Source organism: Lagenorhynchus albirostris, chromosome 11, assembly GCF_949774975.1.
Source record: "Lagenorhynchus albirostris chromosome 11, mLagAlb1.1, whole genome shotgun sequence".
Taxonomy (NCBI): domain Eukaryota; kingdom Metazoa; phylum Chordata; class Mammalia; order Artiodactyla; family Delphinidae; genus Lagenorhynchus; species Lagenorhynchus albirostris.
Window position 1 is genome coordinate 8,422,067 of NC_083105.1, and position 288,358 is coordinate 8,710,424.

Here is a 288,358-nt window from a genome sequence, read left to right on the forward strand (position 1 = left end):
TCAATTGGTTTTTTAGCAAAGGCTAAAACATAATTCAGGAGGGGAAAGGATAGTCTTTTCAAGAAATGTTGCTGGAACAGTTGATGGATGTTTGCGTGTAAAGTAATGAGTCTTAATCCCTGTCTCACACTATACAGAAAAATTAATTTGAAGTGGCTCGTAGACCTAAACATACAAACTAAAGCCCTAAAATTTATAGACAAAATTATAAGAGAAGATCTTTGTGGCCTTGAGGTAGACAGAGGTTTTTTTAGGAACCAGAAAGCCTGAACCAACCATAGAAGAAAAAATTGATAAATCAGACCATATCAAAAGTAAAACTTTCTTTTCTACAAAATATACTGTAAGAAATGAAAAGGTAAGCCACAGGCTAGGAGGAAACATTTATAAACACACATACTATCTATATATCTATGTATAGATATATATATACACACACACACACATACACACACACATATATGACTTAAATCCAGAATATGTGAAACACTTTAAAATTCAGTAATATGACAAATGGCCCAGTTAAAAATGAGCAGAAGTTTATGTAGACCCTTCACAGAAGAAAATATATTTGAATGCCTAAAAGCATATGAAAAGGTGCTCCACATCATTAGTTACCAGGGAAGTACAAATTAAAACCACAATGAGATACTACTTCATACCCACAAGAATAGCTAAAAATTAAAAAAAAAAAGACAATTCCAACTATCGGTGAGGATTTGAAACAACTAGAATTAATGTATGTTACTGGTAGCAGTGTGAAATGGTATAGCCACTTTGGAAAACAATTGGTCAGTCTCTCCTAAAGTCTCTCCATCCTCCTCTTTGGTGTTTATTGTCTAAGAGAAATGAAAACATATGCACAAAAAAACCACATCAGTGTTCATGGTAGCTTTATTCATAATAGCCAAAAAACTGGAAACAGCCCAGATGCCATCATCAACAGGTGAATAGATAAACAGTGAATTATCGATACATGCAGCAATGTGAATGAATCTCAGAAACATGTTGAGTGAAAGTAAGACACAGAAGAGAACTTACTGTATGGTTTCATTTATACTGAAGTTTTAGAATAGGCAAAACTAATTTATAGTAATAGAAATTAGGTCCGTGGTTGGCTGGGGTGTGTGTGTGTGGAGATTGACTGAAAAAGGACATGAGGGATGATGGGCATGTTTTTTTCTTGATTTGGCGTGGTGACTACACAATAGTGTACATTTGTCAGAACTCATTGAACTCCTTGAAAATGTACACTTCAAATGTGTGCATTTTATTGTGAGTAAATTATACCTCAGAGTTGATTTTAAAAAATACTGTACGGTCAGCACTGTGGATTAGACAAAAGATGTGTGCATGCCAAATTTGGTTGAGGTCAGCCAGTTTCTAACAGCCGATCTATACCCCCACTCGTGCATACACTGCAAGAGGGCCTGGCCTGTAATAGGTCTTCAGTTTCTGTTCAATGAATGTTGCAGCTCCCTTGCAAGAAAATATCCCATCCTTTATCCTGCAGTTTTCTGACTCCAGTCATTTTTATGGAGTTAATTATTTGGTTTCTTCTGGCCCTAGTACCTTGAGTACAAATCAGTCCATTCATTCTTTCAAATAATTACTGAGCATCTACCACATGTAAAACCCTGACCAAATAAAGTACTTGCTAACTGTCAGTTGATTTTATATATATATATATATATATATATATATATGAAAATTACATTTGACTTATAAAAGCAGAGGCTTGGTAAGCTCTTCTTGCTTAGAATGTTTCAGCTACTATTTCTTTGTCTTGAGCATTTACAGTCTGCTATCTGTGGAAAAATAGCATAGGCTTAATAACAGACTCTTTACATAGTAACTTCTCAGATGAGAGGAAGCAAAACATTTCAGAATGTCATTCAGTTTTAGCTGTAAAAATGGCAGATTTCTTTTCTAGTCAGAGTCTATGAGGGAGGAGGGGACTGACTTAATTGTGTTGCTAGGACCAAACTGCTTCTTGGTCTTATAGTGAGTCTGCATCTGTATGTTGTCTTCATCAAATTTGGTTATGGCTGTGTACTTTTATAGGTCACCAAGCAGAGTTATTATGTGGTTTTTCAACCAGAACTTTAAAAAGCACTGGTTATCATTCTCTACTGATAATTGTTCCTTTCCTGACTTTGATAGAGCTGCTCTGAATTCTCCAAATAGCCTTCCTCCTCCCCTTCCCTAAACTATGTCCTTGCCAATTTTAAAAGTTAGCCTAAGGCTTAACTCCTTTACAAAACAACTTTCCTTGATTAATACAATCTCAAACTTGTTTTCAGACTCTCCTCTCCCCATGGTACCCTCTTATTATTTCTGTCTCTCTTTTTTCTTGGGGGGGGGGGCTCACCATGTGGCATGCAGGATCTTAGTTCCCCTACCAGGGATCGAACCCTTTCCCCCTGCAGTGGAAGCGCCGAGTCCTAACCACTGGACTGTCAGGGAATTCCCTCATTTCTCTTTTTTTACTTAGCATTTCTTTTTTTCACCAAGATCTTTTCTTCCTATTAACGTTATAGTTCATTGCGGGTGGGGGGTGACAGCTGTACCATTTTCTCTCTGTGTATCTAATATAAGATCTGTACCAAGTGGGTTTAATAAATAAAACAAAGATTGATGGTACATTCTACTGTGAAGGTAAGTAACATGTAACTCAGATTCCATAATGGTGAAAAGCACAGTACTTTAGATAACTGTGGACCTAGGTCTTTTCTCCACCTTTTGTTGGCACAGTTCCCTAGGAAGGAAGCCAGGGAGATTAAGAGTTGCCTGTATCTGATAATAGCCCAGAAACTTAAGAGCAGGCAGTTCCCACAGCAGCAATCTGAGTCCAGTAAGAGAGCTTAATGAACTGCCTGTACCTGTACAGTCATCAGAGTTTGTCTCTGTGCTGAGATATCAGAGGCACTGAATGAAAGAAAGTTAACAGGAGTATGAGAATGAGGAAAAAAGAAGTGGGCGTTGGAATTGGATACATGTGTAATCTTGATAGTTTATTTTAATTTGGAAAGATCTGTTATGCTCATTGACACATTTTTCTGATTAAAATTGTTTCTACTTATGCCTGTGCTAAAATTAGTATCATACTAAAGAGAGGACTGTGGTTTGTCTGCCTTTCAGAATATATTATTTCAAATACCTTTTATCTTTGAAGGATTCAGAATCTTCAGTCATTTCACTATCTAAGATTAAATTTACTTTCATTTTACATTCTCACCAACAGTGCACAAGCGTTCCAGTTTCTCCACATCCTTACCAGTGCTTGTTATTTTTTTTCCGTAGTAGACATGCTAATGGACATGAGGTGGTGGTCTTTTACATATTCAGTGTTTTCATCTGTGACTGGTAGGTAGCATGATGTCGCCTCTATAGTTCTTATCACAGTACTGTTTTCCTCCCCAACACTTATCAGTCATATCTGAAGTGCTTAATTTTTTACTTGTTACCATAAGAGCCATAAGGGTAGGGACCTTGTCTGCCTTCATCACTAGTATCTCTAGGGCTGAGACAGTACCTGACACATTATCCTTGCTTAGCGAGTATTTGATGAATGAATGAATGAATGAATGGAAAGGAGAGAGGCTTAGTGTAGTGGTTGAAACAAAAGACTTCCTTCGGCATCAGACCGACTTGGGTTTGAATCCTGGTTTCCTTATTTACAAAATGCTTTCCTCATAGGATTGTGGTGAGATTAAGTGAGATCACATATGTAAAACCCTCAGTACAGCACCTGGCACATTGTAATTATCTGGTAAGTGGCAGCTATTATTATTAGGGAGAGGTCAGCTGGCCAATGGGGCATCAGTAGGCGTGGGGCTTAAAAAAACCCTCATTTTGTCACTAATAAGATGTGGCATTTTAAAAAGAATTTTAGTTATTTATTTGGCTGTGTCAGGTCTTAATTGCAGTGCACAGGCTCTTCTCTGCGGCATGCGGGCTTCCCTCTAGTTGTGGCACATGGGCTCTAGAGCGCTTGTGCTCAGTATTTGCATCGCATGTTGGATCTTAGTTCCCTGACCAGGGATCAAACCTGCGTCCCCTGCATTGGAACGCGGATTCTTAACCACCGGACCACCAGGGAAGTCCCATAAGCGGTGCAATATTGATCAAGTTGTCTAACCTCTTTAGTCTGAGTTCTTTTCCCCTGTAAGAGCATTAATCCCAAAAGGCCCTTCTGTGATTTTCATTTGATCCTTCCATTGGTCACTGTGTTCACTCCAGCAGTCAGTCATCACCATTTCACACTATCTCAACTTTAATTACAGTAGGAGATTGTTCACCTCAGAGTCTGAATCTCAGAGCATCTAAATGATAGAATTAATTTTTTAAATTTATTTATTTTTATTTATTTTATTTTTGGCTGCATTGGGTCTTCGTTGCTGCACACGGGCTTTCTCTAGTTGCAGCGAGTGGTGGCTACCCGTCGTTGAGGTGTGTGGACTTCTCATTGCGGTGGCTTCTCTTGTTGTGAAGCATGGGCTCTAGACCTGCGGGCTTCAGTAGTTGTGGCACGTGGGGTTCAGTAGTTGTGGCTCGCAGGCTCTAGAGTGCAGGCTCCGTAGTTGTGGCGCACGGGCTTAGTTGCTCCGCGGCATGTGGGATCTTCCCGGACCAGGGCTCGAACCCGTGTTCCCTGCATTGGCAGGCGGATTCTTAACCACTGTGCCACCAGGGAAGCCGTAGAATTAATTTAAAAGAATACTTTATAGAAAAGATCATTCCATTTCAAAAGTTAAACCATTAAAATAGTTGAAAAATAATTTGCCCTAATATGAAGTCTTTAGTAATGATTTAATATGCCAGGTTGTGTACGACCACTTAGTGATGATAGAAGTGGAGGAGTGCAGATTGTAACGTAGACTGCAGTGATAGTTTGGTGGTTTTGCTGAGTTGTGTTGCACTCAGCTCTTGGGGAGACTTGCTTTAAAGATACCTTTTTGTCCATTTGCTATGCTGTTGTATGATGGAGGAAATAAAATAACCCTTAAGAGAAGACTTCTGACTTCTAAAATGTTGGTGGTTGTGTCCCTGATGTTCTTAGCAAATATAGGCCCAGATATTTAAACTCAATCTGGCTGGGTTTGACAGAAAGAGAATTTCATCAATTTTCCCAACTAAGTAAGATGTTGTGGCTCCGTCCAGCAGTTATTTGTTTTTTTTGTACAAATAACTCAGAGCAGAGAATGGAAGAAACTTGCTTTTATTACCTGTTTTATGCTAGCCACTGTTAGGGGCTTTCATGTACACTGTCGTTTGTTTATTTATTGTTGGCTGCATTGGGTCTTCATTGCTGCACGCAGGCTTTCTCTAGTTGCGGCGAGCGGGGGCTACTCTTCGTCGCGGAGCTCAGGCTTCTCATTGCAGTGGCTTTTCTTGCTGCAGAGCATGGGCTCTGGGCGCGCGGGCTTCAGTAGTTGTGGCTTGCAGGCTCAGTAGTTGTGGCACGTGGGCTTAGTTGCTCCGCAGCATGTGGGATCTTCCCAGACCAGTGATCAAACCCGTGTCCCCTGCATTGGCAGGCGGATTCTTAACCACTGTGCCACCAGGGGAGTCTGTCTTATTTGGTTTTATTTGTTGATGGAATAGTTGTTTTTGCACGTACATGTTGCTCAGTGTCACCACCCTAAATCACTTACAGACAGTCCTGGAATGGTCCTTGTACATGAATCCCTATAAGCTTTTCTTAGGGAGTCACTGCTGCTAGCCCCAAGAAAGTATAGGCTGCCTTCAAGGAGAAGCTCCTTTGGCTTCATTAAGGGCAAATAACTTGGATAGCTTTTGCCACCAAACTCCCTTGTCTCTTCAGAGGTGCTTTCTGGTGGTCTGTCTCCAAGTAGGAATCCTAAACACTTTCCCCACTGAAGAAGTATTACAATTGGTGGTTAGACTCCCAGATGAACACACACACACACACACACACACACACACACACACACACATACACACATATGTGTAAACTTATTTATCTATTAGTACATTAGTCATGTGGAAGACTTTCTGTAATTTAGATCTCTATTTAAACGTTTATTTAGTGGAAAGAGTATGGGCCATGGAAGCCACTTAATGGTTGTGTGACCCTGAGCTAGTATCAACTTCTCTGGGCCTGTGCCCTCATCAGTAAAAGGGGGGGATATATTTCTCTTGTAGGAATAATATCAAGATTAAGTGATGCAATGTAGGTGTAGCCCCACAGATGTTGGTACTGTCTATTGCTCCTCTTTCCATTCTGTTTTTCAAATAACTGAGTAAAATCTCTTTGAGCGTAACATGGTTTGTTAGTGCCTTTATCAAGATTGCTTAGTCACGTGCCCCAGGGCTTGACAATGGAATTTGTTTTTCTTTCTTTCTTAACTACAAATGCTATTAGAAATTTATTCTTGGGACTTTCCTGGTGGTCCAGCGGTTAAGACTCCATGCTCCCAGTGCAGGGGGCCCGGGTTCCATCCCTGGTCAGGGAACTAGATCCCGCATGATGCAACTAAGAGCCTGCATGCTGCAACTGAAGATCCCGCGTGCCGCAACTAAGACCCAGCGCAGCCAAATAAATAGATAATTTTTTTTTTAAGAAAGGAAATTTATTCTTGTTTAGACTTTGGAATGAGAAAGCTTTTTTAAAAACAGAATTAAATGGGTTTGCTTTAGGCATCTTGCTGAGATCTAGCCAATTTGGACAGGAAAATTAGAATTGCTTTCATAGTAGAGTTCCCACCTGGGGCATAGTTGGCAATAAGAAAGGTTGTGCGATCACATTCCTTATCAGATGTTCAGTAAAGTTTATTGTTACCTGAAAAACTTGAGGAAGGTCCCTACTCCTTGCCTTTCAGTCAAGAAGCTGATTGTGGATTAGGAGATGAGTAAATGAAAATTAATCTGACTTTGGCAATTGGAGAATGAGAAAAATGCTTACCCCCAGGCATCTAGGCTTGTTTCCACTTCCCAGAGAGCTCCTCAGAGGTCATCACCCATTGGTAGTAAGCATTAAAAACAAAACAAAACAAAAAAAACTGTAGGTGAAGCCTGGACTAAGTAGGGTAATTTAAAAGATTTTAGATTGGTAATGGAATGCAGACATGATTTTTTTTTTTTGCGGTACGCGGGCCTCTCACTGTTGTGGCCTCTCCCATTGCGGAGCGCTCCGGACACGCAGGCCCAGCAGACATGGCCCACGGGCCCAGCCGCTCCGCGGCATGTGGGTTCCTCCCGGACCGGGGCACGAACCCGCGTCCGCTGCATCGGCAGGCGGACTCTCAGCCACTGCGCCACCAGGGAAGCCCCGCAGACATGATTTTTACTGGCCAAAATCAATTTTGGTTTTACTCATCTAAAATTCCTCTTGGTAAAAATTATTATTCTCTTTCAATCCATTCTCTCCAGAGTAGCAGGCATGATCTTAAAAACATAAACTGAATCATGTCACTTCTCTGCTTAAAACCCTCACCTCCAACCATTTCCCATGACACTTAGAATAAAATCCAGATTTCTTCCCATGACCTACATTGCACACATGCTTTGTCTATGCTGACCTCACCACCTAGTCCGTCCCGCCTTCAGTCAGTTACATTATCATCCCTTGGTATGATAATAGTTGTTCAGCTTTCCTTATCACCATGTTTACAAAGTAGATTCTTTCTGCTCATAAAGTTCCTTCTTTGATTTCTTTGTAACTTGGAGAAGTTTGTAATTAGTTTTCTGCTTGATGGCTTGATTACTTACTTGTTTTTGTCTTTCTGTGCTCTGAGATTATAAACCACATGAGGGCAGGGACCATGTTTTATCTTTTTTTGTCTGGTACATGCTGGCACGTGGTAGGTTTTTAATATATATTTGTTGAATGAATGACAGTTTGATAATTTCTGCTATATAGGGAAATGGATACTTTAGTTCATAAAGGAACAGGCATTTTCCTTTTGATCTGACAGTCTCTAAGATGATAAAGGTCAGCATGGGAAAAAAGAAATGATTTGTTTCTCTGGGTTGAATCTTTCAGAATTAATTTAGATGGTGCCTGGGAACCTTTTCCCGATTGGCTAGAGTTCGATTAGATCTCCCTCTTGTTTGGTCTGTGACACTGTGTGCTTGCCTCTTTCATAAAACAGATTACTACTGGATTCTTTGAGGGAGAGAGAATTTAGTTTATCGTTGTATCCTCAGAACTCAGGTTGGTGCCTGGAACCTGCTAGATGTGCTTGATAAGTATTTGTTCAGTGAGAAATAAGTGTTAAATTTGAGATACATATTAAGAAACGAACAGTTTTTATTCTGGTAGATTATGGAGCTCATTGGTTCCAAGAACCACTTTGTTCTTTGTTTTTCAGGTTCACCAGATCATGACATAAGTTAAAAAAAAATTAAATCTTTATAATGGACTATTTCAAACACATGTAAAAGTAAAGAGACTAATAAAGTCAACCACCACCATGGACCTGTCACCAGTTTCAACAATTATCAACACATGACCAATCTTGTTTAATCTTGCTCCCCTCTTCCGCCTCAGTATTTTTTTTTTTTTTTTTGTGGTACGCGGGCCTCTCACTGTTGTGGCCTCTCCCGTTGCGGAGCACAGGCTCCGGATGCGCAGGCTCAGCAGCCATGGCTCACGGGCCTAGCCGCTCCGCGGCATGTGGGATCTTCCCGGACCGGGGCACGAACCCGTGTCCCCTGCATCGGCAGGCGGACTCTCAACCACTGCGCCACCAAGGAAGCCCCCGCCTCAGTATTTAAAAACAAATCCCAGACATTATATCATTTCATCTGTAAATACTTCAGAAGGGTATAATCAGTTTAAGAACTAGTTAACTTTTGGAAAAACCTGATAGAAAAATTCCATTTGCCTCCTTGAATCTAATTGTAGATGCCAGCTGGTGAAATTCCATGTGCTAAACCACTCCCAAGGCCTGACTCACTATTGACAGCATATACTCACTTGTAATTGCTGAGATAGCAGTAGTTTGCTGGAATATGTTATCGTGGTAAAGTATGTTTCTATTGGATATAGAGAGATTACCAATAAGTGAAAACTCGTAAGTCAGAGAGAAGTTTTTTCCTTTAGACATGTGTAAAGACAGATGATACTTCTGACACTGTGCATTACAAGCCTTTGAGATTTCGTCTGGAAAATGAAGATGAAACATGGTTTGTGGATTAATAGAGTAATTTCCCATAGTACTTTGTGGCTGGATTCTTGAGAGTCACAATTGGTGGTACAATGAAAAGTAAGAGTGCTGGAAGACTCAGAACTAGAAAGACTCCTAAGCCTTGGGACGTGGAGGGGTTAGAACTTGGGCCAGCAGAAAAGACACGTGGCTTGGAAGTGGTTATGGTTAGATTTATTCTAGAAGTTAAAGTTGTAACTTAGATCTCTGTAAGTAGCCTAGGTGAAATAAAATTTCCTTTAGGACAGGAAGAGAAGGCACTGTTTTCTTTCAGCAAATATTTTAAAGGATTAAGTACTACCTTTTAAAAATTTGGAGGTTGGCACTGAGTGAATGGTTGGACTAGAACAGTGTTTTCCTGTCATTCCAAGTTTTTTTGGTGGAAAAGAGATGAAGGGGGGATGTAAATGATCATAACTGCGTTTAACTACTTTTCTTTAACCAACCATGTAAGAGAACAGGACTGATTCTAAGAGGCTACAAGTCCCAGCCCTGCAAGGACCACAACCTTGCTTTCTTCTTAGCCTGAAGCACTATATGAGTCTTCTGTATGTTAGATTGGTAGGAGGTGATCGTAAGTTAATTCTTGGCAATTTATTTTGAAAAGCTGCTCTTTTATTCTTGCCTTTGTTCTCCCATAACCCTTAGTTAATTCCTCTAGTAAAGTACTTAGCATACAATGCCTTGAATAGGGATTTTGTCATAGTCATCTGTGTATCCTTAGCATCTAGCACATGGTCACTTGGAAAATATTTGTTGACACATGATGATCCCTTTCCAGCCCTGAGATGATGTGATTTTGCGACTTCTCCCATGGCCTTGACTCAGAATGTGAGTGTGGTACTAGTTCTATGTAGGCTCCTCTCTTTATTGTTCTCTATAGATGCATTTGTTCTCAGGCTCTGGACCGTTCTCTTCTTTTGGGACCTTCCAGGGAACAGAAGGAGAGAAAAATTTGTGTTTAGAGCAAGAGGAGTATGTGAGACTGAAGATGATCATGTTAGGATCACTGGAATCCTCCAGCTGCCATCAGGATGAAGAACTCAGTGTTGGCTGAAGAATTCAGATGCCAAGAGCTCATTGTATTTTATTATTATTATTTTCTTATTCCTCCTCACTTACTGTGATTTGACCCCCTACCTATAACTGTAGGGTGGAATGAATTTTAGTCCTGATTTTCAAGCTTTAAAGGATACAGTCAGTCATTGGGAATTAAACAGCATCAAACTATGAGTATTTTTTTTCGGGTATATTGTAACTGCTAAAATTAATTTGTTATAAAATGGTAGCATCTAGGCCAAACTAACCTATAGTTTATCTTCTATTACAAGATAGTGAAATGGAAATGCTTTTAAAAACCATTATTTCATCAATCTGACCCAGTTTACCTGTTGGAAATGTTGGAAGGCCAACTATCTCAAACAACATACACAAAACTAATAGTGAACTATTCATTTTCTTCTCTAAACTTAATTTTTTCCACCCTCAGCTTTCCCTGTTTTATTTGACGACAGTCCTACTCTTTTAGTTGCTCTGATCAAAACTTTGGACTCTCATTTTTCTCTCATACCCCACATCCAGTCTGCCATGAAAACTTACTGGGCCCACCCTCAAAATATATCCAAAATCAGCCACCTCTCACCTTCTCTGCTGCTACCGCTGTGGTCCAAGCCACTGTCCTCTCTTGCCCGGATTATTGTAGTGCCTCCTAACTGACCTCCCAGCTTCTACCCTTTCCTTTGTTTTCAACACAGCAGCCTGAACCATTCATTTTATACCTAAGTCAGATCATGTCACTTCTCTGTTCAAAAGTAGTGGCTCCAAGCCAAGGAATGTAGGCAGCCTCTAGAAACTGGAAAAGGCAAGGAAACATTCTCCCCAAGAGTTCCAGAAAACAATTCATCCCTACCAACACTTTGATTTTAGCCCATTGAGACCTGTGCCAGACTTCTGCCCTTCAGAACTGTAAGATAACAAATTTTTGTTTCTTTTAAGCCACTAAAAAAAAAAAAAAAAAGCAGTGGCTCCCCTGCATTGGCCCCCCCGTTCCACTCGGAGTAGAGAATGCTGTGAGGCCTTACATTATCTGGTCTTCTAGTAACCTCTCTGACCTTACTTAACTATATCCCCCTTGCTCCCTCTGCTGCAGCCACACTATCTTTCTTGCCGTTCCTTGAACACGACAGTCCTGCTTCTGTCTTAGGGCCTTTGCATTGGCTGTTACCTCTTTCTGGAATGCTCTTCCTCTAGATATCTGCATGGCTGAATCTCTCAAGACTGTCGAATCTTTGCTTGTGTCGCTTTCTCAATGAGGCCTACTCTGATCATCTTATTTAAAGATTGCAAGTCCTCTTCCCCCAACACTTCTTATTCCCTTTTTTCTGATCTGCTTTTTCTTTTTCTTCCCTAAAGCATTCATTACATTTTAAGATCTTTGTAGTTTACTTTTTATATTTATTATTTTATTATCTGTCTCTCCCTATTAGAATATAAGCTCCACGAGAGCAAGGATCTATGCCTTTCTAAATCACTGATGTGTCTTTTGCAACTACAGTGCCTGGCACATAGTAGGCCATCACTAAATAAACGAATAATCACTAATAAATAAACGAATTGTGAGCTACCGAACTGTTTCTTTTACTCAGATCCATGATTTTGCAGTACCTAGAGCCGATACCAACAAAGCAGTTTATATGTTTGAATACACCACCAATAACAACTCTTCATGGTCATTCTGAAAGATAGGTGGTATTATCCATCTATTATTTTTTAGCGTCTCTGAGCCTCAGAGAAGCTAAGCAACTTATCCCTAGATCATATGGCTCATAAAGGTAGGAGCTGACATGCAAATCCAGATTTGACTCCAAAGCCTACATTCTCTGCTGCCATATTATATCTCCTTAAACCATTCATTCAACAAATATTTATCAAGTGCCTACCATGTTGTAGGCACTGCTGACAAAGCAATTTATTGCAGGATACTAACAAAAGTATTTTAAATTTTGTCATTTTTGTTCTTCTTGAGCACTGAGAAGTTTAATGTATTTATTTTATTTATCTGCAAGCTCTGCTTAAATGCAGGTAGAAATAAGCATGAAAATGCCTATGGTAAAACTTTGGTTATCCAGAGATCAACTTTGTGTCATTTTCAAGCATCCAAAAGAGTTCTGAACGCAAAACCAAGAAAAGGAAAAGCAAGTGCCTTAGATAGTCAAGAAAGAACTTTTGAGCATTGTTGACAATTCCTGAGAAGACTTGAAGTGCCAAAAGTGCTGTGAGTAGTCAGTTCTTCCAGAAATTGAAGGAGTGTGTTGCTTAAACTGGCAGTGTCTGGTTATAAATAGATCAACATTTTTTGAGAAGAAAGCCAAAAAGCATAGGTGAAAGGATATTAAGATGTGCAGAGAAGGCAGAATGGAGTATGGTGGTAGTCATAGTGTGCAAGATTTGAAGTGACTAGTGCACTGAATGAGGGGTAGACTCTTGAGAACCATGATGAAGAGCCAGATGATAAGACACTTGTGGGGTGGAGATGGACCAGTGCCATAGGAACACCTTCGAATGCAAAATGTTTTGAAGCCGTAGACATAAGAATCCTCTCCTTTGAATGCAAATGAAAACCACAATGAGATACCACCACTTCACATCCATTAGGATGGCTATTACCAAAAAACTGCAAGGAGGAGAAACTGGAACCCTGTGTATCACTGGTGTAAAATGGTGCAGCCACTGTGGAAAACAGTTTTGTGGTTCCTCAAAAAGTTAAACACAGGGGGCCCTCCTTCGTGGCGCAGTGGTTAGGAATCCGCCTGCCAGTGCAGGGGACATGGGTTCGGTCCCTGGTCCGGGAATATCCCACATGCCACACAGCAACTAAGCCTGTACGCCACAGCGACTGAGCTCGCACTCCAGAGCCTGCATGCGACAACTACTGAAGCCCGTGTGCCTAGAGCCCATGCTCCGCAACAAGAGAAGCCATCGCAGTGAGAAACCTGCGCACCGCAAAGAAGAGTAGCCCCCGCTCGCCGCAACTAGAGAAAGCCCGCGTGCAGCAACGAAGACCCAGTGCAGCCAAAAACAAATAAATAAATTTATTATTTTTTTTAAAGTTAAGCACAGAACTGCCATAGGTACAGCAGTTCTACTTCTAAGCAAATATCCAAAATAATTGAAAGAAGGGACCTAAACAGATACTTGTATACCAGCATTCATGGCAACATTGTTCATAATAGTTAAAAGATGGAAACAACCTAAATGTCCCTCCACTGATGAATGGATAAACAAAATGTGTTATGTATGTACGATAGGATATTAATCTGCCTTAAAAAAGAAGGAAATTCTGAAACAATCTACAACATGGGAACCTTGAAGACATTATGCTAAGTGAAAGAAGCCAGGCACAAAAGGACAAAAATTGTATGATTCCACTCATATGAAGTACCTTGAATAGGTAAATTCATAAAGACAGAAAGTAGAATAGTGTTACTGGGGGCTAGAGGGAGGGGAAATGGGGAGTTACTGTCTAATGAGTACAGAGTTCCTGTTTGGGATGATGAAAAAGTTTTGGAGGTGGATAGTTGTGATGGTTCCACAACATTGTGAATATATTTAATGCCACTGAATTTTACAGTTAAAAATGGTTAGAATGGTAAATCTTATGTCATGTATATTTTACCACACCTATACACAAAAGAACCCTCTCCTCATGTGCATGCATGTGAGTGGGAGTGTGTACGGGGAGGGCACAAATGTGCCATGCCACACTGAAGGCTGGTCCCTCCCGCTCAGACGCTCCATTTCAGTGATGGTGGAGATGTGCTCTCTCCGGTAGTGTGATAACCAGCCAAGTCATTCAGCTGCAGCCACATTTGTAAGCACAGGAGAGCAATTCAGTCATTAAGAAAATGTTAACTTACAAGAAACTTGAAATCCTTTCTGGAAAGAAGTACTAGGGGACTGGGTGGGAAAGAGACCTACTTTTCACTATATGCTCATTGTACTGTTAGGTTTTTTTAAACCATAGTTACGTACGTATTACCTATTTTGAAAAATTAAAATAATTTATTATGGGAAAAAAGCAAGGAATAATAAAAGAATTATTGATTTTATTCTGTTTAAGAAAATAGGAATGTACGTGTTTAAGACTTGCTGCGGAGGTGTCTGAGTCAGCTTTGAGGTCTAAACATGATTAGAACACTGATAGACGGACTCCTTTGTGAATCCACTCATAATAGGGGCTTTGCTGCGGTTTACTCTCCACCAATACCACCTTACAGTATTAGGAGAGTCACATAAGAGGACAGATGTTCAAACACCTGGATTTTGCTTTGCAGTTTCGAAACGTGATAGCTATATGTGCCCATCCAGAGCTACATCTGAGTCTTAATACACAGTGAAATAGGAGATGCTTCCATTGCTTGTTATGGGGTGACGGCAGGGGAAGGTGAAACTGGGAGCTTTGATAGACTTGGAAACTCTTCTTATGAGTGGAGGGTTTGAGATTTTAGTTTTTTATTTGTAAAGTATTGTCTGTGTTCTAGTGCCTTACCAAGCATATGTTAGGTTGAATGCTGAATGCTGCAGCTGGGTTGACCGGCCGGGTCTTACTTATTCCCTCCCTCCCTCCCTCCCTCTATAATATATATGTATATATAGTACCTGTGGTATTGCTTCCTTTTTCCACTTGTCACCTTAATTAATTGTTATATTAACTGTAATTTTTATATCCAAGTTAAATTGATAGTAGGAAAGGAAGGGCTTTTGGTGCATGTGAAAGGCAGCAGGTTTCTAGTCTCTTCTAGAGGAGGTTATAGACACACTCTGGGAATGCAGCGGTCTTTCTCGACTCCCCTTTTGAGACTCTAGTAACTCCAGCCAGTACCGGCACTTCGAGGGGGCTGCATGGACCGACATTTCTGACTCCCTTACTTATTCCGGGAGGCCCACTCCACTTAATACTTATCTTTGGAAGTGGAAGAAAGAGCAAATAGAGGAATCAGGCAAAATGAGGTTAAGATATTTTTTTTAGGTGTTCAGTTTGAGGAGATATGTAACCATACCTTTTAGAGGCTGATTGCTTAAAAACCAAGCATGGTTAAATGAACCAAGTTCATTTATTTAATTGGGAATTGTTTTTCTCCTCCTTTTTTGATATCACAGTCAAACCTTTATATTGATTTTTCTTTCCTCTTTCCTCCTTTTCCTTTTTTTCCCTTCCATTTTATTTTTTTGTTACTTTCCTTTTATTTTTTGCATCTCTTCCCTGCAAATTAAAATGAGACAGTAGAATTCGTTTAGAAGAAATATTTGTTTGAAGGAAGACCCTGAATTCTATGAAATTACTTTTTTAATATTTTCTAATTTCTCTTTTGATTTTTATCATTTATTTATTTATTTTTAAAATAAATTTATTTTTGGCTGCGTTGCGTCTTTGTTGCTGTGCACGGACTTTCTCTAGTTGTGGTGAGCGGGGGCTACTCTTCGTTGTGGTGTGCAGACTTCTCATTGTGGTGGCTTCTCTTGTTGCAGAGCACAGGCTCTTAAGCGTGCACACTTCAGTAGTTGTGGTTCACGGGCTCTAGAGTGCAGGCTCAGTAGTTGTGACGCATGGGCTTTGTTGCTCCACGGCATGTGGGATCTTCCCGGACCAGGGCTCGAACCGGTGTCCCCTGCATTGGCAGGCGGATTCCTATCCACTGTGCCACCAGGGAAGCCCTATCATTTATTTATTTATTTATTTGCATCGGGTCTTAGTTGTGGCAGGTGGGCTCCTTAGTTGCAGCAGGCGGGCTCCTTAGTTGTGGCACATGGGCCCCTTAGTTGCAGCAGGTGGGCTCCTTAGTTGCGGCAGGCGGGCTCCTTAGTTGTGGCATGCAAACTCTTAGTTGCAGCATACACGTGGGATTTAGTTCCCTGATCAGGGATTGGACCCGGGCCCCCTGCATTGGGAGCTCTGAGTCTTAACCACTGTGCCTCCAGGGAAGTCCTGAAATTGCTTTTTTGTGTGAGTGTGTGGGAAGTTTATATTTCAGAAGGTAAGGATAATGTCATCTTAGACTGTAAAAATTATTCCCATACCCTTAGGGATGTAAGAAAAACCTTTTAAAGCTAAACTTCTAGCAAAGATTCTACAGGTTATTGAGCCAAAAGCATTGAAAATAACTGCTATAGTCTTCTACTGCCTAAGTTTTTTGTTTTTCCCTCTGTACGCGGGCCTCTCACTGTTGTGGCCTCTCGCATCGCGGAGCATAGGCTCCGGACGCGCAGGCTCAGCGGCCATGGCTCACGGGCCCAGCCGCTCCGCGGCATGTGGGATCTTCCCGGACCGGGGCACGAACCCGCGTCCCCTGCATCGGCAGGCGGACTCTCAACCACTGCGCCACCAGGGAAGCCCAACTGCCTAAGTTTTTAAGGGTCAGCATTTCCAAATCTTCGGGGCACACATCTAATTATTAAATTCTTCTCAGGGAATGAATGCAGGTATTTAAACTTTTCTTCTGTTGTAATTTCCAAAACATTTTCTGTCTTAATAAAACAGTGTGTTTAGTAATATGTAGTAGAATAAATAAATTGGACTGGTAATCAGATTCTGCTCCCAGTCTTCCTGTTAGCAAGTCATTGAACCCCTTCTGCTCTGGTTCCGTAACTGAAATCGAAGGGACTGGATGTGTGAGCTTCTGAGGTTTATTTATAAAAATTTAGTCATTCCAGGTTTTATTAGCATTTTTCTAAAGCTGATAAAGTAAAAGATTAAAAAAACTTTGCTAATAATACTGTTCATATGAAAAATATAATTTATTTCAATATAAAGTAAGTTAGACTTTGATTCTGAAGGGGCTTAGTCAGTGGATGACTAAAACAACCTTTTTATGAGATGATCTCATGTAGAAATCAGTTTCAAAATACATTCTCTGACACCTTGGAACTAAAACTCCAGGATCTCATTTTAGGTGAGATTAATAATTGTAAGAAATCTGTCATTAGCTTATATCTTATTTCTATTTAGATATTTAAAAATAGTAACTCATCACTATTTAGTTGACTTTTTCTGTTATGGCTTTCATTGAAATACTGTTGCTTTAGTCATTCTCCCTACGTTCCTTTTCCTGAGAATAAAGGATTGAGCTCATACCTTTGCATAACAATCTAGAGAGTATTTTAAGCTTGGCATGTTCAAACCTGGCAGACTCGATTAATATTGGACAGACTAGCGCATTAGAACACTTTTTTTAAGTTCCAAGCCACAAATTGTGCTTTCAGTGAACACGGACATGTATAAAATTAATACTTAAGCCTTGAATAGCATAGACATTCAAAAGGCCGGTTGCTGTGGGTGACTGATTTTCAGCGAGGCTCCTGCTTGCCCTGCATATTTCTTCCTCTGCTTTAAGCAGTGACGAGAGCAGAGTTAAGAGAAGGTCTGGGGCTTCCCTGGTGGCGCAGTGGTTGAGAGTCCGCCTGCCGATGCAGGGGACACGGGTTCGTGCCCCGGTCCGGGAAGATCCCACATGCCGCGGAGCGGCTGGGCCCGTGAGCCATGGCCGCTGAGCCTGCGCGTCCGGAGCCTGTGCTCCGCAACGGGAGAAGCCACAACAGTGAGCGGCCCACGTACCGCCAAAAAAAAAAAAAAAAAAAAGAGGAGGTCTGGTCCTTCGGTGCTCTGCTACCTTTTGTTTTCGGCAAAGAAAATGGCTGCTGTTTTCCTTTTTAAACTCTTACCATATGGAATGTTTCTGTAAATAAACCTTGGATTTATGATTGGACTTCTAAATTGTAACCTCTACCGCCCGTTACTAAAGCCAGTATAAATACCTATTTAAACATACATACTGCCTACAAAGTTGTGGCATCCGTTCACTGAGAAAGGTCACCAGCCATAATATCTAAATAGTCAATTCAGTTAATTTCTCCTGTGTCTATTGACATGGATGAGGACCTCATTTTGTCATCAAGCAAAAACTAGTCAGCTGGTAGTGTTTGGTGAATCCACTTTGACTTTTTTGTGCATGAATTGTTGGTGTAATTATGTAGCAGACATATTCATGAAGATGTAAAAGTGCATTAGATTTTTGACAAACTGAATTGTTTAAGTGTACTAAATGGGCTCACTTTTTAGAAGAATCCTATCGTTATTTATTTTGTAAATTTGAGTCAGTCGGGCCTTCAGTCAACAAGTGCATATAATGGGCACCTATTACATGCCAGACACTGTGCTAGGTCTTGGAGTATATAGAGTTGTAGAAAAGATGTTACCTGTTCAGACAAGTAAGAGAAAAAAAAAAAAGGAAACCTGGGGACAGTAGAATGTTTTATCATTGTAATGGAAAAATGGACAAATGCCATGTAGGTGTGACAGAGAGGCCAGTAGATTAACTCTGGAGAATTGGAAGAGGTTATAGAAAAATGTTTCATTTGCATCTTAAACAATATTATTTACAATAATGGCTATATCTTATTGAGTGCCTACTGTATACTAGGACTAGTTAATGTTACCCACCAGGGAAAAGGTGGGGAAAACATTCAAGGCAGTAGGAGAAACAAAGGAGCTATCAAAGATTGTGTATCCTAGAATGAAGAAGTCTGGTGTGGCTAGCGGGGATGGGGAGGGAGGTCAGCGGCCAAGGCAAAGGGTAGTCAGACTGGATGGGATCAGATTATGAAGGACCTCAGATAGAGTCTGTCTGTCCCCGCCACCATGTTTTTGTTCTCGTTTCCTTTCCTGAAGAACCTTTCTCCTCTCTTTGCCAATTTTATTATTTTTTTTTAAAGGTGCAGCTTTAAGGCAGCTCTTCTGTAAAGCTTTCCTTTCCTTTTCCCAAAGGTTATTCATTTTTTTTACTGAATGATTGCACAAAGAGAGTGTACCTCATAATAGGGCATTCCATTTCTTGAACCATTTCTTGGATTTAGTCTGATCTCCCCAACTAGTTTCTCAACTCCTAAAGGGCAGAGAATAAATCATGATTAGCATCTACTATAGTGCTTAGCCCACCATGGGGACTTAAGAAATGTATAATGAGTGGATGAATATGGAACATATATAGATATCAACCATTGAGACAGCCCAGCCACCGTGGTTGAGATTGCCTACATTTATTTAAGAGGCATTTCTTAACACAAGTAAGAGCAATTTTCAGAGGTATAGGCCAGTTGTCATTTGGATGTAAAATGAATTAGTAAGAGTATCTCATAGGGTTGTTGTGAGGATTAAATTAGTTAGTACATTTAAGCACTTAGAACAGTGCCTAGCATATAGTAAGTATTCAATCAGTGTTACCTGTTATTTAACTCCACATATCTGGGCCTTTTTGCCAGTGACACTCAGCTACTGTTGTGGTCGTGGAGAGGATAGAAAGCAGATAAGAAACAGCTTCTTACCATTGAAACCAAATATGCTGTAGGAACTGGAAGAACTGCTTATATTGCATGAACTTTTATTTTTCTGTTTGTGTTTTAGTGATCGAAGGGTATGGTTGGCATGGAATTGAATTTCATCTGTCTGTGGGAATTGTAAACAAGGTAGGTCCCAGGTTTATTTATTCTTTCCTGCCTCCTTTCTAAGGTGTTTGTTAGTATTTTCAGTTCTACTGAAATAGAATTGATCAGATTTGATTATTGTTTAGGGAAACACTCAGCATGGCCCTATGATGGTCTGTCACCATGGTTTATCTAGTGTTGTGGACTACATCTAGTGTCTTGTCTGAGGGTATTGAATGCCAAGAAACAGCACAACCGATATAAAATTTTGGTGGTCATAGAACAGAACCATGAATTCACACACATGCACACACACACCATGACCCACTCCTTAGAGGGCAGAAGTTCTTGTATTGGAGCCATTATGTAAACCAGCTTGGGGTAGTGGGAGGTGACAGGCTAGCTGATTCTTCTGGTCACTAAAATTCAGTAGCTTATGTGAATGGTAGACTAGATGCAATCAAAGGGCTTATCTTGACAGTAACCAGACCATCACTGACAACTATAAATTTTGTTACTGATGACAGAATCTGTCCATCTGTAACCACTAGAGTTTGTTTTGACACAGCATGCTTGTGTTCCTATCTTAAGCTCCAGAGTCTGAACAAAAGTACACCAGATATGACTTTGGCTCATGTATCTCTCTTGTATCAGATGCCCACAGAAAAGAGCTATAGACGGCAGCCTCACACAGCTCTGCAAACCTATTTTTGGCAGAACATTTCCTGTCAAAGTAGGGACTAGTGCTGTTTCATGTAGTTTTAGTTTCCCATAATCTTAGGTATGTGGAGACCCCATTGCTCCTTGGTGCAGGAAACTTGGATCATTTGGAGAGTGAAATTGGTAGCGAAAAAAACCAATGGCAGTACTCCCCAAAATCCTCCAACTAAGAATCCTGTGAACTTGAGCATGGGGTTCTCTGGGTTGATGACAATCTTTGGACTCTTGCTGCACCTGCACTTAGAATAGAATAGCTTCTTGAGACTGGCTTCCAGTCACAAAGAACAGGAACTGCTAATATATTGCTATGGGGAAAAACAGTTGAGCCACTTCCTATAGCAGAAGGAACATGGTCCTTGGAACTGACACTGTTACCTAGGAAGGGAGGTAGAGAGAGTAAAGTTTAACTTTTGCAAATCAGTGCCTTCATCATCATCTGGTGGCCTGAATTTTCAGAGTCTGATCTAGGTGTTCAGTGAGGAAATTATCTTTTTTCTATTTTCCTGCTATATATTGGGGTATAATGAGCAGGAACTGTTTTATGGAAATACTCTTAAGAATTAATGGAAAGGAAAGAAAGGAACTAACATTTATTGAATGCCTAGTAAAGGTTTGGCATGGTACCATAAACTTTAAAGTTCATTGATATTACAATTTTTCAAGTCTAGATGGATAATATCGTGAATATCACTATCTTGAACTATTTTGACTTTTATTATAGCCACTTAGAGGAGATAGAATTATATATTAATACATGCTATTTCATTTGTATCTGCTAGAGCATTCTTTTATGGAGGAAGAAAGAAAATACCTACATGACTTTTGAGTTTTTTTGTTTTTATTTTCTGGGCTTGCTACTGATTTAGCCAAAGTCAGAGAGGAGACTAGCAGGTCTGAAATTAGAGACACCTGTGCTGTTTTGGAAGCTGAGACTCTTGATCCAGGGTTCGCTGAAGTTGGTGCAGGGGAGGTCAGAGTAGGTTAATATTTTCATAGCTCAAAGCAAATGTGAATTGTGGTTGTTTATAGGTGCATTTTTGCTTGATCTTTGTTTGTAGTTACAAATGGGGTAAACAAAATACAGTACTGCTGTTTTGGGAAACTTCTGCAAAAGTCCCTGAACCAATGCAAATTAAACTTCTTCAAAAATAACAAAAAATTCCCCATGTGGATATTTTGACTGAGGGAATTGACTGTTGCCATCAGGCTTGTAAAGAAATTAACATACATTTTAAAAAACAATTATATATTTGATTTTCTGCTTTTAAATTTCTTTAAATTCTTCTCATAGGAGGTACCATCTCTGTATCTCAGGCACATGCAATAATGTGAGATCAGAATAAATTGTTACTCTCTTCTAGGGGATAGGAAATTAAGTCAAAGTGTTCCTTCTCCTTATTCCCCATTTAAGGGTTCCAAATCCATTGTCTTTCTACTCTTAAGATAGTAAGATTTTGTGGTCCTAGCCAGGTTTGTAGAGAGTTACCCAGAGACACAATACTGTCCTTTATTTGGCTGAAATGAAAACATTAATATTTCTTAATCTATGAAAAATTTCCTTTTTATTTTCTTGTCTGTCGAATGAATTACTGTACTTTTCCTCTTGGCTACTTCCTTTCTTTAGTCAGAAAAACTCTTAATAATATAATTTTCCCTCCTTGCTTTAGCGAACAAATACCACTTAAAAAAAGAAAACAACTTTATTGAGGCATAATTCATATACTGCAAAATTTGCCTTTTTGAGGTGTATGACTCAGTGATTTTTATCAGATCTGTAGAGTTGTGTAATCATTATCACATGGCAGTGTTACTTTTCCAGCATCCCCAAAAGATCTCTTGTAAACACCGTTTTTTAACTTCCTCTAAAGTCATCCACAGATTTTGTTGTTGTGCGTCAGATTTAATCTCCTTTCTATAAAGTTTCCTAGCATTCTATCGCATGTCTTCTTCCCCCTTTATTATTTTTTATTAGAAAAAATTTTTTTAGCGTCTTTATTGGAGTATAATTGCTTTACAATGGTGAGTTAGTCCCCCTTTTATTTTTATATTAGTTTCTTATTGCACATCAAGCATATCATCCTTTTGTCATTTTAAGTCCATTCTCTCACCTCTTTTAAAACAGTGTAATCTTATTTAAAAAGAAGGGCTTTAATTTTTATTCAGAGTTATTCCCCCCACCCCCCGCACAAAAACCTTAGGTCTCTCAGTAAAAGCTCTTGCATTATTCTTGGTTTCCTGTTCACCTCACTTGTTATTTATTTATTTTTAAAAGAAATCATGTATCTGGTTATTTCTCTTTGTATATATAGATTAGATATTTGCCAGTTTGGAGAATTCTGCTTGGTACAGGAGTGTTCAGATGCTTAGTAGATAAAATAAGGTAAATGAATATTCTGGTACTCCTGAGCTTTTAAAAAGTTTATCAGTGTATTGGTTATCTGCAGTTGACCCTTGAACAACATGGGTTTGAACTGCTTCACTTATACGCAGATTTTTTTCAATAAATACGTATACTGGGACTTCCCTGGTGGCACAATGGTTAAGAATCTGCCTGCCAATGCAGGGGACACAGGTTCGATCCCTGGTCCGGGAAGACACCACATGCCACGGAGCAGCTAAGCCCGTGCGCCACAACTGCTGAGCCTGTGTGCCACAACTACTGAAGCCCGCGCACCTAGAGCCCATGCTCCGCAACAAGAGAAGCCACTGCAATGAGAAGCCCGCACACCACAACGAAGAGTAACCCCCTCTCTGCAACTAGAGAAAGCCTGCGTGCAGCAATGAAGACCCAACGCAGCCAAAAATAAATTAAGTAAATAAATAAATAAATAAATAAATAAAATACGTATACTACTGCACCATCTGTGGTTGGTTGAATCCTCGGATGTGGGACCACAGGTAAAGAGGGCTGACTATGGGACTTGAACATCCGCAGATTTTGGTATTTGTGGCAGGTTCTGGAACCAATTCCTTGTGAATACTGAGGGATGACTGTATTTCAACATAATAAATTATCCTAAAACTCAGTTTCAACAGCTTGAAACAACAATAAATGTTATTGTACACAGTTTCTGTGGCTCAAGAATCTGGGAGCATTTTAAGTGAGTGATTCTGGCTCATGAGGTTGCACTCATAATGTCTGCTGGGGCTGTGGTCATCTGAAGGCTTGACTGGGGCCAGTGGATCCACTTCCAAGGTGGCTCACTCACATGGCTGTTGGCAGGAGGCCTCAGTTCCTTAACAGATGGACTTCTCCAGAGGACTGCTTGAGTTTTGTCACAGCATGGCAGCTGGCTTCCCTCTAGAGCGACTAAGCTGAGAGAGTAAGGAGGAAGCCACAGTACCTTTTATGATTTCATGTCAGAAGTCACGTATTGTCACTTCTGTTACATTCTGTTCATTAGAAGAGAGTCACCAAGTACAGCCCACACTCAAGGGAGGGGGGTAGTAGTTTCCACCTTTTGCACGGAGGAGTATTAAAGAATTTGTGGGTATATTTTAAAGCTACCACACTTGGTATTTTAATGACTTTATTTTTTCCTATGGGAGTTCTGTAGCTGCTGCCTTTGTCCTTTGTTTTCAGTAGAATTTAGTTTTTGTTTTATTGTTCATGTGTATATCTAGGTTATGTTTTAATTTCTTTTTGGTAATGGAAGCTTTAACATTTTAGTTAAAATGACTAAATAGGTTATAAATAAAACATAAATTTAGGGGTTGAGAGTATATGGTGTAGTTTACTGGTAGGTTTTAAAATTGGGCAAATTTTCTGGTAACAGAGGCTTCTGTATTTCCCTTCTCAGACAGGTTGTGAAGGAGTAGGATGTATACTTGCTGTTGTCACTTCCACATCTCTTTCTACTTCTTAATCCACTGAGTTGTTCACTGCACATGGGTGCCAGCCTGAGGGTGTGTGTATGTGTGTGGGGGGGCTGAAGTCCACCCTGAGCCCTGCTTGTCAATCTGTGTGCCCACCCGAAGAAGGCACCCTTTATGAATTTGCATTTAGGTACCCTGTGGTCTCACTGAAGTCACCAGTCACTATTTTGTCCATATGCCAAATCAGTGAATACTTCTTTCTCTACATTAATTGGTTCATCAGGTATTTATTGAGCACCTTCGGTGTGCCAGGCATTGCTAGGGGCAGGACTCCTCTGAGGCATTTGGCACTGTTTAGGATTTTATTTTCTCAAGGCTGTCTGTCCGCAGAAGATCGTATTCTTCCCTCCTTCCTCTTTGGCTGCTGCTTCTCAGCATCTTTGGTAAGCTTCTTGTTCCCTGCTTAGCTCTCCGTTGTTGATACCCCCTAGGTCTCTCTAGTCTTGGTTGTAGACTTTAGCTCTCATCACTGTCTACGTTCTTTGAGGATCTCTGCATCAAAACCTCTGGTTTCAGTCACTGCTTATTTGCTGTTGATTTCTAAGTAATTCCTTCACCCCAGACCTCTAACAAGTGCTAGACCTATTGATCCAGCTGCCTCCTGGGCATCTCCATATGGGGGTTCGTTCCATAGGTGCCTTAAACTTAACATGTCCAAACTTATCTACCTTTCCCCACCTCCACCACCTCCTGCACCTGTTTATCTCCTGTATCTGTGAGTGCAACATAAATCATTTCTTCATTCATATTACTTGTGTTAGAGACCTGGGAAATAACTTAGACCCCTCCTGTTACCACCTCACTTTAGGCCTATTTTGTTTTTAAAAAAACAGCTTTACTGGGATATAATTCAGATACCATACAAGTCGCCCAAATAAAATATACAATTTTGTAGTTTTAGTATATTCATAGAGTTGTACAACCATCACCACAGTTTTAGAACATTTTCATCATCCCTCGAAGAAACCCCATAGATATTAGCAGTCATTCCCTATTCCCTCCCTCCTCTCAGCCTCTCCCTTCTCCCCCAGCTGTAATATAAGCCCTAACCTACTCTGTAATTCGATAGATTGCCCATTCTGGACAGTTCATATAAATGCAGTCATAAAATGTGTGCTATTTTGTTATTGGCTTCTTTCACTTAGCATAATGTTTTCAGGGGTCATCTGTATTGTAGCATATATCAGTACTTCATTCCTTTTTATGAATGAATAATATTCCATTGTATGGATATACTACGTTTTAAAAATAAGTGTATTAGTTGATGGACATTTGGGTGGTTTGTACTCGTCGGCTATTATGACTAATGCTGCTATGGCCATTTGTGCCCAAGTTTTTGTGTGAATGCATGTTTTCATATTTCTTGGCTGTATACTTACAGGTTGAAGCCTATATTTTTTTATCCCTCTGTATTATTGCAGTAGAATTCTAACCAGTCTCCCTGCCTCTTGACTTGCCACCTCTTTAATTTGCCCTCCACTTTACTATCCAAGTGATCTTTCTGACATGGAGATTTAAGCACATCACTTCTCTACGTCTGTGTCTTGTGTGGCTGTGCGTTGCTTTCAGGATAAAGTTCAAACTCAGCCTAACACACAGGCCATTTTATGATCTGGCTCCTGCCTTCCTTTTTTTTCTTGCCATACTTTTCATTCTTGTTAGCCTAACCTCAACTGATGTCAGGCTTTTTCCCATTAAGATTTTAAAGCTTCTAGAATGGTTAATCACTCTCTTTCCATGGGAAATGACTACTTATTCTTCAGAAATCAGCTCTGGTCCCATTTGTGGTAAACTTTTTATTATCTTTTATTTTATTAAACACCCTTTCTCTCTGCTCTTATAGTACCTTTACTGTAAGTGCATACTTTTACATAATGCTTATCACACTGTTCTCTGGACATTGACTCTTTTATTTAAATTATGCAAATATAGCATTGGATTTATGCTTTTTAAAAATATTTTACTTTTTAAAATTAATTAATTTTATTTATTTATTTTTGGCTGTGTTGGGTCTTTGTTGCTGCACGCGCCCTTTCTCTAGTTGCGGCGAGTGGGGGCTACTCTTCGTTGCAGTGCACGGGCTTCTCATTGCGGTGGTTTCTCTTGTTGCGGAGCGCGTGCTGTAGGCGCGCGGGCTTCAGTAGTTGTGGCACGAGGGCACAGTAGTTGTGGCTCGCAGGCTTAGTTGCTCTGCAGTATGTGGGATCTTCCCGGACCAGGGCTTGAACCCATGTCGCCTGCATTGGCAAGCGGAATCTTAACCACTGCACCGCCAGCGAAGTCCTGTGGATTTATTCTTTACAGAAATTTTTTTTTCTTTTCCATTACGGTTTATTACAGGATATTGAATATAGTTCATTGTGCTATATAGTAGGACCTTGTTTATTTTATGTATAATAGTTTGTATCTGCTAATCCTAAACTCTTTAATTTATCCCTCCCCCACCTCCTTTCCCCTTTGGTAGCCACAAGTGTGTTTTCTGTGTCTGTGAGTCTGTTTCTGTTTCGTAAATAAGTTCATTCGTGTCATATTTTATTTTTTTAATTTTTGTGGTACACGGGCCTCTCACCGCTGTGGCCTCTCCCGTTGCGGAGCACAGGCTCCTGACGCACAGGCTCAGCGGCCATGGCTCACAGGCCCAGCCGCTCCGCGGCATGTGGGATCCTCCCAGAATGGGGCACGAACCCGCGTCCCCTGCATCGGCAGGCGGACTCTCAACCACTGCGCCACCAGGGAAGCCCCGTGTCATATTTTAGATTCCACATATAAGTGAATACCACGTTTGGTATTTGTCTTTCTCTTTCTGACTTACTTCGGTTAGTATGATAATCTCTAGGTTCACTTCAGTTAGTATGATAATCTCTAGGTTCATCCATGTTGCTGCGAATGGCATTATTTCATTATTTTTTATGGACGAGTTGAATTCCATTGTGTATATATACCACATCTTATTTATCCATTCATCTTTCGATGGACATTTAGGTTGCTTCCATGTCTTGGCTGTTGTAAATAGTGCTGCTGTGAATGTTGAGGTGCATGTATCTTTTCTAATTAGAGTTTTCTCTGGATATATGCCCAGGAGTGGGATTGCTGGATCAATGGGTAACTCTATTTTTAGTTTTTTAAGGAATCTTCATACTGTTTTCCATAGTGGCTGCACCAGTTTACATTCCCACCAAGAGTGTAGGAGGGTTCCCTTTTCTCTGCACCCTCTCCACCATTTGTCATTTGTAGACTTTTTAATGATGGTCATTTTGGCCGGTGTGAGGTGGTACCTCATTGTAGTTTTGATTTGCACTTCTCTAGTAATTAGCGATGTTGAGCATCTTTTCATATGCCTGTTTGCCATCTGTATGTCTTCTTTGGAGAAATGTCTTTTTAGATCTTCTGCCCTTTTTTTGATTGGGTTGTTTGTTTTTTTGTTATTGAGTTGTATGAGCTGTTTGTATATTTTGGAAATTAAGCCCTGGTTGGTAGCATCATTTGCGAATATTTGCTCCCAGTCTGTAGGTCGTCTTTTCACTTTATTTATGGTTTACTTTTCTGTGCAAAAGCTTATAAGTTTGATTAGGTCCCATTTGTTTATTTCTGCTTTTATTTCCTTTTTTTTGTGTGTGGTACGCGGGCCTCTCACTGTTGTGGCCTCTCCCGTTGCGGAGCACAGGCTCCGGACGCGCAGGCTCAGCGGCCATGGCTCATGGGCCTAGCCACTCCGCGGCATGTGGGATCTTCCCGGACCAGGGTACGAACCTGTGTCCCCGGCATCGCAAGCGGACTCTCAACCACTGCGCCACCAGGGAAGCCCTCTGCTTTTATTTCTGTTACCTTAGGAGACTCACCTAAGAAAATATTAGTAAGGTTTATATCAGAGAATGTTTTGCCTCTGTTCTCTTCTAGGGGTTTTATGATGTCATGTCTTATATTTAAGTTTTTAAGCTATTTTGAGTTTATTTTTGTGTATGATGTGAGGGTGTGTTCCAACTTCAGTGATTTACATGCCCTTGGACATTGATTCTTCTGTTTGTTTCCCCAGGTAGACCACAAATCTCTGAGGGAAGGAACCATATCTTCTTTGACTTGGTGTCTCCAGTGCCTAATAAAAACAAAAAAAAAGTAGCTAGTATCTACTGGTTGTTTAATATATGACAGGCAGTACTCTAGCATTTTACATATATTTTGTCATTTATTCTTCAAAACAGCCTTGGGCTTCCCTGGTAGCGCAGTGGTTGAGAGTCCGGCTGCTGATGCAGGGGCCATGGGTTCGTGCCCCGGTCTGGGAAGATCCCACATGCCGTGGAGCGGCGAGCCTGTGCTCCGCAGTGGGAGAGGCCACAACAGTGAGAGGCCCGCGTACCGCAAAAAAAAAACACAACATAAAACAGCCCTTTGAAGTAAGTACTGTTATTATCTTCCCTTTAAAAATGAGGATATCAAAGCACTAAGAGATTGAGTAATTTGCTAAAAGTTACACAAATAGCAGATAGTGGAGCTGGGATTTGGTAGAGCTGGGATTCAAACCTGCACACTCTGATTCCAGAATCTGTGCTCTTATTTTTATTGTGTAGCTGCCATGGAGTCTGACACACACATATATATAATAAATATTGGTGGGTGAGTGAACACTCACTGTTTCTGCATGCTGGGCCTTTACTTTAGAAATGGTTGTGTTGAGGTTCCTGCCAATACTATGTTTATGCTTGGGGTTATAAAGAAAGGAAGATGGGGTTTGAGTTGCAGTGGCCTGAATTCCTATCTTACTCCCTGACTTCTGCTTCTTGATTCGTTTCTCTTTCCTTTCTTCTTCCATAGAGAATGGTTCTGTTATTCTGTCTTAATTCTTTAGGTAATGTTTACATTAAGGTTCCTGAGCTTTGTGTCTTGAATTATTTTCCACCTCAACCTTTTATTTTGGTAAGAATAATACAGTGATCGTCAAGAATAGTACATATTCACCAATTGTGAATGTTTTGCCACAGTTTTGTGTTCTCTCTCTTTCTCTTTACACACATGCACACATTTATATATTGTTGAAGCATTTAAGGATTACTTTACTCCTAAATATTTCAGCATTCATTTCTAAAGAATAAGGACATTTCTCTCATATAACCACGGTACAGTTGTCACACTCAGGAATGACAGTATTGATGTATTATCATTATCTAACATGTAGTCCACATTGTACATATTTCCTTAGTTGTTCTAATAATGTCCTTTATAGCTTACTTTAAAAACTTTGAGATCCAGAATTCAGTCAGGAAATACATTGCATTTCGGTATCATGTCTTTTACCCTGAAATAGTTCCTTAGCCCTCTTTTAGGAAGGGAGAGGTGTCTTTCATGACATTGACATTTTGGGAAACCGGTTATTTTGCAGAGTATCCCTCAGTTTGAATTTATCTGCTTCCTCTTGAATAACTTCAGGGTAAATATTGTGCGCAGGATGTTTTGTCTTTCTTAGTGCTTCACATCAGGAGGCTCATGATGTTAGTTTCATTTTCAGTGATGTTAAATCTCACTTTTGGTTAAGTTTCTATGTGCCAGATTTATCCATTGTAAAGTTGCCTTTTCCCCTTTGTAAAATATAATCAGTTAGGGTAATAACAGTTATTTCCTTTTGATATCTTTTTATTAAATGTATTTTATTTATTTATTTTTGGCTGCGTTGGGTCTTCGTTGCTGCACGCGGGCTTTCTGTAGTTGCGGTGAGCAGGGACTACTCTTCGTTGCGGTGCGTGGTATTCTCATTGCGGTGGCTTCTCTTGTTGCGTAGCACGGGCTCTAGGTGCACGGGCTTCAGTAGCTGTGGCTCGTGGGCTCTAGAGCGCAGGCTCAGTAGTTGTGGCTCACGGGCTTAGTTGCTCCGCAGCATGTGGGATCTTCCCGGACCAGGGCTCAAACCTGTGTCCTCTGCATTGGCAGGCCGATTCTTAACCGCTGCGCCTCCAGAGAAGCCCCTTTTGATATCTCTTGAAGTAATGAAGTACCATGTGGTTGTCAAAATAGAAATGCCTCTTAAGGAACAATTAAGCAGGCTAACAGTTTAAAAATTGAGTATTATGTGCAAGGCAGCACGTACAAAATGGAGTTCAGAGTTCATTTAATTTGAGCTTCTTTGTAATGTGAACTTTTAAGTGCAGAGTTTAAATATGATTGCTTAAGAGCCTTGGGATGAAAATTGAATTTTTCTTGGGTCACAGGAATTTTTGCTGATAACCTTTTCATAGTTAACTTCAGTGTATTAACATTTTTCATAGTTTTCAGATAAGTTCTTTCCTGCTCTTAAAGTCCCCTCCTCCTGTGTTCTTATTTGTGCCTTGAAACAATATAACTCTTGGTGCGGGCTCTGGAGTTGATCTGGGTGTGACTCCTGGCTTAGCCACTTAGTCACTAGATGATCTCTTTTTTTTTTACAAACTTATTTATTTTATGTTATTTTATTTTTGGCTGCATTGGGTCTTCGTTGCTGCATGCAGGCTTTCTCTAGTTGTAGTGAGCGAGGGCTACTCTTCGTTGCGGTGCATGGGCTTCTCATTGCAGTGGCTTCTCTTGTCGTGGAGCATGGACTTTAGGCACGTGGGCTTCAGTAGTGTGGCACGTGGGCTCAGCAGTTGTGGCACGCGGGTTCTAGAGCTCAGGCTCAGTAGTTGTGGCGCACGGGCTTAGTTGCTCCACGGCATGTGGGATCTTCCCAGACCAGGGCTCTGACCTGTGTCCCCTGCATTGGCAGGTGGGTTCTTAACCACTGCGCCACCAGGGAAGTCCCTCAGTTTCTCCTCTTATAAGCTTGCTGCAGGTGTTAAATAAGCATTTGGCACTGTTTCTGGTCACATGTGTTTAGTAAGTGTTATATATTCTTCTCAGTCTGATGAGACTTGTTACATATTATTCATTGACTTTTCCCTTAAGTCTGTGCACTGCACATATATATATAAACATGTAAATGTACCTGGAGACTTTGTTCAAGGAAATAATCTTAGACATTTTTTCTGTAATTCTCTCTGTCCCATCCTTTCTTCATGAAACTTAGGGGAAATGTAGATTCACTTTTAACGTAGAATCCATATGTTAACCTTTTTTTTCCCCCCTTAAATGTCTACATTTGCTGTATCCTGCTTGGAAAATAGCAGCCAGGGACTGCCTAGTGCTAGGAAAAAGGTGGTAAATATTCTTTCTACTTCAGACTGCTTGATCTTAATGCTTCCTTGGAAATGGGTAAATTCCAGGAACTGATAGCTGCCTGACCTTTCTGCCCTGAGTTGGAGGCCATAATTTATTATGTGGCAATCAGTTGAACTAAGGAGAATCATCTACATTTTTCAGTGGTTCTCAATTGGAGAGGTACCATATCTCCAGAGGGTATTTGGAAAAGTATGGAGGCGTTTTTGGTTGTTACAGTGACTGTTAGGGGAGGGAGGAGATATGCCACTCGCATTTGGTGGGCAGGGATCAAGATAACAGTCCAAAACAAAGAATTGCCCACCCAAAATGGCAATATTGTTGCTGTTGAGAGACTCAGCTAATTGAACCTAAAGACTTGACGAATTGGTAGATAATGTTTTATTTTATCTCAGTTATTTAATAAAAGGTTATTGCTTAAGGCAGGAAATTTTATGAAAGAATCTTTCAGAGCTGTAGTATATAACCTCTGAATCCTTCAAGGAGAAGTAGGCGTATTTTCTTATTTGGGAGAGTAAGATTTTTTCCTGAAAATTCTGAAAGCAGTGCCATTATGAATGTGCATTGGTGGTGTCTCATCCCTAAAATTAGGAGTACTTGAATGGTTAGAATGGTTTAGTGGTTAAAGAAAATTGGCATTATATTCCTTTAGTAATCTGTATATCTCCATGGTTAGTAGAAATAACATAATTTGTGCTTGGCATTCCAGTGATGCTTGAATATTGCCTGTGCTGTTTTTTCTTTCTTTCTTTTTAAAAAGACCAAATGATGTATTTTTTTGGCAGATCAATGAGATTATATTAGGTATGTATTTGAACTTGTTGTAGCTTGTTTCATTTGAACCTAATGTAGAACTTTGACAAAAATTTTAGGGAAGGTAAGTGCTCTCAACTTCCTACGGAAAATTTCACAAATTTTTTTGGACTGTGACTCATAATTGGAGACATATTTTATATTAGAATCCAGTTATACAATAAGTACATAGATATCTGAAACAAAAGTTTCATGAAATAATACCCTTACTACATTCTGATAGTTTCTATTTTATTTAGTTCAAAATGCTGACCTTGGTCTATTAAATTGATTTCATGACCAGTGTATTACAAATTGCAACATGAAAAATACTGCTTTAGGGTATACATTCATGCGATTCTAACCCAAGTTTTAAAATATATCCCAATTATGACTATATCTTTTCTTTAAAAAAACTTTTTAAAAATCATAATGGTAAGAACACTTAAAATGAGATGTACCCTCTTAACAGATTTTTTAAGTGTACAATACAATAATAATATCTATGTGCACAATGTTGTACAGCATATCTTTAGAACTTATTCATCTTGCACACAAAACTGAAATTTTATACCCGTTGATTAGCCTAGTCCTCTTTAACCTTCCCCCCTAGTCCCTGGTAACCACCATTCTATTCTATGAGTTTGACGATCTTGATACCTCATATGAGTGGAATCATGTGCTATTTGTGCTTCTGTGACTGGCTTATTTCACCTCGCATAATGTCTTCAAGGTTCATCTGTATTGTTGCATATTATAGGGTTTCCTTCTTTTTTAAGGTTGAATAATATCCCATTGTGTGTGTGTGTGTGTGTGTGTGTGTGTGTGTGTATATATATATATATATCACCTTTTAATTTATTTAAATTAATTAATTATTTTGGCCATGCTGTGCAGCACGTGGGATCCTAGTTTCCCGACCAGCCCTGCGCTGGAATCGCAGAGTCTTAACCACTGGACCACCGGGAAAGTCCCTGTATCACCTTTTTAAAGTTCATTAATCCATTAGGTTGTTTCCACATCTTGGCTGTTGTGAATAGTGGTGCATTGAACATGTCTAATATCTCTTTGAAATCCCAACTTCAGTTATTTTGGAAAAATATCCAGAAGTGGGATTGCTGTATCATATGGTAGTTCTATTTTTAATTTTTTCCGAGGAACCTACATGCCGTTTTCCATAATGGCTGTACCGTTGCATTCCCACCAACAGTGTATGAGGGTTCCAGTTTCTCCACATCCTCTCCAACACTTGTCTTTTTTTTTTTTTTTTAAATAATAGCCATCCTGACAGTATGTGGTGATAGCTTATTGTGGTTTTAGTTTGCGTTTTCCTGATGATTGGTTGATATTGAGCATTTTTTCATATACTGTTGACCATTTGTATGTCTTCTTTAGAGAAATGTCTATTCAAGTCCTTTGCCCATGTTAAGTTGGGTTATTGGTTTTTTTGCTATTGAATTGTAAGAATTCCTTATGTATTTAGGAAATTAACCCCCTATCAGATATTTGCAACCCCCTATGCAAATATTTTTCTCTCATTCTGTAGGTTTCCTTTTTCCCCTGTTGATTGTTTGCTGTGCAGAAGTTTTTTAGTCTAGTATACAGTCATCCCTCAGTATCTGTGGGGAATTTGTTCCAGGTGCCCAACAGATACCAAAATCCGCAGTGTTCAAGTCTCTTATATAAAATGGTATAACATTTGCATATAACCTACACACATTCTCCCGTATACTTTAAATCATCTCTAGATTACTTATATTACCTAATGCAATATAAATGCTATCTAAATAGTTGCTTGCATGGCAAATTCAAGTTTTGCTTTTGGGAACTTTCTGGGATTTTTTTTCCTGAATTTTTTCCATCAACAGTTGGTTGAATCTGAGGATGCAGAGCCCACAGATACAAAGGGCTGAATGTAGTCCCATTTGTCTATTTTTGCTTTTGTTGCCTGTGCTTTTTTTTTAAAATAAATTTATTTATTTTTATTTTTGGCTGTGTTTGGTCTTCGTTGCTGCGTGCGGGCTTTCTCTAGTTGCAGTGAGGGGGGCTATTCTTCGTTGCAGTGTGCAGTCATGTTATTGTGGTGGCTTCTCTTGTTGTGGAGCACAGGCTCTACGTGCGCGGGCTTCCGAAGTTGTGGCACACGGGCTCAGTAGTTGTGGCTCTCAGGCTCTAGAGCGCAGGCTCAGTAGTTGTGGTGCACGGGCTTAGTTGCTCCGCGACATGTGGGATCTTCCTGGATCAGGGCTCGAACCTATGTCCCCTGCATTGGCAGGCAGATTCTTAACCACTGCGCCACCAGGGAAGTCCCCAGTGGATTTATTTTTCAGCTCTCTATTCTATTCCACTAATCTGTTTGCCTGCCTTTATGCCACTACCATATACTGTTTTAATCACTGTAGCTTTATATTTTGAAATCAGGAAGTGTGATACCTCCAGCTTTATTCTTTTTCAAGATTGTTTTGGCTGTTTGGTGTCTTTTGTGGTTCAGTATGAAGTTTAGAATTGTTTTTTCTCTTTCTATAAAAAATACCATTGGGATTTAGATAGGGATTGCATTGAATCTGTTATCTCTTTGGGTAGTGTGGACATTTAAACAGTATTAAGTCTTCCAGTCCATGAACATGAGACATCTTTCCATTTGTTTGTATCTTTAATTTCTTTTGTCAGTGTTTTATTGTTTTCAGTGTACAAGTCTTTCACTTCCTTAGTTAAATGTTTCTTATTGTTTTATTCTTTCTGATGCTATATCGTAAATGGGATTCTTTCCTTAACTTCCTTTTTAGATAGTTTATTAGTGTATGTTGATTTTTGTATCCTGCAACTTTACTGAATTTGTTAGTTCTAATAGTTTGGGGTTTTTTTGTGGAGTCTTCAGGGTTTTCTATATATAAAAACATGTCTGTAAACAGGAACAGTTTTACTTCTTCCTTTCTGATTTGGATGCCTTTTATTTATTTATTTTTCCTTGCCTAATTGCTTTGGCTGAGTACTCTTTTAATTAGAAATGGTGAGAGTGGGCATCCTTGCCTTGTTCCTGATCTTAATGTCCAGTTTCAGTGTTTCACTGTTGAGTATGATGTTAGCTGTGGGGTTTTTCTATATGGCTTTTGTTATGTTGAGGTAATTTCCATTTATTCCTAGTTTGTTGAGCTTTTTTTTTTTTTGCGGTATGCGGGCCTCTCACTGCTGTGGCCTCTCCCGTTGCGGAGCACAGGCTCTGGATGCGCAGGCTCAGTGGCCATGGCTCACGGGCCCAGCTGCTCCGCAGCATGTGGGATCTTCCCGGACCGGGGCACGAACCCGGGTCCCCTGCATCGGCAGGCGGACCCTCAACCACTGCGCCACTGGGGAAGCCCTGTTGAGCTTTTAATTTAATCATGAAAGAGTGTTGGATTTTATCAAATGCTTTTTCTTCATCTATTGAGATGATCATGTGATTTTTATTCTTCATTATGTTAACACAGTGTATCATATTAATTGATTTGTGTATGTTGAACCATCCTTGCATCCCAGAAATAACCAAATCTGACTATTTGACTATCTGCTCCACTACTGCTCTTGTCTAAGCCACCTTCATTTCTCTCTTAGACTTCTCCAGTAGTCTCCTAATTGCAATCCCTGTTTCCTCTCATGTTCTACCCCCATCCAGCTCTGTTCTCCTTTCCACTGTCTGAATGATGATTTTATTTTTTTTAATTTTTTTTTTTTTGCGGGGGTGATCTTAGTTCCCCAGTCAGGGCTTGAACCCAGTCCCTCGGCAGTGAAAGTGCGGAGTCCTAATAACCACTGGACTGCCAGGGAATTCCCTGAATGATGATTTTAAAATGTTATTCCGGTCACAGTATCCCACTGACTATTGCTTTTTGTTATAAATCTAGCCTATATGTTTTTTTAAAGGCTTATATAGTTTAATAAAAATTTAAAAATTAAAAGTTAAGGTAATCACCGATTTCATACATCTAGAACAAGTTATATCATGGAGCCCTCTTGCTCAGTAGCGTTGAGGCTTAAACAGAATCTTCTCATCCCTCTTTGCTCATTTGCTGTTCTCACAGTCCTGCTGTATTCAGTTTAATTCCAGTGTATCACTTGGCCCCTTTTTGTATCTACTCTTCCTTTCAGATTGGCAGAGATGGTAGCTGCTCTTCATTTTGTTGTAACTTCTTTTGGAGAGGGAGTGGTAAGCCAATATGAGAGCAGATTTTGCATTTTATTTTATTTTATTTTATTTATTTATTTTTTTTGCGGTACGCCGGCCTCTCACTGTTGTGGCCTCTCCCGTTGGCGGAGCACAGGCTCTGGACGCACAGGCTCAGCGGCCATGGCTCACGGGCCCAGCCGCTCCGCGGCATGTGGGATCTTCCTGGACTGGGGCATGAACCCTTGTTCCCTACATCAGCAGGCGGACTCCCAAACACTGCGCCACCAGGGAAGCCCGAGATTTCGCATTTTAAAGGACAGGATAACGTGCTGAATCAAATATCCCAGAATCCTCCATACCTGTTTCATCATTTGTTTACAGAAAATGAATATGGTAGTGTGGAAATGCTGAGTTGGGAGTCAGCAGGTTGGGGTTCTCCTCCTGGCTTTGCCACTAATTCATTTGGTAACATTGAGCAGATTGCTTATAACTCTTCTGAGCTTTAGTTTCTTCATCATCTGAAATCATTGAATACTGTAGATTTCTTCAAACCCTAAAATTCACCAATTCTACCACCGTTTGACAAGGTTTTGAGACAAAGAGTCTCTTTCTCTACTCAGCCATCCTGAATCTGAATGCCTAGAAGGAGGAAAATAAGTTTTAATTTATCACACTTGATGGGACTATTTCCAGAATTGTGGTTATAAAATAGTGTAAACATATAAAATACAGCAGATAACAAATAATTATATATACTCCTGGGGGGTGAAAAATGTAGATAAGCAGTTCCTTCCTGTGCACTTTCTGTGAATTGCTCTGTAGTCACGATTGTATGATCTGCTTTAAAGAGTCTTTTGGGCTCTGCTTTACTATGTTTTCCTTGAGTCACAAGGCTCATTTCTTGCGCCATTCTCTTTGTATTATGTTTTGTGCCTGGAGTGTACGTAATTCAGCCAGAGGTACGTAATTCAGCCAGAGGTAAAGCTGGAGAATTCATTGCTTTGAGAGTGGGAAACCCTCCACTTACATCCTGAGGCAGTTTTGCAGGAGAATTCAGCACCAGAAAAGATAAGGATACCAAAGTTATGACCGCCCTGTTTGCCACTGCTGTTACATAGGGAGCTAAGGTTTCCTTATTACACGTTTTGTTTTTCATCAAACATTGTAGCTTTCTCTGAGATGCTAGTGAGCTGTCCTGTGACTATATTTGCTTTCAAGTTATCAGGAAGATTGGTGGACATCCATTAACGTCCTAGGAAAATAGGTAAAACAAGATTCTGGTGTTTTAATGAGTAGAATTGTTTGGTGGCACTCAGAGTCTTCAGGCTCTTGCACAGCCCTATTTGTTAAAGGCTTTTTACCTCATTTGGTAAAAGAGATAGAACATGTGCCCTAAAATCTATTAGCTGCTTTAGTCCAGTGAGGCACTTACCATTGCAGTGCCTAATGAAGGGCACTGTACTGTGTTCAGCTCACCCCCATGTACTCATAGCCAGATTACCGTCAGCCTTTTTTCAAACAGAAAGAACAGTGATGTGCATGCTGTGTGTCTCTATAACACAATGAACTGAGTTTTGGGCAAATAAAGTCTAAAAGGAACTTACGGTATTCCTATGTTGTTAGGTAGGTTTACCCTGATCTGTGAACAAATCGTGACTTTTTCTAAGGAAGTCAATGTTAGATTAGACTGCCTTGCATCACAGAGGGTGTGTGTGTGTGTGTGTGTGTGTGTGTGTGTGTGTGTGTGTGTGTGTGTGTGTGTGTGTGTGTGTGTGTGTGTGTGTGTGTGTGTGTGTGTAAGAGTTAAAAGCTTTATTCTGTGGCTAAATTAAAGGAAGTGACCTAGGGACATTTTTTAGGCTATGAATAAGAGTAAATTGATGAATTTCTCTATAGAAAGTAGATTAGTGGTTGCTGGGTACGGGAGGAGGGGGAAATAGAGTGACTACTAACAGGTGTGAAGTTTCTTTTTAGGGTGATGAAAATGTTCTGGAATTAGATAGTGGGGATGGATGCACAGCTTTGTGAATATACCAAAGACCACTGATTGTCCACTTTAAAAGGGTGAATTTTATGGTATGTGAATTATATCCCAGTAATGCTGTTCTATTATTATTTTTTTTAAAGGACTAAATTATCTGTTTATGGGTAAGATATCTCTCTTTTTTTGCTGGATAGAGCTGTGTGAAATTCTAACACATGGGATGCTTTTATTAAAGATAGCATATATCATCCTTTTTCTAAAGGCCAACTTGAAAATCCTAATTATAACGAAAAATTCTGTTTTATTGAAAGATTGAATGTGAAATTTAAAATTCTGTAGTATATGACTCTATGGGTGAACATGGGAAAGGAGTAAGTTGTGTATTTCATATATGTAATGATCTAGAAATAGAAACATTACAAAAGAGAAAGCACATTTGTCTAATAAAGCTATAAAAATTGGCTCATTCTCAAATAATGAGATACTATTTCACACACTTCGATTGTGCAGATGTATCTAAAGTTTAATACTACCAGTTGTTAACAAGGCTGTGGGGAAGAGAAACCCTAATACACTGTAGAAGGATGTGTAATTTTTGGCAAGATTTTGTGAAGTTGAAAATAAATATATCCTATGAACCAGCAGTTAAAGGGATATATAACTCTACAGAGTTACATATGCAAAAGGAAACATGTACAAGCATTTTTATTTCAGTCAAATTTGTAATAGGAAAAATTTAGAAACAAATTATCCAACTACAGAGGAATGGATAATAAAGCAGTAGTATTTTAATGCAATTTATTATTGTTATACAGTCAGAACGACAAACCAGGTTCACCTGTGTCTACATATATAAATCCTGGAAACATTTTGTTGAGAAAAAAAGAAAGCAAGTTATAAAAAGTTAAATGTGATACCACTTGATTGTTAAAAACAAAATAAAATAATCTGTGTTGTCTGTGGATCCATACATATGCTGCAAATTTATTTTTAAAAAAGATGGATTAGGGGCTTCCCTGGTGGCACAGTGGTTAAGAATCCGCCTGCCAGTGCAGGGGACACGGGTTCGAGCCCTGGTCCTGGAGGATCCCACATGCTGCGGAGCAACTAAGCCCATGTGCCACAACTACTGAGGCTGTGCTCTAGAGCCCGCGTGCCACAACTACTGAAGCCTGCATGCCTAGAGCCTGTGCTCCGCAACAAGAGAAGCCACTGCAATGAGAAGCCCGTGCACCGCAACGAAGAGTAGCCCCCGCTCACCGCAACTAGAGAAAGCCTGCGTGCAGCAACAAAGACCCAAGGCAGCCAAAATAAATAAATTAATTAATTAAAAAAATATGGATTAGAAGAAGATGTATTAATTTCAGCAGGATTGTTACTTTTGACGGGGCAGAGCACACAGTGGAATGAGCAGGGAAACCAAGTTACCTCCAGTTTTCTATTTCATAAAAAATTCTGGGGCTTCCCTGGTGGCACAGTGGTTAAGAGTCCGCGTGCCGATGCAGGGGACACGGGTTCGTGTCCCGGTCTGGGAAGATCCCACATGCCGCGGAGCGGCTGTGCCTGTGAGCCATGGCCGCTGAGCCTGCACCTCCGGAGCCTGTACTCCTCAGTGGGAGAGGCCACAACAGTGAGAGGCCCGCGTACAGCAAAAAAAAATTCTGAAGCCAATACAGCAGTATGTTATAATTGTTATATTTGAGTTTGTTATATTACACTTTTCTGTATTTTAAATTCTTTCACAACTAAAAATAAAAAATAAAAGTGAAAAAAATCATACAGCATTGGTTTAAAAAAAAAATCTGTCAGCCTACACATTTTTCCTCAAATGTTTTCTTATTTATATTCATAGAAATGATTCATCCTAATGGTCATGAACATTAGTTTTTGAAGAAGTGCAGAAATTGTAAGTGCTATGGGTTATTTCATATTTTTATTTTAAAATCCTCATATCCATATTTTGATATTTTTTTCCTTGATTGAAATATGCTTGATCAACACTGTAGCATTATACAGTAGCACATTAGTTATTGGCATGGTTGAGTTCTTATAAAATGTGCACGGGTTTTTATGTTTTATAGTTAGGACTTAGCTTTTCATCTATGACAGCACCTGTGTGTTTTAGTAGTGGTGTGAGAATGCTGCTTAGGAAGGGTCACAGGGCTCCCTTCAGATGTTCTTTCACACACTTTGAGTCTAAGGAAGGCTGTCAACTAGTATGATATTGGCAGGCACTAATGACATTAATGACTTCAAAGTTTATTTGTTATTAATATTATTTTTTATAAACATTTACTGTATATAATAAGAAAGTGTAAATCACCAGATGGAAGTGTACTTCTGAACTCTTTAGAGTAGAACTTTTTGCAACTGAACAATGGAGTGGGGGGATAGATGATGATAATTATTTTAGCTGCTCATCTTAAACAAACCTTAGAGAAATAGCACAAGATATGCATGCCTTTATGAGACTCGAGAATTCCTCAGTTTTTATCTTTTAAGTAGCAGACTTGGCTCTGGATAGTCTCCCTAACAATAACAGTTTCCTTCCTGTCATTCTTAGAGGTAAGGATGTGACTAGGATCTCTTCTGTTTAGTATAGAAAATGTTCCCTTCCTAGTTTCACTTTTTTCCAAGAAATGATTGAGTTTTTATATTTTAGAATGAGTTTTCAAGTTAGACTTTCCCCTGCAGCAGTTTTGTGTTTTTTAAAATTGAGGTGTAATTGACATATAACATTACATTAGTTTCAGGTGCACAACATAATGATTCGATATCTGTATATATTGTGAAATGAACACCTCAGTAAGTCTAGTTAACATCTGTCACCACACATAGTTACAGATTTTTTTTCTTGTGATGAGAACTTTTAAGATTTACTCTCTTAGTGACTTTCAAATATGCAGCACAGTATTAACTACAGTCACCATTGCTGTACATTACATCCCTTGACTTATTTCTTTTATAACTGGAAGTTTGTACTTTTTGACTCCCTTTACCCATTTCGCTCACCCTTTCATCCCACTTCTGACACTTGCCAACCTGTTCTTTGTATCTGTAAGCTCGCTTTTTTGTTTTGTTCTGTTTTTTAAATATTCCACATGTAAGTGAGATCATATGGTATTTCTCTTTCTCTCTCTGACTTATTTCACTTAGCATAATGCCCTCAGGGTCCATCCACGTTGTCACAAATGGCAAGATTTCATTCTTTTTTATGGATGAGTAATATTCCATTGTATATTTTTACCACATTTTCTTTATCCACTCATCCATTGATGGACACTTAGGTGTTTCCATGTCTTGGCTATTGCAAAAATTGCTGCAGTGAACATGAGGGTGTATGTATCTTTTCAAGTTAGTGTTTTTGTTTTCTTTGGATAAATACCCAGAAATGGAATTGCTGGATCATATGTTCTGCTTTTAATTTTTAGGGGAACCTCCATACTGTTTTCCACAGTGGCTGCACCAATTTACATTCCCACCAGCAGAGCACTAGGGTTCTCTTTTCTCCACATCTTCACCAGTACCTGTTATTTCTTAATTTTTTGATGATGGGCATTCTGACAGGTGTGAGGTGATGTCTCATTGTGGATTTGATTTGCATTTCCCTGATAATTAGTGATGTTGAGCATCTTTTCATGTACTTGTTGGCCATCTATATGTCTTCTTTGGAATAATGTCTATTCCAATAACGCCCTTTTTTTTTTTTTTTGCGGTACGCGGGCCTCTCACCGTGTGGCCTCTCCCGTTGCGGAGCACAGGCTCCGGACGCGCAGGCTCAGCGGCCATGGCTCACGGGCCCAGCCGCTCCGCGGCATGTGGGATCTTCCCGGACCAGGGCGCGAACCCATGTCCCCTGCATCGGCAGGCGGACTCCCAACCACTGCGCCACCGGGGAAGCCCGCCCTTTTTTTAATCAGTTTTTTTTTTTGCCCTTTTTTTTTTTTTTACTATTGAGTTGAATGAGTTCTTTATATATTTTGAATATTAACTCCTTATCAGAGATGTGATTTGCAGTCATTTTCTCCCATTCAGTAGGTTGCCTTTTCAATTTGTTGGTAGTCTCCTTTGCTTTGCAGAAAGAAGCTTTTTATTGATAGTTTTGGTGTAGTTCCACTTACTTATTTTTGCTTTTGTTGTCTTTGCTTTTGGTGTCAAATCCAAAAATGTAATTGCCAAAGCCAGTGTCACGGAGCTTACCGCCTGTGTTTTCTTCTCGGAGTTTTATGGTTTCAGGTCTTACATTCAAGTCTTTAATCCATTTTGAGTTGATTTTTGTGTTTGGTGTAAGGTGGTGGCCCAGTTTAATTCTTTTGCATGTGGCTGTCCAGTTTTCACAGCAGCATTTATTCCAGAGACTGTCCTTTCCCCATTGTACATTCTTGGCTCCTTTAGGGCAGCGTTTTTTTGAGCTGGGGTATGTGGGTGGGGGAGAGTAGTGCTATTGAAAAGATCATGAACTCTGAGGAATTTTTCAGGACAGTAATTTAAAGAGATCAGATTTAGATTCAGCAGGAATGGTTTTCTCTGTCTCTGCTCTTTCCTTTTCTGCATAGCTTTTGAAGGCATTTCAGTACTCTAGAGATACTTAGAAGTGTTTACATAAATATGCCATGTTTGGGGCCAAGGTGGTGTTTTATTTATTTTGCTGCATTTGGTCATTATCAACTAAAATGGTTAATGTCTACTGTATACACAACATTGTTTAAAGATGTCCTCTCCCCCACTCCAAAATGAGGTCCTTCAAGTTAGAAACACACTCATGTCAGGAATGTTTGGGCTTCTCATCTGTAGTCTTCTGTTTCATTAATTATCTTAATGGTGACAGAAAACAAACTACTTTAGTTAAATGTTATATTGGAGTTTTTTCCCAGTAGACATTTTTGTATTTTTAAAGATACACTTAACACATTGAAAGTAGGGATCTCGTCGTGTGCAAAGAAAATTTGTGTAATCTCCCCAAACTCCATTTTTGGAATTATTTGACATTTAAGCCAAAACCTGACTTGGAAACATAGTTTTTCTAGGGCATTACAGATTTCTACCATCATTTAGAATCTCTTGGATTGTCCCATTGAAAGGTGGGAAAAGTAAGTTTATGGTATAAGTGGAAAACTTCTATGCCATAAAAGGTGTATCAGGGGCTTCCCTGGTGGCGCAGTGGTTGAGAGTCCGCCTGCTGATGCAGGGGACATGGGTTCGTGCCCCGGTCCGGGAAGATCCCACATGTTGCGGAGTGGCTGGGCCCGTGAGCCATGGCCGCTGAGGCTGCGCGTCCGGAGCCTGTGCTCCGCAACGGGAGAGGCCACAACAGTGAGAGGCCGGCGTACCGCAAAAACAAAACAAAACACACAAACAAAAAAAAAACAAAAGGTCTATCAGCATTCACCCAAAAGTTACTGAGATCAGTAACTTATCGAAGAGCACCTTGTTCTTTTTTTTTTTAAATTTACTTCTATTACTTGTTGCCAGAATGCTATTTAAGAATGCTACCAAAGAATATCACTGGAGTATATTTAAATGAGAGAAATTGCTTAAAAATAGTATTTGTTGAGTTCTTACTCTGTGTCAGCATTGTTATAAGTGTTTCTCATGTATTATCTCATTTATCTTTGGGGTAACTCTGTGAGCATCATTATTATCTCCATAAGCATTACTAGCCTAAGGTCACACAGCCTAGTAAATGGTAGTGTAGACATGTAAAATCAGGCCCTTTGACTAAAATACTCATGTTCTTTATCACCATATTGGTTTAATAAAGTCACCATAGATTGTTTATATCAACCGAATTTCAAGTAGTTGAGCTATAGAGATGCCTGCAAAGCAAATACTTTAAAAGATTGGACTATTTTTAAATAATACTTTTTCAGTTCAGAATTTACCCTAAAGTGAATATATTTTTTTGTGAAAAATATTTGAACACGTCTCAATATTTTGTATCTAAATCTAGAACTTTGACTTATATAGGTCTATATTAGGTAGCTAATTAAACTATTCCACCTATTTATTGAGCAGTTGAACGTCTTCTATACAAGGCCCTGTACTAGCTGTTGGGAACAAAATGGAGAAGGGAGTTAACATTTATTGTACACTTGTTATATTTCGGTTGGTCTTTAGGTCTTCATCTCATTAATCCATACAGTAACCCTGTTAGGTAGGTGTTATCCTCATTTTATAGCACAGAAGACTGAGGCATAGAGAATTGAAGCTCTTGTAACCTAAATGGCAGCTCTAGAATTGGAACCTAAGTCTACCTGACAAAAAAAATCCATGCTCCTTTTCTGACTCACTGTGCTGCCTTGTGTGTGAATATGTGTTCCCTGTTTCTAAGAGATTATAGTCTAGTCCAAGGGTTCGCAAGATGGACTGCTGGGGGTCCCTGATTCACTTTCAAAACTGTCTTTGTAATAATACTAAGATATTATTTCTCATTTCACTGTGTTGATATTTGCATTGACGTTGTAAAAGCAATGGTGGGTAAGACTGCTGGCATCTTAGCATGAATTGAGGGAGTGGCACCAACTGTACTCAGAGTTGTTGTATTTTTTTTTTTTAACCACTGTGCACTTACAGGGAAAGAAAAAAGTAGTTTCACTTTACAAATGTCCTTGATGAAGCCGTATGACTTTTTATTTTATTAATTTTGGACCCTCTAGTGTATATACCTTTTTTAAAAAATTGAGATATAAATCACACATAAAATTCACCTTTTAAAAGTGCACAATTCCTTGGTTTTTAGTATATTTACAAGGTTGTACAACTATTGCCACTATCCAATTCTAGAACATCTTTATCACCCCCAAAAGAAACCCTTTTTTTTTTTTCGGTACGCGGGCCTCTCACTGTTGTGGCCTCTCCCGTTGCGGAGCACAGGCTCCGGATGCGCAGGCTCAGCGGCCATGGCTCACGGGCCCAGCCGCTTCGCGGCATGTGGGATCTTCCCAGACCGGGGCACGAACCTGTGTCCCCTGCATTGGCAGGCAGACTCTCAACCACTGTGCCACCAGGGAAGCCCAGAAACCCAATATTTATTGGCAGTTACTCCTCATTCTCCTCTGACCAGGCAAATACTAATCTACTTTCTGTCTCTATGGATTTTCCTATTCTGTATTATTCCATTTATATGGAATGTATGTGCTCTTCTGTGTCTAGCTTCTTTCACTTAATATACTGTTTTCAAGGTTCATCCGCGTAGTAGCCGTTGCTTCATTCTTTTTTTCTAAACAGCTTTAATGAGATATAATTCAAATACTGCACAATTCACCCATTTAAAGTGTACAATTCAGTGTTTTTAGTATATTCACAGGTATGTGCAACCATTACTGCAGTTGATGTTAGAACTGTTTTATCACCTAAAAGCAACCTGTACCATTTGGTTATCACTATCTTCCAGTCTCCCTCCCCCTCTTTCCAAATAAAGAACCACTAATTTACTTTCTACCTATAGATTTCCCTATTCTGGACTTTCATATGAAGGGACTCGTATAATATGGTTTCCAGTTTCTCCACATCCTCACCAATACTTGTTATAATATGACTTTCTGGTTCTGGCTGTCCTAATAGGTGTGAAGTGGTGTCTCATATTCCCTAATGACTAATGACGTTGGGCATCATTTCATGTGCTTATTGGCTATTTATACACCTTCTTTGGAGGAGTGTATATTCAAAACGTTTGCCCATTTTAAAATCAGGTTATTTGCCCTTTTATTGTTGAATTATAAGAGTTCTTTGTATATTCTGGATATTAACACCTTATCATAGCAGTCCCCAACCTTTTTGGCACCAGGGACCAGTTTCGTGGAAGACAGTTTTTCTGTGGACGGTGCTGGGGAGGAGGGATGGTTCAGGCAGTAATGCGAGAGATGGGGAGCAGCAGATGAAGCTTTGCTCGCTTGTCCACTGCTCACCTCCTGCTGTGCGGCCCAGTTCCTAACAGGCTGCGGACCCATTCTTGTGGGAGAAATCACTTCTTGATAGTATCACTTGATGCACAGAATTTAAACATTTTGATGGTCCACTTTATTTATTTTATTCTTTGGTTGTGCTTTAGGTATCATACCTAAGAAATTGTTGTTTAATTGAAGGTATGAAGATTTATACCTATGTTTTCTTGTAAAAAGTTTATTTTTTATTTTTTTGCTGTACGCGGGCCTCTCACTGTTGTGGCCTCTCCCGTTGCGGAGCACAGACTCCGGACGCGCAGGCTCAGCGGCCATGGCTCATGGGCCCAGCCGCTCCGCGACATGTGGGATCTTCCTGGACCCGGGCACGAACCCATGTACCCTGCATCGGCAGGTGGCCTCTCAACCACTGCGCCACCAGGGAAGCCCAAAAGTTTATATTTTTAACTCTTACACTTAGGTCTTTGATCCACTTTGAGTTAATGTTTATAAATGGTGTTGAAGTAGGGGTCCATCTTCATTCTTTTTATGTGGATATCCAGTTGTCCCAGCACCATTTGTTGAAAAGATTATTCTTTCCCTCCTTGAACTGTCTTGGCATTAATTGTTCATCAGTTTGATCCAGTTAAATTTGGACTGGGGTAATTTTTTAGGCCCAGTCTTTGTGGTTTGTTCTGACCCCAGAAGAGGCTCTTCTTTGCTGTCTCTTGCCCTGGTTCTTACTAGTGAGTTACCTGGCCTGTGGTTTAGTTTGTTGCTCCTGATTAAGAGGAGCTACTTTTCAAGAACCTCCTTAGGCCTGAATTTCTCTACAGTCTGTCTCAAATAAAGCCAGTTTCTTTGGGGAGAGCTTTGGAGCTTTCTTTTCTTATGGACTACTTCACCCTCTGGACAGAATCTCTGAGTCATTACTCTGGATGTTGACCAGGGTGGTTTGTCTAATTGTCTTGTCTGTCCTGGCATGGAACCTTTGCCCTGTGAATTGGGGAGAATACCGTCTGGACCCCAGGATTCTTGGATGGCTGCATCTTGGATACAGCCTCTGTCCTATGGATGGGGGCTGGGTGGAGGAAGAGGCCCATTATCTCCTGGTCCCACTCACCAGGAATTTAGCCTTTTCAGTGGAGTTGTAGAAGATGAGAAATCGTGGTGACCTGCTCCTTCTGGTGATTGGTTGGGAGCTGAGGAGAGAAGGAGTGCCTTCTTAGTCACACCCACCTGGAGCGAAGCTCCAATCAAGCTAACTGCGGAGTAGTGGATTGTGGCTCAGATGCCACAGACGTTCACTGTTAGCACGTTTTAGTAGATTCTCTTGAATAAATACTTCTTTATTTGCTGTATGGCTCTAGGACCATTTCCAGAGAATTAATTTTTCTTTTTAGTAGTTTTCACCAGCTTTGCTTATTTTCCAGGGAAGTTTGTCCTTGGAGCCTCTCATGCTAAGATCCCAGAAGTGGAAATCCTTAATTTACACTCTGGTTGGGATTAATATCAACTTAATTTCAATAGTATACAACAATTTTGCTCCTATATAGTTCTGTTCCCCCCTCCCTTTTGCTGTTAATGTCGCAAATAACAACCCAGATTTATAATTCTTACTTTATGCATTTGTCTTCACAGACAGGAGAAAAAAGAGAAACAAAAATGCATTTATATTGTCTTTTTTGTTTACCTATATAGTTGTCTTTATCTGTGCTCTTTATTTCTTCATGTGGATTTGAGTTACTCTCTAGTGTTCTCTCATTTCAAACTGGAGGACTCCTTTTAGCATTTATTGTAAAGGCAGGTCTACTAGCAACAAATTCTCTCAATTTTGTTTTTCTCAGAATGTCTTAATTTTTCCTTCATTTTTGAAGGATAGTTTTGCTTGATATAGAATCCTTGGTTATTTGAATTGAATATCTCTTGTACATGATGAGTCACTTTTTCTTTCTGCTTTCAGGATTTTCTTTTCTTCTTTCTGTATTTTGAATATGATGTGTCTAGATGTGAATCTCTTTTAGCTTACCCTCCGTGGAGTTCATTGACCTTGTTGAATGTGTAGATTAATGATTTTCATCATATTTAAGAAATTTTCAGCCATTATTTCTTCAAATATTCTTTCTGCCCTTTTTCCCCTCTTCTGGGCCTCCCGTTATGCATATGTTGGTAAACTTGATGGTGTTTCATAGGTCTCAAGGGACATTATCATTTTTCTTTATTGTTTTTTTCTTTCATTTCCTCAGATTGGATAACTTCAAGTTCACTGATTTTTTTTTTCTTCTGCCTGGTCAAATCTGCTTGAAACCCTCTGGTGAATATTTCATTTCAGTTATTCTGCTTTTTCAGAATTTCTGTTTGGTTCTTTTTTATAATTTCTAGCTTTTTACTGATATTTTCGATTTGGTGAGACATTATTCTCACACTTTCCTTTAGTTTGTAGGTATGGTTTCCTTTAGCTCTTTGAACATATCTGAAACAGCTGATTTAAGATCTTTGTAATAGGTATAACTCTGGGCTTCCTCAGGGATAGTTTCTTTTGCTACCCTCAGCATGTATTTTCTACTTTATAATTTGAAATGACTGTTCAAGCTCCAGCCATACAATCTGTATTCCAGCCATCAGGAAGGAGGAGGAGCTGAAGACATGCTTATTCCCTTTGTACTTCCTAGAAGTTCTATATGACACTTTTGCTTATAGCCCATTGGCCAGAATGTTATCCTATCATTACACCTAGTTTCAAGGGAGGCTGGGAATTGTAGTCATTAATCTGGGTTGCCATTTGCCTGAGTCTTTTATTACTGAGAAAGAAGAGAAGAATGGATTGGGGGTTATAATTAGGATTTTGGTTTTTTAACTGTAGTCTGCTCCTTTGGTTATTCTAATATATATGCCTACCCTTCTTTTCACATATACAACACATTCACCTCATCCCTAGAGAGACTACCCCAATGTTTCATTACTGCATTCAACACAAAGCCCAGGATGTCTGAGTAATGTGCAGTCTTCTCTGGTAGGAATGGTTCAGGGCTTATAAACTAAAAGACAAGGTAACTGCCCCCGAGACAATTAGTATACAATAGGTGTAATAGAAATAGGATGATAGCAATAAAAAATTACTGCCTGGAAAATTTCTGTCTTTTTATTGATATTCTTTATTTGGTGAGACATGATTCTCATGCTCCCTCTAGTTTTTTAGATGTGGTTTCCTTAGACATGGTTTCCGAAAAGGGGAGACTTGGTAAACATATAAAAGTCTCTGGCCCATAGCAATTATTAAATGCTACTGTGTAGGAAATTTGAAGACTTTCTGTCCTGACAGAGGAATACATTTCTGGATTAAGCATTATTTTTAAGCCTGATGACTCTGGTCTTTTCTTACTTGGATCTGTGCCTTGCCTATCTCCACCCCATCTTAATTTAATGGCAGTCACAGTGAGGCTATCTGAAACAGTTGGCTTGTGTGAGAAGGCAACCCTAAGCACCCCTCCCCACTGCTCCCCCCAACCCCTGTCCACTTTGTTTTGGCAATTGGGTTCATAGCCTTTATATGGGCAGAGCTCCAGTCCTATCTCTGTTTGGCAGCCACTACTTTAAATATTTATTTATTTATTTATTTAGCTAGCTAGCTGCACTGGGTCTTAGTTGCGGCGTGCGGGATCTTCGCTGCGGTGTGTGGGATCTTTAGTTGTGGCATGTGGGATCTAGCTCCCCGACCAGGGATAGAACCTGGGGCCCCCTGCATTGGGAGCACGGAGTCTTAACTGCTGGACCACCAGGGAAGTCCCTGGCAGCCACTACCTTTAACTGCACCATTTTGGAATACAGAGTGGTTCGCTCTTTCTACCCTATAAGGCTCCAAAGTAAGAGGCTTCTAGTGAACTTAGATTGCAGGCCATAGGAAAGAGTACACCTTCCTTAGCAAGGATATGTTCCTTTTTATCTTTTCTTATTGACTGACTAGCTCTAGTCTGAGTTTTACCTCTCTGATATAATTTTGTCGAAAGTTGCAAGAAGCAGCCAACACATACAACATTCTGAATCTTTCCCACTATTTCCCTTAAAGCTATAGCATTCCAATATAATCAGGCAGTGCTTTTTAAAAAAAATAGTTATTTATTTGGTTGTACTGGGTCTTAGTTGTAGCAGGCGGGCTCCTTAGTTGTGGCTCATGGGCTCCTTAGTTGCAGCTCGCTAGCTCCTTAGTTGCAGCACATGGGCTCCTCAGTTGCGGCATGTGATCTCTTAGTTTTGGCATGCATGTGGGATCTAGTCCCCTGACCAGGGATTGAACCCAGGCCCCCTGCATTGGGAGTGTGGAGTCTTATCCACTGTGCCACCAGGGAAGTCCCCAGGCAGTGCTTTAATGAGATGTTTTGCCGTCTTCAGTATCTGAAGGCTCACCAGAAATGTTATAATCTTTCTCATGAAACATTCTGTTCCTGGCACCAAATTCTGTATTAGGATTATGTTCAGCCATTTGTGATTCCAAAAAAGTAAAATAATAGTGGTTTTAAACATGATATAAGTTTACTTTCTTCTTACGTAAAAGAAGTCCAGAGATAGGTAACCCAGGGCTAGTGTGGTGCTCCACAGTGTCAAGGAACCAGCTTCTATTTTTGTTGCCTTGCCATTCTCAGCATGTGGCTTCTTCCTCATAGTCTGAGATGGCTACTTGCATTCCAGCACCTCATCCATATTCCAGGCAGCAGGAAGGAGGAGGGTCCAAAGAATAGTGTACTCAGTTCCTTTAAGGACATTTCCTGGAAATCACACTTAATACTTTTACAGGCATACCTCGTTTTATTACGCTTTGCTTTATGGTGCTTCACAGATGTTGCATTTCTCAGAAATTGAAGGTTTGTGGCAACCCTGCATTGAGCAAGTCTATTGGTGCCATTTTTCCAACGTGTCTCTGTATCACGTTTTGGTAATTATCGCAGTATTTCAAACTTTTCATTATTATATTTATTATGATGATTTGTGATTGATGATCCTCGATGTTACCACTATGACTCGCTGAAGACTCAGATGATGGTAAGCATTTTTTAGCAATAAACTAATTTAAATTAAGGCATATGTATTGTTTCTTTAAGATGTAATACTATTGCACGCTTAATAGATTATAGTATAGTGGAGACGTCACTTGTATCCACTGGGAAACCAAAAAATTTGTGTGACTCGCTTTATTGTGATATTCGCTTTATTGCAGTGGTCTGGAACCCAACCTGCAATAGCTTCGAGGTATGGTTGTATTCATGTCCCATTGGCTCGAACTCATGGCCACATCTGGCTACAGGAGAGGCTGGGAAATGCAATCCGCATTCTGGCAAGCACTTAGCTAAAGTTCAGGTGTTCTGTTAGTTTCGACATGCATGTGGGATCTAGTCCCCTGAAGAGGAGAAAGTGGATATTGGGCAAAACCTCCAGTGCTTCCCATAGTGATCCAGGTGAGGTTCTTTTGCTTTCTGCTTATTGGTCGTCTCTGGTATTTAAAAACACTCCTAATTCTCTTTCTGTTGTATTCTCTCTTTCATATCATCTAAAACTTCCCAGTTACTACATTCGGATGCTTTCATTTCTTTTAGATATAGATCACGAGTGTGCTTCCTTTCTGCTTCATTGATTTAGAACCTTTCCATTTTAAGATATGCCACCAAGACATTAGAATATTTCCATGCTGGTGTGCACTTACCTTTTTCTTTCTTTCTTTCTTTTTTTTTTTGCTATACACATCATGCTTATTGCCTGCACAGATGCCTACAAAATGCGCTGCGCTAACTGCTGACTGCTACTGTGTGTCTTAGCATTTTATAAATTCTACAGTCACTGCTCTTAGATGTAGCTGTAAAGTGGAGATTCCTGCAGTGCTTTGGAGAACACTTTTGCTGTATTTTATATTTGTTTGGGAAGTGGATTTCTTTGTCTGTACTCTCTCTTCCCTCTTTATTTCAAAGCTTTAAATATAATTGTACTGAAGTTAAAATCATATTTACTGATGTCTGTTATATTTTATTCCATCAGAACTTCTCAGCATCTCTTTTTAGAAATATTACTTGGCTAAGAGTAATACTATTTGAAACAAGAGGCTGTCAGAAGGGAAGAATAATGGAACATGACTTAGGAGCTGTTTTTATTTATTATTATTATTATTTTTTTTGCGGTACGTGGTCCTCTCACTGCTGTGGCCTCTCCTGTTGTGGAGCACAGGCTCCGGACCCACAGGCCCAGCGGCCACGGCTCACGGGCCCAGCTGCTCCGTGGCATGTGGGATCTTCCCAGACCGGGGCACGAGCCCGTGTCCCCTGCATCGGCAGGCGGACTCTCAACCACTGCGCCACCAGGGAAGCCCCCAGAGGTTCTGCCTTGATTGAAGCCTTTAATGACCATGAGCAACTGAAAATGCATTTTTAAACACGAACTCTGCACTGTTTACTGTGAAGGTAATGTGAAGAGAAAGTGCTTTTGTATGGTAACTAATCTTGTCAGAATAGATTCATTTAATCAATAAGTTAGCTTTTATAGTTAAAGTGTAATCAGAAGGATAATTGATGAGAATGCTGGTGGTGTTTCATCTCAAATGCTGCAGTGCTGTCATAGATTGTACATTGTCCTGAGGGTTCCTCACTGTAGCACCAGTAGGTGACAAGGAGCCATAGCCTAGCCTCTTCTCCTTGACCCATATTGAAGATTCTAGTCTTCAATATACTTTTTCTGTAGCAGAAAAACCCAAATGAACTTTTGGGCCAACCCAATATTTGTGTTTGCTGTATTCCTACAAAATTGTGACAGTTTCTGGATTTTTTTCCTTCTTTTTATGGCAAAATATTTCATTCTCAGTGTTTTGAAATATTTGATCAAGAATTTAGGAAAATATTCATGACTCCTTTTATAAAGAGGGAACATATTCTTAAGATGTGGGGAGAGAGCTCATTGGGAAACCTAAGGATGTGAGGCTCTGGCACTGGAAAATAGTGCTTCTCTTCAAACACTCCATTGTAGTGTGGAAACAAAGCACAATACTGTAAACGTCTTCCGTTTCCCCCAACTGCTGCCTGTCTTCATCATAGGTGAGTTTTGTCTCAACAAGTTTTTCATTCCAAAGGTAGTATGTTCAAAAATAACTAGTCTTTTTCATATTATTCATACCTGAACAGCATCACTAGGGCACATTTTCTATACTGTGGCCTGGCAACATTTCAGGTTGTCCTGGCTTATTAATGGAGTGTAAGGTTTTAGTGTCAGAGTGGAAACGACAGAAAAATTCCTAACTTGAAAATTGTCTTATGATGGATTATGTAATTTTGTAGGTGAATACACAAATATGTTCAGATCATATTTAAATTTATTCAGGTCTTTTATACATAGCATGTGGACTGCTGAACATCCGTCATTCTTTCTCTTAGAGAAGAAATTTCTTTCTTTTTTTAAAATTAATTTATTTATTGGCTGCGTTGGGTCTTCGTTGCTACGCGGGCTTTCTCTAGTTGCGGCAGGCGGGGGCTACTCTTCATTGCAGTGTGCAGTCTTATTGCGGTGGCTTCTCTTGTGGAGCAAGGGTTCTAGGGCACACAGGCTTCAGTAGTTGTGATGTGGGTGCTCAGTAGTTGTGGCTCACGGGCTTAGTTGCTCCATGGCATGTGGGATCTTCCCGGGTCAGGGATTGAACCCATGTCCCCTGCATTGACAGGCGGATTCTTAACCACTGCGTCACCAGGGAAGTCCCGAGAGAAGAATTTCTAGAAGGCAGATAGAATTCCACAGTTAAAAATTGGAACATATTTGAACACCACAGAAAAGGGATCAGGAATCATAAGGAAAGCATATCTGTAGTGTTTGTGGGCATGAATATAGTTTAAGGAATGTAATGAAGTCATGTTGCCAAAATAGTGCTTTAAATCTTAAGCAGCCTTTTCTTGAGGAGCAGGGAATTGGAGATAGGGATTTAGGCAAATTGTCAAATTTCTCTTAAATGTTTGCAACAAAATGCCACCTTGTAGTTAAACTCTCTATACTTTTCAGGATACCTTCTCATAAAACCCTTTAAGATAACATGACAGAGAGTAACAATTTTTATTCAGAGTGACTTGCCCAGGGTCATATCACCAAACTCAGTGATTTAAGATACTGATATAGGTCACATAACTTTTCCCCAAAGCAACATTATTGTAATTGTTACTGGGGGCCAGGCAGAATGGTAAATTATACCAAACTCAAAAGTCAGGCAGCAGGCTAAGGTGAACAATTTCCCCTACAGTCTATTCTCTACACAGCTGCCAAAGTGATCTTTAACAACATGTGTCAGATCATATCACTCCATTGCTTAAAACCTCCCAGGGGCATCTAGTTTTTCCTAAAATGTATTTCTCCCCTCCTGTTCTGCTCTCTGCCCAGGCTGGTCTTTCAGTTCCTTGAAGATGTCAAGCTCATTCCCACCTCATGGTCTTTGAACTTGTACATGCTGTTTCCTCTGCATGGCTGGCTGCTGCTTGTCAAATTCTGGTAACATCAGATTGTGTAGTGGTTAGAGACATGGGCTCTGAAAGCTGATTCTCTGCGTTCCAGTTATTTAACCTCTCAGTGCCTTCGTTTCCTCACCTGTAAAAAATTGGATAAGTAAATGCCTGTTAGTGTTGTGAAGGTTGAATACACACACATACAGTGCCTCACACAGAGTAAGTGCTCATTAAGTGTTGGCTGTTATAAAAGTCTCAGCTCAGAAATCACCTCCTCAATGAGACCTTTTTTTTTTTTTTTTTTTTTTGCGGTACGCGAGCCTCTCACTGTTGTGGCCTTTCTCGTTGCGGAGCACAGGCTCTGGACGTGCAGGCTCAGCGGCCATGGCTCACGGGCCCAGCCGCTGCGCGGCATGCGGGATCCTCCCGGACTGGGGCAAGAACCCGTGTCCCCTGCATTGGCAGGCGGACTCTCAACCACTGCGCCACCAGGGAAGCCCAATGAGACCTTTTTTGAACATTTAAATTAACCTTCCTCCACCCCCCCCATAATACTTAACAGTTACCTGAAATTATTTTATTGTGTATTTATTTACTTTTATTTTTGTGTCTCTCTCACTATAACGTAAGCTCCATGAAAGCAGGAATATTTTCTGTGTCTTGCATTTCCAGTTCCTAGAACAGTGCCTGCTCAATATATATTTGTTGAGTGAATTAATGGAAGCCAGATCCACCCCAGAAGGTCTTCTTAGGTGACATTAAGACTGAAAAGCAGTTTGTGTCACTCAGTTAAAGGTGTTCCCATGTGTACCCAACACCATTAAGTTATGTTCTAAGCTATGGGTATCTGGCAGGGGCTTGTAGAGAGTGGTGTGGAGAGGTAATACAAAGAAAAGGAGTTGAGCCTGCAGATAAAATACATATCTTACTTTTCTTTATTTTAAATGTTTTTATTTATTTCTCCTGCTTCCAGCTGGTAAGTTCATGTCCTTTTATATAAGCCCTTAAGCTTACTTGTGTCTTTAAGTTTAGGGACAGCTGGTTGCCCCTCAGCATTATAAAGTTACAGCTTTATTGAGCTTCTTCTAAAATAGTGTGAGTAGAAAGTACCGATATGTAATTAGATACTCAGCTGTATATGATAATTTTAGGAGTCAGAGGGATGCTCTAAAACCAAAGTAGGCTATCTGAGACTAGGAATTCCTGAGTTATCAACAGAGTCAGGTATGATAGCAATTTCTCATTCCCTTATATCTATACCTCTGCCTTTTCCTCTTACTAATACTATCACTACGCTTTTTGTTTTGTTTTCTTCCTATTCTTGTATTCCTTTTTGTTTCTATCCTTCTACTTTCATGTCCATATTTTCCTTCTTATGTATATGATGGAAACTCAAATGATGTTTCTATTATTTGGCTTTGGCTCCTGCACCCAGTACCCAGAATCAGATTGGTCATCCTCTCAGATAAATGTCCTCCTCCTTTCTTGCCTGCTTCTTTTAGTAGAATCACCGTTCTATCGGTCACTCTGGCTTAAAACCATGGAGTCATCTTGACACCTCCCTTTCCTCAGCCCCACAACCAAATACAAACATGTCCTATCACTTATAAATTCTGTCTCATTCATTCAGCATGAACTCAGCAAAGAGTAGAGTTTCTGCTCTGTGTCAGGTATGACTCCATGTTGTGTGTGACAGTTCCCATCTTTCTACATTTGCTACCCAAATTCAGGATCTCAGTAAATTATACTTTGCCTAGTGAAAGTAGCTTCGTAACTTTTTTCCCAACCTCATATTCCTTTTTTCCAATCCCGTATTTATTGTACTGCCTGATTAATTCTCTAAAACATGGTTTGACCATGTTATTCCCTACTTCTTTTTTTTAAAAAATTTTTATTTTATGTTGGACTATAGTTGATTTACAATGTTGTGTTATGTTCCCTACTTCTTAGAGTGAAACTCAGCTTGCTGTTCCAGTCATATCTCGTATATTGTACAAGTACAGTCTTGTACTTGATTGCCCTTTTAGAACATACTCCACACTTTCTCACATCCATGTTTTTGTTCGTGCTGTTCTGTCTCCTGGAAGAATATAAGCTCCCTGAGGGCAGGAACTTTGTTTTATTCAATGTAGTATCCTGTAGCACCCAGAACAGTACCTGGCATGTAGTAGTTACTCAGTAGATATTTATCGAAAGAATGAATGAGAAGTAAGTGAATCTTGACAATACTACCTATTTAAAAAAATTTTATTGACATATATAGTTGATTTACAATGTTGTGTTAATTTCTGCTGTACAGCAGAGTGACTCAGTTATGTATATCCTTTTTCGTATTCTTTTCCATTATGGTTATCACAGGTTATCGACTATAGTTCCCTGTGCTCTATAGTAGGACCTTGTTTATCCATCCTGTATCTAATAGTTTGCATCTGCTAATCGCAAGCTCCCCACCCTTCCCTCCCCCACACCCCCTTCCCCTTGGCAACCACAAGTCTGTTCTCTGTGTCTGTGAGCCTGTTTCTGTTTTGTAATACTATCTATTTTTTATGACTCTTCCCAAACATTAATATTACCTCTCTTAGGAAGCCTTTTCTGATCTTCTGTGTATTTCTATTTAAACATAAATACCTACCTGTGACAGAACCATTTTCCCTCTTTTTTTTTCTGTATCAGTGCTGGCTTTGATTGTGTATGTCATGTGGTTGCCATGAGATTAATATAGTCAGTAAATGAACAAATGTTTGTTCTTGTTCTGCGTCAAGTATGATATCTAGGTACTTGAGTCAAAAGGACAGTAGAATGGAATTCCTTTCCTCAGTGAACTTAACTGCCTAGTGGAGGATCAATCCATTTTAATAGTAGTAAAAGTAAGCAGTGAGAAGCAAGCCTGGGATCTTATGGAAGCATAGCCTTTTGGAAGGGGTTGGGTAATAGGGAGAAGGGGGTAGGTTGGGGAAGAAGAGGCAGTTCTAGACTGTCACAAGTAGAAAGCAACATATGGTGGGAGCAGTGGGTGCTTAAAGGGGAGTGTGAGAAATGAAGCAGGTACTCTGAAGGGCCTTGTACTGTTGGTATTGAAGAGGCAGTACTATATTGTTACCTTTTGTCTGTTTTGTTGGGATAAGAGGAAAAACTTGGATGACTGATTCCCTGTAGAATGATCAGGAGGCGCTGAAACCCTGAAGTGAGCAAAAGCTGTAGCTCCATGGAACTTTCTGAAAAAAATTACTTGGGAGGTAAGATTTTTGTTACGTGGAATGCCTTCCTACTTGATTGATAGTCTATATAAGCAATTCCAATTTGAAAATAAGTTTTTTCCTGAGAATTTGAAAGCATACTCTACTGTGTCAGTTTCTAATGTTGATGTTAGGAAATCTGATGTCATTCATTGTATCTCACAGTGTTGTGGGCCAGGGATTTGGGTGGGGCTTAGCTTGGGGGTTCTTCTGCTCCACATGGTGTTTATTAACTTGGGTCCACATGGTGGCATTCAGCAAGTGACTGGGCGTGCCTGAGGGGTGTCCAGGAGTATACAGGCCTGACACCTTGGTGGGGATGTCTGGAAGGCTAGTCTTAGCTAGATCCCTTTTCTTTTCAGTGTAGTCTTGAGACCTCTTCTTATGGTCTCTCCGTCAGAGCAGTTGGACTTCGGGGAGTACAGCGCTCCCAAAGATCAAGGTAAAAGCTGCCAGTCTCCTTAAATTCTAGACCTGGAACTGGCATAGCATCATTTTCACTGTACTGCATTGTTAAGGGAGTCACAGCCCAGCTCAGATTCAAGAGGAGGGGAAATAGACCTCACCTGCCAATGGGAGAAGTGTCAGGGAATTTGCAGTCATCTTTAATCTGCCATACCACTCTTCATGTGCTTTCTGTTGCTTTGAGTTAGATTATATTTTCCTGTTTCTTGTACTCCTTGGTTTTGGATGACTTCTAAGATGAAGAGGGAGCAGAAAGGCCTTTTCTTTGCCATCTGTAGTAGCCTGAGTAGTTTTTAAGACATCTGAAGATAATGGGGATGGTGGTAACAGAGATAAGGGCAGCTAGCTAGCCAAGGCTAGGTGTTTTCCTCACCTTTCACTGTAGGATCTAGGGCAGTACCTAGTACATAGTTAGCTCTCAGAAAATACTTGTTCTCAAATTCCTTTGTGTCAAATTATATATATATATATATATATATATATATATATATCTGCTTAGACAGTAAGAGTTTTAAAGATTTTGGTTTATCTGTTGAAGATAAATCAAGGAAAATAAGAGTAAAAATCTGTACAGTTAAAAAAAGATTCATTAATTGATTAAAAAACACTTTTTATACAGAGAAATTTTTTTCAGAAGAGTAATATCATTTGGTTGTATGAAACTCTTTGTCATGGGTCATAATAAAAAATCATGTTAGTATATACTTTTTTAGAGTTATCAGCTGTCTGCCTGAGCTCTTCCATTTCTCTAACACATTTTGTGCTATTGCGTCTAGTTAATGTGCTGCTCGGCACCAGCAGAAGGCATGCAGCCCAAAAAGGGGGTGAGGTGGAGAAAAGATGAGGGGGAATCAAGCCAGCAAGAGAGGGAAACAGATGGGTTGTGGGAGATGACCCTGCCCCCATGTTGTTTTTGTTCTGGCTGCTACAGATCGTATGTGAATCAGCAGCCAAAAGATTGGAGTTGGTGATCCTATGATGAAAAAGAAAGTTTGATTTTGGACTCAGTAGAATTATAAATTTACAACACTAAAACATGATGCAGATTTTTTCTTTTGGTTATTTTAATTATCTTTCCTTTGAGACGTGTCAGAAAGTATTTTGAGATATAACTCTTTAATTTTTCTAAATAATATATGTATAATCTGAGATGACTGTTACTCTTTTAGCTTTTCTTTTTCATGCAAGTTTTACAGTAAATAAAACTTTAGGCATATTTAGGAACTGGTAGAGGAGACTTAATCCATGATGGCGATTCCTCAACATTTTTGGATCTTGTCTCTAGATGGTCAGAGTTTACTAGGACTTTCTCCTGTGAGCTATTTAAAAATGAGTAGAAAGTCGTATGTTTGCTAGAGAAATAAATCTTCCCAATGTATATATTTCATGCTAAATATTCTCTCTTTTCTTTTGTTAGTGCTTGTGCTTGACTTTTGTTTGGCTTATTTTCTAAGGTCAAGATTAAGGAAACCTTGCTTTATGTCTCACCAAGTCTTCACTTTGTCCTATGGAAGAATCTTATTTAAAAAAAAATTTTTTTTAAACATTATAAGAAAAAAAACATTATAAGAATGTTAGCAAACGTACACCAATATAGAGAGAATAATAGTATAATGAATCTCCATATACCCAGTATTCAGCTTCAACAGTTACCAGTGTTCTGTCTCTCTTGTTTCATCTGTTCCTCCTGCCCCTTACAATTTTTTATGGAAGAATTTTATTGTAATACCATTTAATGTTAGCATTTTGAAAGGCTATATCCTGAAACTTTTGAAATCTTTAAATTAAATACTACTGTAGCATATAATTTGCCCAGTAAAAATGTTTGGTAAACTTTATAGGTATGTAAAATTTTAAAATGACCTCTTCAAGCCCTTAATGATCCTATAAATATGGAACTTAATCAGTTACTAAGCCATTAAAATAAGTTCTGAATGGAACACTCAGTAAAACAGTTTTTCAAATTGCTTTTTCTTTCATTCCAGGCAGTGGCAGGCACAGTCATGGTCCAGGTCACTACGGAATTTAATATTCCTTTCTTTAATCTATTAAAAATGTATGAGTTCTGAAAAAGATCACTTTTTAAACGTCTTCATTTTTTCTTTATGCCTAGCACTTGGGTTGACTTGGGTTGACTTTCTTTTAGGGCTCATAGTGCACATTTTCTTTTAAAAAAATCATTTTTTTTAGAGGTACTGGTTATGTGCATTAAGTACATACCAGAATTACAGACGCATGCAGTTTAACTTCAGACTTCATTAGAGAAATCATGACATCATGTGATGGATGGATCTTTATTGTCTTTTAGGAGCAGTAACACATGTGAATGTCAGATCTCCAAATCTCAGCAATAATAATAATTTTCTAATTCAAAGTAATAGGAGGAAGGTTGTTCTGAATTACTGAAAAGTAAATTAAGGGACACTTTAAAGAATAGACAGTTTATTCTTTCAATTGAGCTCAATGAATGAGTTAGTTTAGTAAATTATTTCTTAAGCAGAGATCTTGCCAAGCCATTAAAAAATTATTGTGGTAAAAAACATATACTAAAGTTACCATCTTAATCATTTTTAAGTGTATAGCTCACTAGTGTTAAGTATATTCACATTGTTGTACAACAGATCTCTAGAACTTTTTCATCTTGCAAAGCTAAAACTCTATGTCCAGTAAACACTACTGCCAGGCCATTTTTTAAAAAATTTTATTTATTTATTTATTTTTGGCTGTGTTGGGTCTTCGTTTCTGTGCGTGGGCTTTCTCTAGTTGTGGCGAGCGGGGGCCACTCTTCATCGCGGTACGCGGGCCTCTCACCGTCGCGGCCTCTCTTGTTGCGGAGCACAAGCTCCAGATGCGCAGGCTCAGTAGTTGTGGCTCACGGGCCTAGTTGCTCCACGGCATGTAGGATCTTCCCAGACCAGGGCTCGAACCCGTGTCCCCTGCATTGGCAGGCAGATTCTGAACCACTGCACCACCAGGGAAGCCCTGCCAGGCCATTTTTAATGGAAATGCGAAATATACATTTACATATTAACGTTGACTGTGTTATGTGCTAGTCTCTTTTGTAATCGTGTAAAGAATTATGCATTATGAGGCAGTATTTTAGTTTTTCTCTTAATCTGGTAAACACTATAAAATTGGTGGCACTCTTTTATCCTACCCCTCCCTCAAGTAGCATAAAATATTTCTTAATCTCATACTTCATTATGGTATCACAGGTATCAGTGAAGTCTGAAATAATGGGATTTTGCTGTTTGGTTAAGGATTTTTTACGTGAAACTATGATTCTACCCGAGCAAATTGGAGTACTTAAGTGGAATGATGTTTGCTGGTTCCTATACTGACTTCCAAACGTTATATTTAATTTTTCTGTATTTTTTCATACAGTCTTCTTGTATTGTTCAGATTTTCCTCAAGACTTGCCTGTCTTGGTCCCCAGACAGTCTTTAAATATCTTTCATTTGCTTCTGTCTTTTTCAGACAGGCATTTACCAAGTGGCTGTTAATATGCAAATACTATTTGCAGGGTCTGTCTACTGTATACACACACAGTTGCTACCATCTCAGTTAAATTTCTCCATTTTCTAATGAGAGATATGAACTCATATAATCTATAATGATTTAACAACTTTTTTTCCAGTTTTATTGAGATGTAATTGATATATAGTACTGTATAAGTTTAAGGTGTAAGTAGTGACTTGACTTAACCTATATTGTGAAATGTTTACCACAATAAGTTTTGTTAAGTCATCATCTCATATAAATACAAAAACATTTTTTTTTCCTTGTGATGAGAACTCTTAGGATTTACTCTCTTAACAGCTTTCAGATATACCAGGTAGCAGTGTTTACTTATCTTATAATTGGAAGTTTGTATCTTTTGGCAACCATCATCCAATTCCTCCACCTCTCACCCCAACGACTGGTAACTACAAGTCTGATCTCTTTTTTTTATGAGGTTTTTAAAATTTATTTATTTATTATTTTTGGCTGTGTTGGGTCTTTGTTGCTGTGCCCGGGTTTCTCCCTAGTTGTGGCGAGCGGGGGCTCGCTACTCCTCATTGCGGTGGCTTCTCTTGTTGTGGAGCACGGGCTCTAGGCACGCGAGCTCAGTGGTTTTGGCTTGTGGGCTCTAGAGCGCAGGCTCAGTAGTTACGGCGCATGGGCTTAGTTGCTCCACGGCATGTGGGATTTTCCCGGACCAGGGCTCGAACCCGTGTCCCCTGCATTGGCAGGCGGATTCTTAACCACTGCACTACCAGGGAAGCCCCCATGAGTTTGTTTTTATTTTTCTGTTTGTTTTTTAGATTCCACATAAGTGAGATCATACAGTATTTGTCTTTTTCTGTCTTATTTATTTCACGTAGCATAATGCCCTCAAGGTCTGTCCATGTTTTTGCAAATGACAGTATTTCCTTCCGTTTTGTAGCTGAATAATATTCCATTGTATATTAACAGCTGTTTATTGAAAACCTGTAACTGTATGTGAAGCTACTTTTCCTAGGTCTTAAGACGGAAGTTTTTGGTTTTTTTTAATGAATTTATTTATTTTTATTTTACTTATTTTTGGCTGCATTGGGTCTTCATTGCCGTGCATGGGATTTCTCTAGTTGCGGTGAGCGGGGGCTACTCTTTGTTGCAGTGCGTGGGCTTCTCAATGCGGTGGCTTCTCTTGTTGCGGAGCACGGGCTTTAGGCGTGTGGGCTCCGTAGTTGTGGCTCGCAGGCCCTATAGAGCGCAGGCTCGGTAGTCGTGGTGCACGGGCTTCGTTGCTCCGTGGCATGTGGGATCTTCCGGGATCAGGGCTCGAACCCGTGTCCCCTGCATTGGCAGGCAGAGTCTTAACCAAGGCGCCACCAGGGAAGCCCAAGGTGGAAGTTTTGATACTGTCCTCCTCCTGCTTTCCTTTAGGACTCAATTAAGAGTGGTTTTTTTTTTTTTTTAACTCACACCTCAGTGCCATCATCCATGTGCGCATGTATGTGTGAGCACACTCATATGTTTCAGGGTGGGGAGGGTATTGAGGACTCTTTCCTAAGGAGTTTGGGTCTCAAAGGATTGTTAAATATCCTAAAATTGAATTTTTTAGCCTGAAAAGGCTGCTGTTAAGGAAAGCAAATACTCCCTTTCAGGGTCAGTGGCAAAGAAAAAGCCAGATGGATTAATCATGTATAACAGTTGTTTTTTCCCAGTACACATAGAGACATGGCTTAAATGATGGTAAGTCATAGGCAAGATGGGAAAAAATTTTTTGAAGTTCAGATTCTGGATTTTCTTGGTAAACATTTGTTATTTTTTAATTCCTAAAATTGTTCAAACCCTCAAAAAATTCTTTTCCCAATGTTTGCCCATACTACCTCTTAGATTATTGAGTTCCTAATATATATATATATATTTTTTTTGAACTTGCCTCTCTTTCAGCATTTTTGGAGTAGAGAATCCTTCTTAATGTCTTTATTCTTCCTAATGTCACCCCCCTTCTTAATTGGTCTTATCTGATCTTTTCCATTCCATTTTACATTTTATGAAGAGCAACCAGAACTACAGTCAGGTTTGGGCACATTATAGCCTTACGTGAAGGTAGAATGTGATGGTCCTTTTAGTTTTCAGTGCCTTTCTTCATTTCATGGCTTTCCAATATTTTGTTGGTTTCTTAATCTGAAGCAGATTAAAGTCCTCACTAAAGTCTGCAGGGAACTCCTAGGTCCCCTTTTTAGATTAAGAATTATAGCCTTTTCATTATAAAAGCAATATGTGTGTTTTAGAGAAAATTTGGAAACTAAAGAAAGTAAAACTTTTCATAGTCCAAACAAACAAAACCCATTTTGTGTTTTGGTAAATTCCCTTATGGTCTTTTTTTCTGTGTATAATATTTTTATATGAATATGTGTTTTTATCTTTTTGTAAACTTAATTTTAGATAAACAGTTTCCACATTTTAATTTGTAAAAATTATTCTTAATAATTCCACAGCATTTGGTGGATGAATATAGTCTTAATTCCCTTAACCATTAATTCCCTTGTTGTTAAAAAGACTTTCAAATTATTTGTATTCTTTTTCTTTTTTTTTTTTTTTTTTTTTTGCGGTACGCGGGCCTCTCATTGTTGTGGCCTCTCCCGTTGCGGAGCACAGACTCCGGACGCACAGGCTCAGCGGCCATGGCTCACGGGCCCAGCCGCTCTGCGGCATGTGGGATCTTCCTGGACCGAGGCATGAACCTGTGTTCCGTGCATCGGCAGGCAGACTCTCAACCACTGCGCCACCAGGGAAGCCCTGGGGATTGTTTTCTTAAAGAAATTTTCTCCCCTGGATTATGTTGGTACAATATGATACTTTAATACCTTGTACTCATTAAGTATTATTTCACAAGATATTTTTCCTTAGTAGTTGGAAGGTAACATTTATCTCATAGCTATTTCTCCTTGACCACTATTTCCTTTTATCCCACTAGACACGTGTGTGTGTGTGTGTGTGTGTGTGTGTGTGTGTGTTGGTTTTATTTCAGTCGTACATTATCCTCCTGAGTGATATAGTTGAGGACACTTACCGGACTTGAAATCTCATGCACTCTGTGAGCATAGTAAAAATTTAATAATGATGCTAGTTTACTTTACAAAAAGCTTTTAAGAATAGTGGTAGCTCACCAGTACTATAATTTATAATAATTAGTATTCAGCATGTATTCAGTGGAATAGTCTTTTTTCCATAACTAAACTTTTAATTTCTCCTTCCATTTCCAGGTTGCTATCACGAAAGCCAAGGTGGATTTCTCCAGTGTAGTGTGCCTGCCCCCTTCCGTCATTGCTGTGAATGGGCTGGACGGAGGAGGGGCTGGCGAAAATGATGATGAACCAGTGCTGGTGTCCCTGTCCGCGGCACCCAGCCCCCAAAGCGAAGCTGTTGCCAATGAACTGCAGGAGCTCTCCTTGCAGCCCGAGCTGACCCTAGGCCTCCATCCTGGCAGGAATCCCAATTTGCCTCCACTTAGTGAGCGGAAGAATGGTGAGTAGATATGGAATTATTGAATTGCCTGATTTGAACCAAGGTCTTCATGTTTCTAATGTCATAGATCCTTACTTTATTTTATGTCTCTTGAAAGTTTCTTATAATCTTAATATTTCTTATAAAATAGAGAAATGATAAGTTTAGGTGGTCATTGTAAGCCCAACATTTCTTGCCTGGGTTATCATAATTGGTTTCTGGGTTTTTTTCCTACTTCTTTGCTTCTCCCCATGTAATATTTCTCATTTTGTAAACCCATATACACATTTATGTAATACATATATTAATTGGAGAGGGAGAACTATATTGTATGTGTTCTTCAGAAACTTGTGTTTATTGTTCAATATTTATTTTCCCTGTGAGTTATTAAAGGTATTCTGTATTTTCTTATAATCTAATCTGTGAATCACCATTTATTGAATAGTTCTTCTTTACCCTAGTGATATTTTTTTTTGGCTGTGCCACGTGGCATGTAGGGTCTTAGTTTCCTGACCAGGAATCAAACCCATGCCGCCTCAGTGGAAGTCTGGAGTCCTAACTGCTGGACCACCATAGAATTCCCTTCCCTAGTGATCTCTAATGCCAGCTTTATTCTGTTTCTCTGTGTACAGGAGTTAGTTTTTGGGCTCTCTGTTGTTTCACTGATCTCTCTATCTCCGTGTCTTTACATCATTTTAGTTACTGTTGCCATCTGTTAGGACAGGTCTCTCCTTGCCTTTTTCTTCTTCAAAGTTGTTTTGGCTAATCTTGGCCTTTTATTTTTCCATAATTTTAGAATCAGCTTGTGAAGTTCTACAAGAAAACCCATTGGGGTTTTCTCATCCAACATTTTATTATGAAAAAATTCCAACATATGATGAAATAGAGAGTTTTACACTGCTCACCTTTATATCCACCACTCAGATTCTACCATTAACATAATATTTTCTTTATAGTAGATCTATCCATCCCACTGTCCATCAATCCACCTTATTTTTTGGATACATTTCAAAGTAAATTGCAGATATCAGTATATTTCCGTTTTATTGAAGTATAACGTTGATACAGAGTAACACAAATTGTAATCATCCTGGTTGTTATTACAAACAAAGTGAGTACACCTGTGCGTAATTACTATTTAATAAAGAAGTAAAATATTTCCAGCACCCCAGAACCACCCCTTGTGCCTCTTTCCAATCAGTACTCCCTCTTCCTGATCAGATGAAACTACCATCCTGACTTTTAACACAGTAGTTTAGTTTTGCTTGTTTCTAAACTTGATATAAATGGAATCATGCTGTATGGTGTTCTGTTGGTGGCTTCTTTTATGTTTTTGAAATTCATTTGGGTTGAATTGTGTGTGGCAATAGTTCATTTTCATTGCTATATAACCAATCCATTTTATGAATGTAATTTGTCCATTTTTACTTTTGATGGATATTTGGTTTATTTTAGTTTGAGGCTCTTATGAATCATGCTGCTGTGAAGTTCTTGCTGGGATTTTGATTTGAAATATATCATTTATAGGTTAAGGGGGAGAATATACATTTTAAATATTGGGTCTTCCTGTCCATTAGTTAGTTTTATCTCTCCAATTAAATAGGCTATCTTTAATATCTACCCACAGATTTTATAATTTTTTCCATAAAGGTTATGCAAATATTTTATTAGGTATATTCCCTGGTATCTTTTTTGGGGGTAGACATTATAAGTGGTATATTTTTATAAAATTTTTTTGTCTCTTTGATACTGGGGTTTAGAAATACCAAACCTTTTCAAAACTCCTCTGGCTTTTCTACATCTCTACCCTCCATTTGGGAACCCCCCTCCCCAAACGCCACCGTGCCACCTTCTTGCTAACTCTTACTTGTCCTTCAGTATTCTGTTCAGACATCACTCCCTTTGAGGAGCCTGTCCTCACTCATATTCAGTGTTACGTGCCCCTCTTTGTGTTTGCCCAGTTGCCCTTTGTCTTCGTACTTCATCACCCTGTGTTGTAATTGGAATTCTCCACCCAGTGGGCCTTTGAAAACTGAAATCAGACATTGTCACACTCCTCTCTCAGAACTCTTCAATATCTTCTCATGAGGCTTATGATGAAATCATAGTTTTTACGACGTGGTCTTGGTATCACCTCTCACCTGATTTCTTTTTTTTTTTTTTTTTTGTAGCTTAAATCTATTACCTCACAGCTAACCCATGAACAACATCACCTGATTTCTTACCTCTGTTCCCCAGCTCACTCTGTTCCAGCCACACTTACTTTCTTGTTATTTCTTGAATATATCAAGTATGCTACTGCCCCAGGGCCTTGATACTTGTGCTGTTACTGAAGTTCCTGCACAAATGTTATTTTCTCTGGGAGGCCTTTCCTGCCTATCTTATTAAGATAGCACCTCCCATTACTCTCTATCCTGCTTTGTTTTTCTTCTAAGCCCTTATTATGACCTATGTGTGTGTGTGTGTTTATGTGTTTGTACATGTGTGTATATATGTTTGTTGTCTGTATTTCCCCTCTCTGATAGTACATTTCATGAGTCCAGAAACTTTATTTTATTCACAGTATATATTTAACTCCTGGCTCATAGTGGGCACCCAATAAATATTTGTTGAATAAATAGATGAATGGTTTACTTGTTTGTGGCAAGAACTCTGTTTTACATGCGTAGTGGGAAATGTAATGGAAACTCAGGCATTTTTTATTTTGGGAAATAGTGGACACTCAAGCAGTTTTCTTGTGTTCTTTTCCCATTTATAATTTCTACTTGTTCACCCAAGATGGCAGAAAGTTCAGCTTATTTATACGTTAAGGGGAAAGAGTCCAGAGGGACAAGCTGGAGACAGAAAAGGGGAAAGGCTAACTGATGGAGCATTGTTCCTGGGAGATGCGAGAGGATGGGATCCAAAGGCATTGGCTCTGCCTTGAGTGTGAGTGGGGACCAGCATTCCTCTGGGATGGGAGGAATGGCAGTGAAGGTGATGACAGACAGCAAACAGCAAAACTGTCATATCTTGGGCAGGAAGTAGAGAAAATTGGTGCTGACAGCTGTGATGGTCTCAGTGGAGTAGAAGGCAGCTGTTACTGTTGAGGCAGAGGTGTTGGTGTATCTTCAGCCTTTTTTGTCTCAGCTCTTTGCCATATAAATCAGCTGATTTTCCCCCCCATTTTGAACAACAACAATTCTCTAACCCTCCCTTTAAAGTCAAGCTCCTGAAAGAGTAGTTTACAGTTACTGTCTCTCTACTTTCCCACATTCCAGAGACTTCACTGCATTCTGGCCTCTGTCCCTACCTCTCTTCAGAAACTGCCATTGCCAAAGTCATTAGTGCTCTTTTTGTTGTAGACCAAATAGGTACTCTGTGTTCTATTTGACCTCTTTGTAGCATTTGACATGGTTGGCTATGCCCTCTGACTGAAACTTTTCCTCCACTGACATCTGTGACACTACTCTTTACTGGCTTTTAAAACTCAGTCTTTCTAGCCACTCCCTTCTCTGCTCAGATCTTTTACTATCTTTCTCTACTCACCTCTTAAATTTTATTACTCTCCAGTGTTCAGCTCTAGAGCTTCCTTAACTTCTTACTCTATATCTTTACCTTGAATGGTTTCCCCCAGAACTCTGGCTTTAACCTCCATTATATGCTATTGATTCCATGTTATCTTTCCAGGCCAAGTCTCTGCCCTGAGCTCCAGACTCATATGCTTGGCTGTCTGTTGAACACCTTCACTGGATGTGCCACAGACTTAGTACGCTCAGAGCTAAACTCATCATCTTACCGCTGTTCCTACTGAATTCGTCATTGTAGAAATTGGCACCACCTTCTACCCAGATGTTCAGACCAAGGGGTTGCTTTGTTTTGTTTTCTTTCTGAATGAAATCTTTAAGGGTTTTATTTGTTTTATTATCAGATAAAGTATAGGAAAAAAGAAAATGAAAATTCCCTCATGATTATACAGTTCAGTGATAGCTAATGGCAGCAGTTAATATATTTTCTATCAGTTTTTATTTGTTCATTCGTTTACTTTTACACATATATACTCTGTATAAATGGTTTTCATGTAATATTATTTTATGAGATTTTACTATATCATTCAGCTATATTAGAAAACATTTTTTTCTCTGCTTGATATTTGTATTGTGTGTATACAACATTTAGCCAGTCTCCTGTGAGACCTTTACCTTGTTTTTATTTTTTTATGTTATAAATAATACTGTAGTAAGCATCTTGGTATATAAATCTTGCAAGTAACTGTAGGACAAACTCGCAGAAGTGGATAAAAAGATAAGGACATAAAGAACATTGTGTCCTTCTGGTCACAGAAGTAACGTGTTTGGGTATGAAGTTTTTAATTTTTTGAAGTCATTATTTCCAAATTGTCCTCCAGAAAGATTATAACATGCTAATTTTAGAAGTAATTTTTTACTCCATTTCCTTTCTATCTCCTTTATCTTTCCTCCCAGCCACCAGTCACCAATTTTTGTAAATTCCACAATGGTCATATCTACTGAATTCATTCTTTTCTTGCCATCTTTACAGCTGCCACTTAGTTCAGACTCTTTTTTTTTTTTGCGTTACGCGGGCCTCTCACTGTTGTGGCCTCTCCCGTTGCGGAGCACAGGCTCCAGACGCGCAGGTTCAGCAGCCATGGCTCACGGGCCCAGCCGCTCCGTGGCATGTGGGATCTTCCCGGACCGGGGCACGAACCCATGTCCCCTGCATCAGCAGGCGGACTCTCAACCACTGCGCCACCAGGGAAGCCTGGATCAGACTCTTAATAATGTCATACTTGGATTACTGCAAGAATGGCCTTCTAACTGCTCTCTCCTTGTTTCTCATCTTGTCCCTATTGCCAATGGGATGATCTTTCTAAACCATAAATGAGGCTACTGCTCTCCTGCCTAAAATCAGTTAGCAGTTCCCCATTTCCTCCCTTTATGCTCCTCATCTTGGCAAACCTTCATAGCCAGTTTCTGCCCTGCCTCTCATCTCTTCCCGCTCACAATAAAATATTTGGGATTTCCCACAAGAGACATTTCCACATCTCAGTTCCACTTCATGTCCTGTTTTTTCTTCCTGGAATGGCCTTCATCCTCTTCTTCTGGCTAATGTTTCTTTCTAGTCAAGAACCAGGGTAAGGGCTTCCCTGCTGGTCCAGTGGCTAAGGCTCCACACTCCCAGTGCATGCTGCCTGGGTTTGATCCCTGGTGAGGGAACCAGATCCCACATGCCTCAACTAAGAGTTTGCATGCCACAACTAAGAGTTCTCATGCTGCAACTAAAGATCCTGCGTGCCGCAACTAAATATCCCGTGTGCTGCAGTGAAGATCCCATGTGCCTCAGCTAAGACCCCAGCACAGCCAAAAACGTAAATAAATATTTAAAAAAAAAAAAAAAAAAAGAACCAGGATAAGGTGCTGCTTCCTTCAGGACTTCTTCTGTAGACTCCCAACTTAGGTTAGGGGTTTGCCCTTTGTGTTCTTCCTAAGTACCCTGTGCATAATTATCTACTTATTTGTTATCATATTTGACTAGATGAGAAGCTTTGTGAAAGCAGGAATTATGTCTGTCTTATTTATTGTGGTATCCTTAGTGCCTAGCCAGAAACTAACGTGCTAATCAATCAGCAAGGGTGCTTGTTAAACGCAGATTCTGATTCTCTAGATCTGGATGAGGCCTGAGAGTCTGTATTTTAAAAAATTTTTTAATTTTTATTCATTTATTTTTAAAATAAATTTATTTATTTATGGCTGCGTTGGGTCTTCGTTGCTGCATGCGGGCTTTCTCTAGTTGCAGTGAGTGGGGGCTACTCTTCATTGTGGTGCACAGGCTTCTCACGGAGGTGGCTTCTCTTGCTGCAGAGCACGGGCTCTAGGCGCACGGGCTTCAGCAGTTGTGGCTCGTGGGCTCTAGGGCGTGTGGGCTTCAGTAGTTGTAGGGCACAGGCTCAGTAGTTGTGGCACACGGGCTTAGTTGCTCCGCGGCATGTGGGATCTTCCCGGACCAGGGCTCGAACCCGTGTCCCCTGCATTGGCAGGTGGATTCTTAACCACTGTGCCTCCAGGGAAGTCCTAGACCAGAAGTTTTAACTACTTTTTTAAAGTTGAAGATCTCTATAAATTTGAAATTTTATGTATAAGTCCAGTGTGTAAAACGGCTGCTCCAGTTGACTGGAATCTGTATGGAGGAGGCAGAACCCCACTTACTTGGCATCCTGCCCCTCAGGCAGCTCTTGAAAGAGCACAAGTTGAAAACTTCTGATCTAGATCATCTATCTCTGTTAGTTTAAGCTATGTCAGAGCCAACCTCTTCAGTTGCTAGAATGGTTTCCTAACTGCCAGGAGCCCTAAATTGATTAATAGTGACCTTGCTTATAAGAGAATGTGGATACTTGAAACTGACAGACAAACATAACAGTCTGTACAGCATAATTACAATTTTGGCAGGCAAAAATAACCCCCCCGAATTGAAATTTTATTCAACATTAGAAAGGAAACAGTGGTGAAATACTGGTATTAGAATAATGCTGAAGGGGAGGGGAGGGGCTTAATAAAGAAATAATCTATAAGAAGTTTGATGACTACAGAAAAATACCTTATATGGTAGAATGTATGTCAATGGCCAAAAATACTAATTGCTTAGCAGAAATCATTAAAATAACTGTCAAAATCAGATTCTGTTGTTTTAGGGAGAAAATAGGAATTATTGATCAAGTTAAGAAAACTAGGAAGTTGCAGAGTAGCTGTTTCCCTGGTGAAACATCTTACTGTTTTCTTTTTTGTTCCATCCAGCAGCCAGCAGGTGAATGTCTGGACAGGGGCATGTTGTTAGTATCTAGTTGCATTGCTTTCCTGGCCATAACTGGGTCTTCTGTTTGTGCACCTTAATGGTGCTTCTTCCTATGAAAAGGAGAAAAAGGCTGGATGTACTGGTAAGAAAATCATTGTTATATTTTACACTGAGTCTGCTTTGCATGGTTATTAGTAGGGAGGTAAAGGTAAGAGCAGAAATGGAAAATCCTCAAGAGGATTATGGAATTGGAAAGTGTGGTGTTCTAGAGCAAAATAAATCCTGGGGTTCGAGGTGCTTTTTCATGGATGGTGTACTGTGTGTTGAAAAGGTGGAGTGAAGTTTTACTTTTTCTCAAATCTCTTTCATTTAGAGGCATATCTTATATGGAAATTCATTGATTGAGCAAGGGTCCTTACGGAGCAATAGGCAGTCACGGTCCTGATACCTCTATTTCCTAAACAGAGCAAGTTGGAACCCTACTGAGAGGAGGTACCTTAACCCAACCTTTATTGGCCTAATTGGAAAAAGTTGGCAGAGACGTTTCAAGGTGTATTTTTAAATATTACTTGTCTGTCTTCTTCTAGGCTGAGCTCTTAGGTCTAAAAGATAAAATTGATGTACCTTTGGATCCTCTCCAGGCTGGGCTTGGAGAAGTCCAGAAAAATCTCTCTGATGATCTAACCCCATCCCCTCTGGCCAGCTGGCACACATTGAATGAATGTGTCATAATGGAGAATTCAAGTTTTACTTTGCTTCTTCCTTTAATGGCGCAGTGCTCTTTGGCTGTCTTTTCCTTACATATCCACCCCTTCTCTATACTAACTGATAAGTCTTTCAAGTATGAATGAGTTTCAGAACTGGCTGAGACTGCATAAGGTGTATTTTCAGGAGCCTCTAGGATGGGAGCTGAAATACCATTTACTCCTTTTTCTCATTGCAAATATATTGCATTTCAGTTACCTTACAGGCTTTTGTGGGCAAGCCTGAGAATTTTGCCATAATTCATATTTCATGTGGGAAGGTACATTCCATATTCCAAATGATCAAATTACAAATGAACTTTTGGAATATAATCCATTTATAAGTTGAGGACTTGGTTATATCCTAAGAGGTGTGCCTCTTGACGTTTGAGAATTATGGATTTAAGACACAGTGTATAGTAATTACATGGAATGCATTACTCAGAAGGCATTATAGACAAAAGTTAGATAATTTAATGGATGACAAGTTCATAAATGTTTCTAAGAGAAAGCTGGCATTTTGGGCATTGTATTCTTGGCCTTTTATTTTATCCTTGACTTTTAAACGTTTATTTCGGGTCAGTCATTTGTACCTTCCTACAGTTCTGCTACTGTTCATTGCTGTGACCAGTATGGAAATTATTATTCAGCAGATATTTATAAAGTGCCTACAGTAAATGAGGCACTGAGGAAGATGTTGAAAGGTATACAGAAGAATAAGTTGGACCATAGCTAGTAGTTTTTGCCTTCTCTCCTGTTCCTTTGATGAACAAACCATTAATTAGCCCTTTTATAAGAGCTAATCAATACCAAATTTCTTTGTTTTTCTTTCCCACTTTAGGTACTACAGACTAAATTTGGGGCTAGTCATCTGTTTATGGGGGATAATTTTGGGGGTCATAGATAGAGGTTGATAGGAGGCAAAATTTTTAAAAATGGTGAGATTTACCTTTCCTTTTTCCTGCTTGGTCCCCCTAGCACCCCCTAGATAGCTCTCCTGCACTTCTTGTGTTCTAGTTAACAAATCCATGTTTGTTTCTTAAAGCCAATGAGAACTTTGTAGGACTTGAATTTTTGTATTTTGCATTCTCATTATTGAGAAAGTACTTTTCTCCAACCCACCAAGGATTGAGTAAATAAAAACTTGAAATATCACCCACAAGAAATTACTTTTATCTACACCTGTAGGAACCTTTACTTCTGAATCACAGATTGTTGGTGATCCAACAGATATGAATATACTTAGAGAAGAATGGGACAGAACATTTGAAATTAGATCTGCATAGCTGAAAAAGCTTCTTACACTAATTGCCCCCCCCCCTCAGTATTAGATTGGTGATACATATTTTACCATTCATGTCTTTTTTTCTTTTTTGGGGGGTGGTGGGGGAGGATAATAACATACATACAGAAAAGTGCATAAATCATGATAGTTTACAGAATAATCATAAAGCAAAGAGCTGTGTAACCACTACTCAGCTCAACAGTAGCTCATTGTAAACCCCAAGGAAGCCTCCCACATTCTCTTTGATTACAGCACTGTCTCTTCTTCATAGGAGTAACCACTATTCTGACTTCTTGAAAATCATTTGTTTTACTTACTACAAATATATTCCTAAACAATGTAGTTTAGTTGAAGTTTATATGAACGGAATGATTCTGTATTCTTCTTTTGTTCAGTACATGTGCTATTCATTTATGCATACGGCTTTAGTTTATTCATTTTCATTACTGTATAGTGAATGCTCCCATGGAAAATTATTCCATAATTTTAAAAAATCCATTCTTCTGGTGAACATTTGGGTAGTTTCCAGGGTTAGGCTATTACGATGTTGCTGTGAATGTTCTTTATGTATCCTGGCGCATGGGTACATGCATGTATACATAGGAATGGAAATTCCTATACATATATATAGTAACACAAAATTACTAGGTAAGATTAAATTCTTTTCCAAAGTGGTTGTACCAGTTTATATACCCTCCAGCAGTTTATGGAAGTTCCCACTGCTCCATATCCTTACCAACACTTGGAATTGTTGCATTTTTAATATTTACTACTCTGTTGGTTATGTGAAGGTATCTTACGATGTTCTTGATTTTCATTTTACTGTTTTCTAATGAGGTTAAACATCTCTTCTTATACGTACTAGCCATTTGGATTTCTTTTGTGAAATGCCTAGTGACATTTTTTGCCTATTTTTTCTACTAAAGAGCTAATAGGAGTTCTTTGATATATTCTGAATACTAGTTTGTTGTTGCTTAAATGTGTTACAGATACCTTCTCACACTCTGTGATTTATCTTTCTCATTCTCTTTATGGTATCTTTTAATTAAGGATTTCTAATTAGTTTTGTATCTTAATTTTTTGTATGGGGGTAAGGTAAGGCCCAACCGGAGTTTTTTTCCAAATGGATTCTTATTTACTTATTTTTAAAAATTTATTTATTTATTTATTTATGTCTGTGTGGGGTCTTCATTGCTTCATGTGGGCTTTCTCCAGTTGCTGCGAGCCGGAGCTACTCTTTGTGGTGGTGTGCGGGCTTCTCACTGCGGTGGCTTCTCGTTGTGGAGCACAGGCTCTAGGCACGCGGGCTTCAGTAGTTGTGGCACGCGGGCTCAGTAGTTGTGGCTCGTGGGCTCTAGAGCACAGGCTCAGTCGTGGCGCACGGGCTTAGTTGCTCCGTGGCATGTGGGATCTTCCCGGACCAGGGCTCAAACCCGTGTCCCCTGCATTGGCAGGGAGATTCTTAACCACTGCGCCACCAGGTAAGTCCCGGATTCTTATTTATTGAAAATAATCTTCTTCCCCACTGATCAGCAGAGCTCCTTTCATGTATCAGGGACTTGCCTATGTGTGAGTGTGTTCCTGAGCTCCTGTTTGTTTCCACTGGTCTGTGTGTCTGTGCTTGTACCAATACCTCAGTCTTGATTCTGTTAACAGTAGTTAGTCCTGTTCTATGGGAGAAGTCAGTCTTCCCATCTTTCTCCTTTTCCAAGAGTCTTTTTCTTGGCCCTTTGCATTTCCATATTAATTTTAAAATCACTGTGGGATTTTGATTGGAATAAATCTATAAACCAATTTGGAGAGAATGAGCATCTTTAGAATATTGTGCTACAAATGTGGTATTTTTCTCCATTTATTTAAGAACTTATTATTATTTGGCCATACCCCACAGCTTGTGGGATCTTAGTTCTCTGACCAGGGGTTGAACCCCTGCCCCCTGTGCTGGAAACACAGAGTCTTAACCACTGGACCACCAGGGAATTTCCTCTCCATTTTTTTAGATTTTCTGAATCTCCCAGTGAGGTTTTATAATTGTCTATGTGGTGGTTTTACATAGCTTTTGTTAGATTCATTTTCAGAGGTTTCATAAGTTTTAATGCTGTTATGGTATCTTTTAAATTTTTTTCGCTTTCTAACTGTTGTTGCTGATCCCAAATATTTTTCTGGAAGAAATAACAGATGCAATTTGTATGTGTCTGTTATCTGCTTTGCTGGGTGGGATGGGAAGAATTATGTAAAGAGAAATGAACAGGACAGAATGTTCACTTCGACATAACTCATTCCCCTTTCATAGGTTTTTCTCCTTTGTGTAAAATTTGGGAAGTACTCATTTGTTTTCCATATGTGTAGCCTGTGGAAGAAAGGGCAGATAATGTATTTTTTTTCCTGTAAGAGTACACTGTATCCTTTCATGCTTTAGTGTTGCACAGGAGGTACTAATTAACTGCTGGGAGAAGTAAAAATTTTGAGTGGGCAGTTTCTGATCCAAATTACATTATTTTCTTGGGGAAAGGAAAGATTTGTTACTTACGTTCCTCAGGAAGCCTGGTTGTCAAGGGTTTTTTAGATTAGCCAATGTGAAAATGCCCAAATCTTAAGCATGCTAGTTCATTGAGCAATTCTGGTTAAAATGTGATGTAGAGAATTTCATAACCTATTTCATCTCAGTACTGAGAGAGAATCAATTTCCCATTCTTGAGTATTCATCAAATGTTGTGCTAGGCTCCTGGAGAACAGATACCAGATAGAATCTCCCTCTTAAACAAACAAACAAACAAAAAACAAACAACATACACACAAATAACTTCCCTCTCCCAGAGAAAATTCTTATTAGCACATGGTTTATTTCCCGCTAGTTTTCTTCCAAGTGTATGTTTTAAAAATAACTGAGCTAATACAATAGACTCAATTATGTGTCCTGCTTTTTTTCACTTAGCACTGGAGCTTAAGATTTTTTAGTCGTTGAAATACTTCTTATAAGTAGCCTTTCAATATGTGTAGAACTTCCATTCTGTGCCATCATTTATTTCATTTCCCCACTGATTGGACATTTGAATCATTTTCTGTTTTTCACACTTACACTAATATTTGGATGAACATTTTAAAAGCCTTTTCTGCATTTTAGGTTATTGAGGTCCTCAGAAGTGAAAATATTGGCTTAAAGAATTTGACTGTTTTAGCATTGAAAACATTTATTCAGTGACTGTTGAGCACCATCTGTATGCCAAGTATTGGAGAGACAGTAAGGAACAAGACAGATAAGGTTCTCATTGTCATAGAGTTTACAGTTAGAGAAAGACAGAAAGATTAAACGAAGAGTTACACAAGCCAATTCATAGTTACAAATTTTGGTAAGTGCTTAGGGGGAAAAAAAAGCACAAGATGTTAAACAGATTAGCAAATCTCACTGTGATGGTTCTAATTTAGGTGTGTGGGGAGGTGGGGAGGTTGGTCAGGGAGGGAGAGATGTTTAGGCTGATAGCCAAAGCACAAGTAGTGAGCGCTTGGCTCAACAAAGCAAAGAGGGCATAGCCTGTGTTCAGACTGGGAAGAGGAGGAGGTGGGGAAAGGGGTCTGGGACAGGCAAGGGTTCACTGGGGAAAACTTGGCACAGAAGAGCTAAAAGAATATCATTCTGTCAGTGGAGAGAGAGAGAGAAAGTGATGTGAAATAAGTAGATAGTTAGGGGCCAGATCACACAAGCCTTTGTAGGCCTTGTTAACAATTGAGGTTCTTGAGAAATACATTGTCCCATTCCATTCCAGAGTGGCCCACCAATTTACAATTATGTCAACCCTGGTGGAGTGCCAGTTTCACTTACTAACGTTGATAGTCTTATTTGTAAAGGACTTTGATGATGTGATCGTTGAAATGTTTTCATTTCAGTTCGTATTTCTTTGATGATTAGTGAGGAATAATCTTTCCCCAAATGTGTGTAGTTGTTTCTTCATTTTTGACCATTCAGTTCATTTCCTTTCTCACTAAAAGATCATTTTTAAGGTTCTTCCACAAGTACTCAAGTAACAGACTGGGAACCACTTGTCAGGAATTTAAAGAAGAGTTTCTTACATGTCTCTCATCTTAGTTCTCTGGATAAGGGGCTGGATTAGGTCAAGACTGGGTTTCTTTTGGCTGTGTTATTTTATGATTCATGGGTATACAAGTGTGTGGAGTTGGGAATTGGAAAAGAAACTGATAAACTCTGGTGACTGTTTTTCTTAAAAGCCAGCTCACATCATCCTTCCCCTAAGAAACAATCCAGGTCTCTGGTAACCAGAACCAATTGCTGCTGCTTTTACGTTTGTGTAGCTCATTGTTTGTACTCTTACTTATCACTTCATTTCTTCTGTTTTAAATTGTTGGTTAGAGATTTTCTACCTTACTTCATTATGAGGCCCTTGAGGACAGAGGCAGTGGCAGTCTGTTTCATCGTTGTCTTTGTGCCCCCACTGGCATTGATACCGTGCATAATGACGGTATTTCAGACATGCCGAATGAATCAGCTGGCTGTTTGTGGCTATCATAGCCCTTAACATTGACCGTCCTTTGGAAAGTTAGCTGGAGGTATAGCCCTCGTCTGTCCTGAGGCTGAGGAATAGCATACCTATGGTAATGTGTGAGCCTCCCAGGTTTGCAGGTCTTGACTGGGTTTCTCATCAATAGTAGGTTGTGTTCACAGGAAATGAAAACTGCCCAGGACCTGTAACAACTTGTCTGGGTGTTGGGTTTTGTTATCTTTTGGGTATTTTCACTTTGGCCAATACCAGTTGTCTGGGGGGGAGACTTAATTGGTTGGAGCCTGTGAAATTTCCATATGATGATTAGATCTTTGTAGAGCTGAACGTCAGTAAACTCCTGCATGTACTGTGAGAACCCAAATCAGAAGTGGACATAGGAACAAGATTACATTTCTGTGTTCTGAAATCCCACAGAGATCACAAAAAGGCATTCTTAATTTTGTATACCTGTGTATACTACATTCCATCCTAGGAATTGATATCAGTTGTTAGTGAAGCTGACAACTTTCAGTGCTTAAAGGATTGCTTGGTTTGTTAGGTGAGCCAGGTGCTCTGGTTCTCTGGTTTCTCCTACTCATCCCCTACAATTTGGGCATTTTCATTGTCATTAGCACTTAATATTCCTGAGGTTATTATTGTGGATGTCCTTTTTTATGTTAACCCTGTACCTCAGTACTGTGGATAATTTCAGTCTTCCTCATGTAGTTTTCTAAGTAATAACATGGCATGTGTTCTAATGAAAATTGTAGCAGACTACCTGCCTTTTCTGGGTAGGTAAGGATTCTTTTGTGGTTATGAACGTTTCCCATGCTGTTAGAATTTTCTGAGATAAATAGGGCTTTTCATTCCATTTGGCATACATTTATGAATGCTGTCACATGTTAGACACTGTGTGAGCTCTGTTAATACAGAGGCATTAAACCATGTGGTAAAGAGCAGTAATAGAGTTGGGAACAGGTTCTGAGGGATCATAAATGAGGGTTATTTAGCATATCCATGGAGGGTGTAATCAGGGAGGCTTTCTGGAGAAGGCAGCACTTAAACTGAGTTTTGAAGGAGGAACAAGAGTCAGTTGGTAACAAGGATGATTTTTAATCGAGGCAAAGGCTGGAGAGAAGGAGCACAGTTAAGAAGCTACTGCTGAAGTACACACTACCACCTACAAAATATTCTGGTGAAAAACTTGAACCTGAATTGGGTCATGACTCTGTATGAGTCTAACTCCTAACTTACTGTAAATAAAGGGGATGGAGCAGTATGTTAAATGGCACCTTTGGGATACAGTTAGCAAAATCCAAAATGTGGGAAAACAGTCTGGTTATTTTCAACAAATAAACTACAAGAAAAGAAAAGAGGAAGTAGAAATCTATAGATTAAAAGAGCTTCAAGAGGGAATTCCCTGACAGTCCAGTGGTTAGGGCACCATGCTTCCAATGCCCGGGGCCCGAGGTCGATCCCTCGTTGGGGAGCTAAGATCCTGCAAGCTGCCTGGCGTGGCCAAAAAAAAAAAAAGAGAGAGAGAGATACATTAATGAAATGCAATGTGTTGTCCCTGTTGGACTCTGATTCGAATAAATCATCTATACAAAATTTATGAGACAGGAGGGAACATTTGAACATCTACTGGATAGTTGATGATACTGAGGAATTATAAAAAGATTTAGGTGTGGTAGTGGTATTGTAGTTATGTTAAGAAAATAGTTCTTATCTTCTGGGTTTACAGAATAAAGGGGAAATTAGGTGATGCCTAGAATTTGCTCCAGAGTGATCCGGTATTGGCTGGGTGCTGGGGGAAGCAGGCATGTATTGATAAATTTTGAAGCTAAGTGATGGGGTACATAAGCTGCTTATTATGCCATTCTTTCTACCTTTGTGTATGTTTGAACTTTTCTATAATGTTTTTATCGATAAAAAGCTGTTACTGTACTCCAGACAAGAAATATTAGGGACCTAAAATAAAGCACTGGTTGTAGGGATGGAACAAAAAGGATGGATTTGAGAAATAAGTTATAAGCTAATTAAACTTAGATATTTGGGGCTGAAGGGAGGGGAGTCTTAAGTTTATGGTTTAGGACCTGAGTACTGTTACCTAAGTTAGGGCAAATAGAAGCAAAGTATCTTGAGGGGTTGGTGCAAAACAATGATATTGGAAGTTAGCTTTTGTACGTACTGAGTTTAGGATAGCCAAGCCACGTAGAGATGCATAGTTGGTAGAGTACAAGTAAAGGTAGGGCTTGATATGGACCAGTAGGTAGGTGGTGGTTAACCTTAAGAAAGGCTGAGGTTGCCCAGGGAGAATATGTACAAGAGGAAAGGAAAGGGGTGCTCCTGAGAGGGGCAGAGAAAGAGGAGCGATTTAGAATTCTGAGAGGAAAGGTCAGAGAAGTAGGAAAGTAGTATTTTTAAAGGAAGTCAGGGAAATGGGAAATTTTAAGAAGAGTATGGAAACCATGACAAATCCAGTAGGAAGATCAAGCAGGATAAGAACTTGTCTAGTTCCTCTTGATTATGAACATTAAAGGCCTTTGGGGAGCCAGTGGTGGGTGGGAAAGCTTTATATGAATAAACTATATTGCTATACTGCAGTGATTAAGTCCCTTTAGAGTCGATTAATAGACTGTAGATCATATTAAATTTTTGTTAATTAGCTAGAGAGTTATGATTAAAAGCAAAAGAGCTTTTATTTTATTGGGAATTAAGATCATTACCCTTCATTTCCCTGGTTCCATCAACTTGAAAATCATGTTAACGTGTGCAGAGACCTTTTCAAAGTTTAGTTCTCTTTCTATGAAATTTTGCTAATTTGCACAAAAATTAGTGGATTTGAAGCTGCCATAGGAGTTCAGACTTTTAGAATTGTGAAACCTGTTTTAAAACCAGTTTTCACATTGAGTCTGATGCTGTACTGATACTCTTCAGGGTGAATGCAAAATCCTAGCAGTAGGCAGATTATGTTGCTTATTGTTTTTTTTTTTTAAGATTAATTTTTTGGATTTCTGTTTTAAAAATTGTTTTCTTTTTGTTTAGCTCCTTTTATCCCAAAGTGCAGATGAAATAATGGGTGTGGAGTTGCTGTGAAAAAGTAAACAAATCAGTTGAAATGTGATGTGTTAATGTTACTACCACCACGTGACGTGACTGTCAGCACTGTATCTCTGTCGGGCTGGAATATTGACAGTTGACATTCCGAGCACTCTTCTACAGCAAACAGAAAAGTTTTGGCAGAAGGGGAACAGCCCTCTGCCCTTCCTACCATCTTCTTTGCAGGAATCTTATAATTTGTATTTATTTTCCTCTAAGTACAGAACTGTGAGAACTTGTTTCACTTGAAAAACCCTCACACAGCAAATTGTCCAGCCCACATATGGACAAAGGAATGACTCAAGCTTTTAGGGATTCTTTTCCTTTAGTTGGTAACCTCTGACCAGACTATCATGTAGTCTGAGAGTTGGAATTGACCCATTTTTCATAAGATGGTTTGAGAGCTTGGTTGTGAGAAGGGGCCAGTGAGAATGCTTCTCTCTTCTCAGAGCAGCATTTAGCCCACACCGGCTGCCACTCCGTTGCCTGTTGAGTCATTCCCACAGTTCTATATAGAGCTTTTCTGGCTTTTCTTTTAAACATGATGTTCTTGGAGTGAGAAAGAAAGGAAGTTTTTTCTCCTCCACAGAATCTCCCCCACCGCAAATCTGAATTGCTTTCTCTTTTCTAATAACAGAATATTGCCGTCAATCATTCTGAGACTACTTTCTCTTTTAAGACCTCTAAGCACTTTCATTTATCATTTGTGTGACTACGTGAGCATTAAGGCATTTGCTGGGCTGAGTTTGCCCAGTAGGCTTTCAAGATACAGGCTGTCACCCAGAACAAACCGAGGCATTCTAGCTAAACATACCAAAAATGGATTTCTAGTTTTCAGCTATTTAAAAGTCAATCAGGGACTTCCCTGTTGGCGCAGTGGTTAAGAATCCGCCTGCCAATGCAGGGGACATGGGTTCAAGCCCTGGTCCGGGAAGATCCCACATGCCACGGAGCAGCTGAGCCCGTGTGCCACAACTACTGAGCCGGCACGCCTAGAGCCCGTGCTCCACAACAAGAGAAGCCACTGCAATGAGAAACCCGCGTACTGCAACGAAGAGTAACCCCCACTCACTACAACTAGAGAAAGCCCGCGCACAGCAACGAAGACCCAATGTAGCCCCCCCCAAAAAAAGGAAAGTCAATCAGATATGCTGAAAGGCATCTTAATATCCTTATTATGAATATCAGTAAAAAGTACTGTGAAGGGAAGAAATGAGTTTTTAATTTTGGATAAATGGAAATTGCTGTAATTTGAAAAGATTTTAGTTTCTTTTTGTTTTTGTGATGAAAGATTAAAATGCCTCTTGTTCGTTTTTATTCAGAAGATCCTGCTCTGTGCTAGTAGAAAAAGGATTGAAGTTTCTTTATGAGGAAAGGGAAATTCTTATTTCTGTAACTGTCTTCTTATGTGTTCCAAACGTCCAGCAAGATCATAAAGCATTTTAGAAAAGTCAATAACATCAGTAAGCTGTGTATTCACAGATCCCGTGTCTTACACAGGCACAAGTAAGGAGCTCTTTTAGGAGTTTGGCAGATCTGAAAGACAGATTATAGCTCCGGAATGTATTCAGATGACTTTTTAAAACAGATATTTTAATTGGAGAGGGAGTGGAGAAAATATCTTTGCTTCTGTACTTAAACATTCAACTTCCTTAGCCTGTTATCTATAAGTACCACAGATGAAAAAGCCGTTAGAACGCTTTTTCAGAAAACTAACTCACCGTACATATTTATTTGTGTGTATGTGTTTATATATGCTTGATCCCATCCCACCTCCCATTAATGGGTCAGTAATTGGGCTGTGTCTTTCACAAGATTGAGCTGTTTGGATTATGTTTAATCTGTTGCTCTGAACTGCATTAGCAGCAGAGTCCCTCATACTAAGGTTTTGAACAAAACACTCGTCTTCTCTTCTTGAAAAGAGAGGGGGAAAAAAGCAGTTGATCTCTTTTCTGAAGGTCTTTCTGTCCGTCTCTCCCCTCCCCCCAGAGACGAATAGCAAGGGGAGGAGCTCACTCACTGTTCTAACCACACTTCATATGTCTTAACTTGAGTGCTTTTTGGTTTCCTGTCGGCAGTAAATCAACTCTGTGCCATCTTGACTTGTGTGAAGGGTGGATAAATTGGTAACTGCACTCAGAAGGGGAGTGAGTTCTCACAGTCTGATCTGAGCATAAGGCATGAGACTGAATTTATGAAAGCTTCAGTAGCCTCCGAAGACAACATCTTTCTTCTGCGACTTTGAGGTTTTTTCATTATATTTGTGGGCTCTTGTTTCTGAGAAGAACCTGTCATGACGCTACTGGAACCTGAGATGTTAATGATGGCTGTACAGTCCGGTAATTCCCGTATTGCCTGCAAATCCTATTTGCTATAGCTTTCTTAAAAAACATTGGGCATATTTGTACTAGGGTTGGATGGAGATGGGGAGGAAGATAGAGGGAGGGTAAATATAAATTGTCCAGTAAATGTACTGCATTTTCAGGATTTTATTGTAAAAAATAATAATTTTTTCCTGATTGCAAATTCTAGATCTTCAGACATAGCTTTGAATTAGATGCTTACCGATCTTAAGATTGTTCAGTGAGGAGACATGTGAGAAAAAACGACTTGTCTTCTTCAATCAAGTATTTTGTTATTGTCTGTGGTGCTGCTTTTAATGAGGGATAATTAAATTGCTTTTGCTGTTTTATACAGTACTGTCTTTATCACTAATCTACACTCTTCTTTAAATGGCTCTTTGTGAAAGCGTGTCTTAAAATTTTTCCTTAGCTGTTTTTCTCTTTTGTGGTATATCTTTTATTTGTATCATCTTCTGGTTCTTTGGAAATCCTCTTGATAACATGTAGGATTGGGACTCTAAGTTTTGGAGATGAGGAAGTTTGAGCAAGGAGGCAGCCAGTCAACAGAAGGAATGCAGGATTTTTGAAATTCTATCTCTTAACAGTTTTCCCAATTTAAAAGTATCTTTTAAAGCATTTTAAAAATCCCAGTTTGTTTTTAATGATTTCTTCTAGTGTTCTTAAACTTGTAAGTTAGATATCTAAAAATAGGGTATGTTCTTTTGTTATTTTTAGACTTCTACTAAAATGTAGTCTGTAGTGTTTTCCTGTTTCAGAGAATATTTTGAAAGATTCATACAAGTGGCATTTGGGGACCTCTTCCTATCCACTGGCCTTCGCTCAAAGGAAAATTAGACTCCTTGGTGCTGGCAGATACTGTCTCAGGCAGAACTGGTCTCACTGTTCTCCTCGGGGAGCACTTAGATAGTATGTTGAAAGACACAGATATCCATCTGAAGACACAATCAGATGCTATCACATTACACTTTATGGACAGGGTATGGACAAAAAGGAAAGATATTGCTACTGTTCTGTTTTTTCTGGTTTTACAAATAAGATCATGATGAGTCGTTTATTAGTTGAGTCTTTCTGTTCATGTATGCTCTGCATTCCAGGTTCCTTTCCTTTTCCTCCCACAGATCTTTTGAGCTTTGTGTTCTAAACAAGATAGTATGCTTATCTGAATGTTTCCCATCTGTCTTTGATGAAATAGTTCCCAGTTAAAATGACTCAGATTTTTTTTTTTTCCCCTGTTCTGTATCCTGGTTCTCTGCTGTATGTGGGCAAGTACATATTTTATTTTAGGAAGTAGAAGTTAGCATTTGGACTCTCTCTCCCTTCTTTGATCATCTTGTTACTTACAGATAATCTCAGTCCAGTAACTTTTCTTAATAAAGGTTAAAAGATTGCTTTTTTCTGAGCTGGGATCTCACTGTTCCTAGCTGGATAAGGGAAAGGGACTTACTTAATATTTTCTTGTCTTGCCTAAGAGCTGTTTTTCCTGTGACATATGTTGGGTAGGGCTAGCCACCCATCTGTTGGACCAGCTACTTCATAAAACTTTTAAAGGACAATAGTATGTAAGACAAGTATGGATGAAATTGACAGGGGTATTGGATACAGGTAGAATGAAAGGTCTGCAGAGAATAGCATGTATGTGGACCTTTTTCTTTTGCATATGTTCATAAAAGGGAAACTGGGTATATAAAGGAGTAATAGCAAACTGATGGCTCTAGTACTTGTGGTTCCTAAATGTTCAAAAACCTTAGTACTGTGTTGCTTTGTAAAATTGTTACTGTTTTCTTCTGAAGCTGTAACCATTATACTGGATTGTAATAGTAAATAATAGATGTATCTATGATAGGAAATGAAAAAGCATCTCTTATGAAGCTTTAATTAAAAAAAAGAAGCCTATCATTCTTTCTATAAAGTCAAGACATTTAGACTATGTGAGCTGTAGGTTTTCCAGCAATAAGGTATTTGGATTTCCATGAATATGTGCTTTATAGGTGAAACTACTATTTAATGAAATGTTTAAAGTAATGAAACTCCTTTGACAAGATTCAAGATATAAGGTTTTCACCCTAAATTAAACTTTAATATACTGAATGTTACGGCAAAGTTCCAGGATACATTGTGTTTTCATTTAGTATTTGAAGCTTGGAGATTTTTGGTGAGGCATACTTGCATGAGGAGACTTTCATCCTCCTCACTGCTCATGGTCTCTTTCTGACCCTTTGAGATCCAGTACAGATGGTGCCTTTCTGTGAAACCTCTCTCAACAGAGTCAGCCCTTCCTTCTCTCTGTTCCTGCAGCACCACCTTTACAATGTAGACTAATTATCATTTTTCATGTCTTCCTAATTAGATTATTAGCTTCTCAAAGGCTATATATTCATCCATATATTGGCTCCTGACATTGGCACGTGGTAGACACTCAGTATGTATTTTCTTTTTATGTGTGTATATATGTATGTATGTCTGCGTTGGGTTTTCGTTGCTGTACGCGGGCTTCCTTTAGTTGCAGCGAGTGGGGGCTACTCTTCGTTGCGGTGCACGGGCTTCTCATTGCGGTGGCTTCTCTTGTTGCAGAGCACGGGCTCTAGGCGCGCGGGCTTCAGTAGTTGTGGCATGCAGGCTCAGTAGTTGTGGCATGTGGGCTCAGTAGTTGTGGCTCGCGGGCTATAGAGCGCAGGCTCAGTAGTTGTGACGCACGGGCTTAGTTGCTCTGTGGCATGTGGGATCTTCCCGGACCAGGGCTCGAACCCGTGTCCCTGCATTGGCAGGCAGATTCTTAACCACTGCACCACCAGGGAAGCCCCATGTATTTTATTTTTTTAGTGAATGAAGAAATCTGGTTTGGCATACTTACCCTAATAAATTGGCATAAGCGTCCTAAATCAAGATTTTATGAAAGTATTTTAAGATCTGTTGTTGTATTAAGACATGAATCCTCTAACTATCATCCTGTATCTTAGCCAGGCCTTGCCCTAAGCGTGTGCTGTTGAATGCACAGCTTTCAAAACTGAAGTTCTTTCGCATCTCAGGATGTGCAGTGTGCACTCTCTTCCTGCGATGTGTACTGCTAAATCCAAGTGTTCTGATCAAGTCACAGAGGATTAAAGCACCTATCACCCCTATGGAAACCTATCTAGATCATTGTGATTAGAAAACTAATTATCTGAGATGGACATTTGGGATTTCTGAAGCTAAGACCAAGGGAATATTGGGGCACAGCGCTGACTCTGGTATGTTTTAGAACCAAGGAATGCCAGGGCTCAGCCCTTGACAGCTAATATGTAAGGCTTTGACCAGGCAGGCCCTGTCCCTGCATCCAGCCAGTGCAGTCTTCTTACTAGTTTATAACTGTACAACAGTGGATCATAGTTACTTTGTAGAGAAAGGGATTGAAGCAGTTTCCTAGGTATGTTTGGTCACAGGATACACACCTGATCTGGATGAGGCACGGTTAGGGAGTCGGTTTGTTTTTTCCGTCTCTCTTGTGCGCATATCTCTGCACACCCACCCACCCATGCACACACACAGACTCCATCTGCACCCTACATTCCCCCTCCCCACTCTTGTCTTGTGTAGGATATCTTTGGAAGGACTGTAAGAAACTGGCAACAGTGACTGCCTTAGGGAGAAGGGTTGGAGAGCTGGGGGATTGGGACAGAAGAGACTTTTTGTTCCACAAAAGAATGGAGTTCTCTTTTAAATTTATTATGATTATGGGATACCCCATAATTGTGAAAGAACATGTAGAGTACATATTACAACAGTATATAGAACACACAAGCCCATGGACACATTATCCAACCTGAGAAATGCAGCACAGTGTACACTAAAGTCCTCTAATTACCCTCTTCGATTTGTCCCTTAGAAAACTGCTTTGTTAGTTTGCTTTTAACTGTATATACCTTTAAAATTTTTTATGTGTGTACCCATACATGCTACCATATAAAAGTGTTTCCTCGGTCCATTTACTCTCTCATTCCTTGATGTCTGTATGCTTAATTCTTGCATATTTATTTAACTTCTGGTTCCCTAATCATTACAGTTTGCCTCTGACCTGTATATTTTATAGTAGTATGGGTTAGAGAGAGGGGAGGAGTAATTCATAAAAATGAAGTTAAAGGAAGATGGTGGGCAGACAACTTTTGCCCTTTTAGGTGATACATTAATTCTTTAAGGAAGGGCCCCTTGTTTGGGTTCACATCACTCAGGGGTCTATAGCGCTAGTGAAAAACTCCAGAACCTTCAGCAATAACTACCTTTTGGATCTACTAATACTCTAAATATTAATATGGGCTTTTAAAAATATGTTCTTGTTTATGTTCAAGAAATTTTAGAGCTTGAAGGAAACCTTAGGTATTTTCTTGTCCTCTCCTTTATTTAAGATGAGGAATTTGGCTCTTTGAGGTTAGTTAATTTCCTGAAGTCACATGATTAATTGGTGGAAGAGATGGAAGGAGAATTCATTTCCTTACTCCCATGACAGTGCTCTTTCTGCTATAACATACTTACAAGGAAACCATCAGAGACCTTTGACGTATGAGATTGTTTATAATTTCCCCCAGAGATCTTGGTTTCTTTGGGTTTTCCCTTGCAGGTTTCTCTCACTACCCAGAGTGACTCACATCTTAAGAGGTAGAGATAAAAACCAGTGCCTGGGTGTCTACCTCCTGCCCCTGGGAAGTGGAGTCAGATGCTGCAGGCCCTGTGGTTCCCTGGTTCACCTCCATCTTGTCCTGCTGTCTCTGGCCTGAGTGCTGATCTCATACCTTGATGATGATCTCAGAAGACAGGTAGGCAGACAAACAGATGTTGTCATCAGTATTCTGGATTGCGTCTTACTGCCCTTTCTCTGACTTATTAATTTGTCTGGGGTCCCCTTAGAGTTAGGACCTAGATCAAAGGAATTTGAATTCGTCTGTCTGTCTCTATCTTTTTTTCTTCCCTTTTGTTTCCTTTTGGATGAGGCAAGCTGTCAAGACCATGAACCACAGTTTTAGCTTTATTAAAACAGTGCCAAATTAAATAAAGATGAGTCTCATACAGTCTTGTTTTTTTTGGAACTTCACTTTTATGATTACCACATGCATTATTTTTGAAAGGATTTTCTTTATAATAACAAGGGGGAAAAAAATTAAAAACCTCCCGCTCTGCCATCAACAACAAAAAACAACGTTCTCTGCCTTGCTCTCAACAAGCTAAAGGGCAGTATCAGGCTGAGCTCATGTTGTTAGGGGTCTAGGGCATCCTTAATCTCACGGCAGCCACATAAATGGGGTGGTGGCAGCAGTCTAGTGAGAGTACAGAGGGCTCTGTAAAGAGGAAAAAAAAGGAAAAGAGGAATCTGTGGCAATTACATAGTGAAAATAAACTCAGTAGTGAAATTTTTATAGTGTATCATACTTCTAAAGTGTTTTTATGTATATTATCTTATTTGATCTTCCCAACAATTTTAAGGTATCTGTACCTTCACATTTTGTAGGGTAGGAGACTGAGGCTTAGAGAGGCTTCAAGACACACAGTAAGAGGTGGAATATATGTTTAAATTTAGGTTTTTTACTTGAAACACTACTTACTTATATGTTCCATTTAGAATGAAAAGTCGGATCGTATCCCTCGTCACTGAGAACCTGCCACTGGTTCTTATTCACAGAAAAAGCCCAAGTCCTTACAAGGCCCCAGCCCTGTAACTCTCAGACTACACTCCCCGTCTTCCCTTGCTCATTCTGCCCCAGCCGTGCTGGCCTCTCAGCTGACCCTGCACACCTTAGGCTGTGCTCCTGTTTCAGGGCTTTCCTACTTGGTATTCTTTCTGCTTGAGCACTCCTTGCTGGGTAGCCTCATGGCCTGCTCCCTCACCTCCTTCAGATCTTTGTTCCAATTTCACTTTCTCAGTTAGGCCTTCTCTGACCATCCTGTTTTTTAAAATTCTGCTTTTATTTTTCTTCATACCACTTACCATCTGACAGAATACAGTCGTCCCTTGGTTTCTGTGGGGAAACCAAGGGACAACTTGGTTCCAGCCCACTCCCCACCCCCAATACCACAATTCATGGACGCTCAAGTCCCTTTTATAAAATGGTGTAGTATTTGCATATAACCTATGCGCATCCTCCCGTATATTTTGAATCATCTCTAGATTACTTATAATACCTAATACAATGTAAATGTTGTGTAAATAGTTGCCTGCGCAGCAAATTAAAGTTTTGCTTTTTGGAACTTTCTGGAATTTTTTTTTTCCCCAAATATTTTCAATCTGTATTTGGTTGAATCCGTGGATGCAGAGCCTGTGGATATGCAGGACTGACTATATGTGATTTATTTGTTTATTGGTTACTGCTGTCTTTCCCTATAAGAAAATAAATACCCCAAAGTAGGGGATTTTTCTCTTTTGTTTTTCTGCTGTGTTTCCAGTGCCTGTAAGGGTACCCGATGCATAGTATGCACTTAATAATAATTGTTGAGTAAATGATTTACAAAAAAATTTGGGGTATGTTTTTGGAATATGTTTTAGGCAGGTATGTTCCTGAGGACATGCCTTTCAACTATTCTGTGTAGCATGCACTGCAGTAACTAGTGCAGTGGTTTTCAAGGTGTGGTCTGGGGACCTCTGGGCATCCCTGAGACCTTTCCAGTGGATGTGAGATGGAAGCTCTTTATATATTTATACTGAGGTGTTATTTGCCTTTTTTACTATTGTCCACTCATGGGTGTACTGTGTAGTTTTCCAGAGGTACATGCTGGTATGATATCTCAACAGATTGAATGCAGTATCATGTATGAAAATTCAGCTGTCTTAGTAAGTTGTATGTTACAGAGATTTGCAAAAATGGTAAAATGGCACTCTTTTTGCTTTTTTTTGTTGTTTTGGAAAATAATTATATTTTTTCATAAAAAGATGTATGTTAACATATAGTGGGTTTATTGCTGTTTTTTAAAGAAATAATAAATATTTTAAATGCTTTCAGTTTTAACTTCTTATATGATAAGTAGTAATAGATATAACTTATATAAACAAAAGCTCTTTGAAATTATCAGTAACTATAAGAGGGCAAAGGAGTCCTGATGTCAAAAAGGTTGAGAAGAATAGGGGTATAGTGTTCAAGAGCATAGACTTTGGAACCCAGGTTTCTTAGCTCTGCCACTACTACCAGCTCTGTGACCTTAGGCAAATTACTTAACCTCTCTGTGCCTGTTGGTGCGTCTGTTTAAAAAAAAAAGGTAATAATATCAATACCAACCCCAAGAAGTTGTAAGTATTAAATAACTTAATGTATGTAAAATGCTTATAACAGTTCCTGGTACATAATAAATGCTGTATGGTTTTTGATGATCTTGTGGTTGTTTTTGGTTTTTGTTGTTGGGCTTTGAATACTATTAGGTGCAGATAGTTTTTATTTCTTCCTGGATATTCTGACAACTTGCCACAACTCTCTTGATATTTGGCAACTCATACATTTTTAAAAAATATCTTTCTTCTTTAATCTTTTTTTTTCTTTTTTTTTTCTTCTTTAATCTTGAAGTACTTCTGGAAATTTGTTCTAAAGATATTTAAAAAGGTATATGTGTGTGTGTGTGTGTGTGTATGTATATATATAAGGATGCTCATAGCAGTATTTTTTTTAACATCTTTATTGGAGTATAATTGCTTTTCAATTTTGTGTTAGTTTCTGCTGTATAACAAAGTGAATCAGCTCTATGTATACATATGCATATACATCCCCAGCAGTTTTCTTTATGATAGAAAAAACAGAAACAAACAGAAACAACCAATATTTTTAGCAATAGAGTATTGGTTAAATAACTTATGATATATTCATATAATTGGTACTAATGTAGTCATAAGGTTATTTAAAGATGTGGGAAAATGTTTACCATTTATCCATATAATCCTAAAAAATGGCTATAAGGATATACATCAGAATATTAATAGCTGTCTCTGAGTAGTGGGATTTCACAGTGGATTTTTTTTTCTTCCTTTGAGTTTTCCTGTATGTTTCTAATTTTCCATCTTAAGCATATATTTCTGTTGTATTGATATAAAGCTCATATTAAATAGGTGTGTGTATGCGTGTGTGTGTACATGTAGGTAGTTGAAAGAGGCAGAAAATGGCTGGAAGTGTAGTGTCTTGGATCAGGAGCTAGAGCTGTTGATTTTGGGACCTCTGCCGTCAAAGCACTCCATTGACCAAACAGTGAATGATAAGGAGGCACTCCATCCCATTAGGCTGTTCCATCTGACCAGTCTAGTTTGTCTAAACGTCTTTTATATTTTTTGCCTTTGTTTCTATTTTGTAAGATTTATTGAAATTTATCTTCGCAGTGTTTGTATTAGGTCATGTTCTTGGCAGAGCTGCAGATCCTTCCCGTGCACGGTAACTTACTCTCAATTTGCTGAACCTTTCAGCAAAGTTTTTATGAACTAAAAACACACTAAGTTTTTTTGTTTGTTTTTGATGGGTATGAAAAATCTGAGTTCTCTTAGGCATAAAATAGTGGTGTTAGTATAAAATGTTTCAGTTGTTTAAAAGTACCTTTCTGTAGTATATTTTGTTCTTTGTAGGGTAGGTGTGAAAATCCTCTTAACAGTCCATCTACTCTTTATCAGAAAGCCAAAATTCATATTCCCTCATCTTTGCCTTGTAGATAGGAACTGAAGCACTTATACTGAAGAATTATATTCCTCAAATCAGTGCCATAAGACTAATTTATAAAATATTTGGCTGTGTAGAGTATTGAAAATTTATGGTGTTAACATTAAGTAGGCTATCCAAACAGATGCTATAACCTTGCTAACCCTTCTAACACCTTGCTACTCAAAGTGTATTCCAAGGACCAGCATCATCTGTATCACCTGGGAGCCTGTTAGGAATGCACAATCTCAGGCTCCACTTCAGACATGCAATCAGAATCTTTATTTTAACAAGGTCCTCGGGTGCGTATTAAAGTTGAAGCGTGTTGTTCCAACAGATATTTTTATTGACTTTGTTTTGGAGGTGAACAGGTGAAAGAAGTAAAGACGATCTGTTGGTGTAGTTTTTTTTTTTAAAAAAGGAGCAAACTGTTGATACATAAAACACACCTGGGACAGCTCTCCAAAGAATCATGCCGAGTGAAAAAGCTAATCTGAAAAGGTTACATATATGATTCCATTTGTATAACATTCTTTTTTTTTATGTTTCAAACTATTTTTTGTTAAGAAGTATGACTAGGAATATAATTACACACACACACACACACACACACAGTGTTTCTAAAAGAGTATTACCAAATTACAAATATTAAAAAGTCCTAAATCTGGGAAAAATAGCAAGCATTTATAGCTATTTCACACACATCATTCCAACAAAAATTATTTGTGAAATTCACGTTTTTAAGGCACAAAGTAATTTAACTTTCAAAGATATGGGTTTTCCCAACTAGCATTCGAAGATGTTTAAAGCTGTACTCCAAATCCCTTAAAAACGTATTGAAGAGACATATAAAATCAAGTCATGACATTAGAACTATTGAACAGTGGGCTGCCCAAGCATTTTCCCTTAGGGAAAATAGGTAGAGTACTTAAAATGATTTTTTCCATTAGGTATAGCAAATGAATCAATTTGAAATTACTGAGTACCCAGCATTGTAGCACGGAGGAATAATGTGTATAACATTCTTGAAATGACAAAATGATAGTTATTGAGAACAGATTGATGCCTCTTGGGGGCTGAGATGGGGTGATGCTGGGAGGAAAGTAATTGTGGCTATCAAAGGTCAACATGAGGGATCCTTGTAGTGATGGAATATTCTGTATCTTGACTGTATCAGTGTCAGTATCATGGTTGTAATGTTGCACTATAGTTTTGCAAGCTGTTATCATTGAGGGGGGAACTGGGTGAAGGGTAAACCAGATCTCTGAATTATTTCTTAAAACTGGGTGGGAATCTATAATCATCTCAAAATAAAAAGTTTAAGAAAACACAGACAGTTTGACATCTTTTCAAAAAGTTAAACAGATTTACCATATGACCCAGAAATTCTACTCCTAGGTGTATACGCAAGAAAACTGAAAACATTGCTCCACACAAAAACTTGTACACAAATGTTCATAGCAGCATTAGCCAAAAGTGGAAACACCCCAAATGCCCATCACTTAATGAATGGATAAACAAAATGTAGTATATCCTTATAATGGAATATTATTCACCAATAAAAAGGAATGAAGTACTAAACTATTCTAAAAAATGGATGAACCTTGAAAACATGCCAAGTGACAAAAGATAGACACAAAAGGCCACATATTGTATAATTCCATTTATATGAAATGTCCAGAATAGGCAAATCCATAGAGACAGAAAGATTAGTGGCTGCCAGGGCTTGGTGGTGGGTAGGACAGTGATGGGGAATGACTGTTAATAGATGCGGATTTCTTGGGGGTAATGAAAATATTCTGGAACTAGATAGTGGTGATGGTTGTACAACTTTGGGAATATTCTAAAAACTACTGAATTATAGACTTTGAATGGGTGAATTGAATAGAATGTGAATGATACCTCAATTTAAAAGTCTGAGGAAAACAATGCAGCTTTCTCTAAGAGTGACAGGTAGCCTATCAGTTGTTGCTTGGGGCCAGAAGCGGAAAGAGAAGTTAACTACAAAGGGGCATAAGAGCACTTGAGGGGTTGAAAATGTCATGTATCTTGAGTGTCATATTGGTTACGCAGGTGTATACATTTGTCGAAAGGCATTGAACTTGTATGCTTAAAATGGGTAAATCTGTCATATCTAGATTAAACTTCAATAAAATTGATTTCAAAAACTTGTAAAATTATCTCTGATTGTTTTAAGCTTAAAGTCGCCTTTACATTAAAACTCTCTCATCTTTATAAATACAAGGCTAACAACTGTTTAAAAAATTAACTTCGTGGACTCTGACTTCTATTGCTAATTTCTATCTCCCTTTTCCATTTAGTCAGTTTACAAAGTGAAATTAGATTGATCATTTTCAGTCAGACTGTGCTCTTACGCTTTTGAACTATTGTGATTCTGTTGCTGTGCTTTTCAAAACCTATGAGTGGGTGTGATTATTCTAAAAAATTTTTTAAAGTTTAAAGTTCGTGGAACATTTTATGGGCTTTTGTTGCTTTTTTCCTTTTATGAACAACAGAAAAATGTTCCGTTGGGTATAACAACTCAGGTTGATTGCCTTTCACCTTCATATACTCTGGAGTACCCTGAGCTAATTTGGGCACCAGGAGATTGGAGTTAAAATTACTCTCGAAGGAAGTAAGCCAAAAGGAGAAAAGGAGGTAGCACTTGCTAGGTAATGCTTAAAAAAACAAAACACAACAAAACCCCAAGTGGGAGAACTTCTTTCCCACCCACATCACCTCTGTCTCCCTGATCTCTTGTCAGGAAGTGTGCCATATTACACAAAAACCTCCAAGGTTTGAGAACAGTTGTGGAAGATAATCTCTAAGTTAGCAAAACCAGCTCTGTAGGTGGTTCCTGAGCTTTCTCCCTGAGGTTTCCTTACCTTGCCCTCACTCATTTCTTGGGCCTAACCATGCCTAAACCCAGGGGTAGAGTACTTCCCATTTAAAATTCTCCACGGGTGAAGAAAGTTTTTATTATTTCCCTTAAGCATAGGCAAGACAGCCTTATATTTGAAAAAAAAAATCATTAAAATTTAGTAGAGATAGGAAACTATATTCAATATCTTGTAAGAGCTATAATGGAAAATAATCTGAAACTATATATATGTATGTATATAACTGAATTACTTTGCTGCAGATCTGGAACTAACACAATATTGTAAATCAACTATACTTAAATAAAAATCCCTTTAATATGTTAACATAGATAACATGTTTTAAGAAAAATAGCTATATTTTCTAAAATAAAAAATTAGTAAGAGAATGGCATTGTTTTACATTTTTGCATCTCTCTTTAATATGTGGCTTAATAGAAGAAAGAAAAAAAAAAAAACTAGTAGAGACCAAACAGGACAATGCAACAAACCACAAAACATAAGAGACACATTTATAAAGTATGGAATTCTAAGTAGATTTTATAAGAATTCCAGGAAAAATATAGAAATATATTTAAAATAAAATAATAGTAGCTAACACATTTTAAATGGGATTTACCATGTGCCAGTGTTCCAAGCTCCTTACATATATTAGCTCTTTTAATCTTTGCCATAACTATGTGAAATGGATGCTCTCATTATCCCATTTTACAGATGGTGAAATTGAGGGGCAAAGTAGTTAAAGGAACGTGTCCGCACACCTGGTAAGTGGTAGAACTAAGATTGCACCCAGATGGTCTGGCTTCAGAATCCATGCTCTTTACCACTACATTATATGCTTTCCACGTGAACTTTTATCCCCCAATAAATATATAGTAGCTCTTGTCAGGTACCCAGCTTGTCTAGGTTCCTTGTCCTGTTCTTTCATTACATAGCCTACCTTCTTTTTTACCCTCTTCCCTCCCTGCCTTATCCCCCGCACCCCCAGAACACTATGACATAATTGTTAAACACAGTTCTAACTTTTTTCTTTTTGAATATCTGTATTAAATTTTCTTGTCCTAGATCTCCTCTCTACATAGGGATGACCTTTTCCCCTACATTTAACCCTACTTAGAAAGCCTTCATACAAGCCCTAACCTTTGCCTAGAAGCTTCCCTCTTTTTAACAGTGATTCTTGTACCTGTTCACGAGGATTAGAAAGGACGCTATTTTGAATTGCAATGTAGCAAGATTTCTGACTCAACACCCATGGCCCAAACCAGCTTCATATGTTTGAAACTAAGCAAAACCTCCTGAGTGTGTTGCCATAAACGTGCATTAGAAATTTTTTCCGATGTTGCAAATAGTTTCTGTGGGTAGGAAGTAAATTTAAATCTGTATATCTTTAGAGTAGGAACATTTTCTGTGTGAAGGTCCTTGCTGACTCTGGTAAGAAAAAAAGGTCCCCTTGCCTCCTTCCCCCTTTTCTTCTGAGCTCTGTAGTATAGAGCTTTCAGAACATCCTAACAGCTGAGTTTTATATCTGCTAAGTCAGTCCAGATGTTTGCAAATAATCTCCCATTAGTTTTATGCTAAAGATCCCCTTGCAGCTTGGCTTTTGGTCAACTGACTCAGTGTTACTAAATTTATATTTAATCCCAACTAAGGTGGTTAGTATGAATGTTTTTAGAAAAGTCTTGATAAATTTGAAGGAAAACTATTTTTTTGATGTACTCTTAGAATTTCGTAGGTGTTACATGAAAAGTGTTTTGAGAATCTAGAAAAACGTGGTCCCCTGCATAGGGATCATATGCTAGTTTAGATAGTTTAGGATAAGAGCTTAGATATCTAGTTCTGAAGTCAGTATTTGTACTCATGAAATAGTAGGTGAGTTTCTCAGCGTTCATGGTTCATTTTCTCCATTCCTGCCTCCTCCTCCAGCTGCACCTCCTGATCGTCTTCCTTTTGCTTTCTAGGTTCTATCCTTCCTTAGGGTCTCAGAGAATGCCCCCCTAGCGTGTCCCTCCCCTCTGGTTATTTTCATTCTTTCTCATTCTCTCTTTCTTCATGCATTTATACTTAGAGATTATATGTTTATTTGTGGGACTTCTTGATTGTTTAATGTGTGTTTCCCTCGCTAGTTTATAAACTCTATGAAGGCCTTACCTATTATTGTCCATTTTAATTTTATCTTACCTATTAATTTTGTTTTGCCACTTTATATCTAGCATCTCTAGCTTGATACCTAGTTGGTGCTGAATAAATGTTAAATGAGTGAATGAAGTGAACGTGAAATATTGGAGAGATTGGGAAGAAAGCCACTCTTGGAACATTTGGTATTAGGTTCCCCAACCCAACTATTTCTTGAAGAGCAAGTACAGAGTATCCTGCTAAGGATGAGTCTCTAGTTCCTTTATAAGATGTAGAGGGTCATGGTTTTTTGTACCGCCTTTCCCTCTCCATCATTCATTTTGAGAAAAGTCATTCTCAATTTTTGTGAAATTGTCAAGATATATAAACTACAGAGTATTTGTATCTCTGTCACTAGATACACTTCTGCCCCAGGTTGAACCAAAAGTTATCTCTTGCTTCAAGTAAGGAGCTAGTACATATTTGGGAGCATTATGTATTGGCCAGTTGATTAGAGAATTTAAATTTTTTCCTTTTTAATATACTTAATTTTGTCTGAGGCTTTGGGAGATCATCATGGCATATTTAAGTCAAAGGACTTAATTTTTATTAAAGAGGCAAGCATTCATTTTGCAATTTAAAAGCTCAAGCTCAAACCAAGAGTTTAATGTCTGAATACTTCTGCTTCTTGCCCATTGATTTCTTACCTCCTGCATTTCAGAGTACTCTTGTGAGATATGTGGCGCTCCTGAAAGCGCTTGTCTCAGTCTACTCAGTTTCAAAAATTGTTTTCATAAGAACATTAGACAGCCTTAAACTTGGCGTGCTGGTAGTGGGACTAAAGTACCACAAACAGACTTTATTCCTAGGAAAACTTTCCTTCCTTCTAATTTCTTTCTTTTGTTACTTTAGGCTTTCTAAATTATCTTTGTTCTTTGGAGGTGTTTGGAAATTTCTTTTCCTAGTAAAAGAGTTACATAAAATAAGATTTAGAAAATGTATAGTTTAACAAATGCTCTTGTACACTCTTCATAATAAAGACGGATCAGTTAGTTTACAAATTACTTTAAAGATGCAAATTGCTAAGTGGTGGTGTTGTGGGTTCTTGGCTTTGCAGGATGTCATCCCTTTTAGCCCTGTAGCTAAATATCAAGAGGCTACATGTTCAAACATAAAGCATTAGCCTCTGCCAACATTACATCAGCTCTGCAGAACCTCATTGGCTAATTATCCCCTGGGACTAGGACATGGATTTGGCAGCTTGTGAAGGCTGCTATTTCCAATTTCTCCCTTCCTGGCTGTGACATATCCCAAAGGAATGAAGTTGAGAAATAACCATCTTCTTCTGAAAACTCTCAACCTCTCATTCCCACAGTGGTTCTCATGGTTAGGGATAGAAGATCCCTTCCACTTGAGGAGTCCTTGTAGCTGATGATATATTCTTTAAGTAGTGGCCAAGGTACCCTGAATGAGCCATGGAAGGGTGATGGCAAGGAGCCTCATGTTCCTTGAGGTATGTTTCTGGGTGGTTGTCTATGAGAATCCTAGTGCTTTTGTTGGGATCCTCTTTATTGCCAGAATTGAAGAAGCTGGAAGTCCAGGATTGGGGACCATATGTGATCATCATCTGTGTTAGTTGACATTCAGTGTAAGAATTAGTGTAGACATTTAACATCTCCTTTAATGAGCATCTGTCAAGTAACTTTCTTGAGAGCAACTGTGGATAGTCAAAAGAACTGTACGATCTTAATCTTTTTTAGTCTCAATTTCTTCACCATAAAATAAAGATGTAGTACCTGCTTTATTTTCCTCAGAAGGTGTTGTGAGGGTGGAATGAGGTAATGTGAACAGTGTCACCAAGAACACTGCTGACTACTAGTCACCCTATGCAGTGGGCCCATTTTAGGCCTCCTCTTACTTGACTTTTCTTTACCATTTGACCCTATTCAGTGCTCTCTCCTTATTCTATACTACTCAGGGTTCTTTGTGTAATCTTGGTTAATCTAAGCATAAAATCAATTTTTTGGAAGAGCATTGGATAGTGCACAGCCTTAATAAGAAGGCTGTCTAACAAAGGTTGGAAAGTGAGCAGAAACTGAGCGAGGCAAGACATAGCGAAGACCATGCCACAGGACTAGTCTGCTGAGGACTCTGTCACTGGCACTGCTTACTGGACTTTCTCTGCCACTGCTGCTGGCCTGGTCTCCAGTGAATGCCTGCAGCTATTGGCAGTGCCACCGGTAGATACTTGCCATAGTGCCAGGGATAATTTCTGATTATATTTTCCACATTTGTGTCATTCCCCAATTTTCAAAGTTCTGGATGAGAGGATCTGATTGGCTGGACTTGGGTTGTATTTGTGAGCTGGATGCCAGGATGCAGAGAGAGGGACTCTGTAGTAGGAAGAGAGGCCTGCCTTCCCCCTATCTTGGAATTTCCCCCAAATAGGAAAGGTATTCAGATCTGGGCAGCTAAACTATAGACAGCATTCTCCCTTCAACTTGCCTTCTACCTCTCTGTCCACTGTTGAATCTCTTTTGCAGTCTTCTCTTCTTCTTCCTGTCCCTTAAATGTCAGTTTCTCCCAGGGTTAGTCCGTGACCCATTTTTCTTCTCAGTCTGCACATTCTCCCTAGCAATCTCATCCCAACTCGTGGCTTCAGCTACCACTTATTCAGGATGTCTGCATCTATATCTCTAGCCCCACCATATTTCCTGAGCTCTAGTAGCTTCATTTAATCTACTGCTTCTTTCCACCTGGACATCTAGACGACTACGTACACTTCAGGCTTTTACAGATTTAAAGTTGCTGTTACCAGTCCCCACGACTACCCCTGCGTTCCCTAACTCGAGACCAGTTTCCTACCCAGAAAATTAGGAGTCATTCTCAATTCCTCTTTGCCTATATTCCTCACATCTGTTTGGTCTCTGAGTTCTGTAGATTCTACCTTTACTTTGACTTCTCGTATTTTGTCTCACTGCCCTAGATCAGACTGTCATCGTTTCTCACTGTGGTTTCAGTAGCCTTCTTACTAGTCTCTCTGCCTATAACCTGGTTCTTCTGTAGTCTGCCCTTCCTACAGCTACCAAGATACTTTTTCTTACAATCAATTCTAATCATTTTATTCTTCTCAGAATGCTTCGATTTCTTATGGGGTAAAATTTAAACTATTATACTTTATTATATTGTCTATTTGGCCTCTGACTAATTATCCTCCTATCACTTCTAACTTCACAGTCTCCAGCAGTGCTAAACTGCTTTTAGTTTCCAGAACATTCTGTGCTCTTTTAACTTTCTATTCCTTTGCATATAATCTTCCCTCTGCCTTGACCGTTCCTCTCTCTGTTTGCCAGCCGACTAACTTCTGCTCAAGTCCCAGCTCCAGGGCTCCCTCTTCCAAGTTGCATGCTGTCTTTGATTCCAGATGGGCTTAGGTGCTCCTTCTCCTGTGCTCTTCCTGTACTTGGGACAGACCTCCAGAGGGTTAGTTTTATTGCATTATTGTTTCTAGCAGAGCTCAGCAGTAAGCTCCTTGAATGCAGGGATGGTGTCTCATTTCTATATCCACAGTTCCTGTCACACAGCAGGTACATAATAATTTAATTTATTTAAGGACTAAATGAATGAAAGTACTTTGAAAGGGGAAGTGCTGTACAGATGTAACAATATTTTCATTATTAGCATTTTCTTGTAAGCATTAGGCCCTTTCTAACTCTAAAGTTCTGTGATCTATAAATGAGTTCTGAGGGGACAATTCTGATTTTTAAAATTAATTAATTGATTAATTTGGCTGTGCCGAGTCTTAGTTGCGGCATGCAGGATCTAGTTCCCTGACCAGGGGTCAAACCCGGGCCCCCTGCATTGGGAGCTCGGAGTCCCAGCCACTGGACCACCAGGGAAGTCCCAACAATTCTGATTTTATTTCATTCTTTTATCTATCTGCAGGCGGTCAGAGGTCCAAGAGCCCTCCCAGCCCCTCAGATGAGTTTGCTTTCTCTATGATCAGCCTTATACTCTTTCCCCAAGAAGTTGATTAAACATACTTTCCTATGGTTTTTTCAGCCTTCCACCTAATACACATTTTAATCCTAAATAATGATTTGCTTCATATGTGATTCCATTTCCTTACCCCACAACCACCAATTCAATCATTTTGCTTTAGTTGCTCTAGTTATCATAAAGTATACAGTGGCTGGAAATGTACACATTATCAGTATTCTAGAGATTCTCTAAAGAACCTAGAGAATTATCTGTCTATTTGGCTGGACTGCTGGTTCTGCAGTTGCCTTTTCTCCTATCCCACAGCTCTCATCCTGGTTCTGTGCTTCTACCAGGGGCCTTGGCAAAACAAGCAGTGTATAGTTTAACTTCACTCATACTTTATTTTTTAGGACTTGGCGGTTGTCTCTTGATTTATTGCACTGGGAAGAATAAGTTTTGATTTTTCTTTTCTTTTTTTTTTTTTCTTTCTTGTTCCTCCCTCTGAGGGAGCCTGCGTCATTGAGAAATGTTTAACCTCATGGCCTTGCACTGGGGCTGGAAATTTGCCTAAGGGAACTTGAAGCTGGTAGTGTTTTTACTCAGATTCCCCCTTATGGGGAGGGGGATTTCAGCAGGGCCTGCCAAAACAGAAAGATGTTGGGAAATTTTTTAGTAGCAAAGCTATTGCCGTTAGGTTACTGAAAGTATTTGGAGAGTTTTCTGGAGAGAAGCTTAGGCATTTTGAAATCCCTCTGGGAGAAAGCTGTAGCTTTACCAGGTACAAACAAAAATTCAGGCTGAGAAACTTAGCTTCTCAGATGTGTGGTATGTTGTTATAAGAAAACTTTGACCAGTTGGATGAGAAAGAGAAGCTAACAATAGTTTGAGGAGTTTACAAACTCTCACTTAGGGAAAATAGCCATAGGCTGGGGCAAATCTCTATGGACTGTGGGAAGAATTTGGCTTTTTATCAATTCTGGATTATCCTAAGAGTAGATCATCACAGGGATTTTCTTTGGCAAGCCTCTTGTTCAGATTCTTATTGATATTGTCACTCTATCTATTTACAAAAGCACTTTGTTGATACAAACAAGATATTTGCCCAGTGAGAGTTAGAATAGATGATCTTTTGTGCCCAAACAATGATCTCCCTATTAGGAGAAGGTGAGATCCAGTGAATGTTTAGAATATGACTACCTCTGCTTATTTTTATCTTTGTGTCACCGACGAAAAGTTATACAGTTGTTTGCCAGTATGGAATGATAAGCTGTGCAGGCTCTGGACCTTGACAAGGGAAGAATTGTGCAGTTAGACCATTTGTGGCAGCTTTGTGACTTCCTGGAAAATTGGAAACAACTGCACAGTACTTAATAGAAATATAGGCATTCCTGCCCACTCTAAAAGATAGTTGGACTCATCCGGCAGGTTGTCTTTCTATACACTGGCTCTTCTGTTAGCCTGGATGATTGAGGGTTGATAATATGCATGGCTAACGAGACTTCTCTTTTAATCAGCAAGTATTTATTTATTACTGATTATATATATACTTAGCACTCTGGTAGGTACTGTGGGGGATTCCTGAGAAGTAGAAGGAATGATTCTGAGACTCAAGAAATTTGCATTCTTGTTGGAGATAACAGTAGTAAGTGAGGATTATAAAATCCTAAGAAAAAAGAAAGAAATGAGGTCAGGAAAACTTCACAATGGAGGTAAGATTAGAGCCGGACCTAAGAGGAAAAGTGCTGTTAGCAAAGGTAACAGGAGTCGGAGGAGGGAAGGGTTGAATCAGATGGCGTTCAGGTAGGAGGAGTATCCTAAGGCAAGGTCTGGAAACTAGACTAGGCTGGTGTGTCAGAAGAATAAGGTTTCACCTTGATTGGAATAGGAGGTATGGTATAGTTGGAAGAGAACATTGGGTTGAATAGATAATAAGGAGCTGGATAATCGAAGACCTTGAATGTTAAATTGGAGAGTTTGGCCTTAATCGGATAGTGGGGAGTCATTTTTAAGCTCTTGAGTAATTATTTATCCATTTCTTTCAGTAATTACTATTATTATTTTTTGGAGTATAATTGCTCCACAATGGTGTGTTGGTTTCTGCTATACAATGAAGTAAATCAGCTGTATGCATACACATATCCCCTCCCTCTTGGACCGCCCTCCCACCCTCAATAATTATTTTTTAAATTGAAATTTTGGTTGAGATAACTGTAGATTTACAGGCAGTTGTAAGAAATAATACAGAGAGATCCTTTGTACACAATAATTACTTTTTAAGTGCTAAGTTTGTGAGAGTCGCTTCAAAGCTCACATAAATGTATAAGATGTTATACCTGGCTTTTCACAAGCATACAGGGAAAGGATATGTGTACACATCCTTTTTTTAGAAAAGATTTATTTATTATTATTTATTTTTGGCTGTGTTGGGTCTTCGTTGCGGCGCGTAGGCTCTTCGTTGTGGCACATGGGCTTCTCTCTAGTTGTGACATGTGGGTTTTCTCTTCTCTAGTTGTGGCGCGCAGGCTCCAGGGCAAGTGGGCTCTGTAGTTGTGGTGCACGGGTTCCAGGGCATGTGGGCTCTGTAGTTGTGACGCTCAGGTTCCAGAGCACGTGGGCTCTCTAGTTTGTGGCACACGGGCTCTAGTGAGGCGCACGAGCTCAGTAGTTATGCCACGCAGGCTTAGTTGCTCTGCGGCACGTGGGATTTTAGTTCAAACCCACGTCGCCTGTGTTGGAAGGCGGATTCTTTACCACTGGACCACCAGGGAAGTCCCTACATCCTTTTTAGTAGATACTATTTAACAAAATATGAAGCATAAAATGTGTGCCCTATGAGCAGGGCTCTTAGAGAAACAGTGAATCACTTTTGGGAGGGGTTTAGGAAAGGCTTGTAGTGCTGGTGCCATGTGAAATTATTCACTCAGCTCCTCATACATCCCAGGGCCTGTGCCAGGTGCTAGGGGTGCAGAGGTGAGCAAGATAGACATGGCTCTTATCCTCGTGCAGCCTGAAATTTATTGGTGAAGGCAGACAAGTAATTACAATAAAATAGAATGGGAGTTATAATGGGAAATTCAGAATGCCATGGGAGAGCAGAGCAGGGGGATCCAAACAATTCTAGGGTACATCGTAGGAAGGTCTCACAGAGGGAGGGATATTTAAGCTATGATCTGAGGGGTGTTCCAGCAGAGAGGACAATGTGAACATCTGAAGGTGAGAAGTAAAACAGCACCTTCAAGGAACTAATGGACTTCTCTTACAGCTGGTATATAGAGACAGTGTAGTATAATGGATTTGAGAGCGGGCTCTGGAACCTGACTGCCCGGGTTTACATCCTGGCCCTACCACTTACTAGTTGCCCTTGGACAGTTATTTAGCTGTGTCTCAGTTTCCCCATCTGAAAATCGACATAGCAGTAATTTCTACCCCATAGATAGGACCAAGTGATTTCTGATATATAATGCCCTTAGATTAGTGCCTGGCACACAGCATGTGCTCAGTACATGTTAGCTATTACTGCTGTTGCTGTGACTTCAGCTATAAAATGTGAAATGATGAATGGTAAGAATAACTCAGAAATTCAAGGGGGCCTTAAAAGACATGTTAGGAGTTTGGGCTTTATCCTCAGCACAATGGGAAGTCATTGAAGGGCTTTGAGTAGAGGCATGACATTAGATTTGCATTTTAGAAAGATTATTCTGGTTTCATGTAGAAGATGAATTGAAGGGGCTTAAGAAAGATGGCAGGGAGACCAAATAAGAAGCAGTTGCAGAAGTCCAGGTGAGGGATGGTAGTCATGAGGAAGTGGTTCAATTGAAAAGGCATTTGCTAATCCAGCCATTCAACAAATACTTATTGAATGCTTTCTGTGTGCCAGGTAGACTTCTCAATTCTGGAGATAGATGTCTCATGGAGTTTACGTTCTGTTGGTGAGAGGGAGGTAGTGACAATGAGCAAATATTAACATAATATTAGGAATGATAAGTGCTGTTTAGAAAAAGAAAGCAGAGAAAGGGGATGGATGGTAAGAGTCTGTAGCTAATTTAGAAATGGTGATCATGGGAATTCCTTAGCGGTCCAGTGGTTAGGACTCTGCGCTTTCACTGCTGAGGGCACAGGTTTGATCCCTGATCAATGAACTAAGATCCCACAAGCCGTGGGGCACGGCCAAAAAAAAAAAGAAAAAGAAAAGAAAAGAAATGGTGGTCAGGGAAGGCCTTTTTGAGGAAGTGACACTTAAGTAGAGACCTGAATGAAGCGAGGGTTTTTCTGGGGAAAAACTTTCCAGGCACAAGTATGATCATGCTTAGCATGTTCAAGGACTAGTAAGGACAGGGAGGAAATATGAGTGAGGAACGCATGTGCCACAAGGACAGAGATCTTGTTCACCTAGAATTGCCTTGAGCAGCACCTGGCACATACACTCAATACTTGTTGATTGGATAGATGCGCAGGTGGATAGATGGAATTTCAAGTGAATGAACAAATAAATGATACATTCTCCCAAATAAGCCTGGAATCTAGGAAGATGGGGAGAAAGTTGTAGGTAAGCTTCCCAACTAGCATCTTTCTTTCTTATGAAAGGTTAAGAGAAAGGACTCTGTAGCTAGACTGTTAGGTTCAGATCCTGACTTTACCATCTGCTAGATGTGTGACCTTAGGCAAGTTACTTATCTTTTTGGTGCCTCAGTTTCTTCATCTGAAAAATGGGAACAACAGTAGTACCTACCTCATGGGGTCATTGCAGGGTTTCTCATCCTCCGCACTATTGACATTTGGGGCTGGATAATTCTGTGTTATGCGGGCTGTCCTGTGCATTGTAGGGTGTTTAGCAGCGTCCCTGGCTGCTGCCTACTAGATGCCAGTAGCTCCCTCCAGTTGTAACAAGCAAAAATGTTTTCAGACATTGCCATATGTCTCCTTCTGGGCAAAATCACCCCGAGTTGAGAACCCTGGGTTTTTGTGAAGATTAAAGGAGCTGGTATGTGTAAAGCACCAAGAACAGTACCTGACATATGTGCTGTCATTAAGATTAGCATAATGACTTCTAGGGAAAAATAAGTGTTTCTCCTTGACAGCTTAGTCTCCCATTTGATTAAGTAAATAACAAAAACTTTAAAGCACAGTTGCTGATGGAGTGTAAAAAAATGGGTTTGTCTATCTCCAATAAAATTTATTTATGCACGCTACCACTTTCTGTGGATGGAATTCCTTCTGTTCATTCAGGAAACTCTGGCCCTACCTTTAGATACAAAAATGTATCTCAACTGGAAGTTTCTTCAAGGTGGAGGAATGTTAGTAATAGGCTCTTTCCACAGGAACTGGGATTTGGGGCCACTTTTTTGTAAGGTAAGAATTTGGTTTCTAAGATTAGAGTATGCTTCTCTTTGGGTGCACAGTGGCTTTCAACAGCTGCTAATGGAAACCATCATCTATCCTAGTCAGAACTCACCATCCATAATAAGCATGATCAGTATTTATTGTATTTGGCCATTGAAGAATTAAAATAATAGTGTGTTCAAGAACATTTTGTGGTTATAAATTTTTTTCCAGTTTCATTGAGAAACAGTTGACATACATCACTGTGTAAGTTTAAGGCAAACAGCATGGTGGTTTGGTTTACATATATTCTGAAATGATTACCAAAAATAGGTTCAGCAAACATCCATCTTATATAGACACAATAAAAAGAAAAGTAAGATGAAAAGAAAAAAGAAAACAAAATTTCCCCTTGTGATGAGAACTCTGAGGATTTACTCTCTTAACATTTCTCCTGTATGTCATACAGCAGTGTCAGCTATAGTCATCCCATTGTGATCATGGTTACATTTTATAGAGTCCATTTTCATTCCATATCATATGTGCTTGCTGCTAGCTAATGCATTGGGTTAGCTGTTTGCAAATAGTGTTTACCTTCGGTGTATCTTAACTTTGCTTAAGCTGTGAAGTGGTGATAAATGGGGAGCGTCATTAGTTTTAGAAATGTGGTATAGAAAAACATCAACTGACAAATGCAGCAATCAGAATGAGATAACTGAAGAAATCTTTTAAAGTCATAAGATCAGGAATAAGACAAGGATGCCCATTCTTGGCACTTTTATTCAACACAGTATTGGCAGTCTCAGCCACAGTAATCAGACAAGAAAAAGAAATAAAAAGAATCCAAACTGGAAAGGAAGAAGTAAAACTGTCACTGTTTGCAGATGACATGATGCTATATATAGAAAATCCTAAAGATGCCACCAGAGAATTACTGGAGCCCATCAATGAGTTTGGTAAAGTTGCAGCATACAAAATTAATATACAGAAATCTTGTATTTCTATACACTAACAACAAACTGTCAGAAAGAGAAAGTAAGGAAACAATCCTTTTTACCATCACATCATAAAGAATGAAATACCTAGGAATAAACCTACCTAAGGAGGTAAAAGACCTCAGAAAACTGTAAGACACTGATGAAAGAAATTGAAGACAAACAAGCAGATAGAAAGATATACTGTGTTCTTGGATTGGAAGAATTAATAGTGTTAAAATGACCATACTACCCAAGGCAGTCTACAGATTCAGTGCAATCCCTATCAAAATGCCAATGGCATTTTTCACTGAACTAGAACAAATAATTTTAAAATTTGTATGGAAACACAAAAGACCCCGAATAGCCAAAACAATCTTGAGAAAGAACAGAGCTGGAGGAATCACAGTCATATTCCCTGACTTCAAAAGTCATATTCCCTAAGTACAAAGCTGCAGTGCACAGAAACAAACACATAGGTCAATGGAACAGAATAGAAAGCCCAGAAATAAACCCATGCACTTCTGGTCAATTAATCTATGGCAAAGGAGAAAAGAATATACAATGGAGAAAAGACAGTCTGTTCAATAAGTGGTGCTGGGAAAACTGCACAGCTACATGTAAAAGAATGAAATTAGAACGTTCTTTAACACCATATACAAAAATAAACTCAGATTAAAGACATAAATGTAAGACTGGAAACCATAAAACTCCTGGAAGAAAACATAGATAGACCACTCTGACATAAATCATAGCAGTATTTTTTTTGATCTGTCTCCTAAAACAAAGAAAATAAAAGCAAAAATAAAGATAGGACTTAATTAAATTTAAAAGCTTTTGCACAACAAAGGAAACCATCAACAAAATGAAAAGACAGCCTACTGAATGGGAGAAAATATTTGCAAATTATATGACCGATAAGAGGTTAATATTCCAAAATATATAAACAGCTCATACAACTCAATATCAAAAAAAATCACCCCCCCCCAAAAAAAACAATTTAAAAGTGGGCAGAAGACCTGAATAGACATTTTTCCAAAGAGGACATGCAGATGGCCAACAAGCACGTGAAAAGATGCTCAACATCACTAATCATCAGGGAATGCAAATCAAAACCACGAGATATCACCTCACATCTGGCAGAATGGCTGTCACCAAAAAGAACACAAATAACACGTTGGCGAGCAGAAGCAAGAAGAACAACAACCCTGCAGCCTGTGGAACAAAAACCACATTCACAGAAAGATAAACAAGATGAAAAGGCAGAGAGCTATGTACCAGATGAAGGAACAAGATGAAACCCCAGAAAAACAATTAAATGAAGTGGAGATAGGAAACCTTCCAGAAAAAGAATTCAGAATAATGATAGTGAAGATGATCCAGGACCTCAGAAAAAGGATGGAGGCAAAGATCGAGAAGATGCAAGAGATGCTTATTAACAAAGACCTAGAAGAATTGAAGAACAAACAAACAGAAGTGAACAATACAATAACTGAAATGAAAAATACACTAGAAGGAATCAGTAGGAGAATAACTGAGGCAGAAGAACAGATAAGTGACCTGAAAGACAGAATGATGGAATTCACTGCTGTGGAACAGAATAAAGAAAAAAGAATGAAAAGAAATGAAGACAGCCTAAGAGACCTCTGGGACAACATTAAACACGACAACATTCGCATTATAGGGGCCCCAGAAGGAGAAGAGAGAGAGAAAGGAGCCGAGAAAATATTTGAAGAGATTATAGTAGAAAACTTCCTAACATAGGAAAGGAAATAGCCACCCAAGTCCAGGAAGCACAGAGAGTCCCAGGCAGAAAACACCAAGACACATAGTAATCAAATTGACAAAAATTAAAGACAAAGAAAAATTATTGAAAGCAACAAGGGAAAAACGACAAATAACATACAAGGGAACTCCCATAAGGTTAACAGCTGATTTCTCAGCAGAAACTCTACAAGCCAGAAGGGAGTGGCATGATACATTTAAAGTGATGAAAGGGAAGAACCTACAACCAAGATTACTCTACCCAGCAAGGATCTCATTCAGATTCGATGGAGAAATCATAAGCTTTACAGACAGGCAAAAGCTAAGAGAATTCAGCACCACCAAACCAGCTCTACAACAAATGCTAAAGCAGTTTCTCTAAGTGGGAAACACAAGAGAAGAAAAGGACCTAGAAAAACACACCCATTAAGAAAATGGTCATAGGAACATACACATCGATAATTACCTTAAATGTGAATGGATTAAATGCTCCAACCAAAAGACACAGGCTCACTGAATGGATACAAAAACAAGACCCATATATATGCTGCCTACAAGAGACCCACTTCAGACCTAGGGACACATACAGACTGAAAGTGAGGGGATGGAAAAAGATATTCCATGTAAATGCAAATCAAAAGAAAGCTGGAGTAGCAATACTCATATCAGATAAAATAGACTTTAAAATAAAGAATGTTGCAAGGGAAAAGGAAGGACACTACATAATGATCAAGGGATCAATCCAAGAAGAAGATATAATAATTATAAATGTTTATGCACCAACATAGGAGCACCTCAATACATAAGGCAACTGCTCAGAGCTATAAAAGAGGAAATCAACAGTAACACAATAATAGTGGGGGACTTTAACACCTCACTTACACCAATGGACAGATCATCCAAACAGAAAATTAATAAGGAAACAGAAGCTTTAAATGACACAATAGACCAGATAGATTTAATTGATATTCATAGGACATTCCATGCAAAAACAGCAGATCACACTTTCTTCTCAAGTGCACACAGAACATTCTCCAGGATAGATCACATCTTGGGTCACAAATCAAGCCTCAGTAAATTTAAGAAAATTGAAATCATATCAAGCATCTTTTCTGACCACAACGCTATGAGATTAGAAATCAGTTACAGGGGAAAAAACATAAAAAACACAAACACATGGAGGCTAAACAATATGTTACTAAATAACCAAGAGATCACTTTAGAAATCAAAAAATACCTAGAGACAAATAACAATGAAAACACGACTATCCAAAACCTGTGGGATGCAGCAAAAGCAGTTCTAAGAGGGAAGTTTATAGCACTACAAGCCTACCTCAAGAAACAAGAAAAATCTCAAATAAACAATCTAACCTTACACCTAAAGGAACTAGAGAAAGAAGAACAAACAAAACCCAAAGTTAGCAGAAGGAAAGAAATCATAAAGATCAGAGCAGAAATAAATGAAATAGAAACAAAACAATAGCAAAGATCAATAAAACTAAGAGCTGGTTCTTTGAGAAGATAAACAAAATTTATAAACCATTAGCCAGACTCGTCAAGAAAAAGAGGGAGAGGACTCAAATCAACAAATTAGAAATGAAAAAGGAGAAGTTACAACAGACACCACAGAAATACAAAGCATCCTAAGAGACTACCACAAGCACCACTATGCCAATAATATGGACAACTGGAAGAAGAAGAAGAAGTGGAAGAAGTGGATAAATTCTTAGAAAGGTATAACCTTCCAAGACTGAACCAGGAAGAAACAGAAAATATGAACAGACCAATCACAAGTAATGAATTGAAACTGTGATTAAAAATCTTCCAACAAACAAAAGTCCAGGACCAGATAGCTTCACAGGTGAATTCTATCAACCATTTAGAGAAGAGCTAACACCCATCCTTCTCAAACTCTTCCAAAAAATTACAGAGGAAGGAACACTCTCAAACTCATTCTATGAGGCCACCATCACCTTGATATCAAAACCAGACAAAGATACTACAAAAAAAGAAAATTACAGACCAGTATCACTGATGAATATAGATGCAGAAATCCTCAACAAAATACTAGCACACAGAATCCAACAACACATTAAAAGGATCATGCACCATGATCAAGTGGGATTTATCCCAGGGATGCAAGGATTCTTCAATACACGCAAATCAATCAATGTGATACATCGTGTTAACAAATTGAATAATAACCATATGATCATCTCAGTAGATGGAGAAAAAGCTTTTGACAAAATTCACCTATCTGTGATAAAAACGCTCCAGAAAGTGGGCATAGAGGGAACCTACCTCAACATAATAGAGGCCATATACAACAAACCCACAGGAAACATCATTCTCAATGGTGAAAAACTGACAGCATTTCCTCTAAGATCAGGAACAAGACAAGGATGTCCACTCTCGCCACTGTTATTCAGCATAGTTTTGGAAGTCCTAGCTACAGCAATCAGAGAAGAAAAAGAAATAAAAGGAATACAAATTGGAAAAGAAGTAAAACCGTCACTTTTTGCAGATGACATGATACTATACGTAGAGAATCCTAAAGATGCCACCAGAAAACTACTAGAGCTAATCAATGAATTTGGTAAAGTTGCAGGATACAAAATTAATGCACAGAAATCTCTTGCATTCCTATACACTAATGATGAAAAATCTGAAAGAGAAATTAAGGAAACACTCCTATTTACCATTGCAGCAAAAAGAATAAAATACCTAGGAATAAACCTACTTAGGGAGACAAAAGACCTGTATGCAGAAAACTATAAGACACTGATGGAAGAAATTAAAGATGATACCAACAGATGGAGAGATATACCATGTTCTTGGATTGGAAGAATCAATATTGTGAAAATGACTATACTACCCAAAGCAATCTACAGATTCAGTGCAATCCTTATCAAATTACCAATGGCATTATTTACAGAAGTAGAACAAAAAAAATCTTAAAATTTGTATGGAGACACAAAAGACCCCGAATAGCCAAAGCAATCTTGAGGGAACAAAGTGGAGCTAGAAGACTCAGGCTCCCTGACTTCAGACTATACTACAAAGCTACAGTAATCAAGACAGTATGGTACTGCACAAAAACAGAAATATAGATCAGTGGAACAGGATAGAAAGCCCACGCACCTGTGGTCACCTTATCTTTGACAAAGGAGAGAAGAATATACAATGGAGAAAAGACACCCTCTTCAATAAGTGGTGCTGAGAAAACTGGACAGCTACATGTAAAAGAATGAAATTAGAACACTCCCTAACACCATACACAAAAATAAAGTTAAAATGGATTAAAGACCTAAATGTAAGGCCAGACACTATAAAACTCTTAGAGGAAGACATAGGTAGAACACTCTATGACATAATTCACAGCAAGATCCTTTTTGACCCACCTCCTAGAGTACTGGAAATAAAAACAAAAATAAACAAATGGGACCTAATGAAAAGCTTTTGCAAAGCAAAGGAAACTACAAACAAGACGAAAAGACAACCCTCAGAATGGGAGAAAATATTTGCAAACGAGTCAGTGGACAAAGGATTAATCTCTAAAATATATAAACAGCTCATGCAGCTCAATATTTAAAAAAACAAACAACCCAATCCAAAAATGGGCAGAAGACCTAAATAGACATTTCTCCAAAGAAGACATACAGATGGCCCAGAAGCAAATGAAAAGCTGCTCAACATCACTAATTATTAGAGAAATGCAAATCAAAACTACAATGAGGTATCACCTCACATCAGTTAGAATGGGCCATCAGAAAATCTACAACAACAAATGCTGGAGAGGGTGTGGAGAAAAGGGAACCCTCTTGCACTTTTGGTGGGAATGTAAATTGATAAAGCCACTGTGGAGAACAGTATGTATGGTTGCTTAAAAAACTAAAAATGGAATTACCATATGATCCAGCAATCCCACTACTGGGCGTATACCCAGAGAAAACCATAATTCAAAAAGACACATGCACCCCAGTGTTCATTGCAGCACTATTTACAATAGCCAGGTCATGGAAGCAACCTAAATGCCCATCGACAGATGAATGGATATGTGGTACATGGGCTTCTGTGGTGGCGCAGTGGTTAAGAACCTGCCTGCCAATGCATGGGACATGGGTTCAACCCCTGGTCTGGGAAGATCCCACATGCCGCGGAGCATCTATTCCCGTGTGCCACAACTACTGAGCCTGCGCTCTAGAGCCCGCGTGCCACAACTACTGAAGACGTGCACTTAGAGCCCATGCTCAACAAGAGAAGCCACTGTAGTGAGAAGCCCTCACGCTGCAACTAGAGAAAGCCTGCGCCCAGCAACGAAGACCCAATGCAGCCAAAAATAAAAATAAATAAATTTATAAAAAGATGTGGTACATATTATTACTCAGCTATAAAAAGGAACAAAATTGGGTCATTTGTAGAGATGTGGATGGACCTAGAGACTGTCATACAGAGGGAAGTAAGTCAGAAAGAGAAAAACAAATATCGTATATAACACATATATGTGGAACTAGAAAAATGGTACAGATGAACTGGTTTGCAGGGCAGAAATAGAGACACAGATGTAGAGAACAAACGTATGGACACCACGGGGGTGGGTAAGTGGATGGGGTGGTGGTGGTGGTGGGATGAACTGGGAGATTGGGGTTGACATATATACACTAATATGTACAAACTTGATGACTAATAAGAACCTGCTGTATAAAAAATAAAATAAAATTCAAAAAAAAAAGAACCAAAAAAAAAAATTGGTAAGACCAGTGTCGAGGAGTGTGTTGCCTATGTTGTCTTCTATGAGTTTTGTGGTTTCAGGTCTTATATTTGGGTCTTTGATACATTTTGAGTTTAATTTTGTATGTGGTGTGAGAAAATGTTCTTGTTTCATTATTTTGTAAGTGGCTGTCCAGTTTTCCCAACACTACTTATTGACTTAGAAGCTTTAGCACAGGGAAAGAAATCATCAACAAAACAAAAAAGCAATCTACTGAATGGGAGAAGATATTTGCAAATGACATGTCTGATAAGCTGTTAGTATCCAAAATATATAAAGAACTCAGTGAATGGAACCTAAAGAGAACTGTATTTTGGCTCAACAGAGAAAAAATACCAGATGGTTACAGATGAGAATAATGGAATGGGAATACTTCTTGAAGTGGCAGGCTTTCTGCCACTGGAGGTGTTGAAGAGTCTGGAGACTTTGTCGGTCCCATTTAGGTATGCTATAGAGGACAAAATACCTACATTTGGAAAGAAGCTGGACTAGATGACTTTCATGGTTTTTCTTAATTGTAGGATTCTAGATTTAAAATCTAATTTTTTGGCTCTGCCCAAATTCACATCAAAAATTACTATCCAACAGGTTCCAGGTCATACTGGTTTAGGAGGTATGATTCTGAAAGGGTGCCCATCGATTCCTAACCTTATTAGGTTTACACTTTGTAGGTAATTTCTATGTTTTAACCTAAAAGCAAGACTGAGATGCAGAATTCCATCCATCATAGCAGGCTGTTGGAAGTCATATTTTGGACAGGTCTTGCCCTGGGGCTTCCCTGCAACACCTGGAAAATGTATATCCCCTGCACCAGAAATCCAAGAATCTTAAATTCTGTTTTTTATATGAAACTTCCTTCAGTCCAAAATTTGATACAAAATGGATCAGTGAAGTATAATGAATATGTGTTTGGGTGTTGAGCAATGGATTAAGTAAAATTAAATCATAAATCAGGAACAATGAACAGTAAAAAGAATTTACCTTAAAAAAAAAAACACGTTGGCGAGGATGTGGAGAAAAGGGAATCCTCGCACACTGGTGGTGGGAATGCAACTTGGTAAAGCCACTGTGGAAAACAGTATGGAGGTGTCTCAAAAAACTAAAAACAGAACTACCATCTGACCCAGAAATTCCACTCCTTGGTATATATCTGAAGAAGAAAGAAAAAAACCCACAAGTGGAAAAGATACACGCACCCCAGCGTTCATAGCAGCATTATTTTCAATAGCCAAGATATGGAAGCAACCTAAATAGCAGCAGAAGAATGGATAAAGAAGGTGTGTGTGTGTGTGTGTGTGTGTGTGTGTGTGTGTGTGTGTGTGTGTGTGTGTGTGTGTGTGTGTGTGTGTGTGTGTGTGTGTGTGTGTGTGTGTAGTGGAATACTACCCAGCCATAAAAAAGAATGAAATTTTGCCATTTGCAACGACATGGATGGGCTTGGAGGGTATTATGCTTAGTGAAATAAGTCAGAGACAGGTAAATACTGTATGATATTACTTATATGTGGAATCTAAAAAATATAACAAACTAGTGAATATAACAAAAAAGAAGCAGACTCAGTTATAGAAACAAACTAGTGGTTACAGTGGGGAGAGGGAGGTGGGGAGGGGCAGTATAGGGGTGAGAGAGTGGGAAGTGTAAGATAGACGCAAGGATGTATTGATTTGTAGTGAGGTGGATGGACCTAGAGTCTGTCATACAGAGTGAGGTAAGTCAGAAAGAGAAGAACAAATACCGTATGCTAACACATATTATATGGAATCTAAAAAAAAAAAAAAAGTGGTTCTGAAGAACCTAGGGACAGGACAGGATTAAAGACACAGACGTAGAGAATGGACTTGAGGACACGGGGAGGGGGAAGGGTAAGGTGGGACAAAGTGAGAGGGTGGCATGGACTTATATATACTACCAAATGTGAAATAGCTAGCTAGTGGGAAGCAGCCGCATAGCACAGGGAGATCGGCTCGGTGTTTTGTGACCACCTAGAGGGGTGGGATAGGGAGGGTGGGAGGGAGACGCAAGAGGGAGGAGATATGGGGATATATGTATATGTATAGCTGATTACCTTGTTATAAAGCAGAAACTAACACAGTGTTGTAAAGCAATCATACTCCAATAAAGATATTTTTTTAAAAAAGTATGTATTGTATGACACAGGAAATATTTTTTAATATTTAGTATTTTATAATAACTATAAATGGAGTATAACCCTTAAAAATTGTGAATCACTGTATTATATACTGGTAACATATAATATTGTATATCAGCTATAACTCAATTTAAAATACTGTAACAGTATAAATTTTTTTTTTTTTTTTGCGGTACGCGGACCTCTCACTGTTGTGGCCTCTCCCGTTGCAGAGCACAGGCTCCGGACGCGCAGGCTCAGCGGCCATGGCTCACGGGCCCAGCCGCTCCGCAGCATGTGGGATATTCCCAGACTGGGGCATGAACCCGTGTCCCCTGCATCGGCAGGCGGACTCTCAACCACCGTGCCACCAGGGAAGCCCAACAATATAAATTTTTAAAAATAAAGTTGTGACTCATCAATCCCCATTTGGGAGATTATTATTATTTTAAAAATTTACTTAAGTCTTCATACATAAATCTACATATGTACATAATTTTACATAGATAACATAAATCTGAAATTTTACATCCTTTTTTTTTTTTTTTTTTTTTGGCGGTATGCGGGCCTCTCACTGTTGTGGCCTCTCCCGTTGCGGAGCACAGGCTCTGGACGCGCAGGCTCAGCGGCCATGGCTCACAGGCCCAGCCGCTCCACGGCATGTGAGATCCTCCCGGACCGGGGCACGAACCCGTGTCCCCTGCATCGGCAGGCGGACTCTCAACCACTGCGCCACCAGGGAAGCCCTACATCCTTATTTTTTTAAGTGCAGGCTTTTTTGCTAAGCTTTCTCTCTTCTTTTTCCTCATTCCTCCCACATTGGTGTGTCTTTACCCCCAAACCATGTAAACAGCCTGATGTATATCCTTCTGTATTTTTCTCTGCACTCACACAATCCTATACAGATCCATATGCACACAAACACACACAGTTTTTTTTTCTTTTTTTCTATTGACTTATTTTTAAGTGGGATTGTGTCATATGCATTTTTTTTTACCTTTTGCTTTTCTCACTCAACGATACTTAATGGAATCCTAGCACATCATCTGACATAGATCAGATTAATTCTTTTCAATGGCTACATACTGTTTCATGGCCTGTATGTGCTATAATGTATTCAGACATTTCCTGTATCGGAAGATATTATATTCATTTTGCTTCTTTCTCTTTTTGCCATTATGAAACATGCTGCAATAAACATCCTTTTTATGTATGTTTTATGTTTGTATTTCTGTGGTGTCTATTCTTAGGAGTGCGACTGATGAGTTAAGGAGATATGTATTTTTAAGTTCCATAAATGCAGTAGCCAAATTGCTTTTTAACAGACTGTAATGCTTCACATTCCACTAGCCATGTATGAATGTACCATTTTCCCCACCTCTCTGCTAGATATAGGTGTTATAAACTCTTAAAAATTTTGACTCGTCTAATGGCTATGACATGATAGTTTGTTGTTACTTTAATCTCTCTCCAATCAGGACTTTAATTAGGATTCTTAACAGGTTTGCTGAATAAGCCATATGAAAGCCCAGCCTGTTTGGACACTGCAGCCACATTTTGAAATGCCAGTGAGACATGGATTGTAAGGGATCAGGGGATGACGACGATAGTTCGGTAACAGTAAAAGGTTGGGCGTTTGAATTCTAAGATCTGTTAATGTGAAAATGTTGCATAACACTGACTTTTTCTAGGAAATATGTCTTTGCATGTATGCAAAACCTTCTTCCCCAGATCCCTGGCAAATTACCTTGCAACAGAGATCATTTTTCTAGGGAAGTTTAGTACAGTGGTAAACAGATCACATTCAAGAAGGCATTATATTTTATATACCATATTTTATCAGGAAATTGATACCATAATATAATATAGTAAAATTTATATCATGAATAGTTTTTCTTAGCTTATAATTAATCACTTTGACAGTAATGATAGCTAACATATATTGACTTCCTCCCTTGTAGTAGGCACTTTAAATAGTTATTTCATTTAACACCAACCCCAGTCCTTCAAGTTAAGTAAACTTTTGCTTTGAGAGAAACTGGAACCTATCTGGTAAGTGCTGGAGCTAAGGGTTGTACCTTCAAATTCAAAGCACCTGACTATTAAAACCATGCAGTCTTTTGATTAGATACAGTATAAAAGAGCTTGAAGACTTATGAATAATTTTTTTTTTTTTGCGGTACACGGGCCTCTCACTGTTGTGGCCTCTCCCGTTGCAGAGCACAGGCTCCGGACGCGCAGGCTCAGCGGCCATGGCTCATGGGCCTAGCCGCTCCGCGGCATGTGGGATCTTCCCGGACCGGGGCACGAACCCGTGTCCCCTGCATCGGCAGGCAGACTCTCAACTACTGCGCCACTAGGGAAGCCCCTCATGAATAATTTTTTAACCTGTGTTTTAACATAAATATAGACCACCACAGTCTAGACCTTATCAGTACCAGGGGCTAATTTGAATTTGACCTTTTCTCCTTCCCTTTGTCTGGGATCTGGCAATGATGATAAATAACATTACTAAGGATTCAATAATTAGTGAGCATACGGTTGAAAGATAGTGGGCTAGATGCTCTGGGTATTTGGTAATGTTTATTGAGTATCCATTGGATAGAGCCCTGTTTTATTTTATTTTATGGCAAAATAAAATAAGAAACAAGATGCTTATCCTTTTCTTCAAAGAGTTTAACATTCAGCTGAAGATAGACTTGGTCATTATACTACAAAATAAGAGGAAATTTTATACTGAAGGTACAGCAGGTGGAGTGACCAGAGTTTTTAGAGGTTAATTAGGGAAGGTTTCTTGGAATAGGCAAGTTTTGAGCCAGAGTTCTAAGATGATGGATGTGAACAGGTGGCAGATCTGAGTTTCCTAAAAGATAGTATACTCAGAGTTAGTTCCGACTTGGAATGTTTCATAATTTTAAAGAGTGGAGTGTCCCTTGTCACACATCTTAACTTGAGATTCTAGATTGAGGATTCTGTTTGATGAAATCCTTTTCTAGGCTCTCAGTTAAGTGCTGTGCTTCTACTTGTCATTTTGATTGCTTGGATTTGTGGGGATGAAGTTTAAATATACGATCTGGATTCAGAAAATAATTTTTGGTTCTCTGTTGCTTTTCATAAAAATATAAGGTTTAGAGGTGATTTTAATTATTCTTTACCATTCACGTAGTTTTACTAATCAGAAAACTTACTGTTTCCTTTTCTTAAGTATAATTAAAAAAAACTTTATTTCTAAATTAGTAATTTAAAGTATAAGTAATGTTACAGTGTATGTCCCTGTGTACACAAACCAAAAAAGAGAAGCACTCCTAAAAGTATTTAAGAACACTCTTTAACAAAAACATTCTTTTAACAACAACAAATTAACTGTTTCCTAACAAAAAGGCTGATGTGTTGATATGTTCAGAACCGTAGCCTGAATTCTGACCAGATGCAGCATTTATCTTGAAATTACCTGAGAATTTGAGACCTAAGAAATTTGAGAAGTCTAGGTTAATTTTTTTTAACTACAAAACAAGTAGTAGTCAATTTTGAATTTTTAAAATTAATTTTCAGTTATAATTGAAAATATATAATTTATATATTTATATAAAATATATTTTATATAATTTTCAATTATAAAACAAGATAGTATTCAATTATAAAACAATTATAAAACAAGATAGTATAAAACAAGATAGTATAATTTTCAATTATAAAACAAGTATTTTCAATTATAAAACAAGATATAAAACAAAGTTGTACAAAGAAGGCCCAATCCAGCTTTGAACTTTCTCAACCATTTACATTTAAAGTTATGAAATTATTTTCATCTAAATTTAACTGAATCTTTTCAGTGGGCCTATGCAGCCTTAGATAGTTTATTTTTTTAAAGTATCCTAGGAAATGTTGATACCTTCTTTGCAGTACAGTCTTGATAAAATTTTGTTGTTGTTGAATAGTATCAGAGTTTCAGGTTAAGATGGTTGATGAAGGACTCTACTCTCTTTAAAATTATGAAGCATTCCAAATTGGAATTGACTCTCTGAGTATAGGGAGCTCAGTAAACTCGCTATCTTAGGGACTTCCCTAGCGGTTCAATGGTTAAGACTCCACGCTTCCATTGCACGGGGCACGGGTTCGATCCCTGGTCGGGGAACTAAGATCCCTCATGCCACATGGCATGGCCTAAAAATAAAATAAAATAAAATAAACTCACTATCTTAAAGGACTGAAACTGCTTTCAGACTCCCAAATTACAAACACCATGAGTTAAATGGCTCCCCTGTGTGTACTGTCCTTGGATTGGAACTTGTGTGTATCTATGTGAACTACAGAATTGATGCCTGTGAAACAAATCATGTAACCCTGGTGAGTGAGTGGCTGCTGAGCATCCTGACTTCTAGGGAAAATGTCTGGATTTGCAGAAGAATTAACATGCAGTATTCTTGCTTCAGTGGAGAAAAGTGAGGGGAGATGGCTTTCTGCTGGAGGAGTTCTAGCAGCTTTTGATTTTGAAAGATAGAATTGAGGACCATGAAGTAATGAGAAAGAGCCAACAGAGGGACTTCCCTGGTGGTCCGGGGGCTAAGACTCCACACTCCCAATGCAGGGGGCCAGGTTCAATCCCTGGTCAGGGAACTAGATCCCACATGCCGCAACTAAGAGCCCGCATGCTGCAACTAAGATCCTGCATGCTGCAACTAAAGATCCCACGTGCCACAACTAAGACCTGGTGCAGCCAAATAAATCAGTAAATTTAAAAAAAAAAAAAAGAGCCAGCAGAAATGTAGTTTGACTTCATCTGTTATTTTTTTCTTAGAACTGTGCACTAATAACTTTGTTGCCAGTTTATAATGTGGGCGGCTTGTTTGGCTGGTGACATCTGGACCACTGAAGAAGTGCAAACGGTGGTATGTTATAGGACTAGCACAGGCAGTTATGGGGAAGCACGAGCGCACGGATTTCTAGCCTCATTAGATCAGCGCTCCAGTACCTAAAGGGAAGAACCTGGCTTTGTGGCTCTTTTAGGCTTGTCTTGCTAATACACGGCACAGCCCAGAGACCTAGAGGCAGAATGGAGCATAGCAGGGATGCTCGGTTGTTCAGAAGCTTCTCTAGCTGCTGGCTTCCCTCTACACTAATGACAAGAAGGGGACTGGAGGAGAGTAGCAGCAAAAAAGGTGTCCTCTATGGTATTAGGTGGGCAAAAAGATCCTGGGGTTCCCTGGAAGCATGACAGTTGTCTACAGAGGACTGTCTGTATAAAGGAGGTTATAAACCACTAATAAGAGAAAGATATGTAAAAATGTGGTACTCTTTCTCTTTATAGGGGTAGACTTTTACTTCAGTTTAAAAAAAAGTGTAGGCGACTTCCCTGGTGGTGCAGTGGTTAAGAATCCGCCTACCAATGCAGGGGACACGGGTTCGAGCCCTGGTCTGGGAAGATCCCACATGCCGCGGAGCAACTACGCCCGTGTGCCACAACTACTGAGCCTGCGCTCTGGAGCCTGTGAGCCACAGCTACTGAGCCTGTGTGCTACAATTACTGAAGCCCATGCACCTAGAGCCCGTGCTCTGTGACAAGAGAAGCCACCGCAATAAGAAGCCTGCACACCACAACAAAGAGTAACCCCCGCTGACCACAACTAGAGAAGGCCCGCGCACAGCAACGAAGACCCAACGCAGCCAAAAATTAAATAAATAATTTTTTAAAAAATGTGTAGACTGTACTTGAAATCATTCTGTTTGGTCTGAAGTATCACTACCTGGTTTCATTGCAAAAGGAAATTTAGGGAGGAAAGTTTAAATAAAATCATTTTGGTCTTTAAGGTCTGGGGTCCCAGGAAAGACAGTTTCTTTTTGTGTTGTACAAAGTCATTTGTAAAAAATAAACATTTTATTTATTTTTATTTCTATTTATATATATATATATATATATAAAATTTTTTTTTTTTTTTTGGCTGCATCAGGTCTTAGTTGCAGCACTGGGGATCTTTCGTTGCGTCGCATGGGCTCTTCTTTGCAGTACACGGGCTTCTCTTTAGTTGTGGTGCACAGACAGCTCATTAGTTGCTGTGTGAGGACCCTCTAGTTGTGGCGTGTGGGCTCAGTAGTTACGGCATACGGGCTTTGTTGCCCTGCGGCATGTGGGATCCTAGTTGCCTGTCCAGGGATCGAACCGGCATCCCCTGCACTGCAAGATGGATTCTCAACCACTGGACCACGAGGGAAGTCCCCCAAAATAAACATTTTAAAAAGGTGGCTAAAACATTTCTGAGTATGTGATTATAGGGAGGCAGTAGCCTTTTTTTTTTTTTTCCTTGAGAAACATATTAATTGGTGTGCCTTGTTCTCCTGAAGACTTGATTACTCAAAGGCACAGCCAGTTAGAAAACTCTTCTTCCATCTTGTTTTTCTGTTTCAGAAAGTTCTGCTTGCAGTTAACGGTCAGTCTGCAGTCTGGCAACTCTGCTTCCCAATTGTGTGCAGACTGCTTATCAGTGCTCTTCATTGTTTCTGGTCTTCGCATGACTCAGTGTTAGTCAGAGTCCGAACGAAGGAATCCCAGGAGAGATTGTGACTGGCTCCCTTTTTTGGGTGATGGTTTTTATTTAATTTACTAGGTCTTGTAACATAGGCAAATGTTAACAGTTTGAGAAATCCTAAAGGAATGTGAGTTCCAAGCATGACATCTTTACAAGAAAACAGTTGTGAATTCACTAAATGTGAATTTAGTAATGTTAAACAGATCTTTTTATACCTTTCTCCCCCTGTTTTCTACTCTGAGTAATTTTGTCCGTTTAGTGGGAGAGCATGGGCTGCCCTAAAAGTGGAAGACTATAATTAAACAATATTAAAAAGAACCATTTGCTGAACATTTTCTGTACATATGACATATTGATTATTGATTGTCTCATTAAATTCACCCTACAACCATATGAATTTGGTGATGTTACCACCATTTTCAGGTGGGATGAAAGCTCAGAGAGGTTAAGTGACTTACCCAAAGCCAGACTGGTGGTGGGTAGTAAGAGCAAGAATTTGAACAAAGATCTTCCTGGTTCCAAGTGCAGGGCTCTCACATTGCCTCTATCCTGCTTCAGAGGGGTAGTAGATCTCGGGCAGAAGAAAAAGCAATCTGGTTCTCTTGCTTGCTTTGGTGGTTCATTTGTTTACTGTCTGTGTCTCCCTTCTTACCCAGCACCTAGCATGTGCATAATGCACACTCAATAAATGTTTACTGAATGAACAAGTGTGTACAATTAACCGTGGAAAATGGAAGTGAACTGACATTTTTGTTTGTAAAATTTTTGTAAGTATATGTTATATTTGTAAATATAGTAAAGTACATCTCAGACTAATATTTATCAGGTTTATTCATATATAGATGTCTGAGAAAGAATAAAACATTTACAGTTCTATATGATTTCTGGAGATTATCAGCAAACAGCCTGACCTCTCATTTCCCTTTTCCTAACTAGTCTCCCACGGCTGGTCTTGGTTCTCTTCATTTCACACTGCTGTCAAAGTGCCCTTTCTTTCTTCCTCTCTCTCCTCCGTTGCCCAAGAAATTGTTATTGTCACACCTTTTGCTTTTTAACATTTCTCTCCCTTTGGTTGGAATTCCTTTCCCCATCTTTTTGGTTGACTTTTTAAAAAAACTGTTCAGGACTTGGCTCAGGTGTCTTCTCTGACTCCTTCGAACCTTGTTAGGTCCCCCTTTGTGTTCCCATCAGAGCACTTGTCATGCCGACGATTGTATAATTGGGTACACGTCTGTCCATTTCTTTGAACAGCCTGTATTGTAAGCTCCATGAAGGGAGTGACTTGAGTGTTTTATCTGTCTGCGTCATGGTGCCTGGCACATGGTAGGCAGACAGTAAATATGGAACGAAAAATAAAACAAAGCGTATAGCTTGCCCAGTCCCACCATACATCTTAGAGAACCATTCCATTTTAGAGATGGAGCCTGTCAGCTCTGGCCCCTTCTGTTTAGAGATGAGGGTGATGCCCTGCAGTCCTACAACTAAGTAATTAGCAGCGCAGCTGAAAAACAGGGCTCCTGAATTCCAGCCCAGTGTCCTTTCTTTCATCGTTTTTTGAAACAAGAATTTTTTTTGTTTATTATAAAGGCAGTAGTTGTTTAATGTAGAAAATTTAGAAGATACAGATAAACAGAAGGGAGAAAGAAAATAAAAGCATACTATTCCTACCACCATCCTTCCACTCTCCTCTGTGCACACGTTTATCTACGTGTTACATAATCGTGTGATGACAACAGCTTGCATTTACTGAATCTTATAGAATAGGCACTGTCCTCAGTGCTTTGCATGTATTACCTCATTTATTACAGCAACCCTACAGGATGAATACTTAGGAATGGAATTGCTGGGTCATATGGTAAGTCTTCGTGTAAGCATTTGAGGAACTACCAGGCTGTTTTCCAAAGTGGTTCTGCCATTTTATATTCCTACCAGCTACACAGGATGACTCTCCACAGAATTTTCAGATAAGTCTTTCTGCACCTCTGCAACATCTGACGACCCGAATCAGAAATCCCCAAATCTCCCCAAAGCTTTGTTATCCCCACTTTTACAGATGAGGAAATGAAGGCATAGAGATGTTGCGTATCTCAAGGTCATACAGCTAGTAAGTGGTAAAGACAACCAAGATTTAAACCCAGGCAATCTAGCTCTAGAGCTTATATTCTTAACTACTATTCCATTCTGCCTCTATGCATAATATTTTATAATCTGCTTTAAAAAAAATTGAGATAAATTTATATACAGTAATGGTCACCCTTTTCAGGGGTACAGTTCAATAGGTTTTGGTAAAAGGTAAACCACCACCACAACCAAGAGATAAAGACAGTTTCTATCAGAAAGTTCCATTGTACCTCTTGGTAGGCAGTCTTCCTCCCTATTCCCATCTTCTGGCAACCACTGATCTTATTTCTGCCCTTATAGTTTTGCTTTTTCTTGAATTTCATATAAATGTGTAATCATGTAGTGTGTAACCTTTTGTACTTGTCTTCTTTTACTTAGCATAGTGCTTTTCAGGTTCATAACATATTGTTGTAGTTCGGAGTTTTTTTAAATTGCTGAGTAATATTTCATTGTATGGATGTACCACGAGTTGAAGGACATTTGTTTTTCTTCTAGTTTTTGGCAATTAAAGCTGCTGTGAATATTCGCATACAGCTTTTTATGTGGTCATATGTTTTCATTTCTCTTTGTTTAAATACTCAGGAATGGGATTACTGGGTTGTATGATAAGTGTAAGTTTACCTTTATAAGAAATTTCCAGACTGTTTTCCAAAATAGCATTATCATTTTGCATTCTCCCCAGTAATGTCTGAAAGTCCCAGTTTCTCCGCATCCTCACCAGCAAATTATCAGTAGTATTTGTATTCTGATATTAGCCAAATAATTCTCTTCACATAGTCTTGTTGGGAAAAGATGTTGCTTAAATTAAGGATTTCTGATATGTTTTTTTCTTTTTCCTTTCCCTTTTTCTTTCATTTCCATTTTATAAATATTTATTGAGCGTCTTACAATGCAAGGGGGTGGATGAGGATAAGTGACTCTACTCAGAGCCCCCGGATTGCCACCTTGAGTAGGGGCCATGCAGGTGATGGTGAAGCGGTTGATTCTTATACTTCACCTCTTTTCCTACTGGAAAAAATTGCTCAGCGTGGAGGTTTTTGCTTCTCTGCCTCTACCCTGTATCCCTTGCTCAGCTTTCAAGTGCTTAGGAACCTTGTGGGGAGAAGAATATGGTGGCGCATCTGGCACCAGCTGTGCTGCCAGCCTTTCACCACCACCTGCTTTAAGTGAAAATGCCAGTGAGTGTCTGGTGGCAGCTATTTGCATAATTAGCTGGGTAGGCTTTTCAATTCAGTCTGTTAGTATAGTTGCCCTGATTGCCTACTCAGCAATTCGCATGATGTGACTCTGACATGTGAGGAGTAATATCAAAGGGTAAGGTAAGTCGAGGCCGACAACGTAAGAGTATGAATCTCAGATTCTTGGTGGGCTGCCACTGTTGTCACAATATGTTGTCTCTGACACTAGCCAGCTTCTTAAGAGCCTTTATTTTCTTTCTAAATGAGCAAGTCAAGTATGTACTGAGCTATATCTTCTTTTAGAGATTTTATCAGCAAAATATTTTGCTAAGGAATATCTGTCTCTTCACTCATTTGTTCATTCATTGGGCACATTTGCTAATTAACCACTATGTTTGTGCTACCCTTCTTAGTGCTGTGATATGGCTTGTTTCAAAGTAAATTCTTCCTGAGTTTTTCTCTTAGTATCTTCCCCTCCTCCCAATTTGATATCTTTCATCTATAAATATTTTAAAAACAAATGTCAAGTGAAATAAAATAGTGTAGTGTTATAGCTCCTTGTTCCACTTCGGTGCAGACTTTGCACAAGAAAGGAGGGAGGTAGAGAGAAGAGGGAACCTGGTCATGTGATGCTGCCTGTCTGGCAGAAGCCTTTTGGTTCTGAGCAGAGAAACCAACTGTTTACTATTTTGGGTGAATGAGGTTGGTGGGTTGCTATGAGCATTTTCTCTAAGGGAACCCTCTTCTCTTCCAGCTCTGCGCATTGAAATCCTCCCAATCCTGCTTTTTGGCATTTGGGTAGAGGAGGGAGGTGTCCGCTTCGAGGCCCAGTGCTGACAGGAAGAAATGTTTTCCAGGAGACTTACTGATTCTGACCTTCTGCTTTTAATGCCACACTCCCTAAGTAAACTTGGGATCTAGCTGTTCTTGCAACCCTTAGGGCTACAGAAATGAAGTGCCCACTTTAACTTAAAGAGCAGTGCTAATCAAATCTTCTGCAAATAATAAACGGCCTCTTTAAAGAGTGAGGGGAGGAGGATGAGTTTGTTGCAGCACTGGCCTTTGGAGTCCCACATCTCCCCCAGGCTGGAGGAGAAGACCAGGATTTATCAGCCCACCTGCAGGATTCTGCCACTCTCATGGATTGTCCTGAAGCCGGGAAAGGACAGCTGCTCAGCAGTGTGCCTGGCCCCTTATCACAGCTTACGGGAAGGTTGGCATATTTATCCCTGTGGGATTTGCATGCTTTTGTTTCCTTCTCTATCTACTGCTGTCTTTTATCCCCTCACTGTTTCTCTGTAGCCATCCAAGCTTTGACTTTGGATGATTTCTTCTTCGGATGGTTTTTATTAAAGCTTATTGAGCACTTAGCAGACAGATAGCTGAGCAAGGACCTGTAGGGTCCTGTATTTCATGACCTGATGGGACAGTGTTTAGTATGTTTCACTTTCTTATTCCTTCTCTTCCACCCATGCAGAGCTCATATATCAAAACTAGATTATGGAAGAATGGAGAAAAATCTTTTCTTTGGTAAGGTGGGATTTTTCCCCTGTATGTGGGTTGAAACACGGTTTTACCAATAAAACATACTCTGGCCATGGGTACTGTACAAATCAATAGGCAGCTATTGATGATGACTTCAGTTTCTTTTGTTAAGTACTGAAAGCAGATAGATAACCTCTAAGATCTCGTAACATTAAGATACCATAATTTAGAATAAAATAACACTTGGAAGGCTTTTTATTTGTATTTCATGTTAGTTTTGGTTAGGGTGAACAATTTGGACTGGCCTTACCGATCTTTTTAGTAATTGCAGAATTACGTTAGAATTGCATCCAAGTGTATGGAAGATAGCAGGAAACTGTTTATTAGGTGAACATCCATAAAGGAGCTTTCCCTTGTGAACATCCCTGGAAGTTCTGAAAAAACTGCTGAAACTGCTGAAAAAAAATTCTTTCAGAAGGGTTATGGGTTATGAAAAAAGGGTAGTGACTTTATCCAAATTCTATCAAATGTGAATGGAAAAGAATTATCAACATTTTCCCCCTCCTAGCTTGGAAATCCTCTATTATCCATTATCAGAATTTAAATACAATCTCTATTATCGGTTACATAAATGCTGCTTTTCTAAAAACTTGGATATTTCTTTTGAATTTTTGAGATCTCTTTGGGACTTTACTGACATTTGACAGGATGACTTGAGCATGTGGAATCAGCAATGAATGAGTTCATTGAAGAGGGGATGAGCGTTTATCAGTGCCCAGTTGGCAAAGAGATTACTTTAAAAAACTGGTTGAGAGGCAGTTGATTTTTCTTTGAATATCTAGAAGTGCTCTGGACTAATGTCAGAGAAGCACCATGGCAACATTAGAGGGAAGGTTGTTTGAGAGGCACAGAGACAATGTGACTCCGGACTTAAGGCTTTGGGCTGCTACTGTTGACTTCTGTATTCCAGAGGACTATAGTATTCTAGATTCCCAGTCTGATCATTAAGAATATCTTTGTTTTAAGGGCAGGAGTGTATAGGAAATAGAAATACAGACTTCTTGTCATAAGTAGGGTCACAATGGTAATTTTATTTTATTTTATTTTATTTTCACAATGGTAATTTTAGACAACTGTCCTAAACAATCGACTGTATGTTTTTCTGGTTTTATACTGTGCTTAGAACCTTGTACTTAGAATTCTGTATGTCTTCTGGATCTTGAGAGGACTCACGTTATATTTTCTACAAATATATATACACATTGTTTTTTTAAAATAATTATTTTGTAAACTGCACAAAATAGATTGTGCATTACATGTAAAAGATGCCTGATGTTACTCCTTTTGAGGTGAAGCAGGTATCTGAAGGATAGTTCTTCCTTTAAATACGCAAAGAAGCTCAGTGGAAATAACTTCCTAGTCTTGTGTTTTATTATTGTTGTTGTTGTTTTGTTTGTTTGTTTTCGGTACGCGGGCCTCTCACTGTTGTGGCCTCTCCCGTTGCAGAGCACAGGCTCCGGACGCGCAGGCTCAGCGGCCATGGCTCACGGGCCCAGCCGCTCCGCGGCATGTGGGATCTTCCCGGACCGGGGCACGAACCCGTGTCCCCTGCATCGGCAGGTGGACTCTCAACCACTGCGCCACCAGGGAAGCCCCTTGTGTTTTATTATTATAGATAAATCCCTAATAATATTTTCTCTTCTTTCATGGTTTTAATTCTGTCTTTTCTTTTTCCTAATTAAAAAAAAAAGATTCTAAAAGCTGGCACATGTTTTTAGAGATAATTGTTTATAGGAGGCCATGTGTAATACTTCTCTTATTGTTTTAGTTGACAGTTGGAAATGCCTAGAAGGATAGAGACCAGACTTTTTAATTTACCTTTTATGGCATTAGGACCTGTGGTTTTCTTTATTAATAGACTTTGGCAAGGATCAGATGTCCATTTTTTGGGAGGAGTGAGCTTGAAAGATTGATCAGCCTTGAAATTGATGTTTTGTGGTTTAATACAACCATCTGGTCCAGTATTACCCAGTACTACAGCTGTCTTGCCCACTATGGTAGTCACTAGACACCCATAGCTATGGAGACTTGAAATGTAGCTAGAGTGACTGAGAAAATGAATTTTATATTTTATTTAATTTTAATTAAATTTAAATAGCATATGTGGCAAGTGGCTACCATACTGGATAGCACAGTTCTAGACCCTTCACATTCTGACCTTAGCCAGCCTTTCCAGCTATCTTCCACCACTCCCTTTAATGCTCCAGCTAAACTGGAGTGTATTGGTTACGTTCTTATCCTTATAGTATTTCCTAGGCCAGGTCTTGGCTCATGCTATTCATCTTTAGTTTTTGGAATCCTTCAAAGGTGGCATATATGGTGCTGCTCCAATGAAGCTTATCTAATCCTTTCTGTACTCGAATAATTTATTATCTGCAAACTCTTAAAGCAGTTATAATACTGTCTTTGATTACAGTGACTTTGCTTTACGTTCCTTGTCTTCTCCATTATATTTATAAATTCCTTGAGGAGGGCTTTTATAGTTTTTATGGTTGTATGTGTGTGATAGGCTTAACCTTTTCTCTTTTTTTCCCTGCAAAATGCTAGCAAAGTACATTTATACATAGTAGGTGGTCAATATGCATTAGCTGAGTCTATTGAGGTTACTGTGCACTAGAGGGCGGTATCATGCCCATAAGCAAAATGCAGTGTTTGTCCCAAAGTGACAGATATATTTTGAGCATTCTGTCTTAATTCAGTTTTATTCAATCTCATATTAATAATTATAGCCTTCAGAATAAACTCACATCTTTTAATTGTCAGTGATATTAATAAATAACCTTTTCACATACTTGTCTTGAATTCGATTCAGAATATGATTTTGGACCAGGAGATTGGTGAGATTCTTACTGGGAAGAAACTTAGTACATCTGAGAAACACTGGCCAAGGCATTAGGTGTCAGAGATTACTTCCTTGAGGGCAGAAGCCTTTTTGTGGTAGGCAGCTAGGACTCGATACTGAGCTGATAGTCAAGAACCTGAAGTTCTTGGTTTGATCTTGCCAGTGGGGAGCTTGGCTAAGCGGCTCTAACCTTGGCATACCAGTTTCTCTTGTTGCACAGTGGGTATAATGTCTGCCGTCCTAACTCATAAGATCATACGTGTGAAAGTAGCTGTGTAAAGTATTATATAAATATATTGGGTTATTTTCCTTCTCAATTCCTACCTTTTCCCAAGACATGTACATAGCAAGTGATTGATTTATGACATTTATTTTTCACCTTTTAGGTAAAGAATTTACTCTGTTAAAGGTTGCCGAGAGATATATTGATACAATTACTCCCACCTAGGCTGCACACACTGAGAAGTGATTATAGTCACAATAGTTTGGTTAAAATATATCCTGGCCTTTGATGTTATGCAGCCTTAAAATAAACTGTATGTGTTGTGTGTGTGTGTGTGTGTGTATAAACTACATATACGTATAGTTTAAATTCTTTGTTAGTCTCCTCTCTAGTGGATTTATTTTTGTATATCTTCTACCCTGCTTAATACTAACTTCAAATATTCAGAATGAGCCAACTGTTGTGAGGTTTTTTTGAACTCATTATAGAAAACCAGGTTTTGGAAATATGCATTAGGAGATTTTCTTGCAGGGTTTGTGGGTTAGAAAAGAAGCAATCCATTCTAGAAGGAGGGTAGTATAGTGGTTGTTTTTTGCTGAGAACAGCCATCAGTCTGGAGCCTTCTCTAGTAAATCATTAGCTGTATCAAATAAAATGTTCAGCTGAAGTTCATGCAATCTCACAGTTACTAAACACTCTTGCCAAAGAGAGTTGCAGTCATAATATCTGCAGTTGAATCATTTCCTGTTCAGGCTTGCAGGTGGGGGAACTGTCTGAAACTGCAGTCCTGTAAGATTAGTTATAAAGAAAATGCCTTGGTGGGAGAGGCCTTGATGATATTAAATGACAGCCTAGCGAGTGTGTGGGTGGAGAAGGTACCCCGGGATCCTGGGACTAAACAGACTTTAAGGCATAGATCAGGATATGCAAGCCCACTCCCATGGGGCCATCTGACTAAAGCTTGTCTAGGGCGTTCAGATATGTGCTGAACACACTCGGGCACTGGGCCAGGCAGATGGCACATTCCTGTACCGACCTTCGGAGGCCTGCCAGGTTACAAAGCTAGCATTGGAGGCGTGGCTCTGCTCTGGCATGAACAGCCCACGAGCCTGCATTTCATCTAGTGTTTGGTCCTCCCCAGTTGAAGGGATGCCTTGGGATCGGTTTGGTCTCTGAGTCCACTTAGGGGTTGCCACCTATTCTCATTCCCCTTGCCCCTACCCCATCTTGGAGTTGATTTTTATTGTCCGCACAGCCCCAGAACTGACTCACATCCTCTAAGTGATTCCTCCAGACTGGGGATGACCCAAGGTTAGCGTTTGAGACGCCACAACTCCCCTCCCGCCTCTTCCCCCCCCCCCCCCCCCCCGCCTGTTGTCATTGACCCACATTTTTAGGTTTGACTAACCTTCCGTCTGAGAATAGGTGGTAGCTGCAAGTTAGGCTGCAGCCACCTGTCCCTTTATTTGCTTCAGTGCGTCCCTTTAGCTGTGTAAATTCGGGTGAGATGCACTGCTTGGGCTTCACCTTGCCCACCCCGTCCCCTGCTTTCCTGTTGCCCTTTTGATTTTTTTTAATCTGATACTGAGCCTCTCCTCCCCCCACTCACACACCAATGGAGTCTCCTATGCTATTTCTGTCAGTTTAATGATCCCCAGCTGTTGCTGTAGTTCTGGCTGTTTTCATGCTCCAGAGAAGCAGAAGAGCCAGAGAAAGAGGGGTCTTGCTTGTGTATCACACAGTGCATCAGACAAGTCTAATGCACTTTTCTGAAACAACTACCAGGAGACTTCTTAGGGAAGAGTGTTATTACTGGGATGATTTGAAAATGCAGGAGGAAGGAAACTATAAGCTAGTGTCTGGGATATTTTAAAAATAAGCATTCTGCTGAAAGGTGTGGCACCCTCTGCATCACTCAAAATTATGCTAGAAAGATGTGGTATGTGATAACTGGGTAATCGGTTGATCACTTTGCATTCTACTTCCATTTTAGCTTTGGAGCTGGACTGTCTACTCTGAGCCATGGTGTGTGTTGAAGGAGCCAAACATCTAAATAAAAAGGAGGCTTCTATGATGGGAAAACACACAGAAATCATTCCTGAAGTGGCCACATTTCAGTTCTGCTTTAACTTAATGCAGGTTTGTTTTGTAAAATTTTGTGTTGAACCTGCAATATTGAAATGTTCCACTTGCAAATTTGACCACGCAAACTTCAGGAAATACAGAGTTGCAGCTCTCCTGACAACATCCCCACCCTTATACTTACTTACACATTTACTTTTGAGATGTCTTTATTAAACCTGGGGGGATGGGGCATGGGAAAATCCTACAGTAGTTAAATGGGCTACAGTATTATAATAGACTGGCTTTTCCTTTATGGATTTGGTCTTGAGAATTTTAACCCATCCAGCAGTTTTAGCTGAATAGGCTTGTAGCTTTCACACCTCATATGTTACATGAACTTTAATTTTATGGATCTCATTCTTCTACAGAAAAGAAAAAATTTGCTGTAGCCTCTACCAGAATTTATTTTTAAATATTCTTTTAATTTTTTTGTGAAAAATAGATAAAATTTTATATTACCTAGGATTTAAGGGTTGAGAAATTATTACCATTTTTTTCTTTAAATATCATGGAGAAGTTTACACATAAACATTAGAATTTTCAGATTGTGTGTGTGTGTGTGTGTTTTAACCCGTTTTACCAAATTTCTAATTTCTAATAACCTTTCTGCTCCCTAATTCTTCCCTTAAAATTTTTTTTCATTTAAAAATTATTTTAACCAGAATTTACCATTTTTTCATCAAAATGTCAGTTATGTGAACTGTCATTAATTATACAAACATTGAAAGTTAATTTCAAAAATGTCAAAAAGCTAAGTTGGAAGTACTTTAATAGAAAAAAACTAACTTTCCGAGTATTTACAGAATTTATATGAGAATATAGGCCTCCCTTATTATTTCAGTCATGATTATCCTACCATGCTATATGTTTTCAAGTCCATATTATAAAGATATAGAAGGAATAAATACTCTAATATAGTTTTAAGGGAAAAAGTTTTTTGTCACTTCTGGCTTAACTACCCTGTTGCAAGTTTTGAGTCTGTTCACCTGTCACCTGCCCTCAACAAAGTTGGGTGCAAAATGTCAGCACCAGTTATGCAGCAGGGAAGAGCAAATGAGATTCGAAGCTGCCCATGTTTTCTGGGTGAACGTGCAGAACTAATGTGGCAGGGAAAATGCTGTTCCTGGTGCCTTTAATGTTGGAAGGGTTTGTTCAGATGGCCCTGCCAGTCCAAAGGAAGCACATTCCCAATTTATCTCCACCCATTCAGATGTATGGTGCAAGTACATGTTATCCTCAGATCTTCTGTGTAGGGTTGTTTTGAGCATTGCCTTATAGATCCTCAGGAAAGAGACTGATGACATTGAAGTGGCTGGCAGTTTGAGATATGTCTGCTGCAGTCAGAGATTACTTCAAGGGGGCGGGGTGATGAGCAACTACCCAAAATGAAATGGTGAGCCTCAGCTTTTTGAGGATTTGGGGGTTTGATTTATTTACTTATTTATGTATAATTATTAATATTTTTGCTATGACTCTGGCATTAAATGTGATGTAATAGAAAAAGCACAGATTTTGGTATCAGGCCAACCTGTGTTTGAACTCTGGCTCTACCTCTTACTAGCTGTGCAAACAGTTACTTAACCTCTTTGAACCTCTTTTTCTTCATCTATAAAAGAGAGGCAATACATACCTTAAATAACTGTTGATATCATTGATAAATGAGTCACTGTAGTAGTGCAACCAACCCAGTGACTGCATAGTATAGGAAATCAGCATGTTCGATTCTTCATTTCTTATATCTTAGTTTCCTTCTCAAGACAAGCCTTTTCTTACTTCGGTGCCTTTGCACTTGCTATTTCTGCTGCCTGGAGCACTCTTTCTCCAAATCTTTTCATGGTTTATCATGCTGTTTAGGTTTCTGCGTAAGAGTCATCTATCTCCTCAGAAGGACCTTCCCTGTGAACTTGGTCTAAAATTGACCACCCACCGTCACTCTCTCTTCTCTTATTCCACTGTGTTTTTCTTCACATAATGTACCACCGGAAGTTATATGTAACTTACGTATTGTTGTTCGCACTAGGACATATACTCTGTGAGGGCAGGGACGTCAATCTGTCCATTTTACTGCTGTATCACCTAGCACAATGCCTAGCTTATAATAGGTGCATGATAACCATTAGTTTGATTAATTAATGAAGGAATCAACCCAGAATCTCCCTAGTACCAGGGAAGAACCCCTGGCAGATTGCAGAAAGGAAGTTGTACCAGGAAGCAGGTACTCTGCCTATTCGAGAGCCAAATGGGAAGTGGGCCTGTGGAGTTCTCTGGTATCCTTCCAGACTGCCTCCTGTCTCTGGGAGGAGCCCCTTTGAATGACCTTTACATGTGACCACTGTTATCTATAGTCTCTATGTCTTTTGGAATTTGAATAGAGGGGGGCTTTTCAATTCTAGAGTTCTGAAATGCCATAAACTATTCACTGAAATCACCTGGACTTTCCCCTGGTTGGTAAACATATAGATGATTTTTTCCAGCCATATCATGCAGATAATATAGTGTCATTTTTAAACATGGAGAACTGGTGTGTTTTATGAAAGAAAAGCACAATGTATGATAGTGGTTAAGGGCTCAGGTTGTCGATTGAAATGGAGCTGGGTTCCAATTTCTGTTCTACCCTTTACTTACCCTATGACCTTGGGCAAATTGCTTAATTTCTCTAATGCTCAATTTCCTCATCTACAAATAGTATAATAATAACAACTTCGGGACTTCCCTGGTGGCACAGTGGTTAAGAATCCGCTTGCCATTGCAGGGGACACGGGTTCGAGCCCTGGTCCAGGAAGAGCCCACATGCCGCGGAGCAACTAAGCCCATGTGCCACAACTACTGAGCCTGCACTCTAGAGCCCGTGAGCCACAACTACTGAGGCCCGCGTGCCTAGAGCCTGTGCTCCACAACAAGAGAAGCCACTGCAATGAAGAGTAGCCCCCGCTTGCCGCAACTAGAGGAAGCCTGCGCACAGCAACAAAGACCCCAACGCAGCCAAAAATAAAAAATAATAATAACTTCCATATAGCTTTGTTTTAAGAATTAAATAAGATGATACATGCATGTTTTTACTGTTTTATAAGTATTATTACACAATACAGAGCCCCTTTATTTTGCGTATTTTAGTAGTTCAGGTTGGATTTTCATAAGCTTATCATTTGTAAATTACCAGGTTTACCAACCCAGGAAAATATCTCATCTCTGCCTGTATCCCTGCCAGTATTCAGATTAAATAGAAGCTATTTATCATTTTTAGTATTATTTCTGATTTCTAAAGCAGATCATTTGAGAGATAATTTAACTCATGTTTACACACTGTATACAGAGATGAAAGAGAAATTTATGGGATTGTGAAAGGGTTGAATGAGCATATTGATAAAATAATCAAATTTGAAATCTCACAGATGATTTTGGTATGTGTGATTTTAAAAAGAATTAGGGATTCCTGTCTTCAAGTCTTTGAAACATCACATTATTGTTTATTTGTTTATGCCACAAATCATTTTATAATTTAAATTTATTAGTAGACCATTATTATTTGTTCTTCATAGTTAATCATTTATAGGAATTAGTAATTTCTTTCTGTCCAATACATGGTAGCACTTCAGTTTGAAAAACTTGACCTTTGGGACTTCCCTGGTAGCACAGTGGTTAAGAATCTGCCTGCCAATGCAGGGGACACAGGTTTGATCCCTGGTCTGGGAGGATCCCACATGCCGCAGAGCAACTAAGTCCATGCGCCACAACCACTGAGCCTGCACTCTAAAGCCCACGAGCCACAACTACTGAGCCTGCACACCACAACTACTGAGGCCGGCACGCCTAGAGCCTGTGCTCCGCAACAAGAGAAGGCACCACAATGAGAAGCCCGCACACCGCAATGAACAGTAACTCCCGCTCGCTGCAACTAGAGGAAGCCCGCGCGCAGCAACGAAGACCCAATGCAGCCAAAAATAAATAAATTTATTAAAAAGAAAAAACTGATCCTTGATATGTTTTAGTAATTGATTTGTATATCTTTCTGAAATAGTCAAATCCATGGGTTTTTTTAAATAAACTTTTTGTTTTGCAATAATTTTAGACTTACAAAAAAGTTGCACAGATAGTTCAGAGAGTTCTCATACACCATTCACCGATTGCCCCTAATGTTAGCATCTTATATACCTTTGGTACATTTGTCAAAACTAAAAGATTAACATTGGTCACGCTACTAAGTAAACTCCAAACTTTCTTTAGATTTCATTTGTTTTCCCACTGATGTCCTTTTTCCGCTCCAAGATCCAGTCTAGGATACCACAGTGCATTTAGCCGTATGCCTTTTAGATGGTGCATCGGTAGGATCCCTCTCTGAATCAACTTTCCTTCTCTCACCTCTACTTCCTCCTTTTTGTCTTAACTCTGGATCTGACTTTTAGCAGATCCTTCGTTCTCTGGCAACAGATAAATGGACCCTTCTGGGTCCTTTTTTTTTTTTTTTAAAGTATTGATTTATTTGGCTGCACCTGGTCTTAGTTGCGGCACTCGGGGTCTTCATTGCGGCACTTGGGGTCTTCATTGCCACGCACTGGATCTTCGTTGTGGCATGTGGGATCTAGTTCCCTGACCAGGCGTCTAACCCAGACCCCCTGCGTTGGGAGCGCAGAGTCTTAACCACGGGACCACCAGGGAAGTCCCCTTTCTGGGTCTTTTAACCACTGTTTTGGTATTGACAGCTCAGAACTTCAGGAGCATGCTTTGAACACTCCCTGTATATTTAATTTTGTTAATGAATGTGTGCTGATTCTTCTGCCTTTCTCTGCGTCTTGCTCTTTATACATACCAGGTTGTCTAGAGTCTGGGAACAGAGCGTGCTTCTTCACTGACTGCATGTTCCAGAACTACCTTCCAAAAGGAAACAGTTCTCCTCTCTACCTCTCCCCTCCCCTCTCCCTCTTCCCCCTGCCCTACAACTTGGGACATGATTTTAAATAAGGAGGTTTTTTATATAAGGCCCTTTCACTCTGCAGAATAAAGCATCTCATTGGAGGTATGGTACCAGGTTACAGTACTAGCAGTTCTTGCTCCTGTCCTAGAGAAAAGCTATCTCATGTAAAGACCTCTAGTGAAACATTTATAGTCTGTGTTACAGTTTTACAAAGCACTTTTCACATACATTAGGTTTTTTTGAGCTTCAAAGGGTAGGGGTTATTTTTCCAAATTGTATTATAGTGAGAAAGTCAAGGCTAAAAGACGTTAAGTGACTTGATTAGGTAGCAGCAGAGCCAGGCCTGGAACCCGTGTCTTCCCATTCTTTCTCTCATGTTTTTGGTCTGCCCTTAAAGGTCAGTTCTCTAAGTGTATTGCATTCACTTGGAACTTACAAAATATTCATATAACCAACTCAATATGCAATGCTTGCCCCTCTCCCCGGAGTCATAGTTAAGTTGATAGTAAATGCTTTCTGGTTAAGAGTAGGACTAATTATAGAATACACTGGGCCTTTAAAATGCTATTGTTTATATTAAAAGCATAGGCCAGAAATACATTTTTAGTGCTGTGTACGCTGTGCTAACCCATTCCGGCTGGTTTCCCAAGTTGACGGAAGAAAATTAATCATGAAAAGGACTAGAGAAATTTAGAACTTAGAGAGCTTGAGAAATTATATATAAGGAACAAAAGAAAAAAGAATTCCAGGGATGCTGTACAACAGGGTAGGAATGAGAACCAGGAAGCAGGAAGAGCAGTGGAGGGGAGTAAGGGAGCACAGAAGCATCTCTCCCCCTTCTTTGACATCTTTCTAGTCTCTCTCAGGAAGGGCTTATGAGAGATTACAGTAAACAGGGGCCCAGAGGAGTATTCTTTTCGGGAATGAAATCAGAAAATTACTCGAAACATTAGTTCAAGCTAATCATGGGGATAAAATATTTTTAAGGGCCAGTTTTTATGTTCACTCGTCCTACCCCACATAGAAAGGATCTTGTTTCTCTTTCTCTGTGACTTCCAGCGTTGGGTAGTCTCACCTTTGTATTCCCATAGCACCTAAAAAGTACGTAACTATTTGAATTTATATTTTTAAGAAACCGACACATCTTTTTATTATTTATGCATATCTGTGTAGCACACATAAGACCAAATGACTTGAGTTTGGCAGGGACCCTTAGTAGTGTGTGCTAGCTAAAGTTGCATTTTTCTGTGACTTTTTAAGTAAAAAATCTATATTACAGACATCAATATCTTTCTTATAGCATTGTAATTATCCGTTTTGAGTCCCTTTTTTTGCATTAGACTTAAGAATTCCTTGAACATGAGAACCATGTCTTATTCACATATCTATTTCTAGCGCCCGGCCCTGGCTTTGAGAGTACAAAAGATGTTTGAATGCATGGATTGAATCATGGGAACCGTCAAACCACTTGGTTGGGATGTGGTGTCTGAGTAATGTTTTCTTTGAAAATACTCTTCACTCTTACAAGTCCTTATTTGATGGTTGTTTCCCTCAAACAACCACTGAAGGCAGCGACTCTGTCTGGTCACTACTATATCCCCACAGCAAGCTCAGTGGCTGGCACGTGTAGTAGACCCTTATATTTCTTGAGTGAATGCCAAGGAAAGTTTTGACAGGAACTGAGGAATAACTGAATAAGACATGAATATGAGGTGCATAGGTGTGCTGACCAACTAGTATGTGAACCCTCGAGCAACTAAGCAAATATGTATAAAGTGACTAAATGAAACTGTGTCTTAACTTACTTATTTTAATACAGCTTACCCTGACGTCTCTGTTTCTCAAGGATTGTTAGTATCTTAAATAATTGACTCTATAATAGTGAAGAGAATAAAAAAATCATCTAAAAATAGTGAAGAGGAAATGTGGAAAGTTAGTTATCACAGAATATTAAAGGAGGAGTAACTGTGAATTCCAGGGTCTGACCTCTCTCATATCCTTTATTCTTTCTTGTAAAACTATGATCACAACTTGTACTTATTTATATGTGATTTGATGTCAGTTTCCCCACTGGACTGAAAGCTTTATGTGAGCAGAGACCATAGGTGTATCCAGCCTACTAGTATGAACCCTAACGTATTTGTTAGATGAGTGAATGAGAGGATGCATGGAGGAGAACTCTTTACTCATCCCGACTCCCAATCCCTATTTTGGTGGTGATGCTATAAAGTAGCCCAGGCAGCAGAAATGAGAAATACCTTCCTCTGGGGGTACCTTCACCTACTTTTTAAAAATAATTAATTAATTTGAAAATTGAGATATAATTGACATAAACACCCTTCACCTACTTTTATTCATATACTCTAGTAATGAAATGGGTGGGTGTTCAGAGAATAGTCTCTGGTTCTAAGTGATAGGTGATGTGGTTTTACAGTTTGGGTGATTTTGCAGTTTATAGGGTAAACTGAAGTATAAAAATACACCAATAACATAGGTGTAATTCACTGCTGCAAAGATGAATATTCTAATTATGAGCATGCTAAGCTTCACATAAGGCTAAAACCCACACTGTTCCTTCTCTTCCCAGTAAAACACATTCTCCAGTTTGAAGCTAGAGGTGGTGTTGTCTATTGCTCAATTGAATTGTGTCTGCTTATTTCTTCTGGGATTGGTACCTGAAGGTTAATGAGGAGGAAAAATGTACCAATTATTATGAGATCAGGCTTTGGGGATTTATAGAAAGAACAGAATTTGGAGTAAGAATATACTATCTGAAATTAGTTTTAACAATTAATATTTATGAAATAAGTGTGCTAGGCTATGTTTAAACGAGAACTTAGAAGATGATGCATCATATCAAGTGCATTAGATTTAGATAGAAAAGTCACGGAAGTGAGCCTAGGGATACCGGATTTTTATCTGTTTATTAAGTTGTTCTTTAGCCATTTTTTTCCCCTTGACATTTAAACCTTCAGTAGTAGACGACAAATAATTTTTCTGGAAGAAGTGTGTTAGAAAATGAAAGTCCTCTCCTGTTACAAACTTTTAAACAAATTTAAAACAAAATTTTTAACTTAAAAAGATTCAACCATTGTTCAGTACACACCAAAGGATGATGTGCTTTAAAAGCAGTTAATTGGGAGCATCAAAAGAAAGGTGAATTAAATCTGCGCAGTACTAGTTACTCAGCATGATTTATAATTGGCATCATGAACATGGATGGAACATGTTTAATTTTCCAGTGTAAAGTGAATTTAAGTTACGCCAAAGTAGCATTAAATGGGGCAGCAGTTGTTAACCTGACACTACATTAGAATCATCTGGCAAGCCTTTGAAAAACCCTGGTGTCCAGGCCCCACTCCAGACCAATTGAAGACATTCTCAGATGATTTTATTTGGGAAGTAAAGGTTGAGAATCACTAGAATGGGGGAAAGAATACAAGGATAAGAATACAGAAGATTTGGTTCCAGTCCTGGCTTCTGTTTTCTAGTATTTTGTTGAGAATTTTTGTGTCTGTGTTCATAAGGGACATTGGTCTGTAGTTTTGTTGTGATGTCTTTCTCTGGCTTTGGTATCAGTAATGCTAGCCTCATAAAGTGAATTGGGAAGTATTCCCTTCTCTGTTTTCTGGAAGAGTTTGTGAAGGATTCTTATTAATTCTTCTCTTAAATGTTTGGTAAAATTTACCAGTGAAGCCATCTGAGCCTTGGTTTTTCTTTTCTCCTCAAAAAAAAGGAAAATCTCTTTACTTTTTATAGGTCTCTCTGGATATTCTGTTTTTTCTTGAGTCAGTTTCAGTAATTTGTGCCTTTCTAGGAATTTGTCCACTTCATCTAAGTTATCTAGTTTGTTGGCATATGGTTCTTCATAGTGTTCCCTTTTAACTTTCTTACTTACTATAGTTGGTGGCAATACCTCCTTTTACTTTGCTGAGTTTTGCATCTGCTTTATGTCTCTTTTCTTGGTCATTCTGACTAAAGATTTGTCAGTTTTGTTGATATTTCTAAACAAAAACTTTTGGTTCCATTGGTTTTCTCTGTTTTCTGTATAATTCCTTTCTGCTTTAACTTTCTTTCTTCTACTTACCTTGGGTTTAGTTTGCACTTCTTTTTCTAGCTTCTTAAGGTGAAGGCTTTATAGTATGTATTTGAGATCTTTCTTCTTTTCTGATATAGGCATTTAAATCTATGAATTTCCCTCTAAGCACTACTTTAGATATATCCCATAAATTTTGATATATTGTTCAGTTCAAAATACTTTCTAATTTCCCTATTATTTTTCCTTTGACCCATTGGCTACTTAAGAGTGTGTTGTTTAATTTCTACATAATTATGAATTTCCCAAATTTTCTTCTGTTGTTGGTTTCTAATTTAATTTCATTATAGTCAAAGAATGTACTTTGTATGATTTAAATCCATTTAAACTCACTAAGACTGGTTTTATGGCCTAGTATATGACCTGTCCTAGAACCTGTTCCATGTGTGCTTGAGAAGAATATGTATTCTGCAGTTGTTGGGTGGAGTGTATTCAAGTTTTCTGTATTCTTGTTGATTTTCTGCATATTTCTTCATTATCAAGAGTGAGGTAGGGCTTCCCTGGTGGCGCAGTGGTTGAGAGTCCGCCTGCCAATGCAGGGGACACGGGTTCGTGGCCCGGTCTGGGAAGATCCCACATGCTGCAGAGCAGCTGGGCCCATGAGCCATGGCCACTGAGCCTGCACGTCCAGAGCCTGTGCTCCACAACGGGAGAGGCCACAACAGTGAGAGACCTGTGTGCCGTAAAAAAAAAAAAAAAAAGAGTGAGGTAGATTGTAATTCATGAGGAGATAAATCAAAAGATTCCTTATTCTAAATCATTTAAGTAAGTATCATGAAATTGAATTAAAACAAAATGGAGAAATCTTCTAGTTTTTTTTTTTTTTAATATTTATTTATTTTGTCTGCGCCGGGTCTTAGTTGCATCATGCGGGGTCTTCATTGCCGCTTGTGGACTTAGTTGCGGCATGTGGACTCTTAGTTGCCACATGCATGTGGGATCTAGTTCCCCGACCAGGGATCGAACCCGGGCCCCCTGCAATGGGAGCACGGAGTCTTACCCACTGGACTACCAGGGACGTCCCGAAATCTTCTAGTATTAGTTGTACCTTAAGAATGCCAGAAATGACATCTAATTTATTTTCTAGTATATTCGTCCTTTTTATTTTAGTATCTTAGTATGAGGGTCACTTTTAATTTTCATGAAAACTAATGCTTTCAGACTTAACTCCAACCAGGTCAGTCTTTCAATTGATCATTTCTGGGTAGTAATTTCCTCCTCTGAAGTATGAAAACCTCCATAACTTAGGGTCAGATATCTTAGCGGGGGTGGGGGTGGGGAGAGAAAAGATTTTTGAGAAGGCTTGTTTGCCTTTTGCTCTCCTCAAGCATGTAAACCTCACTGAGTTTCTGATAGAGCACTTTTTGGACTAGCATATAATTTCTGGTCAAGGAGCATTTCCCTTATTTGTCAACAAGTTTATTTTGGAGCCTTTTTGTAACATAAATAGTCTGAAGAGCTGTGATCAAATTTTGTCATTTGATTAGTTTGTCATTTGATTAGGTTTCATATCCAAATTTAAAGAACTGAGAAAAAGATTCATCGGTGTTTCGAATAGAGCTGAGTTAATGGAATGTTCCTGCAGTCAGAATCTTTGTTGAAGAGGTCTTCATCCTGAGCGAAGGACGATGCAGAGGGAGTGTTTTTGTTCTTTCCCAGTCATTCCCATACTAACCCTTTCCTCTTCTTTTCTACTTCCCTCATAACTTATACTTTGCCTCCCTATTCTAGAAGCCATGGTGAAATCAATAATGGGTAAATATGAATAAGGTAGGAGCAACCTACTGAGCTGCACATCTCCCTTTTCAGTAAAATCCAGAACTACTGACCAGTGGAAGCCACAGAGCTGGACTTGAGAACACAGCACTTATTTTTGCTTTTTCTTTCCAGACTCAGTTGACCCAATTGTTTGATGTGTTCATTTCTTGGGCATTATCCCTTGAACACCATCAGTATACCTCCATGGTCGTACAGGGCAGAAATATGTGAAGTTCCTTCCCTTGCTTTGATTTCCCAAGTAGCCAGTTATTCAAATAGCAGTTGATCACCTGTGTTTGAAACAAATGGAAAACTTGATTATTTTCATGGGGAATGGAGAACCTAGGTTCCCCTACTTTACGGTTTGTTTCTTTTTATTCCAGTCCTTTTCTGGCAGGCAACTCAGTTGATTCACCATGCATCAGCTTTAAAGACATCTGTTCATCTATATATAGGCTGCTTGCACAGACCCATTTAGAAACAGATGATATATTAAATTTGTGGAATTCAATAACAGTGAAGGTATAAAGATGCATGCTTGTGCACAAATAGGTATTTTTGTTTAGTTTTTATTGACTTGGGGAATGGAGAGGAAATCTAAATGGTGATGTGCAATAACATTATACATAATACATAATATACATAATACATAATATGGTGTTTACTGAAAGTCACTTATTAAATGATTTGTTCTAAAATGAATAATCCTCAAGGCCTGGAAACATAAAGCCATTTTATTTAGAGTGCTTAGAATTAAGAGGAATTAAGATAGACTAAGGAAAGGGGAAATTCATATAAATATGCATTTCTTTGTAGCTGTAAGTCTTAGAAGAAGAATTGTTGTATATATACAGAGCCAGACAGATACATTACACCATAATTCTGAATTTACTGCTTAGGGCTTTTATTTTCCTCCTTATAAACATTGTTAGGGTTAGCAGGGGTTATGCAATGTATAAAATAATACATACCTACAATCAAATTATAGCAATACCCAGAGTATACTGATAAAGGGTTAATTCTGTTATGTAAATGGGAAACTTGGTCAGATTTCAGATAAGCATAGGGTTTGGAGTTAACTGCTGAGAGGCACAAGATGGAATTTTCAGATAACTGAACTTTAATTTCATTTAGTTTTAGAGATGGAAAAGGTTTATTAGATGAACCTTCCTCTTTGACCTAGAGCTGTTTAAAAAAAAAAAAGCTCCATAAAAAGCTCGAATCAGAGTTAAATTTTTGCTTTCATGAAGCAAGAAGTTTTTCAGTCAGTAAGTTTGCATAATGGATCCCTTATGGCCCTATCTGTATATGGGTTTTTAGGAAGGCTGATGATTGATACTTCAAATTATTCTTGGATAATAGAGTTTTCATTAGTTATTGTTTTTTTTTAAGTGTTCAGACTTACTGAATTGCATTAGGTTTCCCTGTTCTCTGAAATCAAATCAGTTTGTTATATTTAATCCTTTTCTAATAGCTCATCTTACACGGGGCCTTAGAAACACTCTACAAGATGACAAATATATGCCCTTTTTTCCCCTCTTACTTTATCCTGCCTGGCCCTCCTCTTTCTTTCTTCCAAGGAGACATGTGGCACAGTATTAAGTACCTTCACTGTAGTGTCACAGCGACCTGGTACGAATCCTAGTTCCAGCACTTTTGAGCCATCTGACCTAAGGCAAAAGTTTAAAGGTTTGATCCTTAGTTTTCTCATCTGTAAAATGGAGATAATAATTGTACTATTCGCACAGGGCTTCCCCCCCCTTCAAAATTATTTAATTACAAGGCTGGATAACTGAAAAAGAATTTTCCATTAAAACAGTTTCAGAGCTAGAAAGTATCAATAACAGGTTATGACTCTAGGGCAGTGACATGATTGAATAGAAATGGCTTGAATCTTATGGATGCATTAATCTAGATTCGATGCTGGTTCAGACATCTATTTACAAATTAAAATAATCTGTCTTGAGTTTTGTTTTCTTTCCGTGTCCATAAAATGAAGAGCTTTTCCTGATCACCAGTTTTTCATAAAACAGACAAGTAAATCTCGTGGCGCTAGCCAGAAAAGTTTACACCTTAGGAACTTCATAGCAAACTGGCCTCTTTCAATAGGCAGACAGCAACCCCTCATTTAAAATGAAGCTGTTCATCAATTGGTGACATTCATAGCTTCATCCTTCAATCTGCAGGATGCTGGTAGGATTGTCAGGTTTTAACCAAGTCATTTTCCAGCAAACATTCTCCCATATGTTTTGGAACTTTCCTTTGCATCTTAGTCTCTCCACATAACAGTTCCATTACACAGAAAGCCATTGTTCCAAGCACCACAGAGCAGCTCCCAAGTCCTGATGTAAAAAAGAGGGCTTTTTTTTTAATTAAACAAGTGAAAAGCATGTCAGTCACTTAACATAGGGCTGACACATAGCAACACTCAATGACCCCTATTATAATTTTATTTTATTATTACTACTGCTGTTGATCTGTAATTTATTCTGAAATCAAGTTCTTAGATTAAATTTATTTTACTGAAACTGATCACCCAAACTTCTTTGACCCTGGCCTGAACCATCCATTTCCCTCATCCCCTTTGCCTTACCACAGAATGAACCCAGGTGATCATACTCCGTCCCTGTTTATCTTATTAGCAGCACAGGCTTCCAAAAGACCCTGGAGAAGCAGAGAAGTAAGGAGCCCAGGTTCTGGAATCAGAATGCTTGGGTTCAAAACCTGTTGTACCTCTTATTAGTAGATCACCTTAGTTAACCTACTTAATCTCTCTGGGCCTCATTTTCCTTACCTATAAAATAATAATACCTGTTCTCTCCATAGGGGAGTTATGAAGATTAAGTGAGTTAAAACATGAAAGAATGTAGGACAGTATCTGGCACAGAGCACATGTTCTATAAATGTTAGCTATTAGTGTGGCCGTTGCTGCTTTTATATTTTATTCTGCAAGGCTGTCTTTATTTTTAACAATGTTAATCTGCAAATAATAATAATACCCTCCTGATTAGATTTCTCAGGCTGTATGTATCATCATTTAGAGATCCAGTTCAGTTTAAGAAACAATTGTTAAATGCTTACTGTGTATTAAGTGCTCTTGGGGGGTGGTTCATAGAGTAGTAAGATATATTCCCTGCCCCCCCCCCAGGAGTTTATAAACTGGTAGGAGAGAGAAGATTTATTCAGAGGGTAAGTATTACACAGGGCAAAATATCACTCTACTTTTTATAACAAATAAAAGGTAGCTCACAGGAGGCCTGGAGTAATTCTCAGTGCTGGGGAGGAGTGAGTTGGGAAGGTCAGGTGAAGAGTTGGGCATTTCCAGGTGAAGTGAATAAGGAGTTGGGAAAGTTCATGGTACCTGGAGGAAGAGGGATTGGACAGTCTTGATCGGGGTGACTGAGAGTGGGCGAGACACAGTGCTGTCACTGCAACACAAGGAAACGTAGGAGCTTGATGAAATAGGAGCGTAAGGAGGTGACAGAGTTGAAGTTGACTCAAAAGTTTTAGTATTAGTGCTGGGGAAGAGGGTAGTGATACCATTAAAGAGAAAAAGTATGGGAAGTAGATTAGGTTTTGGGGGGGAAGATAGGTTTTGGACCTGCTGAATTTGAGATATAGTCAGGAGAGACTAGTTACGGTTCTGCAGTTTTTGGAGACCTTAAAAACTGCTTTGTGGATGGAAAAGGCAGACATTAGGGTAATATAGTTCCTAACAGATACAGGTCCCCCTCAGATGTGACTTGCAGGGACCTTATAATTGAAGACTTATCATATAAGGGAACTTCCCTTGACCCATGAGATCTTCTTAACCCTCCTTTTCTGGACATTTTCTCACTTAGTCTCTGAATGGAGGCTATGCCTTTGTCATTCTGTATGGTGTGCAGTGGTAATACCCTTTAGGTTTCACTGGCATTTGAGATAGAGATAATTGGCTTTTTACTTAAAAAAAAAATTCCTATTAACTTGTTATATCAAGTCGTGTTGCCAGAGTAGAAATAGTAGAAACACCCATCACCCTCCCTTAGTCCGGATGTGCTTTGAATCACCTAGCTTTGTTGTTTCATGTCAACAGAAAAAGGCTCTAAGTGAAGAGGAAGAGGCAGAGAAGAGTTATCTTAATGGCAAAATATTTTCTGGTCCATGGAAATCCATTGCTTGCTGAAAATAGGTATAATTTTTAGATACAAAAGAAAAGATTTTGCAAATAACCAATACTTCCTGATCTATCACTCGCTATACTTATGGTGGTAAACATTTGCTACCAGAAAGAAGGTGTAGAACATCTAGAAAGCTTTTTCTGCTGTGCGGTGGTCCTCATTATGTTTTCTTCGAGTTAAGAATTTGTGTTTTTTTCGTCTTGGAGGAGGACACAGTGTTGTAGAAGGTTTTGAACAAGAGGCAAGACTTTGGTACTTTGTGGATTGTTATCACCCAGCAAGACCCTTTGCAACTTCCTCTCGCCGCCCACAGCAGAATACGGAAACCGTGCTGTATCAGGCCACTTCTGCAATTACAGTCACAATTAAAGGGGATCCTTCTTTCACGCTGCACCCTTCTGTTTCGAGGCTTTCTTTGCATTTGAAAATGTGTCTTTTGTGGTGGAATGCCCAACTGAGCCTTGATCTCCCCTCTCTCTTTGCTGCCATGCAGTGCTGCAGTTGAAGCTCCAGCAGCGCCGGACGCGGGAGGAACTGGTGAGCCAAGGGATCATGCCGCGTAAGTACCACTCTCTCTCCCCCTCTCAGCACTTGATAGAGTTGCTTTTAGGATGCGGTGTGTGTACCCAGTATGCCACGGGGAGAATCTAACAGAAAACAAGGTCTATGGGGTTCATTTTTCACTGCTTTCTTTGTCATACTTTTCTAAGTTCAGGGCCTCTCAATCAGTGATAGTTAAGAGAACAGCCCTAATTGATCAAGTTCAGTGAAACAAAAAACGTTAGGTTTAACGGTACCATTGAATCATCCTTAGCTTCTGAATTGCACGTTTTAAAGGGTTTCTACGCCCTATTATACTTCCCTTTATAGGAGGAACAGATCTTGAGCTGGGGTACTGTGAGGAAAAACACTTCTCACATGTGTTTTGCTTTAGTGTTCGGGTGCTTGGGAAGAGACAGCCCTTTTCCATCTAGTATTCTGAGTCAACCCCAGTTTTATTTAGAGTGAGAGCCTCAGATGTACCCTAAGGCTGGCATGGGGATGAGTGTGCCTGAATGGAGTCATTGATGGGGGTATCGCAGGGCTGGGCTTGGTGCAGAACTGCATCACTTGGGAGAAATAAAGAATCTGTTAGAAGTAAGAAAATTTGCTTTTACTACCAATAGCCTTATAAAATGAGTGGAAGCTGAAGCCAGCAAAATTTTGCTTTTTTTGACATTTCTTTTTAAGTCATCAGCAGAGAGTTAGGCTCTCCCTCTCATTTCTTTTATCTTTATGTGTTAACTGCTACTTGGACACACCCTAATGAAGTAAAAATTTATATATCATACAACAACTTCTAGCTTCATAGTGGGAGAACTGATGTTTTTCACCTTAACTCAATGCTGCTAACCTACTGCTACTGTACTTTCCTAATTCTCATTCACTCATTCATTCAAAATATTTGAGTACCTAGTGTGTGCCTGTTGCTACAGGAAGATAAGTTCAACTCCTGCTCTCAGGAGTTTTGTACTTAGAAGACTGATAATATAATAAACAGGGAGACAAACACAATTATTTCAAAACATGGTAAATGCTATGAAGTAAATTAACTGGTTGGTATATTAATAAATAATAGGAATGAGATGGAATCACTTTGGAAAAGTTGGTCAAGAAAGGCCTTCTTGAGGAGGAAATATTTGAGCTGAGATCTGAAGGATATGATGGAGATAGTCATTCAGAAGCAGGAAGAGGGCCCAGGAAGAAGGAAGAGCAAGTGTAAGGGCCTAGTGCAGTTAAGAGCCTGGCATGTTTGCAAGCATCAAGGAAGCCATTGTGGCTGGGCCTGGTAAGTGAGGAGAGAGTAGGGGCCCGTTAAGATTGACAAGGTGTGCGGAGCCAGAATGAGAGCCTTGTCAACCACGAGGAGGAGGTAGGTTCTGCTTTAACTACAATGGAAAGCCATTGACGGCTTTTAAGCAAGTGAAGATGGGATTTGATTTACATCGTGGTAATACCAGGTCCATGTCTAAGAGCTAGAACTTCATAGCAAGTATAAGGAGTCTGAGGTCTCTTTCTGAGTGTCAGCCAGGAAACTTAAGTCTCAAATTTATATCTTTTTTAAAATTGCTATTAACTACCAAACAATCTACCCACATGCCATCTTCTTCTCTGGCCTTCCAGTGAAGGACTCCCCATCTTTAAAGTGTGGATCAGTTAATGTGATCAGGTAGGGTGGTGTTGTGCTTTACAAAACACTCCAGATCCGCCAATCTATATACAAACCTTGTAGAGGAACAAGTTACCCAGCGTCACGTGGCTTTCACCAAGACATCATGCATTTAGTGTCTACTTTTTGCTTGGGGTAGTCCTAGGTGCTCTAGAGATTAAAGAAATGTAAGGCACAGGACTTGCCCTCAAGACATTTAACAGTTTATCTGGGTAGTAAGATTTGCCCATACACAAGATAAAGAGCAATTCAGCATTGACCTGTGGGGTGCTGACTCTAATTACAGTACTGGTTCTGAGAGCATAGTGCTACTTCTCAGGATCTGTCGTATGTTCAGGATCCAAAAGCCACACGGAGGATGAGTGCCTTGCCTTCGTCTTGCTGCCTTTCATTTGATACCAGGGGCTACTGGAGATAACTGTTTAATAAGATTTATTGTATACAGTCTCCTTGCTTAGCATTTCTCACAGTATTCTGTGTTGTTAAGACAAATGATGCTTGAGTATTGCAGTTATCTGCTTATATGTTTGTCTCTCCAATTAGACTGTGAGCTCCTTGAGAAAGTATCTTATTTATATTTCTGTCCCCAGTACCTGGCACTGAATGAACGAATGAATGAAGACAGCCAGTTGTAAAGTGGAGTGTGTGTGTGTGCATGTGCGTGCGTGTGTGTGTGTGTGTGTGTGTGTGTGTGTGTGTGTGTGAAAGAGAGAGAGGGAGAGGATGAAAGACAGACACAGATACCACCTATTGCAAACTTGTTGGAATTCTGGGCATGGAATTTGAAACAACACTCCTGTTCTGTCAGGAGCCCGGGTTCTAAAATATTCTGAATATCTAATTGTGTGCTTTGGGTGGTTCTCTGTATCTGTGAAGTGAGAATAATTGCCCTTCTTATAGGAATAGAAATGCCCTGCTTCTATGAGAATATTGCATCTTCCCTCATACAACAAGCCACCTTCAACTATGGGCACAGTTTGGTTTCCAGCTTTTCTAGTGAAGAAAGTAAGAAGCAAACTCTTAGATTATGAGAGAGAGTGTTGAGGCCTGGGAAGAGTTTCAGGTGTGAAGTTCCCTGCTCATCAGCATGCCTGCTCATGTGCAGATAGGGCCCTGAGTTCCCAAAGATGAGGCTTTTTTTTTCCCCAGCCCCTCACCCTCTGAGTAACACCACTTCCTCACCACAGCCCCTCACCACTACCCTAACTCCCATTATAGTCTCCAACATTCTCTGCCTCCCTGACATCCCCAGCAATTCCACATCTCACCCTTCACTCATGTCTTTCAAAAAAAATATGAGTAGTGCTGGGGGCAAATCATAATTGATCAGCCATTTGTTGATTATTGGAGATTTGGAGACCTGAAAAGATAACATCTGGTTTGAAGTGCCCATTTCCATTTCCATGTTGCTGGCCTGAGGAGTTTCTGAAAAGTGCCTTTATGTTTAAGTTTGTTGTACAACTTAGGAAGTAATTAGGACCTTCAAACCAGAGGAAAGGAGCAGTGTAGTCATGGCTCTATTCTGCCTCATCATTTCTGATAATATCTTTTATCAAATTCTTCTCATCCCAATCTTTCTGTAGCTCTAGGAAGAACCCACCCACCTCGTTTCAGAGAACCCTCATATGCAGCTCCCATGTGTGGCTGGCTTCCAGTTCTGACATCATATCTGTAGGACATGATGTTTTCAGTAGCTGCCTTGCTGTCAGGGTCATTCATGTTTTTGCATATTGTTCAAAGTTGGGCTACGGCCTTCCCATAGAATTCAGGGGATTAAAGAATCCCTCAATTCGCATACACCTCTTTCTGCTACTTGATATGCTCTGTTCATGGCATCTAAACTATGGGATATAAAAGTTGGTTTCTGATGTGCTTTTAAATAGAATCATTTCCCAGAATCCTTCTTTCTCATCCTGTAAACATTTGTCTCGAATTTAACACTACTTAAACCCTACCAAATGCAGAGTGCCAGATAGCAAAGGATTACATATTCCAGGCCCTTAGCTTTCTTTAATGATGTCTGAAGCTCTGCATATCTTGAGGGAGAGGAGAGATGGCACAGATAGGAAGCTGGTGTTTAAGTACAAAGATTAAGGAATGCTGCTGTATCTAGGATGAAGATTCATAGAAGAGGTGGGTCATGTGTGGTACACTTTGTTCTCAAACAGAGCTTTCCCCACAGCCTTTCTCTTTGACATTTAAAGTGTACAAGCCATAAGGTTAAGGTGAAAATTAAGAAAAACATTCTGGCAATGAGAGCTGCTGCAGAGAAATAACATTTTAAAGGAAAACCTGGAAATTCTCCTGACCCAAACAAATGAGAAAAAAAGTCTCCTATAATCTTTCTAGATATGAGAGAAGAATCTCATTTGTCTGTTCCCTCTCCACCTTTTGTTATTCCATTGTGAATCCTTGAGAAAAAGCAGAGAGTAGCGTATTTCTAATGCTCCACTTACCCCTTACCAGGCCATTATTGCCCCCTGTGCATGTAGTAGGAAAACCTTGGTACCTTGGCAAACATGAGGAAATCATTATGTTTGTCCAGTAGATTAAGGATCTTCCTCCATTTCTTGGGTGAGCTTGTTTTTTTCATTTTAAATGGTGTTTCTGTGCACTCAGCCTCTGCCATTGGTGACACTTACTTCTCAGTGGTTGGGAAAATCCGAAGGGTGTGAGGGCAGCACAACTCAGAGAGGGCAGCCACTGTCAATCCAGGGGACTGTCAACTGCCTGGCCCCTGAGAGGCCCTCAGACATGTTGCTGGGTGAGAAAGTGAGCCAGTTGGCCAGCTAGTTTTGACTGATTTATATATCTTCTAGTAGGCCCTGTGTTCTCACCCTGAAACTGGAAAAAAATGGCCTCGTGTAATGGAGTTCCCGCAGCTCTATTTTTAATAAACTTCACCACATCTTGATTCCCCAGCCCTTCAATTCTACGGTTTGATCCCTTTGTCATGCTTCAGCCGTCGGCATTAGCCAAGTGCTACACAGAGACAGTGCGGCCCAGTTGCAGCACTGGTAGCTAATCTAAGCTGTCATTTTACTGGCCCCCACGTTAGCCGAAAATCTCCTGTTCATCTGACTATAGCAGTCTCTGCACCAACAAGAAATTTCTTCTAAACTGTGACAGAAGGTTATTTAATGGCTGGAAGTGTCAGGATTAATTATTGCGATCTCTTTTCCTCTGTAGCTAAAATTCTTAATAATAATATTTTTGCTATTTGTAACTTGGGGATTATTTCTTATATTATTCTTGATCAAGTGTACAAACGGAGTTTCAAGATTTTCTTTCCTGAGTACATATGGATAAAAATCTATTTTGGTGAAGCTCTTTTAAAAGTAACTTTTGGTGTTCTTAACCCCTGAGAAGGTAAACCAACCTCCTCAGACCTCAGGATTTCTTGTAATGAGAAAGAGGCTATGATTTAACTTCGTCACTCTCAGTCCGTCTTTATTAAATACTGAGGTGCCGTGGCATCTTTTCCCCCAAGTTACCATGAATTCAAAAGAACTAGCCTTTATACCAGCCCTGTCCAATAGCACTTTCAGTGATGTTAGAAATATTCTATAACACTAGCCACTAGCCACATGTGCTATTGAGTGCTTAAATGTGGCTGGCGTGAGTGAAGAGCTGAATTTTTAATTTAATTTAATTTTAATTAATTTAAATTTAAGTAGTCATATGTGGGTGGTGGCTGTTATATTAGACAATAGGGTTTTAGGCTTTATTCTGCCACTTAGGAACAAGGTGATTTTAGGTAACTCACTTAACTTTTCTGAACTCAAATTCTACTTTTATAAAATTCTTATCTAACATGGAAACAACCTAAATGGATGTGGGGTGTGTGTGTGTGTGTGTGTGTGTGTGTGTACACACATATACATACAGACAGTGGAATACTACTCAGCCATAAAAAAAGAATGAAATAATGCCATTTGCAGCAACATGGATGGACCTAGAGATTATCATACTAAGTGAAGTAAGTCAGAAAGAGAAAGGCAAATACCATATGATATTGCTTATATGTGGAATCTAAAATATGACACAAATGAACTTATCTGTGAAACAGAAGAAGACTCACAGAGAGAACAGACCGTGGTTGCCAAGGGGGAGGGAGGTGGAGGAGGGATGGATTGGGAGTTAGCAGGTGCAAACTATTCTATGTATGTATAACTGAATCACTTTGCTGTACACCAGAAAATAACACAACATTGTAAACCAACTATGCTTCAATAAAATAAATTTTAAAAAAATAAAATTCTTATCTACCCCACAGTTAATTTAGAGAAAAATGAGATGATGTCTTGTTCATGCTTTTGAAATACAGGTAGAAGTATTTGCAGTTAAGAGTGAGAACATTAGCTTGGATCTACCATCTTGTGAATCTGAAAGCAGCTTTTTATATGTATATATATATATCTCATTAAGTTCTGTGAAAACCAGTGTTTGGGAACAGGAACTATTTTTTTTTTTTAAGCATCTTTATTGGAGTATAATTGCTTTACAATGGTGTGTTTCTGCGTTATAACAAAGTGAATCAGCTATACATATACATATATCCCCATATCTCCTCCCTCTTGTGTCTCCCTCCCACCCTCCCTATCCCACCCCTCTAGGTGGTCACAAAGCACCGAGCCGATCTCCCTGTGCTACGTGGCTGCTTCCCACTAGCTATCAGTTTTACGTTTGGTAGTATATATTAGTCCATGCCACTCTCTCACTTTGTCCCAGCTTACCCTCCCCCCTCCCCATGTCCTCTCAAGTCCATTCTCTACATCTGCGTCATTATTCCTGTCCTGCCCCTAGGTTCTTCATAACCTTTTTTTTTTTTTTTAAGATCAGGAACTATCTTTCAGTAAATAAAATCCTTCTTAATTTCACTTTCCTCCCTGCCCTTGGATTAAAAAACAATTGCTGAAAATTACTGACTCAAAGAACCACTAGTCAACATGGTACTCTGTTAAAATTGTTCCCCTTTTGGTTGTATATTAACGGGACTACTATTTTATTAGCTTGCCCTCTCCATGGTAATGTATTTTTGTTTTTAACCTCTCTTAAAACAAAACAAGTGAGTGGCTGGGTTGGGAATAATTTTTTTTTTTTTTATTTTGGGGCAGCTTGCCAAGAGACAGAAATGTTCACTGGCAGGGACACTGGTGATTCCAGAGCAGAAGAGGGTCTAGTTTGAGGCTGAATTGCCACCCATCCCCCTTTTTGTAAATCTTACAAAGATTGAAGATGACAAAATTGTAGGCTTCAAGGAAATGTCATTTCTTTTGCTTTTAAGTGAAGTGTTACAATGTCTGAGACGTTCTTTTTTTAAATTTTAATTTAATTTTTTTATACAGCAGGTTCTTACTAGTTCTCTATTTTATACATATTAATGTATATATGTGAATCCCAATCTCCCAATTCATCCCCCCATCCCCCCCCCGGCCCCACTTTCCCCCCTTGGTGTCCATACATTTGTTCTGTACATTTGTGTCTCTATTTCTGCCTTACAAACCGGTTCATCTGTACCATTTTTCTAGATTCCACATAGATGCGTTAATATACGATATTTGTTTTTCTCTTTCTCACTTACTTCACTCTGTATGAGTATCTCTGGGTCCATCCACGGTCCGAGACATTCTGTCTCAAAGGATTCTGTGTAGATTATGAGTTTGGGTGGGGCTAGGGTGAGAGCAGATCCTCACCTGGGCCTTGGCCGTTTCCCATGTGCTCTAGTCCACTTGGGAGTTGCTAGAAGCTCTGTGTGGTAGTCTCTGAACAGCTGTTCCTGTGAGCCAAAGAAGTTTGGACAGGATCTGACCAGCGCCCCTTTCTGGCAGCAGCTCAGAAGAGGCCTCCCTCGGGGCTTCCCTGGTGGCGCAGTGGGTAAGAATCCGCCTGCCAATGCAGGGGACATGGGTTCGAGCCCTGGTTTGGGAAGATCCCACATGCTGCGGAGCAACTAAGCCCGTGCACCACAACTACTGAGCCCGTGCTCTAGAGCCCACGAGCCACAACTACTGAAGCCCGCGCCTAGAGCCTGTGCTCCGCAACAAAAGAAGCCACCACAATGAGAAGCCTGCACACTGCAGTGAAGAGTAGCGCCTGCTTGCCGCAACTAGAGAAAGCCCGCGTGCAGCAACGAAGACCCAACATAGCCACAAATAAAACAAATAAATAAATTTATAAAAGAGAAAAAAAGAAAAGGCTTCCCCAAAGCCTGCAGTTTTCCCATCTCTCCAGTCCACCCGGGGCCCTCGGGCTCGTGCTTCTCTCAGATGCTCAGTCTCACAGCTGTTAGTGTGGTCCACTTGGCTTTTTCAGATACCTAGATATCTCTGGATGAAAGAGGTAGTTTTTTTTTCCCTTTTCTTTTTAATTGAGATGTAATTGACATACATTATATTAGTTTCAGATGTACAGCGTAACTTTTTTTTTTTTTTTTAAAGAAGCAGAGAAAGAGAACTCCGCCTGTCTGAGATGGTGTATCCTCAGCACCGGAATGTTACCATTTAACTGTAGTTGAATCCCAAGTTTCAATGGCATTTGATAAACACCATGGTAGGGACTTCCCTGGTGGTCCAGTGGGTAAGACTCCATGCTCCCAGTGCAGGAGGCCCGGGTTCAATCCCTGGTTGAGGAACTAGATCCTGCATGCATGCTGCAATCAAGAGTTCGCATGCTACAACTAAGAAGTCTGCATGCCGCAACTAAAAGACCCCGTGTGCCATAACTCAGATCCGGCGCAACCAAAATAAATAAATAAAAACAAATCTTTAAAAAAAAAACACCATGGTAAAACATGTGTTCCAGGATTAGAGCTAACCTGATCCCTAGATTTGAAGCTGAGAGAAAATTGGTTAGGCATATGGCCTCAGGAATCTTCTCTTTCATCTCAGGAGAAGACCAGCTGGGCACGTCACTCCTTGGTATTTTACCTTGCCTTTCTGATATATGTCAGCATCCTCATCTCTCTTCCAGCTGATGTAGGTCATCAGAAGTGTGTATTCCTATGTCAGTGGTCAGTGACTAGCATAGAACCTCTTCCTTGTCCAGTTGCTAACTAATCCTAAGATAGACCCTAGAATGAGTTGTATGTTCTGAGCGTATTCATTGCTGAATCCAAAGAAGACTCCCACAGGGAGCTCTCTTGAACAGACCATCAAAAGTAATCTTCTTGATACAGGTTCTTGATACAGTTTAATATCTAAAAAGTGTAATAGGTATTCACTTTCATTTAATAATTAGTTCTCAACATGTCTGAGATATCCAAGGCTAACATCTTTGCAAGATAATAAGTGAAGTAAAGGAGTTAATAAAGTCACTTGTTGAAACTACGCACTAATTTTACTTAAACGATAAAAATCCTAAAGAATTATGTACTCAAGGGGAGCCCTGATAGATACCTGATGATGGCAGTGATTTAAAATCCTTCAGCCTAGTGGGATGTTATTTGCAGAAGGGCAAAGGTGATTTGGAGCTTGTATCTAAACAGATGACTTAGGTGTATTGATTATGGGGCTTCAAAAAGGGGTATATGTGTATGCTTGAGCAAGGAGTGTATATTGGAATGATAATTGACTGATCTGGAGTATTAGGCTGGGCTATGGTGTGAAAGGCAGATACAAACATGGCTGGCATACATGTCAAAGAGAAACTTGGAAGGCCAAATTCAAAATATTAGACCCCTGATATTTTAGCCTTTTGGAATTCACTGTACCTGTTGATATTCATGCCATGCAGGATTGTGCTATGACTTTTTTGTCCCAGTCTTGAGTCTCTTTCACCATCAGTGGGTCAAGGTTGAAGATTCTGGAGCAGCTTGCACTTCTATAAAGGAAAAGATTAGCATCCTTGAGTCTCCATTTTTAACATTCATTCCTGGTAGTTGGCTTCCCTGATGGTTTGGGTAGGGGTGACAGCCCAAGTGCCAAAACAGGATATGGCTGAAGCACGTTTTCTGCCTGTCAGTTTGGACCCGTGCTTGCCCCAGAGTGCATGATCCCTTCCCCATACCCCATCACCCAAGCTCTTTCTTTGATTCACATGAACTTAGTTCTGGTTTTTGTTGTCATGGCCAGTCCCTGGACTGTTGACACAACTCTTTGGTTAATGGTCAACAATTGCAGGTTATTTTTGCAGGCATTTTGGTATGACAGATAAAAACAGAAAGACAAAAAATGGAAGTCAACCCCAGTTAGCTCTCAGCATTTGACTCCACACCCACGCTGTTCTCTTCAGAAGGAGGATGGCACAGAAGAAAAAGTTAAAACAGTAACAGTGCCAAACGCTTATTAACCAGAGCTTCTAGCAGATGGCAGAGCACTTTCACTTTGATGCTAGGAGTCATCACGGCAAATTATATAATTGCCACTTTGCCGATGAGAATACTGAGGCTCAGGGGTCATGTGACTTGCCCAAGGTCACAGCACCACTAAAAGACAGAGGTAGATCCACTCCAGGTCTTCTGGCTCTGAACCCCATGCTAATTCCTGAAAGTCATGGTCTAATGATTCTTATTGACAGAGGAATTCATGATGATAGCTTGATGTACTTTCAAAATTTCAGCTTTGTAAATATTAAAATTGAAAACAGTGTTAGATCAGGAACTACAGTTGGTGGGGAAAGGTGAAAGTTAGTGGGGAAGGGTTGTATGTGAGAGTAGCTCCATCATTTTTAAACCCTCTATTAAAATCGCTTCCAAGTTGCTGCTCTTGTCTGCTGGCTTGAAGGCCATGGGCATCTTTTCACTTCTGTCCTAATAACGCTTAGTTAAATCAGAGGTTCTTGATTTTGTGTGTGTGTGTGTGCCATTGATGCTCCTTGGAAAATCTTACACATCCTCTCACTAGACAGTTGCCCAAGCAAGTACCCAAAATTCAGCACACAGTTTCTGGGGATTCATAGATACTCTAAAGCTGGTATAGTGTGTCCCAGGTTAAGGGCCCCTCCTCTGCCTGGATGTGGAATCCCAAGAAAAATCATTCCCCTAATGCTGTTGTAAACCCTTACACATCAGTGACACAGCCAACCTCTGTGCTCCTCACCTGCTGTGTGCTAAGACCAAGGACTACATTTCTGTAGCTGCCTTCCACTGAGTGTGTTGCCAGGCCCGAATACAAACAGCAGGGTGTGGAATCCATCCCAGCTGAATGAGGCCCTCGCCAGGGTGTGAGGAAGATGGCAAAAAGCCCTGATCCTCTGACTCTCAGAAATACATACTTTGCACCTCGAAGCAGTGGTCCTGAAAGGAGCTCAGGAGATTAAACTCTACCAATTTGTGGACACCTACACAGCCATCAGAGTTGCAATTTTGAGTTAGCTGTTCCGAAAAATTATCAAGTCCTTAACTAGGTGTACTTTTTAGTCACTTAGCCCCTGGTGGTGGAGAATGAGCAAATAAAAATTCTTACTTTCTCATCTGCAGTGTCACCTTTCCCCTGCCTTTTGGACTAGGGAAACAATGGTTTTCAAATTTTATTGGCACCAGCCTCCTTGAAGAGCTGACTAAAGATTGAAATTCTTGAAGCTCTGGGATCTCTGCATTACATAGAGATTCTTGCCCTCCAGAGACTTTCTAATGCAAGTGTGGTTCTGGAACCACCCTCGGAGAAACACTGGACCAAGGGCTGCTGGCATCCTTCCCCTTTTCATTTTTAGTGACGGCGTAGAATATTGTTACTGTCTTCCCGCCAGGAGTTCTGAAGTACAGGATAGTCCTATCCACGTGATTCAAGAGTTGATGAATTTCTAAGACAGTTGAGGCTGCTGCATATAAAATGATTGAGTACAGACAGCTTATGACCCCTTGCCTCCAATGCTGGGAAAAGCCTGCCTTGCCTGCCTCTCATATGGCCTTGCACCATGTCTGTGGTCAGTTTGGCGGAGTTAATGAACTTCCTGGAGCTGTGTGACAAACTTCTGTGCTAGGGCCACGGGATGTGGCAAAAGACTCAGTTAACTTTGGAAGGAGTTTGATTATACGGTGACTCCCTCTTCTGCTATGTTGACCCCTTTGAGAGAGGGTTGATGGGAAAAGGGATGGGAAAATGTGTACCCCTTGACATTTTCTGAGGTTATATCTGAAGTCCTCCCTTCTGTCCCATTGCCAATATTGGAGCAAATGACAAGGCAGCATTTCTTTGCAGAGGAATAGCGAGGAGAAGAAAGCAAAATATAAAAGATCAGATTAAAATCACTGTTTGTTATTTTTTTGTAACTATCAATTTTTTTTTAAAGATGCTTGATCAGAGAAGTATCTTTTCTCTGACCCACTCCCACTCCTCCTCCTACCTGGCTTATGCTGAAATATACATAAATTAAAAGATCTGAATTTTAGAATCAGAAGAACCAGAGGCCTTTGTCCTGCCGTTAAGTAGGATGTGATCCCAGGCAAGTCAGTTCTCCTTTATAAAGTGTAGGAAATAGCAGGTACTAAGAAGCTCAAGTAAGGTAATTCCCAGCATGCTGTGCAAACAGCAGGGGGAAAACAAGGAAACCATTTGCAGCAGATCTTTTTATTTACGTTACCCTCAGGAGCCTTTTTGTCAACAGCACGGTTGACAGGCACAATCCTGCTTTATTTCTTCTCCCTGTTTCATTCCCTCTATTTCTACTTGAGAACAGGGTAAAGTCCAAAGTCCTGCAGGGCCCTCTGCGGCTCTCCCTCTTACAGCATCTCTTCCCACTCTCCTCTTTGCTCACTCTGCTCTGCCAGCCTGTCCTGCTTGAGGTCCCTCTGTCTCTCAGGCAGGTTGCCACCCAGGGCCTTTGCACTTGCTCTTCTCCTTGCCTGCAGGGCTCATTCCTTTCCTCCAGGTCTTGGCTCAAACATCACATTAGAAAGTCTTTCCCTGACCACTGCGTGTAAAGTCCTGCCCTGTCACCCTCTGTCGCCCATACCCTGCTTTATGTTTCTTCAGAGCATGCACCACCTCCTACTGTGTTAGGTGTTTGTCTGATGCATCGTTCTTCACTAGGGAAGAACAAGGATATCCCAGCACCAACGGACATGTGGGCTCTCAATTAGTACTTGTTGGGAGTGAGTAACCAACAGTTAGCGGTCTTAACCCCTTAGGGGACACACACCTCTGGACCCCACCCTCACTCTTACTCCTCTGCCTCTTGTGGTTGGTCCCCATCTCCACCAACTCACCAGCATAGCTCCGAGACCTCTGGCTGTGTCCTAAGCATGAGTAATCCTCTGGAAACTTTGCAAGCCATATTTTATCTGACCTGCCCACTATTAACATCTCTCTCTTTCTACCTACACCCTTTTTCTTGAAGCCGAGTCTCTATATCTTTATAGCCTTCTCCCACCCCCATGAGCCTTCTCAGGTTCTTTTGCTGGGCTCTGTCCGTCACCTATGCTTAAATTCTGAGAGTCTCTTAAGATTCATCCTGGGAAGTATTTTCTTCTGTCTCAACATAACATATATTACATTATCCCTAGATGATGCCGTGTGCACACACATACACGTATAAGCATATGTACATATATACACACATGCAAGTACACATACATACCACTTGCACATCTCTTGATAGGATGTCACACAATTAGCTCATATTCAGCTAATTGTGATGTCCCAAGGGGACATTGGGACAGCTAATAGCATGTCCCAAACTAAACACCATCTGTCCCACCCTGTCCCAGGCCTACTCCTTCTGTATCCCCTCTCTGGGAGTGTTAATGGTACAACCATTTACCCGGTAACTCCATTTTATTCTTCTGAATGGCCTCTTGATCTCTACTAGAGTGATCTTGTAAAAATGCAATTCTTACTCTTTTGCAATTCTCAATGTAATACTTGATTTCAGGCAGGTATCATCAGTAGATGCTAAAACCATTAGGTAAGCAGTGCTTAGGGAACAGGATTTTCACAAGGCCTCAAAATGTTACCCCACAGATTATGTATTAATTACAAAAGGGGAAATGCTACCTTTAGGATGGAGAGATCTGGTGTCACCTTTCATGCTTTCAGCACTGTCAGTGGTTGGGCAGCATGGTACTGTGTGTGCCTCCTGATGTTAAGAAGTACACATCAGCTATGTAGTCTTCCTGCCAAAAATGTTTAACCTAAATCTAATCACGAGGAAACAGCCAAATTCAGAATATAGGACATTCTTTCCACAAAACAAGCCGGTTTGTATACTTAAGTCAGTGTCAGGAAAAGTGCAAAAGGCAGGAGTATTGTTTCAAAATGTGACCGAGGAGACAACTATGAAATGTAGTACATGATTCTTGATTACATCTTGGATTAAGGGGGAAAATCCAAACCGCTATAAGACATTTGACGGGCAATTGAGGAAATTCCAACATGGACTGCAAATTCGATTATATTATTGGATTAATATTAATTTTCTGAGGTGTGATAAAGATATTTTAGTTAGATAAGAGAATGTCTTTCTTCTTAGGAAATGCATATTGAAGAATTTAGGGATGAAATGTGATTGATAGTCATCCCTCTGTATCTGCAGGTTTTGTATCCACAGGTTCTAAATATGTGGGTTCAACCAACCGCAGATGGAAAATATTTGGAAAAAAAATTTCAGAAAGTTCCCAAAAGCAAAAATTGCATTTGCCACGTACTGGAAATTATTTACATAGCAATCACATTGTATTAGGGATTATAAGTAATCTAGAGATGATTTAAAGTATATGGGAGAATGTGCATAGGTTATATGCAAATGCTACGCCATTTTGTATAAGGAACTTGAACATCCTTATACAAGATTTTGGTACATGGATTTTGGTGTCCGTGGGGCATCCAGGAGCCAGTCACCTGCAGATACCAAGGGACAACTGTGTCTGCAACTCACTTCCAAGTGATTAAATAAACAAAATTGTGTGTATGTGCATGTGTGCACAGGAGAGAGAGAAAACAAATATGGCTAAAAGATAACTGGTGAATCTAGGTCAGAGTTATAGGGTCATTTACTACTTGCTCTTTCAGTGTTTTTGTAGATTTCAAAAAAAAAATTCAAAGTTAAAAGGGGGTGCAGGGAAGAGGGGGGAGCCATGTGAGTGCAGACATGAGTGGTGAAGTGAATATATACCAATTACCAGGTATGTTTCTGCTCATTTAATTTTTTTTAAACATCTTTATTGGAGTATAATTGTTTTACAATGGTGTGTTAGTTTCTGTTTTATAACAAAGTGAATCAGTTATACATATATCCCCATATCTCTTCCCTCTTACGTCTCCCTCCCTCCCACCCTCCCTATCCCACCCTTCTAGGTGGTCACAAAGCACCGAGCTGATCTCCCTGTGCTATGCAGCTGCTTCCCACTAGCTATCTATTTTACATTTGGTAGTGTATGTATGCCCATGCCACTCTCTCACTTCGTCCTAGCTTACGCTTCCCCCTCCCCATGTCCTCAAGTCCATTCTCTAGTAGGCCTGCGTCTCTATTCCTGTCCCGCCCCTAGGTTCTTCAGAACCATTTTTTTTTTTTTAGATTCCATACATATGTGTTAGCATACGGTATTTTTTTCTCTTTCTGACTTACTTCACTCTGTATGACGGACTCTAGGTCCATCCACCTCACTACAAATAGCTCAGTTTCGTTTCTTTCTATGGCTGAGTAATATTCCATTGTGTATATGTGCCACGTCTTCATTCCATTTTTTAACATAAAACATCAAGTTAGAAATAACTCCCCACCCCTCCATGTGGTTCTGATCATGTCACTCGCCTGGTTAATGTGGTAACTCTGGCCTCCATGGTTTCTGATGAGAAATCTTTTGTCGTTCAAATTGTTTCTCCTCTGGCTGCTTTCAAGTGTTTTTCTGTGTTTTTAGTTTTCAAAAGTTTAATTCTGTTGTATCCTGGGGTGAACTGCTTTGGGTTTAACTTGTTTGGGGTTTGTTCAGCTTCTTCAGTCTCTGAAGACTTATGTCTCTTGCCAAATTTGGGAAGTTTTAAGTACTCTTCCAACCCGTCTTTTTCCTCTCCTTCCAGGGCTTGGATGACACGATGTTAATCTTCTTTGTGGGTGGAGGTGACCTTGTAATGGTGAAAGTCCTGACACCTCACCAGTCCTCCCTGTGACACCACCTCAGCGGGGGGAGGGGGGGAATCTCCTTACTGCTAGAGGGAGTGTAAGTCCAGGCTCCCCATTTGGTCTCCACTTATTCCTTGGGCTGGGGGCAGCCTCCTACTTGGCCTTCTTTGACACCACCTGGCAGGGGTGTTGGGGTGCTTCATTACAGCCTCGTAAGGGTGAAAGTCTAGCCTCCCACTTGGCCTTTCCTGTTGAGGGTGGGGCTTTCACCGTGCTGTCTGTCTGGAGTAGAATGATTACTGTCTTAAGTTTTTTCTCTTGCTAGGCTGCCCTTTTCCTGGTCCTGTGGCTAGCGAGAGTAGGTTTTGTTGGGGCTTTTTTGTCCGCTTCCATTGGCATTTCCAGGTTGCCAGCTTCTTCAGCTCCAAGTCTGGGATGTAAGGCAAAAAGGAAACTCGGGGGACTCGCCACTGTGTCATTCTTTGGGTTCCAAGGTCCCTAGCCAGTCTGCCACCTTCCCTCCACCTTTCAGAACCTATTTATGTAAGGTCCAGAGTGTTTATTTGTACTTAGTGGGAAGAACAGAGAACATGTCTTCCCCGGCTCCCCAGATGCAGGCCCTGCCCCTGGCCCCCCCAAGCCTCATGATCCCCACGTGAACACCCTGGTCCCACCACATCAGACCACTTGTAGTCCCTAGAACTTGTCACGCTCTTAGATGACCTTCCTTGTCTGCCTGTGGTGTTTCTATTCCATTCATTTGGGTTTTCTCTGTAAAATCTACCCAGACAGTTCACACACTCTTTCCTCAGGCAGAATTTTGCCTCTTCCGTCTTACGTAGCACTTTAAGTTACCTCTACAACTATGCTTCCATCTTGTATTGTAATTATTTGTCTTTTTCCCTGACCGGACCCTGAGCTGCCTTTGAGGGCTGGGACTCCATCCTGTACATGCTTGTCCTCAGTAACTAGCACAGCAGTTGCTTAAGAATTATTTATTAGATAGATGGATGAATGGACGTAGTTCTGATTTCCCACCTGAGTTGTTAAGTATGTTTGTTACCACACACAGACACAGCCCCCAGAGATGCACTGTGCGTATGCCTGCTGCTTCTACAGTGAACAGAGAAATCCAGCAGGCTTGCCTGGAAGAAGGGCTCCTTAGCCCATGGCAGTCTGTTGATCTCTGTTAGCTGTCCTGTGTTTATAGCCTTTGAGTTCCTCTGAATACAGAATTGGCTGTGAGCTTAATTCTAGCATAGTATGGGAACGATCATTTTTACTATGTCAGCACCTAATAAAGTGACATTGAGACCCAGGCACCTAATAAATATTCCTTAATGATAATGATGAGAAAATGAATATCTGTGGTTTGTTGCTATCCTTCTTGCTGAGATGCATTTCCAGAACTGCTTTGTGGCTCCTAGGAGGCTTTCACTTGCCTACATGTTGAACTAAATTTGGGGCTGGTGATGGGAAAGTGCTACATTCATGTGCTAGGTTGGTTTTGTTTTTTTTTTTTTTTAAGTTACTCTCTTTTTATTTATTTATTTATTTATTGGCTGCCTTGGGTCTTTGTTGCTGCGCGCAGGCTTTCTCTAGTTGTGACGAGCGGGGGCTGCTCTTCATTGTGGTGCGCGGGCTTCTCTTGTTGTGGAGCACGGGCTCTAGAACGCAGGCTCAGTAATTGTGGCTCACGGGCCCAGCCGCTCCGCGGCATGTGGGATCTTCCCGGACCAGGATTCAAACCCGTGTCCCCTGCACTGGCAGGCGGATTCTTAACCACTGTGCCACCAGGGAAGCCCCGCTAGGTTGGTTTTTAAGGCTCCTTATGTTCGCGCTTCGGTGCTAGATCAGATCACAGCGCTCCGTCTGATCAGATCACACCCAGCACAGCACCGAACTCCCCCTGGAAGTGGATGGCAGTGTGTTTTGAAAAAGGAAATTGAAACAGTTTTTCTCTTTTTAGTTCACAAATGACCTCACTTAATTAAGGTAGCAAATGTGTAAGGGGAGAAAGAAGATGGGCGCTGGAGAGAGGGAACAGAGTGTTAAATCGGGGGTTAGAGGCAGCCAGGGGCGGGGCCCACATCTAGAACCGAAACTGTGACTAAGAGCACCACACCTCTTAGCCACTTGTGTTCATTTGATTTCCTTGGGGGGGGGGCTTGGTTATTTTTCGTTTGAGCACCTGTTTGCACACCCCCCTGTGTTCACGCAAAGCCGCGCAAGTGTTCCAGGAAACCAGCTCCCGGAGGGTGGGAGTAGAGGATCAAGTTTTGGTGCCCTCTGACACCAAAAATGTATATTCTCATAAACAACGTGCACAGTTCTTGGGTTTGCATTGGTTTGGCGGGGCTTCTCTTTCAGAGACTGCCTTCTAGGAGTTGCTGGGAAAATAAAATTTCCGAGTGAGCAGTGCCCTGGCTCCTCTGGCAAAGCATTAAGGCAGCGAGAGAGGGCGTGCGCGTCCAAGGTGAATGCCGCCCTCCTACTCAGACACATGTCTATGGGTTAGCTTCGAGCCTTTGGGGATTTTCCACAGCTAGTAGAGGCCTAAACTTTTAAATTATTTTCTGCGTTGCTGTACTTCCTTGTGTCTCATTCCCTTAGCGTGGAAGCTTGTGACTTTGACTATACATTGCCACCTGCTTCTACATCAAGAAAGCCCAGGGCTTACCTTTATCACCCCTAATCTCTTCACTAGGTTACCCTCCCCGGCTGCAGCTTTTAACAGAGCTGGCCAGACATGTATAGGAGTGCCTTTCCACCCCAAACCCTGACCTACTGAGAGCACTGGCTGCCCCAGCTCCAGGCTTCCCCAGATGGGCCTGGGAAGCGCCTTCCAGGAGTCCTGACTGAAGCCCGTACAAGACACCTGGTCATTGCTCCCTCTTCCTTTCACATGTTGGAAGTGGCTCTTGAAATCGCTGAACTTGCTGTCACGGAGCAGAATTAGACGTGGGGAGAGAGCAGCACAAAGTGAGTGGGCTCTTCAAGGGCTGATAGAAGCCTACACACTTGTCACAAAGGGAGAAAGAGAGACAGAGCTGGACCTGGGTTGGGGTCCGCCACTCGGTGAGTGACCTCACAGGTTACTGCAGTGTTAGTTTCCTCACATATAGAATTGGAATAGTGGTGCCTACCTCATGGTTGTTAAGAGGATTCAATTATAATGTTGTTGTTATAAAATGAAACAGTCTTTTGGAATCAGTAATTATTGTTTTGAATTCTTTTCTTGGGCTTCATTTCTGGTTCTTTTGCCCAAGCTCTGAGCAGCTGGTGAACTGCTCTGGTCTTCTCATCCACCTCCAGGCTCGTCTCCTAGTATCAGTGCTGAAGGCTGCACCTTAAGCTCCATGGTGAGCCCCAGGTTTGAAACCGTGGCTTTGTGTACCTGCTTTGTGTACTTTGCACCCCTCTTCTGAGCCTTCCTTACACATGTTTGTGCTCAGGACTGTGGTCGAGCTGGCCTTTCCACATGACCTGCCCTCAGCCCTACATCTAAGCATTGCAGGTCATTGAGGCCTCCTTGCCTCCCATCCAATGGGGTCATTCTTCTCCACTTTTTGAAGAAGTTAAGGAGCCAACCCAGAGGAGGGAAAGAACTCTGACTTAAGGGTGAGAGAGAATTAGGTTATGATCCTATTCTGCCACTTGCTGCCTTTCCTACCCTTTCTGAGCCTGTCCTCATCTGTACAGTGAAATATTACACATCACATGGAATCAATAGGAGTATTCAATTAGGTAACATTTTAAAGTATTTAGAACCATGCCCACCACAGAAGGTAGGCATCCTCGCTATTATGCAAAAATTTCCTTAACCCAGTGGAAAGCAGGAAGTCACGTACAGTACAGCCAGTTCACCTGTCACTTATCCCCACTCATGGTGCAACATCCTCGTTGTACATGAAAATGTTACACTCCCCTTCCATCAAGAAATTCTGCGCTTTGTGAGTTGTTTTCCCAGAAGCTGGATCTGTGCCTTACCCCTTAGGATAGCCAGTGTAGGTCGTTGCACGCTGACTGGTGTTTAGCCAGATTATCTGTGACCGTGGTGTAGGAACTAGCTGGCCCGTGTGGGAATCTAACCCCTGTTTCAACCAAATCACTGCACGTGATGACAGCAGCACCCTAAATGTGTTGGTGAGGGCACCACTGGCTGCAGAGCCCTTTCACTCTCCTTCGGTTGTCACAGGAGCTCTGGGAGGTGGGCGGACTTGACAGAAGAAGAAAATGAGACCTGAAAAGCAGTCATTCCCCGTGTCACACCAGCGGTAACTGGTGGAACCCAGGACAGGCATGCACATGTCTTGCTTTTATATCTGGGACTTCTGTGAAGTTTTGAACCAAGATGAGAGCCTAATTCTGGCTGTACAAATGAAAGTTTAGAGCTCACAGGATCCTCTAGTTTTCCTGTCACCAGTGTACACTTTGTATCCGTTCCTTATAGAATATTCATTAATTCATTGAATGACTTATGTGCTCTCCATGGCGGGGGTACTGTCAGAAAGAAGTAGACAAACCCCCTGCCGTGCCCAGAGGAGCTTATTGTAGTGGTAGGAGGCTGGCAGTGAATACAGAGAGATGCAGTATGACCATCCAGGGTGTCAGGCGGTGATGAGCTGTGGAGAAAACTAAGGCAGAAAGGCAGCTGGGGGTGGGGGGCGGACACTGAGTTTTGCTTTGATTCTTAGTGCTTCTCGTCTCATCCATGTGATAAGCGCTCCTAGAGCAAGGTTGTGTGTTTATTCCCTGCTGGTCCATCACACTCTGCATATCAGGACTTTTGGAGGCTGATTTTGGAGTTGAACCAGCCTTACTCAGTAGAAGCAGGTGCAGGGGCTGTCTGCTTACCCACTGAGATGCCAAGACCTTCAGATTAGAGCTGGGATGGCCTGGGTCATGCTTTGGAATGCTCTGGTAGCTTGGAGAGGGAGCCTGTGCTGGTTTTCCTTAGAGATTATTTGTTAAATCTAGCGCTCCCCCTGCCGTTAGAAGATAGGGTACTTCCAACTGATCTTTTAAAATGGGTTTCTTTTTTACTTTAATATTAGGAAAAAAAAAAAAGAGAAAAAAAGAAGTACTGCAGTGACATTTGGAGCTTTCTTTGGGGACTGCTGCTCCTGAGGCCCAGCCCCTGGGGGTGGGATGGGGGGAGGAAGCGCAAAGGCCCAGGCAGGATAGGGTCATATCTGTGCTCTGGCTACTTTTAGCGTCTCCTTACCCCTGCACTCCTACCACAGCCAGCAGCCCAGCAAAAGTTATCTGCACACACAGTTTCACAGCTGCTCTGAAATTCTAGGGCAGCAGAAGTGAAACTGACCACGGTCTTATGAATTTCTCTCTTACTGCTGTTGTTCCCAACTTGAAGTGAGTCAGGCCTTTTCCCCTCTCATCCTCAGGGTGTCCCAACTCGTTATCTGCTGAGTTTTTGACACAGACTCTCTTCACAGCGCTGCATTTGTAGAGGGTCCTGCTTTGGTCTCCCCACCCTCGGTGTGCTTTGCTGAGTTGCGAGCTGTGGCCATGTGGTGGTAGCCCCAGAAAAGAGCCGGGTCCGTGATGGGGGACACAGTGAGCCTCTGGTCAGCTGCTGGTTGTGTGCACCAAGGTTAACCAGACAATCATGGTGAAGTTCTTTTAGTCCTTCAAGATGAAATTCAAGTTAATTTTAGCAGAACTATTAATACCAGCTGAACCGAAGAAGGAAATGGCACCCAAGTAGATGCAATGTCTTTTTGGTTTAACTGCCTCATTCAAACAGTTCGGTCACTTTGCGATTCCTGATGAGGTTGGAGAAGGAAAGTGGGTGGACCCAACTTGCAGCTCTGCTCTGTGTCCCGGTCTCCCCGAGGGTAAAGGGAGGCCCAGTGGGCATTCTTGGAGAGTTGACTGCTCCATAAGGATTATATTAAAGTTAGGTTCCCTGGGTGCACCTTACAGAGCCCAAGCTTAGGCAGTGACTGTTCCCATTAGGAACAAAGTAACCAGAATTGTTTTGATGGGGTAGCTGAACCATAAAGATATGTGCTTACTCAGGTGCCGTTTTCTTCTTCACTTCAGCTGATATTAATAGTACTGCTAAAATTAACTTGAATTTAAGATACCTTCTCCACTGTAAATTGTAGCAGTAGACATGATGCTTCACTATAAAGTAATTCTTTTATCATTCTTCTCCCAACAGCTTTGAAAAGTCCAGCTGCATTTCATGAGCAGAGAAGGAGCTTGGAGCGGGCCAGGGTAAGGCACCTTGCTTCCCAAGGATTCCTAAGAGCATTTTCAGAGCCTGTTGTGCTGCTGTCATCTTCCTTCCAGTCTAGCGTTGCCTCCAGGGTCAGCCCTGGCCTTATGGTTCTAAATAGAAAGCTCTGGCTTTTCTGCTTCATCCCCACCCGAGCGTCTCCCAGTGTGATGATATGGGCCATGATCACAATGAGTTTCTTCCTTTAGTACGTTCAAGGGTATGTAATGGTCACCTCCCTTCTTTTGGTTTGGAGACCACTAGTATTTTCCCATCTTTAATTCCACTTAGCCTTTTGTAGCTGTTAGGACACGACCACCAGCCACGGAAAAGCTTGCTGAGTGGTGGTCCCTCCTGTCTGGCCACACTGCCCACACCTCTCCAGAATGGGCATGGAAACCTTACTGGTCTCCATGTGCCCCTGAGCAGCCAGGGTCCACTTGAGGCCGTGGAAGCAGAAGCTGGGTCCCTCTGAGCTCAGGTTCACACTGCAGCACCTGGCTTGTTGCCCTGTCCCCCTCGGTTTCAGTTCCCTCGGGGGCCTCAGGGGATATTCTGCTGCCCAGTGTGGGCGGAGATGGGGAATTCGCCAGAAGATGCTTCCCCCTCTCAGCCCCTTCACTTTTCTCTTTTATGTAAAAGACAAGGGAAGAGAGCTTCCCCAGATGGAGGATCATAGGCCAGGGCTCCCTAAGACCCACAGCTCTTTCAGAGACTGAAATATTTACCTCCGAGATTTATCTTACTATCTTCTGTCTTTATTTTATTTTTAACAAATTTCTAAGGAAAATTATGATTAATTCTTAGAGTGAGTGGGAAGAATGAGGCCACAGGTCCTGGGAACCAAAGGAGTGACCAGCTGCACTGTTTCAGTGCCTGGGAGGATGAGAGAATACAGCAGAGAGAAAAGGAATGTCATTGCCTGTGCCCTCAACCCAGTCTTAAGACTTGGCACCATTTCCTGGCCTGCTTCTCCAAGGCAAGGAGTAAATACGAACTAATTAGTACAGCTACTAGTTTACTGAGTACTTTTATATGTGAAATTATACCCTTTTCTTGTTTATGTTCACATCAGCTCTTATGAATTAGGTGTTATTATCTTTATCTTAATAGATGCAGTTAAGAGAGGTTAACTAACTTGTCCAGCTAGTAAGTGGCAACTTACTGGGATTTAAACCTTGGGGTGTGGACTCCAGGTGTTTTCTTCATCAGTACCGTATGCCTCCCTCTGCTGTCTGTGAAGACCTGCAGTGTACGACACCTGTTCTGCCATCTTCTCTGGCAGTCATGGCAGTACTTCTGCCCACTGCAGATGGGTGATAGGCTCTGAACCCGCGGCCACTGTCAGCCATCTCCTGGAGAGCTCAGCACCACCCTGGGGCTGGCACAGAGCTGACCAGTCAGAGCACCAAGGCCAGTCCAAGGAGCAAGTCTTTACCTTGCTGCAGGCATGCAGTATGCTCTGATACTTTATTTTCTATTCAATTCTACTCTACCCTACTCTGCTCTGTCTTGTCCTGTCCTGTCTTGTCCTATCCTACCCTATTCTGTGCTGGTCCTGACCCACTAATGGTCTTGACCTATGGTTTGTAAAATTCTGGTGCAAAGGTTAAGAGCACAGGCTCTAGAGTCAGACAAATCCGGGGTCATATATACATTATAGTGTGAGCGCCGGGCAGTGGGCTGGCTCTGAGACTGTTGAGGGAATGGTTTAATCTGCTTGGCGTCTCAGAAGTGCAGAAATGAGGACATGAGACGTTAAGGAACTAGAGCTATGACACCACGTATCAAAATTAGTACTCAGCAGCCATTCAGAGTGCATGGAAAATGCTCATGGTACCAGGCAGTGCCAAGTTTTTTGAAATAACGTATAAAATTATATTCAGTATGATTATAGCTTTGCAAAATTAAACTTATCTTTTGCATGGAAGAATGATTAGAAACAAATATCCCCAAATACTAACGGTGGATGATTAAAAATTTTTATTGTTGTTTTACTTTCTAATTTTCTGAATTTTCTTTGATGAACATAACATATGATAGTAATAGATTAGGACTTCCCTGGTGGCGCAGTGGTTAAGAATCCACCTGCCAGTGCAGGGGACATGGGTTCGAGCCCTGGTCCGGGAAGATCACACATGCTGTGGAGCTACTAAGCCCGTGCACCACAACTACTGAGCCTGTGCTTTAGAGCCTGCAAGCCCCAACTACTGAGCCCGTGCCACAACTACTGAAGCCCGTGCACCTGGAGCCCGTGCTCCGCAACAAGAGAAGCCACTGCAATGAAAAGCCTGCGCACCGCAAAGAAGAGTAGCCCCTGCTCGCCGCAACTAGAGAAAGCCAGCGTACATCAACAAAGACCCCATGCAGACAAAAATAAAATAAATAAATTGATTTTTTTTTAAAAAGTAATAGATTAAAAAATATATTAGTAGTCCAGCCTCAGAGCGACAAATGGTCTTGACAGATGGATGAAGCCCTTGGCAGGTGCGCTGAAAATGGACGCGTCCTTCCAGGCCTCAGGACCCTGCAGTCTCCAGACTGAGGTTGTGGTGGCTGCAGAGGTGACCCACTAAAGGCACGGCTGCTTTTTGGTCCTGTTCATGCCATAAGCTTGTGACCTGGATCTGAGAGCTGCTTGGTGTGTTTTTTCTATAGACAGAGGACTACCTGAAGCGGAAGATTCGTTCCCGGCCGGAGAGATCGGAGCTGGTCAGGATGCACATATTGGAAGGTGTGTTAGATTGGAAATGCTTCTTCATCTAAACCCTCATTCTCACTGTTTTCACCCCTGCACCACCCACGTTTTGTCGTCCCTCTTTTTCATCACTCCCGTTTCAGTTGACAGTGTAAGCCAGAGCCTTAACGCAGTTAAAACAGCAGTGCTGTGGGCAACCACCCCTGGCTTTTGGGAATTCCCAAAGGAGCACAGTCACATTCTCTTGGGGTGGCTTCCCTTTTTGTATGGCCATGTCGTGGCCCTGGATCTCATAAAACCTCGGTATGAAATCCTTTCCTCCAACGCTGTTCTTAAATGTGTTTACTTTCTGTTTTCATTCATTCCTTCATCTATCCATCCATCCATTCATTCACTCACTCAGTATTTACAGGAGCACCTGTGAAGTACAAGCAAGATCATCCCAGACGTACTCCACCTGCCCGCACACACTTCTTTCCTCATTCTAGGGAAGGAAAGGTTTTGGCTTGAATCTATTCACTTTTTGTTTGGTTTTGAAACCACTTTGGGGTTGGAAGAAGACTTTCCTAGACTGAACCCCACACTTTGCAGAGGAAGACCCTGAGGCCCAGAGCAGGGAGGTGGATTGTCCCCATAATGCAGCGAGCTTGAGGGAGAGGAGACACCACCCATTGCCTGGTGCTCTTTCAGCTCTAGCTCCAGCTCAGAGAGTCGTCTGGGCCAGCCTGTGCCTAGTGACCACTGTTGCGCGTGACCACACACTGTCCACAGCGGGGGCCCCTTCTTCTGTCCTTGTGAAACTTCAGGCCGGGCCACCGTACTCCGCCTGGCACTTGATTTACGTTCTCATGGTCTCTGCTCCTTCCCCAGAGGGAAGGGGAGCTGCTCTGCAGTTCCCAGGGCAGAACCACCTCACTCCTATATCCTCCTGCGCTCCATTCTCTCCCACGGGCAGAGACCTCGGCTGAGCCTTCCCTGCAGGCCAAGCAGCTGAAGCTGAAGAGAGCCAGGCTGGCCGATGACCTCAACGAGAAGATTGCGCAGAGGCCTGGCCCCATGGAGCTGGTGGAGAAGAACATCCTGCCTGTGGAGTCTAGCCTGAAGGAAGCCATCATTGGTGAGGAGGCCCGGCCACCACGTGTGGACTTGAAGGCGGGGCGCAGAGGGCATGGGCTCTGGACCGCTTGCTCCCTGACTTCCTGCTTAGCCTTGGGGGAGCCGAGGTACAGAGTATGAGAGCCTGATAAACGGGTCCTATGAGCCTGGGACAGCGCCAGTGGCCTCACAGATCAGCGCCGTGCCAAAATAACTGCGTCAGTGACAGAGAGGCCTCTGTCCACTTCCCATCTCTGTGAGCACAGGGGCTTGTCCCTCTTTCCCAGAGAAGGTAGGTAGGTGTCCGGGGTGGTGTGTGTGAGCACATGGAGACGCTGGGACCTTGAAACTGTGCCTGCAGTTTCTTTTCATTAGTGAAATCTGTTCTTGGAGCCTGGCACTCTCCTCAGATAGTTCAGTCAGTAAAGGTCGATTGATCCAAGCAGGGTGCTAGGGCCACAGCCCCACAAGGCAGACCAAGCCCCTCGTCCTTACGGAGCTCAAGCCCAGGAGCAGATACAGGCAAGGAAACAGGTGAGAGTGAGATGGAGGCCGCCCCCCCGGCCCCGACAGGGGGCATCGGCGTCAGAGGAGCTGAGGCCCAGATGGGGGTGATGGAGGCCGCCCCCCCGGCCCCGACAGCGGGCGTCGGCGTCAGAAGAGCTGAGGCCCAGGTGGGGGTGCAGGGTGAGTAGGAATGAAAGCATGTGCAGCAGGCAGAAGGAGCAGCCTGCACGTGGAGCTGGAAGCGGGTGTCGAGACGTGAGGGGGAGGCCACAGAGTCCAGGACGTGCAGGGCCTCGTGTGCCACGGGCAGGTGTGCACACATGATTCCCTCAGACTTTGGTAACTGCTGGTACAGACATGTTTCTTTGGCTGCCGCAGGCCTGAGACCTGCCCCCGGGGTGCGGCCGTGCCTTCAGGAGGCTCAGGTGCTCTCACGTAGGAGTGAGCTAGGTCTTTGGGCAGGGCAGGGGAGGGCACAGGAGTAGGCCCGAAGCAGCCACGTTGGGCCCGAGCCCTGGCTCAGAGGAGACCGGTTTCTGGGACCTCATCTGCACCCGCAGAGGAGGTGCCCTGACTGCGCTCTTCCCCTTTAACTCCCTGCTTTGCCCTGGCATTCACTTCACCTTGTGTTAGTGTTTTCCTGCCCAGACCTTCACCAGATTCCACGACAGCGTTTGGGCCAAGGTCAGTTCTGGACTCTGCAGCCAGCCCGTCTGGTAAATGTTTGCTGACAGTCAGCCACACCCCAGGCCTATGTGAGTCCTGCCGTTACAGAGACGAACAGAATACGCTGCGGCTGCCCTCAGAGAGCTCAGTCTGACGGGAGAAGGCTGCCGTGTGCACAAGTGATTTCCGAGTCTAGCTCCCAGGCACGTGTGGCACCACGTACTTAGAAAGACCAGGGCCCTGTAAAGTCGTAGCCAAGCCACCTGCCGTTCGGGACAGTTTGCAGGCTCCCAGGTGACGATGGCTGTGAAGGGCCCGGCACAGTCCTGGGCGCCCAGGGAGACTCGGGGAAGGGCTGCTGCTGTTTGCAGTGACATTCATTACAGACCAGCTGGCGGCTCTGTCGTGGACAGTGTAGGACAGTGGTGTGTGGCAGGGGCAGCGAGAGCCCGTCCGAGATGGGCTTCTCTCAGGGACGCGGATGGCGGTGGGGCTGACGACACGTTTCGGGCCCACCTGGAGATCGAGTCAGTTTGCCAAGTAGAGAGGGTGCAGAGGGACATTCCAGGCAGAGGGGACAGCGGGGGCAGTGTGGCCTGGAGCCCTGGCAGAATACGGCTTGTTTGAGGCCCGGGAAGTAGCTTAGTTTGGAACGAGGTCATCACTGGTGACTGGGGAGAGAGGAGCATTCACCGGCAGTGAGCGTACAGGCCAAGGAGTGAGCAGGAGGCAAGGCAGTGGTGACAGCACACATGGTCCGTCTGTTCAGGAAGAGAGTGGAGAGGAGAGAGGGACATAGTGGTCAAGGAGGAGGTCTAGGGCTGAGAGGAAGGAGTCAGGGGAGAGGCTGAGGAGGTGGGGGATGGAGGGGGAGGCAGAGCGGGGTGTGCACCGGGATGGGAGGGGCTTCGCAGACGGCCTCCGTCTCCCGGACTGCACCACACACCTGCGGCCACCTGCTCACACACGCGCCGCCAGCTGGTCGTCGGAGTCATGGCCTGCCTCCCCTCAGCATCCACTTTTCCCACCAGCAGAGCAGCGGCTGGGCTCCAGGGTGCCTGGCCCGTGAACTCCGGCCGGGCAGGGCCCCATCCGGGCTGCCCTGGCTGCAGGAGAGAGGGGTGGGCCCCTCAGTGACCTGGCCTGACGGCCCTGGGGCCGCTGCAGCGTGGCCAGCAGCTTCCTCAGGCTGGGCTGAGGCCGGGGTGGACCCGCAGCTCCTCCGTCCTGAGTCCCATTGTCCTGTGGCTGCTGTGCCATGACAGGCCCCCTCTCTGGGAGCAGGAGACTGTGGGAGGGCACCTAGACCTAGCGTGACCCACTGTCAGCGAGCTGCATCCTCTCCGTGCTCCTTGCGGGCCCCTGGGAGGGCGGGTGGGGGGTGGGGGACAAGCTCAGGGGCGTCCTGCTGGGTCCTAGGGGCAGAGGGCCTCGGGGCACGGCCCTGGAGCAGGGGAGGGTCTGCAGGGAGAGTGTTCCTCATCTGTGGTCTTCCCGCCGCAGCTGCGTCCCCGGCATGGCCGCCGGCTCACCTCTGCGCCGCTGCCTCATTCCCCCTGTGTGGACAGTGCCGGTGCAGAACTTCCCTGACCGGGCTGGCGGCAGGGTTGTGACAGGAGTCTTTTGAAGTACCCTGCCTGTCCCATCCCCTTCTTTCCTTCTCTCTGCATCTGGGATTCCCACGCCGGGTCCCTGCTTCTCCCGCCTCTCCCACCCAGCCTGGTCCCTGCCCAGGAGCGCAGGCCTGCCCCCAGGACGTGGGTCTCTGGGAGTCACTGGCTGCTGAAGGGAGGTCGCTGTCCTTCCACTGATCTGCTTCACCTGTGCAAGCAGGCGGCCCTTCTCCGCGAGCCTCTTCTGTCTGTTCCTCCTGGTCTTCGGGGAGTCGGGCAGCCCAGGGGAGGAGCTGCACCTGCACAGCTGTTACCCAAACTCCTTCCGTCCCTGATCGCAGGGTCCGTGAGCCTCTGGGAGAAGAGGAGAGTTTTGTGCAGCCACAGGATGGGAATAAAGTGCCTTCAACAGCAGGGAAACAGGAGGTGGCAGGCTGTGGGGCGGGAGGGCAGACCCTGACTTGGAAGACTGAACGCAGGGCGGAGTTAAAAGCAAGGGGTTAACCATCAGGCCTTTCCCCACCGAGGGGAGTGCTCTGATGACCTGGTGGGACTGACTCTTCCTGGCCTTTGTTTCGGGTCGTGATGACAAGCTTTCCTTGAGCTCTTTTGGACACAGGAGGCAGGTCGGCTGCTGGCCTCCTTCTCCTGCTGCTTGCTGGGGCCGTGGGGCCGCAGGGCAGGCGCCTTGCTGGGACAGCCTCTTCCCGTTTGCTGGAGGAGTCTCACCCTGGCCTTGGCTTTCAGTGGGCCAGGTGAACTACCCGAAAGTAGCAGACAGCTCTTCCTTTGACGAGGACAGCAGCGATGCCTTATCTCCTGAGCAGCCTGCCAGCCATGAGTCCCAGGGCTCGGTGCCGTCTCCCCTGGAAGCCCGAGTCAGCGAGCCACTGCCCAGTGCCACCTCTGTGTCCCCCACTCAGGTGAGCTTGTCCACTACGGGTGCTTCCCCTGCTCAGGGGCCCCAGACCTACTGCAGTGGCCCAGGATGAGGTCCCTGGCTTGGGCCAGGTGGGACGGGGAAGCCAGAAGGTGCGGCGGTGGGCCCTGTGGAGGACGCCGGCTGGGCAGCCTTGCAGTTAGAGTCAGAGGCCGCCCTGCTGCCCCATGTCTGCTCATTCAGAACAGCCACTTCTCCTGAGTGTGTTCAGTTCCGTAACATTTCACCACCCTCTGTCTTCCCCTTTTCTAGTTCCCTCTCCCCTCGCCACCCTGGAGGCTGCTCTTTTCATCCCTCTCGTCTTTGCCCTTCATTTGCCCCCTAACGGTGATGGCGTCCCAGGGGGTGACAGCCACCCACCTCTGGGCAGGGTAGGGCAGGGATGCACCACCGGCTGAAGCCTGGAGATGGCGCAGCTTCCAGGGCCACGAGAAGGGGTGGGCGTGTCCTCACTTCCCCTCTTCTCTCCCAGGTCGTGTCTCAACTCCCCGTGGGCCCAGAGTCTGGAGAAACAGTCTTCCTGGCGGAGCAGCCTCTTCCGCCGCCCAGCCTTGCCAACGGAACCACGGTCGCCACCGCCAAGCCCCTCCCCACACTCATTAAGGTGCAGACCTCTAGCTGACCACCCTCTCCTCTCCGTTCCCCTCTGAGTCCTGCCGTGACTCCGTCCCAGTGGGGAGTGGGGCTGGCTCTCTTCTCCATCTGGTCCGGGACCAGCCGAGGTCACCACAGTGCTCTGGGAGATCTCCTGTTCCCTCCACGCACGCTGGCCGTCACAGCCGCAGCCACCGCTCACTGAGCACAGCGGGCCAGGCTCTCACTCCTGCCCGCCCCAGGAAGACACGCCCACACGTCCCCTCTGTCCACTCGGAGCCTCGTGAGGCTATGACAGAACCGAGAAGTGAGGTGACGGGCCTGAGGTCACCCAGCCAGCCGTGCCGGGTGTTTGTTGTCACTCTCTTCCTCCAAGGCCTGACCTAAGATACCTGAAGGGACGGCATTTACCGTCAACCCCATGAGACGCCCATGGGGACCTTTGTGTGGGAACACGGTGCTGGACGCTGAGGTTAAGTTCAGCAGCATGAGGAGCTGCTGTCCGGTCCTCCCCGCCCAGCCGAGCTTTCTCCCTCGGCCTCTGGGACCTTGGCCCTGACTGCCGCCCTCCATCCAGCCTGTGCTCCACGCCTGCTGGGCAGGTGCCCTCTCTTCCCGCTCGGCTTGCTTCCCATCTTGACTGATTCTCCAGTCCCGCCACACAGGCCCTGGCCCTGGCCTGGAGCCTCTGGCCGCCCACGTTCCTCTGCTGCGGCTCACAGCCTTAGCGAAGCCTCCCTGTGCCTCCGGGCGCTCCCAGGTGGTTGGCGGGGTCTCCGCGGCCCTCCCGTGTGGCGCCCCTGCCCCAGGCCTGCTCCTCCTGGTCAGTGGTGCCCTGGCGCTCTGCTGGCTCCCAGCCACTCCCCCAGCAGCCGGCACCTCCCTTGCCTCTGCAGTCTGTTCCTGATTGGCTGCAGATGTCTGAGGTTTTCCCCCCAAATTCCTCCCTCAGACCTCCTCGTCACACGACTGGTGCCTTCCTTTGCCCACTCCCCGTTTGCGAGAACAGTGTATGTGTGTTTATCTAACTTCCTCTTTCCCGGTAGTGCCTCGGCCTCTGTCCCCACTCCCCAGCCCCACCACGGGCTCTTCTCCAAGCTGAGCCCCCAGCTGCCTCAGACCTGCCTCAGGTCGCACTCCTCTCTCTGGTGGCTTTCCCTGGGCTCCCCGTCTTCTTCCCTTTCAGTGGGGTGCTCCTGGGCTGCCCTCGGCCTCTTTCTCGCACCCTCAGCCTTGCCGGGGCCTCTCAGCGGACCCCTCTCCCTCCTCTCGGGTGCTCTCCGGTCCCAGCAGCCCCGCGCCTTCTCCTCCACTCTCCCTACCCTGGCCAACCGGCACCTCTTCCCGACTTCTGCGAAGGGGCCACCGTTGTCACACGCTGTTGCCGAAGCTCAAAACCGTGACCTTGTAGCCGCTTGGCTGCCACACGCGCTGTTGTCCCTTCTCCCTCTAGTCAGTCACCTCCTTCCACATCCCGTCAGTGCCTACGGCGCCCTGGTCAGACCCCAGCTGAGCCCCGCATCGAGTCTCCACCCTTCCGCCTGCCGTTCTCTGCTCAGAAGCCGCGAGGCCCTCCTCGCTCCTTTCCCAGCACTCAGCGCCCTGCTCACTCTTGCCCACACCGCCTCCACCCTTCTCACCCGGGAGACGGCCTCCCTGTGTGCCGGCCGCCCCGTCAGTGAATGGACGTGAGCTTCTGGAGTCCAGGGTTCGGATCCCAGCTCCTTCGCGCAGCGAGGTCCCAGTCACTGTGCGGCCTTGAGCGCGTGGCTTCCCTGAGCCTCTTTCTTCCCTTTCGAGTCGACGGGCGGGTTCCTGGGGAGGCAGGGTTTTTGCAGGTCTGTGTGACGCGGCTTTTGTAAAGCGCCCAGTGTGGGCTGCGCGAGCTCCGTAGTACAGCTCTTTTCACCTCGTCGTCCTGTTCACTCTGTGCTCAGGGTCACAGGGAGGCTGCCTGGCCTGTGCACTGGGGCTAGAAGCTCTTTAAGAGCAGAGCCAGTCACAAGCCCCGCCCCCCATCAGCCCTCGCCCCCTCCCTGGACACTCCCGGGCACTGAGGCGGCCTCTGCTTTGGGAGGGGTGCCATCCGGCAGGGGGCGTGGACAGGGCAGGGTGGGCGGTGGGGCCTTTCCGGAAGCTACTCGGCTGCCCCTGACAGCGCCCTCTGTGTCTCCTGCGCCCGCAGCAAAGCCAACCCAAGTCTGCCAGTGAGAAGTCGCAGCGCAGCAAGAAGGCCAAGGAGCTGAAGCCGAAGGTGAAGAAGCTCAAGTACCACCAGTACATCCCCCCGGACCAGAAGCAGGACAAGGGGGCGCCCCCCATGGACTCCTCCTACGCCAGGATCCTGCAGCAGCAGCAGCTCTTCCTGCAGCTCCAGATCCTCAATCAGCAGCAGCAGCAGCACTACAACTACCAGACCATCCTGCCCGCCCCGCCCAAGTAGGCCCGGCCTGCCCCCCCCCACGCGCCCCCACCCCCACCCCCCGCCCACAGGCACCGGACGGCCAGATGCGGGCAGCCCTGACATGAAGGACCCTTTGGTCCTGGTCCTGCGGGAGTGCTCTGTGGGCGGGGCCCTTGCCCCTTGCTCCTCTCCACCCGGCCCGCAGAGGCCTAGGGCGAGACCTGGCGGGGGCTCATTCCTGTCCTTTCTTCCTCTCAGGCCAGCAGGGGAGGCTCTGGGAAGCGGTGGGGCCCCCCTGACGCGCAGCCTTTCCGCTACCAGCAGCAGCTCCGGCTCGGGCGCCCCTGGGCCCAGTGGGCTGGTACGTCAGAACAGCACCTCGTTGACTGGCAAGCCTGGGGCCCTGCCTGCCAACCTGGACGACATGAAGGTAAGTGGTTGCACGCTTCCCCCTGGAGGCCTTGTGCCGTCGCCAGCCTGGCCTCTCGTGGGGGCGGTCAGGTGCTCGGTCTCAGGCAGGGGAGGCGGCTGGCCCAGGACCACGGCTGCAGGAGGCAGAGCAGAGCTCCAGCAGAGGCACCTGGAACCTGCTCTGAGGCCCTGGTCATCCGTGGCATTAGCCTTGTCATCGTGGTCATCGTCATTAACGACGCCAGCCAGTATCTGTCAAGGGCCACAGGGCTTACGGAGCACTTGTGCATCTCTCGTTTTCCTCAGCCTCTACAGTGCAGTGTGAGAAACGGGGAGTGTTACCCCGGCTTAAGGATGAGCAAGCAGAGGCGTCGAGGGATAGAGAGATTTGCCTGAGGTCATGGGTCCGGCCGGCAGTACAGCCAGGGTTCAGACTCAGGGCTCCACTACAGCACCCACCCTTTCCATGCGGCCGGCTACTGTCCTGAATCTGCTCTACAAGTGCTGTGTTGGCCTGGGAGAGAGCAGCCCACACTTGGGCCACAGGCTACACTCGTGCCCTGGGCTTTGAAGGGCGGGAGACGCCCCAGGCCTGGCCTGTTTTCTTTGCCCTGATCAGAAAGGGGAGTGGATCACATTCTCCCTGGAGAGTTTGTCCTCTGAACCAGTCTGCTCCCTCCTCAGTCATGACAGGGATCCTAGCAAGGTGCAGCCCTTTTGCGGGGAGCTGGACACAGGCCTCAGAGTCCCTCAGACCCGGCTCTAACCCCTAGCTCTGCCCATCACCAGCTGTGTGATCCTGAAGAAGTTATTTCACTTTCATGAGCTCCGTTTTCTCATCTGTAAAATCCAATCAAGTATTTATCGAGCACAAGGCACCATGCCCCCGGTGTGAGGACGGCGAGGAGGAGGGGGCCAGCCTGGCAGATGCACGTCTCGCCCCCCAGGGCTGTGGGAGGGTCAGGTGGTTGATATATCTGAAGTGGCCAGTGGGGTCCAGACAGAGGAGGACTGCCTGGACTCTCCACCCCGTTGCAGGTGGCAGAGCTGAAGCAAGAGCTGAAGTTGCGGTCACTGCCCGTCTCGGGCACCAAGACAGACCTGATTGAGCGCCTGCGCGCCTACCAGGAGCAAATCAGTCCCGCCACTGGAGCACCCAAGGGCCCCGCCGCTGCCTCCATCCTGCCCAAGGCTGGCGAGGTGGTGGTAGCCTTCCCCGCCGCTCGGCTAAGCACGGGGCCCACCCTGGTGGCAGCGGGCCTGGCCCCGGCTGAGGTGGTGGTGGCCACGGTGACCAGCAATGGAGTGGTGAAGTTTGGCAGCACGGGCTCCACGCCCCCTGTGTCTCCCACCCCCTCAGAGCGTTCACTGCTCAGCACAGGCGACGAGAACTCCACGCCCGGGGACACCTTTGGCGAGATGGTGACATCGCCAGTGACCCAGCTCACCCTGCAGACCTCGCCGCTGCAGATCCTTGTGAAGGAGGAGGGCCCCCGCGCTGGGTCCTGCTGTCTCAGCCCTGGGATGCGGGCAGAGCTGGAGGGGCGTGACAAGGACCAGATGCTGCAGGAAAAGGACAAGCAGATCGAGGAGCTGACCCGCATGCTCCGGCAGAAGCAGCAGCTGGTGGAGTGGCTCAGGCTGCAGCTGGAGCAGGAGAAGCGGGCCCAGCAGCCCACGCCAGCCCCTGCCCCGGCCCTGGTCACGCTTGGTGCCGCAGTGAAGCAGGAAAGCAGCCTTGCCAGCTGCCAGCTGAGCAGGCAGCCCCCGGGCCCCGATTGCCCCTTCGGCCCCAGCCTCGCGGGCCCCGCTGCCCCCCATGTAGACACTTGTACCCTAGGGCCCCCGGCCGTGGTGGTGAAGCAGGAAGCCGTGCTGCCCGAGCCTGAACCAGCCCCGGCCCTGGTCGCGCTTGGTGCCGCAGTGAAGCAGGAAAGCAGCCTTGCCAGCTGCCAGCTGAGCAGGCAGGCCCCGGGCCCTGATCGCCCCTTCGGCCCCAGCCTCGCGGGCCCCGCTGCCCACCATGTAGACACTTGTACCCTGGTGCCCCCGGCCGTGGTGGTGAAGCAGGAAGCCGTGCTGCCCGAGCCTGAACCAGCCCCGGCCCCGCAGCTGCTTCTGGGCCCACAGGGCCCCAGCCTCATCAAGGGGGTCACACCTCCCACGCTCCTCACTGACTCCACAGGGACCCACCTTGTCCTCACCGTGACCAATAAGAATGCAGACAGCCCTGGCCTGGCCAGCGGGAGCCCCCAGCAGGTACCTGGGTGTGGGAGGGGCAGGAGCCCCAGGAGGGCCTGCAGGCACTCTTCGTGACAGTGCCGTTCACCAGGTTCCCCCGTGGCCGGGCAGGTTATGCTCGCTTCCTTTAATCTTCCCTTCAACCCTCCGAAACTAGGGATCGCCATCCCAGTGTCACCCAGGAAGGTGCTCAGACTTGAAAAGGTTGAGGCACCCGTGTGAGGCCCCCAGCCTTGAGGGTGGGGCCACGAGGGCCTGCCCACTGCTCTGGCGGTTGGCGTCAGAACCCTTCTGTGCCCGGCCCGGGCCAGGCCACTACTGCCTCTGCTCTGTGGGGTGGGACAGGCCCAGGGGAGGGTCGGGGAAGCCCATCCTGGGATAGACTGAGGGCCGCCAGGCTGGGCCTGATGCGAGCTCCACTCCTCTCCTTCCCCTCAGAGAGGCCAGCTGTCCCCCACCAAGGTGACATTGGCAGCTGGCTCCCTGCTGCTGCCATCCTCGCAGCCCAGACCCTTCACTCAGCCTGGCCCACAGGTGAGGCTGCTCTAGGCTTCGTGTGGCCTCTCAGCCCTGCCGAGCTGGGGCTCGGGGCGGCAGTGACAGGACTCGGGTACTCAGGAAGGGACACAGGCCCCTGAGCATCCTCAGGCAGAAACTCCAGGGAGGAGAGGGGAAATTAGCCCAGAGAACCCCCCCGCCTCTGCCCCGTGTGGCTTGCACCAAGCCCTAAGGAGCCAGTCGCCCTCTGTAGGGTCAGTGGTCAGGGCCTCCTCCATCCCACGTCCCTTCTTCCCCGGGGGCTTCCACGAAAGCTCTCCGAGAGCCAGTGCAGGTGGCAGAGCTGCCCGCCTTACCTGGAGCGTGTAGGTCCTGGGCTGTTGCCCTCGCCCCAGCCACTGGTTCCCTCCCTTTCTCCTGTCTAGCTCTTGTCCCAGCCTGGCTCTCCAGCCCCTGGCCCCCCAGCTCAGAGGGACCTGGAGCACCCGCCACAGCCCCTTTTTGGGCCCCCCACTTCTCTGCCGAAGAAGGAGCCGCCTGGCTATGAGGAAGCTGTGAGCCAGCAACCCAGACAGCAGGTAAAGAGGGTGGACCGGGGCCTCGCTGGGTGGGCGGCCGCCTTGGCGGCTGGGCTGGGTTCCCACAGTCCCCCGGGCCTGGCTGGAGGGTGGGGCAGGCAGGAGCCAGCCTCGCAGGTCAGAGAGGCCTTGGAGAGAAGCCGTCGGGCAGGAGTGAGTGTGGGCTCGGGGAGTCTGAGCACAGGCCACCCGGCTCTGTGGGCCTGGCTGCTGGCTCAGGGTCACAAGGTAGGGTCTGTGCCCCTGAGCCAGGCTGGGGGGCCTCTTGTTCTAGACTTCCATTTCATTTTCTTATTTTTGTGCCACAGGAGAATGGTTCCTCAAGCCAGCAGATGGATGACCTGTTTGACATTCTGATTCAGAGTGGAGGTAAAGTCCAGACCCACCGCTCTGCTCCCCGATCTCCTCCTTTCTTCACAGGTTGTCTCCATTCCTAGGCTGGTTGGTTATTGGGTTTGGTTTCGTTCTTGAACACGATGCCCGGCAGGCCTGGTGCTTTGGATGCGGTAACGTGTGAGACGCGTCCCTTCTCCAAGGCCTGGGCAGGGACTCCCTGAGGTGCCATCCTTGACACACATTTGCCTCACCCTGACCTGCTGCGTGGCCGGTGCCATGCCCGCAGCCCAGGGCGTAGCAGTGAGCAAGAGAGACGTTTGCCTTGGTGGGGCGTATAGCCCAGCGTTGGGAGATGAACGGTGAATGAAATAAGTAAATTATCGTATATGTCAGACAGGTATTAGGAAAAGCCGGGACAGGAAGGGTCGCAGGTGCGAGGGGTGTCAGGGTCAGCCTCGCCGGGCAGGTGCAGTTTAGCCACAGGCGTCCACAGGGAGCTCCTGAGCCTGCAGGGCTGATGGGCACCCGGGGGCGGGGCGGGGGGGGTGGGCGCTGGGCGGAAGCCCATGGGCTCTGGGTGACGCTGGAAGCCACGGCACAGCTTTGAGGGAAGGGTTGCCCTGCTGGAAGGGCAGGAGCAGGGAGGCAGGCGCGATGGTCCAGGCGCGAGCGGGGTGTGTGGGCCGGGAGGCAGCGGCGAAGCGCAGAAGAGCTGGAATCTGGGTGTATCTTGGAGACAGTGCCAGTATGGTTTCCTCACGGCTTAAGTGTGTGGCGAGGGGACCCCAGGGCAGCCAAGGATGAGGCCGAGGGTGTGGGGAGTTACTGGGTGCAGCAGCATGAGCGCCGGGGGTGTGGGGACTGCGTCAGTCACAGCCTCAGTCCCTAGACAGCTGAGTGGAGGGCCACATGGCCAGCCCAGGCAAGGTCTGGGCTGAGTCAGGAGTTAGGGAGTTGTTGGCGTCTGGGCGGGGGGGGGGGGGGCCGGCGTTTGGAGCAGAGAGGGCGAGGTGGAGGCAGGGGCGCAAGCCAGTGAAGCTGAGCAGCGGGTGGAGGGTGGGAGTGCGCCCTTGAGAGGGTGACGTCCTGAGGCCGTGGGCTGCTGATGGGCGGTCAGGGAAGAGGAGGACCGAGATCTGGTCCCGGGCTGTGTTGTGGTGGCAGCTGGTGACCTCAGCCAGGGTGCTGCAGGGGGGCCATGGCCAGAGCCTGCTTGAAGCGGGTTGAAGAGGCTGGGGCTGTGGGAGACAGCTGGTCAGGCGTTTATACACTAATTCCCCATTCCTCCATCCCCCCTGCCCCCCCCCATAACCTCTCTTCTCCTTCCCGTCTGTGAATTGATTATTCTAGATACCTTCTCTAAGTGGAATCATACACTATTTGTGCTTTTGTTTCTGGCTGGCTTCACTTAGCGTAACATCCTCAAGCTTCTTCCGTGTTGTAGCTTGTATCAGAATTTCCTTCCTTTTTGTGGCTGAAAAGTATTCCATCGTGTGTATGTGCCACATTGATGTTCAGCCCTTCATCCACTGGACATTTGGGTTGTTGCTACCTTTTGGCTATTGTAATGCTGTATGAACACTGGTATCTGTTTGAATCTGTTTTCAGTTCTTTGGGGTGCATACCCAGAAGTGGAATTGCTAGATCATATGGTCATATTCTGTATTTTAATTCTTGAGGAACCACAGAACTGTTTTCCACACAGCTGTGCCATCTTCATTCATACCAGCAACACACAAGCGTTCCAGTTGCTCCACATCCTCACCAACGCTTATTTTCAAGAAAGTTTTTTGAAAATAGCCAGCCTTGTAGTTGTGAAGTCACATATCTCACTGTGGTTTTGACTTGCATTTCCCTAATGACTAATAACGTCGAGCATCTTTTCACGAGCTTATAGGCCACTTGAACATCATCTGTTGGAGAGTCTTGTCCATTTTTCAGTTGGATTTTGTTGAGTTCTAGGAGTTCTTTATTCTGGATATCATTTATCAGATAGTTTGCAATTTCTTCTCCCATTCCATGGGTTATCTTACTTAATTTTTTTGAAGTATAGTTGTTGTGCAGTCTTTTCAGTCTTGATAGTGACCTTTGATGTGCAGAAGTTTTAAATTGTTATGTAGTCCAGTTTATTTTTTCTTCCATTGCCTGTGCCTTTGGTGTTTTATAACTAAGAAATCATTAAATCCAGTGTCATGAAGATGTTCCCTTCTAAGAGTTTTGTAGTTTTGGCTCCTAAATTTAGATCTTTGACCCATTTTGAGTTATTTTTTGTATGTGGTGTAAGGCAGGGTCCCAACTGCAGGTCATCGTCAGGCTGGTTTCAGACACCCATTCACTTTCTTGATTGGCAGAGATCTCAGCGGATTTCAAGGAGCCAGGGAAAGAGAAGTCTCCCCCGAGAGCAGCCTGCGGGTCACCCCTGGCCGCACAGCCGTCACCGTCCGCCGAACTCCCTCAGGCTGTCCCCCCTCCATCCGGCTCGCCGGCCCTCCCTGGGCGCCTGGAGGACTTCCTGGAGAGCAGCACAGGGCTGCCCCTGCTGACCGGCGGGCACGAGGGGCCAGAGCCCCTCTCCCTCATCGACGACCTTCACAGCCAGATGCTGAGCAGCTCTGCCATCCTGGACCACCCCCCCTCCCCCATGGACACTTCGGAATTGCACTTTGCGCCTGAGCCCAGTGGTGTGGGCCTGGACCTGGCCGACGGCCACCTGGACGGCATGGACTGGCTGGAGCTGTCGTCGGGTGGGCCGGTGCTCAGCCTGGCCCCGAGCACCACAGCCCCCAGCCTCTTCTCCACGGACTTCCTCGACGGCCACGACTTGCAGCTACACTGGGATTCCTGCTTGTAGCTCTGGGGCTGCAGAGCCGGGGGCTGGGAGGGCTGGAAAGTCGGAGACCTCGGGAACTCAAGGGAGCTCAGCGCTCTCCTGCCTGATGCAGCCTCTCCACGTGGTCATGAGTCCTGACAATCACAGGCCCTGCTTTCCCCTCCGTGGGAGGCCAGAGGAGGGTGTCCCCACACCTGGCTCTGACTCACCAAGGAGAAGAGCTTCCAAGAAGCAGCTCTGGGTCCCACCCTGGGGTTTCGGAGGCCTGGATGGGCCAGGGGCTTCTATGTGACCTCCTTTTGTGAGGTCGGGGTGCACCTGTCTGCTGCAGTTTGCTCAGGAGGCGAGGCTGAGGCAGGGCAAGGGGTGCATGTCCTTCCTTCTCTTCCCCTTCCCTGCAAGGGAAGGAACTGGCTGGGCCTCTACCTCACCACCCTCGTGATGCCAACACCACCGACCCAGGCTTCCCGGGAGGGGGGCTCCCTGCCATTTTAGCGTCTTGGTGTAGTGTAACCATTTAGTGGTTGGTGGCAAACGTTTTCTGTACAGGTGTATATACCTCTATATTATATATCGCCATACATATATACACATATATCTTGGGGGGCGGGTGGGAGGTGAATGCAGCCCCCCACCCCCGGTTCTACTCTGTGCACACGGAAGGGCCTGAAGCCACCGCTCCCGGGGCTGAACACAGCTTACCCTGGCCCCACCCATCACTTGTATCTGACACGTATAGACGCCTCGTCACAGCCTGTGCCGCACCTGTCCTGCTTCCTGCTCCTTATCAGTGCCACGAGGGCAGAGGTGCTTCCTGGCCCCCTGCCCACATTCCCTCCTGCTGCCTCACTGCAGCCACCACGGCCCTGGGACAGCAGTGGAGCCAGAGGTGGCCCGCAAGCTATGGCCTCCTCCTGCCCTGGGGCCTGGCCTCCCTTCTGGCCTTCTGGTCGTTGTCATTCACAGGGGATCAGGGATGGAGTCACCAGAACCAGTTCTGGGACAGAGGTGGGAAAGCTGTGTGAACTTTTTAAAATAAAAACAAAAACCCCGCCTGTTAGTCCATCTCCATGGAATGGAGGGGGGGGTCAATCCATGGAAGGGAAGAGGGGGGTGCCGCACTGTGACCCTGACTGCACCTCCCCGTGAGACCACCTCCCATCCCTGGCTGTGCATTCGGGACCACGCGCAGCTGGCTAGACAGAAGGTGGGAGAGGTGCGTCTCAAAGACAGTTTATTTGTCAAAGAGGCGGGGGAGCCTTCAGCCTCCCCACCCTCCTCCTGAGCAAAACCTGACAGAACAGAGGTGGCGCTCCACCTCCCAAGGTCTTTGTTCAGCACAGCAAGCCTGGGGCCTCTGGTAAAGACCCTGGCAGGGCAGAGCCCTCCCCGGGGTGCTGAGAGTAACAGGCTGAGCCGGGCCCCCACCTTCTGCTCCTGCCACCTGCTGCCCTCCACCAACACTCTAGCACCCAGGACGGTGTCCCCGGACTCCCTACCACGGTGCCCAGCCAGAGCTCCCGAGTGTGTCCTCCCCTCAACCTTGCAGCTTGGGGTGGCCCCGAGGCTGGCCAGCGCCGGGCTGTTCTCTTCTTGCTTGAGGAAGGGGCTTGGTAGCCAAGGGGTCTGGGGAGGCCTGGGTGTGACGGGGTCCCTGGAGGAAGAGCATCACCCGTCTATGTCCCAGCTGAAAAGGTGGTGCTTCACCAGCATGTCCTGGACGCCCTCCTTCAGGGGCTGCTTCTCCTCCTGCACAGGAACAGCCCTCCTGTCACGGCTGCAAGGCACACCACAGGGCCCAAGGGGCCAGAGTGGTCCTCACAGGCGACACTGGCACTGGGGCCCCCACGAGGCCTTGCCTCAGCACCCACGCATCCGGGGGGGACCCACCAGCACGAACACCCACACTGCCCCACCCGCCATCCCTCCTGGGGAAGGCAGGACCCGACCACCCACCTCTCTCTTGGCAGGAAGTTCCCAGTCTTGGGAGAGGCTAAAGGCAAAGCAGCAAAGGACCCTGGAGGCGGAGGGAGAGGGAGGCCGTCAGCGGCCGCAGGGGGCTCGGCCCGCCCCTCGGCCCACCCCCGGGGCGGGGCCTCCTCACCTCAGCTCGCACTTGATCTGGACCCAGCCGGGGCTGCGCAGGAAGGACCAGGGCTGGTACCACTTCTCCACGGTGGGCAGGCTGGAGCAGAGCACCTCCAGCCACAGGTGCAGGACCTGCTCACTGGCCACAGGCAGGGCGGGGTCGGGGGCGGCTCCAGGCAGAGGGTCCTGCCCTCTCGCACCCACCGCACTGGGCCACACCCCGCTCCAGGACCCCTCCATCCGCACCCCCAACCTCCCTCCGCTTGGTGGCCTATGCAGGTGACCCCGCCTCCTTCCCTCTCAGCTACTCTGGCTTCTCCACATGGGGAGATGTGCCCAGGGGCCCAAGGTCCCTGTGGTCCCCACTCCCCTCCGTCCTGTGTGAGATTCGGCCACCGCCATCCCGGGCCCTGGGGCCTCAGCCCCGCCGGTCAGCCAGGGAGCGACATGCACGCTCGCTGGCCGGTGGGCCCACGGCATGTTCCGAGCAGGTCTCGGGGACCCCTGCCCCGCCTCTCCAGGTCAGAGCAGCCTGGAGGCTGCCCCTCTGCCGCGTGGCAAGTGCAGAAAACACCGCGCTCAGCCTGGCCAAGGTCCGAGCCTCGCACAAGCCTGCAACCCCTCCGGCAGGCGCCCCTCCCTAGTTTGCAGCCGCATCCCTGGTAAGCCCTCACTGCTCACCTTGCTGAAATCTGTGCTCCCCAAAACCCGAGCGCCAGCCCCCCGCCCCAAGCACTGGCTGGTCTCACGCTGGAAGAAGGGCTTCGGGAGCCACCCTGGCCGTCTTCCACCTCCGTCTGCCCAGCTCAGGCCCCCCCGCGGCCCCCACTCAGCAGCGGTGCAGACACTCACTTGAGCCCCACGCAGATGAGGGAGCGGAGCTTGACGTCCATTTGTGCGTGTGCAGCGTCATGCGTCACGTTAACGGACTGCACGGCCTGGAGGGCACAGCTGTCACTCAGGTGTCCCCAGCTCCCAACCCTTAAGGCCTGTCCCGCCCACGGCCCTGCTTACCCGGTAGAGCAGCTCCTCTGGGGTCAGGACTTTGCCATCTTCATCCAACCTGAACGGGGGGACCAAAGCTGCCAGTGCTGCCCTGGTGGGCTCGGACCGCTCCCTCTCCCTCCTCCACCCCCAGCCCCAGGCTGCCGGGTGACCCTACCAGGAGGATGACCCTGCCAGGAGGACACCGAGGCCAGGGCAGGGTTACCTGTACGTCTTACACAGCACTAGGCGCGAATACACCGAGTCGAAGTCTCTCTCAACCTCCCGGCCCGCCGCCTGGGGGGGCAGGGTGAGTGTCGGGCAACGGGGTAGGTACCAGGTCAAAGCCACAGAGCCCAACTGAGTTCAGGTCACCACCCCACCAGCTCCTGCCACCAGCTCCGCAGGGCACAGGGGCTCAGGGAAAAGGACTCTCACCTCCTCGATGAACAGCCAGGGGTGGCAGGCGCCCCCAAGCAGGGAAGGCTTCTTCAGTCCGTGTTCAAACAGGGCCTTCAGGGCTGGGCAGAGGGTCCCTCGCACGAGGTCCGTGACCCCCTCTGTCACAGAATCGTCCCCCGCGATGGAGTACTGAGGGTGGAGGACGGGGTCTGAGACGCCCCAGCCAGCCCCTCCCTGTCCTCACAGCCACTGCCACAAGCCACACGCACTCGGGACGCAGGCCCTGCAATGAGGGTGCAGGCCTCACGGGGCAGAGGCAGCAGCGGCTCTGGGGACGGGCCTGCCTCGAGCGTACCCTCCTCACCTCCTTGCTCCGCTCATCCAGGACTTCCACGAACTTTGCTGGAAACCAGCCTGTGGAAGAAGCAGGGCCCGTGAGGAGCAGGCGGCCTGGTGTCCTGATGCTCCTCACAATGGGGCTGAGGACACACGGGAGCAACGGACGCCGCTGTCTGAGCAAACCCAGTGCCCCGCTGCAGCTTCCCAGCCAGGCCCGCCTTCCCCTTGCCCAGCGCAACACAGGAGCAGACGGAGGCCTCACCTCTCAGGCCATTCAGCTCCCCCACCCAGCAGTGCTCGTCCTTCTGGGAGATGATCTGTGGAGGAAAAGGGCGGGAAACACAGCTCCAGTTGCCTGACTTCATCCTTGGCTGGAAGCTCTGGCCACGTGAGGGCTCGGCCAATCCGCCCGTGGCCTCGGGGCTGGCGGGGACGAAGGCGTCCGCTCCCCGCTCACCGTAATGATGTCGTTCTTGCGGAAGCCCAGCTCGTCATCATCGTGGCGCTCGAAGTCCAGTAGGGCCTTGGCCCGGCGTGGGTGGCCGCGCAAGCATGCCACGTAGTTCTCGTGGTCCCTCTGGTGGCTCTCCATGCTGTAGTCCGGGCTCAGCTCCTGGGTGGGGGGGGGGGGCAGAAAAGCCCACCGCGAGGGGGCGCTCGGAACAGGGCTAGGGCCCCTACTTGAGCTGGGTGCACAGCCCAGGACCTGAGGCTCACCACACTGCAGTTCTTGGGGTCTGTGCACTGGAAGTGGCGTGCCACGCGCAGGATGGCTTCCCGGAGGTCGGCCACCAGCTCCGTCTGCTTGATGTTCTTGGCCTTGAGCGCCTCCAGGTCGTCCTCCCCTGTGAGGCCCAGAGAGCAATGGTGGCCATGGCCCAGCCCGGCCCTGTCCCGACTCCAAGGAAGCGCAGAGTCCACACGGGGTGTGAGGCCAGACGCCCCGCTCTCAGAGCCCAGCCCAGCGCTTGGCCACCCGTGCAGAGTTCTCACCAAAGAGCAGCGACGTGATGCCAGACTTCCTCCGCTGGGTCCTGCGGCGGACAACCTGCAGGCGGGGGAATCAGGTCGGCGGTGGTCCCAGGCACCCGGCGCCCAGCCAAGTGGATGGCGCCCCAGCACTGGGGACAGTGAGCAGAGCCCTTCCGTGCAGAGGCCCCGCCGGCATCTCACTCGTGCCGCCTCCTCTGACATGGCCTCTGAGGCCGGCTCTGAGGCTCAGAAACATATCGTCAGTTCAAATCTGGGTCTGTCCAGGCGGGTCCCAGCAGAGACGCGCCAAGGACAAGGTGGCGGGTCCCTGCACAGCTGTGGTCTGGCCAGGCTGGGCCCTGGGTGCTGAGCTAGAGGGGACGGCGGTGAGCTGGGGCCTCCTCCCTCATGGGCCCACCTGAGAGAGGCTGGCGGTGGGGCTGGCGCCCAGGAGCTGGCCCTGGTCGGCTAGGAGGTACGCCAGGTGCTTGCGGCGCTGGCTCTCCACGGCCACGTCAGTGAGGGAGCCCGCCAGCCGCATGGCCTCCCCCAGCAGCAGGTCCGCGTCCTCCATCTGCGACGGTATGTCCGACAGCGTGTTGAAGATGGAGGCCGAATTCTCCGACTGGATCAGCTCCTCCTCCTGGGCCATGCGAGGGGGGCGCTGTCACTGCCTGGGTGGCATGTGTGACTTCCCTGGATGGTCCTCCCTCCTCCCCGGGGCATCTCCAGAGGGGCCAGGGCTCAGGCCACAGGACACTGAGGCCCGGACTGGAGCAGAGGTGGAGGGCGGGCAGACCCCGAGGCGGCTGCCAGGACAGCTGCATCTGGCACCCGGGGCCCCGGCCTTCACCTTGAGGCGCAACATGCCCAGCGTGGCCTGGAACAGCACCAGGGAGCCCTCGTAGAAAAACAGGTCCCAGAGGCGCAGCAGCAGCCTGATGTGCACCACGCTGGCGAAGGCCGTGAGGAACCAGTGCAGTGTGATGAGGGACAGCTCTGTGGACACAAACCAGAGGCCCTGAAGCTGGCACCAGGGACGGCCGGTGCCGAACAGCCAGAGAAGAGGGGCATCCCCCAGGCACGCAAGCCGTGGAGGAGGTGGAGCAAATCTCCCAAAGCAGCAAGAGGCCATGCTTGCTCCACGGCAGAGAGGAGGCGGGGCGTCAGGGACCATCGGAGAACAAGAGAGCAACGAAGGCAGCAGCATGAGTGGCCGTCGTCAGAAGAGCTCCTTTCCTCTTCCTGAGCTGCCAGCACTGCCCCGTCCTCAGCTGGGTCCTGAGGCCTCAGATCTGCAGCACCTGAGCCAGAGCTCGGGACCCCTTGACCCCAGAGCAGCGGTGGGCTCGGGCCCTTACCGATGTCATGCTCCTGGAGCAGCCTGTCCAGCCGAGGCAGGTACTGGACGATGAGGTGGCGCAGGAGCCGCTGGTCGGTCTGGACGCCCAGCAGGGTGGTGCTGAAGTAGGAGGCGGGGAGCAGGTCCTCGATGATGGCGCACATCATCCAGAAGGCGTCCTCCTCCTCCAGGAACAGCAGGAGGCAGGCAGCCACCTGGCCGGGGCAGGGGGGTAAGGGGCCTCTGCCCAGGTGTCCATGCAAATTAGAAGAGGCACCCCCTCGGGGGTGACCAGTTAGAACAAGGCGGCCTCTGGGGAGTGGGGGGGGTCACACCACAGACCGCATGCCGGCCTCAGGCTTGGAACCCCTCCCTGCTTGGGAACCCCACCCCACCCCCTCCTACAGGCCCACTGCCCCCGTCCCGGGCTGTGCTCACCATGCCCGTGCCCTGGCAGTAGCCGATCTCCGGGTAGAGCCAGGCCAGCGCTCGGAGCACCCTGCGCAGGCGGGGTACACCCACGCTGCTCACGTGGGCGAAGCAGGCGTTGCTGGGCATGGTGCGGAGCAAGTCCTTCTCAATCTGCTGGCAGCCCGCCCACAAGAGCCTGTGAGGCGCAGAGCAGGCGCACAGCCTCTGCACCCCTGACACCGAGACCCCCCGGAAGGAGGCCGGGGGCCCCTGTGTGGGGCAAACCTCAGGTTGGCTTCTCTCCCAGGAATAGAGATTCCTCAGGCTCCGGGTTAAAGTCACCCCCCTCCCTTCAGGATTAGAGCCCAGCTGGTGCCACGTGATCCACGGGGGAGCCTCTAACATAAAATTACAGATTCCTGGGCCTCAAGCCACAGCTGTGGAATGAGAGTCTCTGGAATGAAGCCTGGAAACCTGTATTTAAAATCTCCAGGGGAGGGACTTCCCTGGTGGTCCAGTGGTTAAGAATCCGCCTTCTAATTCAGGGGACGCAGGTTCAATCCCTGTTCGGGGAACTAAGATCCTACGTGCCGCAGGGCAACTCAGCCCGCAGGTCCCAACTAGAGAAAAGCCCGCGTGCCACAACGAAAGATCCCATGTGCTGTAACAAAGTCCCGACACAGCCAAAATAAATAAATAAAACATTAAAAAAAAATCTCCAGGGGATCCTAATGTGCACCGGTCCGGTGGCCTTTTTGACAATCCCTCCCCCCACACCCACCACAGAGGGACCAGGAGGAAACTGGCTGGCTCCAGGCACATGTCTGTAGGTGCAAGGACTGCCCAGGGCTGCCTCACGGCTGCCGAGCTCTTCCAGGCCCCCTTGAAGGGCCTCCCCCTGACCCCCCGCCCCCCTAAACAGGGCCCCACCTGCTTGGCAGCAACGGTCTCATCGTTGGCGCTGTCCTTCACGATCTCTCGGTAGGACAGCTCGGAGTTCCTCTTCTTCTGCAGGGCCCCGGAGAGCCGCATCCACAGCTGATGGGGGGAGCACGGCGCTCAGTCCCCAGGGGGCCCCTGAAGCCTGCGGCCCCCGTGGGCCCCGCCTCACCTGCGGCCTCATGCTGTGCGGCACCCCGGCCAGCACCAGGGAGCGGAGCTTCTCTGAGCGGGGCAGGGAGATGGCAATCTTGTCCCAGGTGAGGTCTCCCACGTCGTGGTTGTGGGTGAACTCCAGGTGGGCCTGCCAGCGCAGCCTCTGGGGGGGGTCCTCCAGCAGCTGGCCTGGGCGGGGGGCGCCGTCTGTGCCTGTGAGGGAGGAGGGAGAGCGACCCCCGCCGCCTGTGCCCCGAGAGCAGAGGACTGGGCTCTGGGTCCGCCGCCCGGATCTCACCGCCAAAAGCCAGGGCCACCTTTCCAACCATCTCCCGTGGCACCCCGAACAGCCAGCGTGAACTCTTCGCTTTCACCCCCAAACCAGATCCGCGAGGCCCCCCCCCACCAGGTGCTCAGGCTCCCCCGCTTCAGAGCACAGGCAGAACCTCGGCCCTCTCGCCCCTCCGACTACGGCCCTAGTCCAAGCTGCCATCTCTCGTCTGGGTTAGAGCGACAGCCTCCTCAGCGGCCGCCTAGTCCTGCCCTGCCTCCCTAGAGGCTGCTCACAGCCCTGTCACAGCTCAGAGCCTGTCACGCAGACAAAGCACCCGACCCCACCTCCTCGCGCCCTGCTCCCTCCACCCCAGCTCTTTCCCACAAATCCACTCGCCTCAGGGCCTCTGCACCTGTTATTCTCCTTCCTGGCCACACTCACTGCCTCACTTCCTCCCAGTCTCTGTTCAAACGTCCCCCACCTCCCCTCCTCTCCCAGCCTCTTCTTGCCCCCAGCATACATTTGTTTGTTTGTTTACTGCCTGGGAACTCACGAGGCCAAGACCACCTGTTTGAGGCACTGGGGATGCACAGTGGGGCAGGGCCGCCCCACAGAGCCTCATCCTTACTCATCCTAAAGCCATGCCCTTGGCCTCCACTTTCTGAAACTTCACCTTCAGTGAATTCACATAAAGTGCACAAACTTTAAGTGTACACCTTGTTGAGTATCAATAAACAAATGTCTAAGCACTGACAGTCTAAACGCTGTCCCCATCAAGACACAGAATACTTCCATCATACTAGAAAGTTCCCTGTGCTCCTCTCAGGCCCAGCTTTTACCTTCTGAATGTCTGCCTGCAAACTAGAGAACAAGGAAGACTCATCAGAACTGGGAGTATGAGTGACCTGAAGGTGAATGGTCTCAGTCAGTTAACGTCTGGTTGGTGACAGGCTACCCTGGGTTCTGGCAGACAGCTTTCCAGCAGCCCACTCGGCAACAGCAGGTGTATTTACAGTAGAAAATAATGGAAATGGCCTAGGGGCCCACTTACAGAAGAGTGGTTATAAAAATATGACAACAGTGACTTCCCTGGTGGCGCAGTGATTAAGAATCCGCCTGCCAATGCAGGGGACATGGGTTCGAACCCTGATCTAGGAAGATCCCACATGCCGTGGAGTAACTAAGCTCGTGTGCCACAACTACTGAAGCCCGCGCACCTCGAGCCCGTGCTCTGCAACAAGAGAAGCCACTGCAATGAGAAGCCCTCGTACAGCAACGAAGACCCAATGCAGCCAAAAATAAATTTTTTAAAAAACAACAAAAAAATGACAAATCCATTGTAATTACAGGGATAGTACACAGCCACTGAAAAACATGCTTTAAAGAGGTCTTAACAGACAGAAAAAATGCTCATGGAATAATGTTAAGAGATATAAGAGCAATATAAAAACATGTATATGATATCATCTTAGTTATGAAAAGTTACATATGGATACACACAAAGCCAGGAAAAAAATACACAGAAATGTCAGCAGTTATCTTCAGGTTGTAGGATAATGGGTTAATTTGTTTTAATCTTTATATCTTGATGTACATTTAAAATTCTCTATAATGAACATTATTGCTTTTATTATCATATGAAGATCAATAAAATTAATCTTAAAAAAAAAACCCAGGGAATTCCCTGGTGGTCCAGTGGTTAGGAGTCAGTGCTTTCACTGCCAAGGGCGTGGGTTCAATCCCTGGTTGGAGAACTAAGATCCCGCAAGCTGCACAACGTGGCAAAAAAAAAACCCCAAAGGATTCCAGATACTTCTAACAGCATCACCGTCGGATATGGCTCTGTCCCTGATTCTGGAACATCTGGGTAGAACATCTAGAGCCCGAGGCCACAGCAGTGTAATCAGTCACTGGAGCTGGTCCTCCCCAAGGACAGTGGAGAGATTACACCCGAGGGGCTATCTCACCTTCCTTGTCCACGCGGAAGCCGAACTCATCATAGCAGAACTCTGGTTGCTCCACTGCCTCTTCCTTCTAGATCCAGGAGTAGGAAGAGTCAGCCTGGGGCTGTGTGCGCTGCTGCCATGCCTCCTAGCCTCCCTGACTCAGACCAAAGGCCACCGTTCCCTGAAGCTTCTGTGGTCATCACTCAGCTCCGGGGGCCACGACCCTCTTGAATTCTCCCAGAGTTTTCCTTGTTTTCCTCAGAGGTCGAAGATAAAATCAAGGCAAGAAACACGTTTTATGTATTTCTGTGTCCCCGTAATACTGAGAGCAGAGTGCCATACTTGTTCCCCAACCTAATGTCCGATTCACAGGGAACGTGGAGCTAAGATACTGTCTCTGATGGGGGCTTCTGACCCTGTGTGAATACGGGGGCGTGGCCCCCCTCCCAGGATGCCTGCAGCGGGCGGTGGGTCCCCTTGGGTGCCCCGGCGTGGGAGCAGAGCCACTGGCACCCACTGGCTGACTGCTGTACCTGTGTGTACTTGGCCAGGATCTCCTGGGGCCACATGCTAGGAGTCAGGGCTGAGAAGGGGCCACTGGCAGAAGGTATGTGGCTTCCTAAAACCAAAAAGGACCAGGAATAGGAGATGAAGAAAATGCAGAGCATTCAGGGGGGAAATTCAAGTTGAGACACCCCCTCTCCCTTCTTCTCCCCACCGTCCCACCCCCCAGAGTGCCAGCATTAAAGGACTGGACCATCTAGAGTGGGATGGATGGGGGAGGGGAGAAACCTAGCAAAGTGCAACTTTCTGGAGGAAGGAAAAGGAAGCCAGCAGTGTGTTACAAGACATAACCTGACTTCATCTCCTTGCCTCTCCCTCCACCTGTGAGTGAGGATTTTCAGGCTGGAAGGAGAGGACAGGGATTCAGGAAAACTGAGAAGAGAGTTGCAGTAGCTCTCCCAGATGCCCATCAGAAGACTTCCTCCTTCCTCCATTACCTGGGCGGTCCACGTGACCCTCGAAGGTCCGTGGAAAACAAGCCTGCTTCCTTCCCACCGGGGTGTCCTCCTGGATAAGACCCCCTTCCCCCTGGAGAGCCTGTCGCCCCATGTCCAAGCCAGGCCCCTGCCTCCCACCTGACATTGTGTGGAGAGGACAGGCAAGTCTTCTGTAGATCCAGACTCGGGAGTTTCCTATCCTAATATCTTACAGCTGGAAGGCTCCTCAAGCTTCATCTGGTCCAGAAGCATTTGCCCTGGTAGGAGTGCAAAGAGGAAAGTCATTTAACGCAGCCCCTCTCCTGGGAGTCCTTTCTACCCAACTCTGATTTGCTGGCCCAGAGGTGGTGGGGAGGTAAATCCTGGCCACTGTTTGACAGGGAAGGAAAAGTCACACTTGAAAGAAAAAGCCTCCTATTCTGAACATTTCATCCGAGAGCATACACTTTGAAGAAGCTACAAAACTATTGTTCTCCAACAGCTCTGTGAGCCAAGAGGAGGGTCTACTCAGTTCCCATACTACTAAGGAAGGAGAGGATCACACAGACTTCCTGATGCTCTGTACTCAGGCAAATGTTTCTTAAAAAAGAAAACAAAAACCAGCCACCACCAAAACTTCCACGAATAGGTTCCTGAGCCAGGATTTTTGAGGAATCACTTAGGTACAACACTTCTGAGTCCGTACCTCCACTCACCCGACACTGACGTTTCCACTTCATCCACCAGTCTGCTCGACCACACCTTCCAGCACCTCACAGCTGGGAAACTAGGAAATTGCCATCTAAGTTTCTCACGTCACTGTTTAACCCCTGCCTCCCTACTTTTTTTGTCCTCTTAAAAAATGACTCAACAATTGAAATGACAAACAGCCCAATTTAAAAATGGTCATAAGGGGACTTCCCTGGTGGTCCAGTGGTTAAGACCCCACACTCCCAATGCAGGGGGCCCGGGTTCGATCCCCGGTCAGGGAACTACACCCCGCATGCCACAACTAAAAGATCTCACGTGCCACAACTAAGATCCAGAGCAGCCAAAATAAATAAATAAATATTAACAAGAAATAAATAAAAATGGGCATAAGATTTAAATAGACATTTCTCCAAAGAAGAGACGTAAATGGCCAATGAGCAGGTAAAAAGATGCCCGACATCATTAGTCATCAGGGAAATGCACAGCAAAACCACAATGAGATTCCACTTCACACCCACGAGGATGGCATACTGGAGACAAAAGTCTTTTTTTTTTTAAATATTTTATTTTATTTATTTTTGGCTGCATTGTGTCTTCGTTGCTGCCCACGGGCTTTTCTCTAGTTGTGGTGAGCGGGGGCTACTCTTTCTTTGTTGCAGTGCGCGGGCTTCTCATTGCAGTGGCTTCTCTTGTTGCAGAGCACGCGCTCTAGGCACGCGGGCTTCAGTAGTTGTGGCACATGGGCTCAGTAGTTGTGGCTCGCGGGCTCTAGAGCGCAGGCTCAGTAGTTGTGGCGCACAGGCTTAGTTGCTCCATGACATGTGGAATCTTCCCAGACCAGGGCTCGAACCCGTGTCCCCTGCATTGGTAGGCAGTCTTAACCACTGCGCCACCAGGGAAGTCCCTGGAGACAAAAGTCTTAAGAGCAGTGTTTGGCCATGTGGGATGACTACACTTAGGCACACAGCTCCTGTCTGTCCTACAGCAGCAGGCACCTGCCATTAAAACTTATCTTCAACATCAAAAAAAAAGACAACAGTTAGTGTTGGTGAGGATGTGGTGAAATTGGAAGCCTCAGACTCTACTGGTGGGAACGTAAAATGGTGGGCTGCTGTGGAAAGTACTGACAGCTCCTCAAAAGGTGAAACACAGGGTTACCACATGACCCAGGAATTCTGCTCCTAGTTATTTACCCACAAGAAATGAAAGCAAGAGTCCACACAGAAACTCGTACTTGGATGTTCACAGCAGAGTTACTCATCATAACCAAAAAAGCAGAAACAACCCATATGTCCAAGAACTGATGAAGGGATATAGGAAATGCATAGAACATCCATACAATGGAATATTATTCAGCTTTAAAATGGAATGAAGTGCTAATAACACAGGTGAACCTTAAGAATATTATGCTCAGTTAAAGATGCCAGTCACAAGAGGATGAATATTGTATGACTCTATTTAAATGAAATGTCCAGAAGAGGCAAACCCCTAGACACAGAAAGTAGATTAGTGACTGCCAAGGGCTGGAGGACAGGGGAAGGCACAGTGACTGCTAATGGGTACAGGGTTTCTATTTGCAGAGATGAAACGTGTTCTGGAATTGGAGAGTGGTGATAGTTACACAACAGTATGAAATACTCAAACCACTGAATTATACACTTTAAAAATAGCGAACTTTGTAGCATGTGAATTATATCTCAATTTAAAAAAATTAAATAAGCCATCAACTGATGCGTCAGCACTTGGGCTCCCTCTGAGTTCCTATTTCTAGCCTGCTCCTATTAGAACAGGCAAGAGCCTATTATCACCCACTCGAGCTTCAACAGAAATGCAGTTTGAGGGGTGGCTTTCTCAGCCTTTTTCTGAATATGAAGCCTTTTACTTCTAACTGTGAAATGAAAGGAAGGTAACATAAATGGAAGGTAACAATGGAGATGTGGGTGAAATATTTTAGGGCAAGTTGCCTTCTAGGTTTTGGTATCATATTCACCTAGGCCTAGACCTCCTTTTGCCATTTTCAAGTGACGGGACCTCAGAGGTGACAGCTGTTGGCCTCGTCTCCTAAGTGCTGTCTGCTGTTGGGAATTCGGGGTAAATGAGAAGGGTCAGGTGAGAAAGAAACAAAAAAGGAAAATCAAAGAACCACTTCAAGGGCACTGTGAGAAAACATTGCCCTATGGACCCTTTCCTCCAGCGAATGTTGAAAAATGGGCACGTGAAAAAAATCCCAGTTCTCTTTAAAGACACACTTGCAAATCTGGGGCCAAACAGCTTGTCCCAAAGGCAGCTCAGCTGGGTCACCAACCTCTACTCCTGCCCCCAGACACACCCTGACCAGGCCACATTTGGGCTAAATGCCCATCGTGGAGGCTTTGATGCCCAGCTGGGAGGGAGCCCTCTTGCTTCCAGACAAGTCTTGCTGAGAAACAGACGGCAGAACCCGCTTCCCTAATGGGCCAGCCATCCTAGACTTGTCTGTCTGTTCTGCGTGAGGAAAACGTAACGTCTTCCTTCAGTGTAACAGGTATGCGGGGCCTGATTTGAATCAGAATTCTGTGCTGGATGGAGCAAGTATTTTAACATTAAAGGGACTGAGCTAGAAGTTCTTAAAATCATGTCATCATTCAGTCCTCACAGCATATTCTGAAGCAGACTATCTCTGGTCCTCACACATGAGAAAACAAGCCTAGAAGAGATGCACGTACAGTCTCCCAAACGGACCCTGATAACTGTGCCCCCTGCCCCACCATGCTCCCCCCACCCCCACCTGGGGAGATGATGTCACTCGGCCACCAGCTTGACAGTGCCAGGAAATAACCCCATGCTCAGCCAGGCCACCGCCAGCCTGGAGCCCTGGGCAGGCACGCTGCTGTGGCACCAGCGTTAGGAGGGCAAGGCTTCCGAGCTCATCCTCTGCCACCTTTGTGCAGAGGCCGGACGGCGCTGCGGTCAAAGTGAAGACCTCTCCAGTCGGACAGATGTGGACTCAAATCCTGGCTCTGCGGCTCCCCCCTTCTTATAACCTTGGGCACGTTCACGTCACCTCTTTGAATCTCAGTTTTCTTCTCCATAGACTGGAGCAACGGTACCTACGTCTCACAGTGGTTACGAGGATGAAGTGAGAACGCAAAGAGCCCCAGCACACTGACACACAGCAAGTGCTCAGGAAGCATCAGGCAATTAGCAGGAGTCCTCATCATTTCCAGAAAGTTACTGTGAATATCTGGGCCCTCTACACTGAGGTTACTCAAGGCCATGTGATACTGCTGATACCCAGCCATTACAACCTGTAAAAACGACAACTTCGTATGGTTCAATGTAACACATGCTAGCTGGGATCATCAGAAAGACTCCTCATCACTGACGCCTCAGAGGTAGTGATTTGGCTGTTTCTTCCAGAAGGGCAGAGAAAGTGTGGAGGAAGTAGGCGTTGTCTATAAGTGGAAGAAAGGAGCTGTCTCTGGCTGTGGAGGACTGAGGGGGCTGGTAAGACAGTTCTCAGTCCGCAGCTCCCTTTCCCAGCCTTGGCTTGCCCACCTCATTCATTCACTCAACAGTTACTGAGCACCGCCATGAACCACACATGGTTCTAAGGGTTGAAACGCAGCAGTGAAAAACCAAAGTCCCAGCCATTACATCACAGCAGAGAATCAGACAACGAACATAAACACAGCTGTGTTAGATGGTGCTAACTACAGTAGTCTGAGGAAAATAAAGCAGGATAAAGGTATAGGAGAGTCAGAAGAGAGGAGCCATGTAGCTAACGTGGTCAGGAAAAGCTCTCTGAGGATAAGGTGACATCCAAGCAAAGACCCAAACAAAAGGAAGTGGGAGACCAAGTCCTATGGCTCCTGAGGGAAGGAAGATCCAGGTAGCAGGAGCAGCAGGGTGAAGACAAGGCCGGACCAGGTGTGGCAGGTGCAGCTGCTGCAGGGGAGAGGGGCTGGGGAGGAGGAGGAAGCACAGTGGGGGGCGAAGCCTGCTCAGGAGGGCCTTGCAGTGCAGTACAGAACTGGAACTTATTCTCCTTACAGGAGGGCTCTGAGCAGAGGCAAACCTGAATCTGATTTAGGATTTCAAAGCTCTCTCTGGCTGCTGTACAGAGAAGACTGCAGGGCAGGAGGGGGTGACGCAGTAGGAATAATGTTGGCTTTGCTACCATGGGGACAGTGAGAAACGGTCAGATCTGGATATATTTTAATGAGTCTCTGCAATAATACGTATATGCCATTTCTCTTACCAACTACCCCCTAGTCCCCAAGTTCCCAACAGGAGCCAGAAGTGATATTGCTAATCTGGGCAGGCAGGTTTTTCCAGCCTCCGGTCACTATGGAAACCTTCCTGAAAGCAGCCATCTGGGAGCTGGCTAAGGCAGCCACGTCACTGGCGGCCCTACTGTTGTCACAGGGGTACTGAGAGGCAGAAACTTTTGAAAAACAAGAAATATACTGGAGGCAGATTAAAAGACTGTCATCTTGAAGCATGTAAGTTTTTAAAATGCCTTTTGATCCAGTAACTATTCTCCTGGAAACTTATCTTAAGGAAATAATTCAATAGACGGGGAAAGGTATGTACATGAAAAGGTCTACTTCAGCATCACCTACACAACAAAAACATGAGGACAATTTACATGTCAAACGTTAGGGGAATTGATCAATGGGTATACTGACACAATAAAATGTGATTTAATCATTTCACATTCCAGTTATGGACTTCCGCTTTTGGCCAAGATGGAGTTACAAGGCCTGGATTTACTTTCCCAACCTGAACAACTAAAAAGCCAGAAAGATACATGAAACGATGGTTTTCAAACATTGGATGACAGGCAGCACAGGACAGTGAAGCCTGAGACAGAGAAAACAATTGAGCTGAGCCCTGTGACGGCCCGCTACCACCTGGAGAGAGTCTGCAGCCAGGACTGGGCACCCAGGAGGGCAGAGGAGCTGAGTTGGGAGCTAGAGGTGGCCGAAGCAGCCTGAAGTTGCAGAGCAGAGACTTGCACAGAGAGCTCCAGAAATCTGCAGAGAGCACCCCCAAACCTTCATGTGAATACTGGTCAGAGCGTGTGTGTGAGGAAGCTACCCAAGGTAGGGAAGAGAGCACCTGCAAGCAACACAAGGAATACTACCTGAAGCTCACCCTACCGAGTCATTGTCATGTATTTTCCTTTTCAGAAATTGTGGAATACAATTTGCCCAAACTCTGTTAAGAATTTTTGCATCTATGTTCATGAAGGATGTTTGGTTGTAGTTTTCTTTCCTAATAACACCTTTTTCAGGTTTGGTATCAGGATGATATCTGCTTTATAGAATGATTTGGGAAGTAGTCCCCCCTCTTCCATTTTCAGGAAGAGTTTGTGTAGAAACTGGTATTATTTCTTCCTTAAATGTTGAAAGGAAATCACCAATGAAGTCTCCTGTGCCTGGAGTTTCCTTCATGGAAAGATTTTCAACTACAGTTTCTTTCATAGAGATAAGGCTATTCAGATTATCTTTATGCCTCCTGGGTGAGCTTTTTCTTTAAAATAAATTTATTTATTTTTGGCTGCATCGGGTCTTTGTTGCTGCGCGCAGGCTTCTCTAGTTGCAAGGAGCGGGGGCTACTCTTCGTCGAGGTGGGCAAGCTTCTCATTGCTGTGGCTTCTCTTGTTGCGGAGCATGGGCTCTAGGTGCGCAGGCTTCAGTAGTTGTGGCTCGCGGGCTCTAGAGCGCAGGCTCAGTAGTTGTGGCGCACGGGCTTAGTAGCTCCGCAGCATGTGGGATCTGCCCGGACCAGGGCTCACACCCGTGTCCCCTGCATTGGCAGGCGGATTCTGAACCACTGCGCCACCAGGGAAGTCTCCTGAGTGAGCTTTGATAGTTTGTGCACTCTCAAGGAATCTGTCCACTATCCAAGTTGTTGAATTTATTGGTAAATTTAGTCCAAAGTATGCAGAAGAAAAAAAAAAGCAATAAACAATAAAGATAACAGAAATCAATAAAATGGAAAACAAAAAAAAAGAGAAAAATCAATGAAACCAAAATCTGTTCCTTTAGAGATCAATAAAATCAAACCTCTGATCAGACTGAACAGGAAAAACAAGAAGACACAGATTACCAATATTATCAGGAATGGAAGAGGATACATTACTACAGATCCTGGAGGCATTAAATGGATAATAAGAGAATATTATGAACAACTTTTGCCGATAAGTTCTACAATACATAAAAACAATACCATCATGACCAAGTGGGATTTATCTTGGGAATGCAAGACTTGTTCAATATTTAAAAAGTCAATCAATGTAATTCAGTATATCAACAGACTGAAGAAGAAAAACTATATGACTATCTCAATAGATGCAAAAGAAGCATTTGGCAAAAGTCAACATCCATTCATGATAAAAACTCTCAGAGATCTAGAAATAGAGGAAGCTTCCTTAACCTAATAAAAGGCATCTACAAAAATCCTACAGTTAACATCATACTTAATGACAAATGACTGAATGCTTTCCCCCTAAGATTGGGAACAAGGAAAGGAGTCAACGTAATTCCAATCAAAATCCCAGTAGGAGTCATACAGGGAGAAGTTAAGTCAGAAAGAGAAAAACAAATATGATATATTAACGCATATATGTGGAATCTAGAAAAATGGTATAGATGATCTTATTTGCAAAGCAGAAATAGAGACATAGACAACAAACGTATTGATACCAAAGGGGAAAGGGGAGCGTGGGATGAATTGGGAGATTGGGGCTGACATATATGCACTACTATATATAAAATAGATAACTAATGAGAACCTACTGTATAGCACAGGGAACTCTACTTAGTGCTCTGTGGTGACCTAAATGGGAAGGAAATCCAAAAAAGAGGGGATATATGTACACGTATGGCTGATTCACTATGCTGTACAGCAGGAACGGACACAGCAGTGTAAAGCAGCTATACTCAGAACAAAACAAAACAAAATCCCAGTAGGATATCTTGCAGAAACTGACAAGCTGATTCTAAAATTTAAATGGATAGGCAAAGGAATCAAAATACTCAAAATAATTTTGAAAGCAGAAAGTTGGAGAATTCACACTACCTGATTTCAATACTTACTATAAAGCTACATGTAGTACAGGTGACACTGGCAAAAGGAAAGACATATAGATCAATGGAACAGAATAGGTAATCCAGAAGTAGACCCATACATATGGTCAATTAACGTTATGAACTGTGTCCCCCAAAAAAGATATGTTGAAGTCCCAACCCTCAGTACCTCAGAATGTGACCTTATTTGGAGAATGGGTCTTTGCTGATTTAACCAACTTAAGACGACCTCATTAAGGTAAGCCCTAATCCATTATGACTCGTGTCCTTATAAAAAGGGGAAATTTGGACACAGATATATAGAGAGAGAAAATATGAAGAGACAGGGAGAACACCATGTGAAGCACAGACTGGAATTATAGTGTAATAAGCCAAGGAACGCCTGGGGCTACTAGAAGCTGGAAGAAGCAAGGAAGGATCCTCCCCTACCGGTTTCAGAGCGAGCATGGCCTTGCCGACACCTTGATTTCAGATTTCTGGCCTCCAAAACTGTGAGACAATATTACTGTTGTTCTAAGTCACCCACTTTGTGATAATTTATTATGGCAGCCCTAGGAAAGTAAATAATTAATTTTCAACAAACATATAAATGCAATTCAATGGAGAAAGGATAGTCTTTTCAACAAATGGTCCTAGAAGAATCACTACAAAACTTCTAGAAGAAAACACAGGAAAAAATGTTTGTGACCTTGGTTAGGCAAAGATTTCTTAGATATTGCACTAAAAGTATGATCTATAAAAGAAAAAAACTTGATTAAATTAGACTTTATCAGAAGCCACTGGTGGTAGAAAATATGTTCAAATCACACATTTAATAAAGAACACGTATCCAGAATATAAGGAATTCTCTAAACTCAGTGAGCTGGAAACAAACAATCCAATTAAAAAAATAAAATGGGCGGAACTTCCCTGGTGGTCCAGTGGTTAAGAATCCACCTTCCAATGCACGGGACATGGGTTCGATCCCTGGTAGGGGAACAAAGATCCCACATACCGCAGGGGCCACAACTACAGAGCCCATGTGCTCTGGAGCCTGTGCGCCACAGAGAGAAGCCCGTGCACCGCAACTTGATAGAAGCCTGTGCGTCACAACAAAGAGCCCGCATGCCGCAACTAAGACCCAACACATCCAAAAATTAATATTAAAAAAAATAAAATGGGCAAAAGATTTGAACAGAAACATTAACAAAGAAGATATACAGATGACAAGCATACAGAAAGATACTTAATGTCATTAGTTATTAAGGAATGCAAATTAAAACCACAATGAGATATTACCATACACATATTAAATGGCTTAAATTAAAAAACAAACCACCTGACAATATTAAGTGCTGACGAGGATTCAGAGCAACTAGAACTCTCATACACTGCTGGTAGAAATGCAAAATGGTACCACAATTTTGGAAGAGGGTTTGGCAGTTTCTTATAAAGTTAGACATGTACTTACCATACAACCCAACAAATGCACTCCTAGGTATGTTTATCTAAGGAAAATGAAACTTTTGTTTACACAAAAACCTGTATGTAAACGTTTGTGGCAACTTTATCTGTGACTGCCAAAATCTGAAAACAACTCAAATGTCCTTTAACTGGTAAATGGATAAAGAACTGTGGTACGGGCTTCCCTGGTGGTACAGTGGTTAAGAATCCGCCTGCCAATGCAGGGGACACGGGTTCCAGCCCTGGTCCGGGAAGATCCCACATGCCGCGGAGCAACTAAGCCTGTGCACCACAACTACTGAGCCTGCGCTCTAGAGCCTGTGAGCCACAATTGCTGAAGCCCACGCACCTAGAGCCTGTGCTCCACAAGAGAAGGCACTGCAATGAGAAGCGCGTGCACTGCAACGAAGAGGAGTCCCCGCTCGCCGCAACTAGAGAAAGCCAGCGCGCAGCAACAAAGACCCAATGCAGCCAAAAATAAATAAGTAAAATAAATAAATTTATTTAAAAAAAAGAAGTCCAATTATAGGGACTAAAGAAATATGGATACTATTTATGATATAATATTAAGGGAAAATGTATGTAGCATGTGCACTCAGAAACGTGTATATCTGTCATTTACTCCCCAAATATTTCCCCAAAACATATCATGTGCTAGGGCAACAATGATTTACAATCTAGAGGGGGAAAATCAAACAGAAAACAAATAGATGGATAAATAAATAAGAATTTCAGAGTATGGCAAGTGATCTGAATAAAACAAAAGGGTGATGTGATATAGAATCCAGGGAAGGTTTGCCTGGGAAAGCAATAAAGCTACTATTTTTTTCTACTGCACCACCCCCCCAAATACCAAAAACCAAACCAAAACAAAAAGAATCCAGGGAAGGAATCACTGACGCACTAGCACTACTTGAATTGAAACCGCAAGGACAAGAAGCCAGCCTTGCAAAGATGGGGGTAGAGTCATGGGCAGAAAGAAAGGCAAGTCCACAGGCTCTCAGGTGGGGAAAGGCCTTGGAAGAAGAGAAAGCCCAGTAACTGAAACACAATGGACAAGGGGGACAACGGTAAGAGGAAACTGGAGAGGTAGAGGCACCCAGATTGTCAAGGAACTGTAGGTCACAGTGAAGGATTTAGATTTTAAGGACAATGGGAAGCTACAAAAGGATCCTAAACATGGCGGTGGCATGAACTAACACGTTTTTTAAAAAATCACTTTGGCTGCCGTTTGGCAAATGGCTTGTGGAGAGACAAGAGTGGATACAGTGAGACCAGTTTGAAAGCACAAGCTCCAGGAAAGATGACGAGGAGTGAGACTAAAGTGGTGACAGTGGATGTGGGGAGAAGTAAATGGATTCAAGATATAACCAGAGGCAGAACCAATAGGCCTTGCTTCTGGGTTGGATGTGGGGAGTGAAGAAAGGGAGCATCCCAAAGTGAGGCCTAGGTTTCTGGTCTGAATTCCTGGGTTTACGATGATGACATTTACTAATATGCTGGTGAGTGGGAAAGAAACAGGTTTGGGGGAAGAGGGAATGAAGAGTTGTAGGATAATTTAAATGTTTCTTAGAAATCCAAGTGGAGCTGTTAAGCAGGTGACTGGATACACAAGTTTACATCTTCAAGGGGATGTAAAAACTAGAGATATAAATCTAGGAGTCTTTTGTTCATCTATCCAACCAACAAATATTTTTTGAGCAACTACTATGCCCCAGACACTGTTCCACATGCAAGGGATATAGCAGTAAAACAAGACAAAGTTCTCGCTTTTATGAACCTGCAGTTTCCTCATCTGTAAAATGATGACAAATGAGAAAATGTAAATCTTTATCACAATACATAGCACATAGTATGTGCTTAATAAAGCCAGCTATTAATATTAGTGACAGAAAAGACAATAAACAAGTAAATGAAAGAATAATTTCAGAGGCAGATAGGGGCAGGACTATTTTTGATAGGTGGTCAGGAAAGGCCTCTCTGAGGAGATGACATTTCAGCTGACACCAGAATGACAAGGAGTCAGCTCCACAAAGACTTAGAAGCTCAAACAGAGGAAACGGCTTGTGCAAGGACCTTAAGGAACAAAAGATTTATTATACTGGAGAAATAAAAGACAAGTGTGTCTGAGATGGAGCAATGAGGGGGAAAGTAGCAGATATCACTGGAAAGGCAGGACGACCTGGATTATGTAGGGCCTACTGCTCATAGCAAAGACTCTGGACTTCATTTTAATGGGAAGCCATTGAAGAGCTTTGAGCATGGGCATGACACGGTCTGACTTAGGTTTTTAAAGAAATCGCATTGGCTACTTTGTGAAGAATGAACTACAGAGGGGTTTAGAGTGGAAACTATTACAGCGGTCCAGGTGACAGATGGTATCTTGGACCAAATCAGTTGAGTTGATGACAAGTAACTAGATTCTGGATATAATTTGGAGATACAGAGGTAGATAATGGGAAGAATCAATGATGTCTCCTAGGCTTTTGACCTGAGCAACTGTGCAGATCCCATTAACCAAGATGAAGGGAGACTGGGGGAGAGCAGGTTTCATGGTTAGCAAGCAATCTGCTTTGGCCATGTTCAGTGGGGATGTCTATTAGACCTCTAAGTGGAGAGGTCAACTGGGCAATTGTATATATGAGTACAGAGTTCACAGTAGTCAGAACTGGAGACGTGAATTTGAGAAACACCAGGACTAGATGTCGTGGCTAAGGAGAGAATGCAGAATAGGGGGCCGAGGACCAGATCCTGGAACATACCAACATTTAGAGGTTAGGCAGAAAAATATACAAAAAATAGTTTGAGGAGTGACCAATGAAGTAGAAGGAACACTAGCAGTGTGTGGCACTGTGGAAACCAAAAGAAAGTGTTTCTACGAGGAGGAGGTGATCATCAGTGTCAGGTGCTACTTAGAGGTCAGGTGTTATGGAGGACAGAGAACTGGTCATTGGTTTGGCAAGCTGGAGGTTGGTGGTGACACTGACAAGAGCTTTAATTGTGTTATTTTTCTTGAACTTTTGGTTTTAATTAATTAATTAAAATAGAAGTATAGCTGATTTACAGTGTTGTGTTAGTTTCTGGTGTAAAGTGATTCAGTTATACATGTATATACACATCTTCCTTTTCATATTTGTTTCCATTATACGTTATTATAAGATACGGAATATAGTTCCCTGTGCTATACAGAAGGACCTTGTTGTTTATCTATTTTATATATAGTAGTTTGTATCCGCTAATCCCAAACTCCTAATTTATCCCGCTCCCCCCCTTCCCCTTTGGTAACCATAAATTTGTTTTCTATATCTGTGAGTCTGTTTGTTTTATAAATAAGTTCATTGGTATAATATTTTAGATTCCACATATAAGTGATACCATATATTTGTCTTTTTCTGTTTTACTTACTTCACTTAGTATGATAATCTCTAGGTCCATTCATGTTGCTGCAAATGGCATTATTTCATTCTTTTTCATGGCCGAGTGGTATCCCATTGTATATATATACCACATCTTCTTTATCCATTCATTTTTCAATGAGCATTTAGTTGCTTCCATGTCTTGGCTTTTGTAAATAGTGCTGCTGTGAACACTGGGGTGCACGTATCTTTTCGAATTAGAGTTTTCCCCAGATGTATGCCCAGGAGTGGGATGCTAGATCATATGGTAACTCTATTTTTAGTTTTTTAAAGAATCTCCATACTGTTTTCCAGAGTGGCTGCACCAATTTACATTCCCACCAACAGTGTAGGAGGGCTCCATTTTCTCCACACCTTCTCCAGCATTTATTATTTGTAGCCTTTTTAATGATGGCCATTCTGACTGGTGTGAGGTGATACCTCATTGTAGTTTTTTTTTTCTTTTTTTTTTTTTGGCCGTGTTGGGTCTTCGTTGCTGCACGCGGGCTTTCTCTAGTCGTGGTGAGCGGGGGCTACTCTTCATTGTGGTGTGCAGGCTTCTCATTGTGGTGGCTTCTCTTGTTGTGGAGCACGGGCTCTAGGCACACGGGCTTCAGCAGTTGTGGCACAAGGGCTTCAGTAGTCGTGGCACACGGGCTCAGGTGCTCCGCAGCATGTGGGATCTTCCCAGACCAGGGCTTGAACCCGTGTCCCCTGCATTGGCAGGTGGATTCTTAACCACTGCGCCACCAGGGAAGTCCCCTCATTGTAGTTTTGATTTGCACTTCTCTGATAATTAGTGATGTTGAGCGTCTTTTCATGTGCCTACTGGCCATCCACATGTCTTCCTTGGAGAAATGTCTATTTAGGTCTTCTGTCCATTTTTTGATTGGGTTGTTTTTTTGTTATCGAGTTGTGTGAGCTGTTTGTGTATTATTGAAATTAAGTCCTTGTCGGTCACGTCATTTGCAAATATTTTCTCCCATTTGTAGGTTGTCTTTTCGTTTTGTTTATGGCTTCCTTTGCTGTGCGAAAGCTTGTAAGTTTGATTAGGTCCCATTTTTAAATTTCTATTGCCTTGGGAGACTGACCTAAGAAAACATTGCTACGGGGCTTCCCTGGTGGCACGGTAGTTGAGAGTCCGCCTGCCGATGCAGGGGACATGGGTTCGTGCCCCGGTCTGGGAAGATCCCACATGCCGCGGAGCAGCTGGGCCCGTGAGCCATGGCCGCTGAGCCTGTGCCTCCGGAGCCTGTGCTCCGCAACGGGAGAGGCCACAACAGTGAGAGGCCCGCGTACCGCAAAACAAAAAAAAAAAAAAAGAAAACATTGCTATGATTTATGAGAGACCTTTAATTTTTAATGGTGAGGGTGGAAGTCCAGTTGAAGTGAGTTGAAGAGGGAAGAGAAGAAAAGTAGTCATCAGCATGAAGATAGTATGTGATTTCAGCCATTTAAAAAATATATAATATATACATGTTGAAGGTAATAAAAAAAGGAATATGGCTGATTTTGTGGTAGGAGTATGGGGCTCATTAGTTTTGATTTTAAATGTTCTCTTTTTTGAAAAAGTACAGAGGTATTGTGTTTAAAAATAATATATCACATCAAAAATTGTACATGAATGTTCACAACAGCATTATTTATAATAGTCCAAAAGTGGAAACAAAACAAAAACAAAAAACCAAAAGTGGAAACAATCCAAATGTCCATCAAGTGATGAATGGATAAACAAAATGTGTATATCCATACAATGGAATATTATTCATCCATAAAAAGGAATGAAGTACTGACACATGTACCAACGTGGATGAACCTTGAAAACATTATGCTCAGTGAAGGAAGCCAGTCACAAAAGACCACACAATGTATAATTCTATTTATATAAAATGCTCAGAATAGGCAAATCCATAGAGAAGGAAGGTAGATTAGTGGTTGCCAGGGGCTGGAGGGAGGGGGAAATAGGGAATTACTACTAGTGGGTATGTGGTTTCTTTTGGGGGTGATGAAAATATTCTGGAATTAGTGGTGATGGTTGCACAACAGTGAATATACTGAAAACCTCTGAATTGTATACTTTAAAAGGGTGATTTTTATGGTACATGAATTATATCTCAATTTTAAAAATTACAGTTTAAGTACAGAACACTGAGGGAATAAGAATGTGTCCTTGAGTTTTCTGAGGTCCACAAATGAAGCCTGAACTTAAAACAACTATGCAGTTTCTCTGTATCCTGCCTTCCTCTTCCTCTCACAGGGCTACTACTTATCACCTCAAATATCCATCTCCACAGGGATTTATACGAAACCAAAGAAAGCAAAAGTGAAAATAAAGGTGCAAACTATTACAGATAGCTTATATATATAACTGTGAAAAGGATCACTTTCTCTCTCATTTGTAACTAACACTTTTCTAACACTGCTCAGCATGAATCTGACATCTTAACAGCAACTGTGAAGTCAGGAACTCCCTAAGCTGCTGAAACCAGGTTTCCACACCAATTTTTTGTTTTGTTTTGTTCAAGGCTAAACAAGATCCCCAGGTGTATGACTTCACATGGAGTTGCAGTTTCTTTCCAGTACACTGAAATGAAATACTCTGCCCAAAGCAAAAGTCACTAAAAGCAGTTTAAAGGAAAAAGATGCTTATAAACCAGGAGACCAGAAAAGTACGTCAATTTGCAAGACAGACTCTAAGGGGGAAAAAATGCTATTTCCGAATCTACTTGTACAGATATGCCTCCCTGTCCCGAGTTTTCTCCACAGATCGGGCGCTTACTTGGTCCCCAGCCACACCCGAGCTGGGGTCAGGTAGGACACTGGCTGTCAGAGCCCGAGGCTCAGGGGAGCTTCTTCCGAGCACTTCTGGGCACTTTACACAGTTCCGCTCTTTTCTACTGAGAACACAGATGACAGACTTAAGTGGTAGCAGGATATATGTAAGCTGTAGGTCAGAAGAAAATCTCTGCAGCATATACAGTCACTGGGTTTATCATGGGAAGGAAGTGCGGGACTCTCCTCTGAGTTTTGTAATTATACTAACACAATGACATTAACAGAAATCAAAATTTTTAAAAATTCTGCTATTTCCTAAAATTTTTTAAAAAGTTTGCCATCTCAGTAAATCACACTTTCTTCTTTCCTATGCTCTCTTTTGGTTTTTCTCTACACACATACACAGTTCTTATATTTCAGATTTTAAAATATTTTTCTCTACTGCACATCAAATTATCAGCACTTCCCCAGTAATCATGCAGTATTTATAACCATATGTCCTATAATTTACTAATGTAGTCATCTGTAGATACAACATTTAAGCACCTAACAGCAATTTTTGCAATAAAAACAGTGCTGTGAGGAACTTGCCCTTTGAAGATTTTTTTAAATGAAGTATATTTGTCTAGTTTGGGAGAGGATTTGGATTTTTTAAAAATGTGCCTTTTCTACTTTATAGTGTCAGCTTTGTAAACAGAAATCAAAGAATAGATTAGTAAAAAATTATTGCTATTTGAGTTTAATACGTCACTTGAAGCAAGGTAATTAACCTAGTGATCCCTAAAATGAACCTAAAATTTTATAATATTATAATAATAGGACAGTGGAAAATTACTATTTTAATAGTTGGCTCTTGGGACTTCCCTGATGGCACAGTGGTTAAGAATTCGCCTGCAAGGACTTCCCTGGTGGCGAAGTGCTTGAGAATCCACTTGCCAATGCAGGGGACACGGGTTCAATCCCTGGTCCGGGAAGATCCCACATGCCGCAGATCAGCTAAGCCCATGTGCCACAACTACTGAGCCTGTGCTCTAGAGCCGGAGAGGCATAACTACTGAGCCTGAGCGCCTAGAGCCCGTGCTCTGCTACAAGAGAAGCCACTGCATTGAGAAGCCCACGCACCTCAACAAAGAGTAGACCCCGCTTGCCACAACTAGAGAAAGCCCACGCACAGCACCGAAGACGCAATGAAGAAAGAAGGAAGGAAGGAAGGAAGGAAGGGAGGAAGGAAGGAAGGAAGGGAGGGAGGGAGGGAGGGAGGGAGGGAGGGAGGGATGGAGGAAGGAAGGAAGGAAGGAAGGAAGGAAGGAAGGGAGGAAGGGAGGAAGGGAGGAAGGGAGGAAGGAAGGAAAGGAATCTGCCTGCGTCCGGGAAGAGCCCACATGCCGCGGAGCAACTAAGCCCGCGTGCCACAACTACTGAAGCCCGTGTGCCTAGAGCCCGTGCTCTAGGCAACAAGAGAAGCCACCGCAATGAGAAGCCCGCACACCACAACGAAGAGTAGCCTCTGATTGCTGCAACTTGAGAAAGCCCGCGTGCAGCAACGAAGACCCAACGCAGCCAAAAATAAATAAATAAATTTATTTAAAAAAATAAAGTTGGCTCCTGAATGCTTCCCAGAGAGGAGGTTTATCTTTGGGAAAATATTTTGATAAGCTCCTTAAAGGTGGAAGGTAAACCTTGAAGCCACAGATTAGAAAAGGAGAGATCTATCGATTGTCTAGCAAAGGAAATTAATGGAAATTTGGAGGTAGGGGTGGCCTGGACTACAGAGGGGAAGGGAACAGCAGTCCAGAGATGGGTAAGGAGCTGCATCCTTCAGGACAGAGCCACCTATGAGACAGTGACATGCTGCGTGCCTGGGAGTGGGGAGGCCTTAGGGGTGGACCAAATGCCTCTTAAGCAAAGAACAATCCAAACCCCAATTTAAGTTAGTGTGCTGTTGCAAGGTAATACCCCTTTGCCATACATACCTTCAAGAAAGCCTGCTGGACTCATAATAGCCTTGACTGTGGTTTGAGGGGAAAATCAAAGAAAGGTCTGAAAATAGGGATAATAATTCCTACCTTACACATTGTTATGAGAATTAAAGAAGTTAAATTTAAAAAACCTGGGGGAGGGTGTTGGCCTTCTCACATAATGTGGGATATAGGGCTTATGTTCATTTTATTGACATTCCAAGGTAAGTGATTTAGACTGATTATGTAATGTACGTTTTATTAGCTTATCTTATTTCTTTATTTAGGCATATAAAACAACTACTTTTAAAAAATACAAGCTACACTTCAGCAATACCATGGAGTTTAGTTCCCTGACTTTACAATATTGTTCCCTCTCTCTTAAATGGACTCCATCAGTGGTCCTCAAACTGCAGAGTGTATCAGAATCACCTGGAGGGCTTCTTTAAAACCCAGACAGGGCTTCCCTGGTGGCGCAGTGGTTAAGAATCTGCCTGCCAATGCAAGGGACTGGGTTCGAGCCCTGGTCTGGGAAGATCCCACAGGCCGCGGAGCAACTAACCCCGTGCGCCACAACTACTGAGCCTGCGCTCTAGAGCCCACGAGCCACAACTACTGAGCCCGCGTGCCTAGAGCCCATGCTCCGCAACAAGAGAAGCCACTGCAATGAGAAGCCCGTGCACCGCAACGAAGAGTAGCCCCCTCTCACCGCAACTAGAGAAAGCCCGCGCACAGCAACAAAGACCCAATGCAGCCAAAAATAAGTAAATAAATTAGAAAAACACAAAAACAGACAGCTCTTAAAACCCAGACAGCTGGGGTCCACCCCTCAGAATTTCTGATTCTGCAGATTCTACTCTCTACCCAGCACAGAAATCCTTTTTAAATGCAACTGATTATTTCCTTCTCCTCTTTAAAGCCCCTTTTCTTCCCTCTGACTTTTGGAAAAAAGTCCAAATTTGTTAACTTGACTTTTAAGATTGCATGAGCTAGTAGTCCCTGCTGACCGTTCCAGCCTCATCTCTCAGCCTTGGACACTCGCTCGATGCTCCAGCCGCAGCACCCTTCTTTCAGACCTTAGAACCCACCACTTTCTCTTACAGCATGCTGCTAAATGAAGCAATTACCACAGTATGGAAAGAAAGTCTCAAAACTTGAGCCCCACCAAACACCACGATAAAGCAGCTAGTGGCACTAATCTTCTAGAACTGGCTCCCCCCTCCAGTCACCCCAATCATTCTTGTTGAAAACATGTTTATTATTCACTTTATTCTTAATCTCCCCAGTGAAAAAGGCATCCACATTTCTCAAACTGCCTCCTTCCAAACAGGCATCAGCTAAAGAGCAAAACGACCCAGGAATCAACACCTGGGTGCGCTCCACTCCCTCCACTCCCGCTCCCACAGGCTTACAGCTGGGGCTGTTTCCCCGTCCCTGAGTCAATATTTTCTTTGTGACCAGAGATAGTGTTCCTTCAGGCAAGATTTAGGCATGACTGTGCAAGGTAGAGCACGGACTGGAAACACAGACGAGGGAAACAGGACTCTCCCCGCCAGAACGCCACAAGCCCAGATATGGCTCTCCCTCTCCTGCACAGCAGCACCAGGTAAATGAGGCTCTCCTGTGCAGGCTTCTGCACCAGGCCCATCCACTCTAGGTCTTCCTGTAAAATAATCACCCAAGGTAATCTGATCACTCCCCTAAGATTTACAGCCTAGAAGCACCTGGACTGTGATAAGGAAAGCAGAAGCAATGTACTGCATGGACCTTCTGTCATTCCCACCACCAGGGCTGGGGAGCAACACCCTCCTTAGAAGTAAAAGTGAAACAAACAATGGGTACCTAACCTCAACTCGACATTCAGGTAGCTCTGAAAAATGCAGACAAGAGTTTTTGAGGAAAATAAAGCTCCTTGAGGGCTGACTGGCAAAAAAGGGCACTGAAATATTTATATTTAAAGCTTTATATTAGCATAGGAGCTTCGGGCACTTAAAAGGAACAGATCATAAATATAGTTAACAAAGTCCCTATTCCTCATATAATGAAACCATAGAGGTCAAAAACTACCTTTAAGTCACTCATTTGGCCATACCATCCATATAATTACTGGGAATTTTTCATTTGCAGATATGAAAACACCTACCTAATAACCCTAGAGTATGGTAATCCAATCCTATGTACTTTGTGGCAGTGGTTAGATGGAGGTATTAGAAGGGAGATACAATGAAAGAAGGAAAAGTGTTTACTGAGCATTTACCATACTTACTAAGCACTCCCCATTTTACACTTGAGAAAACCAGGGCTCAGAGAGGTTAAGCAGCTTGTCCATATCAGTCAGTGAGTCAGAAGTGACTCCTAAGTGGTCCCTCACTACCACACTGACTAGTACAACTGAGTTGTCAATTCTCCAGCACAGTGCTCTGGGAAGACATAGAAGCCACTTGTGCATGTGTAAGAACAATGTACCTTGACTTGGGAATGGAGCCCAGTGGGAGCCAGGCAGAGTTAAAACATGATACAAGCAACTGTATTAAGAAACATAAATTTTTGTGAAAATTCCAAATTAAGTATAAATTAGGAGAGAATCCCCATAGTACAAGAGCAAATGAATTTCTCTAACAGACCTGCACCTATGTTTAGAGATCATTAGCTTCTTCAGTGCTGGGCGCAGGGCAAAGGCTCTTAGATCAGTCACGAATGATGGAGTTAGAAGGATCTTTTGAGTTTATCTCCCTCTTACTTTTTTCAAAAAAAAGAAACTGAGGCTAAAGACGTCAAAAGACTCATTTAAAGCCGTAAAGAGAGTAGGTGACACAGCCAGACCAGAAGCTAAGTCTGCTATTTCCACTATTCCAACCTCAAACTGAATCAAAAACTTGGGAACAACATGGTAACAGGCAAACTGCATTACACTCAGACCAGCATCATTATCACCAGAAATTTCAGGAAAGATGTCAGAGGAGGTTGTCCTCCTGCTGTTATAAACCTTAGGGTTAGACAATAACTTTTTTTTTTTTTTGGCTGCGCGGCATGAGGGATCTTAGTTCCCCGACCAGGGATCAAACCCATGCTCCCTGCATTGGAAATGCAGAGTCTTAACCACTGGACGGCCAGGGAAGTCCCAGGAAGTTGCAATTTTAAATTAGGTGTTCAGGGAAGGCTCAATGAGAAGGTGATGTGAAGAACGTAATGGGCAAGACTTCCCTGGTGGCGCAGTGGGTAAGAATCCGCCTGCCAATGCAGGGGACACGGGTTCAATCCCTGGTCTGGGAAGATCCCACATGCCGCGGAGCAACTAAGCCCATGCACCGCAACTACTGAGCCTGTGCTCTAGAGCCCGTGTGCCACAACTACTGAAGCCCATGCACCTAGAGCCCGTGCTCCGCAACAAGAGAAGCCACCGCAATGAGAAGCCCGCACACTGCAATGAAGAGTAGCCCCCACTCTCTACAACTAGAGAAAGCCGGTGTGCAGCAACGAAGACCCAGCATGACCAAAAATAAATAATTAAAAAAAAACTGTTAAAAAAAAAAAAGAATGTAAGGGGCTGGGTGAAGCAGGGGTGTGAGACAGAGACAACAGGAAACCAGGCTGGCCATACAGGGAAAGGCAGGAACAGTCTGTTCTAGAACGATCTCTAGGGCTCAGAGTCTGGAGACTGAGATTTCAATCAGAGAATCATAATTGAGGAGAACTTTACAGGTCATTTAGTACAACTACCCATCACATTATCAAACACCTTTATTACAACTCTCAGGTGACCATCTTGTCACTGTTCCTCACCCTAAGTGCGCATAATACTACTATAAAGGGTAGTTGTGAAGATTAAGCTAATAGAAGTAAAATTCTTAGAACTGTGCCAAGTCTATAGTAAACACCAATAAATAAGAGCTATTATCGAGTGGTGACAGTAGTAGTAATTATCCCAATTTTACAGATAAGCAAAATGAGGCATTGGGAAGCAATATCACTGTGTTAAGTTTTCAAAGTTTAAAGTGGTAGAGCCAGAATTTGAACTTTACTGTAGGTGCTAATTACTATATCCCACTGACTTCAAAAGCAAAAACAAAACAAAAAAGTGGTACTTGGACTTTAATCCTATAACCTCAAGTCACACAAATTAATGATATTTACAAATGAAACTCAAACACAAGAAGAGGGAAATGATCTGTTGTTTCATGTATTTAGAATGTTAGCTAGAAGGCTAACTAGGTATCTAGGAAGACCAGGAATAGTTGTATGGTTTTGTTAAGGAAAAAAAAAAAATCTATTAGCCCTAATTGGAAATCAGGCCCTTCCCAAGAATAAGCCTTCTGATTACTGGACTGGTGCTTCCAATCTCATTTCTCATGTTACTCTTACTGATAAAGGTATTTAATGATTCCAAAGAAATTAACTTCCCCAAACAATCCAGAACATTAGCAGAGAAAAAAAATACATACAAAACCTACATCACAAACACTTAGAAAAAGCAGAGATGTGTTTATAACTGAAAAAGAGGCATAATATTGGAAGTGAAAACACAGCAGTTAACTGTGCCTACGGAAAAGAGGTGAACGTCTCTCTCCTCATTTATGAATTGTGAGCATAAATTAACAAGCCTAAATGTTCAAAAAGGGGAGGTGATTATATGTATACTGTTTCAAACAATGGTGTCTTCAAAATCAGTTCATAAACCACACTGAACATCAGTGTCGTTACTTCAGTCACATGGTGCTGCTGGGAGTCTAGCACCTCCCGCGAGCTGAACAACATCCTGTGAGGTATTCACTCCACAAACATTTACTGCCCAGTGTTCTAGGAGAGAGGAGTGGGGTGGTGAAAAAGACAAAGGCCCTACTTTCACAGAGCTGACACTGTAGGCAGGTATTATGAAGAAGAAATTAAGGCTCAGGTCCCAGGTCTGGCAGACTCTAAAGCCTACACTGTATATTTCAACTGTACCATCTCTCACTGGCGAGATACAACTTCTAAAAGTCCACACCTAAGCATGCAGTCCTGACACCACTGTCGGGAACAACTTAGGGCTTCTCTCTGTTGGCAGTCCACTATCACCTTCTCAGTGAAGTCTTCCTCCCCCACTCCCAAGAGCAAAGACTGCTCAGTCAGGAGTTAACATACAGTGACATGTATGAAATTCTTTTTCTCCCTCATTAGCTCCTAAACTCCCTCAGGGCAAGAACCATATCTCAGCCTCTTTGTAAGTCTAGAAGATGGTACCTAAGGTAGGTATTCAATCAATGGCTGAGTGGAGTTCATGAGAAAAATTTCAATAGAGTCGAGGGGTGGGGGCCAGACTGCAATGAAATAAGGAGTAAACGGAAGAGAAGGGCATAGAGTTTGCTTTTTAAGGACAAATCTAGAAAGGAAACAGATGGGAAGTGACAGTAGTTTGAAGAAGGGTGGCCACAGGAAAGGTGGGTTTTTTTGTTTTTTTCTTTGAGAATGAGAAAGACTTGAACATATATGTTGATAGGGTAGACAGTGCAGCAGGAAGAGCGGGGATGTCAGAATCAGAGACCTGAATTTGCATTCTGGCCCTGTCACTATGTCTGTGGACAAATCACTTAACCTCTGTACTTCAACTTACACACATATAAAATGACAATGATAAACCTGCACTTCACTGTGACGATTACAGCACTTGGCAAAGAGAAGAGATTCAGTAAGTGGTACCAATGATTATTACCGTATGTGGAAGCCTGGTGTGCTAACCCCTCCCGCATAGTTTGTGCTTCAGTCCAGATTTCCTGTCTCACTCCTTGTGTAATATGTGACGGCAAAGAAACAAGATCCTTATTTCTCCTGTATGTGCCACCCTCTGTGCTATTCCACTTCCTTGTGACAGTCTGCATGAGCTCATGAATGGCTGCTGTGGAAAATTACTGATGTCACCAGCTGAGGAAGAGAGACAATCTGGAGAATAAGCAGATGAAACTGATGTTACATTATCAAATGTACCAGATTTTGAGCTCCTGCCAAAGCGTTCATTGAGAACTAGGAAGAGAGAAACCAAAAACACAAACACACAGAACCTTGTTTAAGTTTCTAAGCCAACAAGGTGTCCCCAGCATCCACTCTGGGCACTGAAAGATGGCAGTATGATAAAAGAGATGATTCCTGAGGTCCTTTCTCAATATTTTACCCTGACGTCAGGTTCATTTCTGTGAGGTACCTCACCGACTCTTCTGTCAACCTGACAAGTTCCCAAATTCACAAGATTAATATTTAACAATTTTTGTTCACAGCCTTCTAAAGTTGATGCCATGGGTCGTGTTCACCTGTTACCTATATCTGGTCAAGAGAAACACCTCACCCCGGCCCTCTCTCCCAGATTACACACACCCATGCTTAAAAAGGGATAGAAGAGGGCTAAAGCCCAGGCTAATGTAACAATTAGTGATGAAAAGGCTACAGACACCTGTGATTATTAAAAGACGAGAAAGATATTGACTATTATTTAGAATCAATTACCAGCTAATTATGGAGAACACAAATAAATATGTAAAACAAAGAAGATATAACTCCATCGTTTAGAGTTCAGAGAGAACTGGAAGATACGGAAAAGAGATGAGGAGGAAATACATGTGTACCTACAAACTTAATCATAAACAATCACAAAAGCTACAAATAAACAAGTCGAAGTTGAAAATTCACTTTTTGTGAAACAGAGTCTGATTAGGAACTTGAATTTACCAAGAAAGAAAAAGAAAGAAGGGTAAAGAATATTCCAGACACCTCTAAATATCCCACCAAAGAGCAAGCAAAAAAGGGCCACCAACCCACCACAAATCGCATATGCAGCACAAGACTGGAAAATATGATACAGTCATTCGTCACCAAAAAGAGACTTTAAATCACCTCTCCCCCCCGCCCCATATAAAAAGCATCTTGGATCTATCATTAAACCATGTATGAGAACAATTTTCAAAATTCCAATCCTAACCACACTGGCTGAGTCCTGGATAGTACATGCCTCAATTTCTCCAGCGTTAAAAACCCATATTACAGTGTGTTCAGAGTCTGGCCAGAATCTGAGCCTGTGTTCTGACCGCAGACTTGAATCTTTAAGGTAAAGTTACAAGTCACACCTGAAGAGGACTCTGCTGCTGTAAACGTATTCGAAGCAGCCGTTTTATCAAAAAAACCCAAAATACAAAAAAGGTCGCCGGCCTGAGGTGCGGCTTCTGTAAATTGCTCCCAGCCGCAGGAGGGGGCCGTTATCGGGCTCGAGCCCCCAAGGCACTACAGCTCAGGCGCCGGGAACCCCCATTCCCGCTGGGCCGGCTGGGGGTCCCTCCCCGGGAGGCCGCCCCCCGCCCCGAGCACCGCCCGCGCCCCTCAGGCCTCGCGCCCGACCTCGAGGGCCCGGGCCTAGCCGGGACCCCAGCCCCGCGCGCCGCACGAGCGAGGGCCGGCCGGCGACGGCGTCGCCTTGCCCCTCGGCCCGTAAGTCCGTGGGCCAGTCGGTCGGTCCACAGCCCCTAGCGTCCCCACCGGAGGGGCATGGGTGGGCGCCGGGCCCCGCAGACCCAGCGAGTCTCGGCCAACCTCTCGCTCCGCACTCACCTGCCCCGCGGGGTACGTCCAGCTGCCCCGCAGCCGCGGGTCTCCGCCACCACCGTGCCAACGCTTGTCAGGCTCCAGGCTCAGTCCCTGTCGGCCCTCGGCGGCGCCACCGCGCACGCGCGCTGGGCCTAGCGGGCGGCCGCGAGGCATGCTGGGGGCTGTAGTCTTTCGGATCCGTTGGCCGGGAGCTGCGGTGGGGTCTGCGCGCTTCTGGACCCCGCACACCAGCCCCCTTTCGGAGACTAGGCCGCGTCCTCCGCCGGGGGGTGGGGGGTACTGGGGGTGGAGGTGGAGAGGCGACCTTCGAAGCCCAATTTTGGCCTAGCGATGCCCACCTGGCCTCCCGTCTGCGCTGCAGCCCTACGAGTTAGGGGAATATGGGGTCGACCAGTGGTCAGGATGGGGGATAGACGCGGCAGGGCTCTGGGAAGGAGCGGCTTACCTGATATTCATTTTCTAAACATTTAAGTGCCTTCTTTACGGGTGTACAAACCAGTCCTAGGCCAGCCTGATCCACTCTTACACAATTCACAAGCCTTGGAAGGAGCCGCAACTAGTAACAAATTGGTTGAAGTCCTACCCAAGAAATTCAATCTTCAGGCATAATGCAATGAGAGGGTGTAGTCAGAGGCCTGCATTTGAGTCTATCAACCATGCTAACATTTGGCTCACCCATAAAATGAGAATGTGAACTTGTGGTGGTTGTGAGAACTGGATGCTGTCTGAGAAAATGTTAAAGTGCAGTACGAATGAACAGTCCATGATGGCAGCAGCGCCCGTCTCCATTTGATATCCAGGTCCCAGTGGACATCAGGCTCTAGTTTAAAAAAAAAGAAAAAGAAAAAAAAAAAAAGCACTTGCCATGTTTTAGAAAGGTCACCAAAAGCTATAACAGGATTACAGGAATATTTTTCTAGAAACTTCACCCTACTCTGAAGAGATATACCACAATTTCGTTTTAGAACTGCTTATTAACCTGAGCTCAGGTTCCTAAGGGTGTTCCAAGGTGGGGATGATGCAGTGAATTAATGGAAACCACAGGTGAAGCCTACAAAACACACTAAGGCATTCTCAATCATGACCGCATTGTATTATGCTCACTTTACAAAGCACTTTCATGTTATTCACAAACACTCCTGTGGCAAAAGCTGGGCAAATTTTATCATTAGAATTTTGCAGAGAACTTGGCCAAAATATCAATAATGGGAACTAATAGTGGTTGAAGAACTGCAGATACAGAGGGTCAACTCTAAAGTTATATGTGGATTTTCAACCACACAGAAGTCAGTGCCTCTAACCCCCACGTTGTTCAAGGGTCAACTGTCCTTGGCCTGTACTCTCACAACTAGCACTATCCTAGTTACAACTTTATAAAGCCATGGCAGAGGTGTAACACTGTCCCATAGTTTTAAACTTCCCAGTGCCCTAGAGCCATATCAGTGGAAGGCTCCATTTGTGGATGGAAACTTGACCCGAAGCATTCATGGCTCCAGTCTCCCTCTCAACCTCATCTGTGGCCACTTGACATCACTATTTGATAGGACCTTGTTATTTCCTAGGAAACTCCTGTGGGGACTGAGGACAAGGGAGTGGTCTGCATAGCTCCCAAGTATCCCTTGGAGCCCCTCCTTCCACTCCAGCTTGGGCTGGGATGTTACCTATCCACAGTTTCTGACCCACTGTAGATAAGGAAGGCCCAATACTACCACAAATATGAACTTTCAGTACAAAATAAAGCATCAGAATCTGAAAGGGCAGATCTAACATGGCTTTTCTAAGGCCAGAGGATCTTGTTATATGAGAAGAGGGCCTCCTGTTTTGTTTTGTTTTGTTTTTGCGGTACGCGGGCCTCTCACTGTTGTGGCCTCTCCCGTTGCGGAGCACAGGCTCCGGACGCGCAGGCTCAGCAGCCATGGCTCACGGGCCCAGCTGCTCCGCAGCATGTGGGATCTTCCCGGACCAGGGCACGAACCCGTGTCCCCCGCATCGGCAGGCGGACTCTCAACCGCTGCGCCACCAGGGAAGCCCAGGGCCTCCTGTTTTGTGCCACCAAAAAACTCATTTCTTTTTCATTTGACCTTTTGTCCAAGTGGTCACTTACAGATCACCTCATCCTCTGAAGTACTCAAGTTGAAATCTGGGTCAGAAGCCCAAATCAGTTTCTTCCTGAGTTTGGACTTTTCATGAAAACAAATTAACACCCATACTCACCTCTTAAACTATTTCCCCCAGCAGAAATTTGGCCTTTAAGAATCTGTCTGTACAGTACACAGCACTTAATGAGGTAAAGATAAGGTCACACAAGATCCAGAATTGAAAAGCCAAATTCTGCTTTTACTTTTAGTTACGTTCAGAATTAGTTACGTTCAGAATTTAGTTACGTTCAGAATTCATGAGCTAACGTTTGTGTCCATCAGACCACATCTCTAATAAAGAACATACCTTATAAGTAATATATGTGAATTCCAGTATTTTCCATCTTTTTTTTTTTGCGTGTGTGTGTCCACGTTGCACGGCTTGTGGGATTTTAGTTCCCCAACCAGGGATTGAACCTGGACCCTTGGCAGTGAAAGCACGAAGTCCTCACCACTGGACCGCCAGGGAATTATGAATTCCAGTATTTTTAAAATGTTGTCATGACTAAATATAACGTCTGGGCTTCCCTGGTGGCACAGTGGTTAAGAACCTGCCTGCCAACACAGGGGACACGTGTTCGAGCCCTGGTCCGGAAAGATCCCACATGCCGCAGAGCAACTAAGCCCATGTGCCACAACTACTGAGCCTGCACTCAAGAGCCCATGAGCTACAACTACTGAGCCCACGCGCCATAACCATTGAAGCCCACGTGCCTAGAGCCCATGCTCTGCAACAAGAGAAGCCACCACAACAAGAAGCCCGCACACTGCAACCAAGAGTACCCCTGCTCGCCACAACTAGAGAAAGCCCACGTGCAGCAGCAAAGACCCAATGCAGCCAAAAATAAATAAATAAAATAAATAAATTTATTAATAAATAAATAAAACGTCTGTTCCAGGTGGAATCCTGAAACAGAAAAAGGTCATTAGCTAAAAACTAAGGACTCAATTTAACAATGTATCAAATTGGTTCATTAACTGTGAAATGGTACATCAGATATTAATAATAAGGGCAACCAAGTATGGTGTATATGGAAACTCTCTGTACTATATATGCAATTTTCCTGTAAATCTAAAACTTTTCTAAAATGTAAATAAAAATTGCATTTAGAACTTTAAAAAATGCCCAGAAGCAAAAAGAAAATATAAAACACCTAGGAATAAATCTAATTAAGGAGGTAAAAGACCTGTACTCACAAAACTATGACTCTGATGAAAGAAACTGAAGACGACACAAACAGAACAATAAACTGTGTTCCTGGATTAGAAGAATTAATATTGTTAAAATGACCAAACTACCCAAGGGAATTAACACATTCAATGCAATCCCTATCAAAATATCAATGACATTTTTCACAGAACTTGAACAAATAATTCTAAAATTTGTATGGAAACACAAAAGGTCCCAAATAACCAAAACAATCTTGAGGAAGAACTAAACTGGAGGTGTGCTCCCTGATTTCAAACTATACTACAAAGCTACAGTCATCAAAACAGTATACTACTGACACAAAAACAGAACCATAGGTCAATGGAACAGAATAGAGAGCCCAGAAATGAACCCACACTTATATGAACAATTAATCTATGACAAAGGAGGCAAGAATATACAATGGGAAAAGACAGGCTCTTCAATAAATGGTGTCAGGAAACGTGGATAGCTACATGCAAAAGAATTAATAATGAGCATTGGTAAGGATGTGGAGAAAAGGTAACCCTTGTGCACTGTTAGTGGGAATGTTAATTGGTGCAGCCATTATAGAAAACAGTATGGAGTTTCCTCAAAAATTAAAAATAGAACTACCATATGATCCAGCAATTCCACTCCTAATTAGAAAAGATATATGCACCCCTATGTTCATTGCAGCAGTGTTTACAATAGCCAAGATATGGAAGCAATATCTTGTCCCATCAATAGATGAATGGATAAAGATGATGTGGTATACAAGGGGGGAAAGGAGGGGGTGGGATGAATCGGGAGACTGGGATTGACATATATACACTAATATGTATAAAACAGATAACTAATGAGAACCTGCTGTATAGCACAGGGAACTCCACTTCGCTGTACAGTAGAAACTAACACAACATTGTAAAACAATTATACCCCTATTTAAAAAAAAAAAAAGATGATGTGGTGTATAAATGATGGAATATTACTCAGAATGAAATCTTGCCATCTCCAACAACATGGATGGACCTAGAGGACATTACGCTAAGTTAAATAAGTCAACAGACAAATACTGTATGGTTTCACTTATATTTGGAATCTAAAAACAAAAGAACAAAACATAACAATAGAAGCAGAATCACAGAGAACAAACAGGTGCTTGCCAAGGGGAGGGGGTGGGGAGAGGGAAGAAATAAGTGAGGAAAGTTACGTGGTACACAGTTGCAAAATAAGTGAGTCACAGGTATGAACTGTACAGTGTGGGGAATATAGTTAATAAATATGTAATATCTTTTTATGGTGATATATCATAACTAGATTTATGGTGATCACTTTGAAATGCATAAAAATACCAAATCACTATGTTGTATAACAGGAACTAACATAGTGTTGTAGGTCATTCATACTTCAAAAACAAACAAACTGGGCTTCCCTGGTGGCGCAGTGGTTGAGAGTCCCCCTGCCAATGCAGGGGACACGGGTTCGTGCCCCGGTCTGGGAGGATCCCACATGCCGCGAAGCGGCTGGGCCCGTGAGCCATGGCCGCTGGGCCTGCGCGTCCGGACCCTGTGCTCTGCAACGGGAGAGGCCACAACAGTGAGAGGCCCGCGTACCACAAAAAAAAACAAAAAACAAAACAAACTCATAGAAAAAGAGATCAGATTTGTGGTTACCAGAAGTGGGGAGTAGGGGCAAGGGGAACTGGATGAAGGCAGTCAAAAGGTACAAACTTCCACTTACAGAATAAAGAAGTACTAGGGATGGAGTGTAGAACGTGATAAACATAATGAATGCTGCTGTATGTTATATATGAAAATTGTTAGGAGAGTAATCCTAAGAGTTCTCATCACAAGGAAAAAATTTTTAATTAAAAAATTGAACTTCTTATAATTCTTATAATTTTGTATATCTTTACTAAGCTTATTGTGATAATCATTTCATGATATATGTAAGTCAAATCATTATGCTGTACACCTTAAATTTACACAGTGCTGTATGTCAATTATACCTCAATAAAACTAGAAGAAAAAAATCACCTTAAACTCATAATCCAAGAAACCACACTATTTCACTATATAGCTTTCCAGCCTTTTTTTTTTTTTTTAACTTTTTACTATTCTTTTTTTTTTTTTTTTTTTTTTTTTGCGGTACGCGGGCCTCTCACTGTCGTGGCCTCTCCCGTTGCGGAGCACAGGCTCCGGACACGCAGGCTCAGCGGCCATGGCTCACGGGCCCAGCTGTTCCGCGGCATGTGAGATCTTCCCGGACCGGGGCACGAACCCGTGTCCCCTGCATCGGCAGGCGGACTCTCAACCACTGCGCCACCAGGGAAGCCCTTACTATTCATTTTTTATGTTGACTCATTCCCAATTCTCTGGTTGGTTCAAGTTCAGGATACACTCACCCATGGTAGGCAGACCAAACCAACAGCAATGTCCTCAAGTCTCAGCCTGTTTCCCAACTAACCAGCAAGAAGAGAGGAAGGTTGGCAAACACTTCTGAGCTCGGAAAGGAAAATGACATTTTCTGAATACTTTCTTCATGTCAGAACCTGGATTTACATACTGTTTTGGAGACAACTATCCTCTGTGCTTCCACTGAAGGATATCTGGCTCTCTTGGTTATTGTATGAAATCTACCATCAGCCAGGGAAAGAGGGCAGTAAGTGCCCAGGTGTCTGACTGCAGTTGAACAGAAGACAGTGGTCCCACAGTCTGCCAAGACCCTGATTTCTGGATGGTTCAGATCCTGGGGCTTGCATCATTGGTTAACTGAATTCAGTCTAATCTTTGAGATGCCATGAGTGTTCTCTCTTCTCAGGAACCTGAAGCCCACCCAAATGCCTTTAATTAAAATGTTAAAATAACAAAATTGTACTTAAGAGTATATCACAACACAGCCACTAAGGAGAACAGTATGGAGGTTCCTTAAAAAACTAAAAATGGAACTACCATACGACCCAGCAATCCCACTACTGGGCATATACCCTGAGAAAACCATAATTCAAAAAGAGACATGTACCACAATGTTCATTGCAGCACTATTTACAATAGCCAGGATATGAAAGCAACCTAAGTGTCCACTGACAGATGAATGGATAAAGAAGATGTGGCACATATATACAATGGAATACTACTCAGCCATAAAAAGAAACGAAATTGAGTTATCTGTAGTGAGGTGGATGGACCTAGAGTCTGTCCTACAGAGTGAAGTGAGTCAGAAAGAGAAAAACAAATACCATATGCTAACACATATGTATGGAGTCTTAAAAAAAAAATGGTTCTGGGCTTCCCTGGTGGCACAGTGGTTGAGAGTCTGCCTGCCGATGCGGGGGACACGGATTCGTGCCCCGGTCCGGGAGGATCCCACATGCCGTGGAGCGGCTAGGCCCGTGAGCCATGGCCGCTAAGCCTGCGCGTCCGGAGCCTGTGCTGCGCAACGGGAGAGGTCACAACAGTGAGAGGCCCGCGTACGGGGGAGGGGGGAAGGTTCTGATGAACCTAGGGGCAGGACAGGAATAAAGATGCAGATGTAGAGAATGGACTTGAGGAAACGGGGAGGGGGAAGGGTAAGCTGGGACGAAGTGAGAGAGTAACATTGACATATATACACTACCAAATGTAAAATAGGTAGCTGGTGGGAAGCAGCTGCATAGCACAGGGAGATCAGCTTGATGCTTTGTGACCACCTAGAGGGGTGAGAGATGCAAGAGGGAGGGGATATGGGGATATACGTATGCATATAGCTGATTCACTTTGTTATACAACAGAAACTAACACAACATTGTAAAGCAATTATACTCCAATAAAGATGTTACAAAAAAAGAGTGTATCACAAGTATATAATTATAAAACCAAGAGAATGGAAGAGGGAAGAAGACATACAAACCCACCCACTCAAATAGCCTAGGAAGAAAAACCAGCCAAACCACCAATCACTAGAGATCAGAATTGTCAGAACAAGACTGTCATCTATTTATTTTCTATGAGGAAATTTAGTAACTAAAATCCACGGTATCCGATATCCCCAGTGTGTCTGGTATGTTATAGAAGCTCTCAGATTACGATGCACTGATAGTAGCTGCTTCCTCTCCAGAGGCCTGTACTAGAGAAGGAAGTAGACGGGGTGTCTGAACAGCGCCCAGTGATTAATTCCTTGTGCGAGACCTAGTAGTTTCAAACATCCCTTCCAGATGCTCACAAGAGAGGACTAACAGAGTAATCAACCTGTTCCTGGAAGAATTGAAATATCACGTGGCTCCAGGCGGTCCATGCCTGCTTGCCACCCTGAACTGTACTTAGAATTTGGCTTTGGGGCTTCCCTGGTGGCGCAGTGGTTGGGGGTCCGCCTGCTGATGCGGGGAACGCGGGTTCGTGCCGCGGTCCGGGAGGGTCCCACATGCCGCGGAGCGGCTGGGCCCGTGAGCCATGGCCCTGGGCCTGCGGGCCGGAGCCTGTGCTCGGCAACGGGAGAGGCCACAGCAGTGAGAGGCCCGCGTAGCGCAAAAAAAAATAAAAATAAAAAAAATTAAATAAAAAAATTTGGCTTTAAGGATCACCTCCTATTCTTCCCCACAGGTTGAGTTCTTCACTCGGGCTGCCTTTGACTTGATACAACTGGGGCCGATTCAGCCTCTTCTCCCTCACGACACTCCCACTCCTGACCACTAGGTGACCCGAGGGTGGAGGTGCGGGGGGAAGAAGCACCAACTCAGAGCAGCTCTGATGCCTCTGCTTCACTCTCAACCATGGGTAGGGACTGTCTCAGCTGCGTCACTCTTCCTCCTCACAACGGTATTTGAAGCAATGGCAAGTTTTCTTACAAGACAGGAGCCCTAACACTCCTTCACCCGCTCCTCATGTGACAAGGGCTTCCTTGGAGGCTGGCTCTCCAGTTTATCTCTGTTCCTCAGACTGGGTGTCCAAAATAGAACATAAGGCCATGGGTCTGGAACAGCGTGCCTTTTCCGGACACTACACTACCATTAACACAACCTAAAACTGTCTTACTTCACTGGCAACCACTTCTGGCTCATACTGAGTTTAACTTACTTACATTTACCTTAATTTTGTCTTCATTTTGGCCACATCGTTTCAATCTATTTTGGTTAAGTGAAATCTTAAGCTATCTTACCAAGTAAACGTATTGGTTAATTGTCCTAGTTCTGTGGCATCTGCAAATCTGAGAAATAAGCTTTCTTCCTTTTCATCTATGCTGAATAAACATGCAGAATGAGGCAGGGCTAAGGATAGAAGCCTATGTCATAACACTACTGCTCTCCTTCCAGGTAGATGATCACTCTCTCACCTTTGGCTGCAGCTGGTTCAACCAGCTATCAGGACCAGAGACTGTCAAATGCCTTGATGAGATCAGTATAGCCAGTTAGCATGTCCTTGATATACAAGCCTTAACCAAAAATCAAGTGAAGTTGGGCACAACTTCAGCTAAGCCTGATCATCACATCAGTTTTCTCTGAGAATTTACCATAGCTCTAAATTTCATTATTCTCATCAGATACAACTGAAATGCAGGTATCCAGCTATAACGAATCACTGAATCCAGACTATTTTGCTAGGCCTAGATCAAATTCACTTTCAGAAGAGAGGACCAGGAATTTGTTCAACATCTTGCAATTGCAATAAAGGGAACGTGTAAAAAGGACTAGACTAGCTGGAAAATATGCCTTGAAAGAGCAGAGTGCAAACTATAAGCTACATTTATTACGAAAATTTGTGTTGCCGTGAAAAAGAGTCCAACCACAATGCAATTTATTTCTGCATTGCAAACTTGAGAAATGTGAAAGCACCATGGAAAGAAAAGTGCTGTATTAATTTACGGTAACAACTATTCTTTTTTTTTTAAGATTTATTTATTTATTTCATTTATTTTTGCCTGTGTTGGGTCTAAGTTGCAGCACACGGGATCCTCATTGAGGCATGTAGGATTTTTCACTGCAGCGCATGGGCTTCCCTCTAGTTGTGGCGTGCGGGTTTTCTCTTCTCTAGTTGTGACGCACAGGCTCCAGGGCGCGTGGGCTCTGTAGTTTGTGGCACTTGGGCTCTAGTTGAGGCGCGTGAGCTCGAGGGCTTAGGTGCCCCCGCAGCATGTGGGATCTTAGTTCCCTGACCAGGGAATGAACCCGCGTCCCCTGAAGTGTAAGGAGGATTCTCTACCACTGGACCACCAGGGAAGTCCCTATGGTAACAATTCTTGAGATAAAATAAGGCACTAGAGTAACAGTTTTTATGACTCGGCAAAAAAAGTTAACAAAGCCAACAACCGTTTTTTGTTTAATTCTCTTCCAACTCTACAGACACAATTCTGCCTTCACCTTCATTACACTTTCATATGGTCTTAACAGGGGATGCACCTCCTCTTCTAAGAATCTCCGTACCTGCCAAAGAAGAAAGCAAATGCAAGACAAAAGAACACGTTAAGTTTTGAGAATCCTTTTTTCAATGTCAATTCATAACACTGAGACCTTATTTATCTATTTTTCTCAACTCCCTGTCAGAAATCTCTCCCTAGACACAGGCAGCTCACCCCATCAGGCCCACCAGGCTGCCCCTCCCCTCAAACCAGCCTGGCTGTGTCCTTTCAGATGGTCTCACCATTCTCCACCCGTTACCCAAGCTAAAATCATCACTGTTTCCTTCCCTCCTCCCCATTCAACCAGCTTCCAAGTGACTAACATCTTAAACAGCTCTCGAATCTGTGCCCCTTGTGCACGTACCCTGGCCTTGGCTCAAAGCCCTCGTCACCGACTGCTTACCCACTGTAGCAGCCACCTTACTGGTCTCCCGACCTCCAGTGTAAGTCCTTCAAATCCAATACACCAGAGTGACTTGAATATAAATGATAAGCTCCTGTCTGTCTTCTACTTTAAATCCTAACTGCTTCCAGGGCACCTGATAATCTGGCAACTCTCTCTTATGCTGAACGTCCATGCATTTGCCATCTCCTCTCACCCTGGTGTTCCCTACAAGTAACTCCTACCTGTCCTTAAGATTCAGCTCAGATGTCATGTCTTCCAAGAAGCCTTTCCTAACTTCTTCTAATCTAAGGCTGTCTCCTTTGTGATCCCCAAAAAGATGTGCTTCCCTCAATTCTTGCATGTACAGCTTGGTATTCTAAGCCTTCACCATTAAGTTTTGAGCTCCCTGAAGATAAGGATTATCTATTCATCTTTAAAGCACCAGAATTAAACACAGCAGCCAAACACAATCTGAGCACCTAGTCTGTACTCGATAAATGTTTTTGAATTAACCCATAGTCTCCAAAAGGCCAAAGAGGAAAACTGACAAACATTTACTGAATACTTACTATGCACCAAGCTAGGCCTTTCAGTCCACACTCCAAGATATGTATCTCTATCCTACCAGCCAGTAAAAGTAGGAAGTCAAGACTGAACCCAAATCTACCTGACAGTAAAACCCAATCTTTGTCCATTACACCACGGCTCCAGACCAAACGAGAATTCAGAGAAATCCACTGGGAGAAACACTTAAGGCAGCTCAAAACAACCAAATCTTTAAATTTTAGCCAGCAACCTACTCTGAATTCTTTCTGACTAGCCCCATTCTCAGCATACCTCCCATGAAGCAGAAACATTATATTAATAGATAATATTCCAGGCTCTGCAGCCCAGCAGTGTACAAAGACGGCACTTGGGGAAGACTGCAGCACCACAGAAGTGTTCTGATGTTTACCTGCTGGGATGCACGACCGGTGAAAGAAGAAGGATCCAGTAAATGGTCCAACTGGGAGTGAATGGGACTGAAGTAGGCATCAGCCTGGATACGCTCTATGAGGTCATTGTCACCCCCTTCCTGCTTGACCACAGCAGCTGCCTGATGGGAGAGCACTCTGATTTTCTCATGGCAATCCTGGGAAGACAAGGAGTATGGTTGGCTTGCTAGTAACAGGCATTTGAGGGTATAGCAGCTGGAGCAAAGGCCTCCTCCAAAGTTTCATGAACCATCTGCCCTTGCATCCTGCCCACTTCCCAGCATTTCCTATGGAAATTCAGACCTAATTTCTTCACTGAAAGTGGACCTTTTCTACAAGTGATTAAGCAACTCACTTTTTAATAAACTGAGTTCACCACCATCACCCTCCAAAGATAAGCCTGTTCTAGGGCAGCATAATGTCACTGTTCTGTACCAATACCATGACTGAAGGTAATAACAGAGACAGCTTCGTCCATCCTTCTTTGGGGAGGAGAAAGCAGGACTTAAGGTGTACTTTGTTTACCCAGGAGCATGAGGGGTTACAAACCTGGCGGTTACCTCCAGCTTTCACCATGGCCATAATGATGTTCTCTGTGGCCATGAAAGGCAGCTCTTGCCGAATGCGCCGCTCAATTACCTGTACGAGTGAAGCACCAAGAAGGATGCCTCAGGTTACAAGGTCATACACACAGTAGGACATCAGCTATGACCAAAAGGATACAGAGCAGGGGCACGAACTACCATATCTATGAAGAAAGAGGGTAGAATGGATTGTCTTATGCTACACTGTTATTTTTCAGTTTTCTCAAAATCCAGAGTATTATTTTGATTTTAAAAAGGAATGTTGACTTGAGCAAACTTTTAAAAGTTGCTTCATCAGAATGATTCCTAAAACCTCAAGTCTGCTCAATTTCAGTGCCTGACTTTAGGAGCCAAGTACGGCATGGAAACAAACCCACCTGCCTCAGGTACTCACAAACAGACCAATGGAGCAGTCTACTCTGCCAGTCACAGCAGAGCTGATGACTCAGGCTGGTGGACAATTTTAAGCCAATTCGAAGCACTTCTTTCTCCCTCTTCTATAAACATGTCTATGAATCCCACAGACCTAGTTCCCTAGAGCTTATGTCACAACCTGAAGAGTGAGCTCTGCTGGGGAAGAGCTCCTACTGGACCCGAATCCAGCTCCTCCAACACGCTCACTCCAGAGCAGAAGGCCACCCACCCCGCCACATTCCAACCCCTCCCTCATACTGTGCTTTTTCACGGAGGCCTCTTACTCTGGGGTACACCACCAAGCCTTCAGAAATGTTCTGCAGCGTATTCAGTATCGTATCTGCAGTGAGAAATCCCTCGGCCAAACACATTCGTCTAGAAAACAAACAGCCAATTCAGTTATCGCTTCAAGCAAATAACGATTTCCATGAAATGGAGGGTGTGTCCCAAGAAGCTGCCCTGATTGCTACTGATTTCTCACTCCAGATGTGCTACTTGGACAATTTCCTTCAACTACCCCAATATCCTAATGACCCTCAAATCTACCACCTCTTGGGGCTTCCCTGGTGGCGCAGTGGTTGAGACTCCACCTGCCGATGCAGGGGACATGGGTTCGTGCCCCGGTCCAGGAAGATCCCACATGCCGCGGAGTGGCTGGGCCCGTGAGCCATGGCCGCTGAGCCTGCACGTCCGGAGCCTGTGCTCCGCAACGGGAGAGGCCACAACAGTGACAGGCCCGTGTACCGCAAAAACAAAAAACAAGAAACAAACTCTACCATCTCTTGACTAAGACCACTTGGCCAAGCGCCAGACCACATACCCATTTGGAGAGTTCCACCTGGCTGATCTGTAGGTTCCCCAGACTCAGAACTGCATTCAGCCACTTTTCCACTGCCTGCTGCTCACCACCTCACCCCACGCCTCCTCTCCCTGTAGCTCCTGACAAGGGAAATGGCACCAGCACCCCGTCACCATCTTAACACTCACTGCAGTCAACCGCCAAGGGCAGCCCACCCGACACCGACTTCATATCCACATCCTCTCCAGTTACACGGCCACTGTACCAGTGTGTACTCGGATTTTTTTTAAAGGTTCTTATTTCATGTGGACCATTTTTCAAGTCTTTACTGAAGACGTTAGAGTCTTTGTTACAATATTGCTTCTGTTTTGTTTTGGTGTTTTGGCCGTGAAGCATGTGGGATCTTAGCTCCCAGACCAGGGATCAAACCCGCACACCCTGCATTGGAAGGTGAAGTTTTAACCACTGGACTACCAGGGAAGAACCTGGATTCGTTTTTTTTTTAAATAAATTTATTTATTTATTTATTTAATTTCGGCTGAGTTGGGTCTTTGTTGCTGTGCGCGGGCTTTCTCTAGTTGCAGCGAGCAGGGGCTACTCTTCGATGCGGTGTGCGGGCTTCTCATTGCATTGGTTTCTCTTGTTGTGGAGCACGGGCTCTAGGCGTGCAGGTTTCAGCAGTTGTGGCTCGCGGGCTCTAGAGCACAGCCTCCATAGTTGTGGCTCACGGGCTTAGTTGCTCCACAGCATGTGTGATTTTTCCGGACCAGGGCTCAAACCCGTGTCCCCTGCATTGGCAGGTGGATTCTTAACCACTGCGCCACCAGGGAAGCCCCTGGACTTGGATTTTTAAAGTAGCCTCCTAACTTGTTCTGATCAGCTCCCTGTCCCCTTACAACTGATTCTCCAAATTGGTGCAGGGTATTTTAGTGTGCACATCTGATTAGGTCACAGCCTGCTAAAAAACAGTCAATGGCTGACTTCCGAATCAGTTCACATGTTTTATTCCCATAAACCCTGGATTATGCACACACCCCAGAGACCTAGCTTTAACTCTGATCAACTCCTCTCAAGAAATTCCAGCAGAATACAAGCAAACTAGGGTAATGAATCTGCTTTTGAATATTAATAAATATATACACAAAGCAGAAAATCACGTGCATGCTGGTACCTTATTAGTAACTACAAATTACTCCTGACCCATCTCATAACTAATTAAGATGTTGCTGTGTCAAGACACCACACCTGACATCCCCCTGCCTTCAGAACAGTATCTTTGGGACTCCCCTAGAGGTCCAGCGGTTAGGACTTCGCCTTCAATGCGGGGGGTGCGGGTTCCATCCTCGGTCGGGGGGCTGGGATCCCACATGCCTCACAGCCAAAAATGAACCCACAAAAAACATAAAAGAAAAACAGAAGCAATATTGTAACAAGTTCAATAAAGACTTAAAAAAAAAAGAAAGAGCAACATCTGAATTCCTTTTCAGGGCCTAGAAGGCCCTTCATAAACTGGCTGCTACCCAAGAGCACGTCCGACCTCATCTCCTGCTACAGACTTCATTCTCCAGGGCTACCCGACTGTTAGTAACTCCCCCAACTGTTCTTTCTCCTGCTCTGTGCCTTTACACGTGCTCCCAATCTTGTCTCAAATGTTAAGAAATGCCTAGATGTCTTAAGTCTAAAGCATCACCTCTGTGAAGCTTCCCTCAACTCCTCCTCCACCCCTCCCTCCGCTTTGCCCCCACAAGGATTACTCTGTATATATTCTGATTCGAACACATATCACACTGTTCCTTCTATGTTCTTGCCTCCCTATTAGACTCCAGGCTCCTCAGGGACAAGGAGGGAATACAGAGATGCTCATGAAGTCCTGATGCTTCCAGGCCCCTCTTGGTCCTCCCACAACTCGCTGTATGTGACACCCCCGTTCCACTGACCGGTTGGCACTATCATCCAGTGTGCGTTCAAACCACTGCACAGATGCTGTCTGCAGCGGGTCCATGACAAGGGTCATTAGGTGACGGGCCAGGCTGCAGCACCGCTCTGAGCGCATAGGGTTCCGCTTGTATGGCATTGCACTTGAGCCTGTCCGTGTAAAGGAGAAGAAGCAAAGGCAGGAAGACCTCAGGGGACAGTGGACGGCCGAGCATGCTCCTGGCGAAACTGCTTACACGCGCCCGCGGACCTCCTGGCATTTCGCGGTGTTCCCAGGTCTCCACACAACACTCACCAATCTGCTGTTTTTCAAAGGGTTCCTCCAGCTCCTTGAGGCTTGCCAGGAGTCGTATGTCAGTACAAATCTGGGGAAAAGCAGGGGCACAGGCATCACCCACACTCTTAGTATGTGGGGTCTGGGGCAGGGACTGGACTGATGGAGGAGGTGAGCTCTTTGGGAGCCCGCCGAGCTGAAGCGCAGCATGTCCTCCCCGAGGGAGACTCCTCCCAGCTCCTGAAGAGCTGGCATTCGGGGAGCACGGGAATGTTCTGGTGAAACACTCCGTAGGATTATCATGGACAGACAATGGTAAGATGAACTTAATGAGAACATGGAAACTAGTCCTTCCTTTTAACACACCTTAACTTAAGAGGCTTCACTGACAGGCCCCAAATTGCTATGAGTGATATCTGACATCTCTCAAAAGCCACAATGAAGTCGAAGTGAGGCTGGGCGGGTCTATCTGTGGCGTCCAACACTCCCATTGCTACCACCACTCACCTTGTGCACCGATGCCCCCAAGCCGGCCAGCACGGACAGCACCTCAATATCTATTTTTCGTGTATAGGTCTGCCCTGTGATGATGAAAGCCCTAGTAATGAATAGAAAAGAGCCTCACGTGAAAATATTCCAAAATGTGACTGTGTCAAACAAATGAGCAAAAACAGACTGAGTGAAAGCTTGGGTGCCACTGGAGTGCTAAGTCCCACTGAGCCCAGGACCTCGCTGATATGTGGCTCCAGGAACAAACTGCTCTTCTACCCTTTTTACTGATACCCAGACAGCCGCCCTGACCCCAGGAGGAAACACGGTCCAGCGAACCTCTGTCCTGCTGCAGTCCAGTGAAGTGCCTGAAACAAGGAGCCACGGGGGAGCCTGTAGCCCTCGATGCAAATAGCCAGACTGAGACCAACCCATCGCAGGTCCTCAGTAAAACACGGAACAGCAACAACACGGGTAAGGCTACTCTACTGAACTCAGAACTAAACAGCTTCCTTTTTTCTTATAAATTATAAGAAATATAATAGAATCCAGACTATAAGAATAAAACCCAGGCTAGAGATGGAAGGCAATGGGTGGAAGGACAGAGAAAGAATTAAAAAAAACAACAAAAAATTTAAGGTCAAATCTAGAGGAATACTATCTTTCATTACTTAACAAGGAGGCCAACACTTTTCCCACTTACCTACCTCTTAAATCCTGCCTTTTCTGTCACCATCTTGTCAAGCTGCTCTACCTTGGAAAGAAAAGACATCCCTATAGAAATTCAGGTGTGTCTAGTAGGAGAATATCTTGACAAGTCGTCCTGCCCAGGTTTTGGCCTTCACTACCCACTTCCAGTCCAGACTCCACCCATTCCAGGTTCAATCGCTCCTACCATCCTGGAGGTCAGCTTTGTCTCTGGTGCTCCTACAGTTGAGTTTGTATCACCCAGGTCACTTTCAGAATACCTTTTGGTCATCTCCCTCGAAGAGCTGCACGAAGCTGGCCTGGGTGCCAGTGGTGCCCTTCACTCCTCGGAAGCGCAGGTCATCTCGGACACGCTTCAAGTTCTGGAGATCCATGCAAAGATCTTGAATCCAAAGACAGCAACGTTTCCCAACTGTGGTCAGCTGAGCAGGCCTGAAAACAACCCAAAGAGAACACAGAGAGGTCTCAAACCAGTGACTTATTTCATAAAACCTTCATTGCTTCTTCTAATAATCACTGCTACCCTGGGAAGGGCAAGAATTAAAGTAAGAGACAGAGAAACCAGTGAAGACAAAACAAGAGCTAAAAAGTTTAAGCAAATAAGTTAAGCAAATTCAATGTCATTTATAAATATTCAAAGGTTATAAAACTAAAGGGCTACTAGCATAGTTCTTTCTTCACCATCAAGAGGCACTATAAGGGCAGAGACAATGTCTGTTTTGTTTGTCCCCAGGTCTTGGCAAGAAATATACACGTAACAAACATTTGCCAAGCATCTAATGTGTTCTTGGTATTGGAAATACAACAAAGAACAAAACAGACAAGTGGAGCTCATATTATCATGTAAACAAGTAAACAAACAAGATAACTGTTCATTTTTAAAATGCTATCAAAAAATAAAACAAGGGGCTTCCCTGGTGGCACAGTGGTTGAGAGTCCGCCTGCTGATGCAGGGGACACGGGAAGATCTCACATGCTGCGGAGCGGCTAGGCCCGTGAGCCATGGCCGCTGAGCCTGAGCGTCCGGAGCCTGTGCTCTGTAGCGGGAGAGGCCACAACAGTGAGAGGCCTGCGTACCGCAAAAAAAATAAAAATAAAATAAAAATAAAACAAGGATGACGATACTGGAGATTGTGACTCTAGACTGACAGTAAAGAAAGGGCTCTGTAAAGAGTCCAGATCCGACGAAGAGGGACTTCCCTGGTGGCACAGTGGTTAAGACTCCGCCTGCCAATGCAGGGGACATGGGTTCGAGCCCTGGTCCGGGAGGATCCCACATGCCACAGAGCAACTAAGCCTGTGTGTCACAACTACCGAGACTGGGCTCTAGAGCTCACAAGCCACAACTACTGAGCCCATGCACCGCAACTACCGAAGCCCGCAGGCCTACAGCCTGTGCTCCACAGAGAGAGAAGCCACCGCAATGAGAAGCCCACGCATCGCAACGAAGAGTAGCTCCTGCTCGCTGCAACTAGAGAAAGCCCGCATGCAGCAACGAAGACCCAACACAGCCAAAAATAAAAAAAAATAAAACAACAACAACAAAAAAGATCCAATGAAGAGCCCAGTCAAACTGTGGAGAATAACCCCAAAACACACAACCAGAGGACTCTAACATAATAGCTAATATCTTTGTCGTCAGTCTGAGGTCTAAATCAATCTACTGCAGGTCTGTTTATAACATAAAACATAATTATGAGTAAACTGCAATAAAGTCAGAGTTCTATTAGATGACCTAGCCTACTCCATATGGAATTTCTCTTCTATTAGGCTAATGATACTGACAGCTGGCGACATCAAGGCACCCCACTAGGAATGTCTATAGCATACACATCAAAAGTTAGGACACATATTCCCAAATCAATCTTATGGTAGTTTTCCTTGTTAACTTCTGCTACTAGATTATTGGTACAAGCAAAGAAAAAAATACATTTGCATGGACCTATTCATAGAACCATTATACATAATAGCAACAGAGTGGAAACAAGCCAAATGTCCAGCAACTGGTGAATAGATAATGTAAAAATAAATTAAGTACTGACACATGCTACATGGATGAACACTGAAAACACTATGGTAAGTGAAAAGAAGCCAGTCACAAGAAGATGAATATTATATGATTCGACTTAAACGAAGTGTCTAAAAGAGACAAATCCATAGACAGAAAACAGATTTGTGGTTGCCAGGAGCTAGCGAATGGGGGAATGGGAGGGAATGCTAATGGGTACAGGTCTTCTGTGGGGGGGGGGATGGAAATATTCTGAAATTATATACTGGTAATGACTGCATGAACTCTGTAAATATACAAAAAACCACTGAACTGTATACTTCAAGTGGATGAATTTTATGCTATGTCAGTTATATCTCAATAAAGCTGTTTCTTTTCAATTGCAGGGACTCACCCATTCTGAGGTCATATCTACGCATCAATACCATTTTCTGAGTTTCTAACGGCTGCTAACTGTGGCAGCAGGTACCTCTCATGAAACCATCCCCAGAGGAATACTGGAACGCCTGCATGCCCTGAGCACTCTCCAATAGATACAGGAGAAGAGGAGCTGCAGCACAGGTGACGCTAGGTGTGTATGGAGCCAGCACAGAACGCAACATTTGTCATGGCCCAGCCATACACACTGAGCACTGACTCCTTCACAGGAACAAATCCTTCTAGTTTCTGCTACTAATAATGAAGGCTCTAATTTTTTTTTTTTTTTTTTTTTTTTGCGGTACGCGGGCCTCTCACTGTTGTGGCCTCTCCCGTTGCGGAGCACAGGTTCCGGACGCGCAGGCTCAGCGGCCATGGCTCACGGGCCCAGCCGCTCCGCGGCATGTGGAATCTTCCCGGACCGGGGCACGAACCCGTGTCCCCTGCATCGGCAGGCGGACTCTCAACCACTGTGCCACCAGGGAAGCCCTGAAGGCTCTAATTTTAAGGAAGATTAAACTCAATAGGCTTTCCTAAGTTACAGGGGATGATACCCTTGTTGCCATAGCAACACCCCATTAAAACATAAGGCAGGGCTTCCCTGGTGGCACAGTAGTTAAGAATCCGCCTGCCAATGCAGGGGACACGGGTGTGAGCCCTGGTCCGGGCAGATCCCACATGCCGCGGAGCAACTAAGCCCGTGTGTCACAACTACTGAGCCTGTGCTCTAGAGCCTGTGACCCATAACTACTGAGCCCGCGTGCCACAACTACTGAAGCCTGCGTGCCTAGAGCCCGTGCTCCGCAACAAGAGAAGCCACTGCAATGAGAAGCCCGCGCACTGCAAGGAAGCATAGCCTCTGCTCGCCGCAACTGGAAAGCCTGCACGCAGCAACGAAGACCCAATGCAGACAAAAATAAAATAAATAAACAAAAGGCAGATGCTAATACACCACTACTCAAATATCATCACTTGAAACCTGCTACTAGCATTTCAAAAATGACATCATTGGCTTTAAAACAGGGTTTTATTCAGTAATCATAAAAATACTTGCACATTCAAAGCATAAAGAATATAGTATGGGAAAAATTTTAGTTACCCTATTATCTCATAAACCAGAGTAATCAGTGTATACATCTTGGTGTACTTCCTTCCAATCTTTGTACAATTTATATGCTGTCTTTTCCCCACAACATTAACCTACGTGCATTCCCATGTCTTATTAGTCTCACCAGCATCATTTTGCTGGTGTGTATTATTCCAACCTGTGGATATATTACATTCTATACCTTATTTAATTATTCTCTTATTCTTGGACATTTAGATTGTTTCCAATGCTTACCATCATAAATAATATTTTAACAAAGATCTTTGTACATATAGCTTTTCACGTAATTTGGATGACTTGGGTTAAATTCTCAAGAATGGAATCACTGGGCTTCCCTGGTGGCACAGTGGTTGAGAGTCCGCCTGCCGATGCAGGGGACACGGGTTCGTGCCCCGGTCCGGGAAGATCCCACGTGCCGCGGAGCGGCTGGGCCCGTAAGCCATGGCCGCTGAGCCTGCGCGTCCGGAGCCTGTGCTCCGTAACGGGAGAGGCCACAACAGTGACAGGCCCGCGTACCGCAAAAAAAAAAAGAATGGAATCACTGAATCAAGAATACTTTCTTGAGAGGCAGAGTGGAAACAGATCCAAGAAGGGAGCAATCAGAGGCTCCCCCTTCCTGAGGCCTAAACTGGGAGAGCCCCTCCTTCCCTCCTGCTCACGCCGCAGGAAGGTACCCATCTAAAACTCTGGTCCTTCATAGTTACCCCAACTAGCTGTCTACTGTCCTGACCTGCAAAACCATCTGGGCTGACTCTACTAACCAGCATTGGATTCCTGGAGTGGGAAAGGAGGGCTCAGGCCCTGTGACCTAAACAGGATCTGCTCTCCAACCTCCTCCTTGCCCCTAAAAGATCTCCCTGTAGGCAAAGGAGATACCAGAAGTGTTAGATTATTAAATTAAGGAAAAAAAACAAAAAAAAAGAATACTTTCTGTATACATATTTTCCAGTGAAACGAACCACTAGATTTACTCTCTAAGCAGTATAGCTTTTAAGGTAGGTATAAGGTTCACTCCTTACAGGCACCCCAAGTGCTTATGTTTTGAGATTTCTCACCTCCAGGTTACCATGCAGAAGGGAGAACTGAAGGAATAAATGGAAGCTGGATGCACATAAACAAGCCCAATTCCCAAGAGGTAACCCTCTCACTTACTGGAAATGTGTGAAACCTAAGGTGGGAAGATCAGCTCGTTCCTTGGCAAAGTCGGCAAGCCGAGAGATCACCCTGGCAAGCTGCAAGGAAGACCATGTGTGAGAAAGAGTGAATTCAGGCTGAGCACTTGCATAAACAGGAACTAAACTTGGAGACAATTTCATATACAATTACACCTCCAGCTCACAGAAGGCAGAGGCCATATTTTTTCATCTTTGTATCTTAAAGTGCCTTGAAGAGTTCATACTAACCAACATTCAGAAACTGAGTTGACTACCTAAAATGTCACGAATTATTTCTGCACAGTGTTAACACCACTGGCACGTTCATGAAGAAAAACAGGACAAAATCATAAATCTGACCCACATATTCCAGCCATGTGCTGCTGGTTACACTTTGTTCACTTAAGAGGCTATGCTTTAAAAAGCATTAACTTACATAGTGATTTAGCTCAAGAAGAGATAGTTATACAGATTCGATCGAGGATCATTCATCTGAGTAAACAATAACTTATTTAGATTTACATTGTGCTGCTTTACGTTGTGGTGCCCATCTCCTGTCACAGGGAATCTTAGGACTGGTAAGAAACTTCTGTCAACTTCTTACCTTTGGCAAAAGCAGGTCAAATGCATTTCTAAGAATAATCAAGTCCTGCAAGGGAAATGCAGTGATCTTACATTAATCGGCTTTGCCCAAACAACATTATGACATAACACTTTCTGGCCATCACAACTGGGTTTCTAACCTAGTTGCCTATCTCACTTTCAGTAACACACTGTGCAAGCCAGAAGATGCTAACAGAAATTCTCCTCTGATTACTGGTTTAAAAGCACACCAACTTAGAGAGCAGTACGACTGGAATCTATAAGCACAAAGGCTTTATACTTACAAAGCCCTATTTATGTGGTATCTAATGGAACGGGGAAATGATAAGGGGTAAGCCCCATCGTGAATACGGCAAAGATGTCCAGGTCAACAGGGTTTACACCTTCCCGAAGATTAGTGTTTGAGTTTCTGAGAAGAATACACAGGGGTTAAAAAAAATAAAATAAAAAAATCCATAAGGCACATCTCATTAGTTTCCCCTCCCTTTTTTTCATGTCAATCATTGCTAACAAAAAAAAGTCATGAACTACAAGATCTAGGTTTAGGAAATGTAAAGCTGTTCCTGGGGGTTTAGGAGGTGTAAGTGTTGCAGGCAACTCCAACACATGTTTATGAGACAGTAATTGTTGAGCCCAACTACATGCTGGGTCATTTTAAAAGGATACTCCAAGTTAGAGAACTGTTGTTCTCCCATTATCTGATTCACCAATTACACATCGATGCCTTTAATTACGTACCACATTAGACAAAAAATGTTACTTGGGGCAACTTAGAAATTACGGCTTCTTTCTGAACTGCAAGTGTATCTGGATTCTAACTTCTAGTCCCACGGGTGCCCTGCAATAAGGGCAGAGTTTTGGAGCCACTCTACCCAGGCCTGAATCCTTTCCAGCTGCAAAACCTAGAGCAAGTTCTTCAACTTCTACACTTCCTCATCTGTGGCAATGGGGAAAATAGAGCCAAAGCCAAAGACTACATATTCTGAATCCATTTATATGAAATTTCGAGAAAAGGCACAACTATAGACACAGAAAGCAGGTCAGTGGTTGTTTGAAACTGGAAGCAGGAGTGGAGATTGACTGTAAAACAAGCAAAAGAGAACTTCTTGGCGTGAGGGGTATGCTCGAAAACTGGAGTGTGGTGAGGCTGAAAGATTGCATAAATTTACTAAAGCTCACTGAACTGTACCTTTAAAATGGGTAAACTTATGGTATTAAATTATACCTCAATAAAGCTATTTAAAAATGGAGATAACAGAATCTATCTCTTATGCCTTTTGTGAAGAAAAAATGAAGTAATACATAGAAAGTGCTCAGAATAGTGCTGGGCACCTAGTAAACTTAGGAAAATGTTTGCTGTTACTTTCTCGTGTTTGACTATGAGACACTTTTGCTAATTAAAGGATTTAAGAATTATAATGTAATTATTTCTTTTTTTCAGAAGTCTTGGCAAAGAGTAAAAAGGACTTTGGAAAGGAAATCCCTTTGGAAAACTACTTTGGCCACTAAAATGCTAAGATCTCGGCTTACGTCCAGCATACCAATGCATAGGCAGTATCTATACGTCTCATTTTATGGAGGTCATTAGGGGCTTATAGTTTAGATTGGAAGGATACCAAAAGCAAAAAATTCCTGAGCACTGAGATCCTAAGATCTATGGAGTCGCTTCCTAAAATGGACAAAATCAAAGAAAATTTATAAATGCATTATAAACATTGAGTCTAAGTGGAAACAAAACAACATCATGGGCTCCTACTGTATTGTCTCCAACATAGCAGGAGGTGGCACCAAGATGAATAATGCCAGCAGCTTTGGGGCAGCAGTGGGCAAACGTGTGCACATGAGCCATCACATCATGTCGTAACTGCTTCTCTTCTTCAGCTGCCATCTTGAAGTCGATGTTGTCCAGGTTTGATTTCATCTCCTGGATTTGTTCATCTGTGATAGGCAAACCCAATGTCTGAAGAACAGGCAAAATAAAATAAAATAACTTCTTGCAGCACAATTATTTGAATTGAAGTGACACTGAAAAAAAAATTGGTTCATGTTAGCATTTATGCCCTACCTTCCAATTCTTAAACTAAAATTGGGGCAACTAAACTAAAAGGACATGGGGAGAAGGAGACAACTTTCTAAATGAATCATGGTAAATTATATTCTAAGGGAACTCCAATATATAAAACAATGCAATCCTGATTTTTGTTCCCTCTGTCCCTACGTCTCTGCTCACTCCCTCACAGGTCTGGTCTCTGGGCTCAAACGCCATCTCCTCAGAGGGGTCTCTCCCGACTTCCATGTGAAATACCCTTCTTTTGTGCACTCTCTATCTATCCCTTTAGCCTGTTTCTTTTTAATTTATTTAATTAATTTATTTTTGGCTGTGTTGGGTCTTCGCTGCTGCATGTGGGCTTTCTCTAGTTGTGGCGAGTGGGGCTACTCTTTGTTGTGGAGCACGGGCTCTAGGCGCATGGGCTTCAGTAGTTGTGGCACATGGGCTCAGTAGTTGTGGCTCGTGGGCTTAGTTGCTCCGCGGCATGTGGGATCTTCCCGGACCAGGGCTTGAACCCATGTCCCCGGCATTGGCAGGTGGATTCTTAACTACTGTGCCACCAGGGAAGCCCTAGCCTGGTTTTATTTAGAGCACTTATCACCACATGACATTTTTACAAATCTATTAGCCTGTCTCTCCCCTCTAGAATGTATATACACTCTCTGAGAGGAGAGCTTTGTGGTATTTATTGCTTACTCTTTAGTGCTTGGCACATAAGTGCCCAAAGTGTAGCATCCAGGCCACAGCTTTGCATTTGATCTAGATGGATTTAGCCAGAGAAACCAAAATTAGGAATGCTATTAGTATCTTTGCCAACAAATTATGTGCAGAAAATTCAGTGCCACTGAAAGCAATTCTGGGGCTTCCCTGGTGGCGCAGCAGTTAAGAATCCGCCTGCCAATGCAGCGAACACAGGTTCGAGCCCTGGTCCAGGAAGATCCCACATGCCACGGAACAACTAAGCCCATGCACCACAACTACTGAGCCTGAGTGCCACAACTACTGAAGCTCACGTGCCTAGAGCCCGTGCACAACAAAAAGTAGCCCTTGCTCGCCGCAACTAGAGAAAGCCTGCGCACAGCAACAAAGACCCAACGCAGCCAAAAATAAAAATAAATAAATTTAAAAAAAAAAGCAAGCAATTCCGGGAGATACAAATGAGAAGATAAACACATCAACATCTTACGTTCATCTATCACTGAAAAAATCAGGCTGACAAAAAATAGCTGGCAGCCCACAGGCAGCTCGGAACCCTGGAGCCAAGTATTGAATATGTACATTGGTGAAATTTATCCAAACCTCACTTGAAAGCCCCAAGGCCTGGCCCTGGGAAGGGGCTCACATCTTAAGACCTACCTTGTCCAAGATGATAGCTACTAGTCAGATGTGGCTATTTACATTTAAACTAGTAAAAATTTAAAAGTAAAAACTCAGGACTTCCCTGGCAGTCCAGTGGTTAAGAGTCGGAGCGCCCACTGTAGGGGGCGCAGGTTCGATCCCTGGTCGGGGAACTAAGATCCCACATGCCACTCAGCCCAGCCAAAAAAAAAAAAGAAAAGTAAAAATTCAATTCCTCAGTCACACTAGCCACATCTGGCCAAGCTGCCTTGGATTTTTAGTCATCAGACATGACATCTCAGGGCTCCTCCCAAAGCAAAGCAGCAGGGGGCAGCGTGGCCAAAATGCTTCCTATCCCCAAGCAATGTGTTTTCTCAAAATTTACTCCCTGCTCCTAATTTTCAGCACTTCTAATCTCTCATCGCTCAAGTTTTTTTTTTTAAACTACTGAATTATGATGTAATTTATGCTGTTAATTTTGACAACCTAGCTAACAGATAATCCAAACTCAGGAGATATCAAAATTGTATGCATTTCAGGCAATGTATATATAGACTGGGCAGAGGAAAGGACACATATTCAGACTCTACATTTCAATCCCAGCTTGAAGCTTTTACTAGCTATGTTGAGTGGCAAAATCTTACGAGTGCCACCACCCTTATCTACATGGAGTACCAAGTAAAACAGAAGATAGAGTACATGCTAGTACATAGCAAACCACAACACACTTAATGCTCTTGTCTACTACCTATTATTGTTATCTGAGCCCACAGTTTATGAAATCTCTGTGCCTCCATTCTATCCTCTGTAAAACAGGAATAAGTTACTTATTGTAAAGAACTGTTTTGAGGATTAGTAAACTATTAATTTTTAATCTTCAAACTGCCGGGCACACACATAGCAGGCACTGTAGAACTGTCTACTACTATTTTTTTTTAATTGGAATATAGTTGATTTACGATGTTGTGCTAGTTTCAGATGTATACCAAAGTGAATCAGTTATACATATACATATATCTCTCTTTTTTAGATTCTTTTCCACACAAGCCATTACAGAGCATTCTGTCTGCTAGTGTTATGTACTACTTTATTTTCTTGAGCATAGTGATAGGAAAGGGGTAAAATCTAAGAAGAAGTTTCCTGTTTGGGGACCGTGTACCTCGGTCCTAGGCACGCACTCAAGATTGTTTCCAGGTTTACTAAATGTCATTTGGGTACTGCCATCTTGCTTGTTGTGGCATTTTCCTCTGAAACTTTACAGCTCTGTGGATCACCTTCAGTTTCCTTCAGCTCCTCTGCAAAGGCCCGTCTGTGGCTATTTCTGAAATCGTTGGGCTAAATAGGTCTACATGCAGCTCTTATAAGAGAACCCATATATCTCATCTAATAACCCCGATTCTCCCTCCCCAGAGGCAGACGGCAGCAGAGTGAAGCGGAAACGGTGGCCCAGGAAACATGGGTTTTGTAGTGATGGTTTGGTCTCAGACAACACTGAGGCACTGTGGAGGGCGAGGTGGCTGAGCGCTCAGTCAGGCTCTGCACGGGACACGGGTTCACACCCGGGTTCCGCTATCAATGGTTAGGAGCAAATAACGCGCTGGGCATCATCGAGGCTTGGTCTTCTTCCCTACCATGTGGGAAAACCACCACCTAGCTTGCAAAGTCTTTACGGGTTAACGGGGGAAAGACGTGTACAGAAACGAGCACAACGGCACGGAACGAGCGCTCGGCTATGTACTCTTGCAGGAACCGCCAAGATACTCCCTGAAACGGGTAACTGCACTTCTTGCCGCCCCCTGTGCGCCTCGAACCCTCGACGATTAAAACACGTGAGGCAACAGGTGGCGGCTGCCGGGTCTCCTGCCCTGGGCTTCCTGGGGCCTCTGCTCCTCTGGAATAACGAGGAGGCTGCCTCCGGAGGCTCAGCCGGCGCTCGGCACCCAACCCGGCACGTGCGGGGCCGGGCCCGCCCACAGCTCCGGAGCACTTTACCTGCTCGGCTTCCGCCAGCCACAGCCAGAGCTGCCGCCAGGTCCGGAATTTGTACCTGTCGCTAAACACGAAGCACATCTCCGGGCTGGCATAACGGGAGGCAAGCGGCGAGCGGTAGCTGTCGTGCCCGCAGGCCGCCTCCCGCCCGCCACCGTCGCCCGCCGCCGCCATCCCTAACCCACGACCCCGCGGAGGCCAGACAGGGACTCGAGGACGGAAGCGGAAGTCCGGGAGCGGAACACCCTCCGCTTGGTCCCGCCCCCGGGGTTCCGGGAGACCCGAGTCCTCAAGGTTGTTCAGTTTCGGCGGTTGGCTGCTGAGGGTTAGGGAGTTTCTCTTGGTTTACCAGAAACGTGATTAGCGCTTCATAAGTTACTCAGCAGCTCTGCGTCTCAGTCTCCCCATCTGAAAAAAGGTATCCTGTGAGGATTGGGTATCATCAGATCGATGTCTGGTTCACTTAGAAAGCCCTCTGTGTTTGCTATTATTATTGTCGCCTAATCCCTCCCACGCTTCTACCGCCTGCCTGGCCCCCAGCGCGGTTCTGAGGAGAAAGGAAGATGCCCAAGGGAAATCGGCATTTATTGAGGGCCAAGTGAGCCCCTTGCGCGAAAGTGCAGTAAAAATGGATTTCAGCAAGCGCTGGAACTGAGACTCATAGACGCTGATGACTTGCTCACGGTCACCCAGCTAATAAATGGAGCCGCCCGACTTCAGATTCTGACTCTGAGCCATTACGCTGTGTAGTTCCCAGCATACACCGTGCCGGGTCACACCACTGGCTTGGTGAAGGCATTCCCCCGTCCTGGAACACCTCTCTCTGTCACTGCGTCTTACGTAAGGCCCAGATGGTCCCACTCTTCCCTCTGGTTGGCCACTAATAATAAAACCACTAACGTTTATGTAAGTTTCACTAGGCATCAGGCACTGTCCTGAGTGCTTACACATGGGATCCTCATTACATCCATGTGAGGATACTGAGTTGTTAAGGTACTATTAAATGAAATAATATACTACTCTCCAATGCAGAGTAAGTGCTCAGTAAATGCTCGCCATTATTATGATCCCCATCTTGCAGATGACAAAGCGAAGGTATGGGTAGGTTGAGTGTCTTGAGATTGCTCATGTAGAAGGGCAAGAGCTAGGAGTTAAGTGCAGGGGGATAGGCTCCAGGCTCCTGGTTCTTACCAGATTCAAAGGTACTCTTTCCTTTGTGCTACAGTAGCAGGTCCTATACTGCTTTGAAATTACCTGTTTCTGAGTGTCTCACTATGAAGGGAGGTCCATTTTGAATTCTCAGCTTGTTTGCTGAGGTGAATGGCCCCTTTCCCAGTAACCATAATACTTCAGGAATATTAAAAGCTGCTGATTAGATCTCAAGACTTCCAAGATCTTGTCTTTGACAATAACTTTTTTTCCTGTCACCTTTCCATTCCTGCTTTAAAATTTTCACGATTTACTCAAAAACTCATGGACCACCCCTGTAAGTGTTCTCCCTCCCCACCTCTGGGATTTCATATAGGTCTCTCATAACTCTCACCAGAGTTCAGTGTTGTTGGCCTTTCCCATCAATGGCAAACTCGGTGCAGGTGGAGATCATGCCTGCCTTGGTCCCCCGTATCCCTGGCAGGTGGATCCCGCACAGGACCTAACGTAGTGTAGGTGCTCAGTAAATGTTCGCTTGGTGAATGAATGCTGCCCAAAGGAGCCTAGCGCACAAAGGGAAACAAGGCCCACAGTCGCCAAGATACAAGTTAGATCCTGACATTGCCGTTCCTCTTCCCCCAGCCTCTCACATCCTTCAGTGTCCTCATGCCATAGATCCTTCATGTCTCCACCTGGGCTTCAGAATTGTCAGAATGGACCGCAGCACCAATCCCAGAATACTGTGGCCATCAGAGAAGCCCATCAGCTACCTGGGCTTATCACCCACATCTTCTACCTCCCTCTGGAGCTGCAGAGGATTGCTTTTGGGGATGAGGGCAGACAATTCTGGAAAGACGACGACTACTCCCTGCAACTTCCAGGGCTGTCATTGCTGTGCTGTGATGAGTTTACTCTCCTTGCTTTCCACGGTGACTACTGCAAACTACTGTCTCCTCAGTTTTCCAGCCTCTCTCCTGGCTCTGCTCTACTTTGCTGTTACTTTTCCTCCTCCAATAGGAGTTTCTGTCTCCAATCTCTTCATTCAGGAAAGGATCTTTCTCTTTCAATTATTTTATCGAATCTGTCCAGTTCTGCCTCCCTTCTTTTTTTTTTTTAAACGCACATATCTCTTCCACTATAGAAACACCTTCACTTGCTGTTACCCCCTTAACACAAAAGCTCTTTCTGGCCGCCTCTTCACCAACTGGCATTGATGTTACTAGCTGTGTGACTTGGGCTATTACTTATAATCTTTTGGCACTTGGGTCTTCTTACCTGTGAAATACGGCTCATGACCCGCAGGTGTAGACTGAGGAGCAAAGGCAGGTGACATAGATGCTGACATCCTAGCTCAGTGTCTGGGGCTCCTGTATTCAACACATTTGTTCCCCTCCCTTCTTTGTTCCTTAGCACTGTGATGCAGCTTCTGCCCTCTTGTCTCCTCTAAACTGCACTCTCATTGATCACCAGTAACTTCCTCTAATAATTCAGAAGTCCCTTTGCCATAATATGTTTGCCTATTTGCATAAAGAATCACTAATAAAGGCTATGTGGGGGTGGGTGGGGTGGACACGCAGGGAACGGGATAGGCCAGGTAACCGGGAGCAAGCTTCCCAACGTACATCTTTAAACCATTTTGATTTTTGAGTCAAGTAGTTTTCCTTTTTTCCTGTATTAAGTCATCCCTTTTGGCTGATTGAAATATTTAGCATTTTTGACAACCCCTCCCTCCTGCTTTGAAAACTAAAGTATACTGATTCTCCTCCCTTTCTGCCTGCTCTTTGACGATCCTTCCTTCTCACACTCCTGGAAAAGGAAGTGGTGGGAATTTCCTCAAGATTTAACCCACCTTTACTCCCCTTGGAAACCGCATGTCTGCAAGTCTTATCTTCTGAGTCCACAGGTTTCTCCAAATTTTTTTTTAAATGTAAATTTATTTATTTGGTTGTGTTGGGTCTTTGTTGCTGTGCGCGGGCTTTCTCTAGTTGCGGCAAGTGGGGTCTTCTCTTGTTGCGGAGCATGGGCTCTAGGCACACGGGCTTCAGTAGTTGTGGCTCGCGGGCTCTAAAGTGCAGGCTCAGTAGTTGTGGCACACGGGCTTAGCTGCTCTGCGGCATGTGGGATCTTCCCAGACCAGGGCTTGAACCCGTGTCCCCTGCATTGGCAGGTGGATTCTTAACCACTGCGCCACCAGGGAGGTCCCCAAAATTTTGGTTCTTAATCTTCAAAGGCCACCTAGACACTTGCAGCTGGTTGTCAGTGTTATCTAAAGCAACATCTCTAAATCGGGAATTTAATTAATTTATTTATTTATAAACCTAATGAACCTAATATAGGGCAAGGTTATTTATTTTAAAAATATTTATTTATTTATTTAGGCTGTGCTGGGTCTTACTTGCGGCACATGGGATGTTTTAGTTGCGGCATGCAGACTTCTTAGTTGCAGCATGTGGACTCTCAGTTGTGTCATGAGAACTCTTAGTTGCGGCATGCATGTGGGATCTAGGTCCCCGACCAGGGATTGAACCTGGGCCCCCTGCATTGGGAGCGTGGAGTGTTACCCACTGGACCACCAGGGAAGTCCCTAAATCGGGAATTTTACATCTATCCTTTTGTTTTTATTTCAGGCTTTTAAAACACCTAGTTTGTTAAATTCTGTTACTCATGAGGATCGTTCATTTCACAGTGGTGCCTAGTGTGTGCCAAGCACTGTACTAGGCACTGGGATATAGTGGTCAGCTGATGAGGCTTGAGTGGAGAGGGCAAAGGTGAAAAGAGAGGGAGGTAAATTTGGAGGAGCAGGTGGAAGGCAGACCATGGGAACCTAGTAGGAAATAAGGATATTTAGGGTTTTATTCTAAGCAATAGAAAACCACGAAAAGTGGTAGGCTGGAGGATGACTTCATCAGATTTATGTTTTGAAAAATATCTCAGCTCTTGTGTGTAGAATGGATTGGGGGTGGGGAACTGGAATGAATGCCAAATGAGAAACCAGTTGGGCTAATGCAGTGGACTAGGTGAGACCTAGGGGTGTAGATGATCTAGCCTGGACAAAGGAAGTTAAGTGGCAGAGGAAATGAAGAAAAGGAAGAGATTAAGAGGTGCAATCAATCCAGCTTCGTGATGGGTTAGTTATGGGGAGTAAGGAAGGGGGCAGACTCAACTGATCCTCCTAGGTCTCTAGGTTTTATTGCTAAAAGGCTAGCAATGCCATTTACCATGGGGTGGGAGGAGGGACAAGCAGGCAGGATGGACTTCTCTTTTGGGTTTATTGAGTTTGCAGAGCCATTAAGATATCCAGGTGTTTCAAAATGTTGAGCAGACAATTACATCTACAAGTCTAGAGCCCAGTGGTAAGGGTTGGAAATATAAATTTAGCAGTCGTAGCACACAGATGGTAACTAAAGCCATAGGGGTTTTAGGCGCTCGAGCTGGAGAACACGGAAAAGAATTCTGCCCTTTCTGGTGCTTACATTCCAGTGAGGGAGATGGATAATAATGACTAAACAAGATAATTTTAAAAAGTGGTTAAGTTCTGTGAACAAAATATAGCAGGACAAGAGCATAGAGTAGCTTAGGGTGGGGATGGGGGTGACAGCTTATCACGTGAAGAGAGAACGAAGAATGGGGAGTTAAGGGCTTCTCTAGTGGCGCAGTGGTTGAGAGTCCGCCTGCCGATGCAGGGGACACGGGTTCGTGCCCCGGCCCGGGAAGATCCCACATGCCGCGGAGCGGCTGGGCCTGTGAGCCATGGCCGCTGGGCCTGCGCGTCCGGAGCCTGTGCTCCACAACGGGAGAGGCCACAACAGTGAGGGGCCCGTGTACCACGAAAAAAAAAAAAAGAAAAAGAATGGGAAGTTAAAAGTAGCCAAGTGGGCAGGAAGGGAAAGGATCTCAAGCACTGGAGGAACCAGCACTTGAAGGGGGAGCACCTCACTTGATTACAGTTTGGAAGCAGCAATTTTGGGGGAAATTCTTCTGATACCTCTAATTTTCTCCACATATCAGCGGACACAGGATGCTTGCTGGCAGTGTCAAGGTCTCATTGCTGGTTGGCTATACAGTAGATTTACAGGCGTCCTTATTTGCCCCGCAGTGACTTTTTTCCCCAAGTGGTGCTGCTTTTGGTTGCTGGTGGAAAATAGAAAATAGGGTTTTTCCAAAGTGGGGATTTTAGCAACCATATTATTGAAATTATAGGCTATAAAATCTAAACTGGATTAGGAAGGAAATGCGGAAAAGGAGAGGACTGATGGAGTCGAAGAAAGTAAATCGGCCAGCGTCCTGGGATGGCTGATGAGGTCAAAATGAAGCCAAAGAGGAGGGGGAACCAGTTTGGGAGGACAGGAAGTCAAGGTCAAGGATGCTGAAATTAGTGATTCTGGAGGGGAGCAATTTGGTGTGAGTATGGGCACGTGTGGCCAGGGTGACTGGGGGAAGGAGTGCAGAAAGCTGGCAGTTAGGATGGATTTTCCAAGTGGACGCTGAAGTCACCTAAGGTGACAGCAGAGCCCGCAGCGGTGAAGAGGGCTGAGTCAGAGGCTAAAGTCTTGACAACCATCTTCAGTTCTAAAACACACCCCCCCTTAGACGTTTATGCATTTTTTAAATATCCAAAATTTAAAATAAAGTCTTTGGTGATAAAGGTCTTCATAGGTTTTGCTATGATCTCAATTCCACAAATACAGCACTTACTTGATATAGGTAGGCCTGCAAGGTGTTTTTGACATCTAGTTCACCTCTCCTGACCTCACATTTCCTGGTGTTACTTATTTTATGATAAGAATTGGATGGTATATAGCCTACCACTTTGTACAGCAGACTTGCTTAAGACCATTTTCTTAGAATTCCAGGTGTCTTTCAGCCCAGGCATTTTGGCGTGACAACTTTGGAATCCAATCTGGGTTCCTAGCATGGTGACTGAAGCAAGTTTCTATTAAGTGATGAATATTTACATGGTATGCTTAGAGCAGTGCCCTAATGTAAATATTATAGGAAGCAATCAGTCAGTGTTATCTACTAGTAGCTGATTAAATTATGCTGAACGGCAGTTCCTCATGAAATGGGTTTGCCACTATCTATTTCACACAGCATTCTGAGAATGAAGTCAGACACGACACTACCTGGGAATTACTAAGTCTTAGTTTCCTTCCATTGCTCCCCTTTGCCCTTCTAGAGCTGTTGCATGGTCACATGTCTGACGAGTCTCTAGTAGCTAACAATAAGTAAGAAAGTGTTCAGATGGGAACAAGCTGGCTTTCAGGGTAAGGCTCTCCCGCTCCTCCACAGTGGTGAGCACCGGAAGCAAGGCGGGGGCGCTGGCAGGTGGCTTCGCGGACAGAGCTGCCACGCTGTCACCTTCCCGGGCTGCAGCAGAGCCCCGGCAGGCAACATCCCTCTGCCCTCCTCCACTCTGTAGTGTCTTCGCTCCAGATGCACATGAGGCTCAAACGGGATGACAACGAAAGGTAGCAGGAGAACCTGAACTTCTTTCAGAGACTCTGAACCCGGCGGCGTGGCAGGCAGCAAGGAGCACACACCCACCAGCGGCTGGTCAACCTGACAACTCCGGCAACACAAACGTAACAAGACAAGATAGACAAAGTGGAGGCCCAGTCCAGATGCTGAATGTCAGACAGCGTTTATGTGTGGGGCAGGGCGAGGGAGTACAGTAGAAGAAATACAAACATCCAACAGACGAGCAAATTAAACTGGATAAATAAAACAGGAAACCACAATAAATGCTTAGCAGCCAAACACATTTATTAGTCTTTTTTCTTTTTTTTTTTTCCAGGAACCCAAAAATATTTTGTAGTTATAATGTAAGCAACTGAGTTGCACATAATACAATCATATCTTTCCAAAATAAAATAAAATAAAAAACTAAACAAAAACAAAAATAAGCTGCTTAAAAGCCCAAAAAAACCCTTCAGAAAACTCATATATGCATTACATCATCTCTCAGTTTTAATGAAATGACGACGACTTAATTCCTTATTACTCAACCTGTCACAATCCAATAAAAGACCACCCTTTAGTTTTTTTTGTTTTTGACTTTTTTTTTGAAATCCAGCATGAGAAATACAGTACCTGCTATGGCAAAAAATACACATAAAATGCAACTTTTCAGCTTATTTGTACATTAGTAGAGTTTAACATTTTATTGTTTGTTTTTTAAGTGAACCAGTGATTTTAAGTACCACTATACTAAAAAAGTAAAATAAAATATAGAAAAGGGGGGCCCAGCCTGCCATGCAAGTGCACCTCTAAAGTGCCTAGTTTCTGTGTCCATGTAAAACCAGTCATATGAGGAGCAATTTCAACATATGGGAGTTTGATTAAACCTCTATGTTTAAGAGAAAAAAAAAAAAGACAATGCCATAGCCTCCCTTTTCTCCCCTCAAACTTCCTTAAATCCCGTCATCCACTTTCTCTATGGCCCACCAGTAGAGAGAAAAGAAAGCCACCAAAATAACATTGTAAAAGCTATTTCAAGTATAAGAAAAACAAAACACTTCTAGGTAACTTGCAGAGAGCATCAAAATTGTGCAGCTATTTAGTCATGTTTACAGGTTTTGTTTCTGCGGACAGTGTTTCAGATGAGAGGATTTTTGCTGTACCTTCCTGTTACCTGTTTGTGTGCAAAGTTGGAAAGCTGCCTTTGAAAGATCCAGCCTCTTTCTGATGCCCTTCTCTGCACCTTCTGTGAAAGGGGGCAAGGAGAGAAGCGAAGGGAGGAGCCACACGTCCCAGGCCGTCAGGTGGCACTGCTCCGTCTCTCCTCTGTGCCATCCCCCAGGGCCCTCACTTCTCTTGTTCACCATCAGTGACCTAACTCTCATTGCAGAGATTCCCATATTCAGTTTCCTGATTTGGTAGGATGTATTTTACTATGTAAACATAGCCCCCTAGGATTATGGAACCCAAAGCAGCATATATATCTCCAACTAAATGGAGAAAGAGAAAATAGTCCAGAAACCTCTCCTCGGGTTGCTTCTGTTATCTGTTTTTGGTTACTCGAAACAGGGAGGGGTGGGGTGGGCACAGAGTAAGTCATAAGCAAATAGTGGAGCGTTAGGAGTGGGCATGGTTGAGCCGTTGCATCTGCTTATTTTTTTTCCTCTGGGAAGGGTTTTTTTGTTTTTTTAAAACCTGTTAAAAATGTTCCTGCACCTTAAGTCATACTGAGGTTAAGGCCAAGGGTGCAGAATCTTGTGCACGTGTCTCTGTGAGCACATTCATGGTGCATGCACCATTTTTTAGGTCTTCTGTGAGATCACTGGACACACTTTGGTCACTGGTGTGTGCAAAGGGTGGTGGGGGGGAGTGTCCCAGGACAGAAGTGCAGAGATCAGCAGAGCCCTTTGGGAGCATCGCAGAGGGACAGAAGGGCAGGAAAAACTCAGGAGGGACCAGAGGAAGGAGACTGATAGAAAAGGGCTTCCACACAAACAACAGAAATAAAATTCGCAGGTCGACAGCGCCCAGATCAGAAGGTGGGTGGTGGATATGCGTGCATTTATCATCAAGCTTCTTCCCTCAAAGGAAGTCGTCAGTAGACAAAGATCAGTGAGCCCAACCTAAAAAGGGCTTCCTGAAAGATACAGGGTTTATCTTTAAGATGGGGGGAGCTAGGGGGTTTGCGAAGAAGCTATTCAAAACCATCTATTCTGGTCCTGCCTCGTGAGCGGCCAAATCTAGAGCAGTAGCTGACAGATCCCTACAAGCAGCACTCGTTATTTACCTCTCCCTAAAGTCAGCTTCAAGCCTTGTGGAGGGAGGGACACCTGAGGGTGCGCGGGCCTTTCAGGGAGGTTGCCTGCACGTCTCAGCTGACTCTCCTTCTAAGTAAGAAATCAATTCATTTCCAGAGCATCGCAAAGCGACACAGCTATGAATTCTACAGCACAAAATTGAAATGCCAGGGACTGATTCTCTTTATGATCTACAGAATGCTACTCAGTTACTCAAAGTGTGTGTGTGTGTGTGTGTGTGTGAGTGTGTGTGTGTGTGTGTTTGAACCAAGAAAGGCTGAGAACTCAAGGTCTCAGGAGAAAACATTCTGGAGTCCCTGGAGGGGATGGATCTTCTGGAAGAGAGAAATCCAGACACTCCCTACCCTGGAACTAGAGCTAGAATAGATGGCATCTATTCAGAGCAGGGTTTAAACACTGGTCTGTCGTCACTGTGTATGGGAGGCAATGGAGAGAACATCACCCCACAAATGCAAGTCCACTCCCCTGACCTGTTCTGCTTTCTCTTCTTAAACATGAAAGAATAAGATCTGAAACTTCTGATGGCTTTAAAAAAAGAAGTGGAAAACATCATATTTTAGGGTTACTTTCACAGCAAAGAAAAATTGTAAAAGTTATCCCGCTATCTACATGTTCATATTTTTCCAAGGATAACCCACCGATGTCAGAAAAGGAGGGGAGTTAAGGGTCTACACTGCAGGGGAAATGTACCTCGAGGTATTGTTTTGTGTTAGACAGCTGAAACGTCAGAATTTTATTTTTTTGTTTTCTTTTTTGTCTAAAGGCAATCTAACAGATTGGAACCCTGATGAGATCGTGCCTGTGCAGGCTTGCAGGGGCACGAGGAGACTGTGATCAAGTCTGTTACTAGTTACAGTACTGTGAACATCAACAGCAAAACTGCTGCAGGGAAACACTGGCTCCAGGCACGGCGGTCTCTTGCTTCCGATACTGTGTGTTGCCAGTAACGCCTAGACCAGAGCAATGCAAGGGCCACGACTGACTGCAGGAAGGATCAACAGAGGGATGCTGTCAGGACAAGTAGGAGGCTGTGGGCTTTCCCGTGTCAAACACCTCGCTGCTCACTAGCTACACACAGCTTAGTAACTGCAAGGGAAGCAGAGAGGTCACATATGGCGGAGGGGTAGTGGATAGGGGAGAGCTGCCCTGTTTGCCTGTCAAGCAACAGACCTCTTCCCCGTAGAGCAAGAAAGTTTCCTTACAATTAAATTCACTTAAAAATGAGAAAGAAAAATTAAAACGGAGCGAGGAGGAGGAGTTTTTTTTTGAAATGACATAAAGATTAAGGTCAGCACGAGTGAGGCAAGGTTTCCTGAGCTGGAAAGGGTTTTGAGTTCAGGACAGGGTGAGCACTTTTTTCCGGAAAACACGGGGGCCTTCCGGGCCCTCCTGTTGCACCAGGCTGACACTGCAGGGCTAGGATGGAGATCCCGTACCACACTGGTTGGTAGGGACTGCAGGCCCCCCAGGAAGTGCCAGGCCGGACTCACAGGTCTCTTTCTACCTCACTGGGCCGACCTTACCGCTTCTTACTCTCACTCCCCTTCCCTGCCGGCTTGAGGGGATACCATGGACACAGAAACTGTAGAACAAGGATACAAAGCTACTTCCTTCCCCTTTCTGCCCTCTCCTCCCACCCCCCCCCTTTGCAGAATGCATAGTTACAATTCACACGTTACAAAGTAAAGAAGCAATGATGACCACATATGGGACCTTTTTTTTTTTGAAAAAAGAAAAATCCAACAACCTCTTCTTAAATTCAGTATCAAAATTCACATTTGCATAATAATACATTTCAAGGCCATTAGAGAGGAATGAGAGTGAAGCCCCGGAAGCTGCAGCATCTCTCCTCCCTGTGTCTTCCTGAATGAAGCTGAAGGAATCTTGCGGAGGGATTGTTTTCCTCTTTGGGGAGTTCTGAGGAATTATGGAAATGGCCCTTAGCATTCACTTGATTTCTCTTTAGAAAAGAGAGGGAGTGGGGAGAAGAGGTGGAATTGTTTAAAACAAACGTGAAACAAAGGAAGAGACACTGCAGATTTCTATGTTTAACTATAATAGTTCTGAAGAAATAAAATATGATTGCAGATTTTTCTCTTTTCTTTCACAAACACGTCAATCTTATCCTCTCAAAAGCCTTTTCCTCGTGTGTGATACCCTGTTTGCACAAACAGCAACGTTATGTGACTTCCATTTGGGAAAAGAATTGCCTTCTCAGGACACAGACTCAAAGGGTGGCAACGCGCCGCCTGCCGTGCGTGAGGCAGGAGGGAGAAAAGCCTTCTCGACGTGCACGAGTGTGTCACAAGCATCACCATATTTCAATTCTCCAGTGCTTACGGGAAAACAAAGACTAAAACAGCCACAGCCACAGCCACACACGCACACACATAAACACGAAGAAGACTAGGCAATGCAGAGAGATTAAGTTCAACCTGCACTCTTGGACTAACCTGGTCTCTGTCATCTGTGCATCATCACCTCGTCATCCCCTCTCCCAAGTCCCGGAACCTCTCCCCCACGACTCTACACTGTGCAATTAAAACGCCCCGGGGTCGGTCCGGAGAAATGCCGACTTCCCTAAAGACCAAGCTGACCGTCTTTCTGTTTTATCCCAATGGGTAGGTTCTTCCTAAAACAGACGGTCTCTGAACTCACAAAGGCACATTCAGAAATACTACACTTAAGTAAGTAATTCCTTGGACAAAATTAAAAGGGGGGGGGTAGGGGTGGTGTTTTAAACACATATATTTTAACTTATCCCGAAACGTCTGGCAAGAAGTGTCATGCTGAATGTATCACTTGGTGAAAAACTCTACTACCTTTAAAAGGTATGTAACTTCTTTAAGGGTTCCAAAGGTTTTTGCTCTGTTTTGTATAAACAGTCCCCTTTTTCATTTTTGGCGAACACACGCAGGATATACTCTCTTCCTCTCCATAAAGCTCTGCTGTCAGGTTGGTCCTGCAGCGAAGTGGCTCCTGGCATCCCGTCACCTCTCACAACCCAGCCCTCCGAGGACTGTGCACGCCTTTCAGGACCCCAAGGAGAAGGACCGCCAGATGCAGTAAGAGGTCCAGGGAAGCGGGGGACCAGAAAGGAAGGAAAGCACTTCGCCCCACAACATCGGAAGCTACTCCACTGTTTCTCTTCTGCTGCTCACCAGCAGCAGCAAAGAGGACTTTCACTTTTTGAGAAAAACAATCCCAGCTAATTAATATTGGCTCAAAATGGATCAATTCCAATTGGGAATTTACTTTCAAAACAGTGATTTATATTTTGAAAGTGAAACTGAGGCACAAAGTGCTTTAGGGAAACACTATTTCTTTTCAATTTAAAACAGAACGCTTCTTGCCTCTTTCTGACCTTTCTCCTCCCATGAACAAAACAAGCATTTGTCACAATGAAGAACCAACAGCTGAATTTTGCAGAGACCTTTTGCTCAGGGCAGTACCGTTTTTCCCGGTGTGCACAGTTGTCGTTAAAAACAAATTCAGGTGTACGGCTAACTGAAGAGGAAATTACTTAAATTCTGTGAGGCAAACACTGGCAGTTTCTATCACTTTTGCTATTTTATTTTGGTGATGGTTGGAGGTTATTGTAACAGACTGACAGTTTAAAAACCACTCAAAAAATAAACAAACAAAAAAAACCACTCAAATGTTTGAATACTTGGTAATTAGTCCAGATCGAGTCCGAGTGACCGTAAACATGAGGATGGCGCGGATGCCCAGCCGGTGGGGTGTAGCCCTGTTTCCTGACCGGTGTTCCCTTCGCCATCCTGTGCATGTCTGTGGCCTCTTTCCTCTGCTGAAGCAGGCAGGGTCACTGCTCAATTTTAATTATGTTATTACTATGTTCATAGATTCTTGAAGTTGATAATTATTTCAAATGAAGAATGTGATGCCAGTACCTCCTTTGTCAAATTTCAGGTCAAGAAAACAACGCCATCATTGACAAATGGGGACCATCTCTGAAAATACACACACCTTTGGCACTGGCCATAAACCTACAGGCCTTATCACAGGGTGTGCACTAAATCTGGAAATAGAGATAATATTCTATGTTTTGTAATAGACTGATGATGTCCTTGACAACATTTTATACACCTGCCTGTTTCTAGACTGCTTGGACACCCTGTACTTGTGGATAAGAAAGCAGAGAGGCTGTGGTGCAGTTCTGCAGCTGAGGGGAAGGGCACTCCGTTTTCTGATTAACTGCTGAGGTTATACACATGGGCCAGACTATTTTCATCTGCACTATCGCACGCAGCCTTAGTTGTACACTCACGGGAGGGAAAACAATAAGATTTCTCTTTGTAGTAACACTAAGAAGTGTAGTTAATGCATAGATGTGAAGTGTGACAAAACTTGGCGAAACACTGGAGAAGAACAGGTTTCATTTCTTTTTTTTAACCAGCTAAAAATGTATCTCTACTCCTAAAGACCTTATAGATAAGTAAAAGAAAAAAACCCAAACTCAAAACAATAACCTAGAGTGTTGTATGCTGAATTTGAACTCTGAGGATGGGGGAAGAAGGGGACCTTTTCAACATAAAGACTCAATTGTTCCCTAATCTTAGAGATGGCTACTACAGCCAAGTCTGCTGCAAACATCCTGTTTACACAGCAGAGAACAGGCTTGGCCTAAGCATTCTGCTCAGCTCACAACATCTTCATTCTGTTTAACAGTCAAGATGGCAGAATAGAAAAAAATAAAACTAAAAAGTACGCAGCATCTGAGGTCGATATGGAATCTGGCTGTTAATCTTACAAAAACTGCCCCCCTCCCCCGCAAAAAGTGGTGAAAGTGAGAGTGAATACTTGCAACTAGTTAATAGCCTGTGAAATTTTAGTTGCTGCTAGCTATATTAATAACAGGTCTTCCAAATTCTTCGACAGTAATTTTTTTTTCTTTTCTTTCTTTCTGCATATCTTACACACGACATGTAACCCACAGGAACTTGGAAGAACCAACTGCTAACTTCTGCTACATTCACGTCAGAAGAGATGGGAAAGTTCTTAGAACAGGAGCCACAGTAATAGAAAATCAAGTTGCTATAAATAAAACTGACTGAATGGCAATCAAGGCGTAATGTTGATTTACTGGGGGACACTGATGAAAGGATGTGCTTTGGAACCTTAACTTGCAGCACTGCTAAGTTAACTTCCGTGAATGTTGTAAATGAAAAATATCAAGGGCTGGGGACTTGGGGGATCAGAGATGCCACATGGACCATCCATTTCGTCACAGTGTCTAGGAGATCTGTACTTTTTTTTTAAACACCTAAAATTAGGTCATGGCACTGGATCTTAATTGCCAGGAGAGGTCTCCGGTCTGATGGAAGCCTTCCCTTCCCCTTCTAGTGCTTCTTTCCTTTTGGCTACTCGTGGTAGACAGAAACCAAGTTCATGATGTTTGAGAGTGGGATACCTCTGGCCACTAGTAATCAAGTGTTTAAAAAAAACAGGAAACTGGTAAGAATTGGAAAGCTCAAGTTTACATGATCAAAATGTTCATGAAGTAAATCCATGTAATGAGAGGTCACCAGCAAGCCCCTGTACCCATGCCAGAATGCAGTGGAAGAGAAGATGCTTCCGCCACATTTTCTAAGTGTACTGAAGCCATCTAACCTCTCAGCAGACATGGCTCTTGTCAAGGAATACCATGGAAAGAAAAGTTTTCCTCTTCCATTACATACTCACTATATCCTGTTCTTAGGTCACTGACAACCAAAAAAGCAAAGCTTCCAGCAACTGGTCAAGAAAAAGGGAGTTGATGGGAAAGGGAGGAGACAAAGGAGAAGAGCAGAAAAACAGGAACCCCTTTCTAAAGGCCCGACACAGAGCCTTTCCAAGTCACTGCAGTTGTCACCGGAGAAGCTGATACACAGTAACAAAGGGTGACAGCACAAGGAAGGGTCTTGGTATCCCACATTATCAAGACATAAAAGCATGCTTCCTCGATTTCTGTTTCTTTAATGACTTTAATTTTAGCCCACTGCCTTTGGGGCCTGTCCAGAACCACTCCAATTTCTGTAACGGGTGAGCGTCTTACTGTCTGGAGCGACGGGACCACATGCACATACGCACGAGTTCCTCCTGCTTAGGATGTGTGGGTGTATGTACGAAGGCACTAAAGCGGTTTCAGAGAAACTGCAGGCAGCAACCCCACCCACTCCCTTTACCTGTCGAGCAGGAGTTTCTTTCCCACTGGGAAGCTTAGGTGTTTAAAAGAAGCTGTGGTCATGCTTGGGAATTCTAACCCCTGGCCCAGGAGGGAATACAAAAAGAGAATTCGACATCACCAAAAACTGAAAGGAAATACTCCACATCTCCTGCTGGGGGATGGGGATAATTAAGCAGCAGATCTTCAGAACAGCAATTAAAATGAGCACAATGGTAGCTGGGAGCTAAAAAAGTAAAACCACTTGTTCCTTATTAGATTCTTCTACTTTCTCCTCCTCCCTTAACAAACGGAGGTAAGACGGACATTCTTCATTAACAGAACAGTCCATAGATACTTTTTCTCTAGTAATGCCTACATTTAAATTTGTTCCAAAAATTATTAACCTATATTTCCTAACTCTTTACATAGATTCTCAGCAATCCAACCGTACTACTTTACAGATTAGAGTTACTTTTTTTTTTAAGCTGTTGTTTCTTTCTTTGATCCTTTCTTTTGTTGCTGGGGTTGGGGAGACAGGGTGAAAGGTTCCTTTAAAGAAAATCAAAAGTTCCAAGGGGAGATTTAAATGTTCAGTCTTAAACGGAAAGGAATAAAGTGATGGCATTCCCATTTATACACACCAAACACTCTCCCACTAAATTATGCACAATTTCCAATGAATCCACGCTAGAGCGCTTATAAAGCTTAATCCTTCTCCCATATCTTTTAAGCTCGTGAATTTACCTGTTGCTGCTAAATTGATAATTTTTAAAAAATATTTCTTTCTACATGTTTTAAAATGTGTGATCCCCAGTATGACAATAATGTTTGGAGACTTTTCTTTTTACATTTTAAGTAAAAATTGTTTAAACTTTCTGAAGTTTCAGGAACTTGTAAAAGTTTATTAACAGGAAAGAAACAGCCGTCTATCTAGGATAAGATATGGTTAAATAAACCATCTTCCAAAATCTGGCTTCCTACCCTAGAATTCCTGAGAATGCTTGCAAATTTTAAAGCAGGAAAATAAATGTTAAAAACAAAAAACACTGTTAAATGCTCCCAGAGTTAGTCTTCATCTAAAATATATATTTATACGTATATATATATGCACTTTTTGGTCTTTTTTTAAGTTTTCAGTTTTTTTCCCTTTAAGCTTATGATGGAAGAACATTTTAGCTTCTCATGTTTATTTTTACATATTTCAAATCCCTCATTATGTCTTGTAAACAAGAGGGGCTCTAGCACCCGGCTTTCACCGTAGTATCATTAAGGAACTCAACTAACCCATAGTGCAGGTCAAAGAATCAACAGGCAGGAAAAGAGGAGGGTGGGGAGGACATGCCAGGGAACCAAAAGCGGCAGTGGACAGTCACCACTGGCTCGCGTGAGCCTCAGGACATGCTCCCGGCCCAGGGACACTCAGATTCAGCCTTCTGTAGATGTGTGAACACAGCTGCTCTTCACCTGGAGGCCACCACACATGCCAGGGTTTTGCGCCCCCAGGCAGAGAGCAGTCGGTGGGGCTCGAAGGAGACATTTTGTGCATGGGCAGAAGTGGAAGGGGCATGGTGGTGATGAAAACCGGAGGGCACAGTTAGTTTTCTAAAGGCATCCGATGGGACCAAACCAACGCTAGAAACTCAAGTTTGACCACCTACCCACAAAGGGTTCATAAAGACTTGCACGAGCAAGCACTCACTTGAATTACGCACGTCAATCTCTTTTGAGGCTAGGTTTATAATCAATAGAGTAAACTGAGAGGACTACAGAATTCCCATTCTTTGTCTCACAAAACCACTTAAATGCAAATAATTGGTTTTTGCCTTTTCCTATACACAGCCACCCACCCACCCACAGACACAAGCTAAAAGTCAAATACATTATTAGGCATTGTTGTATCCTTCACTGAAGATGCTAAAGAAAGAAAAACTCCCTTGTCCTCACTAGCAGCAAGTTACGGAGGACAGTAGAGGTCTGCTCCCACCAAGGGTTGGAATGGGCAGGTATTTGCTGGTACAGAATGTCGGCACTTTATGTTAAACAGTATAATGCAGACTGGGATGTCCACACAAGTGCTACCACGTTACCGGCACACGCCCCCCCCCCACCCCCCACCCCCGCCCCGCCAGCCATCTGTTTTGTATAAAGGGGTACCCTTCAGGTCTGCTGTAACTCTTCACAAAAAGCAGTTTGATACATTTTGATTCCAACATAAGTACATACATGTTGGTGATAACTGTGGATTAAAAGTTGCCCCCTATTCGGCCCAGAGTACTACTACATTGATGCTTAAAAAAAAAAAGTCTTTAAATACCGAAATAAAAAAAGCAACATTACAAGGGAAAAAAAAAGAGGTCAAAACCAAAAAAAGGTGCAATACTTAAGTCTTTGCTAAGTTATACCTGCCTAAGCAAAACCACATACACAGGAAATACACAACACAGAGAAACAAAAGGAAACGCTTGAAGTACACACTGGTTTAAGAACATTCGTTAAGTAAACGTTTCTGTCAGTGATGGCCTGGTGCTGTAACACGCCACGGCCTGGCACAGGTAACGCTCAGCAAGAAGGGGGCAGAGAGGGAGGAGCTGCGGATGCTTGCAGGAGGCTGCTCACAACTTATTTTTTTTTCTGTTTTCGTAAAATGTTGAAGAGAAACAATAGAAATTTTAAATTCAGCATTACCTGACTTTCTGACCAATTTCTCATTCCCGATTACACAACAAAGGGGGAACACAGTTTTTCTGCTTTTGAGACATCACATCATTAAAAGCTACCTTACTGTCTGTTCCCATTCAGACTAATGAAAAGGTCAGCATGAAATTTAACAGATATTCAGATGTGCCTACTAGTAGCCACTTACTTCAAAAAAACAGAAATAAATAAACACACAGTTGCTCCAAGAGGTACCTCCTGCTTTCCTAGTTTTGGGGACTTGGCAGTGTTCCACTCTACTGCTAGGTCAAAAGAAAAGAGACAGAAAACTCACGTTCGGGCTACTTTGCAAATGTAAAGGAGCTCCCTGCTTTCCTCATTAAAAAGCACTCTGTTCATCTCAATACAGCCCAACGGGGTGGCTTCAGTAGCAGTGGCTCCCCGAGGTGCTCGTGCTCCTGTGTTCTCATAGTTAAAAAAAATAAAAATAAAAATAAAAAGCAGATGGCCGGCCAGCCAGCCTGCGGACTGTCAGCAATGCAGCTTTCTGAGAAATCAGGATGGGGAGAGGAGGAGGACACAGGCGCGTGCGCGCGCATGCGCGCACACACACACACACACACACAGAGACAGAGAGAAGGATGCACGCGAATGCACATGAACACACGTGCACACACATACCAGAACGAGCATGCCTGGGCAGTTACATGTGCCAGAACACACTGGTATTTACCAACCAGCCAATCACAATTTTTTTCTTTTTTTTCTTTTTTTTTGTTTTTTTTTTTAGGTTTTTTGTGTTTTTGTTTTTAAAGTGAGGCTCCGTCAAGTCTTCCCTCCCCCACCCCAACAATTCTTTTGAATTCCCCTCCCTCCCAAACATGGTAGACCTAAGGACGGAAACACACCCAGTGCAAACAAAGTTAAAAAGCTATTTTTTTTTCAGTATATATGTTTCTTAGCAACAACTTCCATATAACATGAAAAAAGTGAAAAACTAGAAACTAATTTTTTTAATTTTTTTGTGTTTAAATTTAAATGGTATGTGTACTTGCTTCACATTGTCTTTCTAGGTTGGCGTTCATGATTCAAGTATTTCAAGAGTGATATGTTCTCTTTTTGGATTCATATTCCAAACGAAAAAACTGAAGTTATAAGGGAGGCAACTATGTGCTCAGACAGTCTGTCAATGACCCACCTTTTTTTCTCTCTCCGTTTTCTTTTTTCCTTTTAAAAATGTATTTATTGCAAGTTGAAAAAAAAAACGAAAAGGTCAAGTTAGTGCTGCTGCTGTTCCAAAAAAGGTCACGAGGTCAGAGTTGAAAGTTCTAAGTTCAGATTGAATCCGACCCTCCTCCCAGAAGGTCACCAGGTAGTAAAGGAGCAGGGCTGCCCATCCTATGGGGGTCTTCCACGGTCGGGACTCCCCACAAGCTAGAAGAATAGTTTGGGGGTCCCCACAATGAAGCGCCAGCAAGATCGGCCCCGCTGCTGCCACCAGCACTGCTGCTCCATTGCCCGAGCCCTGTGGACCCACCGAAAAGATTCAGAGCAGGTCCGACGGGATCTGACTGGGTCTGGCCGGTCTCCAGGGACTGCCAACCCGCTGCGGGTGCACTCGGGGTTGCCGCAGGGGTAGGGGGCTGAGCTTGTGCCAGAAAGCGGCTAACTTCATCATCAGTGGCAAACTCAGCCAGGATGGTAGTGTTTCCCAACACACACCTGGAAAAAAGGGGAGGGAAAGAGCTATGCATTTGAGGAAACTCCTAAAAGCATGCATAGGGACTGAGTATTTTGAGTCCTCACTACTCAAAAGTGTGGTCCTTTGACTAGCAGCTTCCACCTCCCCTGGAAGCTTTTCAGAATCACAGGATCGGAACCTGCATTTTAACCAAGAGGTGACTGAGAAGTACTGATTGAGAACAACGTATCACTCAATCTCCAGATATCCAAAGACTACTGGAGAATATTATACATCAATATCCCTTGGGACATGGAATTTGTATGTCAAGTAAAATGTCGTCTCTTTTTTTTTTTTTCCCCCTTGGGGGTAAAAGATCACAGCCCCAAGCATCAAGGTGACCCAGCTCCAGGTACCTAAAGTGCTGCTTCGTCTCAGGGCCGGGCTCACTGCCTGACCTCCCCATCACTTGCTTGTTCCGTGTGTACCTTTCTGTCATGGCATCTGCAGCCACGGGGAGTCAGTTCCTCCTGTTCACCACCTTGACAGTGGCGGGGAAGAGGATGGCCAGAGTCTGATCCAGCCCCACTTACTTCAGGCAGAACCCCTGCTACCACTAAGACCACAATATCCATCATCACCCACAGAGAGGCCAAAGAAAGCAGCTATAGACCCTATTATGAAAAGGGACAGCACTTACAGCGTCTCACATTTCATCAATACTGGGTTTGTTTCATGGTACTAAAAATTTACTCCCTGCTTCACAAATCTGTTACTTTTGGAATTCTGCTTATCGGATACAAACGGGACAATCCATGCTTACGTAAGTAGAAGAGATCAGCCACCTCGGCACTCAAGCAGTTGCTCATGTCAGGATGCCGTTTGTGTGCATGTTCTCGTGCATCTCTGTTTAATTAAGCAGGTGCCCGAATACTCACATGTGCCTCTTCATGCATGTTTGTCTCAGTGAGCGTAGGCTGGGTACTCACATGTGCAGTGCAGTTTGGGCCTTGGCCGCCTCCTGTTTGGTGCTGTATCGGATCAGGGCGGTGCCCTGGGTTAGGTTCAGATGGAATGTCAGCAGTGGGCCATGCTGCATGCAGATGGTTCTCAAGGTTGACCCATCAATCTAAAGAGTAATGACAGTCATGAGATAAAAACTGGTGATGGGGTGGGAAAGGAAGTCAAGTGACCTTTCTTATATTTGAGAATGAGAAGGACTTCCGGTTCGTAAATAACAGCATTAGTACTAAATAAGTCTAGGAGAGACAAATGAAGAACTCAAGGCAGGGAAAGACTGCACTGAATACAGAGGTCTTCAAGGCAAATCTTAAGATATTCAAAGCACTGTGCTCAGATCTAATGTGGCCATTTTGCAGATAAAAAATTTGTATAAATACAGCTCAAAACAAAAGCATATGTTTCAACCTGTGGTCTGTTTTCCTTAAGAGGTAAACAAGTAAACCTATACTGATTGGTAGAGCCTTAAAAAGCAGAAATAAGACGGTAACCAAATAAGAATGTAAGAGAACATGCAAAGTTCTGAGCATGATTACTCATGTAACATTCTTCCAATCTCACAAAAAGCTACAGAGAAAAGACACAAACAAGAAAGGCACTGCTGACCACCTGACGATTCAGAATGCTGACGGTTGACCCAGCTCAGACGATTCTGATGTCTCCTTACTCCTACTCTCGTCATCTCAAGGAGAGACTCTACGCCTACCTACTTCTTAGTGCCTTCTGCTGCCCTCAGCCAGCGTGACCAATGGTTTTTTTTATAGCTGCTCACCCTAGTCAGACTCTCAGCATTAGGGTGTTCAGTGATTAGGGACAATTGCCCTTCCTCACCTATGACTTAGAGAACAAATCTCTTTACTCACTCTGATTTAGTTGTATCAAGATCTTTACTAGGTTTATTGAAGCTGCTCAGTGCAACATTTCAGTTCATTTTTGGGGAAGGGAAACAGATTACTACTGGAATAGCCTTAAAAAGTTGTGCTACTGGCGGCAGCAGTGGAAACATTCTGTGGTTTTACCATGGAAACCCTACAGGATGAAAACCGGCAGTTTCACTGTAATTCTTTACAGAAAATGATGGGACAAAAGCTCTTGGCATTGTTTTATAAATGACAATTGACTATATAAGCATGTCAGTATATACCACAAGTGACTTTTCTGGGATAGACGCCCTATAAATAAATTGTAGGTGATGACAAGTAAATTTATCCAGGTCCCCCAAAATGTGGCCTTATAACCTCCTTTTAAGCTATGACTCAGATTAGTGAGATGTCTGCTATTAGGTCGTTTTGATTTTTAAAATGAATCAATTCTTTCTAACACAAACACAGCCAATCCCTATATTCATTTAAAAAAAAAAATAAATTTATTTATTTATGGCTGTGTTGGGTCTTCGTTGCTGCATGCGGGCTTTCTCTAGTTGAGGCGAGCGGGGGCTACTCTTTGTTGTGGTACGTGGGCTTCTCATTGTGGTGGCTTCTCTTGTTGCGGAGCACGGGCTCTAGGTGTGCGGGCTTCCCTATGTGTGGCACGTGGGCTCAGTAGTTGTGGCTCGTGGGCTCTAGAGCACAGGTGCCGTAGTTGTGGCGCATGGGCTTAGTTGCTCTGTGGCATGTGGGATCTTCCCGGACCAGGGATCGAACCCATGTTCCCTGCATTGGCAGGCGGATTCTTAACCACTGCACCACCAGGGAAGCCCGCCTATATTCATTTATATACAGATACAAATGAAATCACTATTTTTTAATTTTATTTATTTTTAAATTGAAAAAATTTAATTGAGGTATAGTTGATTTACAAAATTACATTAGTTTCAAGTGTATAACATTTTTATAGATTATACTCCACTTATAGTTATAAAACATTGGCTATATTCCCTGTGTTGTACAATATAGCCTTGTAGCTTATTTATCTTATCCATAGTAGTTTGTACCTTTACTATTTTTCATACGATAATACAGGCTCCTTTTAACACTGCTTCTCTCATCCTAACCATATTACACCCACAGCACTGTGACAACTTAGACATAATGAGGCATGTTTTGAGGATGGTTATTTAAAATGTCCATACGTCAGTCAACTCTTTGCTAAATAAATAACCCAGGGCTTTCAGCTGAGTTGATTAGATATGGAGATTAAGAGCCGTTCCAGTTCCAGATAGTTCCTCACGTTAACTGTATTTAGAAAGCTGTCCATCTCAACATGAACCTTGAAATACGAGCCCCAGATTTACTCCCCACAAATGGGTTCACTGGGCAAATAAATTTAGGAGAATCTGTATTTCCCCACAGAGGATCATAACACATGTTAAAGCACAGTAAAGGGTCTAAGAAGCCTCATAATGAAGGCACCTGCTTCATTTTGTTTAATCAAGTATGTATTACAAACATATTAGGCCAGAGACCTATTAATATCCCATGGGAACACTCTGGAAAATGCTGGCTTAGTAAAGTGTGCATGACTCCACTTATGAATTAAATGCCAGACAATTTAATCTCTGTGTCAAAGGGAGGGAGGTATAATTGATTCCTTTTTAACAAGGTGTTGTAAAGGTTGTGCTGTCAAGTCCACATGAAGGCCCTGGGCTCAGTTTCCACGGGTCCATTTAACCTCATTTGACTGCTCCATGTTTGCTGCTGCAAATATGTCAGTTATCAGGCAACTCAAGCAGAAGGGAGGGAGGTTTGGTGTAAATGAAACCCCACCACTGTAACAACAACCCAGAGAGCATGTTCTGATGAGAGCAAATCAGTAATGCCATCTACAGAGAAGAAGAGAACAGACAGGAAATGAAAATTCAGAAATTCACACATACGGCATTTAAGCCACGAAATCCACACATTCCTTCTACTGCAGAGATGGATGGTTAATGGTGTATGAATGAAGCATAAAAATGGTTACCAGTGAGCCACAAGTCTCGTTGAATGAGTAACACAAAAACAGGTAACTTTTTTGCTTGGTTCCAGATTCTGACAGGCAGATCCACACAGCAAGTTATCTCTGCTAAACAGAATTCACCAGATAACACCACCCCATGCTCCCTATTTATAAACTACACGTGTTAACATCACCATGAAGGCAGGCGTGAAGCTGAGTGTCCAGCATCCCCCCAGCTTCAGAAGTAGGCTTCGGGCCTTAGCTGGGGAGACTCACCCCTGCAGGCGGGACCTCTCTGTGGTGACCAGGAAATAAACGAGCTCTCCTCTCTGCTAGCCCCACAAACCTCGGACTTTCCCTCTCTTAATACAATCAAGTCCCATCCAGAAAATCCCAGGAAAGCGTGGTTACCTGTGGAGTGAGATTGTGAAGAACCAGCCAGTAACTAGGACGAACTGAACCACCATCACTCCAGGTGGAGGCTGGAAGCAACCAGAAAAAAAGATCAGGAAGAACGATCAAAAAATTAAGATAGCCACGCGTGAGACACATTTTCAAACAGCCCACATGGTTCCTCTCTCCTCTTATAAACCATCTTCTTCTGCCTCACTCTGACCTCCTTCATCCTGTCACTGAATAGCCAGTTCTCTTCTCCTAGACCTTGATCCTATGCGCTCTTGCGCCTTATTCGCAAGACAACGTTGTCCTCCCAGGGTTCTCATCTTTACTCTGTCAGTACCTCGGGAGTTCTTGGGTCCCTCTGCCTTATGCTGACTTCAATTCTCCACTCAAGAGATACTTTTTCCTCTACCCGACAACCGTGATTTCCTCTGAGTTCATCGTGTCTTCAACATTTGTGTGAACATAAGCCCCTCGGGTTGGAACAATGATGCTCCTTTAGGCAGATCCTTCTCACCAGAGGCAAGCCGTGAGTCCTGTGTCCCCCACCCCCTGACTGAGCGGGGTGCTGTGCTGCTCCAGGGAGATGACGGTTTGGGGTTGGTCAGACCGGGAGGCGGGCGGGGCAGCGGTGTAGTGTTCCTTGAGGAAATATGGTTTTTCCACATCTTGTTGGAGAGATGAGTGGGGTTGTGTCCTATGGGATCTGGGGACCATGTCGATTTGTAATCAGGGAACTTTGCTATAAGAAGAGAAAATTAAGGAGGAAATTAGGTTAGACAGGTCACTTTTGTTAACAAATACACATACACACGGACACACGAATACATACATGCTTAAATTCTAAAAATATTAAGGGCACAATTTAAGAGGCACAAAATAATTTTGTTCTCTGAGCTTATCAAATATAAATTTTCAATGACTCTTACTCTGAATTGACAAATTAACACATGAGCTAAAGAGTTAATAAGATAACTAATTCTTTACTGCTTTCTTAGCTAAACACAACCTGAAAAGGAAGATAAATTCAAGGAAAGTATTCTTAAAGTCATTAGTCTTACTTATACTTAGATATAGTAGAATGTGAACCCAGGCAGAGCTAAAGTATTTATTCTATAAATACTTACTGATTGAATGGAAAGTACATTAAAAATTAAACTTTTCTTGATCCAGAATACTAGATAACATTCAAACAGATTTTAAAAATATAATCAACAAATATTCACCAAGGGCTTACTCTGCTTTTAAGGTGCTAAATCAGTGCTATGGATAATATAAACAGTTGTTCCCAAGAACTTCAAGTTCAGACGGGAAAACAGAAAAGATGAACAACAGAACTGGTAACCCAGCAACATCATATATGTTCAATACATGGAGGAGAATGACAATGCTGGGCTGTCAGCAACGACTTTGCCAAGACAAGTCTTGAAGGACTGATATAAATGGATGGCTCAGCAAGACAGGAAAATAGAAACCGAGCTTCAACTTAAACTCTCTTTGTACCAAATATGTTTCTCCCCAGTTTTGGCCGAACAACACTTCACAGTAGCAGAGAGGTAAAGGAGGCCATAAAGCTCTGCTGGGGGCAGTTTCAGATGCTATCAGGAGTTTTTGCAGTAGATTTAGCAGGTAGTGTTTAAACTAGGGCCAAAACGTGGATGACAGCAAAGAGAATGGAAGAGAAGAAATGGATCTGAGAGAGAAGAAACCACTTGGGAGACGTCATCACTGGCTGGATCCAGCAAGTGAGGGAGACAGGAAAGAGTGAGGAAGAGGCGAGAGGGAAGACTGAGATGCTGCGACTAAGTGATGTGCAGCAGCACCACTGAGAAAGAGACTTAGTTAAGAAAGAAAGACAGGACTTCCCTGGTGGCACAGTGGTTAAGAATCCGCCTGCCAATGCAGGGACTCGGGTTCAAGCCCTGCCCCGAGAAGATCCCACATGCCACAGAGCAGCTGAGCCTGTGTGCCACAACTACTGAGCCTGCGCTCTAGAGCCCGCGAGCCACAACTACTGAGCCTGCACACCTAGAGCCCGTGCTCCACAACAAGAGAAGCCATGACAATAAGAAACCCCTGCTCACTGCAACTAGAAAGCCTGTGTGCAGCAACTAAGACCCAACACAGCCAAAAATAAATAAATAAATAAATAAAAGAAAATTTGTGAGGGTGAGGGTTGGAAATGTATACATTCAGTTTTAAACAAGGGTGATGCTTGAGTCATCTCTCAGGTGACCGCTTGTAAACGAAAGATAAAATAGTTAAAACAGAGGCATGGGCAGTTACAGGAATAAAAGAGGTGAAAATGAGTTTTTATGTAAAGGTAGAAGCCCTAGGGGACTTCCCTGGCAGTCCAGTGGTTAAGACTGTGCACTTCCACTGCAGGGGGCATGGGTCAATCCCTGGTCGGGGAACTAAGATCCCACATGCCATGCAGTGTAGCCACACACACACACAAAAAAGTTAAAAAAAAAAGGTTGAAGTCCTATAAAAGCATAATGTAGGGTGGTGTTTAGAAACATGGAATACGGAGTTGGCTCCCTTACACACTCACTCGGACCCGAGGCAAATTCTATCAGCTATCTGAATCTCAGTTTCTTTATCTACAAAATGGGGGTAATAGCGGGACCTCCCCCACAGACTTTGGTGAAGGTAAGATAAGAATTCACGCTGAAGGCTTAGCATGTTGCCTGGTCCTGAGAGGTTACTGTTGCACTGCTGATATGACAGAGGTGGAAAGAAAAAGAAGACAATCCGTAAGTACATTAACCTGCAGAGCCTTAGTAGGTAGCTAAGGATTTGTTTTATTTGCATTCGCCTGGATAAACGTCAGAAGCCTTAATGACTTTAATGGCTTTAAGGTCCAACTTTTGCAAGACCAAGGTGCCAATTACTAATGATTGGTCTACCAATCTATAAGGCGTTGTGCTAAGTAAGTGACTTCAAAGGCTCTGTTATAACCATTAAGTTTTCCATTCCCTATTGTCTTACACACACACACACACACACACACACACACGGAACTCAACAAGTGTTGTTGGTAGAATTAACCAAGGTCCTCTTTTTTTCCCCTTGGCCATCTGCCCTTAGCCTTTGTCTGTAAGTGGCAGAATTTTTGGAGAAAAGCAAGCTCTAATTGGCTGCCTTAGGAATAACAACCTGGACTTAACTGGTTCTTCCCACGGCCCCTGATTTTCTTGGCAGACTGGTTAAAAGAAAAGCACTTGTGTCATCAGGATATAACCTCTGCCCTCTCAACACCCATAGCTCCCTGTAATTATGTCACCATCTGTCTTGGTCCTAAAGCTGTATTTGTCTCACCCTGCCTCTGTTGAGACTGACTGCAAGTTCCCCAAGGACGTGGCCAATAAGAGGTGTGTCTCCATCCACGATGACCTAAGCTATTTATTCCTTAAGAAATAAACGCCAATTTCCTTTGCAGAAGGCAGCCAGACAGGAAAGCGCTAGCGAAGGGGCAGAAATGGGTCACACGCGTACCTGAAGTGCTATGAACGTTGCTGAAGGAGTTGTCAGAGGCACTGTAGGGCCAGGCACCAGGTGAAGGCAGCGAGGTGTTGAGGGAGGAATTAGACCCTTTGGATGACGAATGAAGAACGAAATGAAAACAGTGCAGATAAATGTCAGTATAACTAGTGAAATCTTGAAGTATTTTATTTAACCTTAAATAAGAGGAAGGACAAACTATATCTAAAAACTAAATGTGAAAAGCTACGTATTCCTATGTTTTCTGGTGAGATACCAGCAAGTACAAATGAAGCCACAGCCTGCCAAACATGAAAATACTGGGTGCTGAATAAACACGAGGGGTGTTTCACTTATTTACCTGTGGTGTTATCCCGCAGAAGTTGGTGGTCAGTATCTACAATGGGAGATGTGGCTGTACCCCCCAGCACACTTCCTGGGGTGACATAGGGGTCAGATTCAGGGTCAATGTTTTGGATACCTTTCCATGGCACTCCTGGTTGGAATTCTGAGGTAAGGAGAACAAATATTGGATAGAGGTAGGAAGTTGTTCAAAACGTGGTAAAGTTATTTTTTGATACAAGAAATAGATCTGTGAAAAGTCTAAATTCTGAATCTATTTTAGCTCAGATTTTCATCATAAAAAAAAAAAAAAAGTTGGCCTGACATATACTTTGCCAGCAGCACTCCTGTGCTATCACGACACGCCGACCTTCTTTCTCTGCTTGGGAACTTGATGCCACAGACCTTCAAGGTCTGGCCCCAGGCCCTGCTCCCAGGGAAATTCAGGCCTGAGGGCAGGGAGGCAGGATACAGTAGTGTGGTCTCATGACAACTGTGGGGCATCTAGGACAAAAACTGGGAGAAAATCTGAGTTGGAGAAGAGATATTTCTCCCACTTATCTCACTGGAAATTGGCTCAGATGCACAAAAGAAAACACATCTGACCACTACTGAGGGGAATGTCCAGGGACAACCACAGGAATAATTTGGCTTATCATGAGAAAGCCTAGAAAATATTTAAGTGTTTACAATTTTTTATTGGTTAATTTAAATCATATTTAAAGCTATATTAAACTTTTACTTTCCTAATCATGATGAGGAAAAACAGTATGTAGTACATATGAATATGCATTATACTAGAAACTATACATATTCATAGCTCAAATATACTTGTATAGAAAGAGGTTTAGAAGGACATATACCAAACTCGTTTTTAATTTTGCTTTAATAAATTAAAAGTTTTTTCTACAATGAAAATAGATTACTTGTATCAGAATAAAAAGAGAAAACAAATAGCAAACAGTCTCACTGCACTCACTACTGCATACCTAGAACCTGATAATAAATACTTGCTCAGTGAATAAACTAATCAATTCACTGGACATTTCAGAAGAACCCACGTTTCAAGGCATCCTTTGCATGGATGAATGCCAAGTCCCGGCTCCAAGGTCACCTTATTTTACTCCCAGGCTGCACTCCACGGACCTCCTCTGGCCTATCTGTGCCTGTGCAGTATTTACCACACAGTAACTTGCCTTGTAGGTGATCAGTGCTCACACCTATGTTCTTGACTGAACTCTACAGAGCAGAGACCCCCTCTAATGAAAATTTGCTATCTTCCCACAGCAAATTCTTCCCTGCTTTTATCAGACAATAATTACTGAATGAAAAAAATCAAAGTGAATGCCTGTGAGTGTCAGAAGCAATCTGTTCAGAACCTGAAATTAACAATGATAAAAAAAATGATATCCCAGAAAAAACATTTCCTGTACGATACCTGGAGGCCAGCTGGCATTGCTGGATTTACTTCCGATTTTATTTGTTGGTGGAGATTTGGCAGGTAACCAGCTATCACCAGCAGGACCCGTATGGCCACCCAGTGTGTCACCCGGGATGATATCAAACTGGTTGTACGGTGACCCTCCTCGGGTCTTACCAGGGGCCACTATAGCGCCTGAGAAAAGAGAAAGGTAACTAATTCACACCAGAAAGGACTCTTATGAACAGAACTTGTTGCGCTTTCATTTAGAGGAACTCAAACACAGTATGCAGTAAAAAGAGTCCTGGAATTAGAGGTCACGCTTAAAAGCCACTGCATAATTAGGAAGCAGGATGACGATGACAACTCATCTCACCTTTCTAGCCTCTCAGTCTGCACTTATGCACACAGCACTGTTCTCATTCCTGAACGTCCCTTTCAATTTTAAAATTCCATGGTCTTATGAAGTTAACAAAACTTTCATCAACTACGAATCATACCATCATCCCCCCAGTTTTTACACTAATGACCTAGGAATGAGGAATAGGAAAAATACTCAACAATTTGCGGCACATAGAAGGGTTTTTAATTACATTTCTACTGACACCAACCCACCCAAGTCTTTAAGTGCTGATCAGGCCTAGTTTAGCTGGAAGAAGCAGAGAAAACAGAGGGAGTCTGCTGGAGAGAAAGGCATCTGCAATTGCTTTAAATTCCAAAGCAATGAGACAGCATTCCCGCCGAGGGTCTCTGCCAGCACAGGGCCAGCAGTGAACTCTGCAGCTCTGAGATCCACAGCTCCACACATGAGGAACAGCAAATCCTTTGTAAAACTGCTGTCCCGAGAGCATTTCAGTTTTGTTGGTGCCCCCTTCATGCATTTTATATGCTGGGAGGCAGGAAAAAAATTAAAAGCTTAATAATTCCCTTAAACTAACAAAAAATGAACTTTACTTTAAATGAAAATTTTGACCTCTGTGAGATACCATTCTACTTATCTTTCAAATGAATTTTACATGCTGTATTGTGTTACCTGATCTACTCTTAGGATGCTGTTTATGAACAGATAAAATTACTTCCAGGGTTATGTATTAAAATATTTGTGTAGGGACTTCCCTGGTGGTCCAGTGGTTAAGACTTAATGCTTCCACTGCAGGGGGCACGGGTTCAATCCCTAGTCGGGGAACTAAGATCTTGCATTCCACACGACATGGCCAAAAATAAAAAAAATGAAAATAAAGTATTTGTGTAAATATCGATTAAAATAATCTGTTTGGTTTGGCCTAGCACAAGTATTATCGAAACTGTCTCCATGCTCAGCTAAGAGAAGGCATTTGCTTTTCTGGAGCTACTGACAGGAATTTGACTCAAGGGCACACAGTACTGAAGTAGTAGGAAATGAAAAGCTCAATTACCTTGGGGATTGCTAAGGAAATGGGAAAACATTACCTATAAGCTCTAAAAAGGCAAGCGAGTATTTTACCTGTAAGATAGCTTCTCATATGCCACTGTGCATTTATAATCATACACCTATCACGTCTTTGGGGACAAGGGGACTTAATGAATCATCAGCCTAAGGAAGCAGCCTAAGTGTCCAAAGCTATAGATGCTGAGCTTAGATTATTCAGTCCAGAAACAGATTTGATAATTTCAATACATCATTCTTGATTTTGTAGCATGAAATCAAATGATAATGCTTAGGGGCAGCAGGCAGAGAACTTCACATGGCCACTTCACCAGCCTACTGGATGGGCACATGAAAGAGGGGTTTATAAAGGAACCCTGAAAGGCTCCAGACTGATGGGGCTGAGGCTGCCAGGAAGCCCCTGCAGGAGCCAGTCCAAAACCTATTTACACTTGGTTCTCATGGATACAGCTGAGTCCAAGTAAATTACTGTCAAATGAAACAAACATTGAAACAAAGGCTGAAGGAAGGTCCTAAGACCTTTCATCTATTGCAAAGGGAAATGGAGATGCTCTTACAGAGAATTACAGAGATGGAAGAGCTGACCCACATTCAAAACCAAAGCCTACAATGCCCTCAACTGCTGTCTTGCAGACACTGTCATTCATGAAGAACAAGAAAGCTTTGTGTAAAGTTCAAACCTCATGTACTGATCTATTAGTCATCTTTTGGAGATCAAAGAGCTCAAACAATCATCATGATATATATTTGTTGTGATCTCTCTCTTGTAGCTCCAAAAACGGATTCTGTTCTCTCAGCCAATGTATTAGGGTTTTAACAAGGGGAGCTCAAGTTCACTGCTACTGCCCTCAATCCAATTGCAGGTGGGAAATTTTGCTGCCCTTAAGTGGAACTAGCACCTTCAAGTGTCTTATAATTTGAAATACACACAACCCCAATCTTCCTCTCCTAGGTGATCACAGGACTGGGGGGGGAAATCAAGAGACTCATTAGGAAAAAGCTAAAAAAGATCTGTGCTTCAAAGGAAGTTTCTAGGCCACTTCATCGAGGCTTGCTGAGAGTCAGAACAGCTCCAAGTCATGAAGCTTTGTTTGCTCTTACCATTTTTGTGCATATTGGCTTCCTGTGTGGCTACAGAGGGCAGTCCCTCCATCATGGAGGTCCACTGCTTAAAGCGAGACTCTGTTCCAGCCTCCTTCCCACCAACCATGCCGTAGTCCATGCCGCCAGAGCTGAAGCCTAAAATGGAGAACCACATTTTACGTCTTTTTATAAGTTTCTAGTATCAGTAACCAAGAGTTCTGAGGCAGAACCCATGAATAGCTTCATTTTTCACTTAAAGACCAATTCACATGAAGTTTTCTTCACTCAGAAACAGATATTTTGATTCAAAATGCTGATCCTGGCTCCTGCTTGCTAAAAAAGTGACGACTCTGTTCAGGTATGAAAACATGTATGACTGCCATCTCATTAAGACCGTCTCAGTGCATGTGTGCATTCACTTATCCATCTGCATCAAACAGAACGTGGGGCCAGCAATTCTCCAACTGAGACGGAGACGTCTACACATCAAACCAACATGGTGGGCGCTTCCCTTGCGGCGCCGTGGTTAACAATCCGTCTGTCAATGCAGGGGACACAGGTTCGAGCTCTGGTCCAGGAAGATCCCACATGCCGTGGAGCAACTAAGCCCGTGTGCCACAACTACCGAGCCCGCATGCCGCAGAGAGGCTGGTCCCGTGAGCCATGGCCGCTGAGCCTGCGTGTCCGGAGTCTGTGCTCTCTGGACAAGGGAGAGGCCACAGCAGTGAGAGGCCCTCGTACCACAAAAAACAAAACAAAACAAGAATCTGTCTGCCAATGCAAGAGACACAGGTTCGAGCACTGGCCTGGGAAGATCCCACATGCCGCGGAGCAACTAAGCCCGTGCGCCAGAACTACTGAAGCCTGTGCGCCTAAAGCCCACTCTCCACAATAGGAGAGGCCACTGCAATGAGAAGCCCGCACACTGCAACAAAGACCCAACGCAGCCAAATAAATAAATAAATAAATGAATAAATTTAAAAACAAAACAAAACAAAACCCCAACCTGGTGTAACAGCAGCTATTAAGTTGTGGCAGGGTCTCTGGAGGAGGAAAGGCTTTGCAGAGGGACACTGATCCTGGACCCAGGCGAGGTAGGCGAGTAAGTCAAGGAAACCAAGTACAAAGCTCTGACTGGTAACTATCAGGCGTGTGTAGGGAATGATGACAAGCCCAATGTGACTCCAATGCTTGGCTGCCTATGGATGCAGTGAGACAGGGAGCAATGAAGTGGCGTGGCGTGTAGGGTCTTCATGTATCAGGCTGAGGAGTCTAGACCTTTTTTTCCCCTCTAAGACAGGAGATGAAGTTCTTCAGCAAGTGAGGAGAGATAACTAGACCTGTATTTTACAAAGAGACCCGACAGTGTGAGAATGGGGTAGATAGAATCTGGGAGACCAATTTGAAAAAAGTTTTTATATAATGACAAAGACCCCATAGCTTGACTAGGCAATTGGCGAGAGATTCAGTTTACTTCGCCGCGTGCTGCCAGGTGTCAGGCTTTTAGCAAGGGTTTTGGCAGGTAACATTTTCCCACTGCACAGGGCTGGACAGGTGAAAGCCAGACAGGACAGGCTTGTTGATGTAGCCTCACAGGGCCCACCATCCATTTGGGGTCAGAATGTATTTAATACTTTTCAAACTGATGCTCAAAAAAAGTAAAGGACTAAAATCAACCACTGAAACAGGAGGAAGGGAAGAATAATGAGTAAAAAACAGAAAAAGGAGAATGAGCCACAGATAGGGTGGCAACAACAGGCAAGCATGGACACCCAAGGAGGTCAGCAGGGTTCCCACCACGCCTCAGCTCAGGTGGCCTGCGGGGTCTATTCTTCCCCTAGTGGACGTGCAGCTCCAGCCAGGCCAGACTCCACGCTGTATCCACGTTACTCTCCTACCATCTGGTATTGTCTTATTGGCCCTCAAGTTCCATCTATCCAAATCCCATTGGGGGCCCAGGTCACATTTTTCTCCCCTGTGCTTCTCTTGTCAGGGGTAGTTTTATAAATGCACAATAAATCAAATCAGTTCTAACACCTTTCTTGACCTGTTTAAAATGTTGCTATTAATATACAGAACACTGTCCTTTCACACAGTTTGTAACTGACTTTACTAGTCCAAGTGGTTGCTTGGAGGGTGTGGGTGGGGAGCAGAAGTCCTTGGAATGAGCTGGAAATATTTCAGATTGAACCCTTCTTTTTATTTTATTTATTATTTTTAAATTAATTAATTTATTTTTGGCTGTGTTGGGTCTTTGTTGCTGCACGCAGGCCTTCTCTAGTTGCGGTGGGCAATGGCTACTCTTTGCTGCGGTGCGCGGGCTTCTCATTGCGGTGGCTTCTCTTGTTGCGGAGCACGGGCTCTAGGCACGTGGGCTTCAGCAGTTGTGGCTTGCGGGCTTCAGTAGTTGTGGCTCGTGGGCTCCAGAGCACAGGCTCAGTAGTTGTGGCGCATGGGCTTAGTTGCTCTGTGGCATGTGGGATCTTCCCGGACCAGGGATCGAACCCGTGTCCCCTGCATTGGCAGGCAGATTCTTAATCACTGTGCCACCAGGGAAGTCCCCGAACCCTTCTTTGTAAAAAAGAAGAGTTTAAGATATTTTCCCTTTTGTCCTATGTGGCTAAAATGAAATGAGACTGGAGGACAGGGAGGTTGAAAGGAACAAGGGCCTTCTCTGATACAGCTTTAGTGGCCTACGTGGGTTTACTCCTTGGGTAAATTACACCTCTACCTTTGACTTAGAAAACCAGCCCAAAGTGCCTGGATTCCAGGCCATCTGAAAGCTCGGTTCTAATCATTGAGAAAGAGCTTTTGAAAATAACCTGGGATTCTGGTGAAGATTAAAAAGAAGAATGTAAGGATTAGTAAGGTAAGAAACCATTCCTTTATATATTAATTTTATTTAAAGTTGCTCTAAAATTTAAAACTCACAATGAATTAAAGTTATTTAATTTCAGCTGCTTAGAGTTCTTCTGTGACACATAAAATGTAAAAAATTAGTAAGAGTTATAAATCTTAGGAGAGAAAAGAGTTTGAGCAGTTCCCCCTAAACCTTAGGTAAAGTGGGCATCTTTCTCATTAGAAACTTGTGGATTAAATGCCAACACGATATGGCAGCACCGTTAACTAAGCAATAAAGTGTAGTAAGGAAAAAAAACTGAAGAGGGCAAAGAAACAAAAAACCCAAAAAAACACAGGAGATAAGTGCCTTGAAAGGTCCAATCTACAAACCCAAAACTATGAGAGGAAAATCAGTGCAAGGTTGTATGTAACTGTATCTTTCTTCGATGTCACATAGTGACTGGCCTGACGTTAGAATAGAATGTGCTCAACAAATCTGGATGAAAGGAGTTCTGTGCTCTAGAGGCTGCATTAACAGAAGGCAGAGGGCACTCCACTCGTGACCTCTGGGGCTGCTCATGAGCTATCACACCTCCAAACCCAGGAAAACACTGACTTGACTGTCCTTGCTATTTCATCAAACCAAACTTCCTCAGTCCATCAAGTAGCCTCCAGTAATTCTCCAGTTCCCCGACAGAAATTCTAATCAAACAAGTCATTTAGTTCAGTCCAATGAATATTTATGGAGAGCCTAATTTGTGCCAGGCTCTGTGTTAGGAGCTAAGGTACAATCAGAGATAAGACATGCCCCTTGCCTTTCCAGGGCCTCATTTCACCAGTACATTCCTTTTACCTCCCTTATCATTCTTACAAATACAAGCTCTTGGCTACCTTATCTGTCCTTGCCAGAATTACTTTCTTTGCCACACACTCTAATTCGTTGTCTATTCATCACTACCACTTGTCTCAGGGCTTACCTCCTTAAGGACACTCTCTCAAATTAACTTGTCCTTAATTGATCACTCCTTCACTCTCTTTGCCGTAGTTCTATATTTTCCACTATTACTTTGGTTGCAGATTAAAAAACAAGTTCCTGGGGTTTTATAGTAATTATAAATGGATAAAGAAGATGTGGCACATATATAAAATGAAATATTACTCACCCATAAAAAGAAACGAAACTGAGTTATTTGTAGTGAGGTGGAGGGACCTAGAGTCTGTCATACAGAGTGAAGTAAGTCAGAAAGAGAAAAACAAATACCGTATGCTAACACATATATATGGAATCTAAAAAAAAAAGTTTCTGATGAACCTAGGGGCAGGACAGGAATAAAGACGCAGAGGTAGAGAATGGACTTGAGGACACGGGGAGGGGGAAGGGTAAGCTGGGACAAAGTGAGAGAGGGGCATGGACACATACACACTACCAAATGTAAAACAGCTAGCTAGTGGGAAGCGGCCGCATAGCACAGGGAGATCGGCTCGGTGCTTTGTGACCCTCTAGAGGGGTGGGATAGGGAGGAGATATGGGGATATATGTGTATGTATAGCTGATTCACTTTGTTATAAAGCAGAAACTAACACACCATTGTAAAGCAATTATACTCCAATAAAGATGTTAAAAAAATAATAATTATAATAAAGAATAAATTATAAAAGAAACAAATCATCCACAGTTGCCCCTTTAATACAACTGTTCTAATCCATGTCCACATGCACATGTGATATTGACACACCATAATACCAGGAAAGATATAGTTATTCTTCTGCTATTTTAATAATCTCTACTATTCATAACTCTACTTTTCACTGGATATACCATACACAGAAATATTACACATTTTGATAAATTTTAAACATAAAATTTTATTTGACATGCCCTTCCTGATGAGTGACTTTGCTTCTCCATTAGTTCAGATATTTGTGAGTGACTATGACTTAATACTAGAATGAGATTTAGTTCACACTATTCCTATTTAAAAATTTTTTGTAGTCTTGATAAAGCACTAAGATATCTTACACAAATAAGGCGATGGGAAAAGGAGGAGTCTTGTAATTACATCAGTTATTTTACATTCCTTTTTAGGTATATTTCCTCCCCCCCACCCGCTCAATAAAACAAATACTAAAACTACTTTTAGTATTTAGTATATATTTAGTATAAATACTAATTTTTAGACAGGTCATTATCACATGACAATTCAATTAGGTATGTTTTCCATTTTGCTAAAAGCAGAAAATTAGAAACCATCTACTTTACAAAAACAATCAGCTAGGGGGATTTCCCTGGTGGTCCAGTGGTAAAGAATCCGCCTTCCAATGCAGGGGATGCGGATTTGATCCCTGGTTAGGGAACTAAGATCCCACATGCCGCGGGGCAACTAAGCCTGCGTGCCACAACTACTGAGCTCGCGCACCTCAACTAGAGAGCCTGCGTGCTGCAAACTACAGAGCTCACGAGCCCTGGAGCCCACGCGCCACAACTAGAGAAGAGAAAACCCTCATGCCACAACTAGAGAGAAGCCTCCACGCTGCAACTAGAGGGAAGCCCGTGCTCCACAATGAACACCCAAAGCAGACAAAAAAATAAATATTAAAAAAAAACAGAAACAAAAATAGCTAAGGGTAACCCGTTAAGCAGTCATGAAAGTCATTCAACTTTTTAATTCTGAGAAAATATACCAGTAGAGGCTTTATCAATATTTATTAAGAAACTTAATTATTCTTGCTAGTCTTTAACCTACAGGTATTTTTTTTTTTTTAGTTTGCTATACTCAGCACCATTTATACTCATGTATATTCATTCATTTTATTACAGCTTTGCCATATAATCTTTTTTGAAAAAATTTTAACCTGTGTAAATGCTTTAACTATATTTCCATCAAAATCTTACAGCTATAGATTCAATTTATTCAAAATAGTCAGCCAAATCAGACTTGTTTTCAGTCCCAATTTTTCAATTCCAAGAAATGTGGTAATATGAATTAAGGAGAATTGTAACTGTGAAATAAACTGCAAAATGCATCTTGTAAGGCAGATTATAAGTGGTCAGATCACAATTAATATAAAGACCTAATAAAATTAATTTATCCATTGTTTAATAAGTGAGCAGATATAAATAAGTCTATGTTCTTCCTCCTTAATTTGGATTATAATGCAGAACTAACTTTTTAAGTTACTTATGAAACAGGAATATGATTTTAAAAAAAAACAACCCATGAAATTTCTTCAGTAAATGTACATATGTATATATACTGAACTCTGATCCTTTAGTCATTAGGAATAGTTAAGTATAATAATCACAAACAACACGATTAATCTAATAAGACATCATGATAAAATT

General features: G+C 43.1%; 4 protein-coding genes across 19 annotated transcripts in view; 1 reads left to right on the plus strand and 3 right to left on the minus strand.

Moving 5' to 3' along the window:
* Positions 1-16,457: 16,457 nt before the first annotated feature.
* MRTFA (myocardin related transcription factor A) lies at positions 16,458-189,087 on the plus strand. 7 transcript variants are annotated; one of them, XM_060166371.1, is made up of 16 exons: positions 16,458-16,652; positions 19,630-19,691; positions 65,116-65,377; positions 148,666-148,731; positions 170,567-170,622; positions 173,282-173,357; positions 174,277-174,438; positions 177,950-178,125; positions 178,615-178,746; positions 180,922-181,175; positions 181,462-181,570; positions 182,590-183,810; positions 184,231-184,326; positions 184,716-184,868; positions 185,177-185,237; positions 187,556-189,087. In XM_060166371.1, the coding sequence occupies exons 1-16, from the start codon at positions 16,643-16,645 to the stop codon at positions 188,053-188,055; spliced, it is 3,396 nt and encodes a 1,131-aa protein (XP_060022354.1). In that variant the 5' UTR covers positions 16,458-16,642; the 3' UTR covers positions 188,056-189,087. The 7 variants fall into 7 exon arrangements, with proteins under 7 accessions (XP_060022354.1, XP_060022355.1, XP_060022353.1 ...); XM_060166372.1 differs by having other exon boundaries at positions 181,465-181,570; XM_060166370.1 differs by having other exon boundaries at positions 16,467-16,652; positions 181,399-181,570.
* Positions 189,088-189,251: 164 nt separating this feature from the next.
* On the minus strand, positions 189,252-223,908 carry SGSM3 (small G protein signaling modulator 3). Of its 5 annotated transcripts, none has more exons than XM_060166380.1 (22): positions 223,795-223,908; positions 199,027-199,145; positions 198,421-198,506; positions 197,909-197,975; positions 195,684-195,880; positions 195,503-195,610; positions 194,600-194,743; positions 194,181-194,376; positions 193,673-193,818; positions 193,238-193,462; positions 192,841-192,895; positions 192,565-192,692; positions 192,305-192,460; positions 192,110-192,164; positions 191,873-191,922; positions 191,545-191,697; positions 191,333-191,403; positions 191,137-191,185; positions 190,975-191,060; positions 190,139-190,261; positions 189,991-190,051; positions 189,252-189,783 (listed from the first exon to the last, which is right to left on the minus strand). In XM_060166380.1, the coding sequence occupies exons 2-22, from the start codon at positions 199,031-199,033 to the stop codon at positions 189,703-189,705; spliced, it is 2,244 nt and encodes a 747-aa protein (XP_060022363.1). In that variant the 5' UTR covers positions 199,034-199,145; positions 223,795-223,908; the 3' UTR covers positions 189,252-189,702. The 5 variants fall into 5 exon arrangements, with proteins under 5 accessions (XP_060022363.1, XP_060022362.1, XP_060022360.1 ...); XM_060166379.1 differs by having other exon boundaries at positions 194,600-194,746; XM_060166377.1 differs by having other exon boundaries at positions 194,600-194,842.
* Positions 223,909-233,377: 9,469 nt separating this feature from the next.
* Positions 233,378-250,918, minus strand: ADSL (adenylosuccinate lyase). Of its 3 annotated transcripts, none has more exons than XM_060166382.1 (13): positions 250,702-250,918; positions 247,078-247,281; positions 245,323-245,367; positions 244,717-244,796; positions 240,292-240,463; positions 240,031-240,077; positions 239,342-239,432; positions 238,856-238,925; positions 238,563-238,710; positions 236,111-236,201; positions 235,378-235,467; positions 234,810-234,986; positions 233,378-233,494 (listed from the first exon to the last, which is right to left on the minus strand). In XM_060166382.1, exons 1-13 carry the CDS (start codon positions 250,870-250,872, stop codon positions 233,408-233,410), a joined length of 1,473 nt encoding a protein of 490 aa, XP_060022365.1. In that variant the 5' UTR covers positions 250,873-250,918; the 3' UTR covers positions 233,378-233,407. The 3 variants fall into 3 exon arrangements, with proteins under 3 accessions (XP_060022365.1, XP_060022368.1, XP_060022366.1); XM_060166385.1 differs by having other exon boundaries at positions 250,757-250,895; XM_060166383.1 differs by lacking the exon at positions 245,323-245,367.
* An 18,418-nt stretch (positions 250,919-269,336) lies between these two features.
* Positions 269,337-288,358, minus strand: part of TNRC6B (trinucleotide repeat containing adaptor 6B) — a 240,809-nt gene continuing 221,787 nt past the window's right edge. For all 4 annotated transcript variants that reach the window (XM_060166367.1, XM_060166368.1, XM_060166365.1 and 1 more), the window contains 8 exons: positions 282,193-282,330; positions 279,684-279,860; positions 278,265-278,411; positions 277,919-278,014; positions 274,938-275,162; positions 274,433-274,503; positions 271,114-271,253; positions 269,337-270,165 (listed from right to left, as the gene is read on the minus strand). In XM_060166367.1, coding sequence (XP_060022350.1) covers positions 269,778-270,165; positions 271,114-271,253; positions 274,433-274,503; positions 274,938-275,162; positions 277,919-278,014; positions 278,265-278,411; positions 279,684-279,860; positions 282,193-282,330 — 1,382 coding nt within the window. In that variant the 3' untranslated portion in view covers positions 269,337-269,777. The remainder of the gene's footprint in view (positions 270,166-271,113; positions 271,254-274,432; positions 274,504-274,937; positions 275,163-277,918; positions 278,015-278,264; positions 278,412-279,683; positions 279,861-282,192; positions 282,331-288,358) is intronic.

Coding starts and splice junctions, on each gene's coding strand:
- MRTFA (XM_060166370.1), top strand. Junction 65,378..148,665: donor ACTTAGTGAGCGGAAGAATG/GTGAGTAGATAT, acceptor GCTGCCATGCAG/TGCTGCAGTTGAAGCTCCAG. Junction 173,358..174,276: donor CAGGATGCACATATTGGAAG/GTGTGTTAGATT, acceptor TCCCACGGGCAG/AGACCTCGGCTGAGCCTTCC.
- ADSL (XM_060166382.1), bottom strand. CDS start 250,872: ATGGCGGCGGCGGGCGACGGTGGCGGGCGGGAGGCGGCCTGCGGGCAC. Junction 247,282..250,701: donor GGCTGGCGGAAGCCGAGCAG/GTAAAGTGCTCC, acceptor CCTGTTCTTCAG/ACATTGGGTTTGCCTATCAC. Junction 233,495..234,809: donor CCGGTCGTGCATCCCAGCAG/GTAAACATCAGA, acceptor CTTCTTTGGCAG/GTACGGAGATTCTTAGAAGA.
- SGSM3 (XM_060166377.1), bottom strand. Junction 191,404..191,544: donor CCTGGCTGTTCATCGAGGAG/GTGAGAGTCCTT, acceptor CTGCCCCCCCAG/GCGGCGGGCCGGGAGGTTGA. Junction 191,061..191,136: donor CAGAGGAGCTGCTCTACCGG/GTAAGCAGGGCC, acceptor TGTGCCCTCCAG/GCCGTGCAGTCCGTTAACGT.